We start from the raw sequence: 288,358 nt of genomic DNA, 5'->3' as shown, positions 1-288,358 counted from the left end.
CCTCTCACAGGCACTTGTGTCAAGCCCAGACACAAGCCCGTGCCTGTCAACCTTCTTCAACAACATAGATATTGTCTGCAACAAAGCACTTAGAATGTTTTGCAGAAAAGTGGTTGAAAAAGGAAAAAGAAAACTCCCTCTCTTCTGCAGATGCACATCTTTGGTTAGGCTTTGCTTTGTTGTACCCAAAACACTAAAACCTGTCTTAGCTGGAGGAGTAGCTCCAGCCTGCACACTTTCGTGATGGCCAGACCCAGAGGCTGTTCCTTGCATGGCTGCTCAGTGTTTCCAGCCTGTTGACACAGGCACCCAAAAAGGACGGGCACATCCTTCCACACCAGTGCCCAGCTCTCTCCACAGGGAGCAGCAGCAGCCCAGGCAGGCAGATGCTCACACCATATTTTTCATAGTAGCCTAAACTTTGGAGTGTGTAGCATGGGAAACTGCCCAAAAGGCCAGGCCAGCCAGCCATGGAGCTGGCAATTAACTTTGGCTGTCTGTAACCTGAGGAGAGGACACACCACGCCACATGACATGGCACAAAAATCCCTCCAGGTGATACCGACTGTGCTTTTTATAAACTAGCCAGTTTCTGCTGCAACATTTCTCCCAAGAAACTAAAGCAGAGTGCAAAATAATGCTTGGAACACACTGATTTTGTACATATTGAGAATCAGGACAGATACATCACAATATTTTGCTGAAGTGAAATATTAATTGCAGGTCTGTGCCATTATCTCCTTTCTTTGTGCAAAATATTAGTGATATAATCTGTATCCATGGTATGGAAAGTGTGATCTGTTGAATAAATTTGGAACTATAATTTACTTTGTGTTTTCTTCGCCCCTGTTTCTTCATTGTTTTTAAGAGAAAACCCTCCCACACAGTCAAATATTCAGCTGCAAGAAAATAGTCTGAAGTCGTTCAAATCCACAAAGCAACTCAAGCTCTGGTTGCCCCCACATTTACAAAATTGCCCTGTGGTATTCTGGAAGATGCACAATTTTTGCAGCAGGGCTTTGAGGTAAAAAGGAAGAAAAAATACCCATGATTCCCTAAATCTTTCCATCCTATATTTTGAAAGGAAGAAAGAAGCATTTAAATTGTTGCTGTATAAAAAGGAACTTCAATAATATTTTGTGTTAAAGAAGATTTTTTTTGCTTGCATGTACTCATATCTGGGGAGTACTTTATAAAGTCATCTTTATATAGAGGTTAAAAAAAAAAAAACTTCTTAGAAATAAAGATAGCCATGACAGATTATAACCAGCATTTTTCCATTAATTATCTCCACTGCATACAGTAATAAAGATTCTTAGACAACCCTTTAGGTGACCAGGAGGAATATTCCATATTTTGGATATTTTACTGCAAGGTGGGTGTCCCTCTGTGGAAAGGCTCAAAGAAAGGAATGTATGTGTGCTGAAAAAGAGAGGTCTGAACACAGTAAGTCTTCAAAGCTGTGTAAGGCTGCAAAGAGGACAGCAGTAAATTGTACTATACGTCCATTGAGAGTAAACCAAAAATTAATCAGCTTAATTCCCAATAAGGAATATCTAAACTACATATTAGAAAAAAAATGCAAGGATGGGGCAATGGAGCAAGCCAGTAGGAGATGATTTTGCCTTAGGTTTTTCAAAGAATAGGCATTTTAAAGAATCAGCGATGGCCTAAGCATATTTTTCTGCTCCAAGATGGGCATCTGGATTCCACAACTCCCAGTATCCCTCTGGACCTACATTTTGTTGACTTTCTGGTCCAGAAATCTCCTCAAAACAAAAACAGACACCCATCAGAAGACAGACACAAATCCCTACAAGGCTAAGAGCACTCCCACAGAATGCTGTGCTCTTTCTAAGAACACAGACATTTCTTTTCTATACTGGTCCCAAAGCACAGTCAGAAAAACAGATATTCGTGGACTTGAAGTCAATACCCATCTAACAGCAGCTAGGCATGGGTAAAGCAAACATCAGTGGAAGAAAAGTTTCATCTCTGATTTCAAGAGCAAAGCAGATATTTTCAATCCCCAAGCAAAACAGAGATCGTGTCAACCATTCCCAAAGTACCATCAGAAAGAAAATCCATGAGTGAAACAGGACAGCCAGCTTCACCAGTGACGAGTGCCATTACCTTGGTTACAGACTCACAGGAAATTCAAATAATTTGCAGTAGCAGTGCACTGGAGATGATGAGTCAGAGATGAGTCTGGTCACGGAGCTTCGAATCAAGACAGAAGATTCCCTGGCTTCCTACTGAGTTCTGCATGTACAAGAGCACCAGTTCCGTGTCCACAGGCAGCACAAACGTTTGAGATCCCTCTAAGTTTTCGGCAGTTTGTGCAGCAGCAGATCTCACCAGAAAGGTGAGTATTTTCAAAGGTATTCCCCTGAGGCAGAGATAAACATCTGGCACCCCCCTACAAAGTGTTCCCTGACACCCACACTTGGGCTGGACACCACATTGTGCTGTCAAAAACCTCAATCTGTTTTTAACAACTAAGGAAAAACATTTCCGGCAAAACGAAACTTAACCTAAATGTTCCTTTGCGAAGTGATGCCGGCTCCTTTCTGATTACATTTGGAGGTGGTGGGGTGGAAATTCACAAGTTAGAAAAACAAATTAGTAAATCACTGGCCACTGCCCTCCCCCTTCCAAAAAAAAAAAAAAAAATCAAACAAAAAAACCCCAACAACAAAGCAGGAAAAAAAAAAAAAAAGAAAACCCCTCTCAATTGAATCTAAGTTCTACCTTGGTTTCTACTATTCAGTTTTGGTTTCTAGTTGATCTAAAAGTTACAAGCCTCCCATGTGAAAATGCCAGAAAGGAAGCAGGACACCGTCAGCCTCCCCCTGGGATACACACAGGCACAAGGGGATTTTCAGCCAAACCCCAGGGAAATCAGCTGTGAGAGTGAGCAGCAGGAAACCACAGAGCAGAAGCCAACAACTCCCAGTTGCAGACAGATTTCAATTTTCAAGGCTGAGCTCAGTAAGCCAGTGTTTAAGGCAGAAACCTAACCTTTTCTTTCCTCTAATTAGCAAAGAGGAAAGAAAAAGCAAAGTGTCTGTGAGGAGGTGATGGTTCTGGTGTGCTGGCCAACTGATGAGGTTTGTCAGGGCTCAGCAGCATTTCCTCTCTGCAGTCTTTTATTGCCACCCCATCCTGTAATGTCTAAATGCTGCATCTAACACCATATACCCAAATGCACACCATTATGTATTCCCAGGGTATAGATGGGGTTATTTGCAGCTTGCTGCAGGTCCTTTGTACACCTTCCCCAGGCAGCATATTTCTAGAGTCTGAGGATGTGGAGCTGAACCATTCCCATCAAATCCCACCCCCAGCACCATCTCCGGCCTCAGTGCCTCTCCATTAAGCCTCTTCTTTCAGTTTTACAATTGGCACACATTCCCCACTAATATTGAAAAAAAATTATTATAAACAATATGCAATATATTGCTGATACTTGCCAAAACAAAGATGTAGGATTCCAGCATTCAAAATCATGCAAGCATCTTAATCCCAGTCCAGGGTTTCCAGGACCTACCCCGGTCATGGGAGATCAGACTGGTTTGGAGAGCTACTTGACATCCTGCCTTCTTGTCCTACTTTTTCCAGCTATCTGAAAAGAGTTTAATTAAGCCCTTTTAAAGGACATAAGAAACACATACTTATGTAAGAAGCTTACAAATGAACAATCAAATTACTGAGTTTTGGGCTTTATACTTAGATGACAATTGAAGATACTTGGACAAGCATGAAAGGGAAGTGCACAAGCCTGCTGTTCATACACATGCATGAGAACACCAGGCACACGGTACCCCTGAGTGTTAACCACCCCACCAAACAACAGGATGAAAGTATACTGTAACATCAACAACAGACAATATTGTCATTCCCTCTAAATTCACTATTTCATGCACCTCAGACAGGGATCTTTGCATATCTGACCCCATAAATACAACTTGATATTGCATAGCTTCATTGTATTAATTCCCTTTTATTGAAAGGATCTGATGTTATTAATTTTTACATCTATTCAATTTCATATGCTTTTTCCCTGACAAATACTTCTAAGACAAAAATAATTTAAAAATCACTGAAATTAAGCCCTTTGTATGGCTTCCATTTAAAAAAATAATAGTCAAAGCCATGAGAGAGGCATACATTAATTAATAAATGCATTTACAAAGCAAGCCCTAAACCTCTGACAAGACTTCGTCAGAAATACTCAATAGCCGTAAGTTTCTGTTCAAAGCCCCATTAAGTCAGGTGGTAAATCAATTCCACATTTTCCTCTGTAACTCAAAAAAGTCTCAGGTACTTTCAGAAATTACGGAATTTGAAGAGGGGGAAGGACAGGCCAAGGCCACAAAGCAGAGAACTCTCAGCAGACTTCCTTGGAGCTATTATGGTGTCTATCATAGTTTTGTTTAAAACCCTACACAATATAGGCCTGCTCAACAATAATCATAATCATCATCACCATCAGTCCTTGTGTAGGAAAGGTGCTTGTCAAAGCAAAAGTAAATGGACAATAGTTTGTTCATGGCTAGAAACAAGCCTTTTGAAGTCAAACAAGAGTGAACCCAAGATCACTCTGCAAGCTGAGGTTTTCCTGTCTGTTTCTTTGTCCATTCTGATCAGCTAGTGGTGGCTCCTCCAGACGAGTATTTTCTTTAGATAAATTGAACAGTACACTGCAGGACACAACATTTCAGCTCAAGGTCTCACTCAGGGGCTGTACGATGGAGAAGAGGCTGGAGCTGAGTCAGGCTGCCTACAGCAGCCCCTTCCCTGAGCATGCAGAAGCAAGGCAAGTTCTCCAATGACCCAAAGCCCCACAGTGATACCTCTCCAGTGCTGGCAAACACTGCAAGGCACAGACTTCAAAGAGGTAAGGGAGTATTTCATAGGTGATATTTTTAAGTTAGACAGAAAACAATTTTCTCTTTTATTTACGTTACACACAAATATTCAGCTCCCCTTACTTTCCCTTTCTGTAGATGCTGTCTCTGGTTAAAAAAACATTGCAATAATTGTACTGTTGCATGCTCAGCTTTTAAAGCCAACAGTTTTTTGCATCAAGGCAGAAAATACAGCCTTATAGCCAGAGTTAACTACATTACTTAAGAAATCATCCAGCTGAAATACATTTTCAATGATTACAATAAATTATAGACATGATTTGTTGGCATATTAGTTACAGATGCATGTGTACCAGTCTGCTGGCCAAAACGTTCTAAGATCAAAGGAGAAGCTGAAAGTGGACAAGATTATTTATTATCATGATGAATACCATGCTCAAGAAGTCGTCATCATAGCCATGGGCTGTACAAGTACAGAACAAACAGACACTGTCCTCAAAAACTGCATGCTGAAGCAGAGATCATGAAACAGATCCAGGGACAAGTCAAGGATGGATTAATGCATCAACACCTCACTTTTTAATTTAACTGTATTAAAAAAATATACTTGAATCACTTTCTCTGCCTCTGTCATCATATAACCATTATGTAAGGCAGTATAATTAAAAATAAACTTTTTACTCCCCAGCAGCAGTTATGAAATAACTTTTAATTAACTAAGATCCTTCATGATCAAGAGAACATTTAAGGAGTTTAAGTTATAACTCAATGCCCTTCTTCACAGCTTCACATTCAAATCTTCTAACATAAAGTATTTGCATTTTTTCTCTCATCTCTCCAGTACAAAAACAGTTTGTCAGGTTTTATTTGGTTTTATCTGCTTGCAAGATGCTGTCTCGGGGTCCTAAAAATGCAGGGACATATTTTGTGCAATCTGTCAGCAACTGTCTTCAGATGCAAGGCTACAGGAGTTGATGAGCTCTTTTCTTATCAGAATGAGTCAAAAAAATGGATTATCCACTCTTAATCGTCCCTACACTGGAAAATTTCTCTATTTGTTTTGTACAAAAAAATAAAATAAAAGTTAAAATTGGCCTGATGAAACCATATAAGAACAGTTTTCTCTTTGAATGCTCTGGTAGAAGAGAACATCACTCTGCCATTTTAGAGAGCCACAGAGTTTCCAGCACCCGTTCCATTCTTCTCCAAAAGCATCCCCCTGGTTCCAGGACCCATTCTGGCACTATGGATGGTTTCCCCCCTTACTCTGTGTTTTTTTGTCATATCCTGTTTCCCCCAAGATGTTGTATAGTTTTGGGGATTCTTTAAGGCTTTTTTGAAAAGTCATCTTCTCTCCACAAACTTTACAAACAAGAAATCATTTAACCTGTTTTCTTCACAAAACCATAAAAGCCTTTTTCACCATAAAAGTCTTACTAATCTGCATTTGCTTGAAATGCAAATATTTTTCACAAAATTGTTCTGCTAATTTTCATGAAAGCCAGCACCGTACAGGATCACAACCCCCTCACTGAAACTGTCTTTCAGTAAATCTCAAAAGAACAAAACCTGAGGTTGGGAAACCTTCCTTCCATTTTGAATGGGGATTTAGGAAGAGAAGTGAGTTTTGCTGCTGTTTGCTAATCCAAACAGAGAGAAAAAGGAATCCAAACTGCCTGAGAGCTCGTATCTGAAAATAATGTGATTTTCCTACAGGATTTTTAAAAATGCATCTCTTCATAGATTTAAGCTTAAAGAGGAAAAAAGTAGAAAAAAAAGAGGTCTTCATACTTCTAACATATGGTCCATGGCCAACTTTTAGTGCAAAGCTGCCCCATCAGACTGCAAGCTGATGGACAGAATGGAAAGTAGGGCTTCTTCTTTATGGTTATTTTCTTGCTTATTGGATTTGGTTTTTTAGCTTCATTCTGAAATACTGCCATGCTACACTGAGTACATAGTAGCTGGCATCACTTTAAAGGCCCCGGCAGATCTCAGTCAGCAAACCAGATTAGTTACACCACGCAGGAAAGAGGGCTTATGTGTTTTGGGAAGCGACAGGGAAGCAGGAAGACATCCTGTTGTGCTGGTGAAAGGGGCACTGGTGGAGGGAATGGGAGGGGAGGGAAGCAAGCCTGCTCTGAAATTTGACTTTCATCTCAGACAGCGTGCTCCACTTAACTGCACAAGGCCATTATGCATGGATACTGCTTGAACGTCCTGGGAGACCCTGGCAGCCTGCACTGCACGTGAACAGCCTCGCTACCAGAGCAGAAGTTGGTGTCCTGTCATGCCACATCAAATCCAGGTTTGTGAGTGCTGTCAAGGCCATGGAGCAGCACAATCAGGGTCTGCATCAGCGCAGGCAGTGTCCTATGGGTGACATGCGAAGGCAGCGGTGGGTGAGCACCTGAGCGGGCTCAGAGGGCAGCAGCACCGCTGGGTAACAACCCTGTGCTCCAGAAAACATCCTGCCCCTCAAGGTTTCATCTTCCACCCACATGAAGGAGGCTTCACCCACTGCCACATGCCTGTGCCATACCTAATTTGCCAGTTGCTTTGAAGGGGGCTCAGGGCCAAGATCTTCCTGTAAATTACTCCTTTCTCTGCAAAACCCGCATAAAGGAATTAAATGAAGGATCTGTTTGGCCCATGGAGTATGTGAAGTGCAGAATTAGATTTTATCTCAATCCATTACAGAAAGTTTCAAAATGAAGACTGATTTTCAGTCATAGGTTGATAAAAGTTATTATAAAATATACAATGTGAAAGTATGAAAGGATTTTTTCCTTCAACAAACCATTTTGAGATACATGGTTTATTCAAAGCATGTACATCGTTAATGAATTATAAATGATAGCTACAGAGGAACTGAATGAGAAGAAAACTTTATTTTAAAATTCTCTTTTCCAGTTTTTCACATAGACAAGAAAAAGCATTAAAGCATAATCATAAAGATTACTCTGCAAGGAGAAACGAAAAGGTCCCTCACATGCTACCTAAGACACCAAACAAAGTTCAACATATTTGACAATCTTCCATTCATTAAAATATATATTTGGCTAATCCCCTTGGGCTTAAGAATTTCCCAAATTTAGGTTAATGTGTCCTGGGCTGCATCCAGAGCCCCATGGGCAGCAGGGGAGGGAGGGGATTCTGCCCCTCTGCTCTGCTCTGCTGAGACCCACCTGGAGCACTGCATCCAGCCCTGGGCTCCCAGCACGGGAGGGACAGGGACCCAATGGAGTCAGCCCAGAGGAGGCCACCAAGATGATCAGAGGGAGGGAGCACCTTGGCTGTGAGGAAAGGCTGAGAGAACTGGAATTGCTCAGCCTGGAAAGGAGAACATTTCAGGGTGACCTAATTGTGGCTTTCCAGTACCTGAAGGGAGCCAGCAAGAAAGATGGAGGGGGACTATTTACAACAGCCTAGAATGACAGCACAAGTGGAAATGGGTTCAAACTGAAAGAGAAAATTTTGTTTAAATTAGGTACCAGGAAAAAACAGTACAGTGAGAGTGGTGAGGCACCTGGCACAGGCTGCCTACAGAAGTTGTGGGTGCGCCATCCCTGGAAGTGTCCAAGAGCAGGCTGGAAGGGGCCTTGAGCAAGTGGTCTTGGGAAAGGTGTCCCTACCTATGGCAGAGAGGTTGGAATGAGATGATTTTTAAGGTACATTCCAACTTAAGCCAATCTATGAACCTATGATCTCTAACCTAAAGTTAAGGTACCATCTTTTCCCCTCTATCCTGTTACTTTTTTTTAAACTATTTTAGCACTTTTCCTACTAACAAAAGAAGAGGAAGTTACTTTTATATTTTAGACCTACCCCTCGGAAACGCTGCTTCCTCAGCAGCCAGATTTTGCTTAGGGCACGACTCCCTTTTAAAGGATTGCACCCTGCATAGAAGATAAAGGAATAGCAAAACAATTGCATGAGGTATTATGTATATCTGGGAATTACACCACCTTATCAATTAAAAAAAAAAAAGCATGTAAAAGGATGAAAACATATTAGGTCATGTTCTGGTCACAAACCACTACTTCCCTTTCCACAGTGATCCTCCTATCTTTGCCTGCATCACCTCTGACAATGCTCCTGATGCCCTCACTGACCATCACCAAGGGCTGTGTGACAATACTTGTTGCATGTCTGTCACCTCTGGATTGCACCTTGCCTCCCCAGGAAGAGACATTTGCAGTGCATAAAGATGGTCTTTCAGAACTATAAAATTATTTTAACATGACATGCACACAGAGTGCCATCGTGGGGCAACCTGGTACGAAGTTTTCCAGACATTTTGTCACTGTAGGAACTACAGACTGGATTAATTTCAGCTCAGTTCTGCTGCCTGTATTATATATCTGAGTGCATGTCTGAGCTGCTCAAAAAGAAAGGTGGCTTTTAGAAGGAACAATTTATTGGATTTTTCTATTAATGAGTGTGAAGGTTACCTGAGCTGCCCAAAGCACTGCCAGTTTTAATCCCCCTGTGTCAGGCACAAAAGCTCTGACAGCATTTATTTTTGGTCAGACAACCACCCATATATACACACCTGTATACTGATTAAATTAATAAAACCCCAGAAAACACAGTCTGCAAGAAATCAAGCCTCTGCTTTTAAGCCAGCTATTGCACAGGGGGAAAAAATATGAACAGCTGACTCTAGGAGAAATTACTAAAAATTAAAGCATTAACACACTGGCAGAAAAGCTGAGCTGCTCCTGCTATTCTCTTCTGCTGTGGAGGCAGTGCAAAGGCTCAAGACTTGGCTCTGCTCAAGTCCATGTAGGATCAGTCCAAAATCAATGCCATGTCTTACCTGTGATGTTCTGCCTTGTCCTCACAAAACTCTCAAAACTGTGTCTGACAAACACACAAACCCCTCTGATAATCCCTCAGGTGGAGCAATGTGGTGATACAGAGGGGTTTCCTAGACCTGTGCCTAGACCACAGGAGAGCAATGATCCAAAAATGACCACACAACATCAGCATCACACAGAGTCTTTAGACAGCACAGAATAAATGCTCTGAGGAGATGAAGAACTGTATTGTAGTAACACTTCTATCCTTCTTTCAATAACTTTACAGCAACAGGAAAAAATACCAGCCTTTTCTATAAATATACTTAAAGTATTACTACCATGTGTGTGGAGAAGGGTTTTTGCTTTTTTGCACTTTCTTTCATTGCAGAGCTTAAATCTTGGCACAATCTTGAGTAAAAAATGAAGCCAGGGGTCTGCTGCAGAGTCTGTGTGTGTACCACAAACCACCAGGCGCCCTGGTACAGCCCATCCCTGCCAGCAGCTGAGGGCCAGGACCAAAATAACCCATGGGAAAACTTCCAGAGCCACTACCTACCCACTTTAACAAATACAACTCACACTAATTTTCAGAAGTTCCTTGTTTTACTCACATGATCTAACAAATATGCGTGAGAAAGCCAGCAATGGAATTTAGAAGAGGTCCTGTTTAAAATTAGCCTCCCTGAAGATGTACGAGGAGACAAAGGACAGGCAAAAAGAGAGATTAGAAAACAAGAATACATCATCTGTAGAACAAACACACTTTGTGCTTTACTACACAGGGATTGTATCTCCTGCACAGAACCTGTACACAGCTGTCCATACAGAGAGCCTGAAGAGCAAAGCAGTCATATGGGAAATGCCCTAGGTTGGAACAAGCTGGTTTCTACCAGCCAAACATGAGGCAGACCCAGAAGTCTATCTTCCTGTGCCATTTCCTACAAGGTTGAGTGCTTGGACCTAAAGAAGCATTTAGGAGAAGGAAGGATGGGCTATGAACAGTCTCTGCTATGTGGCCACAAATCAAGCAACAGTGTACAGAAGGCTGAGACAAGTGCTATCAGAAGGGCAGCTATAAGGAGTCCCCATCTGGGTGACCTACTGACCATGACTGAACCTATCAGCCATGAAAAAAGTAAGGCAAAGGAAACACAAGGTGGTGTCTCCTGCACTGAAGGGTCAGCAAGGGTCAGCAAAGGCTGCCACAGCACCAGACCAGATTTACATTGAAGACCCTCTAATACCGCAAAGCATGTCTACACAAGTGGATTCACCCAAGTTAAGTAAATCCAGATGCAAGCAGAAATTACTCTTCTTCGTTAATGGGACATGGGATGAAATAAAATCAATTTGTAATAAAAGTTCCAAAAAGTAAACTGTCAGGGAATTCATAACAAACAGCATCTCATGAAGACAGGTCCTTAGTTTCTTCCTACACCACCTGAGATCTTTCACCCAGGCAGGAAACCACCAAATATGAACAAAAACCATGAAAACAAATGTCCTCATGGTTTTCCTGTAGACATTTGCAGTAACAAGTGGAGCCAGTGCCAAACAGAGAGAATGGATACTGGCAGCCATGTGGTAAATCACTCCCGACCTAGACGCCAGCTTTTTGGAGAGAAGTTTCTGCAGACTGCAAAGAGAAAGTCAAGCCCCAGGCTTGCATCATCCCACCCCTGAGTCATCCCACCACACAGATCCTCTCTCCTACCATCACTCCTCAGCCTGGCTCACATAATTGCACAGCTGCAATCATCCCTGTGCTGTCGGAGCAAAGCCAGCATCCCCACCCACACACAAAGAAAAGAGCTACACTTGCCACAAATTCAACACCACAACACTAAATTGAGACCCCAGGATGAAAAGGGGAGGTAAGCAGAATCCGTCAGGTTCCTCAAGGGATTCAGGAAGGGGATGCTGCCTGAGATACAGGATGCCCTACATAAAGGAGACGGGAGAGGAGACAGAGTGGGGGATGGATAATCTTCCTGGCTCGTGTCTGTGACCAGGTTATGTCAGGTGCTATTAAGGCATGAGGTGTGAGCATGCGTGCCTGAAACCCCACTGCAGACTGCTCCAGCAGCCTTGAAATGAAACCTCCTTTAAAAAAATATATTTATGAAAAAAACCAAGAAAACACCAACAACCAAACAGAAAACAACATCATGCCATATGCAGTAGTTAAGAGAGAAAAACATGCACCCAAATGTGCCCAGGGGAGCAAACCAAGGAGACCTACAGCTCCAAAACCACCCTCCTCCCCTGGGCTGAGTGCTGCTGCTGCCATTTCGTCTGCTCATCTCCACCGCCCATCCACGTCCCCTGAAGGCAGAGCTGCAGCCGCCGGGGAGCTCTGCCGTGCCTTCAAAGAGTCTAAACTGGGTCAGCAGAACGGAGAGAAAAAACCTGATTAAAGCATGAAGAAAGCTAGCAGACCTGCTGGCTGAGAGACAGCAGAAGGCAGGGAAAGGCACTCACAGGCTCTGCATCTCCTTGGAGGCACAGAAAGACATGGGCTGCTGGTCCCCCATTCCACAACTGCAGGGAGGGAAATGTGTTTCTCAAATGTGTAATGGGATGCAGGCAACAGAAATACATTTGGGGATGGGAGAGTATAAGTAGATAAATGTGTCCCACTGTCCTCTGTAGCATTCTGCCCAGGGCCCTCACCCACATTTCCAGTCAATTTACTCTGACTTAAACCAAGTGAAACAATTTAAATCCATGCAAATCTAAAATCTTTCATGAGCCTTATGGCTACAATTTGCACAATCCTTTCTTGTGCCTGAATAAACCAAGAGATGTTGGAGGAAGGGCCCCAACAGCTGCCAAACTCAAGCAGCATCTTTTGGATGCAATTAAAAATGCTAAACAGGATAAACAAGAGGACATGAGGAGGACACTTTGTTTCTGTGACAAAGACTTCTGACCTTAAAATAAAACAAGCCAAAACCACCTCTGCATCTGCAGCAAAAGGGTTTTGGGGACTGCCAAGTTCCAGGAGCGAGGTGGATCCTTAAGGAGCACATGACCGCTGGAACTGTAATTTGGGTGACATTCAGAAAGAGAGTTTTGCAAACCACAGAACTTGGAGCAGCTGAGAGCTCTTGCAGTGACCAAGGCTTTAACGATGTCCAAATCAAGTGCTGGTGGATAATAGAGATGTTGTTATCCCATGGTACCACCACAACCTCCAGAACAATATACCCCATCTCCCTGAAACCTAGCATAAATCTAACCCCACTCTGGAAAATACCTTCTCCAAGCCACATTGCTGAAAAGACAAACAGGTTTTTCTCCACAGATCCTGGGAAACCAGCTCCAGATCCCTGTGGAGCTTCACACCCACCACCACTGTGGTCTGTGGGCCCACACAAAGCCATCACACCCTTGTCCTGACCGCTGGCTCCAGGGTGGGCTATGTATTTGCTTAAAGACATCCAATGAAAATATCAGCTTAAGAAATCACAGCAGCACAGCTTGGGTGGGGAGAACATTCCCTGCTCAAAAGCATCTGAGCTCTGCAGTTGCACATATATCTATATGTTGTTATAAAGACCTCTGTCTGCAGAAGGAATAGGAGATTTGATCTAGTACGCAAATAAAAATCAGAAATCTCTCCTGTCAGCCACAGAAAAGGCTATCAATAATTCATTTTAACAAAAAAGGAGATCAAAGAAAAATGCTGTGTTAGTTTGACATTTTGATATGTTGGTTCAGGATTCTTCTTTAATGTAATATGTAACAAACAGCACAGTTCATCTATAAATGCCAGACACGCTTGCAAATTGTTGAATATAGGAGGTCGTGTTAATATTCACTTAGATTTTTTAAATTAATTCATTTTTACTGCCTCTATATCACTTTTACTGCCTCTTTTACTGCAGTTGTAGGTCAAGTGGAGCTCTCAGAAATGATACACAGAGTTTCCAAATTAAAGTTTCAAATTTGTAACCACATGTCCATCTATTTCTTCATGTTACCCACCACATAGCTTAATGTCCAACCCAACTTATTTGACTATTACATACTTGCTGTGAATTACTTCTGAAAATTGTACAGTCAAGAGCCAGAATGAGGTGCTTTTGCCCTAAATCCACTGTCTGTGCAAGTTCACTCTCATATATTGTGGTTTAATTTCACTTACAATTTCCTTATGGGCACTTGGTGGAGTAGATGAAGTATATTATACTCCAGAAAGCACAGGCTTGCAATCCATAAGATTTCAGTGTTATGTTGCAAGAGGTATTTATTGCAGTGGAGAACTGCTGGTAAATTTAACATGTATTGCTCAAGCTCAGTCTGTATTCCCTTTGCGGTGCAGAAAACACAAGGGGACTCATATCTTCTAAATTTAAGTAGGGTACAGCAAATTTCTTGCAAGATAAAATCCCCTCTAAAATGCAGAAAATTGTTAACTCTGTGACTTATCTGTTCCAGGGTCAAGTAGAAAAGCAAATACTCCTGTTGTTACATCACTTTGATTAAGGATTCTCTTTAAAGTACATTTTTAGGCAATATTGAGGCAGTTCTTTTAAAAGCTATTTCCCTAAAGTCCTTGATGGTAAAAACCTTTGTTACAGCCTGACACAGTATTGTGCTGTCTTTGGAGGAAAAGCAGTAGTCACTCAAATTCTGAGCATGGCTGGGCAGTAGAGACCCTTGGATACAGACTTTGTAAATCCATGGCTTTTCTAGGTATGGCTTTTGTAGCTTTTAAATTACTATTTACATTGGCTGCTCTGTCTAGGGAAGAGCTGTAGTTTGGAGGGGGCAACAGTTACCAAACGTGATGACACTCTAAATGGTAAAGCTGTTACCTGATTCAGGCGATAAAGTTGTCTCATCTTTGTTACATCCAGTCCATTGAGAACAGGAAGAGCCAAAATTATGTATTTTTTCTTTTCCCCACCAAGTGTCTGCAGAGTGCTATGCTGAGAGTTGCTTCTACTGGAATCCTATGGCACTGCCATATCTCCAGAAACAGCGCTCACAAGACTGAGCTGCTTTTACCCATGAGGGAACTGCCAGAGGAATGCCTTTTCCTCACACACTTCAACCCAAGGACTCCCATCCTCACGACCTCTCATCCCAAAAAAATCCAATCCCTGAAACTCCCATCCCACAGACAGTGTCTCTTGGTTCAGTTCTGTTTGCAAGGAAGCAGCACCAATGACAAGATCTTAAACCCAGGCCAACCCACATCTCTGTGTCTGCCTGACTGTCTCCTGGGCATCTCTCACACCATGCAGGTGTTACACCATATTGAGGAAAGCAACTCTTGGCCATGCCTGCAGATGATATACCTGCAGGTGGGACCAGATGGTTCCAAAGGTGGCCTTGGGTCTTCCCTTAATTAGATGTGGAATATGCACAGGAAGTAGAAGAAAAATTTTCAAGCTAAATACAGCTCTCGAGTCTTCCTTAGTCTTGTTTTCACACATGCCAACAAATTTGTTAAATCACTTAGATGCTTTTGAAAATTTTATTCACTGTTGGAATAAACCCCAAAAAAATCCCAAAAGAATCTCAAAACAGGCTGTCACTCAATCAAAGGGCTGCAGTGAGAATTACAAACCTCTGAAACCTGTTTACAAAAGCCACTCCAGAGCAGGAGGTAAGGAACTGCCACAGCCAGCCAGCAACAGACTGACATGCAGTAGGGTCCCATCTGGCAGCATGAATTTTATTTCTGATTACAAAAAACACAGCCCAGAGGCGCAGCAGCTGGACAAGGATCTGGCAGCTCAGACTGTGACCCTCCCACTAACATGAGAGCTCTGAGCTCCTGGGGTAGAGGTCTGAAGCAGGTACCATGCCCTGGTCCCAGCAACACCACAAAACAGAGAACAGAACACTGAGCTGAATTTAAGGGGGTTTAAAGCACAAGACACAACTTTACATGAGCCTGACCACTCTCAGATCTTCACTGGTATCATGAAATCAGGAGGAGGGGGAAGGAATCCTTCCCTGACATGCAGTATGAGCACAAACAAGTTATTATTTGAAAGGCTGTACAAAGGTTAAGTCTTTAATCCCCTTAATCCAGACGACAAACAAACAAAACCCCAAGAATGGGATCCTGGAGCACAGCTAAGTGTTGCCAGGTCTCTTGTGGGCGCTCTCTATTCACATTGCTGCAACCAGTTATGAGCCTCCAGCTAAAAAGTTGCTGCAAATAAAATAGATGCAGGCATGGTTTTATTCCCAGTTCTTTAAAGCTTATCATGGGCAATTTGGCAGCCTGGGCTCATGTTTCAGTGAGCAGGGTTTGATCCTCAGGTCAGTGGTACCAGGGTTACTGGATTTCCAGGTCTGTCTGCCATTGCCCTCCTACTGACTCTTGAGTGCAGTGACTCCTGCTTGTTACTCGTGCACAGGGCAAATGCAGATTCTGCTGAATGAAATCAAGAGTGGTGAAGGTAGGGGAGGAACCAGATAGTGACACAGCATCAGAAGATGAACTGAAGAGTGACTGGGGCCAAGGAGAGCTCCTCTTTTGGTGCACCTTATGGAAAAATTTGGGTCAATGCAATGCATGCCAGCATTTGTACCACTCCCAAACCATGCCATTGTGGTAAGCAGACAGCAGTGCAGGCACTCAAAGGGTTAAATGGATTTAGGACCTGACCTGGGTTTATAGAATACTGGGAAATTCTTCTACTTATTTCAGGAGAAATTGGGTCAGCTGCAACCATGCATCCTAAATGAACCACAAGAAGAGTGTCGCTAATTTCAGTAGTAGTATTCATGCAATTCAAAGTAGACATGTGGTTATTTACCTTGCTGAATCAAGTCTACAGGAAAGGTCTAAGACAGTGAAATAAGCATCACATTTTATGTTCTTTCTGCCATACAGCCCATCACAAGCTGATGAGCTACCAAAGATGAGGTGCAGGAGACTGTAATTAAAAAACACATTTCCTCTCAAAGTTCTTCTCATCTTTTCTGTATCTGTCTTACCAAGTATGAGCCATTCAGTGCAAGTCTGTCAATCTAAAGAGAAGAATTGGTGAACATGATCTAAAAGGTCACAACTTCAGCAGTACTTAGCTAAGTCAGAAGAAGAGTTAACAGCATTGGTACAGTCCAACCCTTGACAAGAATTTCTAAGTGTTTTTTTGGAAATGAAAAGTCCCCTTTCTCCTCATTTTGGAGACTCTCCAGGTTGCTGCAACAGTTCCCTAGAGCTCTCCCCACATTGCTGCAAGTTGAATTGGAGCCAGTCTTTCACTCTCAACAGAGGTCAGACCAGTCACACTGGCAGAGCAGCAGAGCACGTGAAGGCTGGAGGGCTGAGAGATGTTCTCTGGTTATTGAGCAGTCACTCTGGTGAGCATCAAGCACACCAGACCCACATAATTCCTGCAATCCTGCTCACTGTGTCCCCGCTGCAGCCAGAGCTGCAGGTCACACACAGAAAATGCAAAAGGCAATTGCATGATACAGATAGAAATTATGCAGTTCAGCCTCCAAATGTCAGCACATAGGGCCAGAAAAAGAACACAAAGGCTCTTACCTGAGCTGATGAGACCAACACTAACCAAATCCAAAGGGATGTGCAATGGCACAGGCAGCTCCTGCTCCGCACAACACTCTGTCTCTGGTCTCAGCAAATTCTACTAAAGCGTGTTATCTATTTGAGATTATATGTGCAGTGAGAGATAAAACTAGATGGGAGGAGGTAAAGAAAAAGACACTCGGCGCAGATCCCAGTTTGTAACTGGACTCTGAATTACTGTTAGAACAAGGCTCTCTCTGCCATGACGATGGCAAGTGTCTGATCTCATTTTGTAGAACTGCAAAGATCACTGCGACACTACAGCTCAGTTCTGGTTTCATTTGGAAAGAAAAAAATTCCATGGTTCATTTAGATCATTTGGGAGCAGTCAGTCTTCTCCCAGCTCCCAGAACAGAAGTCCCATCTGCCCAGTCTTTCACCCCACTTTTGCAGAGCCTACCAGTTGTATTTCAAGATGCATTATAAAATCAAAAGGGAAGGGGCAATGATTGTAAAGCCCAGAAAGGGTGAAAAGGACTATGAAGGGCAATAAACCCCCTTATTTAGTAGAAGCCCGTTCGTGCCATACACTATCAGGCTGCCAGGCCCCCTGCCTGCCTGAGTGCTGACAGCCTTTCCATCCCTGACAGTTCACAAGGTCATGGTCCCTGATGGCATTTCATTCCACTTACCAGCCTGGTTTTCCTTAGCCCCACCAATTCCGGGTCTAATCTCACAGCCAGTAGCTCAAGAATATGACAATTAAAGATTAATGTTGTAAGTGCATGGAAAGTCAAAAAATCCAGATTTTTTAAATGTCATGCCAGACCTATTCGCTTTTAAACCTTACCCTTGTGCTTCAAAACACCAGTCCAGTAGTGTCACTTTTCCCCAGCAGGCTGCAAATGCATTCTTCCTTTCAGCTGCCAACTAGTGTTAAGGGCTAATATATTTTTCTTTATTTAATTATTCACTGCAACACATGAAACATTAAGCAGCTTCTTTCCATGAAGAAATGAGTGCTGTTTCCCAATGACAATATGTTAGTATCCTTAATAACAGAATAAGGAAATTAGTTTAGTAGAACAAAGGGGGAAAGGGCAGGGAAAATGAGAGAAACTCAGAGCAACTAGAATTTACTAAAACAAAAAATAAAAAACAGCAACACTTCATTTCTAAGAAAATTGTCATAATTAGATGATTGGGGAAATAAAAGCAAAAAGAAGCAGAATTTTAAAGCGTAAAAAATGTTTTCTGATATGACTTCTGGGCTACAATTCTTCTCTTTCTCAACACTGGTGGTGATGGGTCAATGAGAAAGAAGACACAGATGCGATGTTACAGTGTGTAACAGTTGTGTTTCCTTAGTGGTGCTAAACCCCTGATAGCTGTGAGAAATGTGTGTTCTTCCAAAGAACAGAAAGTTAAAGGCTGAAGTCATCAACAAAAGCCTATCCAAGCCACAATTTTTCCTGTGAAAGCAGTACTGCAAACACAACTTCCAGAGTATGCTCTACTCATTTAATGTCTTTTGCAGCAGCAGCAGCAGCAGCAAGGGATGGTCTCAGGTTACAGAGCATCGTGCCCTCCTGAGAGCACCCCACACCACTGCACTGCCAGCTCACCATTGATCCAGAATGGGACAAACCTGGTGACCTTGACACCTCTGCAGGCTCTGATGAAACTCTTCATTCTGCCCTTGAAAGCCTGGGTAGGATTGTGTGGGCGAAAGGATTTTTCCTGATTCTGGTTTTTTTGTTGGGTCACAGAGGTAAAATTATCTCTGTTTGATTACTTAAAGCTGTTGGCTGTGGAGATAATCTGTGCATTAGCAGCTGTACGGTGGGCGGTTTGCAGTTCTGAATCTGTAGCTGGAAGCAAGGAAGTCATTTTGCACAGCACTTCAAAACTGAAAATTGGGCATATAGGACAAGAAGCCCTCCACGGCAGAAGTTGCTTTCTGCAAGGAGAAATCCTCTTATTTTCTGGAGGAGAGTGAGCGTCCAGCCATGTTCTCCTGAACTCTCCCACCTCCCATGGCAGCACCCATGGAGAAAGAACACCTCGAGCAAATACCCAATGGAGCCTTAACTCCTGCATTGCAACATCTGTCTCTTTATGCTTTCACAAGAAGAGACTGATTACCAGCAGCACAGCTTAAAACAGTCCTTCTCAGCAACTTTGTTTAAGAGCTATAAATTTGCTATCACAAATCTAAATCCCATTACCCTTGGGAGGAAGGGGGACTCAAAACTCCTATCTGGGCACAACTTCTCTGGGAAAGGTGGAACAATGCTCTTGTGCACTGTGGATAAATATTTAGAGTGCAAACACTGCTGGATACAAATATCTAAACTCTCCATCTGCTAAGTCACCAAGCAGCTACTCCTTGCCCACTTAGGCTGTAGGAGAACCATAGCAAGCTGCCCCTTCCAAGGCAGTATAACTTTGGTTTGTACATTCTTCTCTGAGGATTTGCAATTTTTCACCTCTTACCTTCACTTTGTCTGCAGCTGCTGAGCTTTAGTCCTGCCAAAGACGAGTGGGGGCAGTTCTCGCTAGATTTCAGGCTGGAAGATTTATAAAGAACAGACATCAAAACCAAAGAGCAGAAAACTGATAGAAGATAGCAAGGGACATGAAACTTCCCAGGGACAGGAATGACAAGAAGCAGAGATGCATACTTGTTTTATTAAAAATCTGCATATGAAAGCAGAGGGGAGCATCTTCACACACAACAGATCTGCCCTGTGCTGTCTCTTCACTTTAGCATGGCCTGAGACAAAGCAGAGACACACAGCTCATGTTAAAGTATCACCCATAGGATGTTTTTGGTTGTTTGGGATTTTTATTTTTTTTTTGGGTGGGAGGGGGTAGCAGTTTTATCAGCACTCTCTATGCAAGTGCCTTACTGTGGTACAAAGACACGTGCAACCTTCACACAGCCACAACTGCACCAAAGATCTGTAGGCACAACTGATAATATCTGGAACACATTAAAAAATTAGAATATATAGTTCCCTGAGCAACTGTACTACTTTTCTCACAGTCTTTGCTAATTAACATACATTGAGGAGCTACCAACAATCACAGGCCCAAGGTCGTGTTTAGCTTCCTCTCTAAACAAGGCACAGGAAAATATCTTCAGCACTGGCAACACTGCAATGTCACATGTCACAGAAATAAAACTTCAAAATTTCTTTGCCCCCCCCCTTTTTTTTCCTCTCTCTCTTTTTTTTTTTTTTTAATTTTAAATCACATAAATCAATCAAATATGGCATATTCGTGGATTGTTCCAATACCTCACTTTTTCCAACCTCACCCATTAAAATCCTGCCTGACTTTGGGAGCAAAAATGGAGTAAATTCATCCCCGTGTATTTTATAATTCAAATTATCACACTGAAAAATTTACCTCAAGGAAGGCAGCCAACAGACAGCTCATTTTTGTGAAAGGGGTGGGAATGGAGGACAGGGAGGCAGCCAGGGCAAGAAACTGCTCAAGTTTTCAGATCCCAAAGGCAAGCATTAAAACCCATTCTGAAGCTCTCCCAACATTTCCACTGCCATCCTTCCTGCACTTGAAAAGCTATCTCCATTGTGCAACCAATTTTTATATCTTTTAGCAAATCATTTAAGCTAGTTTAATCTGCTCATTAACATAAAGAATTAAAAGTGCCATGGTCTATATTGTCTCAGTATGAGAAAAGGGACAGACAAGGCAAATGTTTTATTTACACTTTAAAATTGGATGTGGAAAGATTTATAAATTGATTAATTTTAATTAGTGTCCTCATTTTATTAAAAAAAAAAGTATGCCTTAAAATTAATGCATTGCTACCCTGAGTGTTAACAAATATGTCAAGTCTTTGCTTCTTTTAAAGATCTTTTGTTGCTTAGAGTTTTTTTATTATATATCAAAAGCAGCCTCTGATGAGCTTAATTTTCAAAAACCATGGTAAAATACAGCATGGCACAAACATTTTTCTTGGTTTTTAACAAGATAGGCCAAATAACCATCATTCTTTGGGGTGAATGTTTGCACTGTAGCCTTTGCAGCACGGTGGAGGCAGGTCCTCCCCCAAAACTCATCCCAAAGAACCTCTTTGCTGTTTGAGAAGTTAAAACTAGGTACCCATCCCAGAGCAGAAGCATAGAAGCATTTGAACAATGGCTTTAACATTTGTGTTTCCTTGAACTGTTTCTCTAGTAGCTGCAGAAACTGGATTCCTCGCAGATAAAGCGCAGGTGTGGTATCTGGGAAGATTTTCAGAAGACCACATGAGATGCCTTGGCATTTGTGCTGTATTTCATTAGGGCACCAAGGAAAATGGAGTCACAGCAAGGCCAAAAGTAAAGATTTCATCTTTCTGGGGTTCAGTAATCCAAACCCTGCCTACCTGAGTTTCTTCTGCAGATGCCAGCATCACAGACAGCAGAGATGCCAACCATTAGTCTTTGTCCCCACCTTCTCCACACTGACTTGTCACAAGCACAGAGAGGTGGTGTCTGCCTTAGGGAGTTTACTTGCTGTACAAACCACATTAAAAAGTCTCAAGCCATTTGCTATCTCCAGGATATCAAAGCTCAACCACCTTATACACAAGTTCACTTGCAATATTCGCTTGTAGTATTTTTGACATTTTAGGACCATCTTGGAAGCCATCCTAGAGTCCCATGAGTAAGCTCTCTTTATCTGAGCTGCTTCTTCCTGTGGAAGAGCCATCAGATTCAGCCTTCCCCCCCAACAACACCACCACTGAAGTTCTCTTCAACTCCCAATCAGGTACTGCAGCCTCTTCCCTCCACACAATTAATCTGACTTGCCTCCTCTATAGCCAGCACCACAACTGAATTAATTAATTTTAAAAATTAACACCACTCTATTCCTGCTTCTTTTTTCTTCTTCAGCACCTTGCTGCAAGTATCTCCCAGTACTGAACTTTGACTCTGCACACAGAGGTCCTGGCACCTCAGTCACAGCAGCCCTTTTCTTACTCAAGCCACTAAAATTATTTCCTGTGCTGGGAAGGGCTGGAGAGGAGCTGCTCCTACAGCTCCAATGCCTCCATGGCCATCATCTGCTGCCCATGCCCACACCAGATGGAGAGGTCCAGCACATGACACAATGCCCACACCTGAACAAAATGGACCATCCCTTCATTGTCCTCTTCCACGTTTCCCCTGAGCACCCTGCCCTCATTGCGCTGCCCAAACATGTGGGTGTGACTGCTCTCTAGCTCCTGACAGCCTGTCTCCAGACTCCTGCTCCTATTCTGGCACTCCAAGAAGGCATGAAATAAAACCCCTGGCCGTTCTGGAGGGCGGGTTGCTGCTGTAATAGCCCAAACACAACCCGCCTGAACATTTTAGCGTATCACAGCTGTGCATGATTGGCTTGTGAAGGATGAAGTCTGGCACCTTCCTGTGCTCCAGCCAAACAAAAGGGACGAGGAAGAGAGAGAAGTAACACTTTCCCCTCCACTCGATAAAAGCAAAATCTGATGGAGGTGTGCGGGGGGAGGGGCGGGGAGAAACAGTCTGGGGCGCTAAGCCCCTTATTAATTAATGCATGTTTTGAAAAAAAAGAAATGCAACAGTGCACTCATTTCAGCTGGTTTCTAGAAGCTTTTGTGACCTTAATAATTCATGTTTATTCAAGCTGCTTATAATATTAAGCAGTTGGGTTTTGTAGATTATGTCCATTGTATTTAACTGAGATGAATATATGTCTAGCTGTGAAATGAGGTTGGCCATAATATTCACAGGGAAACTTTAAAAAAATTAGAGTGTTTTTGGAAGGGCTAACAAAATTCAGAACTTTGTCTGAAATAATTTTCTACCTATTAATAATACACACAACACAAGAAACAGAAAATAATTTTTTACCCAGATTTGTCCTTTCCCTTTTCTTTTCATGTTTTGGCAGCATTTCCAACACCATTTACTTGCTTCTCAAGCACATGATTAGGGTCTCCTGTCTGTTTTGTCTCTCTTCATAGCAACAGGAGTGTAAAGGGGGGATTACAAATATTATTCATCCTGGAATAAGCCATATATATGTAGACTTATGTATATGTAGAAGTGCTATTACCTACAGGTTCAGGATGCAAGATGTGCTGCTCTGTCTCCTAAATGGTGAAGAAAAATGAGCGTGTGCCACTTTAGACTAATCCCAAAAAAAATGGTCAGGAAAACTATGAGGCAGGTGAAATTCATATTTTGGATATCATTTTGGGCTCCTGCAATGCAGAGCAATAAGTAGCAAGAGCACTGCTAGCACAGGGAGAGGGTTTACTATTCCAGGCTTGTCACCTGTGGACACAAAACTCCTCTGAGACACCACTTCAGACAGTGCCTGGACAGAGCAGCAGTTTCTACTTGACAAACCAGGTAGCCAGAAAAAAAGCATGCCAGCACCCAGAATAAGCAGCTGCTTATTGTCCTGAATATCTTTATAAGTCTTCCGAACACACCAGATATGACTATTCCTACACACTCTTCACTGAAACAAACAGGTTTCTGAAAAAATCCACATTCACTTTTTCTCAACACAAGATAGGCCACTTTTCTCACTATCCCTTCAAAATGTGGCAATATTTAAGGGAAACTGAGAGCCTGCTCTTTTCTGAGCACCTTCGACAAGGAGACAGGGATGCTGCTGTAAAGGGTCACCTCTCCGAAATGCTGGCAAGCTTGCACACCTCCCTGCCAGGCCATGTTTAAACTGGAAGCTCTTCCATAAAGACTCTTAGTTGGTTTTTAACCTTTTATTTAAACAAGTTCTTATTTAAGAGAAGCATTGTTCATCTAAACTGAAATCACAGTTTGCTCCTCAATGCAAACTGCCAAGGGCACCTCCCAGCAAACAGAAAGTTTCCAAGTGCAGCTGAGCAAGAGCGAACTGTCCCTGCAGTGCCAACAGCATAATGAAATAAATGGAAGTGGGAGCTGAAAGAAAAGGATGACTGTAAAAGACATGGGGTTTTGCTCTGGGTTTGGAAGAAATGGGCCCCAATGAATCTTCCCCCCACCTCCAAAATAAGGGCTGTTGACTTCTAACACAACCTACACACACAATGACACACACATTGACACTCAGAGCCCACACAATGGCCTTGAAATACCAACCATTTTTGGCAGTCAGTGCAGCCAGGTGAACTCCAGGCAATTACAGACCAAAATGAAACCAGGTGATTTTAAGGCAAGTATCAGGTTTTCCATAGAAAACCTCAAGTTCAGTTTTAACAGACTAACAGTTTGTTAAAAACATAAAAATAATAATGTCATCAGTTTTAGCAGCTTACAGTAGTTCTTGGAGCAGCCACCTCCCTCCCACCCACAACGAAAAACAGTGGATCCAGAGATCTCTGTAAGTATGAGCCCATGGCAGTATCATTGCCATTAGCTAATGTAATGTCCACTGTCTTAACTATCTAATAGTACATGAAGTTCAAAATATATTTCCTTGCATACTTCCATGACTTAGACTAATAGGTTTACTTATTATAGATTAGATACCTAAATCAGTTGGCACCTAATCCAAGCTCCATCAAATTTAAGGCATCCCTTACCCCAAGATAGGATTATCCCCTCTGAACACCGAAGAGAGACACTTTAGATGTCATATCTTACCTTCCAAACAGCAGGACCTCCTGCCTCCCATCAGAGAGATCACTCCAGAGCTATCATCCTATCTATAGGAGGTATTAAAAGGCCACAGATAAAATCATTAATCTCAAAGCAGGCTGTCTCCAGTCAAGGCTTCCTACTCACAGGCTCCATTTTTCCAGTGTCTTTATGTACAGAAAAGCTATTCCATTAGAGGACCACTCCAAACAACAAATAACAATTCTAAATGGTTTCCCAATGTTTCTCAAGCTGGGCTACCATTATCAATGCTTGCCCACAAAAGAGTCATGTAGGACACACTGCCCTTCAGATTGACAAACTTGAAAAAACAGTTCATTTAGGAAACGTGCAACTGTGACACCTACCTCCCAGCCCTAGATGCACATGAAAAGAGGACAGCCGCCCTCTCTTTGGCTGTGATTTCACAGTGATCACAGTGATTTCACATCTATCAGACTGGAGCACTCAAGCTGCCTCCATGCTGGGAGCACCACAGCCAGCCAGAAGACTCTGACAATGAATTTTCTTTTCTGCAGCTCTAACAACAGGCCATTACCTTTCATATAGAATACATTTAAATGTAAATAAATGTACAAAGAGCCAAATGATTTAGTGGAATGCTCTGCAGACAAACAATGCTATCTACCCCTAAGAATCAAAATTAATTGGAGGAGGAAGAATATTTTAATTGATACAGCTCTATATTGTAAAATGGCACTTGAGTGACAGGCAATTACACTTCAAGCAATTTCTATGATATAGTTCTAACATAACAGATACAGCAGGAAGCAAAAAAGTCAGCAAGCCTAAATACCACAAGAAATAAAATTTGTGTGCACTCTCTGTGTGATCAATGCAAACATAGCCACAAACATTTGCATTACAACAGTGCAGTAAATAACAACCTCACAGCTGAGACATTTACAGGCACATTAGTAGATACACTTCCACATCTCACAGAGAGGTCAGCAATTTATTTAACCACCCAAATAAAACAGGAGTCATGCTTTAATTAGGAAGGATCCTCCTAAAAGTAAAGCACAGGTGACCCAGCAGGTCCTTTCCACCCTACTCCTCCAGGAGCTGTGATTCACCACACTTCAGACGACTCACTGCACGGACGTGGCCTGAAAGACAAGGCTGCAGGCCAAGCCAAGCCCATCACACCCCACTCCCCAGAGCCCCACACCTCTCAGCAGCCACAGTGCACCAACCTGAATAACTGTGCATTTTGGAATGGTGCCACCTATTTGTTTGCTGCATTTATTTCTTTCCAACTGAGCTACGGGACAGATTTCCCATACAGAAATGCTTACAGCTTTATTCAGAAGATAAACAGGAGGATATTTTCTACTCCGTAAGAAGGGGAGATGGATTCCTGCTGGAATAGTATGTGTCACATGTCATTGTACAGCCCAAGCCCCATCATAGCAATTAAGACATTTCTCTGCTCAGCTCCTCATCCCAAGAAGTCGAGGATTGAAATACAACCATATGGAGGAAGGTTCCTCTGTGGTACAGAAGAATAAAGGGTGGGGAAGATGATTAAGAGAAGGGGAATATAATCTACACTGTTGAGAGCCTGGGAAGAAAACTGAAAGCTGGCCTGAATTCAGCATATTTGTATTCCCAGATAAACATGGTGAACACATTCCCAGCAGAAACACCTGTGAGGAGGGCTTGAAAACTGCAAAGTGGCACTGCAGATCTGGAATGACCATGAGATAGGCAGTCATCACTTGTGAAACTCCTTCAAGCCCAGACACACTGGGAAAACAGGTAAGAGTATAAGAACAGGATTAATATTTTAAAGATGAACAACTGGTTAAAGTTTAATACCTGTCCCACTTGTCATCTGAAATCCTCCATGAAGGCAACTGAGTTCAGATTAGACAAGGACTTTTGTCTTTAACATGGGGTCAGTTGCCATTGAAGCTCCTGCCAGCCTTGATTAAAGCTGATGGGCTGAAAGCCAGGCACTAGAGTGAGCAGAGGTGGCTACCAGGGGTCCCATCTACCCTCCTCCCCAGCACAGAGGACACAAAGGAGCTGCATCATGTGCACCAGAGCGTTAGGGTGGCATTAAGTAAGCAGAGCCTTTGGGGTTTGTTTTGCTGCAGACTTTGGACAGAAGCTTTCTCAAACCCCATGGGTTCTAAGTCTCCCTTTGATCTTTGTATTGAGAAATGCATACCCAACAGATCTCAGTTATCAGTTTTCACTGGCAACCTATCTTCCCACATCCCTCGAGGGACGGACAGCAGGATGGAGACTGTGGGAGACCAAAGTCCCTTCCACTCTATGTACAGATCAGGTCTTTGACCACCTAAATACATAATGTAAATAACATACTACCATGTAAATTCACATGACCCACTGAGGTGCATCCCAGAACCCTGAGAGAACTGGCTGATTGGTTTGCAAGACACTCCCCATGATATTTGAGAAGTTGTGGCAGGTGAAATCCCAGGTGACCAGAAAAGAGGAAAGATTGTACCCATCTTTTAAAAAGGGAAGAAAAGAGGACTCCAGGAAACACCTGTCACCCTCATCTCTGTGCCTGGGAAGACCATGGAACAGGTTCTCCTGGAGACTGTGATGAGGCCCTTGTAGGATATGGAGATGATTTGGGACAACCAGCACCGCTTCACCAACATTAAGTCCTGCCAGTGACCTTCTGTGTTGGAATGGCCACATCAGCAGCCAAGGGAAGGATACAGATGTGTTTTATCTGGACTTTCGTAAAGTCTTTGACATGATCCCCTAGAACATCCTTCTGTCTAAATGGAAGAGAGATGGATTTGATGAGTGGACTCTTAGATGAATAAGAAGCTGGTTAGAAGATTGCATGTGTGCTCAGTGGTCAGTGACCAGTGGAGTCCCTCAGTGGCCTGTACTGGGACCACTGTGATTTATTATCTTTATTTATGACACAGATGAACGGATCAAGTTCATCCTCATCAAGTTTGCAGGTGACACCAAGCTGAGGTGGTTGGACACTCCTGAAGGGCAGAATGCCATCCAGAAGGACCCAGACAAGCTCAAGGAGTGGCCCATGGGAGCATCATGAGGTTTAACAAGGCCAAGTGCTGGTGCTGCACCTGGGCTGGAACAACCCCTGGCACCAGCACAGGCTGGGCATGAACAGACCCAGAGCAGCCCTGCCCAGAAGGGCTTGGGGGTGCTGTGGGTGAGAGGCTGCACATGGCCCGGCCATGGCACTCACAGCCCAGAGAGCCAAACGTGTCCTGGGCTGCATCCAGAGCCCCGTGGGCAGCAGGGGAGGGAGGGGATTCTGCCCCTCTGCTCTGCTCTGCTGAGACCCACCTGGAGCACTGCATCCAGCCCTGGGCTCCCAGCACGGGAGGGACAGGGACCTGCTGGAGTCAGCCCAGAGGGGAGGATGCTAAGATGATCAGAGGGCTGGAGCACATCTGCTATGAGGAAAGACAGAAAGAGTTAGAATTGTTCAGCCTGGGAAAGAGAAGGCTTTGGGCTAGGACCTAGTTGTGGTCTTCCAGGACCTGAAAGGAGCCTGCAAGAAAGATGGAGAGAGACCCTGTAGTCCTGTACTGACAGGACAAGGGGGAATTGCATCAAACTGAAAGAGCGTGGATTTAGATTAGGTATTAGGAAAAAAATTCTTTGGTGTGAGGTTGGCAAGGCATTAGAAGTTTGCCCAGTGTTCAAGGCCAGGTTGGATGGAATTGGGAGCAACCTGTTCTAGTGAAAGATGTCCCTGTCCACAGCAGGCAGGTTGGAATTCCATGACCTTTAAGGTTCCTTTGAGTCCTGGCCATTCTATGATACTAAGACCAGCACATCCAGTAAAATACACAGCTCAGTATCAAAGCTAGACTTTCCCCACACCACCAGGCAACTGCTTTTGCCCTGTTAGCAGAGGGAAGCAGGAGCGCGTTCCTTCAGTCAGTACACAGTTTCTGATATATACAAGTGTTGTATTTGCATACAGCTGGAGAACTGGAAAAACCCTGCTCCAGCAGGAAACAAGCCGTCTTTTACCCATCTGGGAAGATGGGAGCATTGCTAAACCTACAGATAACATGCAACAGGACAGTGGCGCAGGCGAGAGGATACCTAGTGAAGTCCAAACTATTTACAGGAGACCAAGCAGCTTGGCTGCTCTCATGTAGATCAGTAATACCAGGAGGCAAAAGCAGGATGTTTTCCCTGGAAGGCAACAGTGAACACAGTGGGTTTGGCATCTGTTCCAGGAGGTCCTACCTCTATCGAAATTCTGGACAAAGCCTGTTTGTCTGAGAATGTGCAAAGAGTGGAGCAAGCATCAAAGCTCTCCTTCGTTTTGTAGGTCAGGAAGGCTTTGGGTTTGGCAGGGTGTCAGCTCATATGTATTCTGTAAAGTGCACTTTAATTTTTCATTGTAGCAGCACCTACAGACTTTGATTGAAATAAATAATGAACCAATTTGTATCATGAATCTAGGAATCACTCTCTTCTGGTCCCCATCATGTAGAGGATTTTCTTCTCAGTGACAAGTGTTAATGCATTTATGCCCTAGTTTCCCACAGTGGGTGTCACTATTGAAGTGTCAGGAAGGAAGGTTAGGGCTGCTTTTTCAGACAGTTCCTGTCAGCCTCAGCAGTCCGTTTTGGATGAAAACATCCCAGCAGAACACAGTCTGAAAGAAAGCTGGATTTTAAACAGCACAGCAAAAGTCTTTGTGTTGTATATGATTAAAATGTAACATTGAATAGATCTTTTTCCAGTCTGAGTCAGGGAGGATAGCTCCACTGTGTAAAAATTACAGGGTTTTTTTGCAGAATGATAGAAGTTTCAAAAGTCTTTAATGTAGTTAAGAGACAATTTTCCACGGTGTTCTCATTTTTCAATGCTGTATTTTCTGACAAGTCCCCAGCAAAAATGCTGGCAGGTACTGTTCCACTTGTGAGAGCTGACAGGGGACAGCCGGCCATTTACCATGGTGAGACCCCAAAGCAGTGCCTACCTTCACTTTTCACACAGCAAAAATGGCCAGAACCAAAACCTAGTAGGATCCAGACCCTCTGTTTGATTTGAACCATTCTGTGTGAGGTCATGACAATTTTAATAAACACAGTTAGTTGGGGGGAGGGGGGAGTCAATTATCAAAAGCAGCTTTACTGAAATTTCAAAGTTTTACCAAATTATGTTATTATAATAATTCCATTTAGAGAGAAATTTAGATTAAGTGCACACAGTAAGTGCTGTTACCCACCCAGCAACTAACTCCCTTTGCAAACTGTCTAACACTGCAAAGAAAGTTAATAAAATTCTGGCCAAATCGAACAATAATGAAATTAAAGCACAACAGCATGACTTACGACAATGTTCCAGCAGCATCCTTGGGAGGTTGCACTAAAGAGGTGAAGTAAGAGGAGAAGTATTGGATTGCAGTATTACAGCTGCTCCCACCTCCCTTGCAGAGCTTTACAATGTCACAGCAAGGCAGCAATATCAGTGCACTGATACTGATTAGGAGCCCTTTTTAGACAGAAAAGGATAATTGTTTTCTCCTGGAGAGGACCCATAAATTAATTTTATTCACCCAGACCACCTCTGTCACTGCTGCAAGCTGCTGCTGAAGGACCACAGACTCTGCCCTAGATGACACCACATCACATGCAAATCTCCAGCTCAGAGCAGTGGTAACTGCACAAGATATAATGTCTTGTGACACAGTGAAGGTCATTTTAGACTATTTGACCTTCAGGCTAAATTTATCAATTCAGTGGAATATATTAATAACACAGTTTTTAATTAAGACAACATCATAGAAAGAGCAACACTGCTTGGTCCATTGCAGATCTGTATTAAAGTACAATATTCATTTAATCACTTTTGTGCATGATCTAGTTAAAATTAGCCAGGGGAACTGTTACTACAGCATGTGGGTAATAGAAGCAGAAAGCTGAGGCTCACCAAAGCTAAGCCACTGAAATTCATTACAACCACAGCAGCCTCAGCAGGGCCAGACATGCCAGTGGGGAGAGGCACAAGAGGGAACGCTCAAGCATAATACATGCTACAACTCAGACCTTAAACAACAAAATGCAGCTCATTACCCTGCTATTGTTTTGACAGAAACAGACCCTAAATTACTCATTTGTTGCTGCTATTTTCACCCCATCAGCAGTCAAGTATGCCTGAGTCAGCACTGGACACACTGTCCAGCCTGGCATAAGGCAGTGCCAGGCTTTCCCAGGCTCTGTGCAAGACCCAGCTGTCACAGGGACAAGGGGGGCAAATCCATAAAAACACTCTTTTATACTCCTTCTCTGCATACGTTAAATCTACGTGCTTATTCCTGTTTACATTATGAGGTGTATGTCATAAAAGAGTTTACAGGATGTGTACTGCAGCCAAGTTAATATTGCTGTTGGAGCCTCAGCCTCTGTATTTCCTGACTTAACATTGCCCAGTTAAAACTACTTGTATGTTTTACTTTTTTTTTTTTTTTTTTTTTTTTTTTTTTTTTTTAAATTCTACATTTGTCTACTGGAATTTATGAGTAGTTTGAACTCATTTCAGGTAAGAATGCTACACCAAGCACCCACAAACACCTGCAGGAAACCCAGCAAAAGAACAAGTTCTATACTGGAGACAATAATCATATACAGAAATATTAGCTAGTATAGAAATGTGTACAAATATAATAAGCAACAACATTCAGAAGAGTTTAGAAATATGTCTGCATTATAAGACCTATTACTCTGGTGAAACCCAGACCTTTTCATTTAGGGCAATTCAGCTGTCCTTTCAGGACACAAAGTGTGCAATGTACAAGAACTATAATAAAAAAAAAAAGGAGTTTTTTTTCCACAGATGTCATGACTTGGACTTTAAAGGCAGGAAGCATTTCCCAATGCTTGTGCAGAGGAGCTAAGACAGATGGACCTTGTATTAAAGCCTTCCCTACCTCCCTACACAAGCACTCTTGCACCCAGCCAAAATCCTACCCAGAGATGTTCCCTATTTCACAAAGCTATTGAAAAGCTAGTAAAATTCCCATGGCAGTATCACGAAGATATGCAATAGCTATTAAATTTGACCCTTACAACATTAAGGTTTGATGTCACCAGCATTGCCAAATAACCCCTGCAGTAGATACCTGCCATGCAAGATAGCTGCAGCTCTCTGCATTCCTAGGAAATCCTTTGCAATACCACTTAGACTCTGACCTTCTCTCCCTACTTCAACTCATTTGAGACAATCTGTGCCTTGATTTCTACCCTGGGAAGCCTGGGCATCCCTGGCCAGACCCAGCTCTGCTGTGCTGCTGGCAGAGCTGCTGACAGCTGCATTTGCCAGCTCAGGAGCTGGTACACCAGACTAAACATCTACTCACATATCAAGATTTTTAGACTAGCATTCCCCTGTCAACATTTCGAAGGGAACATAGAAAAGACCTCATGTCATGAAAACTGAAATACTTTAAAAATAAAAAGGAAGAAAAAGAAATCCTTCTTGCTTCTGTAAAATGTTCATGAGTTTTATAAAAGTTATAAAAAATAGGTTTCCTCCAGGCTAGGCACTGAATAATTTTAAAGAAAAAACTACTTCAAAGACACATTTTCCATTCTATTTGCATTCAGGCATTTTGTTTTTCCAAAAACTATTAACTCAGTAGTATCGGTAATATCACAGGCTGTTCTTCCACTTGGCATGAGCTTTGGCTACCCAGATAATTCATCGAGTGCAAAGACCCATGGAAGAGAGGGAGAAAGCTCTCTACAAAAGTTTGTGAGTCATCCCAAGGGATTAGCACGGTATTTGCAAGGACATGCATCCTACACATGAACCTGAGAATTGCAGAGGGTGTACAGGCATTGCAGTGTGCCTTAAAATGAAGGCAGAAGAACCTACACCAAGGCTGCTGAGCACTCTGGTAACAGCACCCTGCTCACAACAACTCCAGTCGCCCCTCTGCCAGCAGTAAAACAAAGCCCAAACCCTGATGTCTCCACTAAAGGTGGTGAGGCAGGTGCAGGGACAGGGCTTGAACCCAACTGCACTGGCCAGAGTGCACCTGCATCTTATGTCAATCCCGCACAAACTCCCACAGCCCCCAGGGATGAGGGAGCGAAGGCAGTTCTGGGAGGATTCCTCTCCCAAGGCTTCACAGCGCTCTTTCCCAGCGAGAAGCGGCGAAGATTTGACAGCCCGTTGAGAGAAATTCACGAGCATTGCTGTTCATTAAAAGGATACTGAGGGAAAGCATTGAGGTCAACGGGATGGGCTATATTAAGCCCATTTACAGCTTTATGGCGCCTTCAAAGGGGCATCAGAGCTTTTTACCACCAGTGGAATGGTCAGATAGTTAAAAACTGAGACAGGTTTAAGAGAATACCCCAGGCCACCCGAAGGAGAGACAGCACAGCTAACTTAAGAGTTTGAGGTCAGCTCTTGATGTTTTCCTTTTACATATACCTCATCCACAACTGTTCCCCGGCTTACAATACTGCATATATCACAGCCTGCTTTGTGCGAACAGGAGAATTTAATGGCACAGAGAACTACCTTCTGATGATTAGGGGGGAAAAATCGGCCACATGCTTCATGCTGTCTGATTTTATTAAACTGCTCTGTACATGCAAGTGGGGGGCGGTTGCTGTTTTTTCTGCAACGGCAGCCCCTCTTCCTCACATCCCCGAGTGCTGTGCACTGCAAGACAGTAACAGGCACTGTCACAACATGACCTAATCCACGCCGGGAGATAGGACAAAGTGTCACAGCAGGTGATGGAGCTGCCCCTCGCCCCCCAGGCAGGCACGCCGGGATTAGCAAAGCGAGGGCTGGTCAGAGATCCTACAAGCACCCCCAGATCAGGGGATATGGGCCACTGACTCCCAGAGGAATGAAACCCCAACAACCCCGGCAGGACGGACCCTTATCAACACCTGCCCCACTGACCTACAGAGCGATGGATCCCACTGGACATGGACTCCTGCAACGCACCAGCCTCCTGAGGATGGAGCCCCCAACAAAATGGGGTTCGCATTCCCCTGAGCCCCTCTAGAGGAGATGCGACACTCTGCAACACTGGACATGGAGCCCCAGAGATCACGGGAGAAGTGTCACCCACTGACACATGGAGGAGGGGCTGCTAACCCGTACGAATGACTCTGGGTAAGACGAAGAGCCTCCGTCCCGGGGTGGGGAGATGTACCCTGCCCTCCCGCAGGAGAGGAGCCCCCAGGCAACTGGGGGAGGCACCCACGACCCCCGGCAGATGCAGCCCCGGTGGTAGCGGCGAGGGGGGCTGCACTCACCGTCCGCCGGGGCATGAAGCCCCCGGTGCCGATACCGGGATGACCACAGCGACCGCCGGGCGATGCAGCCCCGCGTCCCGCTGCGGCAGCGCGGGGGGAGCGCGGCGCCCAGCCCAGCCCAGCCCAGCCCAGCCCAGCCCAGCCCAGCCCAGCCCCGCGGGAGCGAAGCCGCCGGCGGGGCAGCCCCGGCCCCGCCGCCCCGCGCCCCGCTCCCCACTCACCTCGGCGGGACGGGGCTCCGCGCCCGACACCTGCCCGGCGTGCCCGGGGCAGGCGCAGCCGGCCCGGCGCCGCTGCCTCGCCGGCTGGCGCGCCCGGCCCGGCCCGGCCCGGCCCGCGGAGCGGCGGGGGCGGCCCCGGCGGGCGGGAGCGCGGGGATGCCGCGAGGGGCGGCCCGGCGGGGTGGGCGGCGCTCCGCCTGCCCTCCGCGGGACACCTGAGGCCGGGCGCGGGGATGCCGCGGGAGCTGCCGGGCCGGCCTTGTTCTCTGACAGGGTTTTAATGTCTCAGGGCACATCGGGATTGTTTCAAGTCCTTTAAACGTTTTCCTCGTGTCGCTTTTATCTTCGGTTCTCGCTCAGCAGGCAGTGCTAGTTCCAAGGATGATTTAAATGAACAGTGAAATACCCTTTTTTTTTTTTAATCTAAGCTGATCCTTTCTAATATTTTAATAAAGTTCCTTTTTTTCCTTCAATAAAAACCTCAAGATTATCAAAATGAAACTGCATTCTAAAGTGTTCAGTTGCTTTTTCAGTTGCTTTTTTCACTTTCCTGAAGTACTGCAAAACTGAATGGTCAGTGTCTCTGCTTTCTTTCAAGCCAGAATCCTGTTCTGACTCGTGGCCCTGTACAAGGCTCCAAGAGTGTGTTTCCACCACTGCTGTTCTAAAATTAAATTTGGAAAAAAAAAATCAGATCAACCGAAGTGTCTCTAAAGTATTGTCTTTATTAAAGACTGTCAGGTAATCACGTTACAATTTGGCCCAAATGCTCTGCCTATCACTTCTTTGAAGATGATTGCTCGTGATGGCAATGTCTGGGCTGATAACTAAATCAAGCTCAGCGTTTAGAGCAGTGGGTTGTCTACAGGCACTTGTTGCAGTGACAGGCTCGCCACAAGATACCAGGCAGTGCCTTAGGACTCTTCAGCACAGGGAGGACACTGTGAGCTGAGCTGAATTGTTCTTTGAATGCATAAAGCTTCCATGCAAACAGAACAGTACTGCAGAGCACAGCCCCGACCACTCTTCGTGCAGAGCAGCGAGGTTTGCCTGGTGTCGCCGAGGCCATAGCATGCAACGAGAGAAGATACCCAACCCCTTTCACACTGATGAAGTCCAGGATGAGGTGCAAAAAACCAGGTGTGTGATTCCAGTTGGTGACCTTGTTTCCGCAAGGGAATCCCAGGCACATGGAGCGAGCCGCAACTGCTGGGATTGGCAGGAGAGCAGCTCCCAGCGAGCAGAGGTTTTTCCACCAGCACTGCCAGCAAACAGGCTGACACCTCGCCAGGCCCCATTAACTCACAGCACACAGGAGGACCTCGTCCCACCCTGGTTTTCCCTTGCATCTTCGCTCTGAAGTGTGAGCCTGTTAGGTGGTTCCCTGCGCAGCCAGGGTTAATTCAGCCCACAATTCAATGAAATGTCAGTGGCAACAGACTTGGGGGTGCAACAAGTTCTGCCACTGCTCAAGACCCCATGTGGCTAATGCTACCCCGTGCCCTTGTCAGTGCAACGTCACAGCATATAAAGGCCTCTCTAAAAGCACTGCTACATTAAACTTTTCCACCATTTTCCATGACTTTTCCCCCGTGTTTCTAGGAACCTGTCTTTGAATGATGCTCAGTTCATTATTTATCCCCATGAGAACAGACATGCTTGCAAATCACTCCTCTGTGCTGCCAGGTAGCTCTCTGGAAATGGTGCTGGCTCACAACAGCAAAATGGATGATAAAGTAAAGCAGGATAACTCTGAGAATAATACCTTTTGACTCTCCAGTTCAAAACTGTGATTATATTCCAGTGGGACATGAAAAATTCCCAGAGGGCCCTTGGCAACCAGATTGCTGACCCCTTATTTCAGAGCACATCTTTCCCTTTGTGATCGGTTCTGCTGGGAAATAATATCCAATAGACATGCAAATGTTATTATTAACTTTAGCACCAGTGTATGGATCAGAATCGCCAATATAAACACGCACTGACTTCTGATGACTCATTATCTTAATTTTTTTAAGGTGCACAAGTCCAGCCTATTTGTACGGCTCACTAAGGCAAAAGAGCAGATTATGCCTGAATCATTCTTAATCATTTCAGAGGAATTCTGTTCATTTCAGGGGTTACACCAACAGAGAAGTGGCATGGAAAGGGACTGGTTTATCTTTCTTTCCTCCCATATAAAAGTATCATTTAAATATCTCTAAAGTCAGTCATGTCCATTTTCCCCATTTTCTGCATCAATTGCAAGACAACAATATAAAGCACACATGGCCAGGTGCTCCTGCTGTAGAGCATTTGGCCTCTGGCAGGATTACACACTAGAGTCAAAGCTGATGCTCATAAACAATGTCTTTTACTAAGCTTTCATGGGCAGCTGTTGGCCTTTGGCTTTGTGATGTAAATCAATCACATCTTCTGATTTTGGGCCAAAAGGCGGAAAAAGACACTGTGTTAGGTTTATTCTGCAGATCTCTATGGAAAGGTCAGCTTTATCTACCACCTGAATCAGTCATTCTGGAGGCTGACAGCAACATTTTACATTCTCCTGTTATACATCTGAGAAACACTTCTTTTCCTACTGCTCTTCCTGAAGATTATGCACCTCTTATGCAATATGACCATCAAAATCCTAATTAAATGGGGTTTCAGGAGTATAGATCTCCTGATGCTGATATATAGGAATTGCAGTACTTGTAATTTTCAGCCTGGTCAGATGTTGATAGGATCAGTATCATTCTGTGTTTTTCTCAGACAGCAGCTGAGTAGAGATTTAATATGTCCCTCAATGTCTTTAATACTAGACCTCCCAGGGAGTGCCCAAAGTCTTGTTTTGTATTGCTTTAGATAAAGGAAGAATGCTGAAACTAAAACAGTTATCTGGAAGCCACAGGAGCCTTAAAGAGGTTCTGGATCCCAAGGAAAAAGTGAAAACCCGGACAGCAGCGAGAAAGATCAGGTTAGGCCAATGGAATAATATTCAGCTTTTGAGATCCAAATGCTCCTGAGATTATATAACATTGTGTGACTATATCAGCAGGACTAAACTTCAGTAGCATATTTTCTGAAACATGGAGTACTTTCAGAGTTGCTACATAGCAGAATTTTGTCATCCTAACAACATTTTATCTCAATGCCATCTTCAGCAATCTGTAATTTTGTTACATTTTCCAAGAGCAAGCAGGATTTTCTGCCCTGACCCATGCCACCCTGGCAGTGTCCATCTTCTGCTGAGTTTGGGAATAGCTGGACAGCATCCAGCAATTCAGGCAGATCAGCTGAGCTGTGACCTGCCCTCAGCTCTCCCTGAATTCCCCAGATGTGGGGGGTTTACATTATTCTGAAGTTTTCCTGTAGCTGACTTGATAGGTCTTTTTTAGTGGCTTGGGGACAGACTGTCTAGCAGTAGCACAGAATAAGGCATAAAGGAAAAAGCACAGCATCATCATATCCAGGTAGGGTGCACATAATGCTGCCACCACTGACAGCAAGAAGTGGGGCAATATGTATCTGGGACTGATCAACCTGAGTTATGACTGTCTCCTAGCAGCTTTCAAATTTCAGACTGTGATTTAAAAACCGCAGCATGAGTCCTGACACATTGTGAGCTCTACTGACAAGACTTGTGCTTTGCTGTGTTTATGGAACAAAACTGGTACCTTTAATTTTTATTATGATATAATAATCTTCTCTCTCATCTTATATCTGCCCTTTACACAGACTCCCCCATGGACATAGCTGGTATGAAATAGATCAAGGACAAGCCACCACTGGCTGTGCTATTGTAAATTCCATTCACAAGGAGGCTAAAATGAACTATTCTACATGGAAAAATTAACCAGCATGATTACAGTAATAACGCAGAGTTATCATGATCCTCAGGTGGGCACACTGTTCCAGTTTTATTTGGAAATAATTACTTCAAAAGCAGAGCAATTTTTCCAGGATGCTGTCTTAATTTGAAGGAATGTATCCGTCCTGCTTCATCTGCAGCAGCAGTGACAATGATTTTCTTTGCATAAGCAAAGCCCAAGAGAGGGAACACATTACATATGTCTCCTCCATAATGCGGCACAGTAAATATGAGACTAAAAGGGTTGAAAAAGAGAAATCTTGGAAGTTGGATAGAGCCTTGCACAGAAAATGAAGAGTCACACCAGGCTTGGAGCCACAGTCACAATTTGGCTCTGAGCAGTCTTGTGTCATCTGTAGCAGTGACACTCCACTTTGTTCCAGCTTTGGTTTGGATCATCAACCACAAACGGGAGCAGCAATAATGAAAAATAATGATTCTGATCCAATATTTTTTCACTCCTTTCTGAAACTCTACATCTTTATGGCAAGGGGAAAAAACAAGCTAAGAGCTGTGAATCCATCAGGAGGGGTTTCTCTCCATTTAAAAGTCTCTCCTGGAATTTCATAGACAAACCACAAGCTTAACTAGGATGTTAAGTTCCTCACATGCAATGGGTTTCCCTCAGAGCACAAAAGTGGTCAACCCCTAAGAGGTATTTAATTTTAATTAGTGTGATACAAAAGCATAAGTGCCTCAAACATATAGGGTGGAGAGGTAAAGGCAGGAAGCAAAAGGGCCATTATCAACAAGATTAAATTTTAAAATTAAAAAATATACATTAGGTGCATTTGCTCTATATTGTCTGTGGATATCAAATATTAAATTTTCATTTTCTGCAAAAGTCTAAGGTATGTTCTTTATATAAATACTTTAAGAGACTAAAGTTAATATTACTAGTCAAAGAGTCTCAGATTCAAACATGCAGTTACAACTCTTCATAGAAATATTATTTTTCCAAGCCCCTGAGAGTAAAAGCTTTAGATTATTTTAGTTTACATTATTTACATTATTTGGTTTAGATTATTTTGGTGTACATAAGACACCCTTCCTTGGAATTCCAAGATCAACACTTGTTTCAGTTTCAGAGGACAAATTCACTCACTGGATGATCTTGACTGTAGACAAGAGACCAAAGAAATAGATAGATAAATCCTAAGGTTAAAATAAATCAGTCACTAGAGATCTTAGAGTTTCTCATCAAGGTAAGATTTTTTTGTTAATTTCTAATGTCTAATTTTGCTAATTTGATGATTTCAGCAAATTAGTTATTCTCTTCTTTATATTGTACAGTGTTTATCTGTATTTTCTGACACTGTGTTTGTTTTTCTTTGATTTCTGTTATTAGGTAATCAATTCCTCCCTTTGCCTACAGAAATGCCTCTGTGTGTCTTAAGAATTCATTAGATTTCATTGTTAAGTATTTGGTCACATATATAGAGTCATTTACCATTTGAAAAGCACCTTCTTCAATTTGAACTTCATCTTTGTACAAAAGTCTTTATCTGCTCATACCTATAGGAGAAATCAGAATATTTTATTTACAATTGTTGAGTGTGTGCTGTCTCGACAGGATGATAAGAAAAGCCCTGATTGAAGCCTTTCTGCAGAGCGCCAGCACCAAGGAGTTATCAAATAACTGCAATAGACACCAAGCCTTGTTTAAACATTTCCAGAGTAATCTGTCAGCAGGGAATGCCCACAGCCTTAATGCACAAATAGCAGGAGCAGTGCCTAGTCAGTATCACATTAATCAGGGGCTGTGCAAAGAGAAGTGTTTTAAAAGATTAGGGAGTTCTGGAGAAGCACTGCCCCAAGGCTACCCAGCTGCCAGCACTCCCCCGTTCCTGGGTACTGGCACTGCTCCTGCTTTCCCTCTGCTTTATCCAACACGGCCTACAGTCCACCAGAACCAAAGGGATCATCCTGATTTCATAACACAAATAACCAGTCTGGTGTCCTCCTTGCAGGAAGCATTTGCTGCAGACAAATCCCTTAAACAGTCTACTCGTTGTTCAATAAAATGCTTGTCACACATGTTCATCATTATAATCCTTTGCAGTCAGATAGTACCATTCTTCTGATGAGCTCAGCCTACAAATTTAGCTTGAATCTGGTCTGACATCTGCCTCCAAGTATGCTTTGATTTGAAAAATCACATTAAAACCCAGCCTAGAATTGTCTCTGCTTGTGCATGTGGGTCTCTGTGTGCCTGGACACATGGATAGAAATTCCTAATATTTCAGTGTTGCTTGAATGAGTGCTGAGCACTGCAGGCCATCTGCCAGTAACTGTATTTCTAAACTTGGAAAAAATTAAGAAAGGAAGAGATATTTTAAAGCTTTTGCTCATAACAGCAGTGATTTTTCTGGAAATTCAAGCAGCTCTGAAAGGGATGTACCATTTTCAAAGGCAGCTCTCACGCAACAGGTTTCTTTGAGCTCTCCATAACTATATGTCTTCATATTCTGCCATGTTAAATAAGGACAAAAAATTATGTTTTCATCCCCAGGGTCCATACAGTAGATGCCTGTCCAAGGCATTTGGAATCTCAGATGTAAAGTGCTGAAGAAAGGAAAAATCATCTTGTTAAATGAGGGCAAAGCAGAAATTAGGTGCATTGTCAGAATGTCTTAGTGGATCCGGAAGGTCTCTGTAATACTGCATATAGATGTTCAATATTCATGAGAGACTTTTTAATCTGTCATTTTTTAACAGTATAGGATATGCAGAATCCTTTTTTGTTTATATTTTTTGCTCCTAGAGATTTCTCCCCAAATTTCATTTGTTACAATTAGAAATCCTTCATCACAATACTTTTCTGGGGGAAAAAACCAAAATTAAAAACATCCAGAAGAACAAGAATATCACTAACTTCATGGGCTGCAGTTAGTATTTATCAGACTCCCATTGCACAGCCACAGCAACCTTTCTGAATATCTTTTCATTGAGGCATTTGCACTGTAACATTTGATTTTGTATTTATTCTACATCATTGTTGAAAACAAACAAACAAACAAACAAAATCCCCAAAAATAAACATAGGAGAGTTCCAAAACTAGCTCAATATTAACTAGTTAATGAAAAAATCTGCATGCTTGAATTCTGTAGTCCTCAGAGCATATGCTATAGAGACCTGTGAAGCAGCAAAAATCTCTCAGAGCTTCCAAATCTTCCCTCAGTGGTCATTTCTAGCAACCAATATTTGCTTTCCTTTTTTTTTTTTTTTTTTGGTGAAACATGTTGTTATTCAGCTTGAACTACCTGGGGTCTAGAATTCTGAAAAAAAGTTAATAAAAAATGTTTTCTGCACAGTTCTATTTTTGTATTGTACCCAAAGCTCTGCAAGCCAGAGCTGTTATTTCAAATAAATGCTTTTCAGTGCCATTGAGACGCAGGTGCATTTTAACAAGCAAAAGAAATCCAAAGGACCTGTGAATCAAAAAAATCTGCAGAAATCATGACAGAGAGGAAGAGACAAAAAGACAGACCTAGAAAATTAAACTGCTACACTGCTCCTGAAGGAGTGTAATTTACATTGATGAAAAATGTCCTTGCAAATAACATCATCACAAAACTTCCAAGAGATGAAATGTCAAATACTAATGCAATATTGCTAAATATCCCCCATACAAACCCCATTTCAGTGACATTGAAGAGTCAGAAGGTAGAGAATTACCATCTAGAGAAGGGTGGAGTGAAGATATGCCTGAAGAGAGACAGGTCCAGCTGTGGGCCAGAATCAGCAGCATGTTAGGTTCTCCAGCCTGGTGAATTCCCACGTGGAAATGAATTAGCACAAAAAATGTTTATATGCCTATTTTCTTTCTGAGAATGAGCCTGCTCCTTATCATGAATCTGTCAGGTTTAATGGAAAGCATGGACTGATTTTGAGTAAATTTGCTTGGAGTAAAGAAGCGTAAGTGCCATAAACACCATGAGTATCAAAGGGGTCTAAGTGACACTTGTGTGATCCAAGTGGCTGATATGCAGGCAACCAAAGGCCTTTGCATAAGCACTTTTTTTATTTTTTTCAAGACTTCCTTGGCAATGTCAGTCTGAACAAGTACCTGGTGCCAAAGGGATCTAGGGACACCCAGGTGCAAACCTATCACTCCTCACCTGCACAACACAGCTCAGCAAGCAGCTGCTCCTGCTCCACTCCTTTAGGGAGCTGCAGCACCACAGATCTGCCCACAGGGGAGGAAAAGGCAACACAGCAATGGGTTGATAACTCCCAAGTACCCAGTCTGCAAGCTGGGAATGGGGTAGAGGCACAGGAGCCTCTTCCCAGCTGGAGGCCGGCAGAGAAATAGCCCCCATCAGGTCTTTATTTCAAGGGGGCAGGCCTGCTTGGGAGCACCTAAAGGCTGTGAAAACCTTGGCCTCTGAGGTCTTGTGTGACAGTCTGGGCTCTGCCAAGTTTCTGTCTTACAAACCAAACACACTCCTGTCTGCATGGAGGCCACTGGACTGTGGGCCTGTGTGTACAGATACAACTCTGAGGTTGTAGTTCAGGGCTGGTGGAAGGTCACTGAGCAAATGCCATTTCTGAAGATGCCAGATTACATACTGGTAGACCTACTTTTGACAACTTCTATCAGTCACTTTTACATTCCTCCCTAGCCCAAGACATAAAGTCCTAGAGTCCTTCACATCCCCTCCTGGCCTGGCATCCTGCCTGCTATGGGACACCTGTGTGACTGGGGGTGCTGAGCACCTTTATCTGCCCAGTCTCATCCCATCACTCTCTAGTGCAGTCACTCCTAACTGTACTCATCTGGATGGTGGTAGAGAAAGCACACAGAGCCTCGGGACCATGGTTCACCAGCTTAGGTCAACACAGGCACAACAATGAGGACAGCTGGCATTCATTCACAGCACCACAGAATCATTTGTGTTGGAAAGACCCCGAGTGTCATCAGGGCCAGCCTTTGACAAACACTATCATGCCAACCAAACTCCAGCACCAAGTGCCACAACCCATCCTTAGATATTGTACCTGTGAGTGTAAACTTCCAAAGTTACTGAGCTGCAAACCACATCTGTCTAGGAGATCAAGAAGGTTTTTCCACTCTGCATTTCTGCATGGTGCCCAGGTCTGGAGAATGCTAGTCCAACGCGAGGAGCCTTCTGTGGGCCACCATCCTGGCTGAAATGCTGACCTGACTGTGATTCAGAGCCCTTGTTCAGCTGTGATGAAAAGGTGAGACTTTTGCAGAGAAAAATTTCATTGAGAGCAACACCAAAGCTATTGCTGTGGGCAGAACCCACCCGCTGTGGCAGATAGAAGGCTTCCCAGAGCAGCTGAAGTGGAGGAGCCCACGTCTGCTTCCCTTTTCTCTACAGCTGTAATGCAAAAAGAATATGCCAGGTTGCTTCTTGGACAGAGAACTTCAAGAGGATTCGCTGCTTGAAAGCCGAGCTCTGCCTATCCTCTGTTTCTGCTGGCATCTCTTTGAGCTGCTGCAGCTCTGTGTAGACTAAGTGGGGACTGTGGAGCCCTGACAAAGGAGAGGGAACCAGTGGGATATTTCTATTTCTGGAATTGCCCATTAGAGAAGCTATTCTGTGGTAAGCAGCATGCCAGCGCACTTTAAAAAAATAAATAGGAACAAGAATATTAGCAGAGGAGGCATATGTGGCTTCAAGACCATGACTCATCAGGTTAAATCAACCAGCTGAGGTCAGTGCTTCTATTTATCAGCTTTTAGTTGCAAGAATGGCAATGGGGACAGTGATTCTATTACTTAAATTTTACATGCTGTGAAAAATACGGCAGTGATTAATGTCTGTAACAGGCAGCTAAATGTGCTGCTTTTAGAATCGAGAAGCTATTTCAAGGTCAAGGGTTTTAGTTTTCTTCCTAAAGTGGGTTTTCAGCTGGAAGGGAACTTCACACAGATTTCAGGGTATTTATGGGCAACAAAAATATTTTTTGTTCTCATCATCATCCAAAACCAGCTCAAGTACAGCTTGATAAGAAAAGCCCCACTAATTGCACTTCTGGAGTCAGCCATCATTTGTGAACTGTGGAACCATGAAAGCATTGACAAACATGAAAGCAGTGACAAACATGAGGATATCTTAACAAATACAGAAAAGATTTCTGTGATGTACTGTTGGACTTCTCTCTGATGACCCAGAATTTGGCTACCAAGAATACTCACCTTAGGCAGTCTGTACCCTGGTCATTTATACCATCAGCATGGGGGACTCTGGACTAGATGCTGCAGGGACAGAGGCCCTTGCCCTTGGTTTGATCATGAGCTGCTACTGAGGGCACATTGAAACTCGGGCTTGGATAGGTAGGGGGAAACCACCTGTTTGAGGAAGGTCCACTGCTGCTGCCAGGACACCGCATACAGATCATTATGATAGGTGCAAACAGCCTTACATTCCTGCTGTCTTAAATGTGAGTTGTTTACATTTTTGCTGTGAAATTATCCCATTCTGGTCCTTAGTGTCAAATTTTAAATAAATAAATAAATAAACCAGACGTATTGCCGATGGGAGGACAGAAGTCTGTAGACAAGTCCATATACCATGTGGTTGTGCAGGAGAAGAGATGCCCTGCTCTCTTCCCTTTCACCGTGAAAGTAGGATGATGACAAGGCAAGCCCAGAGCTGGAGAGTAACTGCATTATCTGCAGTTATCTCCGATTCCCAGCAGAGAAGCAGAGGTAAGTTAAAACCGAGTGACTCATGCCTCTGATTCACCTCCCGCGGCCGCTGCCCCTCGCCGCGCCGCTGCCGCACGGGCAAAGGGAGCTGGGCGGATCTCCCCAGTGAAACCCATGCTGATCCGGCAGGGGAGCTCACCGCGGGACGGCGTGGCCGCCAGAGACTGGCTCGCTCTGGTGTCTGTCGGTAAAACCCAGAGCAGTAACCGGGGGACCCCAGCCCCGCAGCTGTGCGCCCCAGCCCCGCGGGGCAGCCGGAGGGCGAGGCCGGCGCTGGCCCCGCGCAGCGCGGCTGGAAGCACCGACGGAGCGCAGCCACCGCGGTGCCGCACCCGCCAGAGGCTCGGCAGAGCTCCCCGGCTGCCAGCCCAGCGAGGAGAAGGCTGAAGGGTCTGTCAGCTTACTAGCCAGCCCCTCCAGGCATCTGGGATGGTGCTCCCAAATGTGTCTCTCTTCCCGCACTCGTGCCCTGCTCCTGCAGCAGCCGTGCTCCAGAGACAAACCCCGTCTCTGCGGCGCTGCCCAGCCCCGACACCTGCGGCTGTGTCTGCCTGCACCTCCCAGCAGCCAGACAGCCACCGGAACGCGCAGAACTTCCACGGTAATTGCAGCAAACCCTGGTGCCGGTCGGGGCTGCGCTGTGATTGCCGGCAGCAAGGATAAAAACCTCCGTGCATGCTCTCAAAGCTGTTTAGATGATAACCCCGCTCAGACCAGGGCTCTCTGCAGCAGCACCGTCTTTCAGCAAAGTCAGCTTGTGTCCGTGCGGGGCTTTGTGCAGCGCTACCTGCTCACTCATTCTTCAAGTGTTTTGTTTGTTTGTTGAATTTTTCTTTTTGTTTTCTCTTGAGGTCAACTTCCAAATGAGATACTTTGGTAAGATTTTCTCCCTTAAAGCTCTCACTAGGCACCACTTCCAAGGTTTACACTCTTGAATTTCATTATTTCTGATGGAAACTGCATGCATCCCAGGTCCCTGGAGCATTGGGAGGAGGTGATTTAACTACTAATGTCAGTCTGATAATTTTGTACCTGGGTTTGGAGGCATACTCTGTGGCTGGTTCTCCACTAAGTGCTTGGTGTGTTGAATTTTTCATGGGTAAGACATCTATGACTAAGGCATCCAGAAAGATTATTCTTTTTAAGTACAGGTTAGGTACTCTTTTATTTGATTTGTGTGGGTGTTATTTCACTCAGCACTTGTGTCTTGTGACCCACTTACAGGTTGAAACAGGCTCTAGTGAACTTTCATGCCTTTATATTCCTGTTGCTCTTAACTTACCCCCCCCCCCCAAAAAAAAAAAATATACATATTAAAAAAAAACAACAAAACAAGAAACCAACTTAAACCAACCTCTGAGGCAACTATCTTTGAGGTATAAATCAGAAATGGCTCTTCTGTACAAGTGATTGTAAAAGTGTTCAACTCGTGTGTCTCATGGGCTATGATGGCAAAGTGGGGTCCCAGCAGGTCTTGGGGTGCTAGGCTTTTCTAGAAGGATAGCTAGTGGCAGGGACTGTCATGAGCTTTTTGTTAGCCATTATAAAAACTCATGTCCCACATCCAAGAGGATCACGGATGCAGGGCATCTCCAGATTTACTTGTGGCATTTGGGGTAAAGCTGCTGCAAAGGCTCAGGCGCTTCTCCAAATTCTCCCCCAGGCAGACAAGAGCACTGGGAGAGCTTCCAAGATCCCTTTGGAAGGAGTTTAAAAGAAAAGGAAAAGAAAACGTATTTCTACTCCCAAACAACAGTACCCCTGTGGGGAGATAGCTGTGTTGGTGCCTAGCACTTTATTTTACTGGTACCAGGAGGATGTGCATGCTCTTCTGTACAGACATGTTCATATGGAGTTTAAGTAGTTCAGTCTGTCTTTGAAGAAGTTCTGAATTGACTTAATTTCAATGTCAGTGCATCTTCAGATGGAAAATATCTCAATATAATGGCTGAAAGTTACAGTTAGGATACTTGCCTTGGAAATGTGGAGCCCTTGCACAGTATCAGCATCACAATAATCTCATCCAAATGAAGTTAATGAAGCATGAAAAAGAAGTGTAAGGCTCTCAGTCTCCTAACATCTCCTTACATCATAGCAGGATGTCTTACCAGAAAATCTGATGCAGCCAAAACCCATGATACCCATGATACACGAGTAACAGACAGAGGGTTTGGTCAGGAGATGGGACTTGATTTACCGACAGCCTCTCCTCACCTTCAAAGTAACATTCTTAGCAGCCATGGCACAAGTTCCTGCAGCTTCAAGGAGAAGTTTATCCATCTCAGAGCATGCCAAGTGATGATGTAGATATATAGTGACTCTTTACTACTTGGAGTACCTGACTGGTGTGGAATACTGTGCATTTTACTTTGGTTTGGGTTGGGTTTTTTGGGAATCATGCAATACAGCAGGTCATGAAGGAAAGTTAATAAGAAAGTAAAGTGACTCATTTAGAGAAAACACAGAGAAGAGACTAAGAATTGTCCCTTCAGTCCTAGAAGTAAGAGGCACCTTAGTAAGGTGCATCTCATGTAAAAACTTGAGAAGTTCAGCTCATGCATTGGAGAACACAGAAACTTAAATGTTGGATGCTTACTGAAACATGCACGTTGTCTGTCCTGTGAAAAAAGCTGGAGACCTCACAACCACATAAACAGAGACAACAAGGACAAGAATTGAACCAATATAACATTTTTTACATTCACTTATAAACAAAGGCAACAAGAAAAATAATTGTCATGATATAACATTTTTCCAGTCACACAGAAAAAACTGTCTTCCAAAGGCAACAAATGCTTTCAAAGCCACTGATTTCCCTCAACACTGGGGTCAAGTCTGTGCTTTCAGTGAGTTCAAAGCTCTACCCCTTCCTCTCTGTTCCATCCTGTCTCTGGCATATCCCACTGTGTATCCAGGGATCCAGTTTCTGGTGGTTGTTGTAAAACAGTCTTTTTGAAAACTTGGAGCACCTGTTTTAAAACTTCCCCTTTCTTTTCCCAAAGATTTGGAAAGGCTGGTTCACATGCCCTGTGGCCTAAAGCAAGACTGAAAGTGGTGGGTAGTTTCTAAAGAACTCTTGAACGCCTACATGCTTTTTAATTATATAGCTATGTGCACACTTAATTTAATTAAAAAACAATTACCACAATTTATGATATGAGTACAACTCTTTAGCAAACCAGAATTGCAGCTGAGTTTGCTTTTTTTTTTTTTTTTCCTCCTTCTTTTTATTGTTGCTTTTGATTGTAAAGTGATCCTGGCTGATGTTTCTCCTTATGGAATAAAAAGAGTTTCTTAGGATTGGTGCTCTGACTGCTAATTTCTGAAGTGGCAATAGCCTTTTCCTCTTCCTGAGGCAGGCTGGACAGAGGCAGCAATTTTTTTATTGGACTTAAATTATGCTGAATTGAAAAACAGGAGACTACAAGAAGCTATGCTGAACACTATGCTGTAAATTAGAGAGTCTCTTACTGTGCAGAGCAGTACAGCAGAAGAGATCCCTGCAGGGAATACAAGTTCATGCTACACCACTAAATTCCTTGAGATTCATTCATAGAAATTAATGTGCATTAATTAGGAAATGCAAGTATTTCACCAGTGCAGATATGCTATCCTGTCTTTGAGGAAAGTGACAGGTGTATGTATTGGCTGAAAATATCCCATAAATTCATGTTTTGAAAAATAGTTTCTCACCTCCTTTTGTTTAACAGAAGTATCCACAATAAAGGTTTTCTTCATGAAGAAAATAACTATAAATAACACCCATGGACTTGAAGGACATTGCAAAAGCTCAAAAAAAGTCTCAGCTCTGATATCCTAACAGTAATGGGCAGAGGTGCAGAGTTTCTGTCTCTCCCCACATACTTAATACCAAATTACAGGCAGTTGCCTTCCTTGGGGTTTGCTGGATGAGACCCCTTGGTGCATTATCTGCCTGATGTTGTCACCATCTTGCAAAAGAAGATTGTGTGAGTTTGGCTGGCAAAAACGGCAGTTTATCTGTCAAATTAGACATTCAAAATCTGCATCTAAATCCAGTCCCATGAAAGAACTGAGCAAAGCTTCTGGCATGTGTGAAAATTTGGGGCATTCAGGACAAAGCTGAATTATATATATTGTGAGGACGGAATTTCTGCTGGTTGAAGAAAAGTAGCAGACCACCCTCTGTTTCCCTATTTGACCAATTTTCTGAGCAGGAAGCTTGTTGGAGTATCCAACTTAGCAGCCACCATCCAAGCAATGAAACTGATCACAGGATTACAGAAACATTAGCTGAGAAGGACCTTTGGAGGTCATCCAGCTCAACCTCCCACTTGGAGAAGGGTTTTTCCCAACACTGGATCCAGTCAGCTGTGGCTTTGTCTAGACCAGTACACAAGACCTCCAAGGACAGAGCTACCACAGCACTTTTGGTTAGTCTTTTTCTGGGCTATAGTCTCCTCCCAGGGAAAAAATTTTCCTGAAGCTCAATTTGAAACTCTGACAGTGCAGTTTGGTGTACTACCTTCTGCTACTGAGATATATTAATCCCTGCTAGTCTTGTAATTCCCCTACCAGGTAGTTGTGGACCCCTAGGCCTTCTCTTCCCTAGATTAAAATATCCCAGCTCTTTCCATCTCTTCACGTAACCATGTCCCCCAGACCCAGGATTATCCTGACTGCCCCTTGCCGGACCTTATTTCTTCAACATTTTTTCTGAACCAGGGGACCCCAAGCCAAACCTCACATGGTATTGCTAATGTTGATAAGTTCTTCCACAACTTCTTTCCCAAAAATGATGAGGTGGTGTTGTGGTCTGACAGGGAAGTGAATTTTCTCAGGAAGTTGGGGTCAAACTAATTAGTGGTTAGGTTTGGATATTGGTATTTATAGTGACTACTGAAAGCATGGACACGCTTTTGAGAATACAGGGGGTTAAAAGCAAGAACTCTTAAGGGGAACTTTTGTTTTTAGTTCCAGTTAGTGTAGAGCGCAGATTCTCCCCTGCCTAGACACAGGCTGGGTGGAGGAGTAACCATAGACTGAACCAATTTCTCGTGCAATAAGGACTGCATTTTTAGAGGAATGCAATAGTAAGCCAAGAGACCGGCTTCAGTAACTACCAGCACAGGAATAAAGTGAACAGAGGGAAGTTGAGGAGGGTGTAGTAGTACTCTCTGTCTTCAAGAAGAAGATCTCTGTTCTTAAGACCCTGGCATTGGTTTGACACTGATATTGCGCCAGTGTCAAACCATGACAGCTGATGCTGAAAGCCTCTCTGAAACCAAGCATCCACTGTTACCTCCTCCTAGTCCACACAGGAGGCATTTCATCACAAAAGGCAATTTTGTCAGGCCAAGTTGGATTTAATGAATCTTGGACCATTCCTTAGTGCTTTCCTGCATTACATGTTTGGAGTGGCCTCAAGAGGCTGCACTTCCTGCACCTCTGGAGGATTTGAGACAAGGCTGATTGCACCCTGCTCTCCACCTCAAGACAGGCATAACACTGGCCCAGTTCCCAAGGGCTTCTCTGAGTCACTGTGGTTATTCCCAGCTGAATCTGTCCATCCCTGTCAGCTCCTTGGGGCAAATCCCATCCAGCTGTATGGATCTGTACATGCAACCTCCCTGAGCAGTCCCTGATGCTGGCTGCCAACCTTCATCCCAGGCTCTTGGGGCACACCCTGAACTCTGGGGCAGGCGGAGAACAGCACATACCAGCATGTCCTCATCTCTCATGTCACTTGGTTGTCTCCCTCACTTTCAGACTCACAGTGCTCACTGTGGGTTGCCTCATCTGGGAACACAAGTGGTGCTGTGTTGTGAACCTGATAGATCCCCAGGGCTGAGAGAGGGAAGCCCAGGGACATGAGGCTCCTAGCCTTGGAGATGGTAAGAGCCTGGAAGCAGAGCAGCTTCCACAGCAACCTTGACAGTTGGCTGCAGATCTGAAACAGGCAAGTGGCAAATCTGCAGAGCCCTGGGCAGCTCAGAGACATTGACATGGGAGAGCTGGGACTCATTTGACTGTATAAGCAAAGAGCTGAGGACCAAGCAGAACTAAACCTCATTCATTACTGCAACCCCACGGGGTTTCTGAACTCCTTTCTGTGCTGCTGATGAACAGAGCCTGCAAGACACACCAGGAGCAGCATAGTCACCAAACTGCTTGTACCTCTAGTTATCTCTGAAGCAATTACCTTCAGAGGACATTCTTCAATTAAGGCTGCTGCTTCTCTCTATTGCTGTGCAGAGAAATTGAAAATGTGCCAGACATATCTGCTGTTTGTGGCTCACAAATCCTTAACCCTTGTGCTGACTGTCAGCCATATGTGATTTTGGCAGAAGGTCCTGTCCAAGAAGAAAGAATTTAAAATTTAAAAAAAGGATACTCAGTACAATCAAAAGACAACTTTGTCTCCTCTTAAAAGATAATGTTAGGAGATGATTCAAATGTCTATATAGGCTGTGTGCAAATTTCTTTGCATATCAGTACTGCTTGGACATTCTGATGTTTTTTGATGAGCATCTCAGACTTTGCTGTATTGAAGTGTGTGCAAATCTTCAGCTGGATCTCAGAAGGAAGCTCTCAATAGCTAGAGACTAATATCAGGCAACATCCTTGCAGTGAGGCATCTACAAATGCAGCAAATTTAGCTCCATTTCCTGTTTGCAACATATCCAACAAACAGACCCCTGTTGTTATTATGTGTTTATAATTGCATTTTATTTCAGGCCTGCTTTATTTGTACATATTCCAGTTTGAGGAAGGTCACATGCGCTCCCTTGTTTCAAGCAGAGCCGCTCGCCTGCACGATGTGGCACTTTCTGGGCTGAGTGGGACCCCTGTGAGCAGCGGCTGCTCCCTCCCACGCAGGCACAGGCGCGGCCCCAGACACATCTGCAGCACGTTCACTGGTGGGCACGAGCCAGACTCACTCCACAGCTCCTGCCTCCTATACTGTGCTCCAGGGATAAATCCCCAGCCACAGAGGTCTCTGGGGCATGCGGGGTGGGACTGCAGGGAGAGCAGGCTCCAGGGAAGGACGCTCAGGTCTGCCATGGATATGAAGCTCATGGCCTGCATGGATGAAGATCGGCTCCCACTTACACCCGAGAGGCACCAAGTGCTTCCAGCCTCTGGCTCACAGCAAATGCCAATTGCACCGGGAGTGAAGAGAAATGAAGCATGTATCCATGCAAGATCTTAGGAACACTGAGAAAGGGTAATGACCTGAGGAATCCCAATCTTTCCAGGACAGGAAGCTCCCTTGGATCAGTTTTTGTTCAGGCAACAGTGTGACTTCTCTGCCAAGGACTTGGCTTACTGCCACTGCTGAGTGGGTTACCAAAAGATTCCTGCTTGGAAAAATTATCTGGCTTTGATAAATTTCTTCTGCAAGTTCTCTGAAAATACAGGGTCTGAGATTTTTAATAGTGTGTAGAAGTTGTTCTGTTTAGCACTGCAAAACCTATTCATTACTTAAATTGTATTTTTCAGAAGTGTCTGAAGTCCTGAGAAGTTTAAGGAGTTAAAGCAGGATTCTAAAAGCTGGTTGAGACATGATTTGGTTTCATTTAACAGTCAGGAAACAAAGAAGGACCTATAAAGACACCTTGGCAGTAGCAATGAAAGCTTATAAACTGCCTGTCATTGCACTTTACAAAGTCTTCTTTAACATTTACCTTCAAGATCAATCCCATGTCAAAGGGACAAAAAAAGTCAAGATTTGAATAAATGTAAAAAATAAAGGGGCAACAGAATATAAATCTTGAAGGGCTAGTGCATTAGATGATGGCAACCCCTTTTTGAGCAGACATCAGATACACTAGATGAGAATTAACTGAATGATGAATTCAGGTAATAAAGGAAACAAATCAAAGATCAAAACATTTTAGTACATTGTGCCACAAAAATTACTTACTCCATCACACTCTAAGTCTAATTATACCTTTTTCTTTCCCCACTCATCCCTTTTAATCTCATAATATACATGTAAAGAAACCTTGTAAATAATGTGCTTCTTTGAGCTACAACGCAAACTCAACTCCTTAAACAAGCAGAGAGCCCAAATGAGAAAATTACTGTTGTATAGAATACTCTCACTGTAGGAAAAGCTGGAGTGAGAGATAGCAAGTCCTTGAAGCACTGGCTTACACGATCTACTTACATTAGAGAACTAGTAAAATCATCACCTTCAGCTGCAAGTTCTTCCTGCTGCATTGAGCCTAAGTTGCTTTAGAAGCGGGCAAAGAGAAATTTCAAGGTAAATTAGCACCAGGTTGCATTCACCTTAACAAACTGGGTGTTATGAGTTAAAGCAGGCCACCAGACGCTTCAGTTTAGCCATCAAGGTAGCTATTTTTGACAAACCCTTTTGCTGACAAAGAGGAGGCTCCTTGAGGCTTTGATGGGGAATAAAATCAAGAGGGGAAAGTGCTTTAATCAAACACCACCTAAAACACAGACCTAAGTGCCACATCCAGTTGTTTCCTTAACACTTCCAGGAACAGTGACTCCACCACCTCCCTGGGCAGCCCATTCCAGTGCTTAACCATCCTGTCAATAAAAAATTCTTCCTGACGTCCAACCTGAACCTCCCATGGCACAACTTGAGGCCATTTCCCCTTGCCCTGTCACTTGTTCACTGGGAGAAGAGCTGATCCCCACCTGGCTACACCCTCCTTTCAGGGAGTTGTAGAGTGACAAGTTCCCCCTTGAGCTTCCTTTTCACCAGGATAAACATCCCCAGCTCCCTTAGCTGCTTCTCAGAAAATTTATGTTCCAGTTACTTCCCCAGTGTTCCCCTCCTCTGGACACACTCCAGCACCTCATATGTCCCACTGAATTCAGTGGCCCAGAACTGGACATAGAACTCCAGGTGTGGCCTCACCAATGCTGAGTACAGGGGGACAATCACTGCCCTGGTCCTTCTGTCCACACTATTGCTGAAATCACCAAGTAACAAGACAAGAAACAGAGAAGACCAGAGCCCAAAGTCAGGGGAGAAAAAAATTGAAACAGCAAATTATCTGGAAGTACAGAAAGGTGGACGTGACATTAGGGGGAAAGCCAAATACTACTTTGGCTTTCTTTCCCTATTTTCATCTGCTGTCTTGGGGTCCACATTTTCCTGTGTTTCTACAGCAGCTTTCTCTGGGGTCAGAGGGTATCATCAACTTTCCACAGGCTTCATGTTGCTGCTCTGTGGGCAGGAGAAAGCACAGCCCATTGTGAGGAAACTCCAGATCTTATTCAGAGATTAACAAGGACAGCAGCTTTGACAGGGCTTCTTCCCCAACCACTGCCCCAAGGCAGTCACCCCATACAGACACCCGAGATCCTACTCTATATTTAACAATTACAAAGCATCTAACAGCATCTCATTTCCTAAGTAATTAAATTGTAAAATGCATTAAGCATTTCCACAGGATAAACTTACTTTTTCAGTTTCTTTTCAAAAATAAATTACATTATCAAAAAATTCATATTTCTCTGAAGCTGGAAACTTCCCCTCCACAGAGAAAGATGGACAATAGGGCTAAGTGGGACATAACAGACTTTGGCTGCCTGAAGTGCCTGAGGCAGAGCTGCGGCTTTGATGAAAACCTTAAAAAAAAGTTGTTTCTCAAACTGGTGAATAATGCAGCCTGAGGAAAAACTGGAAATTACTGAGCAAATGAAAAAAAACATATCCTTTAGGTATTGCATGCATGTGATATGCAGTAACCACCTGCAGCTGGCAGCATGAAAAGAGTGCTTTATTTTGTTACAGTACACATTCAGTCCAGTTCACAGAGAACACATCAGTTAATACATATCTTCACCTTGTAGGAGAAATGGGCATGAACACACGAGCACGCAGTCAGCAGCCATTTACTGCCACTTATGCAAATTTTGCCTCAAAAGCATCATTTATGGTACACACATTTCACCACTAGTCCATGTAACAGCACTGTAATGCCAGCTCTAGAAACACGGAAGATGATGTCAATCTCAAGGACTGTGAAAATGCGTTTGTGTGTGTGTATAAACATATATATGTGTGTGTGTGCATGTATATATATATACTGCTTTGTGATTTAACTTCCAAAATCCTGGTTTTGACTTGAAAGTTTGTTTTAAAAGAATGTCCCTGAATAATACATGCTGTTCCTTGAGGCACGTGTTCTAGTTCAGGCTTTGGGTAAGACTCTTCACTTGAAGCACCTACTGAGAGACGAGGGTTTGGAGCCAACTGAACTGTCTGGAAGCCAGGTAGGTCTCCGTGAGCTGCAGTAGCAGCCCACAGGAAGAAGGGTACCTGAATATCACCAACAGTCTCCCATGTTTAACCATTTTTTAAAAACCTGAAATAGCAATAAAAAAAGGCAACGATGCCAGCCAAATCAGGTCCTGTTAACCTACCAAACTTACCTTCCTGGAGGTTTTGGGCTTTTTGAAGCACAGGACTTGGGACTCCAAAAGCTCATCTATTTCCACTGCACATCCAGGTTTACACCAGGTAGTCCAGCAAAAGACACTGTTGCTCTTTCCAAACCCTTCCTCACTTACATCCAATTTCTTTGACATGTTCAGCACAGACACCCTCCATCGTGGTCAGATGTTTTATCTAAGCAAAATAAAGCTGATAAATACTGTGTGCAGTTATCTTCTGTGTGGGAAAAAAAAAACAAACAAAAACCAACCCAAATAATCTTTCAAGGAGGGGATTAAAAAAGGATGACTTTTTCTAACCCATGTAGACTGTAAGGGTGATAAAACTCCAGTATTCCCCACAACCAAACATGTAAACAGCAGGAAAATGGAAAATCCTCACAGAATGAAGGAGAGGCCAGAAAAAGGACTGTGAAAAATACTTCCAGTCTGAAGCATGCTTCAAGTAGCTTAGATTTTCAAAGCCATTTAAAAGTTTTGTGCACATAACTTTGTCCTGCAAACGCCACCATTTTCTGACCTTTCCACCCAGTTACTTTTTTCTCCTTTTCAAAGAGCAACAGAAAATGAGATAACAGATCACATGAGAGAGACAATGAAAGCTGTGAGCTGCATCTACTACCAAATACAGAAAGTATTCCATAAGCTGTCAAATATAAGAGCAACACAGCAATGTGCATTTTCCTTCCACTTAAAAGCAATCACAGCTTGAAATGTTTAAAAGACAATGTTCCAAGTTTATGCCCAAGCCGCTCAAAGTTTTTCAACACAGCATCTTACAAGTGAGAGAACACTGTTTGTCTTTTTATTTGTAAACCAGAGTTTGAAATACTTTACAATATACTTTTAATTTCATTTGTCTAAAGAAATAGCATTAAGAACTGAAAGAACAGTGTGCCATTAAATGTTAAGGACCATATTTTTAAAAACCTTTCTTAAAAAAGGTTATAGAGGTATGATGAATTTAAGTTGTATTTTAAAGTCAACTACTTAAGCATCTCAGTGATTGAAAATGAAGTGCAAAATTGGAAGTCAGGTCACAGATGAGGCTGCAAAGCCGTGCTCAAGACTGAAGAGGTCTACCTAGGGCAGGCACAGTTGCAGACTCCCCAAATGAATTCAGCCTGTCCCAGCCATGAATCCTGAATATCCAAGCAACACCACTCATTAAGTCAGTTTGAACTACTTAATATAAATTCACCCTTACTAATAAGAAGGATATAAACTAAAGCTTTCAGTTAGGCAATAAAACCTTTCTAATTAGCAACAAAAAAGTATAAGTGACATGCTTACTCTGTTTCAGGCACTTTCAAGATCATAGTTTATTTACTGTAGGTAAAAAGCTAGTATACAGATTAAGGGACCTCTTAAATTTCAACTCTACAGTTATACACCATCTAGTATTCTTGTTCTGAATATTAACCAAAAGATTTCTAAACACCTGTAAGCCCCGCTATAAATCTGTATTGGTATGATGAAGAAAAGTATAGAAATCAATGCTTAATTTTTTCAATGCATAATATTTACACGGTGAAACCAATGGGAAATAACAAGCAGCAGCAAAGAGGAAATAAATTTTAAAAAGCCAGAGTTTTATATAGGTTTGGGGTTTTTTTACAGTAGTGTGCTAATTAGCATAATTGTATATATGAAAATTAAAATATAGCAGAGCATCCCATTACAGAAATCTGAAGTCTCTGAACTGCTGCCGTTACTTGCTAACCATTTACATGCAACACCTGCTAGGACTTTTTGAAGTGTAAAATAGTTCAAGGTTTAAAAGACAAACATTAGTTTGTGTACAAAACCAAAAACTGCACTCAAGAATTGTACTGGTCATGAGTCTTTTCCATACAGAAGTGAAGGGAAAGAAAAAAGTACCAATGATAGAAAGCAGTCTCTTTCCATTCACTAATTTTCAAAGGCAATGCATAGACTGAGAATACCTGGATGGCAAACTCCAGAGACTCTGGAAATAAACAGCTTTCACACACAGGACCTCTGCAGGAGGCCTTTCAGATGGCAATGGCTGATAGCAAATAAGGGGCACCAGGTGTACAAGTAGTATATCTTGCAAAATACTAAGATGGGGCAGCTGTTAATATACAATGTGAACTATATATACACAATATAATGGAATGTATCCCCTTTCAAAACTGGTTTATGAAACAATTGGACCTTTCTAAACTAGCCTTATGACTCAGCTATCATTTTAATGAAAATATAAGTACACAAGAGACCTGCGTGAAAATTAAAATTTATGGGGCATTTTACAGGAACTATTGACGAAGCTGCTTAATGGCATTTCTGCTTTTTAAGTAAATTTGTTATATGCAATTGCAAACATCTGTGTAAAAAATGTCCTGACAGACACTTCAACATGGAGCTTTGGTGACAAACCATTTCAATAACAATGAGGTGAAAAATTAAACGAAGTATTTAAGGTAACTCAAATGAAGAGGAAATGGAATGCCATTTCCAACTGCCAATATAGCAGTTCATCCTTCTTTTGTTGTTTTAAATAGGAAAGTCTCTTGTACCAGCAGAATCCTGTATACAGAGAGAGAAGTAGGGAATACACCATTTAATTTAATAATTCCCATTAAACAAAAGCCAATTCATCATGTGAGAAGGTACAAATTACAGAAAACATGAATAGTCAATAAAAGAGGAAAAGACCGGTTTACATGAAAGAAGAGAGAACACTTCAGTCTGAATGCAGTTACTTTGTGAAAGCCGCTACAACAGCCCACAGAACCTCATTCGTGTTGGTTTTCATACATTCAACCTCAGGGTCTAAATCCAGGAGTTGCCGCACTCTCTTTGTGGCTAAATCATACTGCTCATCCAGGAGTGGGGCAAAAGCGTTCTCCAGGACATCTGAGGCGTGGGCTAGGTACACGAGCGCCAGCAAGCGCTTGTCCATGCGATGGGGGTCGTTCACCCACTTGTCAAGAACTGCCTCCTGAACCTTCTTGATGAGGCGCTGTTTGATGTTGTTGTTGGTGAGAGGGTGTGTAGTCATGTCAAAAAGAAGGAAGTTCTGTTTCTCTGTTGTCAGTACACCTTTTTCTACTAGATTTTTAGCTAACCGCTCACGGACATTTCGTAGCTGGTAGTGCAACTTCAGAGGGTTCCATGTTTCACCTAAAACAGCAAGAAAACCACAGAATAGTCAGATAAAGTTACACTGCACTGCTGAAGTGATTTTTTTCTCCCCTCCTCTGTGGTGCAGAATAAGCTGTCAAAATCACATAGCAGACTACAAGACACTGTGCTCCTGTCAGCATTTCTCTGATATCTGGCATGGAGGCAGAGACCAGGAGAACCTCCTTGGAGGAGCTCTGGGGTACTCTGACAGTTTGGATGAAATGATCGCTAAGCCATGTCTTGATTACAAACATGAAAAATAAACAAAAACCTTGTACTGTAAGATGGAGGTTTTCCATAAATATAAGAATTTCTGTACCAAACTCCTGAAAAATGTATTGGTTAGCATAAAGTAATAACAAGAACAGTAGTAAGCCATAGGTGACTTTGAGGTTTCTCCCACTATGATGGAGGGTGACACACTGTATCCAAGTAACAGCCAAGATAAGCAAGTAAATGAGGCGACTCCAACTGCAGAGTGAAAGTCAGAAAACCCAGGCCTGAACTACACAAGTCCAACTACACATCACTGAATTTGATTCCCCAGTTTGATCTTAAATGGAACTATCACACATACACAAAAAAGTAGTTTCCTTACTTTCACAGGGTAAAGGCTATTTCCTAGATTTTTTTTTACAGCTGCCTGGTGGCTGAAAGTGCTGTGGTGACACCTTGTGTCCAAGCTCGTCAATTACACAGACACTTTGCAGACACGGAGAGAGATTTTGGTCCAAACTCCTTTATTCCCTACCTTTGTTTTCTTTAGATGCTACCTTATAAATATCAGCCTGGCAAACATCACCTTACACATCCACATATTTATTTACATGATGGCTTTGAACTCATATGTACTGTAACTCCAAGCAGCACTTTACATCACTAATAATCATGGATAGAGTTGATCTTTTTCCAGGATCAACCTGGTCCCCAAAGCAAAATTCTAACAGAGTTTATTAAATAAAGAAAAATAAAGCAAAAACAACCAACTAATAAAAATAAAAATCCCAGCCCAGACCCATTGAAATATTTTTCTTCAGAAGGACAGATCTCTAAACCATGGGAAATACAAAGAACACTAATGCCATCCAATAATTAGCAATTATTTAACATATGTTAGTAAAAATCATTGATTCAAGCCTTAGCCACAGCATTGATGATGATTATCTTCCCAGAGCCAAAGTTCAGCAGGGTCAGCAAAACCTTAGCTTATCTCAAAGAGAACCTGCAACACTAGTTCATTCGTTAGCTGACCTTTTTTGAGCCAGTCCTAACTTGATGTGCTGGAAGAGGAGGTGAAATATCACCACAAATTATGTATTTAGGACAAGAAAAATTAATTGTTTTTGCTGGCTGTAAGAGGGAAGGGGAGCTGAGTGAGAACTGAACTGCGCAGCTCCGCAGCAGCCATGACCCTCCTGACATGGGCTGCTTTGTAGTCCAGTCTCCCCCTTGCCTGACAGCCAAGGAGCAGGAGAGGGGGGATGGCAAGAACGTGAGAATTAACTGGTGTGCAAGGAAGGCTGTTTAAGGTGGTGCAGAATGAATGGGAAGAACACAGAAAAGCAGAGAAAGGCAAAGAGATTTTGCTCATTTCTGCAGATTATCTGCAGGTTTTATAATTCTGCAGGTTTTAAGCAGTAGCAGATTTTACACAGGCAACTTCCAAATCTCATTACCCCCCAACCTCACAGCCACATTGTTGACAATGAGGGTCAACAGTGCAGAGATTTTTCCTGCGCTATTTGCACAACTGAAGTACAGCTCTGATCTACTCCAAAGAAGCTGCATTTATGTGCTTTGTGAAAACAGACAAACAGTGGTGATCAATTCTGTCTGCAGTTCAGCCTGGAGAGGAGAAGGCTCTAAGGAAATCTTGCTGCAGACTTTCTGGGCTTAAAGGGGGACTGCAAGAAAGATGGGGTCAGACATTTTAGCAGAACCTGGGACACGAGTAATGGTTTCAAAGTGAAGGAGAGTTTGTTGAGATTAGATACAAGGAAGAAGTTTTTCACATTGAGATGCCAGAATGGACCAATCAGAGAGGTGGTGGATGCCTCATCCCTGGAAGCATCCCATGTCAGGTTGGATGGTCCTCTGGTCTAGTGGAAGGTGTCCCTGCTGACTGCAGAGGGCCTGGACTAGATGGCCTGTAAAAGCCCCTTCCAACCAAATGTATTCATAATTCTATGATCACTGACATTTCATTTTTTCTGAACTATTTACTAGCTTTACAGGGAAAGCTGTGTGCAAAGTACTCATCTTGAAGACTTTGTTTTGATCAACAAGAAATACCTAACATTTTAAAATATTACATTTCTTCAGTTAATGAAAAAATAAAACTCCTAACATTTTTTCTTTATGACTGATGGCCAAATCACCCTCAAGTTTTGTGTGCATGTGCTCTTCACCTCCTTTCTTTATTGAAAGACCTGAATACTCAGTGCACACACTCAGGCTCCAAACTTCCACCAACCATCACTTCCAAACACAGAGAAAGGCAGTTATATCTCCAGGGTGCAGTCCTAATTTACTTCAGAGTCAGCAGAATGCACCTCTTCCACCGAGCTGAGATGTCCTCTGACACTTCCATACAGATCCTTTCTGTACCAAGTTAAGTCAAAAGCAACAGTTACTTATATTTGATTAAGGGCTACAATCAGCAAGAGACTACCCTAGAGGACAAACTAATTATCTTTTTTGCATATTTTCTCTCAAAAAACCTTGCAATATAATCTCTAGTGATGCCAGATAATTAGCTTTATATGGGTAAAAAAAATCAAATATGTTATGTGCAAGGCTTACCACTAAGCAGTTCAATCCAATTTTGTACTGTTTCAGGAGGCTGGGTCTCTTTTATGTGTTTCAGAGCTTCATCAAGCAGAACATCCCCTGTAGGAGCATCTGACTTGCAAATCACCTAAAAATGAATAAAACACAGTCAGTATTTTGACATAATTAATAGATTACAAACACATCCTTCAATAAAAAACCTACCTGTGAGGAAAACCAAAATAATTTTTTAGAATAACAAACTCTCTCTTAAGAATATGCAACTTTGAAAAATGTGAACCTTTATTATCGAAAAAATAAAACTATCTGCACTGTGCTTCAAAATACATTGTCTGAGATTATTTTTAACTTTAATTAACCTTAATGGCCAAAAATTTTAGGATTAATAACAAACTTAAAAGCTGTATTTTGAAGGAAAACACTTCTCTAGCTAGGTCCTTTGCTACCCCCCAAAAATGAAGTACATTGCACTAAATTAGTTTCTGAATACAGTCTATTTAACGGCTTCAATTTATTCAAAATACTGAGTTAAACACTATGGTTGCATGAAAATAACAAAAAAGTATAAAACTAGTTTTCTTCAATATAAGAATGGATAAAAATAGGTTCATGACAACATCTGCAAGTTTTGCAGCTCTGAAGAACACACTGCCAGCTAACAGAGTTTCATTTAATAACAGCTAAACCACACATACTAAGGAAAATACACATGTACTTATAAACCCCTTAACATGCAACAATAAATACAGTACTAACAGTACTATATAAGTCTCTTATTAGATAACTTCTAGAATTTCACTCAGGGAAGCACAACAAAAAAATTGATTCAGAGTAACATAATAAATTCAAAAATGTGAGTAACTGCTTGTTTACCAGTATAAGTAGTTACAGAAACTATGCAAAGTACAATTCTTTTTCAGGAGTCAAAATCAAGAGAACCAAATGAAAACTTATAGATTAAATAAGCTCAAGTCAATCTGTTTAAATAAACTCTTTATTTATAGAAGAACTGCTACAGTTGTTAATAATAATAGTAGTTATTGTTTGTTTTATTATTATTGTTGTCAGTATTATATTTGGTAATTTAAACAGTTTACAAGCTAGCACTTTATAAACATCAGGTAAAAGGTAGCAGGCAACTGACATAAAACTGAATACATCAACACAAATCCATATATATATATATATATATATATATATATGAAAAGCAGGAAGCAAAAGCTCTTATTTTTCCTAACACTTCAGAGTAGTCAGAAAGGTGATTCCATAGCTCTGAGAACATCCTGGTTCTTCAGAGATGCTAGTTCTCAGACTGATTGTAAAAAAATATTCTTTATTCCAATTTTTCAGTGATTAATCAGGTACTAGATTTGCCTGGTACTTACCAACTAGGGAAATTTCCACTATACAGAGTATTTAATTGGCATTTTTCACAATGCAGCTGTGCAATTAAAGCTAAAGATTAAGCACAGATTTTAAAGTAAACTTCTTTTTCTAGTTTTAGTACAAAAATTCACTCTTGCATGAATTGCTCAGAATTGTTATCAATAAAATACTGAAGAAAATCTGCCAAGGATTTTTTTGGGATTCCTTTTGCTTTTTGTAATTCTTTTAATTTCGTTTGCTCTCTGAGCCTGTAAGGCAATGTACAGTACCATCTCCTATACTCAATAACCACTTGCAAAACTCAACATTCATTTATTTGTTTCTAATACTGATCCCAGTAGACAACTCCAAAATGGTGTGCCAATTATATACTCTTAAGCCAAATTTACAAGGCTTATATCCACTTCCAAAGTTTCAATAAGGTCCATCAAGTCCACTGTTCTCTCAGTTTCATTTGACCCTCTGTGGCATTTAATCATAGATTTAATGCATCTCAATCCATTCTGAAGTACAAAGGCTTCAAGTGGAAATCACTGTAGCTATCATTCTTTCAAGTTAATTCTATGATTAAAGCCACAGCTAGCTAGTTATAAACCTATACTACTGCCCAAAAAACTTGTTCAACCCTCTTCTCGTCCTCACCTTATCATTTGTGCCCACCTGATGACAAGATTGAGAGAGTGGTTCCAGTAAAAACTAAACTGATCAAAGTAAATTATTTTGCCCCTGAATTACAACCTTGGATGTATTATTAGACAGCTCTCTCTACTTATTAGGCACAGTATTTATTTCACAGCCAAAGCTAAGGGCATGGGGAGCAAAGCCTGCAAGAGCAGGAAAAGGAGAACATTTGACAGACTAGAGACTTAAGTCTGGCCAACACAGAAACATAATTGAAATTTAGTGTTAATTGAATACTTCAAATAAGGTGCAAAACAACACAAGTCATTCACAAGACTGACTTCTAAATTGATGAGGTGGTGCATTTAGGGATTTTATTTGCAGGAAAGTACTTAAGCAGAAAACAACCTTCACCTAAATCTTAAATTAATGCCTATTTTTATAGAACCGTCCTGCCTGAAAACTGAAAAGTATCTCAAATACTTTACAACAGCAGAATAAGAAAACCTCTAAACTGTGTAGATTTTAGGTCACTTTAAACAAATACATCTACCCAATGCCAAAACCACATGATAAAATTTAACAAAAAACATGCAACCACAATCAAACAAAAACCAATCACAACTCAGACCAACAATTTTGCTTGTATATACATACAGTGAATATACATACAGGTTATTTTTCCATTTTCCTAAAGAACCCAGCAACCTCACAGTTAGTTTTTCAAGTAGATAGAACTGACAAGGTTTTCACAGAATGAAAATAACTCCTGACTGAATGCCTAAGAAGATTACTGAATGCCTAAGAAGCCAAAAGCTCTGGAGGAAAAAAAAAATGTGCGAACTAATCAATGCTGAAGATTCTTAAATGAGGCTAAAAGAAGTAGGCACTGTTTGTTGGAACAGAGGTTCAATTTGTCTCAAGTGAAGAGAGCTGGGAATTCACAAGCTTGCCTTAAAATTTAGCAAAAGATAATATTGACAGGGAAATGTGCCATAAGAGAATTTATCTGTGGTGGACAACATTTCACCAGGTTTTCAATAGGCTTATTTTACAAGTATCCTCTAATGCTGATGAAGTAAAATTCTTCCAAGAGTATGATATTGTACATTTTATACAAAGGGAAAATTCAGTGGTAAAAGTAAAAAATAAAGGCCTCAAATCTTCACCCCAATTCTATAAAGGACCATAGAGATGTGGCCATCTTGAAAGTCAGAGAGCACAACCAATTTAACACATCAGCCTTGTGGTTGAACTAGATAGTTGTGTGTTCTCAGGGGTCCCAAGAACAATGATGGTTTCCTTCCCATGCAATGCAAGCACAAACTGCAGCACTGTGTACACCAGAAATAAACTGGTGGCTTGCAGGACACATCTGGCATGTGGCAGTTATCCATTCCTTTGAGCCTCAGCCCACATCCCACTGGCATTGCAAAAGCCAGTTCCTTCGGCAGATTGCGGCTGGCGCCACTGGCAGTAATTGCTGCCACCACAACGCTGCCAGAGCCACTGCCAATGGCTGGTTGGCAACAGTACCAGCAACACATCCGGAGAGCAAACACGGGAACACAACGGGCACCAGCGATGTTCCAAGGCACTTCATCTCATCACCGAAACACTTCCTAATTTTGCACATCTGCCTAGATCATTACTGAGAATCGCCATACTCACATAAAGAAAAAAACACAGGCTTTTTCTTAGAACCTGTTGTAATTTATAGGCCCTGTATTGTGTGGAGTGTGATAAGTAAATGTGACCATTTTCCTGCACTTACCTTTCTTGTTAGCAGACTTTTGCGCCTCATTCCACAGGCCTCCAGCTGGAGACGTCCCCGCAATGCCAATTCAATTAACATACAGCCTCGCAATCCTGAGGAGATGCAATCATTCCAGAAGGATGTGTAACCCTGTGAAGAAGGAAAGACAGTAAGATATCTCCATCTCCACCTGAAAGAACAGAAAAAGGGCTTTGCTATGTTCTCTAAGCAGTTCTCCTGCTTTCACACTTTTGAAGTAGCATCAGTAATCGCTCTCAATCCTGCCTTGAAAACATGAAAGAGAAACAGTCTCATCATCCTCTGTTAGTTGTGACACTCAGTCTCTGCCTTGTGAAGAAATGGGAATACTCAGGAAAATGATAAAGAATGAAAGAGGGTAATACCAAGAACTGTTAAGTATAAAGTGTAGTTTTATACACAGTCAAAATAAACTTACGATATTTTTGGCATTACTGACATCACATGGCCTTATGAGTGACCAAGAAACATTCATATGATTTTACATGCATAAACAATGTGGCACTGAGAAAGCAATAATAAACTATAAAAATGGATATTAAGTTAACGATGGAGTATACTGGAAAACACAAACATGGTAATCAACACAAATCACAGAACAGATTCTTTTGGCTTGAGCATAGTAATCTAAACAAAAAAAGCTTTCAAAGAAATATTTATAACAGTTACTATTTTGTCATTTAAATCCTTTGAAAATATGTGCTTTTACAGCTTGAAGCATAGTTCTTATACAAAGTGCAGAACTGCAAACCACATTTATTACACTAAGCACACTACACCTACTGTGATTTCTCTCTTCTTCTGCCTTGACAGCTGACTGCTTAAATGGCAGAACAGATGGCTTGACCCAATACATTTATTCATCAGTATCTAGAAACACAACTCTTGACTTTTGTACTCCATTGTTCAACAGTTATGACCAAAAAAAAAAAATCTTACAAAATTAATTATTTTATATGGAGTAGCCAACAATGTTCTTGCATTTTCTTTAATATTTGAGTATCTAAGATAAAAGTAAAATCATTAAGAAATGTTCTGAGAAATGTTTGATATGATTCATAAAGATCTTCCCAAAGTCCTCTAGTGAAGCACTTCTGAAAATACCAACTTTGGGATACTTTAGAGAAAGATTCTGTACACAAGACAAGGTGGGGGAAGAGCAGAAGAATGCTCTGCTTTTCATAAATTTATCTTAACCAATAACCAAGACTAGCTTAAAACAAAAGCAAGTCAATTTTATTATTTTTGCAGCCGAAAGCTGCCAACATATAAAGGTATAAGGGGCACATATTTTAAATCCACTACATTTATGAACTAGTCTCTAACTAATGCCATCAATTACAGATTTCCAGGAATGTGAGAATACTTGTTTCAATTTTGCATTTAGCTATTTTCAAGAGCTGTATTATACAGATGACCAATACTCACGAAAAGTCTACAAAAGCACTGAATCGCTAGGGTAATTACCGAAATAGGTCTCATATGTTTATTTAAAACACCATAAACATGAGTTTGGAAAGGCATTTGAGAAGTTATCTAATCAGCCTTCTACTTTAGAGCTGATACTTTGCAGGTATCAGCTACTTCTATTATGCAATTCTGTAATTAAGATTTTGGTTGGCACCAGACATTTTTTGCCAAATAGCACACACATAGAGTGCAGTATTTGCTTGAGCAGGAAGACATACGACTCCAACATTCTATTTCCAATCAGTCTCTTTATGTAATAATTTCTGAAGTCAGACAATACATATGCAAACTAAAAATCTACAGCACAAACAGGCACAATAAATTTACACTTCTTTGTATTCATGGAAAGTTTCATATTATTATGCAAACAATTAAAGTGCTGATGCTTGTTCCCTTTTTTTAGCCACGAAAGCTGAATTTGTTTTTAAAATTACTATTTTTCAATTAAGTGACTTTAACTACACCACCCGCAGCACCAATTACCAGATGTAAACTCCTCTGTTCCAGTAGTTTACATGGATGGCAATAGGCTGAGGGTTGCAGAGAAATAGAGGCTTGCTTGTAAGATAAGTCAGGTCAAAAGTGACCACATGAGTCTCTATCCAACCTCTCCCTGCAAGCAGGTTCAGATATGAAGTCAAGTTGCTCAGGTTTGTATTCAAGCATGTCTCAAAAGCTTCCGAAGATGGAGACTGCACAACCACCCAAAAGTTTTTAACCAACTAATTCTGAAAGCCAGTTCAAAAAGATTGCATCTTTCATAAATGGAGCTGCTTATTTTGGTGGGTTGGATGAAGTGAAGTCATGAGAATATATCCTTATCTTCTTCTTCTTCTTTTCTTCTTATTAATCTTCTTATTCTCCTTCTGCCTTCTAGGCTCAGAGTTCACAGGTGAGCCTCTAGAGAAGGAACACTGTATTTCCACACACAGAAATTGTACAATTATTAACAGAGTTAGGAAAAGGATTCTTTTCAATCCATTAAACGGATCTTTCCAGATTGTTGTGGTAGATGAATGGGCTGGTTTTGACACCTAATGCAAAGATATTAGACAATCAAAGGGACTTCCACAGAATATCAGTTTAGCACACAACAGTCTAACTAAATCATCCTTTAACTCAATCTTCCTGGAGTAACTAGAACTGACTGGTAGACACTTATCTTTGATATACCAAACACCCTCTTTACACCTACTTTAATTGGTACGTAGCACAACTTGAAAAGATGTACAAAAGAGAAGCAAAGGGGTGGAGATTAATAATTTATGGAGAGGTGGAATGGAAAAAGAGAATAATGCACTATTTGTAAAGGAAACAAGGGCTAAGAGATGATAAACCAAGGTAGCTCACAGGTTAGCAGTCAGCAGCCAATTTCTTTTCTATTTTTCCACTCATTTTTTCTAACAGAAAGGCAGAAGTTTTTTAAAAATCCTTTAAAAAACAAGATCAATAATGAAGTTTGACAGCAACGAATGTGTAAACTACACATGGACCAGGATGAAGTCAATGATCACCAGGGGAATTGTCATCCTGGTCCCACCCTCTTCCTGAATGTGACCTGTCCACTGTTCATTACAGCACATGGAACAAGACAGGGACATGGTTTTTAAAACTGTTCATTTATTCCAATTCCTAGCAGTCTCAAAACACTTGAAAATCAAACACCACTATGTAGAAATGCTACTCATTCTACTATTTAATTCTCTTAAACAGCACTAGAGTTTTCTCACTAATAGAATATCAAGTATTTTTACTTTATCCATCTTCCTGCAAGTCTTATAGCTTTATAAACTTTCTAACTCAAAGAAATACTTACTTCATTAAAGTTACTATGCAGCAGAGGGTAAAACTTACAAAGCAGGAGATTATTTTTATCTGACAGCAATCACACTAGAATAGCACTTTAAGCTATGAATAGCTTGCAAGAAAAAAATTTAAATCTACAATGACTCAAAGATCAAAAAACTGCTTACAACTGTCATGTCTATTTACACAAACACAGCACAAAAGCTTTTTTCATCAGACCTGACCTAAAAAGTTTCAAATAAAAACTAGTTTTGCTAGACAAGCAAAAAAGGAAATTAGAATAAAGTTTACACCAAATACTTCTTCCCATATTAACTTTGAAAGTTCAGACTTTCCACCCAGGTATGACAAAGCACAGAGGTGAGACTAAGATCCTCTTTCCACTTTAGAAATAAGTTATTTAAAATCCATGTTCATTACACCATTTCTTTCCCAACAGTTCCTATGGCATTTATTCGCTTTCTCCTATTCCTTTGCCTTCTACCCACTTCCAGCTCACACAGGTATTCCTGTTCAGTTATTCATTAATCACTTGAAACTGCTACCTATTAAACAGTCCATTGTATAACAAAGGCCAGTTACCAAAAGTACCCTACTTGCTACTTCCTGCTTCTACTTAGTCTCTTTAGAGCCATTAAGTTACTCTACATTTTAAAAGTCATAAAGTTGGTTGTATTTTTTTTTCTTTAACTAAGATTGCTAACATCTTATCTCTGATCCAACAGGACACTACTGCAACTATGACCACTATAATTTTGTAAGTATGTAAAAAAATCCATGTGAGAAGACAAATATTATCAGATGTGCCTGAAGATACTTAGTGCTATGTCAGTGATTTCTACTCTATTAAGGCTGCTTTAAGACTTGCAAAAAACTTCAAAATCATTTCACTTAAGCACAAAACAGCCAGCTTTCACAGATCAATGACTCTCACAGCTTCTAGACTACTGTCAGTAGCTGTATTTGAAACAAACAAAAACTAAAAAAACCGAACAGAACAACTCCACTGAATCAATATCCCTATTTTCTGCTTCCCAAGTACAATTTGAAGTTACCAGCAGTAACAGTGTAAAAAATTAAATTAAGCTGTAGATGTCACTTACGTTTATGCAGACAGAGAAGTACTCCCTAATGGATTACAAATTTTTAAAAAAAAGCTTTCTTAATAAAACGTAAGAATATGTTTTATTAAAACAATAGAACAAAAGACTCAGAAAAGACTGGGTAATCTTTTACTCAACAATACTTTGTTTTATATATAAGAGTTGCTAAAAATCTCTTCCCACTACAGAAATATACATCCTCTCTCTACTTCTTCAGTCAACTCAGAATAGGTGAACAGCAGTTCTACTATACCTGGCACAGACCAGAAAGAAGGGCAGAGTAAAAAAAAATCCATTAAAATACCTCAGATTCAAGAGAAAGGAAAGAAAAATGCTCTCACAGTTACAACTCTGAGGCTTCAAAATACACACATGGTAATATAAATATGATGCGTTTAACTCATGTGTTTAATGGCAGCTGTTTACGACCACATACTGCAGCTGCCAATGTATTCTAATTCAGAGAGTCTCAAGCTATTGCAGATTATTTTCCAGATCACAGAGCCATTGCAACTGAAAATCAGCATCTTTTAAAAAAGCATCAAAAGTCATGTACTGGTATGTGGAGGTAACTGGTGGGTTATTGATGCCTACTTGCCAAAAAAATTAAGTATTTCTTTATTTTAACATAACAGGCCCCTCAGGCCCATCCCCAGATCCACACAGCCTCGTATTTATTATCACAGGTCAGTGTTAGGTTGATGTTTTGGCCCTGACTCAGACTCAGTTTACATTTATGAGGCACCACAGAAGTTTCAACAGAAGTTTCTCTGGGATAATGCATATAATACTGCTCAGTCTATGATTCTCTTACTAAAAGCCTTTTAATTTTAAATTCAAACTTAATAATACTCCTTAGATCCTCACCTACCAAAACACAGAACTAAAACATCTATAATAAACAACGAAAATAAACCAAACAATCGAAGGAAACCTTCTAAAGGAAAAACAACACTACAGCTACCCAAACCCCTGAATTCTTGTTCTCAGAAAACTCCAAGTTTTTCTATTATAAAAGACACAAACAAAAGGACTGGAATTTGGTAAATAATACAATTTATGAAACTTCATGTACAGATAAAACAAATAAAATATTGGTTAAACTCTTTCCAGCCATGGCAACTCTATCAGAAGGGAAGATGGCCAACTAACAGAACGCAAAAGTGAACAATTACAACTCCTGAGGAGTTCAGGAATCCCAGCTCTGAGGTAATACACCTTACAGTCTTGTCAGAAGACATCAAATCCTTAACTTCTGGGTTTCTCAGCTAGGAGGTACACTCCAGGTTAAAGAAAGCTTTCACATTAGTAAACAGTAAATTCTGACTTTACAGGTACCCTGTTCTCTATTAGAATAGTATTTCAGCAAAAAAAAATTGCAAAAAACTCTACCTACATGATAAAAGATAAAAATTAGACTTCCTAAACTTGCTGGACTTTGCTGTTACTTTCCTTACTTCTGCAGAGATGGCACTCAAACACTCTGTTGGAAGTAGCAACATAAAAGCTCTGAGACCAAAAACTACTGGTTTGTTTATATACAAACAAGTGCTGAGCTTTCCCACACAGGTGTTTCTTCCTTGCTATCTATTCTTTCCAATGTGTGGCAGACTATTTTTATGTTCTCACAAATCACAGATGACAACATACTGGAAAATTTGCCATTCTTGCTGACATCAGGGGTAGTTACTGAAGACAATTATCTACAGGTCCAGTTAGGGGCCCTTGCCAAATACACATGCCAGAATAATAAATATACAGTTTGGGGACATATAAAACCACAATGCTCGGTTCTACCATTCAGATGAGCATAAGAGGAAACAGTTGTCAAGAAATCTAAGCCTGAGGTGGCCTAACTAAAGTGAATGTGGAACTTGGAAAAAAAAATTCAAAGTCAGTTCAGATCACCTGTAGGACTGGAAAAGGTAAATTGAGTCATCTGCTGGAATTAATTTTATATGAGCTGCTTTTAATTTTCAATAGCACAATTAGCAAAAGTCTATTTACATCTAGCATTTACATAGCAGTGTCATGGAAGAAAAATGTACCTGCATGCTCACTATGTGTTGATAATTCTGAGAAAGACTTATGTTCTATATGTGTATGTTCTATATGTGTATATATATATATACAATTTCTTTTCTTGGTGGTACTAAGGGTGGCAGGGAGAAACATCAGGGAAAAAGCAGCAAGAAAAGAAATAGGACAAAATGATAGCCCAGAGGTCAATTACTTTCTGACCATGAGCAACCCTTGTGAATCCCTACTTTTTACCTTGGAGAGATTAATTTCAGTTTTAGTCACCTTTCAAACCGGTATCACCACATCTCATTTTAGCCTTGCACAAAACCTGGCATGTAACTGGAGAAGGTACATCCTTCCCGACATCTTCATTTTTAGACATTTGACGACTATGCCAAGGAAGCAGTCCATAGCCTGAACTGCTGCTGATGATGAAGCATTTCTTCACTCCATGGAAGCACACTGCTGTTCTCCCACCTGAGCCCACACCAGCATTTCTGTAGTCATCCAGATGAGCAAGTGGTCTTTCTGAGAGCTAATTGACATTTTCCTCACCTGATTCGCCATGCAGGTGAACAAATTTTAGACACAGCATGGAAAAGGGAAGGAATGTGGTTGGGACAGAGATCAAAATGTAATAGTATCCCATTCCATGACAACTCACATTTCAATAGATAAACTGCATTCAAATCCTGAATAATTTTTATAACCTGAATAGTTTCAGCTAGAACTTGGCCTTTGAGACAAAGAAGAGAGGAAAAAAACCCTGTATATTATTGGGGCACCTATGCTGAAGCCACTCATGACCAAAATATGCTCAGAAAAGACAAAAATGATAAAGCTTAAGGTATCACGTACTATTCATCATAACCTTCAGCTCCCCATTTTGGACTTAACCAATGACAACCCTGATAATCATAAATTGGAAGTTATATTATTAAATCTGACAAAGCAGTAATAGCATCCCTTTCTGATTCTCTGAAGCAACAGCAAGTTCTTTCAGAAGTGCCTACTAGGCTATTATTAGCCAACACAAAGCACAGAGAGAACATAATTATATAAAATCATCATCTATCACCCATTTGAAACCTACTGCAAAAGACAAGCAGAGACAATTTATCTTGAAATAGAGGCTGTGGCAAGTTGTATTTCATAATGGACTAAATCACAATTGTGACAGAATTGTCAATTTTTAGTCAACAAGTTCCTCCCTGAAGTAATAGTATTGTGACATCAGAAAGACAACTGGGAAGAACAGAGAGAAAGGATTAACAGCATATACTGTACAGGTGTTCTGCAGCAGGTGAAGAGTTATTAGGAACTTTGGTCTGCAACAGTTTTCATGTCAGAGACGTCTGCTTCCTTCTCCCTCCATCCTGTCTCCAATATAACAATTGGTTGCAAGCAACTTTACAACTTTAATCTGCTTCACAGCTGTGACTGTTCACAAAACAAACAAAAAAAAGTATTTTGAATTTAATGAAGAGTACAAGTGGAGTGAAAGGCACTGGGTTATCATTCCCAAAAAAGACAACCACCATCTTAATACACTGTTTCCCTTACATAGTCTCTCTACAACTACTAATATTACTTTGAATTTTCGAAAGAACTTACATCTCCTGAAGAACTTCTCAACACATCTCCTTAAAGCTGTTCCCAAATCCAAATAGGCAAAGTACAAAATATAAGCAGAACACACAGAAAAAGGATAACAACAGTACTTGGTTTATTTATTTATAATGTTTTAGTGTAGAATTTCAATTCATTCTGGTGACCCAAAAGCCTGATTTTAAGCATTCCAAATGCATCTATCACCAGCATTCTTCTATAACAGAAATACTACGTTCTCTTGGATTAAATGGAGATACCAGCTGACAGCACTAGGAGAGGACTAAGAACTGTATGAAGCATTGTCTTCTAACACCTGTACATGATTCTGTTCCTATCCTTTCTAGCTGAAGGTGAAACTGATGACTGGAACTGCTGATTGCAGAAATATAAATGGTCTGACACTCTTGCAGGTAAACAAACTTCTTTGCAATAACACAAACACAAGCAGAAATCTCAGGCAAATCAAAGTCAGTAACTGAGTTACTGGTCAATAAAACAGCAATTAGTTTACAAATTCTTTAGATTGAAAATCTGTTAAAAGTTAGTAATTTATTTAGGAATGTCACTGCTCTACAACAAACAACTCATACAGTTTTTCATCTCTTGAATGGAGTCAGAATCAGCAAGACTGATGCTATAAATGCTTAATACTGAGCATGTTTTATAAAGTACTTGTCCAATAAATCTGATACCTGACTTTTTCAGTCAAAAACTTCAATTACAGCACTTTTTAGATTATCCCTTAGAAATAAGGAACTCTTTAAAAACAAACAAGCAAAAAGAAAATCTTTCCTTCCAGCATACTATTATAAGAAGCTTCACAGCATAATAGTAGGCAAACTGGTCTTGTAACACAAGAACACAAAATTCAAGAAAGTCCACAAACTTTTCTGAATTTTCAATGACAAACAGATATGCTGGTCAGTACTAGAACTCCTCTTCTGCAGCCAGCCACCATTTGTTCCACCTCAGCTAGGTCCTTATACAGACTTCTGTGAACCTCTAATTCAGCTTCAGGAGTCTTAGAGGGGACGCACCTCGAAATCTAGCATGAACCAATTAAAAGTCTTTCTGCCAGCCTAACTAAACGTATTTATAGGAATGTGGGGAAAATGCAAGTAACAGAAAACAACTACAGAAGATGAAGAAAAGGAAAAACTATTGCAACATTCATTGAACACAGGCTGTAATGTCCAAAATTATTTGAATTCTCAAGGTAAAAGCAAACTGTTCTCACCATAGGTATCTTATATGAACTGATTCATTTTCATCTTCAGGAAACCAAAAAGATCTGTTCTTTTCTTTCCAATGCAGCTTACTGTAATTTATATCAACCTGAATGTAATCACAGCACAAAAGCTGGAGCAGGTAATAAGTCTCAAACAATACAAGTTGACATAGTCAAATTACGTATATGCTTTAACGACCCAGCAATTCTTACTTTCTAATATACATTCAACATATAAATTTCAGTTTATTAGCTCTTAATAGCTATCAACTTATTACCTCCAAGAAAATCAGTACTGCAGAATGGCAGACAGCTTTAAAACCAAGTCCAGCTTCTCCGGCAGCATTATTTGGCAAGTCCCAAATCAACTTATTTTGGGAAGGAACTGTGTGGCCTTAGCCCAAAATAAAATAAAATGTTCAGGGTTAGGGTGTCTTGAGTGAACAATTCTTCATTAATAGTTTCAATCTTTTCCCCTGTCACTGGACTTACCAAACAAGACAGACAAAAAGCATCCTGGACAAAACAATTCTGTAATACAAGAATGACAGTTAAGCTGAGAACACATTCTTTTTTTTCCCAAGCTTAGATTCCAAGACACAGACACTAAGTAATCCTGAAACACAAAACTGAATTTTGGTTCAGATAACACCATGTTTCAATAAAATCTTAATTATTAGCAAATTCTAAAAGATTAACCCTCCATTTTCCTTACTAAATAGTTTTCACACTTACTGCTTGTCATATATTGATTTTCACTGCTTCTACAGACCAACCTGTTTTAAAACATTTGGTTACATACATAACACAGCTTCACTTGATATGGGTGCATTCAGAGAAGGCTATTTCTTATGTATTATACAGACAAACAACAGATTTAATTACCAAAAGTGGGAGTTTCATTTTTCAGATACCTCTAAAATGTGTAACAAAGGAATTTCAAATCCAGTAAAAGAAATAGCTGGAAAAAACATTTTGAAGACATTCTGAAAACAATGTAATTTTAGGAGACATTAATCCCTTTTAACAGTCATCCCTCAGAAGTCACAGCATCATAACCTATCATATCCTGTATCCATAACCTAGGCAGAAGGGAATCACAAGGATTATCAAGCCCAACCCCTGGCCAGGCACAGGACACCCCAAACAATCCTGCCATGTGCCTGAAGCATCTCCAGAATCTCACTCCTCCCCACATCCAGGGTTGCCTCATCCCACTACAGAATCTGGCACTTGCCCTCATTAAACTTCATGAGGCTGGTGATATCAAACCCTCTGATTTGTCAAGGTCGCAATTTAAATAAACTGGATCCTCTGCACATTACATTAGGTCTTTTTCAATCTATACAAGGTCACATTTCCTGCAAATCTGACCTTTCAAGTAAGCCACCACACCTTCCCAATCCAGAAACTTGCAGGGACATCTAATGGTACATCTTAACCTATGAAACTTTTGAAAATTAAGAAGAAGTCAAATCACAGTGCAGGAATGTTTATTGCTGGAATACTACAAGGCAAGGACTTTGATGCTTAACTCCAGGCCCTCTTCATTTCCTCTTTTAATGCAAATGAACATAACTTACTGAAGTCCCTCTTGATTTCCTCTTTTAATGCTGGAACATAAATTGTACTCTAGTTATAAATAGAAGATAAGTTAGTGGGGTAATCTCTGAAATGTTCTGACAGCCAAACACAGAAATACTTTAGGAAAGCATGCTTACATATTCTACAAAGCACAGTATTCTTGACAAGGAACTTGTCAGGTATTTGATTAGCCTGCCACTGCATTTAGGAATAAGTAACACACAGCAGCTGCTGCCAGGCACTGAAAGCACTAAAGCCAGATGTTACTGCCCATGTTTTCAAGCACATACATACACACATTACACAGGCACATCTCTTATTACAATGAAGATAATAAAAAACCATAAATTTTATAAAGAGGAGGCGACTAGCACACACACTGCTGAACCCTTATGAGACCTCTGATTAAATCAACATTTAAGAGTCTGACTGCTCATTTAGAAATGAAAAGACAAACTTAGAAGCCTAACTTTCTTTATGATTAACTGTATACAAAAGCAGATAGTGATTTCAAATGTTTGCATGACTCTTGCAAAGCCACCTTCCAACAGTGTCCAATCTCTATTCTCCATATTGGTGCAAAATTAAGATGTACTTAGTTTGTTCAATAACCTTTGATTTTAACAAACTGATTTCTACTCTATCTCCTCTTGTCACTGAACATAAAATCTAACATTTATATGAAAAAAGCATTTAGTTAGAATTTAGTGTCCCCTAGTGCTGAGCTGAGCCTGGGTGGCAGCTAAGTCCCATAAAACTATTCCCTCAGTCACTTTGGCATGGCAAGAGATAAAAGGAAAACCTTAAGGAGAAAAACAAAATTAAGTGTCACCAAATGCTTACCACCCACCACACGCAGACTGATGCCCAGGTGGTCCTCTGGCTATGACTACCTACCCTGCTCTCTCCACTCTGTTTTTATTGCTGACCATAGCATTGCACAGCCTCTGGTCAGCTGGGGTCTCCTGTCCTAGCTGTTCCCCCTCCCAGCCTATTGCACCCCCCACTGAAAAGGTGAGCAGAGTGAGAAACGGAGGCGGCCTTGATGCTGTGCAAACACTGCTCAGCAACAGAAAGCACAGGATGCATGTTATCACCACTGTTTTGTGTTATCAACATTATTTTGGTCAAAAATAAAAAACATGGCACCATATTGGCTGCTATGATGAAAATTAACTCTACTGCAGACAGGTCCAGTACACTTCTCTTAAAAACAATAGGAAAAACCTGAATCTAGTATGTCTTTCTGATACAGACAAAGCAGGCCCCTTATGGGCTGACTAAATAAGAGGTGGAGGTTTCACTAACTTTGACTAACTAGGCCGTATTGATTAAAATTATAATTCTGTCCTCCAGGTTTATAAATAGTGTATCTGCACCCAAATAAAACCTCTACACCTTTCCTCTCTTCTACCTTTTCTTTTACAGCAGCCGCAATTAAAAACACTGTGTAAAACACCACATTATTTCAAACTGGGGAGCTGCAAAATGCTTTATTTTGATTAATAGGCATCTGGTCATTACTGTGGATGGAATTATAGAGTAGTGTTTTGGGTCTTTAAAAAACCATGTATATAATGGAGAGAGATTCCTCTGTTCTTAGTCTAAATCTCATCCATCTTCCTTTCAGTTCATTTCAGAACAAGATTCTAGCTCCTTACTTGTTTCACTTGTACAGGTGCAAACAATTTGCAAGAAACAGAGTAACTCCTAATAATGCCATGTCAACATCTTTGTTATGAGGTTAAATAAAAAGTCCACCCACTGCACTGTTCTCACATTGAAAGGAACAAGTCCTTTCATTTAGTATTTAACATACACTAACTGTAAACTTAAGAGTCTCAAGCATACTTTGCAGAAGCTGATAAAGGAGGAGGTCCATTTAAATATCCAGGTCAAACAATGTAGTTGTAGTTAGCCCTCCCCGAGTGATCAGTACAGACAGAATAACCACCTGACATTTACCTCAAGCTACACAATGAGTGTCATATACTTGCCTGGTCACTGTGCACTGCAAAAGACAGAATTCTGAAATTAAAACATAATACATACAGAATGCTCCTCTCATGGTAGAGACTGTCCAGTGTGGAAGTGCCACAGTAAAATCAAGTGTCTATTGAAACAAAAAAAATGGAAGTGCAACGTGCTGTGCTGTACAAAAATAACAAGCTAAATACAAACGTCCCAGTATAAACCATGTACAAAAGACAATCTGGCAGCTAAGGACTCTAAATAACACAACTACATCATCCTATTTAGTAAGACCATAAAGGCAGATGATTAGAAAAGATACAGCAAAAAGCAGCTTACAAGTGCTTAAAAGAGTATCAGCAACAGAAAGATATAAAAAAAGCCTGACAACTAATTTCCCAGTGTGATGAACAAATCCTGTAACATCCACAAATAAAAAGAGAGCTTTGAATATAACACCTCTTCCATTATAAACACCTCACTTGTAGCATATATTATCTCAACAGTCCACCACAAACACATGAAGAAGAAAGGAAAAAAAAAAAAAGGTGAAATGCAGTAGTTCAGTACAGGTTTTACTGGGGGTGTTGGGAAAGACTTGGCATGCACAATGCTGGTTCACACTCAGACCAACAGCACAGTGATTCTGTGCTGCTACTTACCTGTGCTCCTACTCATCCAGGCTTACATACAGTGTACTTGGAGAAAGAGAGCAGCTGAGAATTATTTTATGTGCAATCTCATGATTTTTATGTCTGAAAAACATATGTGAAATCATTCTGCAGTAAAATTTTATCAATATTTCTGAGAGAAAGCAAGTTACTGAAATTTAACTAAGACCTGTTCGCAAGCCAGAAAAAAACCCCAGTTAAAAGTGGCACATGGCTAGTCAACTAATTCTTTTCCTCCTTTATTAAAACTTACAATAAAATGGACTGAGAACGTGGTGCAGTGGAAACCAAGCCCATTTACTCCAGACTAGCTTCCCCTCTTCCCAGTAAAGCAACACAAAGATGAGTACGTGCTGTAGCAATTATCTGATCTGTAAGAAAATAATTTTTAAATATACCGTCTGCAATACTTAGTCTGGTCAATTTACCCTTGCAAAGAAGTCCATTACATGGACCTTGACTAACTGAAATAAACACAATTTATATAGCACTAAATGTTATCTACATTAGGATTAAAGAATACCTGAAAAAATACCTGAAAATAAAAAATTATTTTCAGTTTCATGATTATTTCTCTTCTAGCAGTAAAGAGCAAAACTTTCTTATATATATACTTCATTCAAAATGTTTAATAAAAGCAGTTTGCTAAAGGGAAAGGAAGAATAGTTATGGCATGTTTTTAAGAGCACTTAAATTAAAGCTTTTTTAAGAGCACTTAAAAAAATTGGAAAGCACTACTAAAAATGCTCTGACAATGTTTTTGTCTTTGCCCTACACCAGATAGCTTGCCACACTCAAAGTTATCCATAGAAAAATAATATCAATTACACATTAACCATGCTATGAGAACAGGGATAACCACACCAACTGCATGCAAATGATCAAAAATCAGCATATCCTCAAAAGAACCCAAATGCAGGATTTACTCAGCAGCATAGTAAAAGAAGCACTTTACTCATATTGTAGCAAAGAGAATTGGGGTACTCCTCCTCCCACACCTCCTATCTTCTCCTACTCTGTCATTTACCTATAGATATGAAATTAAAAAATAAAAAATATCAAAAAGGTAGGCAACTATGAAAGAAAGAATTTTTAACCACAGACATTACACACTTTCTTGTTATTAGGCCCTGAACATTTGAGAAAAAGCATGCCTTTGTCCAAGTTTCAACACATTCATACGTCACTCTTCAACTGCAATGAGAATGAATTCCCAGTGGACACCTCTTCAAGTTACACTTGTTTGTCTCAGAAATTTTCCAGCAAAACTTGGGTGCTTCTACATTGACATTCAGCCTCTCGCTGAAACTATGTTTGCATGAGACAAAAAAATACTAAAAGGATACAAAGACGACTTTTCAAAACATGTTAATTTCTTACAAAAGCAAATCCTCTCAAGACTTTGTCATCACAGTATCCATTTCACTAAGTTAAGCCTTAAAATTAGGAAAAACACTACCCACATTTTGAATGTTTTCAAAATTCCTATGCCAACTTTCACGCAAGAACCTTTAGGATTAAAATACAAAATTCAGAAACCAATTGAGATACTCATATTTGTAAGAATAATAAAGAAACTACATTTTAATACTAATCTGGTCTATACAAAATAGCCCATCTGAAGCAGGCACACTACTTCCCCTGATGCTTATTTCAATACAGTGAAAAATATCATAACTAGAGACCTTCATGTGACCTATCTGGACACAAAGCTATGCTGCAAAACCAAATTTTCACCAATAAATGGATTTTTTGAAGGCCAAACATAAGCAACAAAGATCCAAGATAATCTGTACGTAGTGACGTGATTTAAAGTTATTTCACTCCCACAAATGACATTTTAATCTTCAGGTAAGAAAGGGTAAAATATCTAATAAATATTTAATGTTGCAGTAGACTGCAGCAGTCAGGTATTTTTCAGCATACTTAACATGAGTATTCTTTCAGCAAGTGGGGAATTAGTTACAGATCAAATAAATATTTTATCTTGGTAGGTGCCAGGTCTCGCTAGCTGCTTCACTTTGTTTAGTTGTGGCAATTCTTTAGAGGATAAAAGCAACTGAGTGCACTGTTATAGTTTAATAGATTTCCAACAACTACAAAAGAAAATTTCAAAAAGGAAGGAAAAAACCCAAACATCCCAAACCCACAACCAAAATAAACCCTTCAAGGATGAAGTTTGGTGGAACAAGTTACATAGCAGAACCACCTCACAACCTCTCCATTTTTATGGGACTGAATTACAAGACACTGGGAGGACCTTTAATGAAACGGCTACCCTGTACTCATCTCTTAGCTATCATTTTTAAATAATTTCCATTCTAACTGCCAATATTTATCACTCCCTTCTTTTGCTTCAGTAGTTCTACACTGTAACTCCCTTTTGCTGCGGCTTTGACCCATCCTATCACAATACTGGGTTTTTTACCTAATACAGCACTGGTTTACTTCAGTGCATGCTTTTCACTCCTGTAGCAACTGGCTATTGCTCTGCTTTACATGGATGAACCTAGTCTTGTTTCGAGACATGTTTCTGAAGGATTTCCAAATACATGCAGGTACTGTGATGGCCCCCTGAAAAATCTTAGTAATGTATTTTCTTCCAGTTCATTACCTGCTCCTCTAAGTAAACTGCACCTGTCATGTTATGCAAGCATGCACATATTTCAGGTCATATCTCTTATAAGCTATTTTGACTTTAGAATACAAAATAGTTATGTGTACACAGAAAATACAGGTTGAAGAACTGTTGGTGGAAAACAGCAATCAGAACACATACATTATGTACAACTTAATTAGGTCAGACTGGTGGGGGACACAACATTAACAAACAAAAAGGCCATGTCCAAGAAGCATGTATAAATGCAGTTAATTGGGTTCAGACATCAGGAATAGGATTGTGTTTGTTTTACAGCTGCCAGAAATTCCCATCACTGAATCCATACTGCATCAGCAACTAGGCAACAACTCAAAAGTCTTGCTGTGGTTGTTTACAACCATCACACCATCCTGGAAACAAGATTCACAGCAGTATCTAACAATCTTCTGGAAACACAGAACTCATCAACGCATCACTAAATATCTTCCTGAAAAACTGTTTCCTAATAGCAAAGACTCTTTCACGTACAGTTAGAAATTATAAAGGTAGCTCTGTACATGTGAGGTAATTTGTTTCCAATTCATATGAAGTTAAGCCACATCCACCAGTGTTTAAAATTACCTAAAAATCTGAAATCTATGTTATCAATGCATGTATCAGTGAGTGTTCTGAGAAAGCACCTATTTTCAGGGAAACGTATTCTTTGGCCAAAACAGAGTCCTTGTTTTTATATTTTTTATTTATATATTCTTTGGCCAATCCAGTCTACTTCTTGTAATTTTTTTTCTTATGTTAAAGTAAACATTAAATTGTTTTATCCTGTTGGAATAAACAGGAAGGATATTCTCAGCCTTAAATTTACAGATTTTCAATCAAGCTTGTAATCATAAACTTGCCTCTGCCTGTCCCTTAGACTTCATACAGGTTCACAATTACACTTTACAGCCTCTATATTGCTCTGCTTTGCTTGCTCTCTTGAGAAAGTCTCACTCAACTGCTACAGTAAATCAGTTCTACTGGAAGTGAAGACTTTGTCAAAAAACATTTCCAGATGTGTAAAGTAAGCTGGTTCTGCTTACTTATCATTAGAACAACAGAGAACAAAAAATATTCCTATTGGAAAATGAGCCTATAGTTTTATTTCCAGTTTTGGAAGGAAAACACATGACAATTTGTTTAAAATATGTACCCTGTACACACGGGCACAAGCAGGCCCAAAACCAAAGTCTAAATCCCAATGCTTCACATGTAACGAAGCTCACAAAGAGGGTATGCTACAGCTCCTGCACTTAAACCCCCTGCCCTAGAGATGACATTACCATTCTTTTTGTCTGATGTCTCCACAGCAAAATCTCAAGGGACTTAGGGATATCCATGCCACTGTAACCATTCATGCCACTTGTATATTGTTTACACAAAGGAATAATAGATCATCTTCAATGTTTGCCACTGCTGTGCTTAGCATAATGCACACCATTGAAAAGGTAGACTTTTAGACTCAATATTAACTACTGCCTCTTGACACTCCATGAAAACTTGTGCCACATATTTCTCCTGGCAGACACAATGCTCCCTGCCTTGAGATGTTTACAGCATAATGCTCACCAGCAGATTTAGCACATAATCCTGGTCAAAAAACAGGCTGAAAGATCACCGAGTTTATACCAGCGTCATCAAGGTAAGGTATCCTAAGCCAATCCTGCCAGCAATTGGTCCTGCCACTCCTAACTTACTTTCCCTCAACTATTCAGGCATGTAGAAAGATAAATGCTCATATGCATTCAATTCAACAAGCCTTCAATTTCACATGTAGGAGCAGAGATCACTATTTACTGAGGTTATCGGGACGCCATGGCAAGGTCTGCCTGAAATGATGGGACTACAAGATTATGCTCTGAAACACACAGTCTGAGAGAGAAATAACTATGCTATTGTAGCAGGTACAAACACAGATCATAGAGTCACAGAATAAGCTGGGTCGGATGGGATCCACAAGGATCACTGAGTCCAACTCCTGGCCCTGCACAACATCATCCCCAAGAGTTAACACCATGTGCTCAAGAGTACTGTCCAAACGCTGCTTGAACTCAGGCTTGGTGCCGTGATATGTGTAAAAAAGCAAACATTAATCAAGAAAACCACTCTTTATTCACTGTCAATCAGTAAATTTATTGTAGATGCAATGCCCTGTCAAAGTATAACTTATCAGCTTCCCCCCCATATTAGCTTGTCCTCCTGAAGAGGCAGAGTTTCAAGAGACTCCCATTCAAATCAATGAACTGGATCAAATTATTTACTTGTCACACAAATTAAATTAAAAAAAAAAAAAACAAGCTTACTTGACAAAAAAGAAAAAAAAAAGCTGATTGCTTAATCAAATCCATACTGTAACTCATATCTAAAATAAGGGTGTATCACCCTTTAATCATACAGTACCACATCAAATTAAACTGCTTTCCTGATAGAACACTCACTCCACAGTGTGTGTGCTTTCTATACTGACAGCATTTTTCAAACAAAAAAAAATCCAACACACTGGTGGAAGTACACCTTCCTCAATTACTTACTCACAGTATCATGGCAAACTATTAAGCAATGAAATCATTAAAAATACAGAATTATATAATAATGCCATTTCTTCATTTTGATATGCTTCTCATTACTCACAGCCCATTTCTGTCATGTAACCCTCCACCCTAATTTTAAGATATTTTCCACATACATTACAAAGTCTTAGTAGAAAAGGACTGCTCAACATCCTAGAGCACTCGAGGACCTCATAAGTACCAAAGTTCTGACAAAACCCACAGGAGTCGAGGGATCTCCCACATTAGAAGTATGGATAAATTGAAGGACGACAAATATGCCAGGTTCACCAAGGCCCTCAAGTCTAACGCTGGCCCGACGCCCTGGCCGCTATCTCCAGGTCCCTCCCGGCCCCCTATATTCCCTCTCATGTGTATTCGTACGCCAGCCCCTCTGCGAACTCCACAACCAAAGGGCAGCGCTACAAACTCTGCCGGGCTCCCCCTCCCAAAAACCCGTGCACCTTTTCCCCACCTCCTCCAAAACACCAAGCCTGTTCCAGCCACATCACGTTCCCCATTCCTGTGCCCCCAAGCCCACAGCCACACTCGCTCTTGCAGCGCCCTTGACCCCGTCCCACCGCCAGGCTCCTCTTCCCCACAGCACCTCCCAAAAGCCGGTGTCCCCTCGGCCACCCCAACCCAGCGCCCACGGCCGCACCTCACGGTCCTTGAGGCCCAGCAGCAGCACCTCCTCCATCAGGGTGAGCCGCGTTTCCTTGGAATCGCCCTTCTCGTCGTCGCCGGACTCGTCCCGGCGCCCTTCATCCTCGGGGCCGCCGCCGGCGCCCCGCTCCTTATCGGCGGCGGCGGCGCTGCGGGAGGCCTCGGTCCGGCGCTGCACCAGCCCGGAGCTGCGCTGGGTCAGGGAAGTCATGGCGGCGGGGAGGGAGCGGGGCTCGGCGGCGGCGCGGGCAGCGGACGGGCCGGGCTGGGGCCGCTCCGCCCTACGCGCCGCGGCCGCGGGCAGTCATGGAGAGCGGGCCGGGCCCGGGCTGGCGGCGGCAGCGGCGCAATATGGCGGCGCGGGCTGATGTCAGCGGAGGATGTGGCAGCGCCGGGCGGGGCGGCGCCGGAAAAGGACCCGCGGCTGAGGGAGCGCGGCCGTGACCCGGGGCGGGCGCTGCGCTGCCCTCGGGAGCGGGGTGCGCTGCCGCTAGTGCCCGGTTACACAGCCGCGAGTCCGCTTGCTTTCACACAATCATTAACGTCGGGAGAAACCTTCGAGACAATCCAGCACAAGCGTCCTGTGATCCCCGTGACCCCTAAACCACATCCCCGGCGCTGGATCCAGACGGCTCTTGACGCCCAGGGATCGTGCCTCCAGCGCGTCCAGCTGTTCAATGACTGACCATTCGAGTTCAGCCAGAGAGCGATGTCCCGCTGCTGCCGCGGCCCCCCAGCCCTTTCCCCGCACGGAAAGCGCGGCAGGCCGCGGGGATGTGGCGCCGGGCAGCCTGGGCTGGTGGAAGGTGTATGGCCCCAGGACCAGGCAGTGACCGTGCCCTGGGTGCGACACTCGGGAGGCCACACTTCGAGTGGCCAGTGAGTGGTCCTGGACCCCTCACAAGACACATGAGTTTAGAGGAGGGTCAGGGAGCGGGGGAAGGTATGGAGCACACGGCTGATGAGGAGCAGCTGAGGGAGCTGGGCTGTTTGGAGAAAAGGAGGCTCAAGGGGAGCCTTGTCATTCTTTGCAAACTCACTGAAAGGAGGGTGTAGGTGTGGTTTGGCCTCTTGTCTCGACGGGACAAGAGGATGCAGCCTCAAGCTGTGCCAAAGAAGGTTCAGGATGAATATTAGGAACCATTTCTTCACAGAAGAGGTGATTAGACATAGGACTGTACTGCCCAGTGAGGTGGTGGAGTCACCGTCCCTGGAGGTGTCTAAGGAAAGGCTGTACACCATAATAATTTAATTTAACACTGGCTGTACACCATAATAATTTAATTTAACACCAGCAGTGCCATGGTCTGGTTGGCACGATGGTGTTCTGTCACAGGCTGGAATCAAAGATCTCAGAGGTCTTTTGCAACCTGGTTGATTCTGTGATTCTATGTCACTGTCCATGGCAGAGGGTTGCAGCAAGATTATCTCTTCCAACCCAGATGTTCTGATTACATGATTCTGTCTATATATACATGTACTTGCCAGGTGAACTCAGGTGAGCTCTCAACAGTTTTCACTTCAGATTTTGGAGATGGAGTCCCTCAGTTCTGCTCAAACAGCACCTTTTCAAACCTTGAGTCCTTTGTATGTGGCACACCAAAAAAACTCAAAAAAAATCCTACCAAAGCTAAATCACATGCAAGTTTAGTTTTCAGTGAAATTTATTGCAGAATAAAGGTGTTCATCCTGTAGGCAAGGATGGCTTTCACTTTTTAGTTCACAGTTAGAATATTGCACTTAACCATATGAAGATATATAAATACAAAGATATGTAAAATAGTTATTTAATATATAAATAAAATATATCAATAAATAGAAGGTTGGTTTTAATGAGTTGTTTGATTGTTACTTTAATTTTTTGTTGTTCATTGATGTTTTTTCTTCCTAACTGGACCCTGTTTACCAAGAGCTCTGAGTTATTCTGGAAGTGACTTTAGCTTTCACTATTTTCCACACCGCCAATTCTTGCATCCCCTCCTATTGTGACTTGGTGACAATTTGGTGCAGCATAAGAATAGCAGATGGACAGTTCTGATCCCAAGAGGATCTGGATCAGTCACGCACAAACCACAAGTGTTTGCTGGTTGTTCCTCTTCTGGTTTTTGAGGCCTGCTGATTATTCACAGTCAACTTACTGTGCAACGTTCTGATTTTTAACTTTCTGGGTGTTTGTTAATTAAAATGTCCTACTGCACCAGCTCAAATGCCAAACAAAGCTGAAGGATATAGCATCACTGTTATTTTTATCAAATTTTAACATATGCTCAAAGAAGAGATACCACAATAGCACTGCAAGCTGTGTTTCCTGGAAATTTAATTTCTGAGTTGTAATTAAAACTCAAACATTTATTCATTTAGTCCTCTTTGAGCAACTTGGATATTTTCCTGAGGATTACAATCCAGATAACAGGCATGTAATTAACCTGGATCATTTCCTTTGCCTTAACATAGTCACTGTATTAACTTTTTTCCTGTTCTTTGGAGTTCACAAGGTTTATTCAGAGCCATATTTAGAGACCAAAAAGAGGTTCCAAAAAGTGATTTTGAAAGCCTCTATGCAAGCTGTCCTGGTTTACTTATACAAGTTACTTAGCTGCAGTGCTGCAGTTTAATTTTTTTTAATGTACAGTTATTGGAAAGAATTTAATCTTTGTCAAGTCTGATAATATTTACCTATTTTCTCAGAATGCAAAGCTATTTGTAGAATACATTTTCTGACAGGAATGTTAACAAATCTTACATTTCACTTTAGTAATATCATTGGTATAATTTGCCTTGTACCTACATTCAATTCACATTCAAGCACGACTTAAATTGTCTCTGATTTCTATCTTAAAGAAATTTTATCATCTCTATTTTTATCAATAGAATGCACTGTTTGGGCTGTTACACTTCTTTTCACTTTCCCACTAGATTACTGTGGCATTTACGTACATTTTCATTTTGTCCTGATTGCATTTTAAAGGTCAACTAATGGAATGTTCATTATCAGCTCATAATTTTTTTTTTGGTCATTTTTATCCTTTTGTGAAGGGCCTCAAAGGACTTATCATTACTTCAGTTTTGTAAAAATCAGTCTTTTAAAAGAGTTGCTTTAATAGTCTTTAAAAAGTTGTTAGTTATATTATTGATTTGCCCTCTTTTCTGTATTTTGCTACAAAAGTGAACACTTACGGGTTAATAATTTTTAGTTGATCAATTTAATTTTTATTATAATGAGGTGTCCAGTGAACTTTCTTATACTTAACGGTCACTTTTTTGACTTAGAAACTCAGGTGTCTGCACAAATTGAATGGTGTCATTTCAAACAAATGTATTTCTTCATTATTAATTTCAGTTCTGACTCATTGCCTGACGAACATAAATGAAGAAATTCAGCATGAATCAAATCAAGAACATATATACTTGAATTTTGAGCCAATTTTTTTTTTTTTTTTACACCATTGCAACACTTATACACAAAACCAAAATCTGAATTAAAAGGATAGCAGACAGGACATGTTTCAGCACATGATTTTGTTGTTGATTCCTTCTACTCAGCAGAGAGCTGGTGGGCCAGAGAGGAGCACTCTCTGGATACTCACCTAGGAAATCCTTTGTCATGACCTTCTTAACTCTGATTTATTTTACAGTGCCAAGCAGTATTTGAAAAATATTTCTGAGTCTTGCATGGCTTTATCAGGAGTTCAGAAGGCTGTAGGCCCCAGCATTGCAATGTATGGTTGACTTTGATTGTTTGGTTTGGGTTGGCACTGGGTATCTTGCAGGGTACAGACTCCTCTTCCTCCCCCATCCCAGTGCCAGTGGTATCCAGAGAGCTGAGGCCCAAAAAACTTCCAAACACTCTGTTAAGAAGTAATAATGCAAAAGCACAGGCTGTGGTCTATAAATAGTTTTGTTCATCTTGAGGTAAATTGACCTTGTAATGCATCCTAGTTTATCCTTTAGCCCATCTCTGGCAGAATGCAGTAGCTAGCATATTTTTAATTGCTGCTAGCCACCTGGGAGGTTAAAATAAAAAGGAAACGAGCAAAGGCATGAATCTGAGAGTACTCGTTGCTGTTGCCATGATTTGCTTCTCCATGGGAGCAGGGATTACTTCAGTGATGTCAGCAGGAAAAGTGAGTGGCAAACTGATTGCAAGTGTGTTGGGACAGCCGTTCCCAAAAGAGTAACTTTATTTACTATTTATTTACTTTAATATAGCTCCTATCTGAGGTAGGAGGTCACATTCTTGTAATTACAAACAAATGTTTCACAACTTGAATGTCAGGAGCATGACACAGAGGTGGTTGAAGTGAGAAATTGAAGACACCTCAGCTTAGCAGATGGGCCAGGCTCTGCAGCTTCAGACACAAAGGGTGAATCCTACTGCTCCTGTCACAGTATTATCACAATACACAGGTGGGCAGATTTTCTCCTGAAGAACAGTTAGATTAATAGGTTGTGCATGTTTGGAAGTTGACAGCAAGAAAACAGGAGTTGTTTTCCAGAAAAAGGCTGCTGGCTCTGTTATGGCTCCACCATCCAGCAGTTTCACCAGTCAAGCTTGTTTACATTCCTGCCTGTATCTTCCATTCCCTCCCAGTGAAAACTTGACACTCCCACTTAGGCCAGCAAAAGGATGTGTCAGGTGGATTCCATGGCTTGAGTCCATGTGAGGATCTGGCTTAAAAACAACAGCCAAGAAAAAGGCCATATTCCCCTGTATGGTTTCAGGGATCTATTCACAGGACAGTCTATAGATAGGCTGATCATTGCTGAAGGAGCACTGTGCTGGAGTACAAAGTGTGGAAACTCAAGGACCAGGACCAAATGGTGACAGGAATTCCTTAAGGCCAAAAAGTCTTCAATACCATGCTGATGACAGATATGCTGCTTGAGTGCTAGACTAGACATTGATGCCAGCAAACTGGAAACAAACTGTTGTGAGATTTGTTCTAACCAATATTATCCGTGTGATCTCCAAGAGCAGGGTTTTCACTGCCGAGAAGAATCAAGATGCTGAAAGGTACAGAGTGATGAAAGGAGAAGATCAGAGATATGAGGCAAGACAGGTGAGCAGGCTTGTCTGTGATACTGTGTGTGGGAAGAAACCACAGTCAATGATCAACTGACTGTAGAAGTTGTGTCTGGTACACAGAGATCATGTAATAGTGCCTCTTTCAGTTTCAGCTGCACCTGCTTTACTTATGCTGTTGTTTTGGTTACTAAATAAATCCTTCAGTAGCCAGGGTGGACCAGCTGGATTTTTCTACTTGGTTTTAGGAATGGGCTTTCCAGCACTAACAGCAAATTAGTCCAAGTAAAAAAACATTTACTGATGACTCTAGCTGCACAACAAACTCTAATTTGGCTTTAAATGCCCAACAGTTTGGATGTTGTTTAAATTGTCAATTTATAAAGTCAAAATTTGCCAATGTAGCTTTTCCAATACCCATTTTTTAAAGCTTCTCCCTTAGGATGATTCAAGGACAATATTCTATGCTTCTAAAAATTTTGTGTATTTAATTACTACTTTCAGTAGCATGAATTCCAGTATTGAACACTGAGCTCATATAAAATCAGATGCAGCCACTTAGTAATAAAATTTATTTTCAAAAGACTTTAAGTTAAAAACCAGCACATGTTGCATTTAAGTTTTGCATCTACAAATACAATAACTTGTGGATTTTTAGAAAAAGACTGACTGCCATTTTAGGAAGACAAAAGGCAGACATGAGAAAATGCTGGGCACATTTGCTTGTTTAAAAACCTTTTTTTTTTATTTTAAGTATTTCTAGATTCTCTCATTTTCTTATCTCCAGGAGAGTTCAAATGATTGCTAGTTCCTGAAATCTTTGTATTGTAATAGCACCTTCCTCCTTGTATCTGAGTGAAATTCTCAGCAGCAAGGATCTGTACTGGTTATTTTAATATTACAATTACAGTACTGAAATCGTAAGGACAAAGTTATTAGTCAGAGTGCTGTTTGTAATTGAGATGTCTTTTCATTTCTACACAGGGGTCCTGTTCAACCAGCATTCCTAGGAAAAATGTGCAGTTTTCTTGACAGATGTTCATTGTGCAAAATGAACCCTATGAAACCTTTACCAAAAGTGTCTTTGGTGCTTTAGCAAAATATAAAATATTTAATGCAGTGAATTTCTTACAAGTTCAGCTTTGAAAAATCTGTACTTCATGTCCTAATGTAACAAATGCTTTACTATCTGCTCCTTGTAATGCAGAAAAATACTCATCAACTGATTAAAAAATACATGAAGCCAGATGGCGCAAAGAAAGTGTTTCCACAGAGTTGTAATTTACAAGATAAATAGTAATTAGAGCAGCATTCATGTTGTCTAAATAGATAGTACTTGTATGCATTTGGAGTGTGTGTAGAATAAATGTCAAATACTCTTGGTAGGTTTTTACCCTCTTGTTACGATCAAAGACCCATGCAGAGAGCATCAAATAATGAATGGTAATTTTAGAACTGTAAATATGAGGCAAATAGAGCCATGGGGTCAGTGAGGGAGAAAAGTACAGATTCCAGGCACTAATAGTCACAGTAACTCATAAAATATGTGAGAGCAGCTGGGAAATAGAGGAAAAATCTAGAAGCATTTGGTAGCAGCCATCTCTGAGCCTCCATAAAAATTGTTGTGAGAGAGATAAAGCTGCATTTCCAAGTTACCTTGCTCCTGAGAAAGCAGCCAAGTGCATCACACTCTCTATGGTGCTCCTGGCAGAGGTGGCACACCCTGCTTGTGTGGGGTGGTTTGTACTCCTGATGGCAGACAGGAGGTTGTGATCACAGAGAATGCCAGAAGGTTTTTGACTCTGGCACAGATATCAGTACCTTCTGTAGTACCTTCTACCCAGGGAGCAAAAAACACTGATAAACATTTGTAGATTAAATACACTGACATCTCTGGAAGAATGTCTAATTAGTTTGCTGAAGTTATGTTGGAAAACATGGAAGAATAAAATCCAAGTCAAGTCCTGGGGAGCACTCTGTCTCTCTCTCTTGCTGTGAAGTGTCTCGCATGATTGACTATGACAATAGGAGAAAAATCCAGATGTTTTTTTGGAGGGGATGTACTTTCCTTTGGCTGGGGAAGTTCAGAAGTGAGACTCAGCATCAGAGCACTCCACAGCACTGTCACCTTTCTGTGTTGGCTTGAAATCCAGGTGCCTCTGCTGACTGCACGGTAGAGAGCTTCAGAGTATTGTCCTGTGAACTGATCCCCAAAGGACTAATACAATTCAAACATAGATTGGTATTTTGGAGGGGTTAATTCTGCACTGGATCATATCTGTGAAAAAACATCTATCTTCTGTATTGTAAAATGGTATTATTGCTGTATCGTTGTATGGGATGTCTTTTAAAACAATTTCACTGGCAAGCACTTTACCGTCTATGCAAATTTACAAATCTGCTGCAAAAGAGCTGCTATTCAAACAGAAATCTTTTCATAGGGGATCTGCAAGGAAATTTTTAAGTGAATCTACACTGCAGACCATATTTCTAATTAAAATTGGCATGATAATTTGAATGGTTGGGACAAAGGCTGTTTAGAACATTAACTACATAATAGAGATTGATGAGCATTTTAGCATTGTTTCTAAGGTTAGCCAGTTATTAAAAATGTATTGCTGTCCAGTTGAATAAGTACATTTTCATAAGTCCTGATTTCATTTAAGAGTTCATTAATGAGCTACAAATGTGTAAGAACTCCTGCTATGTACTAATATAGCACCAAACATAAGGCTACATGTACAGACCTAAGTAAAGATCATATTATCACAGAATATTCTGTGTTGGAAGGGACCCACAGGGACCATCAAGTGAATGGCCCATATGGAGATGAAACCCACAACCTTGGCATTATTAGCACCATGCTTTAACCAACTGAGCTCATCTCAGGATTGAGAAGTGCAATATTTAACTATGAGACACAGAGTGAGGTGATTCTAGATTGTCTTCTGTTTTTAAAAATTAGTATTTGTAGCTATCACAGTGAATTCAAAGAGAACAGAAACATGACTAGTAGTCAGGGACTGTCAGAAAACTCAGAAAAGAAAATATAGTTTTACCATCAGCCTTGTACCTCCATCGAATACTCATTTTTCTGCCTGTTAGTGTATTTTTTTCTCTCCCTGAAAGCTAGATTGGGGAAGAAGATAGGGAACTGGAAACTTCACTGTTGAAGGCAAAGAGACAAACACCAGACAAACAAACAAAACAAGATCAGTAATACACAGCCGAGTTGGTAAGGACCCTTTTTCTAGAGATGGTGGTATGGGGAAGGAGGACTCCCTGTCCAGAAGCCTCTCTGGCTGCAGTGAACTGGCAGCTTAGTGCTTTTCCCTGCATGCCCAAACATGCAGCAGCAGTGAGCCTGACCAAAACAGTGTTGAAAAACTTGGCAAGAGAATGGTTCCCCAAAACTCTTTTCTGTATCTGGGAGGAAAAGGAAAGGAAGTGTGAAAAAGTGCTTGCATCCCTTGTTCAGTATGGTGCACTGGTGTCTCGCTGAGGGCCACTTACTTCTGGATTGTATTTATTTTTTCGTAAAGGTACTAAGTTCTTACAGATGTTACATTGATCTGTCCAGGAGAAGATTTCCTTTCCTGTTGAACCCACACACATTAAAAACTCCAAGCCAGAGCAATGGTATCTGTCTGCCTCAGAGCCTCAGGCTCAGAGCAGCAGCAGCGTGTGGCAGGTGACTCTCAGATCACTTTCCTGTGCAGTTTCAGAGCTGGCTACACAACACAGCCTCCCAGAAATCCGCCTCTCACAGCTCCTGGGGGCAGTGGGATGCTCACAGCAATAAGCTATATCGGTGAAGCCAGGATTAGACCTTCAGGGCTCAAATGATTTCCCCAGGGAGGAGAGATGGAAAAGGATTGCAGCTAAATTATTGCTGGTTGCAAATTAAGATGGAAGTTGGAAACAAAATCTTAATGGAGAAACTCAGCCAATAACTGGCAATAAAAATACATCCAGCTGCCTAAAAAGGTGGCCTTGGTGTGGTGCAGGAACCTCCAAACAACAGGAATGCATCTGTGAGGGAGGCCCGTGGCTGCAGCAGAAGAATGAGAGGAGCTGTACGGTGTTTAAGTGTTTTCACCTGCAAAGACAGTAAATCAAGATCTCTGCCTGGTTTACAAGGCATCTTTGGAAGAAAAAAATGTGTATATATATATATATATATATATATATATATATATATATATATCTTTCTGCTCTTGCTGAGGTACAACAAATGATGTCTGAGCTTTCCATATTTAGCACAGAATATGTCACACTGATGAGTCAGCCATCTGCATCAAGGTGTCCTACTTTGGTATGTATGGCCTTTTCTCACTAAATATTTTCTGTAGTATTTGCTTAGGTACCAGCTTAATTCTCTTTGCTAAGGAATAAAAAAGTGGTTTTAATCAACACCTACTTACTACACAGTTAAGCCCTTCAGAAAGAAAATTTTAGAAAACCACAACCTAAGTAACAAATGCAAAAACAGAACAAATGTATGAGCAGAAGACACAAGCTTTTACTGGCCTTAATGGTCAAAACACACCTGAAACTCAGCAAGGTGATCTCCCACGGCTCAGAGCAGGAGAGCAGGACCAGACACTTTGCTTTGCACCAAAGCAAAGAAAGCACTCCCTATCCTGGAAGCATGGTCCCACTCTGAAACACAGCTCTGCAAAAAAAACCCAAAACCAAACAATCCCAAACCCAAAATTAGGACTTTCCCTCTTCTTCAAATCAAATGTGTTCTGTTTCCCGCTGTGCAAACTCAGCCTGGAACTGGAGAACCAACTTGGCCCGTCACCATCAGTCATAAACATCCTGCAGCCATAACCAAAGCATTATTTACATCTGCATGACCCCAAGGTTATAAGTTGGCCTCCAATATGAATGTCATGTTTGGATATGTTTTTGTTCATCATTATTAACACAAGACTAATACAAAGTGTTAAGTGTTTCTGACATCCTGTTTTATGACAGGAGCTATTTCTGATGCTTTGCAAGGCCATGTTGCTCTTAGCTATACTACTGCATTGTAAGTAAAATGTAAGTAAATAATTTTTATGAAGATGTCTGTAGCAGGGACTTCATTTTGCTATTAACAAGAGGAAATATAGTATAGAATATGAAGGACCAAGACTGTTTAAAGAAGATGACATTTTTACCACTTTCCTTTGGCATGTTTGTTTTGGAAAGATGATGTTGCACAGAAACTTGAAAATACATAGATAAAACTATTTCAAAGTAGACTTTTTACTATGGCTTTTTAGCACAGCTGACAAAATTTTTAAAAATCAAAATTCCTAATTCTTCTTCATCTGCCAATTTCCCTTCTGTGGGAAGACTGGGCAGTTGGCCAGCTCAGCGTCCAATAGGTTACTCCAGTTAGGAATAAAAGCTTCTTTGATGCAGTTTGATTTATTAAAAAAAAAAAAAGTAAGAAGCCTTGCTGCTTTGAGCACAGGATAAATCAAACAGCTTCTTTAACGCAGCTGTTTGAGCCAGGACCTGACCCAAGCAAAATTTTGCATGGCTTCTCCTCTGCCAGTTTGCCACAGAGCAGTCCTTCACTTCATACTCCTCACTCCCATCAAATACTTCTCAAAACTCTGATGGAATTGGCCCACAAAGTGGCCACCGAGTAGTGGCACAGCTCCTCCCTGCCCCATGTGAGACAGGCTGCTTAGACTGCCATAGCTCATCAGTGAGGATTTGGTGGTGGCCACACTGAGGTAACTCAGTTATTAATGCAACATGTACTTTCTCCTAGCAGGCCCAGGGGGACATTGAGGAGGCTTGGGAGATCTGAGTCAGTGGGTGGGTCTCACTAAACAGGATCATCCTGCAAGTGTGGCCGCCTGGGTGGCCCCTACTGGCAGACCAACAGCTAAATTAATTGAACAAAGGCTAATTGAGACACATGAAATACATTGTCAACACCATTTAAACTCAGCTGTTGGAATCCGAAATGCAGGGAATTCTCAGAACTTTAGGCCTGTAAGCTAAGGCTTAGAATTAAACACAGGGCTTGGTCTGAGACCTTGGAAAATACTTCCAAGCTTAGATACTAGAAGCAAGAATGTGGATTTATAGTTTGAAACAGAGACATGTTGAATTAAGAAGAGGAAGGTTTAGAGTTTTGGATATAGAAAAGTTAAAAGCAGTTACAAAGGTAAGCAAGAAGTTTAGAATGAGTACTGTAGGTTTGTGTATCATAGCATGATTGACTAAGAAAGCTTACATTGTAACATGAGTCCATAAGATGAAATATTTAAATATTGGGTTAAAAACATAAATATCCTTATTAACAGTGTTTTGTTGGTCAATAAATCCTTAAAAGGTTTTACAGCTAAGGGTCTTGTGACCTTCTGAACCATGCAGTAAGAATGTGAGCTAAGCTCACCCTTCCTGTCTATGTAGAAGATTTAAAAAAAAAAAAAAAAATCACATAATCTAAAAACTCAGAAATCTCTAACTCATTCAAAATTCCTTCAAAAATCTCCATACTCAGCCATACCTAAAGGGACTAAAAATCCTGCTATAAAGGTTTTCAAAAAGCTCACACAGTCAAAGAGATGCTGTTAAAGTGTGCACTTGAGTTAAGGGTTTGTGGTGGGTTGGCCTTGGCTGGACAGCAGGTGCCTGCCAAGGCCACTCTGTCACTGCCCTCCTCCACAGGGCATGGGCAGAACATGAAATGAAAGACTCATGGGTTGGGATAAGGACAGGGAGAGGTCACTCACCAGTTACCACCACAGACTTGACTCACAGATGTTAATTTAACTTACTGACAATTAAATCACAGTTGATTAATGACAAGTAAGAATGAATCTTTAAAAGGCTTCACCTGTGGCAGGGCATGCCCCCCTCTGGGAAAAGACCAGGCTCAGCTTCATTCATGTTTTCTCTACCTCCACTCCCCCAATGACACAAGGGGACAGGGAATTGAGGATGAAATGAGTTCATCACATACTGTCCCTGCTGCTCCTTCATCATGGGGAGAACTCCTCTCACTCTTGCACTGCTCCAGTGTGAGGTTCCTTCCAGTGAGACAGTCCTCCATGGACTTCTCCAAGGTGAGTCCTTCCCAGAGGCTGCAGTTCTTCATGGAATGTTCCAGCATGGGTCCCCTCCACAGGGTGCAGTCCCTCAGGCACAGGCTGCTCCACTGTGGACTGCTTGTGGGGTCACAGGTCCTGCCAAAGAACCTGCTCCAGCACGGGCTTCCCATGGGGTCACAGCCCTCTAAGGCACATCCACCTGCTCTGGTGTGGGCTCCTCCAGGGGCTGCAGGTGGATCTCTGCTCCCCTCTGTGCTCCAGGAGCACAGCCAGCCAGCGTGTCTTTTCCTTCACCTGTCCATAGGAAGAGTTATTTCTTCTTTACTTTCTTCAGATCAGGTGTATTAAAGAATTTCTTTTCAGTCCTGTGATTAAATTTGCCTTTTTTCAACTCTAGTTTGGCAGACACATGTGTTATTTTACTGACTAAATGTAACTTTTCAAAAGAAATTTCTTGGCAGGGAACAGCCATTTACAATGCCCCCCTAACAATGCAAAAATGTCAATCAACTTTTCCCTCCATGTATTTCAGCTGGTGAGACATTTGCCTTCTGAGGCTGGAGCTGGAAGGCAGCAAGCTGTATATTAATAACTGAGAGGGAAAACATTCAAGGAGGAGAAGGATGTCCATCAGCCTGGATGGAATATTAATGTCAGCAACCAGCACAAGGAGAGCTATTACTACTTTAATAAGACTCAAAGATTATAAAAAAAGTTTATGTTCAGTCATTTCCTGCTGCCTAAATAATTCTAGGTAATGGTATTTCAGCTGTTTCTAGCATTCGTTATTGCCTGCAGAAATTCGGACGTTTGCCATATTCATGCAGCCTCTACTTAATTCCAAGCCATTGAGTAAAGGTTTTCCTATTACTGTATTTCTTTTCACTAACTTGCCCTTTTTATCATAATTTCTGCCAGATAATTATTCAGCTGAAATCTGAATCATAAAAAGGACCATTGCTTTCAGAACAACATTAGGCAGATAAATTTTCATGGAAAATTAGAGAAAGTACAAGGTTCTACACCTGAGAGAGATAATGGGCAGATTATAGACAGATCACCTGCATTAAAACTAAATGCAAATGAGAAGTAAGTAAGTAAATTATGCTGAAGGTGCAAGGGGGAGTAACCAATCAGCTCACCTATGTGTGGCTGAAGCTTTGAAGAAAACAGCAGGAACGCACCAGGAATCCAAAACTGCTTTTCAAGCAATGGCTAGTTTTAGATCACAAGTCAGAACATGACACATGCTTTTCAGCAGCTGCCCTCAATCACTGCTTGCTCACAACCCAGGCAGCAAAATGGTATTTAAGACTCTGCCAGCCCAGCCAAAGCACAACCTAAGGAATTACAGGCCTGAAGAGCATTAGAACATGTTTGATGGCCATAAACGGAGTTCACTGGTTTGCTCACCTTACTTACCTTCCTGCTGTGGTAAATCCAGGTCCAATCTAATGCAGCTGTACTTTAAATCATCCTGTAAATCTTCTACAGGCAACCTCAAAACACAGCTGTTTTGGATTGTGTTTCTTTCTTCCCTGTCTTTTTGTTTTCTCCCAGACGTTTTAAATAGTTGGAGTTGGCCATGTGTACTATTTACAGCATTTCAGCTCGCTGCACATGAGAGGTGGTTCCCGGGATTTTTCTCTGCTTCAGCAGCCCAGCAGCTGGAGAGTGACTTTTCCTGCATGTATGGTTCCACCTTTCACCTCTGCTCCAACTGGGGGCTGCCAAGCGAGAGGGGCATCCTCAAACAATCTGCTCCTCTTGTTTCCCCCTGCATCCCCACGGGGTGATTTGGATCAACGAGCTGATCTGATGGAAAGCCAATCCACAAAAGGAAAATACTGATTTCCATAAAATCAGCTGGCAAGCAGCAGTGGTGTGAGGGCACTGCTGGGCAGTGATTAGCAGGACTCCCTCTGGCAGCTCCCTGCATTTGCTGCAGATTGGGTGTAACCCAATCCCAAACCTGCTGGGAGAACAGACCATCATTGTGTTGACACTTGTACTGGCACCATCTCAACAAAGTGCTGAATGTACAGATGTGCTGCACTAGAAAACAAATTTTGGGATTATCACCCTGCTTTTTCTTTGATTCAATTTTTGTTTGTTAAAAAGTGCTGTGCAGGAGGACTTTACTCACTCTAAATAAAGAGATATAACAACACCACCACCATAACTTCCTGAATAACCATGCTCTGTATTTTCAGGGAAGTAAGAGACCTTGTACTTTGAGACCTTGTGCTTAAGTCATCTATAGTTCCTTTCCTCTGGCTTTCAAATATTCCCACCACCTCTTGCAAAAGGAAAAACTAAGTGCAGCTGGCAGGTATAAAACTAGTATTTCCCAACGTTAAATGAATAACCCTCAGAAAAGGAAGAAATATTTTCTAATGGTGAATCCACAGTGGAAAGTCTGGGATGGTAAACTGGAAAATACAGGAAGTGGCTTGTAGGAAACTAACTGGGTTCATGTGTATAGTGAACTCAAGAAGGGTGGTGAGGAACATTCTGTTTTGATTTATGAACTGGGATCAGAGTGAGAGTGGAAATATATTCTTGCATCACCAAAACATAAAGCAATGAGCACTTACACCCTCTACATAAAATTAGTATAGCATGTCTGTCATCACATTCATGCATAAACATACTTCCAATTAATGTCTCTAAAACAAAAGGAAATTAGTCCCGCTGATTGCAAAGTGAGCCCACAGAGTCCTGACTTTTAAATGTCTTAAGAAGACTTGAAGGTTTACACTCTATTAGCAAAACCATACATTATTTATAGTAGTGTTAGGTGTTCTTAAGTGGAAATTTTCTTCAGATAGCAGTAACAATAACATTTGTAAGTTTCAGAACTTACAGAAGTATCAATTGGTTTCCAGGAAGTTCAATGGTTCCATAGGCTGAATATTGGCTTCTACAGTATAACAAAAATTTTATTTCAGGACCCAGAAGCAGACAAAATGCAAGATTTTAAAAAAAGTTGCTTTAGAAGAAAACTGGGATAGTTGACTGTAAATGAGCAGATTTTCCAATTTGAGAGAAGCATTGCTTTTAACCTAACTTCAGATTTGGATCAGCCTGAGCTGCAGGTACAGTTATCTGTTGCATTCTCCTATCCTGATTTCCTTACTAATGACACCAGGCATCTAATCAATATTCTGTCCATCCACCTGCTTTGAAAACCAGTAAATAATTTTGATGGTATTTCACAAAAAAATTATTTCAGAAGTTGCTAGATTCCAACAGGCAATCTGGAGGCTATGTGGCCAGGCCGTGTCAAGCCATGAGCATTACTTGGCTCCCCAGGAAGAGTCACAGCGTTTGAGTTGTCCAGCAAGTCAGCAGCAGTGACAAACCTATAATCTGCTGGAACAGCACATGACTTAGGAACAGGGAGGAGATGGATGGAGACCAAAGATGTTTTGCAAGGGCAGGAAATGTCAGAAGAAAGGACAAAATTGAGTGGTCTGGCCAGACAAGCCAAGGTCACAGGAAATTAGTCTTCCTAGATCTGCTGTTCACAAAGTAAATTTACAAATGCATTTCCTAGGCATGTCTTATTTACCTGCTTTAAACATCGAGGCATAACATTAAGGTAAGTGCCTATTTCATTTTATGGAGTTGCTACATGAAAAAGAGGGAAAACAAATGCTTGCTGAAAGCAGAATAACATGCTGCCATTGGACGCCAGCATTTACTGTTCTACAGGGCTCCACAGCAGCCAAACCACAGCAGCACTGAGCATCCACTGCCCATCCAAACACTTGTCAAGACAATAGCAGTCCTCTATTACATCTGCTTAGCCTCCACAGCACTTTTAAAGCTGTGACCCAAGTCAAACTTGCCACCCAAGCACAGGGAGTCCTCTGGGGCTCAGAAATGTGTGTAGATGTCCACGCATGTTCTTCTAACACAGGCTGAAGAACCCCATTGCTGCTGCCTTGGTACCCAACATGGTGGTGCCCTCCCCAATAACTGTCTTTCCAGCTCAAGTATCAGCTTTCCTTATTTTCTGTGTTCACTCCTCTCCAAGTTAACTCTGTTATCCCACCAAGTTCTGCCATCCTGCAAATGCTGGCAAAAAGCATTTGTCACATTGACTTTATTACAAACCAAGAAAAAGGAAGCAAGACCCTAAGAAGGGTTTTGCCCCTTCCACTCCTTGCACCTCCCTAATTCACCTTGGAAGAGTATGTATAGTTTTGTACAGAATGCTTTTTTCAGACTCAGCTAAGTTTACTACTCGTATCTTCTTCCTGTCCCAGAAACTGAAGTCCTTCACACAATTTTTAAAGATTTATGCAAAATCTAGCTCTTTGTGAATGAGCACCCAGCCATAAATACTGCATGAGGTCTCCAGGTAGTTTAGAATGAAGGTCACCTCTGCTGTGACAAAACTAATCCACTGTAAGAAATCATCAGCAGAAAGTATTCACCTGCCTCTGGAAGAAGTTATGTTTCTGTGTTTCAAGCACAGATGGAAAAAGCTTCAGATGGAGCAAAAGATCAGGAGGGCAAGCTGGCTGTAAACACCTTAATGAAGTAAATGTTTGCATTCCTTTATGCTGCACATCAATAGCTGAACCTTTTCAATAACGAATACAGTCTTAAATCAAAGCCAAGTGGTCAAAGTACAATTGCTGGTCTTTAGCAGGTGTGGGTGAGGCAGGGGCACACCTTGTGGTACATGACCCACAGCTATTGCTGTGTGGGGCTTAAAGAACAAAGCCGGCAAGGCCCTCTAATGTTCATGGGTTTTTAATGTGTGATTAGTACTAATGAGGCCTTTGACCAGGGACTAGCAATTTGTAGTGTCTTGAAAAAAGTGAAATTTTAATATTGGTACTCCACAGCTTATTGTGACCACCTCAGTCCATCTCCAACACTCATCTGGTTTAAGAGACACACCCCTGTGGCAATTTCAAGAAGTTGCTTAGTGTAACAATGCAAGAACAAATTTCATTCTGGACATGGGGGGAAGTATATTACTAAGACAGGAACAAACACTCTTTAATACCCCTCCAATACAGACACTCAGCAATTTCTCGATCACCTTTAACTTCCCACAGCATCCTACTTCGCTGCACTGACCTGTCCCTCCCTCATGCATTGGTGGCATCAGAAGTGCAGCCAGATCAAAACAGGACAATAACAGTCTGTAAATTCAGGATGTAACCTGAAAAGCCTTGACACTGCAGATTGTCAAGTCTGCTGTGATTTAGTGTATCACTTGCAAAGTGGACCTTAAATATACATTCTTATTTCAGGATTAATAGTTCAAAGTGTATTTTATTGACAATCTTCAAACAGCCTGTTGGAGAGTAGTAACAGTATTTAACAAAAAGAAGGAAAAAAGAAGATAGAAACCTGTAAAACTGCTAGCTTGCATTCAGTGTTAAAACTTGGAGGTATAAACAAAAGCCTGGAGTAAAAATATGAAGTATATTTCCAATCTTTCAGTGCAGAAAACCAGCAACAATGGTATTTACTCTACATTAGAAGTGTTCCCATGTTCAATTCCAGATATATACTTCTCTTCTATATATATTTCTGATAACTTATGTACAAATAAGATGTACAACATCTGTTCTTTAATACAAATATGTAATCTTCATGACTGAAACATTACAACAGTTTGATCAAAAGTATAGAAAAATCATTTTAATTTTTTTTTATGGCAGCATTTAAAAAACTCCACCCTTGAACCCAAATGACCTTAGAAGGACAAGTATTTCTTCACTGTAATAATACACTGCTCATTGAACATGCAAAGTATTATTGCATACATGAGTCACATGAATTACAACTAAGTCTGAAGGAAATGTGCTGTACAGCCCATTTTAGCAAGTGCTAGCTGTAAATATCACAGAAAAAAGCATAAGTACTACTGTATTTTTAAATAAAACAAACTCAAGTATTGTCTTTGCACTAAGACTGTAAGGCAATTAAGAGCTGGTAAGCTTCAGTTTGGCATAGCTGCATCAAGCTCTCCCCTTTCCCAGTAATGAGAATTTATTTTTAGAGGGCTGCTGATGAATTGTTGCTCTATATTAATACAACTCAGTATGAATTGATAAGTCAGTAACAAAAGTTTAATATCCCCAGTTTCACCGAGCTGATCAAATTTAAGCAACAGTTTATCCACCAGCTAAGTTTTCCAGCATGGACTTCTAAATTGTTATGAGAACAGAGAAAATATTCAATGCGTAACCTCTCAGTGTAACTCATTTTATGACTTGAATCCATTCTTGGGGTATTACAGAATTTAAGGGTTAAAAACAGATCTGACCACCAAATAATATTCTGCTTTACAAAGGATAATTATTTGCAGTAAAAATTTATATAAACATACACACAGTAGATCCAAGTCAACAGGCATTTCTTTATGGCTTCTTTCACTGAGGTACTGTTGTAACATCCAGCAACAGGACATGAGTGTTCTATAAACGCCACATTCATAAGCTGTACTACCAACTCATGAAACGTGGTAACAGACTGAAAATCCTGCTTTGCTGCAGGACTACAGGAAAAGAGTCTTCCCTGCTATGTGGAGAGTCTCAGTGCAAGCTACAGAAAGCCTTAAAGGCAACTGGCATCAATGGGGGAAAGTTCCGATGGAATTCTCCCTCTACTTAAAATGAGAAAAAATACTCATGGCAAATTGAAATCTCATTCATTAAAATTAAGAGCAAACATAAAATCCAAGGCAGCAAGGGCATGTAGCACAGCAGCCATACATTAAGACTTGAAATGTGTCATTAAGCTCTTGCATTTGACCCTTGAGCTAAGTGCGTGCACAGGCTCAGAGCAGCGAGCCTGTGACCATGACACCACACAGACCAACACTGACAAAGGGGAAGGGGCAAGCACATGACTTCTGTTGATCCAACAGCAGACAGAAAACCCCTGGTGACCATGAGAGTGTTCCTCAGCTGTCAAAAGCTGATTTGTGAGTGCACAGTTAGTTGCATCTTTCACTGTTTACATGTGGGGGGAATTTGCAAATCACAGTACTCCAGTCCCAATACTCTTAGTGTAAGGGGAAAGATGTTCTGTTAAGCATAACTGCATATTGTTGCCATATGCATTTATCATTCCACCTTCACAGCAGAAAGTATTCTTTTGCTGTTTTTCTTTTTTTTAAAAAGAGTGGCCATATTGTTACTACAGCCAAGATTCCCATTTTTATTACACTTATGCTAAAAATATGGTTCCGCAATAAATATTGCTAGAGTGAAATGGAAGTTCAAAACATGCTCAGTTCATTACAGCAAATAGCTCTTTCCAATCAAGGATTTTTAACCCCACAAATCCATTAAACAGTTTGCGGATGCTCAAGTTCCTTATATGAAGATACAGCACAACATTTAAAACTCAGTGCTTAGCCACATACAATTCAAACTGTAATCTATACGTACATTATAACATATCCCCACTTAGATCAACAAATTCATCATCCCTCTTGACCAAGTCATCTTCATCTTCCAAGTCTTTCCAGGTGCTAGTGGGTAAAGCTGGTTTGACCGACTGTCTCTGCAGTAAGGCAAATGGAAACAAGGATGACAAACGAGCAGAATTTCTTAGCATAGGAGCAGAATGTACGTCTCCAGAAACAGCCTGACTGTGCTCTTCATCCATTTTCACCTGCAGGCTTTGCACTTCCTCCATCAAATCCAAAATCTTGGCAGCTGTAGCTATTGTTCCACCACCATGAAGCTGGGCCTCAGGAATCCATCGCAGGTAACGCTGTGCCCAAACTTTGATTTCAGGGCCATCGATGCGTGGCAACAGAAGACCGTGGTAGTCGACAGGTTTGCTATGCCAGCTATCATAAAACTCCCTTAAGCTATTTGGGGGCTCGTCTGAAGAATTTATGAACTTGCCAATTCTCTTACCCAGAATGTTTTTAATTAAATGATCTGTTTCCTCCCTGAAAAATCCTCTCTTCGTGGAAGGCTTTGCTGGTGTCAGTGGCAAAGAAAGTTGCCGTTGATGCTTTAAGAGGAAAAAAAAGGGAAAACAAGCAGATAAATATTAATAGAATGGAACTTCAGATAGCAGTTTTAAGAAGAAAAAAAAACAAAGTTGTATTCAGAAACCTCTTGAAAGCAATAGTCACTTGACCTATACAGAAAAGCAGTGACTGTGTTTAAATTATTTTTCAATACATCAAGTACTTTACAGAGCATACTGAGTGTTGCCAGTTTCCTTCCCTGCTAACTAAAAGTAACACTGATAAAGCAATTTTATTTGAAAAAGCCAAACCCTTTGCTTACATTTAAGTATTGCCAGTGTCCATGTTTAGTTTAAGCTAGTTAGAAATCAGAGAGCAGTTTATTTATAGGTTTTCATCCAGTGGGCCCTCACTGCATCTCGCATAAATGCTGTAGATCATACTGGCAGTGGTCTCACATGAGAAAGCTTTATTCAGGACACAATTTAACTAATGTACTGCAATTGAAAGAGGCTACTCAAAAAAGTTTTCCCTGAGTTTGTGCTATGCACTAGATATGGGGTGTTCCATCCATAATCCTCCATACTCCTGACAATTTTTTTGCTGTTGTTGGTCCCCCTCCCACTCTACGTGCACACACATACACTCCAGTTAGACAAAATCAGGGAGGCAATTACAAACCTATGTATTTCAGACAGGTACTATATGGAACAACTAAATGAACTCCCTTCAAACACATCATTGCAACTCACCTGAATATTAAATCTCATGAGCTACCAACACACTTGCATAGAAATATGAAGAAAAAGAATCCCTAAATTCATTGCTATGAACTATAAAAGAGTTATTTACAATTGAGGTGCATGGAAACTGGGTTCATAAGATCCAGGTGGGTCTGAGGTATACATGTATTTTGTAAATTAAAAAAAGTCTGAATCAAATACTTTCACTGTGAGTACATTTGAAATAAGAGATGTGCAAAATATTTCTGGAATTTAAAAAACAGTTTAGCAGCACATATTTTACTTTGAACCGTGCAGTCTTCCGTTGACTTCTATCTGGTTTTGGTTTCTCTGCATAAAGAGGGTTGTTCAGAAAAGCCAGGGCCTTGGGGTCAAACTGCACAGACCAGTCCCACACAGTAAGGAATCTGAAAGGACCACTTTGTGTCTTGAGGCTTTCCCCACTCTGCCAAAACAAACAGGTCACATTTAATACTGCTAGAAGAGAATTCTGACCAAGTCAAGGTGAAATAAAGAAACTGGCTTTTCAGACAAAAGGCCACAGAGTTGCAAAAACACTCTTTGCTTTCTATGTGTTCAACAACAATGCATTAGACCTTCACAGATGAAAATAAAGTTAAATAGGCTCAGAAAAAAAAACATTTTGAAACTTGGACAAGAGACAGACACTTGGATTCTTCAAACACAGGGGGCATGTTAGGATTCCAAACACCAGAAGTTGTAACTGCAGTCATGCAGTACTACTGGTCTAGATTTTATGATCAACCATTTGTATGAAAGACAGTAATCTTCACTTTTTCCTTTGGTCTCAGCCTTGCAGAGGATACTCACATTGCTCCCAGCTTCTTAGGCTAGAGAAAAGCATGAACCAAACATAAATCAACATTCAGGAGATGTTAATTTTGGTATACAACAGAATATTCTATACAAGAATTTCACAGATAACTTATTCTGCTAGACAGCCGAATATTCCTTGTAGGTTAAGGAATTCCAATTTCACTGAAGGGCATTAAACATGAAACTGCAGCTACATATTACAGGTAATGTATTCCTTCTGTCATCATAAACTTCTAAGTCCTGAACTTGCTTCCATATAGGCAAAATTACACTTGTTCACCCTTCAAGGCAGTTCAATGAGTAAGGAAAAAGGTGCTGTTGGGAATTAGATGTTTTTGAGTGTTCCTTGTTTATTGGTCAAACTCAATTCTCCAACACACTGCATCCACAAAATACCAAACCCTTACCTTATTAGTGTCTCTTTGATGTTGAGAGTTGAAGAAGAAAGTGCTAAAAATAGGCACGTAGAGGCTGTCTGACAAGACAGTTAAGTAAGTCTCTGTGAACTCAAATGCTGGAGGATACTGTTGTACCAGCTGCCAAACACAATTTAGCAGGAGCAGAAAAACAGGAGCCTAAGTACACAAAATATTTCATAAGTTAAAAAAAAAGTTAAAATTGTTCCACCATGCAAACTATTTATTTTATAGTATTTAGTGTCTCCAAATACAAATCTTAAGGCAACAATCCTGATGAACTACAGAACTGCTGCATGTACATTTGGCTGAAAGTTGAAGTAGTATTATCTGAGCTATCCATGGCCAACTATTGACAGAAGAGATGAGCACTTTCTACTATGCATTTGAAAGTTGCCACTATGAAGCCTTTCAAAGTTGGCAAAGCAAATCTAGTTTATAGCAATTCTCGATCAGAATTAGTCAGTTTACGCCTATTACTTCCATTCAAATAGCAATCTGATCTAGTCCCAAAGCAAGACAGTAAAACATTAATCTCCAGCTGTGACAGGAACAGGCAACTAACTTGAGTTATTTCTTTGGATGCTACTACCATTATCACAGTTTTCAAGGACACAGGATACATGACTTTCAAAAGACTCCAAGACTGGGAAATTCTACATCTGTTCTCTTTAATAATAAAGCCATTGCTGACTTCTAAGCAGCAAAACAGTGATACTGTACAAACATCAACCCATAAAGCAAAACACAAAAGATCCTCAGAGTAACTGGAACTTCTGGACTAACAGGTAAATCCCTCCTCATGCTGAGTAAGCTTATAAATAGTAAGGAAAGAAATTTTAAAAATCATACCTCCTCTTTCTCACTTTTGTGTAAGTGGTTACAGCGATCCAAAAAGCCATGTCCCCCAATCACCCACTCCTTCTGAATAAGGCTCTGAAACCCTGACTTTGTTCTGCTGTATGAATCCATCATCACTTGCACCAGACTGGAGATTACACAGCACAGATCAGTAGCACTCTCTTCTACAACGGAGAACAGAAACCACATTCTACACTGAGCCATTTCCTCAAACATTATGTAAGAAAGCAAAGCATTGTCATGTTCACACACACAAAATCGTATTTGAGGATCAGAGCAGCACAGATTTTTGCAAGTCAGAGAGAAATTAATCCACGATTCCAAATTTAAGGTCACTTATACATTTATCGTAGGAAAGCACTTTGACAAGAAAACCTGCAAGCCCCAACCCTTATTACTTGTAACTTGCCTGTGCCCTTCTGTCTCCCACAAGCACACACTGCCCCACATAGCCATTTGTCCTTACTCTTCCTATCCTCCACACCTCTTTTCACAAGGTGTGTAATTGCCTCCTCATGCAACATACCAAAAGGTGCCTACAGAAAAAAACCTCTTGCCTGTGCTAGGTTTCTCAAATGGCAATATGTGTGAAAAACTCAACTAAATTACCAACCCAGTAGTCACTTAATGGTTAACTTTAGGCTTGGTTTTACATGTGATTACTCGGTCCACAAAAATAAACTGTTCAACACGTTTACAGTAAGCATATTATTCCATGTGTTTTTAATAGAGTCTGCAGAATATCCAACATGTACCTAAAAAATATAAAGGTTATTTTTCAAAGTTTTCATATAACTGGTGTAGATATGGTTCCCCTGCTGCTTAAAGTACAGCACAGGGCCTAGGAGACCTTAGATAAAATAAACTGGAAAACAGGAATGTTACCTCTTCTTTATGCAAGACTCTCCTGCCAATTTATCAGCTGCTTATTCATTCATATTGTGGAACTGTGCTTACCATATTTTCTTTAACTACAGGAAGCATTTCCAGAAGTGTGGGAGATTTAGGTGTCTTACTTGAATGCTGTAAGAATTTTAGCAAGTCTCTACCATAATTATAAATTTACAGCTTAAGCTACTTCAAAATGAATTTAACAAATTAATATATAGGACTATGTCATTAAATTCTTACCTATCAGGAGAACATTTGTATGCTGTATTTCCAGACACTCAGCAACTTCTATGGCTTTCTTCAAGACTCTCCTGTTTTGGTACAGGAAAAGTTGAGTGAAGTTTCTTATATTAGTTTCCCCTAGACAGGGTTAGAATGCCATACTGGAAATGTCACTAGTTCTTTAAAACACACAAAACCCATGCTCAGTTTGTGTAAATGAAGAACTGCTTAGCTTCAATGGCTACATTTTATTTGGCCATTAACCATGCATTTTCAGTTGCTATGATACAGTACTTTATTCCGGATCAACAGCTGCCATCACACACTGAAGTATTGCAATTGCAAAGAACCAGATCTTTATCCTGTAGAGTCAACATCACCACATTTATGTTCTAACATCTTACATTCTGCATTTCTTCCAAAATCTGCTTTTAAGAGGGAAAGGGAATAAAAACTCAGACAAAAGTAATGCAGAGAACATTATTATACGAGGATGACTGAGTGGAATTACAGATCACATAAAACCAGATGTAACACTGTTGGTTTCTAGACTAAATTTTCATAAAGATAGTTATTCTTAGCAAAAGCCTGCACACAAATTAGGATTCTTACATTATCTTAGGTCACTAATAGAAGCTGACAATTTAAAAGTGTGGAGTTGTCAGATTCTTCTTTGTTCTATCATCTAGAACATGTGACAAGGCGTTCCTACTAACTACGAGAGCCAAGAACAGGCTGGTCCAGGAACCAACTGGACCCAAGTATGGAAGTGACCAGTCTCAAAACAACTTAAGGATAGGGACCCAGCCTGGCTTTTACTTTAAACTACCTGTGATCTTGGTTATGTCAATGAATTTCTCAACAGAGAACCTTCAATAAACACACACATTTAAATTCTGGATTAATGAGTTAATTGGTAACTATCAATATTTATTGATGTTATTAAGACCAGAAGGGACTGGAGCTGACTTCAGAAGCACCACATGGTAATTAGTTGATCAGAGAATAAACTGACAGACAAAAGAGCTAGCACAAAGTAACACTGAAAACAAAACTCCTCAACATTCCACTACAACAAGCCTCAAGTTAGCCAACACCATTCCAACAGTTACTCACTGTGGACTGCTGAAAGAAGAAAAGAGAACTTAAGGAACAATCAGCATAGCAGGGGGACAAAAGAGAAGAAATGTCCTTTTATAGCTCTTTAGTGGACTAACATCTTTAACACTGCACTTCACCTCATCCTCAAGGACATTACAGAAGTAGAGAGTACAGAGAAAATGGCAAGGCCAGTCAGAGACACAAAATAGTTTCATGCAAGAAATAAACAGGATTCTTGAGTTTGGAAAGAAGGTGACAGTGCAGGATGGAAAATACTGGATCTGTATTTTTAACTGATTCTCTGGAAGAATTGGAATTGGAATGATTTGCTACTTCTCATATTCTTTAAAATGGAAGGCTTAACAGAAGTCTGCATTGTTAAAAACACTGTCTCAAGTTGCAGAAATAAGATATATAAATGGGACCATAAGCCTGTCTTAATTTTTTTTCCTCTTGGCAGTAAAGACTTCAGTTTCAAGAAACTAGGCAGAAAACCCACTACAAAAGCAGTTACCAACAATTTGAAACACAGAAAGTTGAAGATACAGCAAACCTGATTATTTCTAGCCAGTTCGTGCTCTCCAGTAATGAAAACCATTTCACATCAGTTGCCCAGAAGTCTGTACTGTTATCTGCAAAAAGAAGAGAAAAACAAAAAATTGGTTTCTGCACACATACACAGTGATAATTAACAGTCATCCATTGAATTACCCTTCAGTTATTAACAGTTACAAAGCAATCAATACTAAAGAGTCAGCAAATCTCAATCACTATTACAGTTGATACTTTCTAACTACATAAGGAAGTGAAGTAGTCCTACAAAAACAAGCACCATAGCCTTTTAGAAAAAGTAAGTTGAAGGTTCATGGCAATCAAACCAGGTGAATATATCGGTTGACAAAATAGAAAAGGAATAAAAAAGTTTACTTGGAGATGATGATCTACATAAAGCTTAATCTAAAGACACTGGATTTTGAAAATCATTACCATCAGAGCCAGAGACATCAATGGGTTTTAGAAGTAGGTTATAAAAACTTATGGAATGTAAGACTACCTGAAAAATGTTTTGAACAGTTTTTGCTGCAACTAAAAATGGCATTAAAATACATTAACAGGGAGGCCAAGTTCATACCACAAAGCCATTAAACTCCTATGAATTTCACTAGTACTTTTGTAGGTTTTTTCAAATGCCACTTAAGTGTCCATTGCTTTTATTTCTATCAAAGCCAATCAACAAATATTGGAAAGCTTTCACAAGCTGATACAGTCAATTGAAACAAGAATAGATTACATTTCCTGCATGAGACAAACCTTGAAGCACAAGGCCTACAATGATTCCATTAGTGAGAAACCAGATACACTTAATTCCCTCCTCTCCCATCCTTTCCATGACAGCTTCAGCTCCACATGTTTCTGTGTAACTGCCCACCTTCCAGTGCCTCTCCAAGCACTTCCAGTGTTCAATTTCAGCACATTCACACACTTCTGTGTCTGCTGCATCTTTCACCTATGCCTCAAGTGCACAGGCATATATGTGTTTTATTCCTGTAGCTGTGCTGCCTCCATGCCTCTGCACCTCACCCTGTTCATTACACAGTTTAAACTCCTCTCCCAGTTTCTTTCATCCTGGTCATAGAAACTAGTTCTCCACGGAAGTACTGGAATGCATCTTCAAAGTTCTGTTCCATTAGAAAGTTTTCACCAAATCCCACCACCCTCACAGTAAAGAATTTTTTCCTAATACCTGATCTAAAGCTGTCCATTTTCCTTTGTCCTGTCATTTCACTCTCTAAAGTTCCTCTCTAGTTCTCCTGTAGCACCTATAGGAACTGGAAGGTTCCATAAGGTCTCCCTGGAGCCTTCTCCAGGCTGAACAGTCCTAATTCTGTCAACCTTTCCTCATAGGAGAGATCCTCCATCACTCTGCTCATCTTGGTGGCCTCCTCTGGGCTGACTCCATTGGGTCCCTGTCCCTCCCGTGCTGGGAGCCCAGGGCTGGATGCAGTGCTCCAGGTGGGTCTCAGCAGAGCAGAGCAGAGGGGCAGAATCCCCTCCCTCCCCTGCTGCCCACGGGGCTCTGGATGCAGCCCAGGACACGTTTGGCTCCCTGGGCTGTGAATGCCATGGCCAGGACAAGTTGCCTGTACCTTATTAACTAGGCACATTCAGAACAAAAGTAATGGTTAATGTGTTCAGACTTTAAAACATGGTAATAAAGTCATAAATTTCTGTAAGATCTTAGTATTTCTGCAAAAGGTTATGTGAATGTTTTTCTCAGACTGAAAGTGCATAGTGCTGTACTCAGTGATGTACAGTCTACTAATAAACCTTATTTTAAAAACAGCAAGAACAAACACTTACTAGATGGCAGTTTCAACTCACTCCCTTTTGCATTAATATAAGACAATGATACAATTACATCATTGAAATACACAGTATTTCACATCACTCATTTAACGACTTAAATTCAAGCTTAGGCTTTTTTCCCTACAAAGGTGAGTTACTAGAAATCACATAAAAAGGTAATTATTTTTAGATCTTAAGATTCACTGTGGATTTGACAGTGTATTCTAGACAAAATTCTCACAGTGAAACTCAAATACTTCATATTAGAAGTGGAGTGGAGCTTTTTTCATCTCAAGAGGTGAGGTTGAAGTGTTTCATTGCAAAGTCTTAGAAAAAAGAAGTCTGAAAGCCAATATCATACTTTCACATGGATCCCATTTGATTGCTTTCTAAAGGATAGAATTTAAGCAGCTTCATATGTTTTGAGATGTGACTAGTATGTAACAAAACCTAGGGCAAAAGTTAATTAGCAGTCTCTACTCTTGACAGAGCCCAAAGGCTAAAAGTTTGGCCACAAAAGACTAAAAATCTTCCCCACAAACTTCATTCCAGTTAAGTGTTACCCAACTAACACTTAAGACTCCACTCCTTCAAAAGCAGTTTTCAGATACTGTGACAGCTTAGCAAGAAGTAGTTAAAACAAAGAACTACAAACCTCCATTCACATCCCAGATATAAACACAGTCTTCAGTTACATATTTTAAAACCTGCTTTTAGCCACCCTCAAAATCAAGACAGCAATCAAGAAAATTACTGCACTCAGGAGTCACAGCACATTATTGTTATGCTTTGCTTTAAAGTCTGACTTACCTATCAAAAACAGCTGTTTAAACCTTGTGTATGCAGTCTGGATATCTTGCAGAGATGGAAGGCTGCTTGACAAGTCATCCATCTTCAGGAGCTCATAGGGAGGTTTGCTAATTGTTTTATAGATTCTAAATCAAACCATCAAGAGATTAAAACCTTCTGCTTCACAAGTCAAAAAATCAACTATTATCACTGAAGACAAAGTTAATAGGCATGATTTGTCAAAGAGCTGTAATACCAGAAGACAGACACTCTGGAAATCTAGCAACCTCCATGCATTTCTAAGTAATGTCTGGAAGCTTGCCTACAGGCTTATAACAAGCTTTGATGCTTTTAACCATGACACCAATAAAATTATACGATGCCTATTTGTGCAGCTATGAATATTACAAACACTACTTGATTTTTACTACTGTTTCTTTAGTATTTTCTTCACTAGACACACCAAAATCACTTTACTAGGAGGCTGCTAGAGCTATATCCTGAAAGAAGAGATGGATAGAAAACACCCAAAACTCCCAGCAGAAGTTTACAAATTCTCTTGACTTTTGCCAAGCAGATTCTGATACCTAGCTGCTAGGTCTTCTAATGAAACACACAAATAAAGGAAATTATTTGGATTCAAACAAGAAAATGTATCTTGCACTTCCCTACATATATACAGATTTTTTTTCCCTTGAAGGAGAGGAAAAAATACCAGGCCAGATGATGCTTTAGCTTGGACCCAGAGCATTCCCTCTCATTCAGGTTCCAGAGCTCAGACGAATATCAATGTAGCAACTACATCTGCTGTCACACTGGCCTCTTTATTATCAAGACCTGGGAAAAGTTGCTCTAGCTCATACTCCAGAAGTGAAGTCTTGTGAGCAGTTTTCCAGGCAGGACAGAGTGCTTTGCTTCCTGCAGGCTGTAGCACAGAAACCTGCTTTAGGTGAGAACTACAGGAATCCACATCAGAAACACGTTACCAGACCTACTGGAAGATGTATCAGATCAGAAAAGTGAGGAAAAGCAATTGCTGGCCAAATACAATACTTCTTCCAAATGACACAGCAAATAACTTATGCTGCGAGATGAGGCTCTGAACAGCTTTTTTAAAAGGATAAACTGTTAATTGTAAAGATCTGCTCTGTGCCTGAGTTCAGACTATTGCTATAATGGCACTTGAACACACCCTGATGGCCAATTTGTAGATATATTTCAGACTCCAGTGATTAAACACCAGTACTGCACAGCAAAGAAAACCAGCAATACTGCCCCAAGTTCAAATGGCCACAGAGAAGGGATCAAGATATCAGAGGATACCTTGTTACAGATTACAGTTAATTTTACTTACTTCACGAAATAGCATTAAAGACAGTTCTAAGTCATATAATCTTTCCCATTTCAGGGTAGAAATATTAGAGAACCTGCAGGAAGGGCCACAACTCTTTCCTATGCAAGTATAATTAATTTTACAAACAAAAGCAGTTTTAAGAGCCCAATCAAGCTGTTTTCTGTTTTTTCTGTGTGATTAACAGGTCTCCATCTATGAGGAACAAGGAGCCAATGTTTAATGTACAGATTGTACATATGAATCTGATCTAACAGACTGTTGAGAGAGAAGTTCTGTCTAGGACAAAAAACAGTTAAAAAAAAAAAAGCCAAAATTAAAGGGCCAAAAGTCATTGCCATTACAGTCAGACAGCTGTGCTTCTTCCCTTAAGTTAAACTTGTCATTTTTCAAACTGCTGAACTAATTCTGTTTACTACCCCCTCTGAAAAAGTGTTGTCTGCCTTCATATCTGAAAGCTGCAGTAGTGAATTGCTTAGGCTGCCTCAGATATTTTAGGACACCTTATCTCAAGTTATTTAAGAACATGAACCTAGCTCCTCTCAGAAGGTGGCAGAGTCTTAAAAAACTCAGTTTGCAAATGCATGTTTAGTGATGGAGTCTACATTTCTCTTACTTGCAAAACAATTAAGTCATTAAACCCTACAGGCTTTGCTGCTGCTTCACCTAAAACACACCACAGTTAATACAGATTCCTCAGAAATATATGTGTATGCATATCCACAGAAAAACCCTTTGGTGAAGTTCCAACCCTGCCATTGGGTCAAGTGACCAATGCCATTGGGTCAAGGGCTTAAAACATTCCACCACAGCAAACTACTTTCAGATACAGAACTTGTCTCCTGATGTATGAAAGCTTAAAAGACATAGCATATATGGAAAAAGAGAAGCAAGGTCCATACCAAGCAAAGTGTTGTGGACAGAATAGCTATTACTGACCCATCCAAGAAGGCTTTTTGCATTTGTGAAGTGCTGTCATCCTGTTCTTTGGGAAATGCAGACATTTTGAGAAGAGCAGCACCGTTATGGCAAGACCAACACCAAATCTGCAGAAAGACATTAATCAGATGAGAAAAGTAAGTAAATTGTCCTATACAAGGTATTTGCTCAAATGATGGCATGATTTCAAAATTTCTCAGTGCTTTTGCTCCATTGAACTTTTAGTGTATTTAATAGAAGCAAACATCAACAGAAGCAAACTCCTATACCTGCACCAAAAATACATGCCTGAGTACACTATGTTACCACTTGCAAGTTTTAAGTTAGACTTTACACAGGCACCAGGAAATACAGAATAACAGATTATGCCAAAACATTACTTTCTAACTCCCCTCACAGATAAAAAAAAAATATCAAAAAGTCTACGGACAAATTATGTCAGAATATATGCCACAGCAAGATAAAACTTGTAAGTAACTTACATATATATCATCCATCAGTTTCTCCACTACTAGATTTTTCTAATAGTTCAGACTTGAGATAACTCACAATGGATACACTGGTATTTCTCCATGTGAACTATGCATAAAGAGTAATCTAGGCATATGAAATAAAGTATTAAACACTCCACAGCTAAATCAGATTGCATGGTCACAGGTATTTCTAGTGGCAAATTCAGTCCTGAAAGCTTCTTACTTCCCTTTACACATAGTTTCCTAATTCATACTTTTTATTCCTTGAAGCTCAAGATGATCTGCAAACTTGCATTTAACCAGGGAGTAAGAATCACTTTCATCAGGAATATTACATAAATTAAATCAGGAAGTAGAAGTTCTGCTACCAATTGACAGTAAGCAAGAGATGCACCTCAGAAGGATACAGAAACCTCACAATCATCAAGAGCGGAAAAAATTACTATCTGTCCTTCCATTGCCTGCTAAAACAAATTCAACATGGTCCAGCTATCTTGACACTAGCTTCACAGAAACAGTTTGGAAATAATTAGAAGAGTTCTACAAGGCCTTGGAACAGTGGGCAGCTAGAGATGTTGTCATCTATCTGGACTTCTGCAGGGCCTTTAACATGGTTACACACATCATCCTTCTCTCAAAATTGGGGAGATAGAAATATGATGCATGGACTGTTCAGGGATGAGGAATTGGTTGAATGGTCCCATCCAGAGAGTAGTGGTCAATTTCCCAATGTCCAGATGGAGATCAGTGATGAGTGGTGTCCCTTAGGGGTCTCTACTAGGGGCAGGACTATTTAATACCTTCACCAATGACACAGCCAGTGAGATTCAAGTGCACTCTCAGCATTTCCAGACAACACCAAGCTGAGGTGGTTGGACACATCTGAAGGTCCTTCCAGAAGGATCCAGACAAGCTCAAGGAGAGGTCCATGGGAACATCATGAGGTTTAACAAGGCCAAGTGCTGGTGCTGCACCAGGGTCAGGGCAGCCCCCAGTACCAGCCCAGGCTGGGCATGAGCAGACCCAGAGCAGCCCTGCCCAGGAGGACTTGGGGGTGCTGTGGGTGAGAGGCTGCACATGGCCCGGCCATGGCACTCACAGCCCAGAGAGCCAAACGTGTCCTGGGCTGCATCCAGAGCCCCGTGGGCAGCAGGGGAGGGAGGGGATTCTGCCCCTCTGCTCTGCTCTGCTGAGACCCACCTGGAGCCCTGCATCCAGCCCTGGGCTCCCAGCACGGGAGGGACAGGGACCTGCTGGAGTGAGTCCAGAGCAGAAACACAAAAATAGTCACAAGGCCAGAGAACCTCTCCTATGAGGATACACTGAAGAATTAGGGTTGCTCACTTGGGGTTTCTCAAGCTAGAAAAAGCTTTGGGGAGATTTTTTGCAGCATTTCATTACTTAAAAGGGGCTTATAAGAAAGATGAGGAAAAACTTTTTAAAAGATCTTGCTGTGATAGGACAAAGGCTAATGGTTTGAAACTAAAAGAAGGTAGATTTAGAACAACATATAGGGAAGAAAGTTTTTACAAGGAAGGTGCTGGACCACTGGATGCAAGGAAGGTGCTGGACCACTGGATGCAACAGGATGCCCACGAAGGTGGTAGATGCCGCAGAAACATTTGAGGCCAGGTTGGACAAGGTTCTGCACAACCTGATCTAGGAGAAGATGCTTTGGGTCATTCCAGAGGGGAATTAGACTAGATGCTGTTTAAATGTCCAAACTATTCTACAGTTCTGTGAACGCAGGATGGAATGAAAAATCCCAAATGCTTCTGTTTCTATATAAGAGCCAGTGTAAAAGGTCTCTGACCCTCTGAGAAAAAATCAACCACACTACTTTGACTTTTAGGCAGGACAGTACAGTACTATCTCCTCCACAGACCAATTAATTTAAAAGCACAAAATGAACATGGTTTTCCTCAGCAAATTTAATGGACACATAGCAACTAATGTAAGACCTCACAAGTGAGATTACTTTGCTCCTTGTTTCAATTTCTCTGTCTTACTGGTCCTTGAACTACAAGGCAGGAAGCCAAACTCAGCTTGCTACACGCTGCAAACCAGTATATTTAATTTCATCTTCTGTTGGACTTGCAGAACTAGTTTTTCAGTTGGGCTACCTGACTTTGTAAAAACACTGCATCATCACAGCCACAGCACTTACCAGAACCAAAGCCAGCTAACTGAAGGTGTTCAGCTATGCCTTACATGTACCATCTTCACCTCAATATCAAACAGTATTTCAAGGCCTATCTATTGCCCCAGCCAGATGCCACTCAGCACATTCTCATGAAAAACAGGCTGATGGACAGACAAGCTAGTAATGTAAGTAGGTTGTAAGACATTAGTAAATGGGTACTGTGAACAGTAAATAAATATTTTGCTGTTATGTTATGCATATGTTATATATATGCATATTTTTGCTATGTATTACACTAGTCAGTGAAGTACATAATGTATCTTCTCCTTTCAACATCAGTTTCCCTTCTGGAGATGACGAGGTATACATGTAAACTGTTAAAAAAACTTAAGTTCTGAAAACAACATGCAGTAACATCTGCAAAGTTAGTTGAAATTCTGCCATCTCAGTTAAGAGTCTTACCCTCAGCCATGCACATATACTTACAGGAATGCCTCTGCCTTCATATTTCAAGATACTCTCTTCAGAAATGCAGATGGGAACAACAAAATACAAAGGCAGCCTAAGACAACAAAGAAGAGTTTCTTGATCTCAAAAACTGAACAAAGAAAAATCTCCTAGTTCCTTTTAATGATGGTGAGTGTTCTAGCTCAAATTCTAATTATGTATTCATCTTGCTAGAATAATCTTTCCTACTAGATAATTCTATTGTCCTCAAAGCTGCCCCTTTATATTTCAGCTGGATAAGACTTTTTCCCCAACCTTGAGGTCTTAACTATTCTCATTGCAAAGGTGCAATTAATTGTAACCTCTAAGATTACCTTTGTTCTCTCATGCTCTGTTGTTTCAAAAGATACCCTTGCAGTACTAAATTACTAGTTCTGTTTCCATACCTGTTAAGATGTTCACATCCTAATTCAAGAATGTAATTTAATTTCTCAAGGATTTCCAATATCAACCAACACTATTTATGTTCAAAGTCCAAAGAAGCAATGAAAGTAAGTACTTAAAATCAATATGGGTCTCCCAAGACAGAGTTCTAGACTCTGTGTTGACTCTGAACTACTAGTTTCCAAGGCCTGTGTGATCTTTTAATATTTGACTATGGAACAGTAGAAGTATACAATGCCTTGTATATATCTTAAAGGGTTTACCATTAAATGCTACTCAGCTAAACTGGTGGCCAAGCTCAGGTAAACTTAGGTAACCTCTTAAAGGCAACACAACTTAACTTCCACCAGCACATTTTTCAGATTTACTTTAAACCAGTTACTTTTTCCCCAAAAAAAGTAACAGCCCCCTCCCAGTAGAAAAAAAAAACGGAAAATCTCCGGTGCATGTAACTTGAAATTTTACCAAAGTAAAGGACTGAGAAAGTATGACAGAAGTGTAGGTGCCAGACATATGTATTTTCTATTTTCCACTCTTAGATATACTCAAAGCTTGATTTAATCAAGGTCCTGAATAGTCTGTACCTAATGCTGGAGCTAACCCTGCTTGAATCAGGGGCTGTGCATGATCACCTCCAGTGATTACAAACAAAACTATTCCATAAATAAAAATGGAAACCAGATCCTAAAAAAAGTCCTAAAAACCGGTATAATCCCCAGCATCAAAGGTAGCACTGATTTTTACACATCCAAAGTTCACTATTTAACAGGGCAAACTTACTTTTCAGAGACTCTGTAGCCTTCATTGGTGGTCACTGCTTTGTATTTTACATTCCCTTTGGTCCGCTCCAGCTCATCACGCCAGTCCTCGAGGGTCTCAAACATCACAGTTTGGTTTCTCCCATCTGTCAGACATCAATAATATTAACTTTGCAGACTGTCAGGAACTCTAACACAAAAGCAATCCCTAGTAAACCTGTTGGCTGCCATTAAGGTAAGCAAGCAGAACCTCTTGTGTACTAAAAATCTTGAGTCAAAGACAAAATGCCTTTGTACACCACACTGCCTCTGATCTTTAACAACAGCAATATTCTGTCAGATATGGCTGTTACTAATAACTTCAGGAACAGTTTCTCCTGCAGAAACTGATCAGTTGTTACAGAACTACCATACAGCTAGTACTATTCTCACATCCAGCCTAAAATGCAGGGTACTATGCAGCAAATATAATTTCATACTACTGCAGCTGTCTGGTATGTAATCCTGTAGTTTAAATGCAGAATTAACAATCATACCAAAAATCTTTCTACAAAAATTTCAGATACTGCATTTCATTTAAGGTTCATTTTTTTTCTCATTAATAGTTTTACATTGAATAGAACATACCAGGCACTCAGAGCAGAAAATTAATTACAGCAATTCAGTCTCACATTTTCAACTTAGACTCTTCCCTGTAATTCTACTTAGCCACCTCAGAAACAGTTAAAAACAGCAGCTTGATTTAGCCTCAGATCTTGTATAATAACCATATGATTTATGGAGTAATATCAATTGTTTTAAGCACACACCCTAATTAATCACATTCTACAATATAAGCTAACACTGAAATAGCAAACAGCTGTAATTTCCATGGAAGACAAAATGGCAACTTGAAACTTTTCACTGTAAGAAGATAAGGTAGATAAAAAATTTACAGCTCAGAACAGAACTTTATTGATGAGCTCTTGGAGACAAGATTTTAAAGCTATCACTGTGAGACAAAAAAAAAATTTTGAAATCTATTTGGCTTATCCTGTAGTAATTTTATGAAGAATGACACCAAGCCACTTACTATGGAAAACAGCTATTAGAATAGGAAAGAACTGTGGGACAGTACTTCGATGTAAAGAGAAGGCTTCTCCCAGGCTTAGTTTCTACCTGGAAAAGCTTGAAGTCTTTCTATTGTTTGCAGCTGAAACAGAACACCAGTTTCAGGTGACGCCTGCAGGAACTACCTGAGCCAGCAGTGTGCCCTTCTGTGCAGCAAACAGGCAGTGTGCTCCTGGGCTGCATTTAGCAAAGCCCTGTGAACCAGCTGAATGAAGGCACCACTGCTCTCAGCTGGAGGGCTGTGCCCCCCTCTGAAGACTCCTGAACCCGGTCCAGTGAAGGCCCTCTGTGATCATTAAAGGGCTCAAAACACCTGATATGAGGAGAGACAGAGCTGGGATCACTCAGAAAAGAGGGCTCAGCCAGGGCCAATCTCCTTGTGTATATACACAGTGGAACAGGGAGGTGGAACAGGGAGGGGCGGAACAGGGAGGAGAGTACAGAAAATGGATCCAGACTCAGTGACTTGACAAGAGGCAGTTATGCACAAGCTGAACTACAGCAAATCCCGCACTCACACAACAGCAATGTTTTTCACTACGAGGAGGGTCAAACAATGACTCACCCTCCAGAAAGGCTGTGAAGTCTCAATACCTGGAGATATTCAAAACCCAACTGGACATGACTAGATGCAGTTAACCCTACTCTGAAGAGGGGCATACGGACAAGAACAAGACTAGACTATCTTCCAGAGGCTTCTTCTAACCACAATGATCCTGAAATCCCATGACGTATTTTGGTAAGTGTTTGAATAATACCTTATTATATACATCAAAACCTCCCTCTGTGAAAGGAACTGGTGTTGCTGGTGCACTAAGGATGAGGTTCCTAGCACTATTAAGTCTGAATTACAGAATGCAAGAAAGCACACCGACAATTTTTTGTCCAGAATTTTGCAGCCTAATGTATTATTCATCCAAGTTTGATCAAGTGGGAAGATTATGTCACAAGTCAGATATAAGAGGAAGTCAGATGTCTTGCAAACATATGCTTTTTTTGCAATTGTCTGGAAGAAGCATATTGCAAATAAGAGCAAAAGGGGAAATACTTTCTCACAGGATGCCACTGCAAATGCAGTAATTTCAGAATTAAGAGCAGGAAGTTTGGCTCACAGCACTAATACAGAAAAACCACACTGATAAAAACAAGCAAAGTATTTTCTAGATGAACCATGTGAAAACCATTTGCACATTTTAATCACAACAGGTTTTCAATCCAGGGATGCTACTCCTGCTTGGAAAATTTCTGTGCAACTTCCCAAAGGACACTAAAACTAACAATTTTGGAGACAGGAGACAATTTAGAGGTTTTTAGAACATGTACAACAACAAAAAAAAAATTGATCTTTTAAGGCTACTTGCCAGCAGGATACAGTCAGGAGCTGAGCACAAACTCAACTGTAGACCTCCCAGACTGCTTAACAAACTAATTATGCAACAAACAGATCAAAAAAGCATTTACCTGTGTTGTTCGGAGCAGCTGATGCATAAGAGAACAGAAACAAACGTTTAAGCAGCTTAGGAGTCTGGCTATGATGAACTATACCACTGACGATCTAAAAAAGGACCAAAAATTAACACCCAAAGACAGACCAAGTCTGTTTTTTTTTTTCTACCAACCCCTCCATCCAGGTTTTAAACAAAACTGATGGGTTCTATCCCCAACAGCTGAAACCTGACTTTTAGGAAGGTTTCTCTGTTTTCTGCAAGACAGTGTACCTACTTTGTCTAAGTAGTATTATATATGTCCAACCTCCAGAATTACTCTTATTTAAATAAAGATACTTGACTCTTAGTTTGGAGGTCAGATTAACTTCTCAAAAAAACTAAACTTATCAGGAAAGTAACACTATATTGAAGTCTAAAACAAAATGAAATTACATGTCACAAATAGAACAGCTTTACAGCTTGTCTGAGCTGGACCTAATTTCCTGTAGCACTCCCAAGTTCCAGTTTTCTTTAAAGAGCCACTGCACCTGTCTTTTAACTGCTATGCACAATGAAATGTTTAATAAAATCAATCTTTTATTTTCTGTCTTAGCTTGAAATGATCAGAAAACATTTCTAAGTTTCAGGGTGAACTTCATCCTTCCCTCACCCTCACAACATCAAACACCAAGCTAAAAATAGAAAAGCAAATTAAGTTACTATACATACTCTTTTCACTTCCTCTTCTTTTGTGTATCTCAGGCAGAAGTTAAATACTCTGAGGTCTTTACAGTAGATAATTAACTTCTCTGGGTATTTTCTTAGCTGTCCTGTTAGAAGTTTCTTTTTCTCATCATAAACTGTAAAATTGAAAAAGGACAGTAAATATCAAAAAGTGGTACTTGTAATGTTGATAAAGTTGTCCCTGACTGACTTCAGAAATCTCAAGAAACTAATTCAAGCCCAAGTTTTCTCAAGACAAAACAAGCATCCTACAACACAGGCTGGCAAGCCTTTTCTTTTAAAACCCATCAAACTACTTCATACAAGGTAAAAGGCAAATTTGCAGCAAACCAGCTGCTCAGTGGTTGTATCTATTCACATTCTGACTGCACACCAAATTTAAAGTTTCAAGATACATAAAGAACAATTAAATAGTTTTACCCAAGGGGAAGTCCCCAGACATCTGAGATCATTCAAAGTTCCTTAAAAATATTTTTTTAACCACTAGGAAGTCCCCATGGCAAACCTCTGCTCATTTCTCTTTGAGGATGCACCATTTCACAACATTAAGTGCTGCCAGCTGGGCCACTGTACATAAAACTAAAGTGTCAAAACCATCACTGGTCTGCCCCAGTTCACTCCTTCACAAATCCACACCACCAGAGTGTGTAAACACTCTGAATACTCATAATTAGTCCAAGAACAGGATTCTCAATAAAGCCTTCCCATCGTTAAAATTATCAGCTCCGTTCTCATTTATCTTTCTTAGCAATTCTGGCACATCTCTAAGTCCCCATGCAAAGATTTAGCTGGCAGTTAAAACCTCCTCTTCTATGTCCTTTAATACGGTGAAGATATCATGTATCTCATAAAACAAAGTTCTCTTAGACAAACAAAAAGAATTGTTTGAGAATTTGGTACCTGTACAGCTATTGCTCAAATGAAGTGAATGTATCAATATTTATAGAAATAGTTGACACATTGGAAGATCCTTGTCTAGCAAATTTAGGGACTTTTCACAGTACACTCTCTGCTTCGAATCACTGCATTTTGCAGGAATCATTCTGTCTGTTCCAGTGGACAATTAATCAAATAAATTAAAATTAATTTGACAAGCTTGAGGGATAAGACTGGGTTCTGATATATTTCTTATCTGTCATTTCATCATTATATATAACTGCATCTGCTTTTAAAAAATGTATTGGTTTTGTAAAAAGGATGTATTTGTACAAGGAGCACCAGCACTCTAAGACCCCTAGGGGTAAAAAGCTGACTCACCTCCATATATTTGATCTACGCATTGGAGAGTTATGTCATTTTCTCCTACAATCTTATTTTTAAATTGTGGCTCCTAGAAACATGAAAAAAAATCACAAAAATGTCACACTACAGTACCACTTTCTGCCAAGTAAAGGCTTTCCATGCCCTGTTTTACTATCAGCATTACTTCTTATTCTTATTAACTGTGTAATGCAGGACACTGAAGAACAGTTATTAAAGTACAGAAAGATGCAAGTTACACATACAATATAGCTTCACTTAAGTCTCAGCCATGCTTGAAATGTAGATATGGTTTTTACTTTTCAAATAGCTTCAAAGCATACATTTCTGTTGAGAGTCACTCTTCAAATTAGAATCACTGCAGTAAACAGGAAATACAGTAGCTTCATGTAATCCAAGCCCTTTTATGACAAGTTTCCTTGCTATGAGAACCTGGCAGGAAATACGAAGTCTCTTAAAAGAAAAAGTATCCCAAGAACATACTAACATTAAAATCAGATTTATGACCGGGTAAAGTGAAAACACACACACAACCCAATTAATTTATCTACAGTGCAACCAAACTTGAAGTGATTTGGAGTTCCCTTCACTTCTACCTCTCCATTAGTAAACTTAGAAATGGCATTTTAGTGATGCCACAGTTAAACACTATTTTCAATATTGTTACCAAACAGCTGATGTACACATATCAGCAAATTATATTTTACTGTGAACAGTTAACCTTATTTGAGTTACTCTGAGGTCTGCAGTACTCTGAAGCAGGCAGCTAGCCCTGAATTTGTGTTAAAAGAAATACAGTTGACTTGGCATGTTATAAACCCAAGGTTCAAAGCCAGCAATGAAACAGAAATTAGCATGACCAAGTTTCCACAGTTCACTTGAGATTTACATCAAAAGCTTCTGCAGCTTTGTCCTAATTCCAGAAGGTCCAATAATCTGTACTTGGCTGCAGAAGCCTTAGTTTAATGTTTAAACTTTGTGATATTTAACCCCAAGAAACTTCTGACTACAATCAACACATTTCAAATCATATTATTCTCAATGTCCTTAACTGTCAAGATGACCTTAAACATGGGAGCCATTAGATTCTCTTTTCACTTCTAGCAACTAAATGAACTAAACTATTTCAATGCTTAAACTCATCAAAAGCATAGTGGCATTACCATTCTCCCCTGACAGTTCAATTTGAGCACCTAAACCAAAGGAAAAAAGATCAAAATAATTTTTAAGATTGGGAGAATTTTTAGCTTTTTCAGTGTTTGCAAGCTCAACAGCACTAGGTTTTAAAATCTTTTCAGTAAACACTGGACTTAAAATGAAATAATTCAGAGTTTTATGGAGCCACATAATTTTTCAGAGCATTTCCACTGAGTATTAGCTTGCTCAGTCTTGTACAGCCTGAAATGGTTCTGTAGATGTAGCCCAAAGTCAAATCAGGCAGATGTCATCCACCAGCAGAGACATCTCACTTCCACAAATGCTACCAAGACAAAGAGTCAGAAATTAGTTTTAAACAAACTGTGGATTAGTTCTCAAAACAATGGGTTCTTTTAACTTAAGCTTTGACAACTCACAAAATATGAAGAGTTATAAACTATGTCTAATCTAAGTGTCCACATAAATGCTTGCACTGCCTTTGCTTAGTCATTAGAGCTTGAGGGAGGATCAAGCATATGCAGACTGATTCAAGTTATTCTGCACCCATTAGGAAATATTATACATTTATGTTTTCTACAGCTTTATATAAGGGGAAGATATGATTATTTATGCAGAGTCTGTTTAGTCATAATAGAAGACTTGTTTTCTTACATTATCATCTGAAGCAGAATCATCATCAAGGAAAGAAATCTTAAAGTTTGTGCACACGAGTTTCCCGTAAGTGCCACGATTTGACCCATCTTCTTGCACATATTTGTACACTGTGCTGGCTTCACAAAGCAGCAGTTCACCTGTAGAGAAGAAACACTGACTTGCAACATCAACTGACATTTACAACTGAATTATTTCAATTATTATCTCAATTGCAGCAATAACTTCCTGACAGTTTCTCAGAACTGTATGCCTGAAGATAGTTCATCACTGTTAAACAAAGCCACTATGAGGCAGCTCCTGGAATCAGCACATTGAGAGCCTTCCAAGTTACTAATGTTATTCCAGAATGCCTGAACTGCAGATGTTTGGGAGTTCTGTAACCACAGGTACCTGTGTCATGGCCTGCTCCAAATGGCAGAAGAATAGCAATCATTCAAGTGTGTAGTTGCAAAAAAAAAAAAAAAAAAACAAAAAAAAAAAAACCAAACAAAAAAAACACCACCAAAACGAAACAAAAAAAAACCAAAACAACAACAAGAGCTGCTTATACAGTCAATAAACAAGTTGAAAATTATTCCAATCTTCCTTACTGTTAAACTTTAAGAATGCTGAAATATTTAAATTTATTATTTCAGGTTCATTGTAGTTATTTTTTTTCATAGCTTTGACTATTTTACAGGTCCCAAGGCTATTTTGGAAGTCTCAAATACAAGTTTGCATAAATAATAGTCAATTAAGTGCTCTTGTTAGAATTCATAGGAACTGAACTTCAAATTTAAAGTAAAGCTTTAATAGAGGTGATCAAACAGACTCTTGGTCTAAAAAGTGTAGGAAATGCAACAGAAGAGTATTAGTTTATTGTGAACATTTATTTGGTCTTTCCTTATCTTATAAAATATTTTTTATACAAGTCATTTTAAATTACAAAAGAAAATATTAACAGTAAAAAAAAAAATATTGGAAGGCCCAAGTAATTCACAGTAGAGACATAGCCACTAGAAGGCAAATTTCCTCTAGTTCTTGTCTTCAGCTCCAAACAAACAAAACCCACTGAACTTTAAGAAATGGGGCAAACTCAAGTGTTGACAATTCTCCACATACAGCTTACACGAGGATACTGAACTCTCTGAAAAAGCTGTTTTTACAGTTTTCAACATCCCATGCAGATAGAGATGTTAAAAACATTTCAACCTGCATGGGCTGTTAAGCCAAACCCTGTATTTTACGACTTGTGACACTGATGTCACATGAGTGGTTGCTGCAGACACGGAAGTATTATTCATTAATCATTAATTTTTATTACTTAAATCTAGTAATATACAACAGTTACCTGGTAATAAGTGAGGATTTACTTCCTTTTCTATGGGCTCCTTTATGTGTATCTCCTAAAGAGAGAAAGAGTAATTATTACTTTGCAAAGATCATACCTTCAACACATGCTATAAAGAACTGCAACTTCCCATTTTAATTCCTCACATTCTGGCAAATAAAAATTAAGGAAAAAAGCCTTCTAAATGAAAGGAGTCTACATCTGCAATTTGATCTTTCCACTTCACGTCAGAAATCTATTTGCTAAGTAATTGTTTTGACATCCACAGTGTCAGTTATATGTGTCTGTGAATATACAAAAAAAGCACTGTTTGTGCAACAGACAGAAATAAAACATGACCAATATTTTTTAAGTTCTCTCAGCACACCTAAATGGATAAGCATAAACTTAGTATTACAGCACCATCTCCCAGCTCATTCATAAGCTTTTCCATATATGACTTGCTATTTTTCTAATGCACCCTTCAGTTTTTCAAGTTTCATCCATGACTCCCTGCTTCTGATTTTTTACACACATTTCAACCAACGTATTGAAGTTACTTAAATGGCACTAACATGACTACATAGAAAGGTATTTCAGGATCTTGGAGCTAAGAGGTAAAACCTGGTGACAGATCCTTCAGTTTAGACCCAAAATGCACAAAGAAAACATATTAAATTCTCTGTGTTGCTTATTCTAGTCTTTAGGCACTGACAGATGGGCTAAACTCTCCAGCCAAAAGACTATTAAACTAGAGGGGATGCTACACCCTTCCTGCTCAGCCTGTTCAGGACTTCCTCCTCCAAGTCCAAGTCACTTTGCATGCATTGGAGTATTTCTGGAAAATCATTAGTTAACTGGAAAACCTCCCCCCTCCCCAGAGGCACAGCAGTAAGCAAGCTAAATTTGGTTTGTCACCAGCATCCAGTCACCTACTGCAATTCAAGGCAAGGAATCAAAAGAAGATATAAGCAATAATAATTTTCCTGGATTAAATACAGAGAAACAAAAGCCCCTGAGAGTATAAAAATAAACAGCCTCTGCTATTCATATAAACACTTGCTCTCCATATGAAGACCTAGAACTAAGTTTGAAGGCTGCACAGCAAAGCTAAAACCACCAGGAAATCACATCATGAGAACAGCAGAGATGTTCAAGATAGGCTGAAAAGAGAAAAAGGTTATAAAATGGAAGTAGTAGTGGTGTGAACAAAGAAATCTATAACTACAGCTGATAGCTAATAGAGGAAACAAATCCCAGTTTGCTGTCTTTGTCTTCTAAGTGTGGATGCTGTAGAACTAATATTTAATCAAAGTTCAGGCTTATCAAATAAAAAGTTAGCTAAAGTGCTATAGGACTTAAGCTGAATATTTCTGCATTTAGAGGAGAAATATACACACCTTTTCTTCTCCCAGCATTGTCTCTTTGAAACAGATTTTTGGAATTCACTTAAGTTAACAAAATGAATTAAGCTATTCATATTCTAGCTTGTAGAGTTATGTGTTGAGTTTTAACTTTTTTCATAAGAAGCCTCTGCCAAGGTACAAAAGGGCATAAAAGAATGCAAATTACTGAAGCTTCTTGCATAAAGAACAGTAACAAAAAGGACCAAAAATACGAAGAAGCCAGATAAAGAAGCCCCTCTGTCTTCAAGCTTATCAAAACTGATAGATGTACTCAGATAAGCACCAAAGGACCGAAAGCACATGCACAAAGGAGAAAAGTTCAGAAGTTCAATCATGAGGAAGACCACAATCTTCAGCCTCAGAACCACCAAAAGACCCCCATGCGACCACCACAGCAAACCACGTGTGCCCACAAGGGCATGGACCTATTCAGCATGAGGGGCGAGGGCAGGCGGGGCCAGGGGTTGAATATGCAGGACAGTTGTGTAATGTCCTGCATATGGAACACCTTTGGGAATAAAGGTTTGGGTCAGACTGAGGCTCAGGGCACAAGTCTCGGAGAGCGATCCCACTTGTGTCGGTGCTGACAATACATACCCACTTCAGAACTACCCCAAGCTGTGGAGTCTATTTATTTATTCCATGTATCGCTTTATCTTCACCAATGGTAACTTTTAAGCTAAACTTTAGGTTTACAAGTGCCTTTAACAGCTTTGCCCTATACAATCACTCTGTGTCCAACAGTGTACATGCAACACTGCTCAAAAAACTACATGCCAACAATCACTTCTACGGAACAGTAAAACAGTTATACCAGCCATGTGCTTTTCCAGCACCCCTAACTGGGAGATGCCAGAAAGAATATAATAACTACTGTTCTGCACATACACTGTTTGTAATTATTGTCATGAGTACCAGTTTATGCTAGTGTTGACAGAACTGAACTGAAGAAAAAAAATCTGACCCCGAAGTTCTTTGAGCATACACTCATTTGTTAAAATGCAATGAAGCTTTTGTAATGGGTTTCAACTGCAAATCTTGAAGAAGTGGTTACAAGTTTTTTGTTACAAGTTAAAATTGGTTATCTTCTGACAAAATTAGAAGTTTAATCAAATTACATCACAGCAAATTAGAGATCACAAACATTGCAAAATCCAGTTTCACTTTCTTGAAAAACGCCTACAGACACTGAAGTGCTTATGATAGGCAGAATTCAAATAACATTCAACAGACTCCAAGAGTTAAGCCTCCAGAAGAGTTCTATTTGAAATTCAACATTTACGTTTCCACAGTAAATTCATAAACATTAATTAAAGGTGGTTTTGATACATATAGATAGAGCTAGACCTCAAGCCACAAGTGCTGCTGAAGAATCCAAGCTGCTGCATTCATTTTCCTACAGAGGGTATGAAAATACATTAGATTTTACTACTGTCACATTTTGCATTTGCTGTTTTCAGTGAGAAGGTAAAGATCTGCAAAAAAAATTAACTCACCATGAGTCAGTTCAAGTTGTGTAGGAACATATATGTAAATTCAGCTGGCATCTCCACTTTGTTTCAACTTTATTTTTATAACAAATATAAGTTTTTGGGCAACACAGATCTTAGCACAAACTGAAGAACCTGCTTCATTCCATTATGCTCAACTGCCCCTTTAATCAGTCACATGTTCACATTTACCCCCCCACTCCTTTATCCCTGGGTTTGTCTGACAACACGGTGAGGTAATTTGATTTGTAAAATCAGCTGGGAAGTACGTACTTGTCCTACATTTAGTTTTATTGTTAATGCCTATTGTTAGAAGAACTGGCTCATCAACAGGTCAGATGAGCACATAAACAAAAGAAAGGGAAGCAGTAGAAATCTGCTCCCTTTCTGCAAGCTACTGAATACATCTGGACCTCAGAAGTCTTCACCCTCTGACCATTTGTTGAAGCTAAGCATGCAAGTCCATATGTGACCACTGAAAGCCATGCAAACCTCTAGATAGAGCTTTTCATCTGTAGTTCTCCTGTTCTGAATGCCCCAAGCAGCATTCTGTCACTTCTTACTTAAGATAAAACATGGGAAGCCCTACTACCAGCCACAGTTAAAAGCAGTCACCCACAAGACACCATACAAATGAGGAAAATTAACTTTGTTACTGTAATTTCTGAGGCAAAAAACTCAATTCTGCTGAAGATTTTAGAAACTTCTAAGAGATGCTTCTCACCTGTGCACTTACCTTGTGCTATATTCCTTCTTCCAGGCTCATAATCAATTTTAACAGTAGAGAGCACCAAATCATGCCAAAACTTCAAGCTGACATGTCACACCAAATTAATTAATAACACATCCTCTTTCTTCTTGCTAACAGAAAACCAAAAACTGTTTTCCTTAAGAAGAGTTCTCTTCTTGTTTTTTTACCCGAATATAAGGAACAACTGCACAGTTTGCAATACCCAGGGACTACAGTCAGCGCTCTCCCAAAAAATATATTTAAAGGGGTTAAAGAATTTTCTTAAGCCGGTCTGGGGAGACAAATCTTCCCCAATTGCTGAAGGATTGAGTGAGGCAACAAAATTTAGGGCAACAAGGTCAAGTAGGAATTATGGTATATTAACAGGTTCTTAACAGTTGGAGCAGGTAAGGAATCCCAAATGACTTCTGCTTTTTGTCATACAGTGTCAGTCACCACAACTGAAAACAATTCCTTTCAATCCACAGGGGGGGTAAACAACTGTGTACTGGAAATAAGTAAAGAGGAAAAACATTCCCTACATGCCAGAATACAGACCTTGTTAAGAAAATCTGTTTAGGTTTTTTTAATATCATTACTGAAATACAGATATGTGCCTACTGATCTTGGATGCTCCCCACATCCCCAGCAAAGACACCATGCATAGTCTGCTGCTTCAAACTGTAAACTCTGAACCTACCATACCCCACATTAACGCTGACACTGATCCATAGCTGGACATTTGTGCTACAGGTAATTCCAACAAAGAAAAACAAGACTTACTAAACATGCTGAGAAAATATGTTTGAAAGATTTAAATAATGAAGGAACAAGTGATCACTTCCAGGCTATGAAGGGTACTGTCTAAAACAGCTGACAGCTTTCAAAGCTAACAGCAAACAGTGCTGCAAGAATACTGAAAATTCTGATCTTTTTATATAGTTTTCCACAAGTAAGTTCTGCACAGGGAAGATCTACATCCTGGTGAAGTTTGCTATGAGCATCTGTTTTTTTCATATTTACTTCACTAAAAAGAGGGGTGAAATAAAGATAAATATATACTTAAGAAAGCTATCAGCTGTAAAAGTCAAATTGTGTACCAAAAGACTTGCACATCAGTTGTGGTGCTCCAACAAGTGAATACAGGGGTCCTGAGTAAAATAAACTTTTGTGGAACAGTTCCACTGGAATTCCACGCAAAAGAGGAAACACCCGTGCAAATGCCGAGTATCGACTTTGCATCCAGAAACAAACCACATGACATACCTGGTATTTTCTGAAGGACTCTTTGTCGGTCAGACAAGCCTAATCCCATGTTGCACACCATACAACCCACAGCATACGCTTACTACACTTTAATAACATTGCTGAGAATAATCTCTGCTTGTTTTCCTTCCTTTCACAGCTCCCTTATCCAGAAGTCTGTTAGATCATAGCACGTGTTTTCCCCATCCGTTTACTCTCTTATCCTTTCCTCTTTCCTCACATTGTCCAGTCCATCTGCTCTGACATTGACGCCTGGTTTCCCCCGTATCACCCCAGCTGTCCACCAACTCCTATTCCTTATTCCCCCCTTCAACCCCACCACCCCAGTTTTGGAGGAGGGAAGTATGTTTTTAAGACCGATCACTACAGAACACAAAGTATCAAGCCAGGATTTCCAAGCAAGAAATATTCACAGTGTTTTTGAGTGCAGGATCTGAGAAACAGCACATGAGGCATCAAAGTTACCCTCAGCAGTTTGTGGTGTACCCCAGATTTCAGAGATAAGCAGCATAAAGCAGAACAACCTCTTCCATACTTTAAAAGCTAACACAAGAAAAACATCCCATAAGAATGAATATGAAGGCTTTAGCTTTGAAGAATGCATGCAAAAATACCATTTTACATCAAATTTTAAATCTAATTTTTTATGCAAATTAAGATTTTAAGGAAAATACGATCTAGCTTGTTTCACATGTAAATAACTTCAGTTTTCAAAGTCTGAAAGAGTCAGAAATCATGAAGTAATTCACTGGTCCTTGTTTCACTGTCTCCACAGACACATATTCTAAATCTGTGATCTGAAATGTCAAAATATTGACTTTATACCCTAGTATTCACCCCACTTCCTGCAGGGTAGCCAAGTCTGTCCTGAGGGGAAGTGTGTCATTAATATCAACATCCTACGGTCTCACTCTCAACAGACCACTGATTGATTTGCAGTTCCATACAGCAGAGCCTAGCTAGGTTATTATTTAGTCAGATGCTAAAAACGCTGCTTTTCCAGACATTCTGGGGTTTCACAGCAAAACCTAGTTCTGTTTCTTTAATAAGCAGCATTTTCTTTTCACTCCTTGCTTCCATGTGGTCATATATTAATACAGATAGAGTTCCTGTTTCATTTCATAGTCAAATTAGCACACACAGCAGCTTAAAGCCAACTTCATTTTATTTTTCAGAGTATTGCTGAATGTGTCCCTGAGGTATCAGAAAATGGACTAAACAAGGTGGGGCTAAACCCAAAACTAATATCAAAATACAATACCAAAAACTCAGCTCTGCCTGCAAATTTCCCTGCTGCAGGGTTTCCCTAACCTGGAAGCAGCAGTTTAAGGCCTTAAAACAGCTTCCCAAGTGAACCAGGACAAGACCACAGAGCTGGAGGCTGCAACTAAGGGAGGGCTACAGCTAACACGACTCTATTGCTCTGTACTGCATAGTGGGTGATTGGAAATCTTGCCTCAGCCTGGAAGTACATACAGATTCAAGGCAAGGCTCTGCAAATTAATGGAGAAATCCACCACTAACTCCAATCCTACACAGCTGAAATCTCAAGCTCATCAAGCCCCTGAACTGCTGTTTCCCACCTTCTGACATGGCCTGCCAGAGGAAGCATCATACCTGTTTCCAGTACTTCTTCCCTGAGCATCTGGAAATTAAAATACCTTGATGAAAGCTCCCAGTTGACCCAACTATATTCCAAGTAAAAGAAAACAGAATTTCCACTGTTTCAGCTGTTTAGTTCCTTTTAAAACTCGACTACATGGAAGTTAACTTGTACAGGAAACCTGAGTTCAGGAAGTTGTTTTTCCTGGGTCCACACAGCTCTGTGAGAGAGGTTCACTTCTGCTTCCTTTAGGATATTTAATCAACATGCTTTTTCTAGACAACAAAATAGCCTCACAGGTTTCATCATACACCTAAAATTTTATTTTAAATTCTCACAAAAGTGACTAAAGTCTTCAATTTCCTGTGTAACCATTAAGGCAGTCATATGTTGTCAACAGCAGAGTCAAACTTGCTTTACTTGCTAATCACATCAGACCTCAGCTTCACTGTGTCTTTGAAGGTACAAAAGGGACATCCATTCTATGGCAGAAGTCACATCTATAATACAAAGTTCCTGCTGCAAGAGTGCATGAAATTCTTAAATGTAAGTGAAACATGGAGAGGCTTAAAACCAGCAAGAACATGAAAGATTTAATGACAGCAATGTCTACTGAATCAGGATATTTCATAAAGAGCTCATCTTCCAGTGTTACATACCTTAGTTACTCTTCCTGCAGCCATCAGGATCATATTTGAAACATTACATCACTACACTTAAAATCAAATTGAAGTACTCTTTACTATTTGGGATCTTGCTGCACAGTGTATATATTTACTTGTGCTCTTTTCAATCAGCCATTTTTTCTAGCAAGCTTTAGCCATACACCACACTCATTTAAATGGTGAAATGTCTTCCAGTAAGTCAAACAGGTGAAGTTGCTCGTTTCACAAAATACAGTTCCTGGTATATTTGTATGAGGTACTTTCCAAAGGTGAAAAAGTGACCTTAGACATGGATATATTTGCTGACTGCAGAAATATTTGTACCTATCACTTCCATCTGTTTTTGCATGGAAATACGAGATAAAACTTACAAAGTAAACTGATGAAACTACAAGCCATCAGGACTGAACAACATATAAAAACCAGATTTGCTATCACAAACGAAGGACATAAGTTTTAAATACCACAGCTGATTTTGACCATAACAACTCTGATTGTTCCTTCAGATCCAGTGTAAAATAAAACCGTCAGATTCACCAAGGTCCTATCAGTGACACACTCTGCACTAACTAACAAGATCGACAAAAAATCTCTCCCTTAAGAAGCTCTCAAGAGAATTAACAATTAAGAAGAATCAGTTTGACACAGATTACAAAGAACTAGGAGAGGGAAATTCCCAACACTTACGGCTCATATTAATCAAATGTTTTTCCTAGAAAACAGCTGTTTACCAGGAATAAGAATGATGGAATACAGAAAAACAATACTGACCTAATACCAAGCGCTAACAAGATGACCTCAGTAAACTGAGTCTAAGATCACTTCGATCAAGCTGTCAACAATAAGTTCAAACAAGTAAGTGAAAGACAACAGGCAGAACAATACCAAAGATACACACAGAAATACACACACTGCCAAGAATTCAACACCGAGCTGTTAAGGAAGGATACCCAGGGCTTTCCACTGGCGGAACCGAGAGCAAGGAGCCCACCGAGAAGAACGTGAAGCGATGCTCTCCAGGGACAATAAGAACAGGTTCGGAAAGTCCCACCTTACGGGCCGAACAAGCGCAGCCCGACACCTGGCCACGGCTTAGAGAAACAAGTGGGCTGACCGGCCAGCTCTGTTTTTTAGCTCTCCCCCACGCCGCTGCCGCTCGGGGCAGGCGGAGCCCCGCAGCGCCCGCGGCAGCCCCGGCCCCGCTCCCCCGCCCCGCAGCGCGCCCCGCGCCCCGGCCGGGAGCCGCGGCTGCCCGGCCCCGCCCGCCCGGCCCCGCACCTCCGGGCTGATGTAGGACACGAAGGACGGCTTGGCCGCCCGGGCCCCGCCGCCCAACATGGCCCCGGCCCGTGGCGGCGGCGCTCCCCAGCGCTCGTCCCGAGCGGGGAGGCAGCGGAAGGAGCGATCCCGCGGAAGGAGCGGCGCCGAGCCGCATCACGGAGCCGGCGCCGCCCAGGCCCGCCCCCGGCCGCGCCATTTCTGCGGCAGCGCCGCCTCACGGGGCGCCCCGGGGCTCTGCCGGGCCGGCCGCGGGCCCCGCGCCGTGTCGGCGTAGCCGCCGGCCTTTGCTGCGCAGCTCGGGGACCTCCCGCTCCCGGCCTGCTCCTTGATCAAGCCGTCACGTCCACAGAGTCATAAAATCGCGGAATGGTTTGGGTTGTAAAAGACCTTAAAGCTCATCTGGACCCACCCCCCTGCCGGGGGTAGGGACACCTTCCACTGGGATGCTCCAAGCCCCATCCAGCCTTGAGCACTGCCAGGGATGCGGCATCTACAGCTTCCCTGGGCAACCTGTGCCACTGCTTCGCCCCCCTCACAATAAAGACTTTATTCCCAATATCGCATCTAAGCTCCGTTTAATTAATCTGTTGCACTACTTCTCACTCAGCTGCTAAACGCCTGTGTTGTATCTGTAAACACCCAGAAGACAGCTCAGCATTAAAGAAATTCTAAACAAGGCATCGAGATGCAAAGTGTTACTTTTGACAGGAGAAGGGCAAGAAAAATGTCATAAAACATGCTTTCTATCAAATAATCCTCAAAACCCTCTAAAATGTGACTGCTGATACACTTCGAGGAGTGCTCTGCCCAATGCTTATTTAATGTGTTACAGCCACAGCCTCCCTGGAATGTCGTCTTTGAACACTAATCAGAGCTGTAAATGCACACCAGGTTTAACTGGTATGTAGGTTACTTTTAAAAGCTTCATTTTTATATGGATACAGAACAATGCAAATATTGTAGATGGCCTGTGGCAATGCAGCAAGACTACCCAGCAATTCAAATGGCAAATGGTAACCCAGGTGATAATTTGTGCAGAGTAGATTTTATGGAAATATTTTCACAAAAAAACCCCATACTTTACAAACTTCAGTAGGCATAGAATGTAAATATTAACAGCTCCTTCAAATATTAGTGATAAGCACTTTTCATATCATTCCCTCCTCTTCTTCTTTTAATACTTGCCTTTGTTTACCTTGCTCCAAACCCAGACCTAGGAAAACTACAGGAGGAAGAAAAAAGATTACATGGAGTTATAAGACAGCATTTATAAAAGTTAAATGGAGTGACTGTTTCAATACAGAAAAAGAGCAATTTCCCTGTTTTCAGAGTCAAGGGATGAGAATTCTTTTGGATTTAATCACCTTCTCTTTGGGAAAAAAAACCCTCGAAAATAGTGTTCAAAGCTTTCATGAGTAGCTTTACAAAAAAGGCTATTCTGGTATGGGATCCCGTGCTGAAGAGCTCTCATGTTTCACTCCACAGCTGCTTCCACATCATTCCTAACGTTGCATCTGACCTCAGCTGCATAGGTCAAAAGTACACCCCATGGGATTAAACTGGTGCAAATCCAGTGTGAGGGGAAATGTGGGACACCACCTCTGTGCTCTCCAGTGTATTAAAGTACTTAAAGAAAGAAAATAGCATATTAAAAAAATCTCTTAAAATACCTGTATTTAGAGTGGGAATAATGTGAATACCTCAGCACGCCTTGAGTTTTGCAGCACACTAAGGCAAAAATCAGCTATTTACTGATATAGCATTTTGACACCAGGCCAGGGTCTTAACTCTGATGGGAAGTACAAAAGGAGCCTTAATTCCCACACAGCACATGGGAATTCATTCTTCATCTTGTCATAAAAAAAACCGTACATAAAATCTGAGTGCAACTGCTATTCTCCATAAGCAAAATATCCACATGATGATGAACAGGGAGTGCTTCGTCCTGTGGTTTCCTCTCCAGGATGCAAAATGTGTTGGACTGAACCCATTGCAGAAGGGATATGAAGCCTTTCTGCTAGAATTTGGGGACTGGATTTGGATACCCCCTTAGTTCATCTTTTCTGGAATGAAAGAAATAAAGCTATCACAAGCAAGTTAACTTAATTCAGAGAACATTAGCATCTGAAAGGGCCAACTGCAACCCTGACTGTGCCCAGCAGATTACCAAACACAAAGGCTTCTTCTCTTTCCCCAGGAAGAATGATGTATTCTCACTTTCTCTTCTAAAAACTGGGAGTACTTACAAAAGGCAACTTCAGCCCAGCCACCTCATCTCTGTAGATTCCTCCTGCAGGCAGTGGAGGTAAATAGATTCCTTCTAAAAGCAATGGGGGAAGCAAATAAATTCCTTGTTAAGAAACAGCCTCAAAAGACTGTCCAGAGCTCGGAGAACCTCAGGAATTCAGCTTGGCCAGGCTGAAGTTGGCCTTTCAGATGCCGTCCTTCCCCTCCTTGTTTTTACACTTCCCCCATAGTCACTAGTGCCTCTCATGTATTTACATAGTTCTTTGTCATTTTAATGTGGTCCCTCTCTTCAGCATTGTCACTCTGCAGTGTTGTTCCAAATTGCTCTATACCAGCAAGGAAATAAGACAGTTCAATGATATTCAATCATTTGGAATTGTTCTCTTCACTAATAAAGACTTCTAAAATAAAATTTCTATAACAAACTGGAGTTCCTGGAATGGTGTATTAATAGGATCTGTCTTCCCATGTTTCTTCTAAATGGGAAGTCTTGTTACATGCTGCAAATGACTTTCAAGCCATTAAAATGAAAAGGAGCTTATCAAATAATGTAATTTAATTTTGTTCAATTTTATATATAAATCAATGACAATCATGCAAATGTAGAAGAGTAAAACCTTTTAAAAACCAGATTGTCTACTGTTGGTGAAGAATATAAGGCATTTAGCTGCTGCATTTTCATTCTGATACTTTTCTAGAAGCATAATCACAGTATTTAATGCTGACTGCAGGAGGGAAGCTCACAGACCAGCTCTGCTTTTCCTATAAACAGAGATTACTTTGTTTAAAAATTCACATGCTATTAATCGGAATAATTTTTTGGGTTGAATTCTCAGCTGTGCCCAGGCTGGGTGGCACAACAGCTGATGGACGGGAGACACAAGGAGCTGTTTCAGCTTCTCTAGCAGTTTTCTTTCAGTGCTCCTCTTAACTGCAAGTGGTATCTCATATTTCCCTTTGTGGCAGTCCTCCTTGTCAGCATTTCCTTGGCTCTGAGAAGTAAGTATCCTGGATAAGGCATTATCCTAGACAGTATCTGGAGCACAGTTGGTGAAGATCACTGAACACAGCTCTTTGTATCACATTTCAGTTTTTCTGAGCCTGGGCCTTTGTAAATCTTGGTGCCTTGGGGAGTACAAAGGGTGCCTGGATACTCAGCAGGTGCAGGCCACTGTGTGTTGTGGGTGCTTTGGCACGGGCTGGATAGATGTAATGAATTTTTAAAGCCATTCATGAGTGTTGAGCAAACATGCCTGGCTATATCTAACTTCTACTCCCATTTCCTCTTTTTGAAGAAAATAGAGGGAGTCTTTGCAGTGCTGCAGAGTAACTCCCATTCCACAGTGGCAAATCAGAGGCCAGAATCTGCAGCTGTGCTCCCCTTTGAACTCTCATCATGACTGGATCCAGGTCGGGACACTACTTTTTGGTACATGCAACTCCAATGGTGACACAGGTAAAGAATGTGAAGTAGCATCTCAAAAGAGGGTCTCAAACAATTACCATTTGTCAAGATTCCATGATCCTTCTGTTCAGAAAATCTACCTGTGTGTACAGTTTGATTTTTCTTATTTTCACATTTATCTGGGCCTTACCAGAGGAGCTGCACTTAGGTGTGCAAACCTGGGTATTTCTAATGTACCCATACAGTTACTCTGACATTTCACAGAGCATTGCAGATGCCCATGTGCAGCTCAGAAGAGGTGTTGGATTTACCCTGAATATGCAAAGATCTGCCATGCATGCTGGGTCTGATACTCCTTATTTCTTCTGTTCAATTAAGTAACTCAGTTTAGGACTTTAGTATTTCAAACATTGTAAGAGAACACATTAAAGTGGCTGAAATCAGTATCCAAGAAATATAGAAGACTTAAGATGAAACTGGAAGTCAGATTACTGGGGACTACCAGGGAAAAAGTCAGAAATGAGGAATATACTGAGATGTCCTCTGGGAAAAGGTCACCAATCAGTCCACAGACAGCCAGCAGCTACCTCTGCTTTGTACAGGCTAAGAATGTTCTGTGAAAAGTCATGAATGTTAGCTTTCTGCAAATTAATAAAATTCTAAAAAGGAAAACAAAAACAAAAACCATAAAAGGGCTCTTCTAATACTATATCCGCAGTGACATTTTAATTTTCCAGTACTTTCAGTGTCCTTCAGGAATTAGTTTCTCAACTTGGTTCAGATTGCAGTCTGTTACCTTTGAGATGAGTCCATTTTTGAAGTATATGGTCAGAGATTTTGTAATGCTGTCCTATATAAATCTTTTATGTTTTATCTTTGTTGCAGTGGCCTTTCTCTACTGATTGTGTTGTGTGATTCAATTTCTTAAGCAATTTTCTGCTCCTCATTGTGAAAACCTAATCTCTCTGGGTAAAGGGAAAGCAGTTCTACTCTAGCTTTTCTCAGCTGAAATATCTGGCTCTGATTCCTCTTCCATCCCACGTCTCAGTCCTGAGACACTATGTGCCCAGTTCCTCCCTGAAGGTGGTTGAAGAGATGCAATGTTTTTCTTAAGTAAAGTCATCTGTGATGTCCCACATGGCCACACATCATGACTCAGATTGCAAACAGCACTTCCTTCAGGGGTAGTAATACAGACCAGTGCCATTTTGCATCCATCCCTTAATTACTGAATGTTTTTGTTCTACCAGGGCCTTTCAGAATTAACTTTTCTAACCATTCTAACCAGGAAGGTTCATCTGCCATTTGAGACATATAGTTCCAAAATATGTACACAGAAGAGTGCAAGACCAAATACACAGCTACACCATGAAGAGTGGGATAGAGGCATTAACTGCTGAGAAACGCCCTGGACCAGAGTGTTTACTTTAGTCACAGAGATGCAGCTGGGAATTACATGTCTTAAACTTGAGGATGGAAAACAAAATATTGCTGAGATAGTTGTGAAAACTCAGGGAACAAAGCACCACATATTGAATAGCAAAATCACCTCTCTTAATAGCTACAACTGGGTGAAGAGGAAGTGAGTAACTTTTTAATAACTCTACTCACCCAGGAAAGCATGGGTGTCACAAACAAGAATACAAGGGCTAGGGAAGTTCCCCACCTTTTTTTAGCTGTTTTTAAGCAAACACAATTACTTGTTTTTGGGCACACAGAGACTTCTTTGTCATGTGGTGAACTTTATTTTATTCTCCAAAATGCTGTGAGCAGAAATTTCTTCATCCTGAGTAGTTCTTATCCTTAACAGTATACAAAGGGTGAACCAAACCTCACCTGCATTGGGAAAAAGCCTACACCATGGCTGGATGTGAGGCAAAGTTACATCGGGGCTCTCCTCTCACCCTTGTTTCTTCTAAACCTGCAGTCCAAAGGGAAGCCCTAAGAATCATGAACTTGTAAATAACCAGACCGATAAATTTAAGTGTAGCCTTCCTGATATCAAAGGATGTGAATTGACTCTTCTGTCTTGGAGTGAATCCCACAAAAGGAAAAAAGCAGCATTCAGCTCCCAGTTTGATGGCAGTCCCTAAGCTGGGTGTTCTTGGGCAGCCCTAATTCTTTCTTTCCAAGTCACTTCTCTAAATGCAGTGTGGATAAAAAGTCCTTGGGAACAATGTCCAACTGTCTGTCACTAGCTAGGAATCTGGTCCATCTAGTCAAATAGTTGCTCCTGTGCAGGATTCTTCCTGCTGGGAATGAGGACAAGCAAAGTAAAGCTAGTGACAACCATCCAGTGTCTGAATTACAGGGTACAGGACAGGTTAGTTCCAACATATCCATGGGGAGAAATACTCGTTATGAGGCTTAAACAGTTAGCTCTTCTCTTTGGGAAGGACACATACAAACTTGAAATTTTTTGTTGGCTGTGTCCTGGCTCTTCTGTTCTTTCCTTTAGAAGTGAAAATTTTATCTAGTGCATGACTGCAGTGAGAAAATGTGCTTGTTTTACTTCATCCACCCAGGCCCTTCACTTATTCTTGGCTTTGATTTCCTAATGCAAAATGCATGTATGTGTCAGTAATCATGGATGTCAGGTAATGAAAGAAGCCATCCAACTCATGCTGTCATCCCCACCTCCCATACCACTGCTGCAACTAAAAAATCTAGCCCAGATAATCTGAGAAAAGGCGCAAACCTACCCCTTCAGGAAGGCTACATGCTCTTTAGCAGAAACTCATGGCAAAACACAAACATGAGTCTAGAGGCTTCCCTTTACTGTTCTTGACTTCAAAAAGGCCATTGTCTAAGCAAGCCATACTTCTATTTGGCTAAAACAAACGAGGCTTTGAAACAGCAAACTTTATAGAAGCAGCAAATCTTGTAAAAGGAATCTCATAAATCCATGTGTTCTTCACTGTTAGCAAATACTTCTGATTTACTAGAATATATTTTTCTCTGCAATTGCTGTGGTTTCTATCTTCAGGCTCTTGGAAAGTTCCTTGACCAAACTTTCTAGAATTAAAATGCATTCATGCTAGAATTAAAATATTCATGCTGATATCCACATGGCAATCTGGCATGCCTCAATGTCAGGTGGGTATTTGGAAACATTTTTCTTGAGAATTCCAGAAATCACCCGCACTTCCAAAACTCCAGGTTTTTCTACTAAAGTAAGTTATTTTAAATCTAATTTTTTCCAAATGTGTGCATGAAATTTGTAGAGGGACTTTTCCTCAGGGAGAATATATAAACCAGCAGAGGACTGGCGGAATTTTATTGTGTGGACTTTGTCCCACACTGCTTGGCTTCAGATCTGTGTTCTGTGAATGCATCACTGCTTCTTGGGAAACACTTCAGCCCTGGCTACTCCTGTAACAGGAGCTGAACTGGTCCCATAGCTTGTAAATGGGCTCATCTTGTGCCTTTGGATATGCTGGAGAACTTGTTACTTAAAGCATCCAGAATCCTGATTTATGATTTACCACTGTCATGTAAGGAATGCTTTTCCTGAATCTATTGCCCTGAAATCACCCCTGGCAGCAGCTGCAAGAAGTTTCTTAATAGATACAAGAAAGAAAAACCACTCTCTACCCCCTCATACAAGATTTTTATCTGAAATTCCCCTCTCCTTCTGCTCTCAATGATTTGCCAGATACAGTCTTTTGACACACATTTTATCAACTCTCCCTTTATAACCTCTTTCTCAGATTGCCTTCCTCAGTGGGAATCCTTACCTTGCAGAATTTCTTCTTTGCAAAGACTCAAAATCGAGTCTCTCTTCTTCCTTCTGCTATGCCTACTCAGATTTATGTAATTTCTTTACACCCCTGGAGTATCTACCTCTATTCAGGATATAGTTTCTGGCTGTGTTTCTAACCACTGCTGTCTTCTAAATCACTAGTAGATTTTATTTAGGGTTTTGCTGCCATGATGACTTTGGTGCATCGTTAAAGAATTATTTTAAAATTATTTTTAAATACATTCTTTGGCAATAGAGAGGCAATGTAATCGCTAAAACATCACAGTTTTCCCTTCGTGCCTCTCACAGAAAGGTGAGAACGAACTCTGGCTTTCCAGTGGGAGCTGCTACTGAGGCCACAGCGCTCTCTGCTGCTGGGAGCACACGGGGACACTTCAAACACAGCCCTGAGGATTCACGTGCAAGGGAGGAAGGCATGGACTCCAGATGTAGTTTTGTCTGTGAAGCAGGAGAGATGCATAGAAAGTCAGTAAAAACTCTTCAGCTTTTCCTTCACCTTTTCCCACAGCTCACTTACCGTACATGGAATGTAACATATCCAACACCTCAGTTCCACGGGCCTAAACCACTTGAGTCTTAAACTCCTCAATCACCTGGAGCTTCTTTTTTCTTCTGTTTTTCTGGTGTGCTGCAGTTGCTGCATGAGTGGCCAATCATGTTCTCTGCTGAAACAGAGCCCTTCTCTTTGATTTCCTACACTATTTTTGAAACTGATTGTTGTTGAGTATAGACGTGATTTTTTTTTTGTTTTCTTTTGATTTGTAGCTCTCTAATGGTCTTAGCCATCTTATTTCTTGAGTTGGACGCATTTAATTAGTTCTGTTTTTCTGTTGATATTTTTGTTTGGTTTTTTGATTTTGTTTTTCTCCCCCACTCCCACTTTTCCAATGGAATGAAATTTACCAACTTCAGATGCTGGATTCGGTACCTGGGATGGGGTAATGCCAAGTACAGTGGTGAAGTGGGAGAGGAGTGGCTGGACAGCTGCAGAGGGAGGTGGGGCTGGCTGGTGCTGTGCTCAGGGTGGGTCAGCAGTGCCCAGGCAGCCCCAAGGACAAACCCCATCCCAACAAACCCCATCCCAGAGCACTGAGCACGGCACAGCTGGCCCAGAGAGGGGATGGTCTCGCTGGGCCCTGCAGGTGGAGAAGGATGGCAAGGTCCTTGAAGGTGTCCCGAGGAGGAAAACAAAGCTGGTGGGAGGGCCGGAAGGAACTGGTGGCTGAGGAATTTGGGCTTGTCTGGTCTGGGGAAAGGGAGGCTGAAGGGTGACCCCACTGCTCTCTGCAGCTTCCTGAACAGGGGAGGTGCCAAGCTCTCTTCCCTGTAATCCAGGGACAGGACATGAGGGAGCAGTTCACAGCTGCACAGAACTTTCCTGGCCATTAGGAGGCATTTCTCTAAAGAAAGGGTGGTCAAGCACTGCAACAGCTTCTAGAGAAGTGGTCAATGCCCCAGTCTGTCAGTGTTCAAAGGCATTTGGACAGTGCCCTTAACAACGTGCTGGAACTTGGCCAGCCCTGAGGGGGCAGGCAAGTGACAATGACAAAGGGCCCTTCCTGTCAATACAGTGGTTAGAAGGAAAGTCTCTTCTATTGTATTTTATTACCTTTCCATTTACAAATAAAATAAATTACTGAAGTTATTGGTAGAAAGTGGGATGGCATTTAATTATCACAGACACTTTTCTTATCACAAGCATCTTCTGCTGCTGATACCACCATGATTATCCCACTTTCCTGAAGCTGTAGTTTCACATGACTATACTGGCAACATCCTGGATCACTCTGGCTCCAGTTCTTAGATGCACTATGCTTTTCTCTCACATGTGAAAAGAAGAAGTAGTTACCTAAGCAGTGACATTCTCAACATCCTAAGCCATGCTGAGGTATCCAAGTACGACTGACAGCTGTGGGCCTGCACCTCTGAGAAACACCTTTTGGAGCCGCACATAGCCCAGGAGTGTGTAAAACATGATAGTAAACTTCTGTATTCAGGCACCTTCATCTCTCCCATAGTGTTCATTAACTTGCATAACCAGAAAATTACTGGCAAACTTAAATGTGTGCCAGAAGTAAAGTCTGTGATAAGGCTGTCTTACACAGTCTGATCATACATGTATAATATTGATATAAACACAACACAACATGCAGAAAAGGAAACAAAAGAGGTTGTATAAGGAGCAAGATTTGTGATTCTTATGTTGAAACAAGAGGCCTTTTTTCTCACTTTTAATATTAAAGTAACCTTTCTACTGTAGAAAAAGCCATTTATTTTCTCTTGGTCAGCTGCTCTGTTCTGCATCTCAGATTTTTAATTACAGAAAACTTACAAAATCCACAAGGTTTCTTGATGCCATGCTATGTTTATTGTGATTCAGAGTATCAACCCCAAACAGGAGTGATGCAGAATATATATGAAAGTATTTAAGCTAGTGGCTGAGCCTTCTGCAAGCTGGTAGGCTTTAAACTACCCTGCAATAAATACTGGTGGCCATGGCTTTGCAAAAATTTAAGAAAACAGGAAGTGTTAAAAGATCTTTCTAAATGACGACCCTTACTAATACAAGTGTCACTGTAAGTCCCCATCTGGGTAATAAGGCTGATCAATTGCTCTCTTATTATCTTATACTATATCACACTGTATTTCACTAATAAGAACTATCACTAACTAGCTAACTTGAAAATCTCGTGACTCTCTACTCATAGTCCCAACATACACATGGATCTAATCTGCCAGTGAATCTAAAACATTATCACCAGTGTCCAATTAAGCAAGTTTACCTTGGGTAAACAATCTCTAAACACATTCCACATGGGCACAAATACAGGAACAGTAAATGAGATAAGAATTGTTTTGATTCTTTTTTCTCTACTTCTCTTACAACCTTCCCCAAGAAAACACCTAAGAAAGTTTGTGTCTGCTCTCTGTGGCCAGAGAGCTGCTACCATACACATGTAAGGACCATGACATGTGGGACAGTATGCACTATGCTGGGTCAATATCCCCAGCAACAGCTGCCAGTCCCTGAAAAACAGTGACTTTTGCCTCGGTAGCAACTGGACACTTGTTGAGTATTATTAGGGCAGTGTTTCTTAACATACAAATTGTAAACAAGCAGGAAGTTCAATAAACAACAGCAAGCTTCTCTCAGACTTTCATAATGCAAGCAAAAAAAGTGGAACAAAATTTAAGAATACAGATAAACAGATATTTATAGAATTATGTTTGATTTTTATTTGGGTATAAATCAAAACTGCTGTACTAAGTCTATAGAGAACACTCCTTGGATTTTTTTTTATTTCTCAAAAAGACCAGCTGTTTAATTTTGAAAGTCTGAGAAATACCACACTGAAGGATAAAAAGATATTCTGAGGAAGGAAGTAAGGAGGAATCTATAAAGGAATCTCTCAGGAGAAATTTAATTTGCTAGCCTTTTTGGCTAGAAGGCTCTTTGGCTTACAGCTGTCATTTAAAAAAAAATGAAGGAAAACAGATGTTTTTGTTGACTCTATCACTGTACTTTGTAAAACAAATAGAAATGGAAGAAACCATTGCTAACTTTGTCTATTGCCCACCATTATTAATGCTATACTATTTAAATCTGTTTGGTTAGTCCAAACAAGTCTTAATTGCTTAATAAACAAATGAATTTGGCATTGTGTGACTAGTTAACAGACTAATAATGATCAGCAGATATTCAACCAACAATAAGAATGTTAAATATGCATGCACATTTTTGCAGGAATATTTCAAGCTGATTCCAACTCATGGAAGTTTTCTAGGCAGAAAAATTTTAAATACTAAAAGGTCTAAAAATAGAAGCTACAAATGAACCCATCATATTCAATAGTTCTGCAAGTTTAAGTGATCATCTAGAACTTCATAAAAGGGCAAGAAGTTGATGGACTGTGTCTAACATACTTTAATTTCTAGCAGTGCCTTTACACACAGATCCATGTGAAACCACACTGCTCACAGACAGGACACACTTATGAACTAGGAAGACAAGTCTGAAACAGGACAGCTCATATGTTCACTAACTGTTCTGCTAAAGTGAACATGGGGGGCAATATCTTTTCTGTGTACATTTCCCTCTTGTGAATGAGGACTACAGTGTTTGCAATTGTGGTATTTAACAAACAGCATTGCTGAATAAAAAATGTAAACAGTGCATATTAGTAAACTGTTTGCCTTACCAAAACATAGGGTATTCAAACGCTCATGTAGTTAATTTTGCCTTTCCAAGTGCACAGTGTAGTATTTAAGTCAAAGCTAGCTCTGTACTTTTGAAAACCTTGTTTTTGCATTTTTAGATTTGTTAACAAGAGTCAGGAGTTATCCATTAAAATGGGTAGGAACACCAGAATCAAACTGCAAATTCACCTTTCACCACACAGCACAAAAATCATGGTCACAGCTTCATCTTTAATGTGGAATCACTTTAAGTATACAATATTTCAAAAGATCCAGAAACTGGTTAGGACCTAAAAGCCAGCAGAACAAAAATACAGAAAATCTAAAATACATCTTTGACCTTTTTAATCCTGTATTTTAGGGTCACATTCCTGAATAGAAAAGTTTACCTTATGAGGAAAGAAACTTTGGTATGGAGTTTAACTAGCCACATGAATAGCACCTGCAGCTTTCAAAATAAATAGTAATGGCTAACTAGACATGATGGCAGCAAGATATCCCCTAGAACAAGCATATGCTTGGAGCAATGGACAATGAAATGAGTGTAATTTTTTTAAAGTAACTTCAAAGCATTTCTGCTTTTCCTATTTCTAATTATTTAGTAAGCTTTCCAACACTGAGAAAGCTTTACTTTTATATGCTAACCCCTTATAATCACTCCCTTGAAAATTGCACTCTAATGCTTGCAGAACACTATTAAGTGTTTTTCTTTTTTAAATCTTTAGATTCCCTCTATTTTTCTAAAATATTGTATTTTTATTCCATAGGCCCACACTGGTTAGCAGTAGATGCTGGGAACAGAAACATGCCCCCTGCTCCAATAGTTGCTTATTAAAAAGGTCAAAGATAAATTCGACCTTGAAATGGAACAGAAGTTGGACTTTTCTTAGTAAACAGTATCAGAAATTATCTTTGTCACATGTGATACTCTCCTACAACCATCAATAAAGCAGCTACCGGAATGTTAGTCTATATTAATCTGTGTTTTATGAGTTTGCAACAAAGAATAATACACATCTAACAGAGTAAGTGGAACTTCTGTTTCCAGTGTGTAATAAATTTTAATAGTTTAATAAATTTTAACTTTTATTTGTGTATTCCACTGTAGTGCTGTGACAAGAATCACACCTGTGTACCAGAGCATACATCAACAGTATGATGTAACTTTACTTACACCACTGCTATATTTAGATTTTTGAAAGAGACATAAGCATACACTATGGCCACAGTAAATAATTTTCTGGGTTTTTTTCCTTTGATAACCTTCACTTTTTAAGTAATACTTCACTTTTAAAATTTGAATTAATGAAAAAAATCACAGAAGTTTTATACAGGAACAGATATAATGAATAACCTCACAGGCACTGATATGACAAACATTTATTTTAAGGGCTGAGAGGAATTAATACCATATTGACAAAGTTGACCAAAAAGAATGACTAACTTTGTCTAAATGGAAAATGCCCACCTTTGCTTGTTGAGAAAAGAAATTCAGAAAGTTATTTTTTGGCCTTGCTATGTCACAAAGTCAATCATACAAAGACCTATGCATTTAACCTAAGATAATAGTTTTTAAAGCCCTTCTATTAAAAAGAAAAACAACAAAAAACCCATCATGCAAATCTTTGATCAATTATGCAGTGGCTTTAAAACTGTTGCAAGACCATACTGTATATATTAGCTTTTATACTGCTAATGCACAACTAACAGCAAACTCGATTAGATTAACACAAATTTGTCTTAATTACACTGTTATATCACACTAAGAAGACAAATGCCACAAGATTGGCAAAAACATTGAATTCTGAGCACTCAAATGGCAGGACAATTATGTGTTGTAACCCCTTCACATTTAGAAACATGATCCTGCAGTCTCACTTTACAAAAAAAGAAAAAAAAACCTTCTCTAAAATATTAATTGGGAGGGGAACTGTTTTACTACCTAACACAAAGTAACTCATACAACTAGTGTCAAAGGCAAACAAAAATACTTCTAAATAAAAGGTCAAAATACACATAGCAACAGAAACACAAATGCTGAGTTAAATACAGTCAAGATAGGAAGACAATGCACTTGTTAATAAAAAAGACAAAAAAAAATAAAATATACTAAACTTAGCAACACATTTAAAGAAAATGAGGGAAAACTATGTTTTCCTATGACAAGTTACCATTTGCAGTCTTTCCATCCATAATTTGTCTGATACAGTACATCCAATTAAAATATTCAAAATCTCACAGAAGAGCTAGGTTGCTCTCTTCCAAATCTAATTAAGAAGCTGGTTTTGGATGTTTTAAACAGACACCATTATGAATGAAGTAAAAGCAAGGCAACAAATGGACTTTTCATTACCATCAATATTAGCAATGATGGCAAACATTTTTAAAAGTTATCATAATCTTTTTTGTCCTTCTTTCCCTCTGCTTCAAATCCATCAACCCCATCACTGTCCCTTCTCCTTTTACGATTATTATGGATGTTGAAGCGTTGATTCATCTGTGGTAACGGATCCATTCCTAGAACTTTGTGTATCTGACGGAATGCAAGGAGTCTCAGCGCAAACTAGAAAAATGGTAAAGAGAAGTTACTTGTGCTACAAACAAACATCCATTTTAAGCACTTGGTCAAACAATTAGGAAAGAACATCAGTGATGTGTGATATTACCCTTAAGTATTCAATCTTTTGTCTCCCAACAAAATCAACAAAATAAAATCTGTATGTCACTTTTGCTGCTTCTCTAAGTGCAGCACCTTAGCTTAATGTACATGTGTTTGGGCTTCTGGGCTTGCACTGAAACAGCCAAGGCTTGTCACATGTCATGTTAAGTGACACACGATTAGGAATCATTAGCAAAAGGATCAAATTAAGAGGCACTAACCTCTTAAACTGGAAGCATGAATGATCATTACTATTATATGAATGTTACACAGATGTATTTACAAAATTTCCAATCTAGTAACATACTTCTGTACAGTAAGTCTGTTTACAGATCTAGATATATAGACACAGACTGAGAATGCTATAAATTGTTCAGAAAAAATACATTTATTTCAGTGCAATAACATCTTCTCCTGTGATACATTCAAAGCCTACCTTAAGACTGGTAAGCTCCGACTTACCAGTCTGAGAAAATTAATTCACATCCAATATAAAGCTTCATTAAAAAAAAAACAGAACCAAAACAAAACCATACATCAAATTTAGTTACTTCACAACTACATTCCCATACCTGTGCACTTGAAGTAATATCCTCTCGTTGCTGATCTGTCATTACAGCAAGTGTATCAAAAGGATCTTTTTCACAAGGGTCCAGAAGGCCAGGACCACCTACAATAATCAGGCTAATTAGTAACACATCTTTACTTTATTATCAAGAAAGATTTCGGATTAGTTAAGTGCAAGTATACATAAAAGGCAACTTGCCTTTAAGGATGATTCCTGAAGATATACACTCAAAAACTCTTCGCAATGCATCTCCAGGACTCTGTGGCCCAGTCGCACTGCTAATTGCTTTTTCCACGAGCAGCTCCATAGCCTACACCAACAACAGGAGAATTCAGATAAATTAGGAGATGGACTAAGACAGAATAAAGCTCCTACTGTTCCTCAGTAGAGAATTTTGAATCGTGAATTTTTAAGAACATTACACAACACAGAACACTTTCAGTTAAAATGGAAAGAAACCCCAGTTATTTTATAAAGATGAAGAAAGGTGGTGCCAGATGAACAATGAGTTCTGATACTGGCAGCTGGTTGCTGGTGGTGTCCCCCAGGGCTCAGTGCTGGGCCCAGTCCTGTTTATTTGTGACCTGGATGTGGGAATCAAGGGCACCCTCAGCCAGTTTGCAGATGGCACCAAGCTGGGTGTGAGTGCTGATCTGCTGGAGGGCAGGAAGGCTCTGCACTGTCTGGACCCACAGACCAGGGCCAATTGTGTGAGGTTCAACCAGGCCAAGTGCTGGGTCCTGCCCTTGGGTCACAGCAACCCCCTGCAGCTCCAGGCTGGGACAGCATGGCTGGAAAGCTGCTGAATGGGAAAGGACCTGGGGGTGCTGGTCAGCAGTGGCTGAACATGAACTGGAATGTGCCCAGGTGGCCAAGAAGGCCAAGGACATCCTGAATGTATCAGCAGTGGTGTGGCCAGCAGGACCAGGGCAGTGACTGCCCCTCTGTGCTGGGAGCTGGTGAGGCCACACCTCAAATCCTGGGGTCAATTTTGGGCCACTTATTACAAGAAAGAGACTGAGTTACTGGAATGTGTCCAGAGAAGGGGCACAGAGTTGGGGAAGGATCTGGAGCACAAAGTTCTGTTAGGAACTGCTAAGGGAGCTGGTGGTGTTTATCCTGGAGAAAAGGCAGCTCAGAGATGACCTTACTGTTCTGTATAACCACCTAAAAGGAGGGTGTATCAGGTGGGGGTTGGTCTCTTCTCCCACAAATGAGGAAATGGCCTCCAGTTCCACCAGGAAAGGTTTAGATTGGATATTAGGGAAAAAAAATTTGACTGTAAGGGTTGAACAGGGTGTCAAGGGAAATGACAGAGTTACTATCCCTGGAAATGTGTGCAAAACACGTAGATATGGCAATTAAGGACATGGTTTAGTGGTGCTGGGTTAACAATTGGACTTGATGATCTTCAGAGTCTTTTCCAGCTGGAAGAATTCAGTGATTCCATGATGGGCTTCTTCCCATCACATGTTGTTCAGTAATTTTGTAGAAATTTATACAGTAGTAGCCTACATATACAGGTAGACAACTTGTCTAACCATTTTTGAGAGTTTGAAACACTCTAGGACACTTGATTCTTTCAGCCACATGAATATAATACACTGTATACCTAGTGAAACAGAATGCTTTAGAAAAATAGAAATAGTTTTTTCTCTAAGAGTACAGAAACTTATAACATCAAAAATTTAATTGTCCTTAAAATGCTTAATATCCTCACTAGTCCTTCAGTTTAGCACAACTGAAGCGCTCAGTAATTTTTCTCCTGGTTAGCAAGCAACACTAACTCAGATGTTAAACAAATATAAAAAAACCTCTCCAATAAATTTATTTTATTGTGTATACATTTCATTTTCAGAATGTATACGTTCTGAAATTTATACATTAGATATTTGTTAAAATGGTTTAAATCATTAGCTGTACTTTAAGTACTGATGTTTTTTCCCTAATATTTCCACTGTTCACTTTTATTAAGACACTAATTTTTTATAGAAGAACCTATAAAAGTATTTGTAAAAGAAAGATGTAACTTCTCCTATATCTCCTTCCCAGTATTAGATAGATGTTTAACTGCTACCTCTTTGGCAAGTTTAACTCTCAAATAGTTTTTGCCAGGTTTTTTCGGAGGCATTTGTCGTTTGGACGTTGTCTTCCTCACCATATCTACAGTTTTCAAATGCTACCTTTTGTTCTTCCCTTAAAGGTGTAAATATTTATTTTGATGTATGCAAGTAACTACAGGCAGTGCTAATCACTAAGGCTGCCCATTCCTTTCTATTTTAGCTCCATTTAACTGACAGATTTCAATTTTTGAGCATATTATTTCCATACTCTTGCTGTATCAGTAAGGATTTGGCAACAGTAATTAAGACATTTTCAAGGAGTAAACAAAGAGCATCAGTAAAGAAAAGAAAGCAGAACTTGGATTTGCATATATTAAAATCTAGTTCTTTTGAATCCTCATGCAATACACTGAGGTCTATAACTCAGTCCTAGGAAAACATGAATTATGTCGTCTTGGTATTTATATGCAAAAAAGGCTGGATTTCAAATTTGAATAATGTGTAGAAACCTGACAAAGTTCTTCTAATTTAGTTTCTACTTTTAGGTATATGAAATGCTACTACTGTGAGCATTCAGGCTTCCTATTAGCTGCTATTTTTACAATTACTTATAATTTTTTTACAAAAAGCTCTGTCATCTCTTTCATTTGTAAAAGGTTTTTAGTACAGAGGGTAGAAGAATATCTGTATTCAGAAAACTGTATTACTCCAATCTAATAAATTCCATGCATACTGGCTGATATCATCACTTTCATTTTGTCATTGTTTTTATCAGAAGACTTTTCCTACAGGCTAAAAGAACAGCTGACTACAGTTCAGTGCTGATCCATGTCACTGAGAATGCATCAGGCACCAGGAACAAATCAGGAATCATTTTTGGAGAGAACTGAGACACAGCAAGGTCTGACACGCTGCTTCATATCTCTCTTCTCTCTGGATGTGCCTTGGAATACATAATGTGAGAATTAAAAAGCAACATTCCTTGTTCTTCACCCATATCCCTGCTCTGTGTTGCAATAGTTGTAAGGATACTTTTCTGAAAGTATGCCAAGGTTCATTCTCTGGGCAGCTCAGTATCATAGTGATATTAAGAGAGCACTTAGGATCTCTTAAGCTGTATTTGTTTAGTGTACTTTTCATGAAATGTGGTACTGAAACTGGCACTAGTTTTTTTCCATTTAAATATTTAGAAAAACAGACATTACTGTTCCACTTCCTTTCCAGAAGAAATATGTATTATTAGAAGTAACTTAATAAAACTGTCTCCAAACTTAGTGGAGTTGTAAAGTATTTCTCATCTAAATAAAATCAAAAGATCACAACAATGTTAGCGCCCTTCCTGTCAAAACTGAAAAGGAGTTGCTCATTGCAACTGGATTTGGTCTGCAAAACACAACAGCTAGAGCTAGGTTTACTTCCACATGATGCATGTGTTTCAGACTAACCTTGTCCAATCCACAGATTATACATCTGTTAGTATTTGGAGTATTTGTAAGGTAATCAATGCAAAAGGAATGCTCCAAGAGCACTCAACTGAATTAAGAAAGGTGACCCGATACAAACGAGGGATTTAAGTGAAACTGACTAAAATATGAAGATGACACAACCACAGGCTGTCCTGAAGTACTGTGGTATTTCCCCTTACGAAAGGGACATAATAAACATAGTAATTAATGTGATTTTTTCTTTCAAGTTCTTTCTGTTGTCACAGAACTATCTGGGCACAGCTGACATTTTAAATAAGCTTCAGCAAACTCCAAGCAATTCAGAGTAGGTGGTTAGACTAAAATAGACTCTTTTATATAGAGTAAAGGAAGAAAATGCTAAAACCTAGAATAGGAATCTACCCACAAGGAACAGAAAAGAACAAGAAAATTTCTTTTGGAAAAAAAACAATAACTTCCAGCTTCAAATGAAAAACCACAGAAAACTGTATTTTAAGACAGAATCTGATGTATTTGTTAGCAAAAAAAAAAAACCAAAATCCCAAACAAAACCCTACATTATGTGTTGAAAAAGTCTGAATTTAAAAATTATATTAACACTTCCCTATAATTTCCTTGTAGTAACATATTTATTAAGAAGGCTCATTAAAAAAACATTACTTACCCAGCTTGGAAAATCAGACCAAGTAGGAACTCTCTGACAGAGATCACGAAGAATACGTATGATAATCACACAGGACTGCAGACCATTAGCTCTAGCCTTGAGAGCAATACAAAATCAAATTAATTAACCCCTGCACCCAGAGCAAACCGGACTCGTTGAAAGACTAAAACACCACTGTTCAATGGAAGCTCAGATACAAGATTGAAACAAATCATTCTACAACTTTATTCCGTGAGCTGCCATTTACAGCAGTATTTTATACAGGGTTATTAATTTATGGTGGTAGAAGTCAAAGTGCACAGGTTATACAAGAATAACATTTCTTGATCCCCTATACACTTTGACCCATGTTCATTTGAAACAATAAATACAGTATCTTTCTATATTAGAAATAAAAAGGGTAAAGTAAAGATCTAAGAAATAGGTATAGAGACTGAAAGGTCAAGGGAATCTGTTTGGTTTCTTTATTGTGCCTTTGCCAGAATGCAAAGTCACTAAACCAAACAGTTGCTTCTCACCTTTCATTCCCTACACTTAATGCACTTAAAGAAATATAAAAAAAAAAGTCTTAAATCTAAACACAAAGCTTTAAACGCATATTCCATTATTTAAAGCGAAGTTACTCTGCAGCCTTATGGAATATATAACAAATATACAACATATGATCACCCCAAGCGAGTCAAGCTTTCAACATCGCCTTCTCAATGACTGGAAAAAAAAAATTATGTCAAATGAGCAATAACTGCATAAAGCAGCTCCTCCACACTCAACCTTCTAAAGTTAAATTTAGGGAACAGAGAAGTATCAAGTATTATTAGCATGAACAACGCTGAGTGTTTTCACACAATTAAACATTCATATTGCAACTGAACTAATCTCTCATAAGGCTACAAGAAGAAAGTAAAATGATGTTCCGAACCTGGAACCACTTAGCGTGGCGTAGAGCAGCCAGAGCGTCAAGGCATTTTTGCCTGTCCAAGACGTCCGGTGGGTCTTTCACCATACCCGAGGTTACATCTAAAATGGATTGAATTGGCAAAATGCAGTGAGGAATGGGTGTTTGACCAGGTGAGCAAGACACTTCCTTAAATAGCTTCAATGTCACACATGCCATTTAAAGTTTAAACCCTTGAATGAGAAATGTAAATGTTCAGCAGTAGTCGCTCAATTAGGACTAGAGCATCGACCGTAGGATGATCAAGAGCATAATACACTTCAGCTCTGAAGTTATTTTCAACTGCATTGCTGATTATGCAATGCATAGTTCTTTATTTCAGCTAACAGAGGAAAAACACATATCCCCTAAAATTAAATACCGAAGGAAGGATGGTTGGACACAGTGCACCAGCACAGAGAACACGAGACAGAAGGAACACAAAAATCCACTTCAACCAAGTAGAAACATTCAAACTTAGTTTCTTTTAAATTTTAATATTCAGGTGTTATTTGGGACCTATTCTTGAAAGAAATACTTAGTATAACAAATCTTAAAAGCATTGAATGTTTAGCCATGGTGTTATTTTTATCATGCCTTGAACTTAAAATTATTTGACACTAAAAAACCTGACTAAAGGAATGTGACTTGTTCATCAATATTACAGAGTTCCTTGTTTTCTAGCACTTTCCTCTTACCCATATAAATAAAATTCCTCAGCCCATAATAGATATGTTCCAGCAACACTTAGGATGCAATGAAGGATCTGAAAAGGGACTGCTTTACTAAAGACTCACCAAGATAAAGAAAAGCAAGGAATAGTCTAAAAAACAAAGCAAAATGTCTAAAAGATGGAGAAGACATGCCAGACATTGCCTATTTAAATGTTCCAAAAATAATTTAATTACCAAGTGGACTGCTTTGCTACCAAAGAAATTAAGAGACCACAAAAGTGGTTTAATCAGTGAAACTGGAACCACCAAACAATGTGAAATGGTTTCCTTGAGTTACTTGAAAACTATATGGATATAATCAGATCAGTGATCACCATCAGAAGTTACTTTTTACTCATTCTGAAAATGGCTATGGTGATTACCACAACATATGTTAATAGCATAATTGGTGATATACCAAATGCAATTAAACAAAAAGCCCTCACTCAAAGGCACACATTTCAAGGAGTTATTGTTTGGAACAATAGAGTTTATGCCTTCAAGATCTTAATTTAGGTTAAGTTATGGAATAAAATAAAAAATAATGAGACTCATGAAACATGCCTGCAACAAGAAGCTTTTAGGAATGTTGCAGAAATTGTGCTCTAAAATCACCAATGTAAAACAGTAAGATTTTTTAGCATATAGAGCTAAAAGACCATGAATTAACATGGTAGTATAGCTTTGCAGTACAGTAACTAATTTAATGTGAAGTCCTATATTCAGATTTTAGCATTTTGATAGGATAGTCCCATTGCTTTGCACAGGGATAAAAACATCAAGACTTCATAAGAGCAAAGCTGAGAAGAACATAGGTAACTTCTCACACAGATATTCCAACTTACAGACTATGTATTAAAGTGGAAAAATTAAAATCTTCACTAACAGTGAAGTGCAATTACAGAGCAAATTAAGATGTTTAACAGGATGCTTCTTTCAAAACAAAACCAATTTTGAAAACCCAAAATTCCCAAACAAAAACCTCAACAACAAAAAATCCCCTCCAAAGCCCCACAACAGGGGTGCCACCTAAAGTTAAGTGATGAAAAGAGTACAACTCAGATATATGAGACAAGGAGTACATCCTGAGAAAACCCACCACAGGAAAAAGTGGCAAAACAAGGATGAGAAACTAAAAATGCAAATATGTACTGTGAGGCCAATAGCTTAATCAGTCAATTATTTACACTCTTCTAAAACTAATATGCAAATAGGTGACACTGTGCAAACTTTTAGCACAATAATTCATTAATAATTTAAAGTTTCTATCTCTGAAAACCTTCAACTTGTAAAATAGTTTTACTGAGAAGAACTGCAATTTAAATGTACAATAAAGAATCTTACTCAGTGCTGGAAATGTTAATCTAAAATGGGTTACTAATAGCTATCATAAGAATACCACTGGAACTTAAAAAGACTCTGAAAGTCAGAAGTTGCTGAGGCATGTACTACACTGAGAAAACACTGACTGAAAAAATGTATCAAGGAAACTCCTGTAATATTTATTCTGTGGATTTTTGCATATGTTTCACATTTCTGGATTAACCCCTTAAAGACTGTGCAACTAAAATCAGATGCCTAACCTACCACCCTACTAAACTAGGACAAAAACTGAATTAACTTACAAAACACGGGCATGAATTCTTACCCTGTATAATTTATTACTAGCCTAAATATAAGGGGTTAATCTTCAATTAGACGTGCTGTGTCCACACTACCTCTTCATTAAAAGTTAACAGGTATGTCAATTTAGGTAAGTTTTATTACATAAAATATATTTTATCCAGTCAACTATTATAAGACTAGTGTGAACACTGCTTCATTTTAGGAGAGAGACAAAGACGAAAAGAAAAAAAAAAACAAAAACCAAACACAAAGTAACAGCAGATGCTAGGACTATGCATCCAAACCCCTCCTTTGTAAAGCATGGCAGGTGTGACACTGAGCTTTAGAAAACCTTGGTCAAAAATCCTTCCGATGTCTTGGCAGCAACTCCTGACAGGAATCAAGTCCCTCTGCTAGAAGGCTTTGGACCGGGGCTGTTAGCTAAGGATGAAAAAGACACACGCGCACACACAGAGGTGTTTGTAAGTAGGTACACCTTGTTTGCCGAAGGAAGACTCCACAGCTGGGTTACAGCTCTTCAAATGTATCAGATTTGGTCAACTGTCAAACGCACAATACTGTAAGGAACAGTAGCTATGCGGTTAACAATTTCATTTCACTGTTTGGATTTTTTTTAGCCTTTTACTTAACACATCAAACATGATTCTACTCCACGTGCAAGACTCAAGTTGCATCTTTACTCCAACTGGTCCTTCCGGTAAAGCCTTCCTTAACATCTGAACTAGCTCCCCAAGCGGGCTAAGGAAAATGAAAACTTCAAATCAGTGTAAGACACAGAGCATGAGAAGCTGCAGTAAGAAAAACACAAACACACACTGTTACTCTGCAGCAACTAAGCAGCAGTCTTCAGAATAAGGAACTTCTTTGCTGCAATAATTAGCAATTCAGTCTTCTATTTTCTCCAGTTTCAAAAGCGAACTTTTCTGCACATCCATTTTATACTGCTCAGTGTCTTGAAGAGAAATCTAATCTTGATTTTGTTTGCCTAGAGGCAGTACTGCATTCAGCAGTGAATAAACTCACAAAGATCATTTAACTCAAGTGTGGGTCAGACAAAAATACAGATTTGTTTCCTTTTGATGGTATAACTTAGGGGACTGATGGTAGTAATTTGAAATTTGTTTTACTTTTAGTCCACATCAATTTTGGGCCAGAAACCACTTAGTTGAAATTGAGTATAGCAGCAGGAATCAATACTGCACTTTTGCACAGTACATCAAGAAATAAACATGGTGTTTAAGGTTAATTTCATTAAATTGTTAGTCTAATTTAATAACAAAATGCATTTTTTAATAAACTTAAATAATACGGAAAGTTGGATTCAGCCCAGAGTTGTTACACTCAGATTGTCCAAAACCAAGTAAAATTGGTGTGACAGTATACATACAAAGCCTTTATAGCTAGGAATAAAATGCACAGTTTAAAACAAAAGCACTCTAAGACTCTTTAGAAGTCATCCAAACCACAGAATGCATGTTCAAATTTTTCTTTCTGATCATGTAGGATGACTTTGTTAACATAGCTTGCTTATAAATGCACTAGTCACAGCTACAGGACACTTAGTAATGCAATATTAAAACCTCAAGTGTTTTAGAGGACATGTAGTGATGAGATGAAATATAAAAAAAAACTTCAGTGGCTTATATAAATACGTATATACACAAACACATGTATACATACACACATAAAATTTCTTTCAACCTGTATATGAGAAGTATTAAAACAACCTCAGATTTTCTATTTGTAGGTTCACTGTCAAACACCAGAACCCTGTTTGCTCTGATCTCTTTCAACTATGAAAACACAGGATTAAAAGGAAACAAAAGTTAATTTTATCTGACCCATAAATAAAAAGAACCAATGTACCGCAGACATTAATCATGCTTGTTGGCTTAAAAGCTTTTGGAGCTTTGAAAGTGTTACAGAACAGACCCTAAAGCAACACTGCTGGCACCAGAGAAACTGTGGACTTCAGAAACATAAATTGATTCCCAAGCTCCACCTTCTGCTTCAGCTCAATGACAGAGCCGTTTCTTATTGTACTAGTTAGGTTTGCCAGTTGGATAGAAGAGTGATTGCAATACCAGGAGCATAAATATACTCAAAAAGCACTCCAGACCAAAAACAACCTCAGAGAGCTGGAAAAAACTGCATTATCTTTTCAAGTTAGAAGCACTGTTACCATCAAAAGTACTGTAAAAGTGCATTTTAAGTGGCACTATTCAGAGTGTCTAAGTGATATTAATACTGACCCAGTTCAAAATAAAAACCTGTGATTTGATTTTCTAAATACATACAATCTTTATCTTAAGGCAAGACTGCTCTAGAAAGCCAGTTTTTATAGCCACTTGCTATAAAATACTTAGTCTTCCACATAATTTTAAAAGATGGGGAAAAAAATCAAGCTTTTACCTTTTTCCAGAAAGCTGAGGTTGGACATAAAGTTACAAATTTTAAAAATTAAATAAAAGCATCATATACACATTTATTTGAACCAACTGTTTTCTACTGAGATTGGCTGTTGAAAAACAAAGTTTTGATCAAATATGAGTGCCAGCATGTTGCCTTCCAGGACCTTAGTGCCATCTTAAGCAGAATAGATAAACATAAAAAAACAGGTGAGAAATAAGTAACATCTTTAACAGCTTCCCAACCTCCATCCCTCATGTTCTCTTCCCGAATGACTGGAGATGTCAGTGTGATTGTAACTTGCATTTTGGGTTCCACACATGAATTTAAAATTATTGCTGCTTCTGGGACTGCACACTTGATATCGTATTTCTCTGGACTTATTACCTAAATATTGAGAAACAGAAATTTCTATTAGCATGTGGCCATTAAAAGTATCAGGAAGAAAAATGATTCCAACATATTCTTTTTTCAACAGAGAGATAAAAACACAATATAATTATATGAAACAGGTACCTATGTAGTCACAGAACCACACTACACAGTATAAAGATATGTGGACTTGCATATTGTTTCCAAATTATTAATGAAAATACACAGCCAAGTGGTTAGAACTAAAAAAACTGCCCAGAAACAAAACAAAACAAAAATCTTGATGGTGTTTGAGATAAAGAAAAGCTTCAGAGCCAATTAAAATATCAGCAGGGTGTTTCTCACTGGAACATAGAAGTCTTTGAAAAGCAAAGATGCATATTTTTCAAGCTCATAGTTACAGATGGGTATTGCTAGGTACATCCTGTGCTTTAGTGTCACAACATGCTAAGAAGAAAGGGTAAATAAGGGCCAGGGAAAAAATAGAAGATTAACTAATAAAGTGTTTATTCTGAATTGCTTTTTGCAACTTTACTTAATAATTCTAAATAGCCCCAAAAGAAAGCTGTAGGCACCTCTGTGACCTTCTTCTACATACACAGTGAACATTTCCATGAAGACAGACCAAGATGTCCATTTGTTAAATTTACTTCTGTTACTTCAAACAACAGCAAACTTGAGACTATTTTTCATTAATCTGATCATTCCAGTGATTCTGTCAAGCATTTTACTAGATTGCATTGAAATACTAATACTGTGACAAGCACTCTACAGTGACAGGCTTTGTTCAGCAGAGAGCAGAGACTTTACACTTTCTTGTGGAAATACTGCAAAGGGTTTATATTTCACTGAATGGTCTAAGACTGCACGTTTACCTTTTTAAAGGTCCAAATTCTAAAAAAACACAGACTAGATTTAGCTGGCTAATTTTGAACTATAAAACACTGATACATACAATAAGGAAACAAGATACAAATACAAAAGACTGGCATTACTAGAGAACTTTGACCTCGAGGCAGCAGGTGTGCTGTAACATGTAACAGGCTGTAATAACCTCCATTGCTACTGGTAACTGATTAATGGTCTTTCTTGTATTCATTTCTATTTCCCAAATAAAAGAAATCTGTTAAATGGTGATTGATACTACACTGCTAGAGCACATGCTTGTATGGACACAATATAGAGGAAGCGGAACATGCAGCAGTCTCTGAATTCAGATGAAAACACTCAGAAAATGGAAAGAAACTGAACCTGAAGTATGTCATGCAGCAGCACAGTAGTCCTGCAGACATTTAACTTGAGGACATATTTTCACAGTACTTTTAAGCAAATTCAAATCCAAAAATCTAAATTCTACTTACTGCAAGTTGCTTAGGGAGGCTTTCAGCAATACGACTGAGTAATGTCTTGGAGGGCTTCTCAGCACACAACAAAACAAGATTGACATTTCGGTCTCCACGGAGTAGCAAACCTTTTGCCAAAACGCCTACCCGTAAAACGCCTTTCAAAGCTCTGTGAATTGTAGTTAAAAGTTGCATTTAAAATAACAATGTAAAAATCATTAAAATAATCCTGAAGATAGAAAAGTAAAATAAAATAGTACTCCACATAATTCTAAGACTTCAAAATACAGCATAAAAGCCCAAAGAGATGAACTCTTGAAAGCACTGATAACAGGGCAAGGAAAAACAATAAAATTCTTAAAAAGTAATTTTAAAAATACCTGTCTTTACTGCCATCCTTTTTGTCATCTCCCTCTTTGTTCTTGCTTTTTTCATGATCAGTCATGCTGTCAGAAACCAGCTTCAAAGCACGCTCAGTAATAGAAACAATTTTTTGGACTGCCTGAAGCTCCTCCTCAGTAGGATATATAGCAGCATGCTTGGTCATCACATAGCGGTCGTCAGAGGAGTCAGGGCGGCGCAGAGGCTGAACAGACAAAAAAAGTGTTCTGAAACCTGGATGTACTTCCAAGTTCACAAATGAGACAAAATGACCAAAACCCAAACATGTGGCTAAGGAACAGAATATTCAAACCTCACATCTCTGAAATGTAACAAAATATGACATTTCCTTAGCTGTCACAATCAATCATGTCTGAAAAGACATGAAGTGTATAAAAATTAAACAAAGGTCAAATTCCAAGACCAGAGGTACTCTGGTCAACATTAGTATCTCTTGCCTTTCTATCAACTGGAAAATACTTGGGATATTTCTGCAAAATAAAGTATCTATGATTATTTTTGTACAGTCACAGGATTGTACAGGATGTACAGGATTGTACAGGATGACCCCAGGTCATCTAGTCCAATCTCCTGTTCAAAATACAGTCAGCTGTAAGACCACATCATATTGCTGAGGGCTTTAGATTTGGAAAATTTTCAAAGATGGTGGCTGCACAACATCTGTACAAAAAAAGATGATTTCCTGCATTCAGTCTAAATCTCCTTTGTGTTGGCTTAAGTTGGATATATCTCACCCTCTCATGACTATAAAAAGCCTGGTTCCATATCCTTTATAAAGCACAGCTATTAGAAGGCTGTTCTGTCCCACTGAAGCTCTCTCTTCTCCATTCTGAACAATCCCAGATGCTTCAGTGCCTCCTCTAAGGGCAAGTGTTCCAGACCCCTGAACATCTTGGTAGCTCCACAATAAGCCTGTTTATGATATGATACATAGTTTATGTATCTTCTACTGGAAAGCCCAAAATTAAATGTAGTATTGTCATTAGGGTCTAATGAAAGCTGATCGCTGTCCTTGATCTACTGACTGTGGTCCTGTTAAAGCCGAGGTTGCTGCTGGCCCTGCTGCCAGAGCACGCTGCGGACTCATGCCCAGACTGTTGTCTGCCAGGACCCCCAGTGTGGGTCTCAGATTCAGTCAAAGAAAGAAACAGAGTTTCTAGCCAGGCAAAAAGCCTGGGAAAGAATGTAAATAATCCTTTATCTCCCTTGTTTTTCACATTGTTTATAGTTAAATTCTATCATTGTGCCTCAAGCACTTTGCATCAATGCTTTAGGTTGTTTTCACTTCAGAACCAATGGATTTGATCCTTGCAAAGCTCTATATAAAAGAGTGGTGTATTTTGAATAAATCGGAGTTTTACTCTCAGCAGCCTTCTGAGTCAAGAGTCTCTTCATTCCCGTCCTGCCGCAACAGCAACACCCCCAGATCCCTTTCAGCAGAGCTGCTACCCAGCTTCTATCAAGGCAAAGGGTTCTTCCTTTCTGAGTGCAGAATTAGGCATTCGTACTTGCAGAAATCCACAATTCCCCTACAGCCCACCTAGGTGCCTCTGGATGGTTGCCATCAAAGGTATTGGCTATTCTCCCTATCCCAACATGATTCATGTTCATGCCAGCTGCAAACCTCATCAGTGTGCACTCACTTCACCACCTTTCAGATCCTCATCACCTTTCAGATCCCTGATAAGGCATTTATCAATCTAATGCCAGAATCAACCCAAGTGGTACTGCACTTCACATTGCTTAGAGTATGATGGACCACTAAGCATTATTCTCCAAGACTTTTATCCATATATTTGTCCACAATTAGGTAAATAATGTTGTATAATGCAATCAAATAAAACAAAAAAATAGCAAAAACCTGTATGACTTGTGTTTCATAAGAAGCAGTATTTAAAGCATCCTCTTGTCATTTCATTGGACTTATTTTGTAGGACTAGTACACCTACACCATTTCATTAGCATATAATTTCTTTTTTTCCAAATCCTTTATTATAAAGAAACACTGGAGACAACTAAAGTAGCACTGAACAATTTTATATTTCTTAACTGTGTCTCCTGGTAAAAATGGTGTAATTTTTTTCTCCAGTGAAGAAACTCACAGCGGGTCCTTGTGGTTGAGGAGGCATTCCAGGTCTAACTCCCAGCAGACCTAGTGGTCCTGGAGGGCCATGAGGATAACCTCCATCTGGTATTCTGCGACGGTCATCCCAGTGATGCTGCTCTTCCTCCATTCTCCTCCAGTACATGTCCTCTTCATATCGCCTGAAGTGCATCAAAGTGCTCTCTTTATACAGCAGCTAATACTTGACACTGCTCTAGACAGCTCTCAACAACTTCTAGCAGTCATAAGCAAATACCAATGAAGAGATGGTAACAACATGAATTATTGCTGTAAAAGTAGGTCTGCATTTATTACAAAGTATTCTACTAACTCTGCATTACTCAGAAGGATTGAACAGTAGCAAAAATCCCAGTGAGAAATTGCAATTTCAACAAGACAGTACAGAGTACCCTGAAGTATTTAAAATAAGTAACTATGAATTTTAGTTTCAGACAATCTGACAGCAGGTTGTCACATTCATTCATGCAACATAATGCATTACCTCATTTCCATCCTCCAGCGTTCCTCCTCTTCTCGCCTTCTCCAGTATTCTTCCTTCTGCATCTGTTTCCTCATCTTCTCTTCTTGAATTTTTCTTGCTCGAATACTGGGCTTTACTTCTACTTGTAAGTCTGGGTTTACTTTTTTCTAGATCAGAAAAATAAAGAATTAAATGTTGCTTTCCTGTCCTCATCTCAAGCTTATGGAATAGTTCTGACATATTTAACATATACTACTCATCTACAATAAAATCAGAAGAAGTAAAATGCAGTTTTAGAACTGCACAAATGCACTTATCATTAACAAATCTGCAACATGAAGAGTGTGTGCTGTTAATCCTACCAAAACCACTGAGCAATACTATTTTATATTCTTTAAATTTCATGGTAAGCAACATAAAGAACTTCCTGTTGCTTGCATCCCTTGGACTACAAGAAGCATTTAAAATATTTTAAAAAACCTCACCAAAATATAATTTCACAGTTTGCATTATTCTTTAAAAACTATACTGCCTATGAAATATATTTCTCTTTTTTTACATGTGGTTCACTCAGAATACCTACTTTTGTCTAGTCTTTAAACCTAAGAACAGGTGACTAGACCAGTTAGCTGATATCTGGTCAATTTTCAGGGAGAAGCATTAGCAGTTTTACCTTGTACTGAAGTCTGTGCCGCCGCCCTTTCAAATGCATCTCCTTGGCATTAGGATCATTAAAACTGCATTCACAGAGTTTACAGTGAAAACGGATCACCTTTCCTTCATCATTTCTTACCTGGAATATAAAGTTATAACACATTTGATAATTTCTTTTTTATAAGGCTGATATAAAATTTAATTATCCATCAATCTAATTATCCAGTGCCACTGAATAATGTCTACCTGTCACAAAACACGTTAAGAAGTTCACATAATAACTGAAAGAAGGCAAAATAGAAAACTAGAACCTTCATTACTGACAGACACACCATTATGCTTGGTAATGCACAGGGAACAAGGTCCTTCCATTCCAAAGAGTGCACAGCTGTAAATTCAAACCTGAACATGGTGAGCTAATAAATCACAAACCTGTGTATCAGGCAAAATTCATCTCAAAGTTGATCCACCTATCTCATTCCAACCACATGAAGCACAAAAGAAATATGCACAACACAAAAATGTAAACATATGCACAAGCATTTGCAGGTTCAATGAATTATCACTCTTATCTTCAAGGAAAACCCAGGGAATTATAGTCAACCTCATCTTGATCTCTGGGAAGGCAATAGAGCAGCCAATCCTGGAAACCATTTCCAGGTACAATGAGGGCAAGAAAACCATCAGGAGCAGTCAGCACAACTTCACCAAGGTGAAGGCCTGGCAGATGAAGGCAGAGCAGTCAATACTGGCCCTGTGGACTTCAGTAAAACTTTGGACCAAGTCTCACCACAATACCCTCCTACACAAGCTGCTAATGCATAGGTTGGATAAGCATACAGTGAGGTGGACTGAAAGCTGTCTGAACAGCCTGGCCAAGGGTGGTGATCAGCAGAATGAAGCCCAGTTGAAGGTCAGAAGCACCCCCAGGATCAATACAGTCCTGTAACATCTTCAGTAATGCTCTGGATGATGGGGGAGATTGTATCCTCAGCTAGTTTGCTGACAGCGCAAAACTAAGAGGAGTGGCTGAAGGGTCGCACTGACATCCAGAGAGACCTCAAGTGTCTCTCCTAGGGAAGAGGAGGCTGAGGGGGATCATATCAGTGAATATAAATACCTGGAGGAAGGGTGCAGAAAGGACAGAGCCAGACTTTTTTCAATGGTGCCCAGTGCCAGGACCAGAGACAAGTAGCACCAAGTGAAAAATAGCTGAACATCAGAATACACTGTTTTACTGTGAATGATGGCACTCTTGCACAACTGCTCAGGGAAGTTATGGAGTCTCCATCCTTTGACATTGTCAAAAACCATCTGGACATGGTTTTGGGTGACTGGCTTTAGGTGGTCCTCCTTAAGCAGGCTGACTGAACAAGCTGACCCAAAGCCTGCCAACCTCAATCACTCTGTGATTATGTTTCACTATAACAGTTAAAAAATAATACATATTTTCATATTAATACCTCCTCCACATAGTCATGGCCCACTGGTTGGACATCACTTTGCAAAGCAGCAAGAGTTGTGGGAGTCACTGGTTCAGCTGCTGTGTCAGGTTTTACTTCCTGTGTTTGCACTGTAGCAGCAGGAGGTGTTTTAACACTTTCAGCTGATTTCATTTCTTCCATTTTACTTCCTGTTGTCTGAAGCTTATTACCACCTAGAAATCAAAAAAATGTTAAAATTATTACTCTTCATAAGATGAGAATGTGATTAAACATAATGTGCAAACAAGATTTTATTTGCAAATATCTATGATCTGGGCAAAGAATTATAGATCTTTTGAAATCTATTGGATTTGACTTGCAATCAACCAAAATTGAAATATCTTTTCAATACAATTAAATATTTTAACAGTAAATTTAATTACATTCAGGTTACTTAAACACTGAAGTAGTTTATTCTAACAAGAAAAACTTCCGTTTTATAAAATCACCATTTTTGTTATTTGTTTTCTTGCTTTTTCAAGGGACAGGACTGAATGGGGAACAACTCAGAAAAAGTATTTTAATAATCTCTTTTCTTGTTACTTTGTAAATTTATAAAAAAAAAGTACTTCAAAACTTTATAATGTTTGTACTAGTAAAGGCAGTATACCGCTAGTGTTGCAACTGTATAGTTCTCTCCTTGAAGAGCAGGATAGCTTATTGTGGAACAGCTGCTTCTTGTCCCTGTTATGTTCAGCTCAAAGTTTACATGGTTAGTTTTTCACTGAAAAAGGATGTTTTAGTTGCCCATCATAAATTACCAATTTATTGCAGGCGCATTAACAGCCCAGGCTGTGAACTGAAATTAGGACTATAAATACAATACTCTGGCAGCTACTACATAAGAAACCAAAGGTGGGAAAAGTATTCAAGAGGGGCCAGGTGGACACAACTGAGCAGAAAACAATTTTGAAGCAAAACTTTTACAGACATTCTCACTCAGCAGTAATTCCCTTAAACACAGCAGAGTAACTCATGCATCGAGTTACCTAAATACATTTGTGTCTGCTGCACTAGGTCTTAAGAAAAATTTACAGAATAGGTTAGGTTTCAAAATAAAGACTGACTTCTGTACTTGCCAACAAAGTTTATTTTCGGTGTAGATATTTTCTTTACAGCTATATTTGCAGCAGTTGAAGATGTTTTGTTGTTGGACACAGCATTAAGTGGTGTGTTTGCCGTGGGAGTAAGAATTTTCACTGCAGAGGATGCAACAGAGGAGTTCACTGTACTGCTGGTAGTTGCTATATTTGAAGCAGAGGCGGTTGGTTTGGAAGCAGATGTAGATGTTGAGGAAGTAGCTTGGGTAACTACATTTGGTTCAGTTGAAGGAATGGGCTTGCCAAGTTTTGTATGCAACTTTACTACCTGTAAGTACGAAGAGACATTCATAACATGACCTCCCTGAGATTGCTGTAAGAATAATGCATCACAAGCAAAAATATCAGTACAAAAATAATCAATACAAATAAAAACTTAGATTGTTTTTTTTACAAAAAGTGGTCCTGGGAAAGAAGAAATACGGACACGTAAAAGCTCTTGTCATCTATAACAAGGAAATAGGTACTTGTTATCTCACATTGCTTACTTCCATTAGAAATTTACAAATGCAGGAATTTACTCCCACAGCTGTTTAGATAAGAACAGAAACACAACATAAATTGTTGTGTTTCTGGATAAATTTAAGAATACATTTTGCTCCTAGTGCTTCAATGTGTCTGTTTTGTTGCCTCATCACTTTTTAGTCTCCCTCGAAAGGGCAAAACAATTGAACTGTTTTAGTTCCAAACAATATTTGTAACTAAGAGTAATTTCATTCACATTCAGCAACACTGTGTCTTTTGATTGCTACATTTGACGAGCCTTCATATTGAATGACTTTACACATTATTTAGCCAAGCTAAAGAGACTCCTTAGGTAAATGTCTTCCTTTTTTTTTCCCCTAATATTTAGAAATAGTTAAGGAAGATTTAAGAGGTATTTCAGAGCTCTTTAGAATCTCGTAGAAAGTAAAGAGGTACATGCTTATTCTTGGAATTGATAAGCACAGGTCTTTCTGTAACATGTCTCTTATGGAATAATACTTCCTTTTGGTGTCTGCTGACCACCATCTGAAAAAGATGCAAGTAATCCATATGAAAAAACCACACAAGGGAGAAACTAAAGACTAAGTGTTGAAAACAGCAGTAAAGAAATGCAAATCTGTGAGACATACCTTACATATGAACATATACACAATCATAATATGCACACAACTGTCCAAATTAATCTTTTAGGCTTTTGTTCTTAGTTTTTATGTTCCCTATCAGAATACCGACACAGTAATGTCACACAATCATATCAATTTAAACTCAAGCAAGTGTTCAAAATTACTTTTTTCCAGTAGAATGCACACAAGTTCTTTAGTTATCACAGCAATGGAGTCCTTTGAGATACCATTTTCACACTGGTAAGAACCTAATCCCAGCAATGGCTTGCAACTATCACAAAGAGAAAACTATATCCAAATATAAAAGGATAATATATACCACAGTTCATATATCTATGGAGTTATTGAGCACAACCCTTTCTTGGGTTGTTCTTTAATGGAAGAACACTGGACAAGTGTCTCTAAATTTTGATTTTTGCTTTTGGAGGAAGATTATTTTAAACATGCTATAAGATTTATTTATTTTAGTAGGAACAATGCTACTTGATGCCTGTGTCCTGAGATGTAAAGAGCTATAGAAGCAGAGTATTAATACTGTATTTGTTAGTGACATTAATCTTTCCAGAGTTATGAGGAAAATCTGTAACTTCTAAACATATATTCTACTTATCATTGCACTTACTATTGTATGGCCAAGTTTAAAACAGGTCACAGCATTTCACAGTGCAGCCCAGTTTTTTCTCCAGCATGCCCACAAAAGAGCAGCCAAACAATACGCAAAACATGTTTACCAGAAGTCTTCTAAACATATTCATTATAAAGTCTATTATGGAACATTGTTCTTTGCTTGCAGAGGACAGTTTTCTTTGCAGGACCTATCAAAGAATGATGCCCGTTCTTTGCACTATCTTAGCTTACAGTGTTTCAAAGTGCACTGAAAGATTTACTGTACCAGCAAGACAAGTAAGATGAATCTCAAGAAAGGTCTTGAGAAAAGTTAGGGGGCACAAGCACAGGGGGCACATGTTCTCAATGGTTCCTTTCCCTCATCTCATTCTACACCTTCTTCCTATGATTTGGATGATATATGATATCCCAATATATCCTATTTTCATTGATGCCATTGCAGTATTTTTCCCCCTTTCTTTCAACAATACCCTTCTAATAGTGAGCCTAAAGACAAGTCTGAAATGAAAAGAAGACTGCAGATTTTTAAATAAAATAATTTAAATTATACTGTTTCTGCGTATTTTCTCCTTTCTTAAAATGAGAAAAAATGATGGGGACAAATGTTTGACTTGCACGGTAAGAACAGAAACCTCTTACTTTCTGATGCTTGGCTCCACGGATATGGGCAGCATAAGCATCTGCCCCGGTGCAAGACACATCACAGAGCTCACAGCGCAACTGATTCTGAGTTCCACGAGCAGAAGTATTGTTGTTGGTGGTGTTCTGGGAAGCTTTTAATGCTGCTTCTTTCTTTTTGTGTTTCTGGCCTTCTAAGTGTTCTTTGTAAGTCTGTATAAATAAGCAAAACACACGGTAAGCTGTCTTTGTACTCCGGTTCATCATTCCCCTGAACACGTGTAACACTGAACATGGCAGAAAACACACATTTTACCTAAGAAATACCTCCTACACTGAACACTTCTGCAGTATGGCATGCATTAACAGGACATTTCCAAGACCAGAAAATTTTCTTCTCCAGCACCAGGATCCCACACTTAGGTAAAACAATACAGGTTTTTCTCCTCTAACTTCTTAACTTCCCAACCAAGTAGTGGTCAACAGATACCACCACTGAAAACTTGACAGGATCAGAAATTGCAGTTTCCTCCACTGCATTCATTTATTCTTGATTTTCAGATTCCCACAAACTTTAAGTGTATCCAGATAAACAGAAAAATAAATTTAAAAGAAGGTAGTGCACAAATAAAGCAAAAATGCAGAAGTTGGTTTCTATATTAACACTGGTGATCTAGAGCAGACATGGTAGGAAATAATGACAAGTTCACTTAAAGTAAAAGAATTGTTTAGCCAGACTCAGACAAACATTCTGCATGACTTTGTATCTACTTTCTAGGCACTTTTACCCACTGTGACACTAAACTGGGAAACTGAAATATAACGAAGAATAAATGTTCAGGTTTCCCATTCACAAAATTTCTGTAATTCTACAGCTTTCAAAACACTATTTTGTAAGAAGTTTCCTATGCTAAAGAAACAAATCACTTTCAAAGTTTCAAATCATTCTGAAGTCAGGTGAAACACCTCTGTACAAGCTCAGGGAGTGTGTCTTTATGTCTTCCAACAGGAACGCTTTCTATAATAGTACAAATTTTTATTTCATTATTCCTTTAGTACACGTATGGAATCAGGTCTAAAAATTAACGAATTCTCTTGATTAGAGGGATGGAGCACCTCTCCTACGAGGAAAAGCTAAGACAATTTGGTTTGTTCAGCCTGGAAAAGCCTTTGGCACCCCAAAGTGAGTGGGACCTTCTAGTACGTAAAGGAAGTTTGTAAGAAAGATGGAAAGAAACTTTTTACAAAAGCATGAATTGACAGGACAAGAGGCAATGGCTTCAAACTGAGAGAAAGTAGGTTTAGGTATTAAGAAAAAATTCTTTACAGTGAGTGTGATGATGCACTGGCACAGCTGACCAGAAAAGCTGTGGGTGCCTCAACCCTGGAAGTGCCCAAGGCCAGGCTGGATGGGGCTCTGAGCAACCTGCTCCAGTGAAGGTGTCCCTGCCTACAGCACAGAGCTTGGAACCAGATCATCTTCAAGGTCCTTTTCAGGCCATTCTGCAATTATATGACTCTTAAGAGGGTAAGGTTTTTTAGCTGAAGAAATTATGAATAAAGTATAGTAGAGTAAAGCACAGTAGAATAATACACAATACAGATACCTGTGGTCCAGCACAGCTGATCTTGCAAACGTCACAGTAGTGGATCTGGGGTGGTTTGGGAGGCTGTTTTGGTTTCAGTTGCTTATTTTGGAATGGTGTCTTTTTAGTAAAGGTGGTCCCCGTCCAAGCAGCTGTTGCAGCAGCAGCAGCAGCTGCTGCCGCTGCCTGTTTCTGTTGCTGCTGCTGCTGCTGTTGGTAATAGGATGATGCAGCTGAATAAACTGCAGCTTCATAGCCAGAATAGGAGGTACCTGAAAAATTAAAATAAAAACAAATGTTACATCACCATATATAATGTATCAATTACATAATACAGTGCATCAATTCAAATCATGTTGCATAACAGTTGTTGGGCAAGGCAAGATGTAAGTAATTCACTGAGATTTTGTCAGGCAGTCTTGAATTTGGCTTTATGTTTCACAGTAGACAAATATACAGACAACAATTGTGTTGGAATATATTCAATTCTAGACACATCTTTGCAGACACACAGTTAGATATATCAAAGCATCCCTAGAGAACATATAAAATTTCCTGGCATATCTGGGAAGACTGGCCATGATGGAACAAAATTTTTAGTGAAAGATTTAGTGACGGCCACATGAAGCAAGCAATCATCTAGAACCACATTTGCTGTTCATGTTTCCAAATGCCAAGGACTGATAATATGGAGAAGAAGGGGAAGAAATGAAGATAAAAGACAGAACATCTAGTACTATTACAACTTATTTCAGTGATTTAAGTTGTTTTGGTACAGAGATGATGCTTCACTCACTAAAACCTTGCTACACAGTCCTTGATTTCTAGTTGAATAAATCAAGCAAACTAGGCTATCTCAAGGAAGTATAAAAATGCCTTTTTAAGCAGGAAACAAAAGAAAACAAAAAGTTCAGGGTAGCTATAACATGCCAGTTAATTACCATCTATGGCAATGAAGTTAGCATATTTTCATCTTTAACTATGTTTTGGATTCCTAATGGTTGAATAAAAGTCCTCCCACCACACATTTCTCATTCCATTTTGGGTCAGGACAATCAAAACTTAAAAGATTTATACTGAACTGTTCCTCCCTATCCCTGTAACTGCATGCACCCTTCCTATTTCCTGGGAGTAACATCTATGTGGATGCATTTCCTTATATTCCTTGTTTTTTCCTTTTCACCTTACAATAAGTCACTGCCCAGGCACCAGTGCTACTACTTTGTATATTCTCACATCTGAAAAACTGGTACATAAGACATCAAAACTCCTTTAAAGATACAACAGAACATTCTGCCAATGTAATGATTGAACTGGTTACTACCTCTCAGCAAACTATGATGTAATTGAGCATGAACTGCTCAACTTCTGAATGCTGAAAGCCTCTTCTGCAGCAACTTCGAAGATCCCAGCAAGAAAACATGCATAATTCTTACCAGAGTAAGTTACTGCTGTTGTGCTGTATGTCGCACTCTGAGTATAGGATGGAACAACAGTGGCTGCAGCTGCCACTGGCTGCACAGTCGAGGACACTGGATATATGGAAAATGTTGTTGTTGCTGGACTTGGGGTTGCAGGTTTTATAGCTGTCACTTGACGTGTTTGCTGGGCTTGGGTGTACTGAGTTGCCCCTTGGCTATATCCTGCTTTTGGAGCTAATGAGGATAGAAAATACAAATGCAGAATCATTGGCATGTTTTAGTTGAATGAAATGCAAACTATACTAAGGGAAAATTAATAACATGCTTATGAACAGATGTTTAAGAAGTGGGGGGTTGTTTTGGGAGTTTTGTTTCATTTGTTTTGATTTTTAGTGCTGTGCACTGGGTTGGTTTACTGTCATTGCTATGCATTGCATACCACATATCTCAATCAAGTCACAGCTCACAGTAGTAAGCCTTAAATTTATTTGTTTTTAACTGTGCTATCATGTTTTCAACATGGTTTTAAACAGGTTTTAAACAACCTTCTTATCCAACAGTTTTACTAGAATATTCAAACCAAAACACACCTAAACTTTCCTCTTATTTCTACATTAAAAAAAACCACTAAGCAGGATTCATGCTTTGTAGCAATCATGATATGAATAATTAGAGAATTATACACATGAAGTACCTAGAGAATCAAAAGAATATTTCTAACTGAGTTATCATCTGAACACAACACTGATTATCTCAACTACTTCAGCAAGGTTTCTAGACATATCAGTAAGAACTTCGTCTAGAAGTATGTTTTGAGTGTACTTAGTGGCAGAGGCACAACCTCAGAGGCGGCTACTTATGGCAACGTTACAAGTGTTGAAGTTTTAGGGACAGAAAAACTTTCCACACAGTGACAGATTACACAACAAAACTTAAAAGAAGAAGATACCATGAGGCAGTTAAGCAACTATTTTTAAGGCTTAAAGTAGTCGACAAGACTGTGAGTAACGAGAGCAGCTTGAATCATGCCACCCACCTGTCTGGTAGTAGGACTCAGCCACTGAAGGCTGTGGCTGGGCAGCAGCAGCCACGGCCGCTGCGGTCGCGGTTGGCTGCTGATAATATTGTTTGCTGTCGTATGCCACAGCTGGGGCGGTAGATCGAACGTAAGAGTAGGAATCCTAAGGATTCAAAACAGAGAAATCACCTGTAGGTACATCACTAGAGCAATAGAAATGATTAGCAGAGTAAAAATAACAATGTACTGTCTTCTGTCATACTCAAGTAGAATAAAAACTCCCTATCTACACATACAGTATATGCATTAGAGAAATTAAATTTACTTTCATAGATACTTCAGGCCTGAAACAGCCCTAACTGACTTTTACAGATTCAATACTGGAATTATCCTCATGTTATTAAACCCTTTCTCTACCAAATTATTTTTGAAAAGCATATACTCTCAATAGTTTTTAATGACTGTATCAGATTCTCTTTCTGTAAAATATTAAGAAAAAGTCCACAGAAATCTCTACAAAACATGAATTTCTACAAGTCCAAATAAATTCTCATGGGTAGAAACATGAGCCTGTAGTGGCTTTAAAAATCTCATTATTAACATTTTTCTTGGTTATATTTTTCAGAGTATGAAAGTGGTACTTTTAAAGCTTTCTTTTTGGTGTGTCATCTAGTTCATTCAGGAACCATAATTAGTCTTCAAAGGCAATGCAAGTAGCTCTTTTGATACCTTTTCAACTCAGCAGATCTCTAATAAGCTTAGAAAAGGATGACCTGGAAGCCACTACATGCATGTACATACATTCTCTCATCCTCACCATGTTTATGGTAAAACACAAAGAGTTGATCAACTGAGGGGGAACTAGGCATGAACTGCTAGAGCTGAAATACACTCATGTATTAAAATTCTGTTTAATTCCATGAAATACCAGAAAAAAATCTTTTTTTTTGTCCAACCTGTGTAAACAGGAATTATTTTATTTCGTTTAGAGGACTCTCTTTTTTCCAAATGTATCAGATAAATGACCTCATATTATATAACGAATTACAGAAGCTATACAAAATAATTGAGAACATGAAGCAATAATATAGTCCTTTTAAACAAACCAAAATGCTAATTAGAATCTAGATAATGCGCTGGTAAGTTCAGAATTAAAACGCTGAAAAACTATTGCAAGAAACACAGTATTTCAAGATGACAGAGAGCAAAAGCCCTTTTGCAAGAGCCTGTATCCACAAACAGTTAGGCAGGGATCTCAGAAGAGGATATCCAAAAACTACCTACAGGGTAGTTTATCTCCTAGGGCAGTCTTCTGTCCTCAGAGGCTTGGTACAAGACTCCAGTGGCACCCAGGAATCTGACAATGGAACTATTTCTACCTCTACTGAAAATTTTTACTGGAACAGTCTTTTGAGTTACATGGCCCAGTTTACTGCACATCAAGCCAAGGCCTAAGCTAATGGAAGACACTGCATTTCTTTGCAGCAGCAGTTGCACAAAAGCACATTTTCTTTTCTAAACAGGCTTCCTCCTCTCAAAGCACCTTTTCAAAATCACACAGCAGGATCCTACCTGGTAATTCTGCGTGGTGACAGGAGGTGGTGGTGGTGGAGCTTCTTGTTGCCGCTGTGTGTAGCCATAGTCTGTAGCTGTGTGTGCTGTGGGATACCCGCTGTAGGCGGCAGCTGTGGCAGCAGCTGCCACAGCCACCGGGGCAGGCCTGGCCACTGCCACTGTGGCTGCAGCCGGGGCATAGGCTGCAGTGACCGTGTGCGCCGCCACCGGGGCCTGGTGGACTGTGTAGCTGGCAACTGTGGTTGGATGGGAGTAGGCTACACCCGAAGCTGGCTGCTGGCTGTATTGGCAGAAGACAGTAAATAATTAATCCAATGTACAAAGATAATGCCTACACATTTCAAAATCCCAGATTTGATTGATACTTTGCCTGTTCTACAGACAGATCTGTAGCAGCCTTCTATCTGTGCATACTCTTATTTAATGGCTTTTATTAACCATCTTCCATCCCCATGAAAAAGGCTGTATCATTCTTAAATTTCTGTGGACAGACACATAGAACACAATCACAGAATGCTAATGCACAGGAAGGGACATTAAAGAGCATCCAGTCCAGACCTCCATGCCAACACCTACTCGACCAGATTGCTCAAGGCCAATGCTGCCAGGGTTGGGACACCCACAGCCTCCCTGGGCAACTTGTTCCAGCTGTCTTGACATTTTCGGAGTAAGGAATGTCTTCCCAACACTTAACCTAAATGTCCCTTCTTTCAATTTGTATGCATTACTCCGTGTTCTATCTCTACAGTTCCTGATATTTCATGCAGATGATTATATACTTGATAATGGGGAGTGTTTGTGCTGAGTTTCCTCTATGTAGTGGAACACAAATCTTTAATTCAAAATAATGCAGCATCCCAAACTATTAGCTTTCCCAGACTGGCAAGTTTTAAGTGCTTTAGTAGTTCTTCAGTAAAGTGACACACCTGTCAAATTAAGAAAAATGCTACTTTTGTGTGAGAGCTTATTACTGACCTGTACTAGCATGAAGTTTTCATTACACCATATTCAAGCAATTAAATTTTTAAGATGGCCATGAAAATCAGCTTGGAACTGTTGTAATTATTTAGACACACATATCTGATAGAGGACTTCTCCAACAGATGGTCAGAATTTTAGAAGCTGACCGCACTTGCTCAAGCAGAAGTCCACTGACACAACACAAAGCATCAAAAGTGCAGACAATTACAACAAGCAAGAAAACCACTACCAGAGTTCTGGCAATCTTCCAGGCACATGCTGAGACTAATCTGCCTCGCTGAAATTTGCAGGTAGGATGCTAATATGTGGCAATTTACTAAAAATCCACAAATACTAACAGCAGAAATAAAAATTGATTGCTTCAAAGGTTTAATTACTTGAACAGAAACTAGAATTATTGTCCTGTAACTGCATTATATTGTCCTATGATGATGTATAACTGTGGATTATGATTAGAAGCTTGGAATAGTTATTTTGATTTTTAAGCAAACAAAGTGAAGCAGGTAAAATATCACTATCTGGAACAATGACATCAAGTGGGGATTCAGTGATAATTCTGATTATTTTTGTACATTTCCTACACTGCTGTTCAATAGTAGCTATAACTATATACTTTTAATTTCACATAAGACACTTCCACAACTCCTTTGTGTTAAGTAATTTGTTCTTACTTGTTTTTAGACAACCTGATTTTGTAACTTCAATTACAGTAGAACCTACTTACTTCAATAAATTAAAAAACCACACACATGCAGCTCCCTCCCCCGACCTTAGACCATTCTCACAGCAGAAACAGAGAAAATTTTACTACTGATAGACTTATGTGCCTGGACTCCACCTTCTTCCCATCACATGTCCCTCACTGCTTAAAAGACTACTTGCATTCTATCAAATTTTACTTCAGTGTGGGTTGTACATACAATAATGTTTTATGTTATTTTCAATTATTAGCCTAAGAACAAAATGAAAATACCTAAACCACTTTGATGAACCTCACATTGCTGCTTGCAATTCCTCCTTCCTGATGTTCACAGGAAAATTCTGTTTACTTAACATGACAAACTGAACTCCATCACAAAATTCAGGAAGACTCTTTTATGTTTGTCTATGTCTTTTATATAAGTCTATAAAATTAGGTGTCATTATCTACATAACTAACAGTACAGAAGTGTAAAATAGTCACAAAATCTGAGGTAATTATCATGGCCATATATATCTACTAAAATCACATTAAACTGAGTAAACAGACAGCAGACTGCTTAACTGATGATAGTTGAACACATCAACAGCCTAATATTGCCAACAAGGTAAAACTTGCTTCACACTTCTCCCACTCTTAGTCTTCCCTTCTCCCAAACACCAATCCTGGCTAAGCCAGGTCTTATTCCATCCCTGATGCTAATTCTGCTACTTGTCAAGGCATTCAGTGCACTGATGTAACTCATTAATCTAGCAGAAAACAATGTGAGGGTTTCCTGTTGGGGTGATATTCTAGTGTGGCAGAAATGTTAAAAAAACAACAGCTTACAAAATAGGTCTGCTGAGAGTCAGAACCCATATTGATTTTATATATATATACATGGAAACGGAGCAAAAAAGGGAAAAAAGACTTGTGCAGAAGCACTAGCATGGCTTTCCCCCCATTTCATGAAACTGTTATAAAATAAAATACAGTGCTCACAACACACTACAAAGTAACAGTACCAGTCAGTTAAGCAAAGAAAATGCTTTTGTTCTCAGAATATGTATGATTAAAGATATCTGATAGTCTTCAGTATTTAAAATTGTGAAAAGATTACCAGCAGAACTATTAACAAGATTATGGTACAGACAACTTCATTTCTTTTGCAACTAAGTAGCAAAATTTCTTATCATGGCATAAAATTAACAGCCCAAGTAATTAAGATTTCTAAGGCTAATACAGGTCCTATGACCATGTTTCTTCCTTCATCTGTGCACCTATCTTAATATTATCGGTTTTCTTTTGACCACACATGGCAAGAACCTCATGCATCATTTCATACTAAGTTTCAGCTGCACCACCCACTCTACTCCAGACAACTGCTTTCCCAGCAGTCTAGCTTCCTCAGAGCAGATTATTGTGAAGTTACCCGTGTACTGACTCTGTTTTCCTCACATCAAATAGCACAATATGCCACACTAGTAAAAATACTAAAGTCACAACCTATCCCTAGTGAACTCCACTGCAATTACTGCTATTTGACAATAGTTATTATAATTAAACTAGTAACTTCTACCAGCTCCATCTCTACAATTCTTTTACTAATCCCTACCTTAAGTCATTTTTCATACTGCACCACATCAAGTATTTCTTCTTAGTCTTGATAAATAAGTCTCCAAAAGATCTACGCACATTATCAAAACCACATGCATACTCTTCACCACATCCCTCAACACCATGGGGTGACCTTATACAATCTACTCTGTATGTTCTATGAATTAAGAATACATCAATAGGTATCACCCACTGCAGAGAAAGAAGCTAACTCACTGATGCAGCCACTTCTCTTTGTACATCAATTCTTTTCTTCTCCAAAATAAATTATTATTTATAATAATTAGCTAATAATAATAATGCTAATAATTAGCATTTTTGAGTCCAAGCTCTCTTCCAAATACACTTGATTAAGTTTGCTTTATTAACCTGCAGGAGTTTAAAACTCACAGAATAATTTAGGTTTAAACAAGGATTTGGAAGTCACCTGTCCTTACCCAATGCTCAAAACACAGCTTATTTCAAAGCTGGAAGTTTCTCAGGGCCTTATCTGGTCAGGGGCTGATCACCTCCAAGAATGGAGGCTCTAAGGTTGCTCTAGACAACCTGTTCCAGTGTGTCATGGTTTAACCCCAGCTGGCAACTCAGCCCCACACAGCCACTTGCTCATTCCCCTACAGTGGAAGCAGGGAGAGAACTGGAAGAGTAAAAGTGAGAAAGCATGTGGGTTGAAACAGACAGTTTAATATGAAAGACAAAGGCCACACACACAAGCAAAACAAAACAAGGGTTCAGATAGCATGGATTAATGGGCCGAAACTAATCACATGAGGCACAACAAGGCCATGTGCCAGGTCCTGTCCTTAGGTCACAACAACCCCAGGCTACATTACAGACTTGGGGAAGAATGGCTGGAAAGCTGCCAATTGGGAAAGGACCTGGGGGTGCTGGTCAACAGTGGCTGAACATGAGCATGGAAACATTAGTTTGCCAGTGTGTGCCCAGGTAGCCAAGAAGACCAATGGAATCCTGGCCTGTATCTGCAATGTTGTGGCCAGCAGGACCAGGGCAGTGATTTTTCTCCTGTACTCAGGCACTGGTAAGGCCATGACTAGAATCCTGTGTCCAGCTCTGGGCCCCACACAAAACACTGGGGTGTGGCACTATGCCCAGAAAAGAGGAAGGTGTTCAGCCATCTCAGGAAAGCCAGGTTCCATCACAGAAAAACAGTTACTTGGGAGAACAAATACCATCACTGTGAACATCATCTCCTTCGTCCCTCTCCCTCCAGTTTCATCACTGAGACTGATGCTAGATACGTCCCTTTGGTCAGCTGGGGTCAGCTGTCCTGGCTGTGTCCCTTTCCAAGTTCTTGTGCACCACCATGGCCCTCACTGGTGGATGGGGTGAGGAGCAGAAAAGGCCTTGACTCTCTGTGGACACTGCTCAGCAATAATGAACATATCCCTGTATTATCAACACTGCTTTCAGCACAAATCCAAAACACAGCCTAATATCAACTACTATGAAAAAAATTAACGCCACCCCAGCCAAAACCAGCACATGATGTTTGAGCATCCCGTCAAGAATGTTTTCCTTAGTTTATGAAAGCTCCAGTTTCAAAACCAAATGAGCTCTAGACCAACACCTACAAAGGCAGATCTTCTAACCACTCAATTCAATTCAACTTTATATAACAATTCTTGAAGTGTTAAAATTTACTTTCAGAATAAATCATTATTTAATTTAGGAAGCTGTGAGTAGCTTCCAATTGTATTCTGCTGTACTACTATTATACCTCATCTTCCACAAGAAATTTTCATTCAAAAACAATGTATTTTACTAATACCAGACCTATTTCTTTAGGTGTTTTTGATTGTAATAGAACCAATGCTTCCCTACAAAGCTGACTTAATTTCTGTTTTCTTGGAACAATACACTGTTCCATGCTCATCTTCCTGTTCAGGTGTCTTTGTCACTGCATTTCACTATCCCATCCAGAGTTAGTTTGCAAGGCACATGCAATTGTTCTGCTCCAGATTCTGCAGGCATGTATTTCAATCAACTACAGAATGTCATTTGCAGGACTTTACCTAAAGTGTTTTGTACCTCCTTACCTGTTTTTAAACTTCCACATCTATAATATTTCCTCATCCTCTTTATTTCCTCTTCCCAAACAAGGTCACCTCTATTCAGTAGTTTTACACCACAGTGTAACTTGTCCTTAACTTGTCCTCATTTTTCACATTCTAACTGAATAACTCCAAGAAAATGAGAGGTTAAGTCTTTATTAGGAATACTGTACTACTGTGTTCAAGTATTTTTTAAACATCTTTGACTCACATATTTGAGTAACATCTATTATAATTTCTACTGACACTAAATGTGTCAGTACCAATCTTTCTATTGCATTAGTGTCAGCACAACTTTTAAAATACCACTATGATATTAAACCTGCTAGATAAGACTGATTGCAGTGAGCTGTGATGATGTATGTTTCTCCACAGTATATATCTCTAATTCCATGATAATCTGATTTTCTAGGGGTGGTGGTGAGGGGCCATTCTGTCTCTCAGTCTTGCTTAATTCACCCCAGAGCAAAGGCCAAAGCAAAAACTGGCCTTATCCACATTGCTGTCTTGTGCACAAGCTCCTTTCATCAAATGCAAGTATCTTTCCTCAAAGCAGGTGCACATTTTGCCCTGATACTTTTTAAGTAAGATATAAGAGTAATATACTGGCTGTTTGCATGGTATCGATATTGGACCCTGCTGTGTAAACCCAGAACTGTCATTCTGAAATAAGAAAAATACTTTAAAATACTGTTTTGTTTGCAAACTCTACATTGTGATCAGTGAGGCACCAAAAAATTGTGAAGATCTCCCTGCAGAATTCTACAGCACAAAAGTCAAATAAGCTACAGCATGGATTTACAAAACCCGGTGTAATGCTAGGTAGATACTTAGCCTGGAAACCTCTACCCTTTGGCCAACATCAGCAACAAGAAGTCTGTACCCTGAGAATAAGCTCTCAAAACAGAAGGTGTTGGTGTACACTACTCTGTATTTCCTACTAAAATAACTAGATTATTTTCATATTTCTGTTGATAACTTCTATTTCTCTTGTCAAAAAGCAGAATATTCAAGTAGCAACTGAACTGCCTAAAGACCCACAGCAAGAACACTGTAGCAGTGTTATTGATACAAAACAATAAATGCTGACTTTCAAAATAAAAGAGAGGGGGGAAAAAACGAAAGGGAAAAAAAAGGGGAAAGGGAAAAAAAAGGGGAAAGGGAAAAAAAAGGGGAAAGGGAAAAAAAAGGGGAAAGGGAAAAAAAAGGGGAAAGGGAAAAAAAAGGGGAAAGGGAAAAAAAAGGGGAAAGGGAAAAAAAAGGGGAAAGGGAAAAAAAAGGGGAAAGGGAAAAAAAAGGGGAAAGGGAAAAAAAAGGGGAAAGGGAAAAAAAAGGGGAAAGGGAAAAAAAAGGGGAAAGGGAAAAAAAAGGGGAAAGGGAAAAAAAAGGGGAAAGGGAAAAAAAAGGGGAAAGGGAAAAAAAAGGGGAAAGGGAAAAAAAAGGGGAAAGGGAAAAAAAAGGGGAAAGGGAAAAAAAAGGGGAAAGGGAAAAAAAAGGGGAAAGGGAAAAAAAAGGGGAAAGGGAAAAAAAAGGGGAAAGGGAAAAAAAAGGGGAAAGGGAAAAAAAAGGGGAAAGGGAAAAAAAAGGGGAAAGGGAAAAAAAAGGGGAAAGGGAAAAAAAAGGGGAAAGGGAAAAAAAAGGGGAAAGGGAAAAAAAAGGGGAAAGGGAAAAAAAAGGGGAAAGGGAAAAAAAAGGGGAAAGGGAAAAAAAAGGGGAAAGGGAAAAAAAAGGGGAAAGGGAAAAAAAAGGGGAAAGGGAAAAAAAAGGGGAAAGGGAAAAAAAAGGGGAAAGGGAAAAAAAAGGGGAAAGGGAAAAAAAAGGGGAAAGGGAAAAAAAAGGGGAAAGGGAAAAAAAAGGGGAAAGGGAAAAAAAAGGGGAAAGGGAAAAAAAAGGGGAAAGGGAAAAAAAAGGGGAAAGGGAAAAAAAAGGGGAAAGGGAAAAAAAAGGGGAAAGGGAAAAGGAAAAAAGGTGGCAGCACACTTAAACAGTCAGACGTTGTAAAGACCAGAAATTGCTGGTCAACAGCAATTGATGAAGTACAGGTGTCCACTTAGCAAAACAATATTCTTGAGCTCCACAACCACATGTTTGTCTCAATTAAACAGCCATATAAGGTAGGTTTACAAATAAGCAGCATTATTCCCCACAAAAGCTTAGATAAGAACTTGCTAGATGGAATACAGGAGAGCTTTTGTTAGTTACTTCCTAACAGCTACACTGAAAGAAGATCTGGATTTCCAAAGAATGGCACAGTATTAAGAGCAATTCTGAAATAAATACTGAATTCTTTTCTGCAATACACTTATGCCTTGTCTTTTTAATTTCCAGCTACTGCCCTTTTCTAGAAAAAACTGTGGAGATATTTTATTTAAAATGAAATGAGAAGTAGAAAATTTTATGTGTTTTTTTATGTTAGCAATATACATAAAATACAACATTTTGATATAATACTATCTATTTAGCCAAATGAATGACGATTGTAAGATACTTTATTTTCACCATTAAGGCATTTGCTGAGTAAGTCATGCATTAAGAAATGTGATAATCCATCTATGGCTGTTATATTGCGCTTAGGACATGCCTTTTCCCCATTGCCCGGGACCCCTGTGGCTCTGATCAGACAACCCTGGACCCCTCATTCCTGCCCTGACAGAGTTGGCAGAAAGCCAAGAAGCTCTCCCTGTCCAAAGCCTAAATAAACCCCTGACATGCCCTGTTCATTCTCTTTGCCCTGCTCTTTCCCTTGGACATCACAAAATAAAGAGAGCTGGACAACATACATCAGGGTAAGAGCCTCTTTTGGAAATCTTTACCTATCTCCTGATGTCTTCTCTCAAAGCCTCAGACCTCTGGGCTAGCCTGATAATTTAGGGGTTGAGAGAGGGGGAAACATCATGTGGCAATTACTGTTAGAGGAATAATGCATTTTCAAGACAAGGCAGCCTATTTCCAAGTAAGATACATAACACATAAAGGGTATGTATAGAGGAAGCACAGAAAATGTTCCCTATAAGCCCTGCTTTTCATCACACTTGAATCATTTATTTGAATAAAAAGAAAATTAATTGTTACTCATGTGCACATAACATGCTTATCTTCAGCATGCTGCTGTATTAACAAGCAAAGCATGCACACAAATGCTGCTCCTATTTCAGCTCTGTTTATCTTGCTGAACACTGAAAATTCTCCTCCAAGAGGTAGAGAACATCTCTGATTTTTCAGTTTCAGTTTTCAGACAAGTGCTGTTTTAATAGACAGTTAGGATCTGGCCTAAAACCAAATATGTCTCTACCCAAAAGACAGTATTCCCCAGAAATTACAATTTTAAAAATATATTTCTTCCAGGGGTTAGGCTTTTTAAATTTAAATAAGTGATTTCCATGCACAGTATTTAAGATAAGTTCTAAAATAGTTTTTTAAAATATGAGTAGCTTGAATAAAACCTTCCACTAATTAGGATGTATTTTTTGATTTGTACCTTTTAAGAACATTGGAACATTTTAGCATTAAGGAACCATATTTGGTGAAATCTAAGTGCCAGGTTTCTTGAAGTTTTACAGATTAGTATATTAATAGCAGAATAGCAAAAACACAGTTCTGCAGTTCTTTCAGGAACATGATGATTGAAACAAGTATGTTCTTGTTCTGTAAAAACTGTTAGAGCAATCTGCTCCTGCTTCAGACCCTAACCTAGGAAGAGGCACTCCTGAATAACTGGTCAGAGGAAATTTCAGCTGTGCTAATGGAACATGGACAGAGCAAAACAAAACCAAAATTAGAATTAACCAGAAAAAAAAAAAAAAAGTGAGCTTTGATCTCCTAAACAAACTTGAAAATAAACAGCATTAAATGGTGAAATGAAATATCACACTACAGTATGTTGTACTTTAGGAGTGACTTTGCTCCAGTATTTCTGGAGCCTGTCACTACAGGCATAAAATGTTCAATATTTTAATAACTTCTTAGAACTTTAAGGAAAATTACTTTTTTCCTAGTCTAATGCAATTTTACTAGGAATCCAGAGAGACCTGAAGGCATGCAAATGTGCTATACCCTCATGAATTCTGCTAAATTTCAGTAGTAATACATTACATAATTTAACTACATAAAGCCTCAAAAAGACAGTTTTGTAGCCATTTTGAGTTTTCCCTTCCCCTTCCTTGTTCTAAAAACTCATTTGCACCATGCCATTACAAATTATTGATTGCCACTAGATAGCTAAACCATATACTTATCAATAAGTCACCTCAAAAATTAACAGCTTCATGTTTTCAAAACATTCTTTCTTCTTTGATAATCTCTACATTTAGTTTTACAATCTGATTTAAATCTAATAAAATTCTGCCATGTTCCTTGTATATACTGCAGGTGCCTGTAACAGTGCTGTAATATATCTTCTGTATAAAACTCTCTTTTCTTGGCTACAAACAAGACAGTCCACTGTCCATACTGCTTTCTTTAAAAAGTTCATTTTTTTCAGGTCTATTCAACAGCCTTGAATGATAATATGCAAAACAAAAAGGACTGAGCTTCAGAGGTTACATCTGCTTAAAAAGGAGCAACTATTAACATCATCCCTGTCAAAATCACAGAATGGCAGAGATTGGAAAGAACCTCTGGAGGTTATCAGGGATCCAATCCCACTTAGGCAGCGTCACCTATAGTGAAACACCCAGAACTATACCCAGACAGCTTCTGAGCCTCTCTTAGGCTGGAGACACCACAACTTACCTAGGCCACATGCACAAGGACTCAGTGATTCTTGTGTTCAAAAGGTGCTTTTTCACATTCAGAGGGATCCTCCTGTGCTCCAGTTTATGCCCATTACTCTGGTCCTGGCACTGGGCACCGCTGAGAAGAAGCCTGACTCTATCCTCTCTGCAGCCTTCCTTCAGGTATTTATACTTATTAAGAGTCCCCCTTACCCTCCTCCAGGCTGAATAGTCCCAGCTCTCCCAGCCTTTTCTCATTAGAGAAATGCTGCAGACTCCTCAGCAGCTTTGCAGGGCCTCTTAGGCTCTCTCCAGTACATCCACATCTCTCTTGTACTGAAGCCCAAAAACAGACACAGGGCTCCAGGTGTGGCCTCATTAATACTGTATAAGAGGGGAATGATCACCTCTCTCACCCACCTGGTAATACTTTATTCTAATGCATCCTAGATGCCATTCTCTTTCTTTGCTGCAAGGACCCACTGCTGGTTCACATTAAAGTCTGGTGTCCACCAGGACCTCCAGGTCCTCTTCCTTTCCAGCTGGGTGGCCCATGGTATGTACGAGTTCATGGGGTTGTTCTTTCATACTGAGCTTTGCACTTCCCCTTGTTGAACTTCCCAAGATTCTTGGCAACCCTTTTATCCAGATTTTTGAAGTCCCTCTGGATGTCACTGTAACCCTCTGGCATGTAAGTCACTCCTCATCATTTTCTGTCATGAGCAAGCTTGCTGAGAGTACACTCTGCCCTAACATCTGGACCATTAATGAAGATGCTAAACAGAAAAAACACTAAAATTGGCAAGTTCTCCATAAAAGGAAGGAAACTTCACCAGTATGGAAAATTGTACTAAATTGTTTAAACATTCTGTATTTCCTGCCTTAAGTTACTACTTTGCTTTTCTAGCACCAATAATGTAACTATGCTCTAAGCTACCACTGTGGTATTTCAGTAGCATACAAAATTTCATGCATAATTTAACACCCCACAGTTAAGCCTATAACCATCAACCCATTCTGAGGCTACAAAGGATACAGCTATACCATTAACAGAAAATCTTCCCAAAGTGCTCAGTTCCTATAGACAAGCACCTGCTGTAAATTTCAACTAGCTGGCAGACTTTCCCTCCTTAAAATGACAAAAAATGACAAAAGCTTCATTGACTCAAGGCACCTTTCCCCCTCATTCACCACCTTCTCTGGATCCCTATTACAGTCTATTGCAATACTGGTATACAACCCAGGTTAACAAACCCAGAGTCCCTTATTGCCTTTCTAAGGTTGGTGTATCTCCTTTGAGAGTGGGACCTCATTGATTTGAAAAGAAGTCCATCAAAGTCCTCTCACAAACAACAGTAATGGAGGCTTCTTGTGCACACAGAGCTAGAACAAACAGCATGTTTACTACAGCACTAAACACTAGCACTCCTTGACCACAAGAGAATCGGCTCCACACAAGTGAAGTCTCTTCTGCTACGAATGTAGGTGTCAAGATGTGATGGAACTCAAGAGAGCATGGGCATAAAGTACACAGAGCAAGCATTCAGAGTTTTTAGCTTCATCCTGTGGTAAAACTGATTATCTCACTGCTCAAGTCTAGCAAAGTCCCACCCACTGTTCTCTTCACCATCCTATTTTCACCAACACAAGACTGAATTATGTTTAGTGGTACCTTAAGCTTGGTCTGGCATGCCTGTGTGAATGACAGCCCTAACATCTCTGAAAGACTCTGTACTTTTCAAACTAGTATCTACATCAAGAAGAGTTAACTGGGGCAGATACTGAACACAAAAGAAATTAGAAATACTAGCAACTGTGAAAAGAACACTCCACCCCAAATCAATTCTCAATAGCCAACTCATCCATGCATAGCAATTAACTTTCTTTTGTTGTTTTATGCTACTTGAATATGCTGTAACATGGTGTACTACATTTGAATTCCAAACTGGCTGTAATTGCAAGAGTTCACTTCCATACTGCCTAGAAGATTGCATCTTAACCTGGACTCACAGGCATTGTGGTCTGTTCTGAACTCGCACTTCTAAAATTGCCTTTATCTGTGACAGCTCACCAAACTCAGTAATATTCAAGCTGCTTGAAGGCAATTCAAAGTTAATAAATCATTCCTAGCTACCCAAGCATCTCCCATTAGTGTTCTGTCTTGTTAGAGCAAGATACAGTATGAATACCACCAAGATGAAACTCACACCACTTGAAAGATTCTTCACGTTTTTAACAGAAACCAAAACCAAAATACACGCTCAATTAAATGAAACTATCACATTTGAACACTTCTCTGTCCAAACATTACTCAATGCCCCTATCACTCCATCAGCATTTTAACCACCCAATTTGAGATTAAAATAATAACTATACCTCTATCCAGCACTGAACCAAGAAGGTCAATATTATTTTACATTGGAAAGACAAGCCAATATTAGGGTGTTAATTTCAAACTGAGTAGTCACACAGTGGCTCAAGTGAGGTACATGATATGCACACACACAACAAGATGACTAGTACTACCAAATTCCACATTTATTTCAGGCTCCTAAACAGATGGCTCAGTACAGTCACTTCAGTAAGTAACAAATGAGGTTTGCATTGCATGCAAGTTTATAACCCTAGGCCCCAATGCCACCACTAGCAGAAAGCACAAACTGTAAAGGTCCTGTTCAGGGAAATTTCCTGCATTGCTATTTGCATAATCTAATGCTTTCCTCAGTAAATCATTACATTATTACTGGGTAATGCACACAAAGCATTTTAAATTAGTAGGGCAACAGGAAATTTTACGCAGCAATAACACTGAAAGGAACAAGAATGCTTCTAATACATTATTTACAGGTTTAAAGGGCACTTAGCTCCTTTGCTGTCTTTGATTAAATATGAAACAAGATTTCAAGTATGTTTTATGAAAATTACTATTTATGAACTAATAAATACAGTAATCTATTCCTCTTATCTAGTCAATTGAAGGAACTTTACTGATTATACTGTCACAACAATAAATATTATGAAGTTCTGCATGCTCATTGTGATTTTGGCTGGGGTAGAATTAATTTTCTTCTTAGTAGCTGGTTCAGTTCTGTGTTTTGGATTTAGGATGAGAATTATGCTGGTAACACAGCTATGGTTTAGCTGCTCCACAGCAGGGCTCACTCCCAGTCAAGAACTTTTCAATTCCTTTGTTCTGCCAGTGAGCAGGTGCACAAGAAGCTGGATGGAAACATGGCCAGGAGAGCTGACCCGAACTGGACAAAGGGTCCATGCCATAGAACATCATGCATTCATGTATAAACTAGGGCGAGTTGGCCAGGAGCTGTGTATTGTTTCTGGAGAACAGGCTGAACACTAGTCAGCAGGGGATAAGCAATTGTGTTGTGCATTGCTTTCTCCTCTTAAGATTTATTCCCCCTAATCCCTTCACTACTACTATTACTTTTATTAGTATTAGAACTATAATTCATGTTATTGTACTTTCTTTTATTTCAACTATGAACTGTTCCTATCTCAATCCAGGGTGAGCAGGAAGTGAGCAAGAGGTTGTATAGTACCCCCCCACCCCAGAACTACGGGCTGGGGCTGAACAGCAACAACCCAGTACTCCTGAATTTTCCAACTCCAGTATCTACCACCTAAGCATCTATCAACCTGAACTTTTTAACCACTTCAAATATCAGTATTTAATGTTAAGACTTGGACAGATTTTAATTTCTTTTTCATGTGAAGGGTGACAAAGTATTTAAATGATTCACCATAGCCATGGAGCTGGGATTCCAGGAGACACAGTGACTTCTGTGCTCCACTGTCTTCTTAGTTTAAATTCTGCACCTGGGACAGGGCAACCCTGGATGTGTATATAAGACTGGGAAGGGAAGGAAAGGAAAGGATGGAAAGCTGTGTCACAGAAAGGGCCCTGGGGCTCCTGGTCAATGGTGAGTTGAACACGAGCCAGCAGTGTCCTGGCAGCCAGGAGGGCCAACCCTGTCCTGGGGGCATCAGGCACAGCATCAGCAGCCAGGAAGAGAGGGGATTGTCCTGCTCTGCTCTGCACTGGGGCAGCCTCACCTCGAGTGCTAGAGGCAGTTTTGGGTGTCACAATATTGTAAAGGTATTAACCTGTAAGACAGTGTCCACAGGCGGGCTATAAGGACGTTGAAGAGCCTGGAGGGGAAGCCATGTGAGGAGTGGCTGAGCTCATTTGGTCTGTTCAGCCAGGAGGAGACTGAGGGAGACCTCACTGTGGCCTTCAACATCCTCACAAGTGGAAGCAAAGGGGCAGACACTGATCTCTTCTCTGTGGTCACCAGCAAGAGGACTCAAGGGAAGAGACTCAAGTTGCGTTAGGAGAGGTTTGGTTTGAGTATCAGCAAAAGGTTTTTCCACCCAGAGGGTGGCTGGGCACTGGATCAGGCTCCCCAGGGAAGTGGTTACACTACCAAGCCTGACAGGGTTCCAGAAATATTTAAGACAATATTCTCAGGCACATTGTGTGATTCTTGGGGATGTCCTCTGTAAGGCCAGGAGTTAAGACTTTGATATTCCCTGTGGGTCCTTTTTAATTCAGGATATTCTATGATCCTATGATTCACTACTAATAACACAAAATAGAATACTGTCATTTTAAGGAACTGCAATTCAGAGTTTATACCAGTCTACAAGAAGTCTAGAATTAAATACAGAAACTTTCCTTAAAAGCACCTTTCAGCAATCACTATATAGAGCAATTTTTTCCTTTGAGTCTTCTGAGTGAGAGATCCACAACTGTGAATACTCTAATTCTGAGGGACCAGCTTATAAGCTGAATGCTCCCACATCTCTGTGGGCCCTGATGGGATTCACCCCAGAGTACTGAATGGGACAGCAGCTGTTACAGCAAGACCTCTCAATCATCTACTGAAGGCCTTAGGAGTCTGGGCAGGTCACTGCTGACTGGAAGCTTGCCAGTGTAATCCCCATTTACAAAGACATGAGGGAAGAAACAGAACTGGAGAATTATTAGTGTAATCTCAGCTCCTAGAAAAACTATGGAGATACTAAGTGCTACTGGAAGGTGAAAGCATTGTTAAAAAACATCTCCCACAATCAACACAGTTTCACAAAGGAAAGTCCTGTTTAACCAACCAGTCCTTCTATCATAAGGTCACTTGCATTCTGGATGAATGGAAGGCAGTGGATGCAGTTCCAGTTTGACTAAAGCAGCTAAAACTATCCCTCACAGCATCCTTTTCCAACAAGTTCTTCAGCTATGGGATGAGCAGATTCACAGTGCTCTCGCTGGACAGCAGCAAAGGGCTGTATTGAACAAGGCAACATCTGGCAACCAAGAGCTGGGTGCACCATTAGCAGCTTGGCTAATGATGCAAACTGAGCAATCCTGTGGATCCTCTTTAGGGAAAGAAGCCTTGGTGAGGGATCTAGAGATATTGGAGCATTGGGCAGACATTAATGGAGTGAAATTTACCAACTTCAGATGCTGGATTCGGTACCTGGGATGGGGTAATGCCAAGCACAGTGATGAAGTGGGAGAGGAGTGGCTGGACAGCTGCAGAGGGAGGTGGGGCTGGCTGGTGCTGTGCTCAGGGTGGGTCAGCAGTGCCCAGGCAGCCCCAAGGACAAACCCCATCCCAACAAACCCCATCCCAGAGCACTGAGCACGGCACAGCTGGCCCAGAGAGGGGATAGTCTCGCTGGGCCCTGCAGGTTGAGAAGGATGGCAAGGTCCTTGAAGGTGTCCCGAGGAGGAAAACAAAGCTGGTGGGAGGGCCGGAAACTGGTGGCTGAGGAATTTGGGCTTGTCTGGTCTGGGGAAAGGGAGGCTGAAGGGTGACCCCACTGCTCTCTGCAGCTTCCTGAACAGGGGAGGTGCCAAGCTCTCTTCCCTGTAATCCAGGGACAGGACATGAGGGAGCAGTTCACAGCTGCACAGAACTTTCCTGGCCATTAGGAGGCATTTCTCTAAAGAAAGGGTGGTCAAGCACTGCAACAGCTTCTAAAGAAGTGGTCAATGCCCCAGTCTGTCAGTGTTCAAAGGCATTTGGACAGTGCCCTTAACAACGTGCTGGAACTTGGCCAGCCCTGAGTGGGCAAGCAAGTGACTGGACAATGACTGGAGGTCCCTTCCAACTGAAAGAGTCTGTTCTATTCCTTGAAATTAAAGAGTCTACTTAGACTCTCTTCTTTCTGATGCAAAGTTTAGGCTTTTTATTTTCTCTGCATGTTTCCAGATGAAGACTTGATATATTTTGAGATATTCATACTCTAAGATATTACAAGAAAGGTGTGTATGCTAAAAAGAATTGCACAAATTTTTTAACTAAGTGCTGAATTCAATAAAATTCTGATTATTATCATTAGTGAGCACTGAGTCATCTAAAATTGCAGACTAATATTCTTCCAACATATCAGAATTTTTCACAGCCATTTTGGCAAGAGAGAACCTTTAAAAATGTGACTGATATTGTGTTTATTATGAAAATTTCTGTTTGTTCCTATAAAAAATGCAGTGTCAGAACTTCCAAATGGTGTATGTATAAAGAACTAAAGACTTAAACTGCAAGTGTAATTTTTTTCTCATAAAACAACTTGTTACTTTATGCAACTTTTTAAGAATCCATAGGTTAGCTCAGCATCCAGAAACACCTTTGATTTTTCAAGCTTTATGAGGCTCACCTATGCATTAAGAAGGCTGAAAAACATTTGTTTGTTTATTTATTGTCCTGGTTTCCAAGAACACAATTTTTTTATTCCTTGAACTGTCACTTCAAATACTTGAAAAAAATTTAAAGACTTGTTGTAAAATCAAATCTTACCATCTTCCCCTGCCACCACCATCTCCTTCTCAAATATACCGGAGTGGAAAACATTATTTGCAGCACTCTGTAAACACACCAGTAAGGACCTAACAAGGTCGTGTCTTCACTTCCAGATGTGGTAAACACACAAATCATTTATAGGATGTAGAGTCTTTAACAGACAGCAAGTTAAACAGTATCGTAAACTTATGATAGCAAATGAAAAAGGTTCTTTTGATTGGTTTTCCATTTTCTCAAAAACACACATAGGATCACCTATTAAACTTGATAGGTTTTCCAATTAGACAACTTCAAAGGAATTGTTCAGGATCTTTAGTCTAAAGATCACCTCAGCCCTTCAATAAAAGATGATTTTCAAAATTCATCTGCACTTCGAAACTGCAGACATACAGATCTTAGCTTATTATTCACTTAACCATTATACTTAAAAGGAAGTTCTATATATATGTCCCCTATATTCACTATAACCATCATGTAAAATGTAAACACATACACGCACTGTGAGCACCCAAAGGAACTAGAAGATTAGCTAAATTTAATCCTCTATTAAACACCAGAGTAAATTAAATTCAATGTACTTCACATTCATTTCCATGAAAAAAATCAATGGAAAAAACTGAGTTATTCCCAGACCTCCACAAAAGTGCACATTCCTAATATTATATAAGGCATGCAATTTTTATTAGGTATAGCACACCTCTGCATTAATTTGTTAATAATCTCTGATGCATTTCCTTTATTCTTTTGGGTTTTATTTTATTCACCACAACTTAGGCATTGAGGAAGGTCTTTATTGCAGATTTATGGAATGAGCAACATAAGATTCAAATGTAGACTTTAAGGTGTCACTCCAATACAAGCCAAAATTGCAAAGATGCTCCTGGCTGTAGTTAGCAAGTTAAGTAATATGATGTCAGAAATTACACCTGTCCACTTTCTTAGACACATTAATAATAACATTACTTCAATTGGATTAAGTCCCCTGCTATTTTCCATTGCTCCATCTTTCACTGATCCATCCAGTCTCCCTTAGGCTGGTTTTCAACCCATGTCAGAAGGGATTCTGGGCTCCCACAGTGACAACAAAGCTTTGGGGAGCAAGGCCAGTGCTCCCCGAAGCTGAGGCAGGAGATGGGCCTGGAGGCGGCACACGGTGACTCGCCGGCGCTGCTGACTGACTGACTGCAAGTGGCCATTTTAATCTAAGGGCCTGGGGACCCGATGCTGCTGCTGATCATCCTCCTCCTCCTCCTCGGCGGTGGCCGGCCCCACCTCCCACCCCCAGGCACACAGGGAGATGAGAACACACAGCCGCGGGTCCGAGCACAACCCACGGCACGGGGCAAGGGGCGGGAGTGGCCCAGGGTCCCGGCCGGGCAGCGGGGCCCTGGGGGGGTCCCGGGGAGTCGCGGCGGTGCTCACCTGTACTGGGCAGCAGCCCCGCTGTGGGTGAATCCAAAGTAGTTGCCGGTGGCCATTTTGGCATCTTCCCCCAGCCGGCTGGGCACTGCGGCGGCGGCGACCGAGGGGCGGCGGCGGCGGGGGCCATGACAGGAGGCCCGGCGAGAGGAGGCGGTGGGGAAAGAACGAGACACACAGAGGGACAAGGGAGAGAGACAGCGCGGGAGCGCCGGGTCAGAATCGGCGCCTCAGGAACGACCCCCGCCCGTCGCCCTCTCCCCAAGCACGGACACGCCGAGCACCGCTTACCATAGGTGAACGAAACTACCGGGCATATGGGAATCATGAGTCCGGCCTGGCAGCGACGACGGCGGCGGGTGAACTCTCAACTCTCCCCCCCCTCCCGCCTCCTCCTCCCGCTCGCTCCCTTCCCCCACCCACCCACCGACGGCGACAACGGCGACAACGGCGGAGTGCGGCCGGGCCGGCTCCGGTTGCGCAGGCGCGGGATGTGCGCGGGGGCCGTTGGGAGACGTAGTCCGATCGCAGCCGGGTTCCCGTTCAAGGAACAGGGAGCAGCCTGCGCCCCTGGGACCATGTGCGCAGGCGCGGGATGTGCGCAGGAGCCGCTGGGAGCTGTAGTCCTGCTGGCCGGCCATGGGGAGCCGCGCTCGGGGCGCCCATAGGGCACATTCACGCATAGACATAAATATGTGTATACGGTGTGCAGAACCCGCCGTAGCTCCTGTGTGCTTACTGCACATGCAGCGCTGCGACAGCCTCACCCACACCAGGCCCATTCTTGTGACTTTTCCAGAAGCCAGCAGTCCGTGAGATCACTCCTGAAACGCTCTAGGCAGCACATTGTGGCCAGTGCAGTGACCTCCCGATCAAAGGCACCGAAAGAGCGTCCGTTCCCCATGGCTCTGCCGCTCCTTCCGGCAAATCCTGCCCTCTGAGCATCAGATGTCCCCCAAAACTCTGAACAAAGCAAAACTATTATGCTTAAATACTTTCATCCCATTTATGTATTTTGCTTGTGCTACAATGTGCATAATTCATAAACTAATCAAGGCTTATAAAACTATTAATAAACACAAGATACAGTAAAAAGTAAATTTCATATATAATTTTATTTTCTGTAATTTAAGCCTTGTTTTTTGTAATCAAAATATACCTGTTTGGGATGTCCTCTTGCAGTCCTAACAAAAGCAGGGATTCCCACACCCCACAATAGCTGTGGTCATCAGCAGTAGGACTGCAAGGATATTATTCTTCATAAAAGATGAAAGTACTTTCTCATCTCATAGCTTACATTATTGCAGCTGCAGATGAATTACAGCTATTTCCAATGCCAACCATCCTTCCCAATTAACTGAACATAATTTTTTGGTAATTTTTATTAATTTTGCATAGCACCTGAATATTACTGTACCTCCTGTTCGTTCTTGTCCTAATCAAGCACAACAGTAAAAGAAATCTTCGTGGTTCTATCCAAAGTGCTTTTCTGGGAAGAAAGTGGCTACTGGGTGAATATTTAGTTGCTGTAAATTAGGAAAGAAAAGCCTTAATCCATAGTTCCATGGGACAGTACTCAAGGAGAAGACTCTACAGAAACCTTCTGTAGAATAACTTAGAGGATATGACCTCTGTCATGAAAATCTCAATTGACTCAGGATATACAAATTATAAATAGATTTATGATTTACATAAATGCCTATATCTATCCTTACTTCTGTTAAATATTGTTCATAATTAGACCACTGGATCATGCAACTTGGACAAGAAGACAAACTTTTTTTGTTCCTCTGTCTTTCAAGTTTTTTCAGTTATACCTTCAAGTATCCTGATAAATAGACACTATTCAATACATGTTTCATTAAAAATATAAGCATCTATACACACACAGACATTCACATACCTATTATCACTGCATCACTAAAGCTATTTTTTGCAAAGTAGGTAGGCCTGCTATTTTTATGAGATGAACTTTATGAACGTCACAGAATGACAGAATCAGATTGGCTGGGGTTGGAAGGGACTTTAAGGATCCTCTGATTCCAACTCCCCTTCCATTGACAGGAACACTTTTCACTAGTCCTGGTTGCTCAGAGCCCCATCTAACCTGTCCTGGACTTTGTCACGGATGAGGCACCCACAACTTTCCTGGGCAACCTTTGCAGTGCAATATCGCTCTCACAGTAAAGAAGTTCTTTCTCATATCTAAGCTAAACCCACTCAGTTTGAAACCATTCCCCTTTGTTCTGTCTCTCCAGGCTCTTCTAAACAGCCTCTCTCCATTGTTCCTGTAGCCTCCCTTCTGGAAGGCCCCAATTAGGTCACCTCAAAGCCTTCCCTTCCCCATGCTGAACAAACCAAATTCAGTCACCCATTCCTCATAGGGGTGGTGCTCCAATTCCTCTGATCAACTCAGTGATGCTCCTGTGGACTCTCTCCACAGATGTATATCAACAGTATTAATATATACTACTATTGATATGTATTGTATGATAATGTTCCAAATAAACTTGGAATATTTACCCTCTTTTCAACTTTGTCTCCATGAAAAACAAACAAACAGAAAAAAACCCCAACAAAAATGCAAGGCTTTCTTACTCACAACTGAGATTTTTGACTTAGGTTTCATAACTTTTCTTCATCCAAGTAGTTTCTAGTAGTTAAAATTAAAATACTACACCCTTTATGTTATGATTTCAGCCCTGCATATTTCTGAGCATAAGCTCCCATCTGGCAGCCCAATGCACCTGCAATTTCAGGAGAAGTTTCAGGTTACTTTCCTGTGTGAATTTTGCATTTTGAGTGCACATATAACTTTGAAAAGACTATAGCATAGTTTATGAGAAGTCATTTTTAAATGGGACAAAAAAAAAAAAAAAAAATCCAAGGTTTCCTTTCTCCTTGGGAAAAATACCTGAAAACACTAGTATTATACAGGTCTTTCCCCCAGCAGTTTCCTAATAAGAGCCTGATGCTTCCTGGTGACTTTGTGAACCATTATATAACATCTATTTCTGCTACTACTAGCTTGCAGGATCAGATTCATGGTCTATACTTAAAAAACCTCAGTGTGTTATAAAACAAGATTCTATATCCTTAAGACATCAGATTGCTTCAAAGTTAAACCAATACCAAATTCAGATTAGATTCTTAAGGGCATTTTGACATTTACTGATTTCTATATCTTTAAATGGAAGGAAAATATATGGAATGATAAAATGCAAGCTGTGGCACATGGAGAAAGACAAAAAAAAAGCTTTAGTCAAACATGGAAAAGGTTTTTTTTTTTTAATAGGAAAAAGAAACTTCTCTATCCCTAATCCTAATAAGATTACAGAAGAACAGCCAGGAAGTTCCAGAATGAAAACGTATGCTGGAACACAAATCTTTAATTTGGAATGATATACAACAGATACTCTATCTGTGTAAAGTTCAAAGTGTCTAAAAATATCACAGACAAAAATGGCAAGCAAGCTAGCATTCAGGAAAACACATTTTTGACCTTCATTTCAACTGTATGAGAAGAGATCTCCAAAATATGCTGAGAAGAAGAAAGTAATACAATAACAAGCAAGTGTCATCAATTCTACTATTTTACTTTAATATCCGAAGATACATGTGATAATGCCTCTGCTGCTGCCACAGGACTGTAAAACTGCAACTGAAACACAATAGGGAAAACTTTTTTTTTTTTTAAATCTCAAGATTTGCTAAGTAAGATTAGTTAAGATTTCTTGGAGGCAGCCTTCCACTTTACATAAAAACAGGCTCTCAGCCAGCCTTTGAGTGCCCACCAGAGGGCAGGGCCACGCAGCAGAAGGTGAAAGCTTTTCAACACAGCACAGACCATGTTAACAAAAGCTGCTCTTATTTCCCGAAAAGGTAATTTAAGACTTAGTGCTCTCTTTGTAAATGCTCTAGATTGAAAGAGATTTACAATCAGCATATGGAGACCAGTGCTATCTTCTCACCTGGAAATTATTTCAGATAGCTAGAAAGACAAGAAATTCACCAGCTTATCAACTTTCTTATTGTAGAGTGAAATTACATTTTTTTTAAGCAGTAAAGACTCCACATTTTTGAATTATTAAAGCAAAAAAAGTGTTACTTTTAATGACGGGGTTTAGACGTTGTACAGTGACCATAACAACAGACCTATTAAACCACTGATGGAAGTTATTACTATTTAGGTTACTAAATTGCAACATTAAAAAATCCCCGCTTCTCAAGCATAATAGAAAGTTATGCTAGTATTGATGTGAACTCAAATTACATGATACACATGTGAGACAAACCAGTTCCAGTTCCACAAACAAAACCACTGTGTGGTAGCATCCCTTACTCTTTCTTTCCTGACACTTTAATAAAACTACTGCCAATATTATAAGCTAACCTCCCCTTTCATGGCAGGTTTATTCTTCGACCTTTTAAACTAGTAAGAACATGCACCAAATCTTTAAAAGCTGTCCCACTTAAGGTTTGCCCCAAAATGCTTTTCTTGCTAGCGCTACTGCTTCTAACTAGAGGAGTCATCTTTGCAGTTAGTAATTGCTATGTGATCAGAAGCCCTAGCATGTATTTTTCAGCATTCCCATTCAAATCTGCATGCTAAAATCTCTTACTGAAGAAAAAACTAATGCTTCAACATTCTTCTCTGCCGAGGACATGTGGGATATGAAATGAGGCAAACAGGCAGTAACTAGAAGAATTTAAGCCCTTTTAAGGCAGCTACAGAAGGAAAGCATCTGATGAAGGAACAAACTCGTTACAAAAGTCTATTTTAAGCTTAGAAAGTGAACTATACCCCTTGGGGGGATAGATGACTCACTCAGAAGGTAACAGCAGAGATTTACCTTGGAAACATTATGGCTCCTTTCCCACTGTTCTACAGCCAGCATTTTTTCTTAGTAGCTTTTTTCTTCTCTTCTAAATAGAGTAAAATATAGTGAAGGTAATTCACCAAAAGCTCAAACCACCGTTACGCTCAATGACCAGAATATTTCTCAAAGAAATGTATCATTCCTTACAAGCAGAATATGAAATCCTAGTTGCTGCAAAACTTCCCTTCCCCTCATTGACCTGCTATTTAGGAATTCAGCTATAAAAGCAAACTTGGTGCTTGCTTTGGAGGAAATACTGCAGGTGAGAGAAATTAACTCATTAAGAGCCAGCAGAAAATGTTTCTTTTAGTATGTTCCATTTATGTAAATTGAAAGAATCGATTAAAAATGCATAAAGAATTGTTGATTTTAATAAACAATTCCTTGATGATTTGATTAAAACCTGAACATTCTTTGTGTACCAAGTCTTGACCTGTAAGAAAGCAAAGCAAAGCAAAGCATATAAAGTTCAGGGATTACAAACACCTGAACTCTTATTATGCTTCTAACATGAAAAGTTAGTGTCAATTAGTTGAAAAAAGTAAATTATTTTTTTTACAACTTAATAGTCCTTATTTTGAGGTGATCTTGTTGCTGGAGTTAAACATTAAGTGTTATGCTCTATCTGTTCGTCTTCTACAACTACATGGCTTGACAAGCCAGGTGCTGGTGCAGTGGTGATGATTACTATATCCCCTGCATATCATTTACTGTCCTTTGACCTGTTTGTATAAACAACTGTATTTTTATCTTTCAAAGGTCAGAGATGTAGTAAGAATTGTATCTTTTTCTAATTTTCTTCTCATTTTGTGATCTACATGACATTGTGAAACTGCAAGCTATCAAGGATTATTTAGATTTGTAGACTTCCTATTTCCTGCTATTAATGTGAAGAAGTGAAAGCTACTTCTCACAGCAAAAGCCAGTTTACTTTATTATGAGGGCTCTAAGGACCTCATGAATCCCCTCTGAAAACCTCATTGACCACCTCCTTTGATTACTTTTTCAGAAACACTGCTTAGAACTTGCAGCTGCTTATGTTGATTTTGGAGGATTATTCCCTCTAGAAACATTACATTTATCTTTCTGGTCCATATTAATAAACAGAGATCTTTGCAATTAAAAAAAAGCCATAGACCTTTGCTTTTCAACACTTTATTAATAATTATGAAGGCTGGTCAACCACTACCTCACTCAGCCTGTATCAATTTTATCTGGAATCTAGGCCTGGGATTACAGTCCACTTCCTATTTTTTATGGTTTGCTTGCACTTTTTACAAAAAGCTTGTACTCACATGGTAGCAAAAGCATAAGTCTAGAGTTAGTAAGAATGAGAAAAGGACTGAACTTGTACTGGGTGTCTGAAGAATTGTCATTGCTCACAACACATGATCCATTGCTGCAAACAGTGATCAACAAATAGGAGCAAGCTGTGTTAGTTTTGTGTGAATCATGACTGGGTTTTAATATTAATAATAGCATTAAATTAATTATATTCATTATATATTAATAACATTACATTAATCATAAACTGAAAGGCTCAAGAGGTAAGTTGACAGGTAAGAGGTAACACAGAAGAGATTTCATGAAGGCACTTGGTGCTTTGACAGCATGCCTGGCCTATTGCAATCTGCAAAGGCTGCTAAAAATCGCCTCTTACAAAGCTGAAGGCCCCTTTCTCGCCTCCCTTCTATTTTGGTGTGTCTCAGAAATAGAACTCATTTAGGTAAACTAAGCCCTGTCAAACCCTCCTCAGCAGGGTGCTCTGGATCCATCACCGTGTGAACACGCTACAGAGAAAAATCAGCATTGCCAGTATGTTTTGAAGGCTCTTTATTTGCACAACTTTTAAAATGTAGGTGTTTAAAAGAGGCGCTGAGACAGCTTTAACCTTCCATCCCCGGTGCTCCATCCCCGTGGCGCCTGCCCGGACAGGTGCCCTGCTGCTGCCTGGTCTCCAGCTACAGATCTCCGCGGTGAGAGAAGGAAACCCGGGGCACCGGTGGCAGGAGGGTGATCCGGTGGCAGAAGGGGAAGCATCAGAAGGGGAAGCATCGGGAGGGGAAGCATCGGGAGGGGAAGCATCGGGAGGGGCGCCCCAGCTGCGGTTTCGCTATGCAAAGCCAGCGCAGCCACAGCCCGCCTCACGCCACTGCCCGCGCGGCTCCGAGCGGCCTCGAGGAACTGCTGCAGAGCGTGAAAAAACCCTGCTATTTATAAATTATTGTAGGGTTTTATTTTCAGTCTTGAGAAGACTGAGGGGATACTACAGAGAACGACAGAATCAATTAGGAAAAGACGTTTGAGACCACCAAGTCCAACTTACAACTCAATACCACCAGGTCAATCAGACCATGGCACCAAGTGCCATGTCCAGTTTTTCTAGCCCATACTATTGTGTTTCTGTGAGGAAATTCTTCCTAATGTCCATCGCAGTCTACAGCTCCCTCACGAGGGGAAGCGAAGGGGCAGGTTTAGATCTTTTCACGCTCGTGGCCAGCGACAGGATTCGATGGCGAGTAAGGGGAGGTTTAGGCCGGATACCAGGAAAAGGTTTTTCACTCAGAAGGTGGTAGGGCGCTAAAACAGTCTCCCCAGAGGGGTGATCACAGCACCAATAAGTGTTCGGACAACACTCTCAGGCACAGGGTATGACTCTTGGGGTGCCCTGCGCAGGGCCAGGAGCTCGAGTCGATGTCCTCTGCGGGTGCCTGCCAGCTCGGGATTTTCTGAGATCCCGCAAAGTCGCGTTTCCGGCACTACGATCCCGTCCGCGCCCCTCAGGGGAGGCGGGAACGGGCGACGCCGGGGGCCGCGTCCCCTTTAAAGCCGCCCCCGCCGCCCCACGTGAGCGGCCCGGGGCGGGCGTTCCGAGCCGCGTCAGTTCCGCCTGTGTCGCGCTGCGGAGGAGCCACGCGCGGAGCAGGACGTGAGTGCTGGCTCCCCTCGCGCGCCCCCGCCGCGCCGCCATTTTCTCCCGCGCGCCCCTTCCCACAGCCCCCGCCCTCACCGCCGCGGCACATCCCGGCCCGAACGGGGCAGCCGCGGACGGGTGGCGCCGAGGCGAGCCTTCCCCTTGTTCCTCGAGTGCCCGCGGTGCCCAGCGGGAGGGATACCCCGCTGTGGAGCGGGAGGAGCGAGCGGCCGCGGCCCGGGGGAGCTGCCATGTTGGGGGGCACAGAGTCGGGTAGAGGGATAAGATGGCGCCCGGCCGCGCTACCCCCGCGTCGGGGGCCGGGGGTAGACCTGGCCCGCTGGCGACCCCTGGCCCGCTGTTTTCTGTGCTGTCCTTTTCCTCCGCCCGGCCACGGGTAGCCCGCAGTCCCTTCGCTGCTGCCCTGCCCCGGGAAGACTTGAACGTTCTCGCCCCCTGCTCCCTCGCCCCCATCCTTGTTCGGGTCTCGACTTATCCTCGGGGGAAGACACGAGCCGTGGAAAAGAGGAATAGGGGAGGAAAATGGCGGCTGGGATCCGCCTACCTGGAGTTCCCGACTCGTCTTCCTTACCTTTCGACGCCCTCCCTTGGCCTGGCTCTTCGCATCCCCCTGGCCGGCGCTGCGGTGTCTCCTAACGCTCGGCCTCTCCCGGGGGGCACCCACCCCCCCCACATCCCTTTTTACTCCGGTTTTCGCCCACACCTTCCTCCATGTTGTTCTTTTTTACGTTCCATGTGGTCCCCGGGGTCATCCCCCCGAACGTCGTTTGGCTCGCCGACTCAGTGTCGTCCCTTTGCTTATTTTCACATTGTCCCAGTCCAGCTCTCCTTTGCCTCCATCCTAGACCGTGGCTTGTGTTTCCTCACACCCTGTATACTGTGCAGTGCTGCAGCTTCCGTCCTTGTGCTACAAGCTATTTCCACAGGTCTTGCCCTGCTTTAGGACTGCGTTGATCCATTAGCATTATTTGGACGCTGGTTTGGTTATTTTGTCTTATAGTTTTTGGTGGGTTTTTTTTGGTGTTTTTTTTTTTGCTGGTTTGTTTGTTGTTTTTTCACTTTCCGTTTAAATACACTGTTACTACTTCCCCCCCCCCCCCCCCCCCCCCGAGGTACATTGTAACACTATCTTCGCCTGTCCTAGCTGAGGTTTGTATTGTACAGTTTCAGGGATGCTTAATTTTAGTCTAAAAGACCAAATGAGGTGTACACTTGTTACAAAGAGTTTCTAGCAGCAGGGAAGATGCGTAACTGCTATATCTAACCACATGTTTGCATACTAGGGTGACATGCAAGTACACCTGGCAGCATGCATTCAAGGAATGCTTAATATCTGCTTGTCTGGTGAATTAGTAGTCTCCAGTGATTGTTGTGTTGAAGTTGCAGTGAAAATATTAATTGCAGTGCTGCAGCTCTTTTTATCTGAGGTGTATTTCAGACTGTTAGATTATAGGTGGAAGCTCGCACGTCCATGTGTGTGACAATTGTGCAGTGTGTTGCTTCTAAATCCAGCTGGGTGAAATGCCCATGCCAGAGTATAGATACTGCTTGAGTGTTAATAATTCATGTTTGTGGATGTAATAGAATGGATTCAGTTGGAGGCCAGTATTGGATTCTGTATTTTACATTGTGGATTTTGCCATGTCCAGGGGTATATGAAAATTGTGAAAAATCATTCTGCTGTAGACAGTTCAGAAGCCAAACCACTGCATTTAATGTGCTCTAAATGTATTTTCATGCAGTTGCAGCAAAAAGAGGAAGAGATATAAGAGGGAAGAGTGCTTGATATTGCATCTGTAGTGCATATCAAAGCTTAAATGAAAAGGCAGGAAAATCTTTAGGAGGGCTTGAAGAAGATGAGCCAGTACAAACAGGTTTGAAGAATGCTTTCCAGCCAAAATAGAATGTCATTCCTTATATAGTGTTTTCATGTTATTTTTCTTTTCCCAGAATGCCTAAATCAAAGGAACTTGTATCTTCAAGCTCATCTGCCAGTGATTCAGATAGTGAAGTTGACGAAAAGGTGAACAATACATACAATTCGTTACTGTATTAACTCTTTTCTTTCAGGCTGGGGTTAAGAAATTAGGTGAGCATTATCCCACAACATGCATGTCATTCTGTATGATTTATCAGACTTATAAGAAACTTTCTCTTCCACCCACCTCAACAACTACAACAAAAACCAAACAACCCACCTTCCAAGTGTGGGTGGATTGCATAATTTTTTCCCTGAAGAAAAGTTTTTTTCTTTAGTTGCAGTGTGTTCTATTCATGCCATTCCATATGATAATTGCAAATGCTCTGTGATTCTTTGCTGCTTTGTGGCAAGCTTCTGAACGCTTCAACTGCTCTGGTGGCAAGAATTTGAACTTGAGAACATGCCTACAGCCACCCTCTGCCATTTTAATATATGGATTACTTCTCCCTAAGAAAAATCTGCACTTGCCCTGTGCTTCTTGTGTCAATTGCTTACTTTGTTTGCATGGTTTTTTTTCCCCTGCTTCATTTTTTTATTTGCTCTTAACACCATCTGCTAGTTTCTCATGTAAAAGCTGAGCCAACCTGAGTGTCTTTGAGTTGCTAAATTTTAAGATGACTGTTGTAAATGTATAAATCAAATGTTTGCATTTAATTTAAATAGTTATTTAAGTTAGACGTTTGTATAGGTGTACCAATCATTTTGAACAAAAGCAAAATTATTCTAGAAATCAAAGTGATTTAGAAAAAACTAGTTAATTTATCTTTTTTAAGAAATGCTAGGTGGTAACACAGACACCAGATCTTTTAACATAGTACATTGAGAGATCTGGTTTCCTATTTCTACATTAGTAGAAATAGTAACTTTGTAGCTTCTCTGTAATCTGATTTACAGGTGATATTGTCTGAATGCTTTAAAAAGTTGCATAATTTATCATGCTGTGGGCAGTGATTAGATGCTTATTAAAAAAAAAAAATGGTCTGGGAGAGGTGGTTTCCATATTTTTTTGTTACCTTGCTAATTATCTTAATGAGTAATTTTTCCAGATTAATTACTATCTTATATATGCGGGTTTTTTTTTTTTTGAGCGTTGCAAGCTGTTCTCTGCTTTCTTTTCCCATTTGGTAGAATGAAAAATGCCATTTCAATCAGATTTAATTTTTTTATTAAAACTACTGAACCAACAGTGTTACTGTGCAGAAAGAGAACGATTTTAGAAAAGTATTTTGATCTTATTAAATTCTCATGAAAGCCAAAGTATTACTTCACTGAGAACAGAACCAGGCTAATTTTGAACTTTTTAAATTCTGGTCTAAATTTATAGTATTGAATTCCTGTCTTCACAGCAAGAAGGTGATAAAAGTGCATTGCTTGGTAGTAGGCTGTGACATACGGTGTAAATTTATCTGTGTATACAGAGCATATCTGTGTATACAGAGTACAGAGTGATTGTGGCTCACACTTTTCTTTTTTTGTTTTGCTCCAAGGCGAAGCGGAAAAAGCAAGTGACTTCAGAAAAAACTGTAAAGAAACAAAAGACTGGTGAAAGTTCAAAAGGTGCAGCTTCTTCTAAGCAAAGCAGTAACAGAGATGAGAATATGTTTCAGGTAAAATTGATGACTCATAGAGCCTGGTTAAGGTAACATGTTACATCATATGCTCCATAAATTTTATGAGGTGATCTGAACTTTCTGACAGTGTTGTGCTTGGCCTTCTGAATCCTTGGCTGAAGGGGATTATGATGCTAGCATTCAGATGAGATGCTCAGAAAAGCCTGGTCAGGTTTCAACAGAGTAAAAGAATCTGAGTTGTATCAATTAATCTAATTCTCATGACTTTGCTCCTGGTATCTGTGAGTATTCATCTTGTCAGTAAATACAACACTTAGCATCAGTATACTTGAAATATTAGATTGGGTTTGTCTCTACATGGAAATGTTTTTTTAATTAGGGCTCTTGAAAAATAAGTTCTTAGAAATGTAGACGCTTCGTTCCTATTTAACTAGGTCAAGGGCAGTTTGGCCTCCTATGCTATTACAGCATCTTGGACTAAGTATTGTTTGTTCCTTTATGTTTTGATGTAGGGTCTTATCACTGAAAATCCATAAAGATAGTAACTTGTGGTATTGCTTTGTTTTTAAGATCGGATGAATGTCTGTTTCTCAGTAGAAAAATGCATTTGTGAATTCAGGGTATTGCAGTTCCCAGGCTTAGCCAAAGCAGTGGCAGTGTGTGCTCAGGGTTGATACACAGCTCAGAATTAGGTGTCTTGGGGGTGTGGATCAAGATCTATGAAAAGTCTCTGACTAACTGGCTGGAAAGGAACCTAAATTCTTGAGGCTTTGATTCTCAAGTTTGTGAAAGGGTATGGGAAAGGTGCCTAGTGAAATGATCCAAGTGCAGAGTAATGTAAATGAAATGGTTCTGGGCTGTAGCCATGTGAAGTAGTACAGGGGAAGAAAAGTCTGTTGTAGAGAGAAGACCTGCTTAACAGATACTGTCATACAGGGCAGCTATTTTTAATGTCTGAGTTACTACTTTTCCAATTATGTTTAGAAGGGAGAACTTCACTTGAAGGCTGTGTCTGGACTTCTGTATTGAAAGAAGTGTATAATATTTTTAGTTCTGATTGGGCATGCTTTGAACCCTGTAGGAAAAATGAAATGGTGAATTCTATAACTTAGGAGGTGAACTACAGGTAAAACTCTAAAGAGCTGTGTATAACCTTAATGGTAAGTTCAGAAATTCCAGTTGCTATGGTTGTGGTAAGTTCAGAAATTCCCGCCTTGGAGAAAACTTCAAAATTTCCAGTGACCCGATGCAAAAACAAACCCAGATCCTTCCAAATAAAAGTGAAAGTATGCATGCTCTGGTTTCTTGAGACCTCTTCAACCTAAGATAATAAAAAGTTACTAAAAACAGACACTAGAGGACTCATATTACTCTGGTAAGAACAGAGTTCTTCTGGTTTTGAGTAGAATACAGATCTTTGACTATCACCTTGACCTAAAATATCAGTGTTAACCAGTCTGTGCCTGCCTTGAAGTAATCAACAATAAAATACTTTTTAGATTACTCATTGTGTTATGCTGAAGCATTGTCAGTTTTTGTAGTCTACATCAACTTCTATGCAGTCACTAACATGCAAATGTTAAACTATAGAAATAAAACTACAGAGGGTTTGAGGATACTCCCCCTTTTCCCTCCCCTACCCAGGATGGCATGCTCATGAATTTTTTAGATGTAGTTTTGTTTGTTCTAGGCCTCTTAGTGATACTAGAAACCTTTCTGAAGAGCTCCTTTCTCGTGGCAGTAAAATTATCTCTGATGGGGAAGTGACTTTGCAGTATAGCTTTACAGGAGTGGCTTCAGCTGATGGAAATCAGGCTGTAAAGCATTCATAGGATAGTCACAAGTTCTATGGTGTCCATATTGTGTGTGGGAGTGGCTGCAAATGATGTGAAACCAAAAGTCTTCTTGTTCTACACCCTCAGGCTGTTTTCTTGAAGAATAGAGATTGCCTTAATATAGAGTTCATTGTGACACCTGTAGTCAGAAAACTCATAATTTTCATAAATATATGCCTTTTATATTTTTGTTTGAAATTGTTGGTGTAATGTTTTTTTTCACAAAGAATAGTGTTAATGTAAGTAGAAGACAATTCATTCAATATAGGAGACAAGGTGCGTTCAATATATTTGCATGTCTTGCCCTTAGTAGGTTTTGCAGGGAACTTGGTGTACTCTCCAACTTGATGAAGGATTTGTGTGCTGTTAGGTTGCAGAAATTTATGTTACTCCCATGGGCGATGTATTACTCGAGGCCCTAAGGACAGGCATTATTTGTGTTAATGTGGAAGGGTTTAGCCTTGGTGCATTAAATTCCTGTCTGTGGCTTCAAGCCAACCTGAGCTCTGCATCATGTGCGTTGGTTAGTTTGACTAATCCTATCATCCACCTATGCCTGATTTGGATAAGGTTTGTCAGGATTCATTAATGGCTACCCAGAGCAGAGCCACATTGCATGATCATGCATTTGACTGAAATTGTTATTTCAGAAGTTGTCTCTGTGTTGTTCTGTCCACCTTCCTACCCCTTTCTTTTGGTTGTGTTTTTTTTTTTTTTTTTTTTTTTTTTTGAGTTTTCACCTTTTTTTTTGGACTTTTCCCAGTATAATTTCCTAGTGTTCGTATCATAGACTCTTGAAAGAAGGTAAACATAGAAATTTATGATGCTCTGAAACTATGATTGGTTTAGCATGCTAATTATGAAACTTTGGTGGTCACTGGTGCATTTCACAGTTTGCTTTGTTGCAGATATCACTGTTTACAGGAGTCTTCTGCTCCTTGCGTATGGTTAATGGCTAGGGAAGAATTTGTTGTTGATTATGCTTGCTTTGTGGGTGTATAGTTTAATCAAGAGAAACTGAAGATAGGAAAAAAGAAGGTGCTTGCTGAAACCCACAGAGGAAATCCAGTTGCATATCTTGGAAAGGAACAGAGATACATTTCAGTGTTTTTTATTCTAAGAAATAGAAATCGGGAAATTATGGTTTTAATGTTTACTGAATGGAATAATATAATCTAAGGATCTATACTATTTAATAAAAAGTATATGAACTTCTGTGTGAAGGTTGAACTGCACTAAGTACTCAGCTATAAATCATGATAACTGCCATGATTTAACTCCAGCCAGCAGCCAGGCCCCAGGCAGCCACTCTCACACATGCACCAGAGAGAACTGGAATGATAAAAGCTGGAAAACTCAAGGGTTGAGATGAAGACAGTTTAGTAGGGAAAGCAAAAGCCACACCTGCACGCAAAACAAAATAAGGAGTTAATTCATCACTTCCCATGGGCAGGCAGGAGTTCAGCCATCTCCAGGACAGCAGTGCTCATCACATCTAAATGTCACTTGGGAAGACAAATGCCATCATGGGAAACATGCCCCCTTCCCTTTTCTTCCCTCCACTTTATACCCTGAACGTGATGTCACAGGGTCTGGAATATGCCTTTGGTCAGTTGGGGTCACCTTTCCTGGCTGTGCCTCCTCCCACTGTCCCAAGCACCCCAGCTTCCCCGCCAGCGTGGCAGTCTGAGAAACAGAAAAGGCTTTGGCTCTGTGTAAGCTCTGCTCAGCAGTAACTAAAACATCTCTGTGTTACCATCACTGTGTTCAGCACAAAGCTAAAACACAGCCACATATCAGCCAATGTGAAGAAAACAAATTCTTCCCAGTACAGTGACCTTTAGAATGCTGCTGTGTTTATAAGATATGAAAATACCTTCAATCACTGAAATTGCTCTTAAAGTTATCAGCAGTTGCATGAAAAAAGAACTGTTCAGAAATTAACCTGTACCAGAGTTACAGGTAGCTGAGTGTCAGGAAGCATCAATTTACCTACTTAACAAGTGAAGTCTAGATTTTGTTAGTAAGTGAAGATGTTTGTTGGAACTGTATTTTAGAAGCCTGCTTAATAATTTTAGTAGTGGCAACTTTTGCATAGATTTCAACTAAATACCTGAAATTTAATGGGAATATTAATCTGAAATCTAGATGTGATGTGAAATCTAACTTAATTGCAGCATTTATATAGAGAAATTATTTTATCTAAGGTAGACTTAAATGACTGAGTGAATGTAAACTTTGCATAAACTTTGCCCCTCACCTTACTGTAGTTGAATTAAGAGACAGAGTCTTTCTTATCCTTGAAAATCATATTCTAGACCCTTTTACTGTATTTGCTGCTGTAATCTGCTATATTGAATTAGATTTTATTTCTTATGACACATCTGGAGTTTCATGACAAGGCACTAGGATTCTTCAATAGCCATGGAAAAAAAAAGTGCAGCAGAGTGCTACAGGTTGAAGCTGTTCCTGGAGGTGACCTTAGAAGTTACTGTAGCGTTAAAAGGGTAAAACTAAGAAATATTGTCCATGTAGGCTATTTACAATATTCTTTGCCAGGAGTGCAGATGGACTTTGGCATGGTACCAGGTTTGGTCTGAAAGAGCTAAGCTGTCATAACATTATACTTTTATTTTTGAGTTTTTGAATCTGTATTGTAACTTTATAAACTAAAACTACTGCCTTATGAACATTACTATCTTATTAATTTTAAAGGATCCTTTGAGGTAGGAAAAGTGCTTCAGACTTACATTATCCTAATTGTTATAAAATCAATTTTAGACATCATAAAGCATCTGCAGAAAAAGAAAAATCCATTTAAGCAAATATAAAGTATTCATGTGTGTATCTATTTTGTGAAATAAGAGCATATGACTTAAACATCTGTGAATAATTGTAGTTGATTGGAACGTTGGAGAGTTCTTCTGTCTTTCTTTAGTGCTAGTGTTTTTGGGTCAGAAGTGTAGGGCTCATCCTTAAACTGTATCAAAATGCAGCATGTAGAGATAAAGGAAGTTGAAATTGAAAAGTAGTGTTTTACCATGAAGGAATATTTTATTTTAAAATGGTGTATTTTAGAATCTGTTATTTTGTTACATAAAATATATCCAGAAGTTACATACAGAATTCAAAGGATTTCTTAGAATTGCAAGAAGTTTTATTTTATTATGTTTTAATTATATAGTTTCTGGTTCTCAGATTCACCTTGTACTTTGAATTTACCTGAATAGATAGAATTTTATCATATTTGGAAAGATACTGAATGCACCCAAATACTGAGTGTATTGTATAGTTGGTGGTATGATTCTTCCCAGCTTCTCCCCACTCGACCCCCCGCAAGAAAAGAGGTGCCCATGAAATTCAGTTATGACACTGGTTTGAAAATTATAGAATTCCAAAAGTCCAATTTCCAAAATTCTATACTGTGCTACATACTGGTAAACTTAAAAGATTTGACTGTTCTTTTGAAGACCTGGTGATACAGTGAAGTATCCATGAGGACTTGGGAGTGGGCATGGGACAGTTGGTGGCTTTAATTTCTATCTATATTTGCTGTGTTAAAAAAAAAAGGGGGAGGGTATCACATGTGAACATCTTAATTTGCTTTCTGTACTTCTGGAATGGACTAAAATTAAGATTTAGGAGTAGTGTTCCCTTTTTCCTTCTTTTAGAAGGAACTGTTTAGTACTGTTGCGAAGAAAGGAAATAATTTTTTTCTGAAAACCATAAATTCATGACTTGCTAGAAGCAAGCATGTAAAGAATACAAGTATTTTTATTCTAGGAGAGCTACTTTTGCATTGAGCGTTGCCTGCTCAACCAGTTTTAAGTCGTTACTTATTAGCCTACTGACTACTCTGAATTAAGCTTTTAATCTAGTTGTTTCTGTGGTGTCTAAAATAAGCTGCAATGTGCAGTGTCACATGTCAGAGTCTAATGCTGCTGGGGAAAGTGAATGCTCTAATATGTAAAATACCTAATAGACCTTTATATGTGTTTTGACAGATTGGCAAAATGAGGTACGTCAGTGTTCGGGACTTTAAAGGGAAAGTCTTAATTGATATTAGAGAATATTGGATGGATCAAGAAGGTGAAATGAAGCCTGGCAGAAAAGGTATTGTTCTGCTTCTTGTTACTTTGTATTGAAACATAGTCTGCACTTTACAGTAGAACTTCTTATGTAATATTTTTCTCCTTTGTTGCTGCATGATACTTTTTTGTATTATTTTTACTTTCTTATGATTTGTGTTTTTACAAAGAATTAGTTTTATCTGAAGGTTAAGGATAAAATCTTAAATGAGTCTTTTTTCCTAAAGAGATCCTCCATGATTTATGGAAATCAAGATGTCAAATACAAGCAAATTTGGTAGGGGAGTTATAAACATCTTTATACCATTGCCATATTTCTTCCCCCTGCCATCCCCTTGATTAACCTAATGAACTGAATTTCTTTTTATGGTTGGGTTTCTTACTTCAGAATTAGCTGAAAATATTTAATCATTGTTATAAGATTTTAATTTTGTCCTTCAGTTTCTACTAAATTTCAGATTAAAACAACCTAAACATTTAATGTGACTAATTATGAAAAAAATTGTTAAAAAGTGTTTTAGCAGAAGGGGAAATATCTCAAGTATCCCAAGTTTGTAATCTGTAGCACAGCATAAGCCATTGTACTTCTAGTTGCTACTTGCACAGTTGCTTTTTATGGCAAGGCTTTACTGTGTACCATTTTCAAAACTTCAACATCTCAAGATGGGGATTGCAGGACAGTTGCAGTGGTGGTGCTGTGCTTAATGTTATAATGCTTCTCTTTGAAAAGCATACTTTTTATCAATTTTTATATAGCATTACTGAAAGGTAAGTATGAAATGTTCTGCCCTAGAGATAGAACCACAGGATGGTTTGAGTTGGAAGGGACTTTGAAGATCACCTTGTTCAGCCCCACTCCCTGCTATGGGCGGGAATACCTACCACTAGACTAAGTTGCTCAGAGCCTCATCCAGCCTGGCCTTGAGCACTTCCAGGGATGGGTCATCCGCAGCTTCTCTAGGCAGCCTGTGCCAGTGCATCATCACACTCACAGTACAGAATTTCTTCCTAATACCCACTCTAAATGTATCCCACTTCCAGTGTGAAGTTATTGCTTCCTGTCACTACATGCTGTTGCAAAAAGTCCTTCCCCAGCTTCATGTACTGGCAGGCTGCTAAGTTTGAAGAAGTCTAATGTACAATCACTGTAAAGTTGTTACATTCTTCCAGTGTGTTTAGGAGAAACTCAGTAAACAGTCAGAAGGTTTGAGAAGCATTTTCAACATTTCTTAAATAACCACTGTGAATAGTTTGCATACTGGTGCTCTACAGGAAAATTGCTGGTTTTGTATTTGCTGCTAGTTAATGAAAAAGTTACTCTAACTTCTAAGGACTTTATGTTCTGTGTTTCAAGGTAGAATTCAATAGCATATGCTCTTGGAATGGCAAATAACAACAGGATTTGATGGGTGGGCCAAGTGACAAAAATGATATGATGTAGATAGAAGTGTTTATCAACACAGCAAAAGAGTATGAACTTTGTTACGATAAAAAATAATCTGATACAAATATATGAGTTTCATATTTCCTCAATGCATTCATAAGCTGCTTATCTATCTATATATCTATCTATCCTGAAACCAGTATAAGCAGTATAAATTTTGTAATAAAACAAAAATAAACCCAGCAGTTTAAGTTACTGTCAGTGTCTTAAACAGCAGGTCTAAATTTTGTTTGGTTCATCTGGTCTGTGGTTGAGGGACATCTTCATGACATTTAATCCCATAATAATGGTTAGCATGCCTGACCTGTTTTCAGATGGAACCTGCCCTCCAAAGACTGGTGGAAGAGTGCTTAGAGAAGCCCCATGTGCACTACTTGCTGTTTTAAATTGTGGTGGTGCTCTCATTCAAGACAGTGATGGAAAAGAAAACAAAAGGCTATGGGCTCCAAAGATGAAATTCAAAAGTTTCAGCTGTTTTCAGGTCCCACTCTACCTTCAGGGAGAAAGCAACGAGGGAAAACTATCACTGGAAGGGGAGAGTAGGAATAATTAGTTGGATAAGCTTGACAGGAGAAAATATGAGATGTCTGGGAGCCTGCATTTTCTGAGTGGGTGTAGAAATTTGTGGGTAAGAATGAGTAGACCAAAGCACAAATGAAACACGTACCTGTACTCAAGCTTGAGGGGAAAATGAGATCAAATTTAGAATTGAAGTGATGGTTTGTGGGGTACTGAATGATTATTGGTTGAACATCACTAGAAGTTGTAGACAACTTGAAGTAAAAAGTAACTTTGGTGTTTGTGAGTGTTAGGGAGTGATAGTCTCTCCAAATGATTACTTAGAGCACCTGTTATTTGTAGTGCTTTAAGAAACAAAAGAGGGAAAAGCCTCCCCAGAATTATGGTACTGGAAAAATGCACAGAAGATGTGTCAGCATACGTTCAGCTTTTAGGAGCCAACAGGAATATAAATGATTCCCTACTTACCACCCAGGACATTTGTACCGCTTTCTGTCAAGGCCAGAGTTGCATTTCACTTCTTAGGTTTAGCCTAGTACTTGTACAATTGTGTTACACATACTTTCTTTGTAAACTTGTCTAGAAATAACCTGAAGTTCAGTTGAAGCATTGGAAGTGGGTAGTTTCACTTTGTAACTAAGATGGTGGTTGAAGTAACTCAAGTATTAATATTATAACATAGGCTTAGTGTATGAAAGCAGCCTTTATAATAATTGCACAAAATCCTGCACCACAATTTTATTTTTGTCTTTAAGTGTTTATTTTTAATGCTTTTCAGGAATTTCTTTAAATCCAGAACAGTGGAACCAGCTGAAGGAACAGATTTCTGATATTGATGATGCAGTAAGAAAACTCTAAAGACAGAGCCATACAAAAACTTGTATCATTTAGTTGTATTAAGCGGTCTTTTTACATTGGCTTTAGTTTTCTAAAATATTGTTTTCCAAGCTATTGTATATTTGGATTGCAAATCAATTTGTAAGATGAATACTTTTTTTATGTGCATTAAAAGTGTATTCTGAGTGAGGCTATTTGTGTATACTTTACTAAAAATTGTGTTGCTTTCACCCCATGGTGTAAAATAAACAAATCAAGTAATATGTAAAACATACTTGTTTATGGCCTTTTGATTGAAGGTGTTTGCTGATAAGGCCACCTAATAGCTTTAGTTGTTTCAATTTTAGTTCAGTTTACAGTAAGTATTCATGTGTTTTATGAGGGGATTAATTGAAATGTCTCAATTTCACTTTTTCTTTTATTTCATTTTGTTTGGTATTGCCCTGCAGCTTTCTGCTTTAAGACTTGATACAAACAATGAATGCTTGGAAAAACACATTTTTGTAGATAATTTTCAATACTGTATTTGCTAATTTACCCTATTTATTCAGATGTTAACAGCCTTGAACATACGTCTTTTTTCTTTGCATTACTTGTATGAAGCATTATGCTAGACAATAACACTTGAAAACAAAACACACGCTCTCTCTTGCCATTTTTCTATAGCTTACTTGACCTAGAAAATACAAGTAGCCTTTTTTTTGGACTTTAGATGTGAACCATTAACTTCTAGATATATACCTCAGAGTAAGACAAATGTGATTATTAGTTAGAACACTCTTCAGGATTTCCATTAAATTCATTCTGGAGCATGTAGTAACCAGTTCTATGGAAAATGAGTGGTTTACCTGTCTGTAGGGTTTTTGTTCATTTCAAAGTGTTGCATAAGCAATGATACTTAGACTGTAACACAGGTTAAACAATCAAACAGAGTTAAAACTGCTGCAGCTAAAATGTCTGTCTGTGGTCTTTTTGCCCCATGCACGCTGAAGCTCAGGGTGCTTCCCGTGGCTCATGTGCACAGCTGGTTTATCTTTCCACAGAAGGCACTTAGCATGCACAGGGAGCTTACCTGGTACGTGGCGGACCATGACCCAGCAAACTTGGCTGGTCAGCCCTGGTACCCTGGACAGGAAAGTCTCTGCTCCATGGAAGCTGTGTTACACAAGATGCTGTCCTAGAGGAAGGTCTTCTGGGTAACACTGAGTCACAGACAATGGAAGGGAAAAGGGAGAATGTGATGGAGAACTTGGAGATTTAAGGGGCACACCAGGGTGGAAGTTAATGGTGCAAGATCAAAGTTTGCTGGCACAATAAAACTACACTGAAGAAATGGAAGCAGAATTGGAGGAGTTAATTTTCTGACATAATTAAAGCAAGAAGATAAAACAACTTCATGAAAAAGGACATTTCAAAACTGGTGAATGTCCAACTTAGTTTGTGTAATTTTTCCGTTTGATGATAACATAGTCTCTAAATTTTGTATAGATAAACAAGATTTACTGTTTGTTTAGTTACAGAACATTTTGGTAAAGTTGTTTTTATTGCAGACATGATTTTAAGTGCCATACACTATTTATGTGCTGCAGAGTTCATAATTCAATGCAAATTGGTATTAAAGGCTGAGGAAGAGAGACTTCATCAAATTAAGTGCATGTTGCTTAGTTTAAATATGTCACATAGCTTCACCTGCTTTTTAACTTAGCTATTGTTGACATATTACAGATAAAATTGAGATCTGTTTTTGTATAGCTGAAGAAATCTTAAGTTTTTAAGAACTCAGTGAGGGTGAATAAAAGGGTGAAGAGATGTTTGTGGTAGCAGATGTGGTTTTGGGCACAGCATTCTTTTTTGAGTGACTCTTAATTACATATAGGGCTATTTGGACCAAATAGAATAAATACGAAATAGCTGCTAAAGTTTCACAGACAAGTGAAATAAATTACTTCAGATCCCTATATGCAGGTTTTTAATGCAATATATATATATAATGTAATTTTGTTCCTTTAAGTCTGAAAATTTGCAACCAGTTTTCATGCATTTTACCTCAGAACTTTGAAGGGGCTACTTCACAGTGCATGGTTACATTAGAGGGAAGATTGTCCTCACTTAGATTACTGTGCTTAGGTCAGTTGTGTTCAGGAAGGTGGGAAATTAAAATCATTCATTTGGCGAGATTGAGTGAAAAGGTTTAATATAGCAATTAGTTTTCATGTAGAAATTGATGGTAGAGGTATTCAAAGAAATTAGAATTTGTTAACCAGTAATTTGAGTTATTAGTAGGTATCAAAAGAGACAAGTCAGTTTCACAAATGAATTCAAAATAGGATGACTTGATCAGGTGACTGATGTGCTTGTAAGATGGTAATAAGCAAGTAACCTCAATAAAAGTGTCACATTCAGTATTATTTTGAAATGCTAGTGGTCTGTCATGTAGTCATCTCTAGTTTATTTTAATTTGAGGCAAAATCTTTTTTGACTAAAGATTATTTTTTGCATACAGTGTTAGCTAAGATATGTGTTGAAGTGTCCATAGAAGAAAATTGCATGTATGACAAAGCTGTCTAATGCAAGATAGAAGTACTGCTCCCTCTCCCATTTAGGTGATGAAAGATACTTTTTGATTCTTGGTGTTTATGCGGGGCATATTAGCAATATGTTTTCTAAATTAAGCCTTCTGTGGAGCTTAGGGGAAAAAACACATCACAGAGCTGTCTAAGTACTGTATGTGTGATTATCAAACTGTCATGTACCATGTTGCTTGTATGTAGAGATGTTCATATTGAAAATAAACAAATGCAGTACTAATTTTGGTATTCTAAAGAAAATGGCCCTGGTTATGTATGTATGTGACCTGTTAGCAAAAAAAAAAAAAAAGGTGATGATGATTGTAATTCTGATAACTCAAATGTCTTTTGTTAGCTGTGTGGAATGTTTCACGTTTTGTTCTAGTGGTGTCCAATGCAAAGAGGCCACTGGAAATAGAGCCCTTCAACTGTAATTACCTTAATGTTAAAATAAAAAATGGTTAAATGGCATATGTGTGATAACAGTTTGAACACTTGGAAATAAAAAAAGACTTCTGTTGACATAGTGTTATTTTTAATAGAATTTTAGCTGCACTATAATGTTGTTCTTTCTTGCAGCTGTTGTAATTTGGAAATTTGAAAACTTCATTATCTTGTATTTGGTCTGTGTTTGCAGATTGTGTAGCCTAGAGGGATAGAAATTTTTCACTAGGATAAGAAAAACAACTTATTATGTAAATACTGAAGCAGCAGATAACAAACACATTTTCAAATACCAGCTAGGAGGAAAGTGCCTGATAAGTTGTTACTGTTATGAGATTGGCTGATTACCTTTTTTCAGTGGCGTTTCTCTTTGACTGTAAACGTCACAGATATGGTAAAAAAATCTCATGCATTTATTGTTATTGGTCAGTTATGTCTGCATAGGCTTCTTCAGAAGAGTTATTTATTTTTCATACACTTAAAATGGCTGACCTGTAGGGAGTAGATTATTTAGTAGACTGTAGCCTTGAACCTAACAGTTTTCTTCAAGTAATTTTGCATAGTTTCACCACAGAAACAGAAGTTAATCTGGCTCAAAGGGAAGAAATGGTGTGAGGGGTCGATGCAGGGTCATAATGTCTTCCCTAATCTTAATCAGTGCCCTCCCTTTACTGATGTGGTTCATCTTTGTATCTCCATTGGCTGTGCATGGAAGAGCATTCCAATAGGTGCTGTTTGTCTTGTGGAATCAAGGCTGCATGTCCCCTGCTTGCAGTTACATAGAAGTGTGAAAACATCTGCTGAGAAATTGAAGTAAATGGTCCTTGGCTTAATGATGGTTTATCAGGGAAGCTAAATTCTGCTATCATGTGAGCAGATGGACATGCTACCAGTCATGGAGGTACTCTAGGAGACAGGCATCTGTTCCTTTGTCATTTATGGCATGTGATTTAACAAAAATTTAATAATTTTTTTTAAGCTCTACCTGATTTGGTTTTTTTTTTTCTTTTGTACTTCCATTCTGGTTTCAGTGATTTCATATGCCCGTCATTGATCAAATGTCAAATGAGGTAGGGATTGAGGTTGTATTGAGGACTCATGTTTTTAAAAGTTACCTGTTAGTAGGGTCTCAATCCTTAAAGGAGCTTGCTGTAGAATGGAAAGCTGGTGCACTTAACAAACGGTTCTAGGAAATCTCTAGCTGTATTTGATAAGCAAAAAAAAGAACATGTCTGCTTGGTGAGCATGCCTAATAGACTGCTGTTAGCTATCAGCCCTCACTTGGGCAGGAATTAATGAGATGAAAACTGTTGAAGTAAAGAAATCATAAGATTTCACATAGCCCTGTTTACTCATGTTATCTAAAAGAGCTGTTTAACACCGTAAGAAATCAAATGCTTTATGCTTTCACTAATAGCCTAATTTGTCAGGATGATTTTTACACTGTTGAAAACAAAGCTCATTTCATCTTAGTTCATCTTAAACCTCAGTTTATCTATTCACTAAAATACCCTCACACTCCAGATCTTAGGGAGAGGTGAATGATGGTATATTAAGAGCAAATTTGAGATTGTCATTACCGTAACAACTGTCTGCTTGAAATTAAAGCTAGGCAGTGTATATTGCAGTAATACTTTTCAGTGTGTTTGTGGCATTGATTTTATGTAACCTTTAAAGGTTTTTGCTAGTTGTATCAATGTGAAACAGCTTTGCTGTTTCCCCTGCTTTACATTTGACATCCCTTACTGAGATCTGCAGCTCCTTTTGTATTTCCTATTCTGACTGGAATCATCCATCTGCCTCTTTGAACACAGGTATCTCTGGCTAAACTCATGCTATCACAAGACAAGGAACATCTCAAAGATTGTATCCTAGTGGTAACTGGCAGATAAAGCTGCTATTGCTAATAAAGGTCAATTAATGTGTGTATGTATAAATCTTAGCACTGTGATAAAGTGTTCTTAATGTAATTACTCATGCCAACATGGATACTTCTCAAAGGAAGTAATTTTCTTCATACTTGGATTATTGTCTGCAGTGAAAGTACTGGACAAATGCTTTCCCCCCTGAAGTGATCATGAACAGCTTGAAGAATACCAGTGAGATAGTTCCTGAGGAAAAAGTGATGAAAGCTGTCACATGGATGTATATACTTGCCATGGGTGAGGGTGATTGCAATAGCAATGGTTTGGTCAATGGAAAGAAAACTTGTGTATGTGGGTTGCCTGAAAAGTTCCTAAAGTGACCTGTAGTACATGAGTATCTCTTAGGATGATGTAAAGACTGCCCTCCTGTCCAAAGAAACCTTTGAACAATATTAATTTGCCATAGGTCTGTTTCTATATAACCCAATCTTTTGTCTTTTTTTTTTTTTTTCTCTTCAGAGATTTGTCAGCCTATGTGGTATAGTCCCCTTTCAGTGGTAGGAGAACTAGTAACACAGCAATTACTATGTTAATATTTAATAGTCATATGCCTTTCATCTATCCAAATAATTCATTGTAACATGAAGAATGAATGGAGTATTTATGGTTTATCTGTTAAAATGCTTAGGAACAAGCATTTTGGGATTTGGGGAAAATTTTGTAAACAAGTTATCTAGGTATTTCCATCACTCCTATAAATGTGTTTATGCCTTGGTGTTTTGATTTTGTGGAACTTTATCTCAGGAGATTGAACTTTTTTCCTTGTGATCCTTAAGGAGCTATGAAAATCCTTATTTTTAACGTACTGCAGTTTTGGATTTTGAAATTTTGCTTGCAGAGGTCATGCTTGGATTCATTTTCCATTAGATTACTAGATTGTTGCCGGGCTGATACTGCTTTGTAATCTGAGTAACTGTTGAAAAGAGTCTGTTAAACTCCAAGCTTGTGGTAATGCCATGTGAGAAGGTAAGGAGAGGAAAGTGCACAGATAAAGAAGTTAGTTATTCTTTGGAACCTTTTCAGAACATGATCTGGAAACAGTATGTTTGCATTTTGAAGGTAAAAACTAATCACTAAAAAGCATTCCACTTAAATTTGAAACTGCTTCTGTTGAAACACAAGTTCATCAAATGTATCCTTTTTATGAAATGTTATTGAAAAACCTAATAGCAATGTTTGAAGAAATCTTGATAGGTAAACACTACATTTACCAATACAAAATTCTTAAAGCTGAGTGAATTTATACCAAAATATAATTTTTAACTGACTTTGTGGTTTTGACACTTTGAAACAATTATCTTAACTAAATAGGTAAATTTCTAGGAAGCTTGGTTAGGACTTTGAAACTTTCCACAAGTGGAGGTCACATCCTCACATCCTTGGTTGAAGGAAGAGACCTGTTAGCTTATTGTGTGGAAGTTTTGGATCAAAGTGGCTGCTGAATGCTCTGGGCAAGGGGTTTGATCTGCTTTAGGTCAATATCACCTAAAAGCCTTGGTACTATTGGTCTGGTGTATCAAATAAAGGGTACAACAGACTTGTTTTAATAATTTTTGTGCATTCCACCAAAGTAAAATTTGCATGGATATTTATTAATTAAACATTCTTTTTTTGTCTTCAAGAGGATTTGAGATTAGCACCTAATCAAGAAATTTCTAATTCTGCAATAGTATAGTTTAGATAAGGTTCAGATGTATTTTGCATTTGGTTTCTGCTTGAGTCATTGTACTTTCATAGGCATCGTTGATCAGTACAGCATTTAGGATGGGAGTCCTCATCCAAGGTTGGGGAATACTTTTCTGTTTCCAAATAGGTCTCTTTTTTCATTACAGATCTTTTGAATGCAGGATGCATGGAAAGTGTAGAGAAATGTAATGAAATAACTAATTTCACTGCTTTTCACTTAAATGTATTCAAGATCTGCATTGAAAATCTTCATATGAAAGAGCATGACAGCCTGTTGGCAAGTCTTCAGCAGTGTATGTAACAGTTCAGAGAAGTGAGATTTTCTTTTTTTCTGGATAAACCTCAAAAATGACTTTTGAGTAACTTGTATTTTCTCTGACAAATATTCAGACAAACATCTGTATAAGGGGATACTACATGCAAGTTTTGTGCTGGCAGCAATAAGTAATAAGTTAATGCAGCAAATAGTGTACTGGTGAGGTTGGTGATGGGCCTGAGTGGTGCCTTGGCTCAGGCATCGCCCACAAGCCGGCCAGGCTGATCCCGCCGAGAGCCATGCGAGGCCGCATCTCCTCAGGGACCGAGGCTCCTGGGCCATGCCTTGTCAGGACATAACAGCAGCAGCCCGAGCTGGGACCAGGCCAAGCTAAAGCTGCCACAGCCACGCAGGTGCACAAGCCCCAGGGCAGTGTTTGGCTGCAGGTCCCTCACTGCCCTCCCCGTACCTGTGGCCGCCTCCAGCCGCTGAGCTCTGCTGCTCTCACGCCGCTGGGCCCTGACGTCCCTGGCAGCAGGGACAGCTCTCCAGGTCACTCCTCAGGGCAGAGAGATTCTTTACCAGTGTCTGATCTCTACAGTAAGGTAAGGAGCATTTTACTTTCAGCCTAAAGGTATACTGTGTGCTAGTGACCTTTATATATAGCCATCTATTTATTTGTTTCATCCACTTATTTATTACAAGTGTGTTAAACAGTACTGTGTTTGACAGCTGTCTGAATTGCTAAGTCATCATCTAGGTCTTTGTCAGTTCACCCATTAATTACCCTCAAGTGATCACTTAATCACCATTTGATTACTATTTAATTTCTAGTCAATCATCAATTACATATCATTTGATCATAATTAAATCATTAATCAAATTCTTTTAGTTAACAACTCAACAATGACTTGATAAATCACCAGAGCTACCTAGATGTCACTCCATGCACTTGGATTTCTTGGCTATGGAGTTGTAGAGTCGAAAATGTCATTGCAAGTATTTATTGTAGAACTGGACAGCTATTTGTGTATGGCCTGTAGTAACACTGCATTACTGTGTAGGAAAGTGTCTCTAAACATTCCAAATACTTTCTTATCTTTTAGAGTCAGCCTCCTTTGTGTTCAGTGGAGAACTATGTTGGGAAAACATTATAGTCGCCTCAGAGGGAGTATTAGGTAACGATGGCAAATAGTTACGAATAAAGCTAGTTGAGTTCTCTGTACTGTTGGCTGCCAGTAGTGCTGAAGCATTTGCAGCACACAGAAATGAAATATCTGTGGGAGGCCTTTTTTCCACTTCTTGACATATGAATCTTCAGTAAATTCCTTGAATTTGGTTGGACAGGGATTTGAGTAATTGTTTTCAAAGTAATGAGAGTTGAAATGAAAAACATTGTCTTAAATAACACCTTCTTACTGTGTTAATGATGAGACTGGGGATTTAGAGACCAGTCCTCGCTAGTGCTCAGGAAAGAAGTTCCTGTGTCAATTAGTTGACTTAACAGCCCAGTGTTCTGCAGATATATTTTTGTCTCGTTATGCAGTATCTTAAGACAATGTTTATTTTTCAAGATATTTAGAATAATGTGTCTACTGTTGCTAAGAATCCTGTTTCAGCCTGTAGGAAAACTGCCAGAGTAATGAAATGAGAACCAGCACAGATCACTTGGATCATATAGTGCCTCTTTTGCCTCAGGACTTTGCTATTTCATGCAGCACTAAGCATTTACTGTTCTTAGATAGATGAAATTTACAATTTTGATGAAGATAGATTGCTACATCTGGATTGCTACATTGCTTCTTGGTTTGTCATCCAGTGAGATGGGCTCAACTCATATTTGTTTTTCTGGTACTGAAATACTGAATACTGAAATACAGTGGGTTTTTTTGTGCCATGAAGTGTGAATTCATGTCTCTTCTATGTGCTGGTTTTCCTGAATGACCAGTGACCTTGGTATGGTATGGTATGACCTTGGTATGGACTTCTTGTGATTTTCCCTGAACTTTCATCCCTATCAGCTTCTCAGGGCCAGTCTGCATACTTCCAGGGATAGCAGGAGCAAGGGCACCTGTGAGATCCTGCTTTCTTCTTTGCTACCTGATCGCTCCAGCACTTCCTTGCACCTGGAAGAAGTAGACACTAGCCTTCCTCCAGCAAGGTGTGATCTGAAAGAAAACCGGGTACTATTGCAAAGTACAGCAACAGTCCAAAGAGACTGATGGGAAAAAAGTAACACATGAAGTATGTGAAGTGTATTTCATAGAATCACACAATTACTTGTGTTGGAAGGAACCTTTAAGGTCACCTAATTCCAACTCCCCTGCCATAGACACCTTCCACTAGACCAGGTTGCTCAGAACCCTGTGCCTTTAACACTTTCAGGTATGGGGAATTCACAGTTTCTCTGGACAAACCTGTTCTAGTATCTTAACCACTCACAGAGTGAGTGGTAAGTAATAAGTGAGCTTATTCGTAATACCTAATCTAAACCTACCATCTCACAGTTTAAAGCCATTTACCCTTGTTCTGTCACTACATGCCCTTGTAAAAAGTCCCTCTCCAGCTCTCTTGTAGCCATTCTAGGTACTGTAAAGTGCTATAGTGTCTCCCATGTATCTTTGCTTCAGGCTGAACCACTCCAGGTCTCTTCAAAGGAGAGATGCTCTGTATTTCTTGATCTTCACATCCCTCCTTTGGACTCTAACAGATCCAAGACCTTATGTTGTGCACCTCAGACCTGGTCACAGTAGTCCAGATGGGTGTCCATTTCTTACTCCAGTAATTTGTTTGCAGATGAACATGCACTACTTTTCATGAGAAAATGGCACAATTGCAACTGGGGCATGGGAAAGGCTGGCTTGCTCATCGCTGGGTTGTCTGTCTTCCTCCTGCACCAGGAGAGAGGCAGGATCATCCTGTGCTCTTCTTTACAAACAATATTTTGTGAAATTCTCAGACATACTTTGCATAACTTTGAATAGAGGGAACTGCCTCACAGTTTAGTTGGCATGTGAATATACAGATATTTCCAGTCTTTTCTTCAAGGACCCGATGTTTCAGTTATTGTGGAAAATCTAAATGTGCTGCAAAAGCAAGAGGTCTGTCCTTGCTTTCTGATACATCAGAAGGCAAATGCAGTGAGGGAGAAGTGTATGAGCAGTGATCATCATCTGTATGAGTCATATCTATAAGACTTCTACACTTTTCTAGCAGTTAAAGTGAGCAGAGCAACTTGGGGCCAAAATGAGATCTGTACAGTTTTTCTTTGCAAGACTTCATAACAAAGCGGTTCAACCTTATGTAATTTTATTTCATTTGCAGCCTATAGGTATCTCACTGTACAGATAAGACAGGACAAGACACTGTTAATCTTTGCTCTGGCCATGTTTCAGGTTTCTCTTGGCTGTCTTTGGGGTTTCTCAAAGTCTGTCTGCTTCTGCATGTGTTCTCTTTGTGTATGGGTTCCTTCTGACACTTTGATCCAGGAAGCCTCCTCCCTGGCCAGCTGAGGAGCTGCAGCAGTGCTCTTAGCTGACAGTGAGGCGGAACTGGGGTAGGGTTAGTATTTTGACATGTCTCGCTCCAGATCATAAAATCTTAGTATTTTCAGACATCTGATATTTCTGGGAAAGTCTGGTCGCGTCTTCATTTTTCTTCAGCTTTAGCTGGCAGCAGTTTTGACCCCATCATCTTTTAATCATCTGGCTTCTAATTTCTTTTTTTACATGGTAATTTCCAACTACAAAAGAGGGGGATTTTTTTTTCCTGCCTGTATTTTTTAAAATTTAGCTTATGTTCTCTGAAGAACTATGCATTTTCTTTGTTTGAATAGTTCACAATTTGAATAGTTAGGATAGATGTGACATTTCCAGCTGGAGCCTCTTGCCTCCAAAGGGTGGCTAATGACACATGAAGCTTTCAGACCTGCTCAGACCTCTGTGAGTGGAGCTAGCCACTAGATGTCAGCATTATTTTAAAAATAAATAGCTGTGCTACCTATTGGCCATTCCTGCTTAAAATGTGCTGATGTGAAGTTGATGAGACTTGGTAACTAGTGCCTAGAGGCTACAGCTTTCCATATTTATGAAATGCTCAGTGACACCTGTGTGGCTAGCAGCATACAGGGGTGAATCTTACTAATAATTTCCCACATTTTTAGAAATTGTGAAAAAGACACCAGTACCTGCTCAAATGGCTGAGAACAAAGTAGGATTTCATAATAAGACTTCTGAAGTTCTATTGTGCTTGCATTCAAGTGTGGATCTATCAATGGAGTGAGTGAGGCAGCTTCCTGTCAGAAAAAAATGGTTTTACGTCATGGATCCCCTGAGGAAGGCTGAAGAACTTTTGTGTGCACATTACGGCTGCATTTAGGGGGGAAGCTGGCTAAACTGATTTAGTGACTCACTGGTGTAGGCAAGATACAGTCTTATATTTTCTCCATTGCTCTTCAAGTGGCTAACTTGATAGAAAATGAGCCAACAGGAACAAGCAAGTGGTGTTTTGGGAAGATGATCTCTCTCTCATCACATGGGTGCCTGTGTCAGCCCAAGGGTGAGACTGTGCAGCTGAGGGTAAGATTAAAGAAAGGCAGAGGGACAACTCTGTGACAAATGTGAGTCATTAGGTTTTTCCTATTTTCTGTTTGCATTCTTTGCCTGGGAGGCACAATATCTACCTGTCCTTTATACTCAATTTCCATCCTCTTTCTCCTTTTGCTTTGACAGCTATTCCTTCCTATTTCCTGGGTAGAGCTTGAGTGTTCTCTGCAGTTCTCTGTGCCAATTTTCCTGTCCTCAAGAGAGGACTAATCCATTGTTCTACTAATCCATCTCTTCCCATTCACATCACTCTTAAACATTTCCTTTTTCTCTATTTCCCACAGTAAGTAATTTGTAAAAGTGCAGTTAACTCTTTCTCCATTTCAAGCCTTGTATAATTGCTTCAATGTAATTTTTTGTGCAAGCACTGGGTTTGTCATGGCAGATCTCTTTATACATCTTGACATTAGGAGTTTGAGAGGAGTTAAGTGTTGGCTGGAACAAATGGCAGAGGGCCTACAACTGTAAACCCAATAGGACAAGGGCTCAATAAAATATCAGTGCTTAACAACTAATAAAGAATAACATGATAATAGCTTATTTCAGGCTCTGCTTCATGTAAGCATTGAAATTACATCTGCTGATTCACAAAGGACATAAAAACTCACATTCTCATCCTTTTTGGTGTGTTCCTATGGTTCCCATGCATGGTTACAACACAGTGCATAATTTTAGGTGCTTTATAACATTTTTTATTTTCTGTAAGCTTTTGAACACTTATTCTAGGTATATCTCTTGCTGAACTACTATTTTGTCTCTTACTATTATTCACCTGGGCTAAATCCCACTTGATTTTCTGGAGGAGAAAAAGAAGGTAGCTCCCATGGCTTATGAATCTCTTTGTCGCAAGTGTGTCTGATATGAAGAGGTTTTGAATTGTGATTAAATCCTATACTCCCTGAAGCACTTGCATGTTTGCAGAATTGTTATGTTTGCTAGAGTCCAGTAAATACCAGAGGTATACTTTATTCTGAGTTGGGAAATTCATACCCTTCTGGAACAAAATACTTTATTTCCTACAGGTTTAGACTGCATGATATTGCCACCACACATGCCACTCCACTGAAAATTGTGTCAGCATTCTCATTATTTGTTTGTCAGAGATTATAATTTGGATATGAAAATTTGCTTGCTTCCACTTAGAAACCTGGTCTTAGCCCAGAAGTAATGAAGAAAACACTGACATTTTCTTTCAATATAATTAGTGTTATTTTGGGAAGAAAAAGGAGAATAAAAGAATTAACACTGAAAAATGGCAAGGTGTGTGTTACAATTTGTTCAACTTTGACCAACTAAATGACAGAAAAAATCAGAATTTGTCAATCTTGTTAAGCTGTAATACACTTCAGTATCTTTTTTGTTTTATCAGTTTGTTAGGTGGAAAGCTGGAGAGAAATAGGTCTGAATATACATGAAGGGATGAATCTACCCTGCATGTAGGGTGTGCAGGTACTATCCCTTCAGCATTTATCAAAAGCTGAGAGTTCCCATCCTACTCTGAACTTTAAATCCCATCAATCTGAAAGTGCCACTGCTCCTGACTTTGTTTAATCTCATATGTGCATCAGAAGTTATGATGCATATAACACATTTCTTTGGGGTGCAGGATTACACAGAACCGAGGAATAGTAAAAGTGAGCTACTTCTTTTGTTGTGGTAGGTGCATGTGGACCAATTTCCTGGGCACAGCAAATTGACAGAAGGGAGTTGGGATGCCCCAGGTGGGGCGTCTCTTTGGGTGAATTGTGGTCCTGTTTGTTAGTAGGGTTGCAAAGTACCTCTGTTTGGTAAGTGATAAATGGTTGTCATGGTTTGACTCCAGCCAGCAGCCAGGCCCCAGGCAGCCACTCTCACACATGCACCAGAGAGAATTGGAATGATAAAAGCTGGAAAACTCAAGGGTTGAGATGAAGACAGTTTAGTAGGGAAAGCAAAAGCCACACCTGCACACAAAACAAAATAAGGAGTTAATTCATCACTTCCCATGGGCAGGCAGGAGTTCAGCCATCTCCAGGACAGCAGTGCTCATCACATCGAAATGTCACTTGGGAAGACAAATGCCATCATGGGAAACATGCCCCCTTCCCTTTTCTTCCCTCCACTTTATACCCTGAACGTGATGTCACAGGGTCTGGAATATTCCTTTGGTCAGTTGGGGTCACCTTTCCTGGCTGTGCCTCCTCCCACTGTCCCAAGCACCCCAGCTTCCCCGCCAGCATGGCAGTCTGAGAAACAGAAAAGGCTTTGGCTCTGTGTAAGCTCTGCTCAGCAGTAACTAAAACATCTCTGTGTTACCATCACTGTGTTCAGCACAAAGCTAAAACACAGCCACATATCAGCCAATGTGAAGAAAACTGACTCTGCCCCAGCCAAAACCAGCACAATGGGTTTACTGGAGTTACAATGATTCTTGGGTATTGTAGGATCGAAGACAGGAAAAGTGAGCAAAAAGGGTTGCTTTGGTGTTTGGTTTTGTTGAAAAGTTCTTGTAGGAGTCCACCTTAATCAATATACCTCTTACCATGTACACTTAGAGAAAATTTTAGGGAAGGGCCTGTTAAAGAATAAATGGGGAGGCCAGGTGATAGGATTCTTATAGTACAAGTGGGAAGGCATGTTTCATTAATAAATTGGCTGCTGAAGTTATTTTTTACTATGAAGGGGTCTGTAGTAGCCAACTTTAACTGCCTATGATCTGTGGGACTATATCAAAGATGCATTTCAGCAAGCAAGTATTCTGTGTAGTCTGGACTTTGAGATGTGGTAATTGCTGAGAATAACTGCTAATACTTCTACTGACCAACAGAGATTTTAGCTCAAAAAAGACATGTGTTTTTTTACAGTGAAATGTGAAGAAATACAACAGGCTCTCCTCACATTTAAAACCCAATGACTGTGAAATATCTTAGGCTTTCTGCCCTGTACAGATTTTTGTGATACAAAGGGAGACCTTGCATGCAGTGAAAGGTTTCAGAAAATACTGGTCTTTACAAAATATAAACAAACATAAATTTCTGCATAATAAATAGTTTCCAGCAACAGGTATTTTGAATCAGAACAAACCAGCCTGAATCTTACCATCACAATCAACAACAAATGAAGTGAAAACTAGACTCAGAAACCATGGAGACTCAGTACAATCCTCCATATTGACAGTAGTTTTTCAAGTTTGCTCTTGGAATAAAATACTCAAAATGAAGTCTAATATACCAGGCTTCAAATGACAGAAAACCAAATAGCTTTTCTTTAGAAATGCATTTTATAGGATTTAGTGCAAACAAGTATTTTTTAGGTTCAAAAACAACTTCAAAAGAAGTTTTCTCTGGAATAGAATTTGACCATTAATATATGTCTCCAAAGAGTCAAGTTCTGGCCTGGAGAATCTGTTGTCATGAGTCTCCTCTAGTTCAAGAAAATATCAGCTATGATTCTGACCTGTCTTTGTGAGTGAAGGTTATCATGAGCTGAGGCTGATTCTAGGCTGGTCTGTTTTAATGGGGAGTAAAGGGGTAGCTGGTAATCAGGAAAATAAAAAATTATGAGCGAAGTATATTGCCCGTAGTGTAAAAAGATGAAGTGCGAGAATGTTTGGACTTCAGTGCAGAGAAACTTGGGATATGAGGCTTGACTTACTGAGTTGGAGGGGAGGGATGTCTTAGGAAGAGAGATAACTAAAGCCCAGCTGCAGGGAGGAGAGAGATATGAAAATGCACTTAAGTGCAGTCTCAGGTTTCGATTTTGCAAACTGATCTGTTCAGGCAACCCCTTACACCCATGCAAAGCCCTGTTGTAGATAATAGGATTTTGTGCAGGCTCAGAAGAATCAACTTGCAGGAATGAGGCCCTGAGTCCTCAGGAAGAATTTATACTGTGTACAAGTAATACAAGGAATAGCTGGAAATGACACATCTCAGCAGCACCCGATCTTGAACCAGGGGCACGTGAGGTGACAGAATTACATTTATGTTGTTGTGCTCTCAGTGCTTCTGTTATAAACCCCAGTGGAATTTACACTTGGTATCTTCTCCCCCATCCCCCAATATCTTTCAGGCTGAAGTCTGGTGGATGAGAGCTCAGCCTGGAAGGCCAGTGACTTCTGAAATGTGAGTGTAATTTGTTTAGATGCTTGGCTTTGCAGGACAGGTGGAAGGGGGAAAATATCAGCTGGTTTTCCCTTTGTTTTATAAAATAGTATTTCACGTGAGATAAACTAGGTGATGTGGGGAATGTTGTTTAGGCTTGTCAAAAAGATAAACTAGATTTTTGCCTACCACAGAGCCTGACAGAACTTTGTGATTTGTTTTAGAATTACTGTGGATTTCATTACTTGGCAGTCCCTATAATGTGCGTATGAATCTCACTGGCAATTTCTAAATTCTAATTGCAGTTAGAGGACCATTATGTATTTAATTTTACTGTGATCACTTTAACTAGCAGAGCCTGACTGTTCTGAGTGCTTTGTTAGACCCAGCTGTAAAGGGCTACTGTGACAAGGTGACGACAGAGGTCTTTAGTATAGTTTGATTGTTCCCAGAGCAAGGCTATTATTTGGGCTTCATCTTCTTTGATAGCATAATTCAGCTCCAGGTAGGCATTCTAATCTACCACTGCCAGCTGTTTTGTGGTCACAGGTTTCACAGAGTTTCTATGGGAGGGCCTTTAACCTCCTATTTCCACTAAATCCCTCTTGTCTGTGCCTAAGAACAATACAGGTACCTTTATTATAAATCCCTAAATATGAGTGATGAATTATATGCTAGTAGAAAAAGTACTTCAAAAACTAAATGGAATCTTGAATATTTGCCTTTCAAACCTTACTCTCTATCTGGGTTTCAACCTGAATATATATTTACTGAATTAGGCAATTCTTACTTACATATTTTTGCCATAAATGAAGAAGTTCACTCACTTAATTCAGAGGCAGACACTCTTGGACAACTAGATAGATCCATACCTGTGTGAGGCTCCAGCAAGAACTGTGACTGTCCAGACCCTGGGGAGGTGGCTGATGAGATTTACAACTAAGTTTAGAAAACAGAGAAGGTGGTGGTTAAATTAAATGGAGAATTGCTGTTCTCCCATGGCATGAGAAGTAGGTGGCACTGGAGGAAGCTAATTTGGAGACAGTTTTGGGAAAAGACTTTGGGAGCTTATTGTAACAAGGATGATGGGAGTAGGTTCAAAAGGATGTTACAAAGGCATAAAGGGAATCTGGAAGAAACAAAGGAGAAATGGACTCACTAACGTCCCTGGTTCTGGATACTGGGAAAAGATAGGGGAATGGACAGCAGGAAGTATCATTCTCCTGAAGTCATGTATCTCATTTGCTACTGCCAGATATGTAATAGTGGACTAAATGGACCATTGGTCTGACTCAAGGGCAGTTTTATAACAGAGTCAGGGCTCTTACAGATCTTGTCTCACATTTTAACTCATTAGTGAAGCAGAGACAAATATCCTCATGTGTAAGAACCACAGAACTGTTAAGGCTGGAAAAAACCTCTAAGACCAACTCCAACCATTAATTCAGCACTGCCAAACCCACCACTAAATCCTGTCCCTAAGTACCATATCTGCATTTCTTTTAAGTATCTCCAGGGATAATGACTCAACCACTTCTGTAGGCAGTCTGTTCCAGTGCTTGGCAACTCTTTCTGTGGAGAAACTTTTCCTAATGTCCAGTCTAAACCTTCCCTGGTGCCACTCAAGGCCATTTCCCTTTGTTCTGTCACTTGTTTCCTGGGGGAAGAGGTTAACCCCCAACTGGCTATGCCTTCCTGTCAGGGAGTTGCAGATAGTGATCAGGTCCCCCTTGAGACTCTTTTTCTCCAGTATAAACACCCCCAGCTGCCTCAGCTGCTCCTCACAGGACATGTTCTCCAGACCGTGCTCCAGCTCTGTTGCTCTTCTGATAACTGGCAGTTCAGACCTATGCAGTGACAGAACTGAAAAGCAAAGTTTCCTTCTGAGTGGCTGTGACAGCAAGTGAACTTTCAGGATAGTGAATCGTACCAGAAATGTGGCTTGTTGGATTAGTTCCGAGTTTTGCAAGATATGGATACGTGGCTGGCAAGGCTAAAGCAGAAGTTTCCAAATGCAATTCTGTTGTTGTCAGTGTGATGGCAACAGAGATTAATTTGGCCCTGGGTATCTTTTCTTAGCTTATTGAAATATAATTAAAAATATTTTATTTCAGCTTTTAATAATATTTTTCTTATTTTTGGAAGATCTGCAAATTAAGCAACATATGACTGATAAAAAGTGGCTGTAGCTAGAGAGCAATTTCTTAGCTCATTCTTAAAGAATATCAAAACAGTATCAAAATCTATCTTAAACATGTAGATAGAATAATGTTTAGATGTACATGTGCCTTTCTGTGGCACAGGACTTTCCTTAAAGTTCGTTTCAGGTTAAATTTCTTTTTCATTTGTCCAGATTTACCTGACTCCTTTTAGTCTGCTTCCTATGCAAAGCAGACCCACAGAACCTGTAGAATTTGATCATTCCTGATTTGTGATTTTTCTTAGATGTTTTCTCAATAAGTTATTACTTGTTCTGTTCACCTGATCCATGTGGGTCTTTTGTATCCATTTTTAGAGCAATTACTACATCTCTTCAGGTATGCAAAATACCTCATTAAATAACCTGGGTCCTTGAGTGTCAGAGTGAAAAGCAAGCATTTAGGTGTAAGTTTCTAATCCATTATGATTTTCTATGTTCTTGCTTGGAATCCTACAGACTACACTTATATTGCACTTATTAATGCACTTTCTTGATGTAGCCAGAGGGGCAAAAAAGCTGGAAAAGGAAAGAAATAATATATTCTGATTTGGGAATAAGTGATTGCATTAATAAAATGCAAGGTAAGGAGGCCTTGTGACCTCTTAAAAAATGAATAATGTTTTTTTCAAGAAACACAGATTTAGTGTGACAAGGGCATTGTCAAATGTCTTCCAGATTTAAGGGTTATTGAACATACAGTATGTGCCCCTTCATCACAGAATCACACACATGGTACAAACTAGTCTGTTTATGGGGGGAATAAACTCACAAAATACTTTTCTTCCAAGGCCTAGCAGAGACCTTTTTTTTAGATTTTTTTTTTCAGCCCTTCTACAACTGCTCTGCTACCTCTGTTTTCCATGGAAGGTATGATCTGGCAACATCTTTCACTCTTGAGTGTGTTGAGTAAGAGAACTTTTTCTTAGGTATGATGTTACTTGTCCCAAATGGTGAACTTGAAGTAAGGAAAAAGGCAAAAGAATTTAGTGTGAGTGGCAGTATCTTTATTATCTCTTAATAATACAAATTATATTATCTTTCCTAAAATCAATCAGCCTGGAGGTAGAACCTCTCCTTTCAGCATCACTTTATTTATACTCCTATATTTCTGAAAAAGGTTTTGTTGGCAGTCTTCAAAAGCAAAAGTAAACAATGAGGAGTATTCAATGGCAAAAATCCTGTTGACTTAAATCTTATTGGCTCAGTCAGGCCATACTTTTAATTAGCATCTTTTCTTCTGGACAAAACTAAAAATGTGAGCATTAAGCCTTGTTTACTAAGTTTCAGTGTATTCTTTTGAGGGAGCACAGAGAATATAATTCTCTACCTAGAAATAAGTTTAACAGGTGTAGACTGCATTGCTCAATATTTAGCACTTTATCAACTAGTAAATTGTATTTGCTGCAAATGGCTTTTTCTGGCTCTTCCTCACTTCTTCGGTTGTGAGGAGCTATGCTGACTTCTTTTCTCAATTTCTGCTTCTTGTGCATCCAGTAAATTGCATTTCTATGCCGGCAGTGCATAGCTCCCTGTCACTGTCCTTAGGGTAAATTATTTCCCTTTATTTTGTATTCCTGTCCTCATGTGTTTTTGCTGTCTCCTGCACAGCTCTCAGTTTACATCTTGATATCTCATTCTTTCTTTTTCTTAACTCTCTGAGTCTGATAAATATTCTCATTGATCTTCACCTCCTGTGTGTTCTATGCCCTGGTCTTTGAGAGTGCTGATCCCACAGCACATGTGCCTGCTGTCACAGGATCAACAGAGGGCTGCCAGGCTGCAGGGGTGAGCCAGAGACAAATAAAGAACAATGCCTTAAGATCAGCTTCAGGTGATTAGTTTTTTAGATTTTGGGCATGGGATGGGTCAGTGTTCAGGTATTTCAATGCATATCTTCTGTCTGTATGGCCACGGAGGCTGGGAGGAAAGAACAGGAGCTTGGAGCAGGGCATTGGGTAGAGTGAGCTCACTCTTTTTGGTAATGGTGTAGGCATAGTTCAGCTCTGTCTGAGTTTTAAAACTTCACCCTGACATTCATCCTCAGTTTAAAGAATATGAATGAGGGGTAAACTCTGTTTTATCCTAGCATATTTTGAATAGTTAAGGGACTGAAGTCCTTTGGAAGGAATGAGGTATCCTGGAAAGTAAAGTCTCGGGTCTGTTTATATCTGACTAAAGCTCTGTTGCACCCCACAAAAATGTACATCTCACAATCTTTTATCATTTACTTATGCCTGTGAAATATAAAAAAAAAGTACATAGAAATAATAGAGTGCTTTCTTTTGCTGCCTCTTCTGCACAGTAGGTAAGTGACCCCCAGCACACCTTGTGTGTGTTGGAACCTCTCTTGGGCTCAAGTGGGGATGAGAAAGAAAACAACTTTTTCAGGATGATTACTTCGGTGTCTTATGCGCCACATACAATTTACCTCATTTTAATAGGGTGATCCTTAGGTTAGTGAGATAATACACAGAGGTTAAAATGCTAATCTTAATCTCCCTTATCACATGATCCTTTTCACCCAAATCCTTCTGGTTCTTACTGGGAAACCAGCATCCAGTTCACAGTCTGGTTTGAAAGTCACAACCCTCATTTGCTATTACATTTGGTGAAGTAACTGACTCATGTATGATTAGTTTTGCCTTTTTTTGAGCCCTCAATATGGGCTACTTAAATCTGGTTCATCATTGCAAACAGGAATAGTTTAGGCAGCTTTTTATGTCCAGAGTGTGTATCCCAGTGGAATTATTTATCCTACTTATTTCTCTGCAAAGAAAGGCAATTAATATTCTTAATTTGCTCCAAAGTAAAAGTTGATGGGATCAGAGATTTTCCCATTGCTAAAACTGAATCTTCAATTACTTGATTTCCTGCTGTTGCTGCTCATAATATTATCCTTCTATATAAATCAGCAAAGTCAGCACACAGGAGTGCTGCATTGGACATATCCAACTCCTCACTACCTACACTGCATTGCTGCAGCAGCTCCTCAGCAATCAGAGATGTTCATCTTCTGGCAACATGTGTTATGTTACTCTCTTTGAACACAGGTCCAATTTCAGCCTATTGCTTTACCTAAACAAAAAACAAAACAAAAAAAAAATCTGCTGCAGTTCCTTGGGGAAATGCCAAAGCCAGTGTCTGATCAGCTATTCCAGTCAAACACTTTTGAAACATGACCTTGTTTTCTCAGTTGCAGCAATTTTTAGTGTAATCTCTATGGGCTACATGAATCTTTCTGGAGTCAGCAACTGATGGTGTCTCATATGGGTTATTACTTTATTTTCTCTGGACTTCAGTGCTGCTTTGGGCACAGTAAACCAGGCTCTTTGGAAAATGTCTGCAAGGGTACAAGGTTGTCTGCAATGCTGTTCTAGTGGTTTTCAGCTTTTCTTAGGAAAGGTTACACTGAACTTTAACTGTGTCCAAAGTGTGTTATTTTTTTTTTTCTCCTAGCTGAAAAGACTCAAGATGGATTTTTATTTTGGAATCTGAGACCTAATCAGAAGTTAAGCTTATTTCTTTGGCTCACATCTACATAATAAAATGTTATGCCTTCTGAATTAGTGGCTGTGTTGTGCCTGTCTGATGTGGAGATAACTAGCTATGCGGCACATGTCTAATTATTTAGAAAATACTAATGTTAGAATGTATGAGAGAATAGTGCCTCAGTGACTGTCTTCAAAACACACTTTTATTCTTCCTATATAACATAAATGACAGAGAGACTGTAGCTCTTTGGTGCTTGATACTGTGTTTGGTCTAACTTTTAGGCCCAGCATGTGAAATACTTCACATATATGAACATGCAACAAAAATATACTTTGTTCCCATAAACACACTAACACAGTTGAGAAAGTCATCACTGGAGTGCAGGGACATTAATTGATATGCTGAGTAATCTGAGTTGTCAGGAGAATGTAAATACTAAACTTCAGACTCACATCGCTGTTGCTGAGAGCATTTTCTTGGCTCTCCTTAGTGTGTACTTTTGCCTTGTAGATGGGATTAGAGCTAATGCACTGGAATTTCATTGCATTCCCATGCAAGAAACCCAGACAGGTCTAGTTTCCTTTTATTTCTGAGTTCAGCCTTCAGTATCTTTCCTGATTCTTCTTGGGGGACCAGGCTTTCAAGTTGTGTTTGGCTTCAGAGTATGCAGAAGCACTTTTGAACTCTGAAAAGTAGGTGTGCACATTTTTCACATCTCAAATCTGCACAGAGCAAGGCCCAAATTTTGTGGCCAAAATCTGAATGCTCCAGCCAGACCAATGAACCAAGAAACCAGAAAATCAAAGCATGTTTCAATGCACCCTCCACCACTTTCTCATGCACAGACTGCCACATTTGCCTGGAGAGGGGCAGATGAGCCTTAGATGAAATTAGCAATGCATGCACAGCAATCCTGGCTAATGGTAGCCCACCAGACTGCCAGCTGCAGAGACTCTGGAAACATTGCCAACAGCTCTCATGGGTTTGCAGACACCCTTGCAGGTACACTGACATGTGCAGTTGATGCACCAGTGACACTTGCTCTGAGCAGGGGGGACTGCCCTGTCGTGTGCCTGTGATCCCAAAGCATGCAGAGATGCAGAGACTGATGGCCTTCAAATCCCCCAAATTTTTGAAACAGTGCAAATAAATTTAAAATTATGTGTGTAGTGTTCAGCTTATTTTCCTTTCCCATCCTTTCATTTTCCTGCTGTATGATGGTGAGTGGGGAAGGGTCTTTGTTCATGTTTTCAAATTTATGAAAAGAGGAAAGCAGAGCAGTTGATGAAACATCATTTTGGTGGGATACTTTCCTGTAGGAGAGGTCAGCCTGCAGCTCTTCCACCAACTCCTTCTGCTGTTCCCACTTAGTGCCTCCTGCCAATAAAGAGGTAGACAGAGAGAGTGCAGAAGAAGCAGAGACAAGGAATGGTATTTGAAAGGAGAATTTAGAAACACAGGAGGTTTCCTGGAAAATTGCATCTTCACACTACTTTTCCCTGTCATCTCTTTCAGTGTGCCAGGCAGCTCCCACCATGTACCCTGTCTGTAGGCAACTGAAGCCTGGCTTGATTCACATTAGGGAAGATCAGTTTTGGGGATGGGGTGAGCATCTGCTTCTCCCCCCAGATTTATGACTTTGGTGGAAGTTCCTGTCATGCCTCACTCTGCACCTATGTTTCCAGCCACTTCTCCATTGTTGTTATTTCCAAGTGATGATGGATTGAATCTCTGCTAATGCAGCAAGTGAGCTGGGGCTGCTCCAGGTGCATGCTCCAACTCTCCAAAGTGTCCACTGGCCACAGAGGACCCACTGCCTGCAGACCTAGACACGTCTGGTTGAGAAGGATCTGCCAAAAAGTATGTTGTTCTGTGTTGCTGAAGTGTTTATGTTTCATTTTTTCCTAAGAGCTCCTGCCAAATAGCAAGATAGCACAGATACAGAGCCTACTGCACAGGTCATGGAGGAGGAAGCAGTTTCTTAGCTACAGTAGGAGATGAGAGCCTTATAGATGGCTCCCTTGTTCTGGCATCTCCCTTGGTCCAAATTCAGGTGCTGTGAATTTTACTGGGTATGTGATGTTGCACTAGCACAACTCTTGTGTATCTGGCTGTAACTACACTGCCTGCAGTTTTGGATCAATGCAGAGCTCACCCATACTTCAAGGCTGTGCCTCTGTCCTACACCTTGCCAGCCCAAGCAGTGAAACTCACAGTGAAACCCATCCTCTAGCAATCCCTTTCCTCATTTCTGCTAGAGTGTAATTGTTTGCTCCAGTAGGATTAATCACCATCTGAACAAGGAGCCCTCTGCCCTTTCTAGTTGTCCAAGCCCCAGAACTCTGCCCTGTGCCTATGGTGACTGGAGGGCTTCCAGCTCACACCTCTCAGTGGCCAACTGGAACTTGTGTGAGGGGTGTCAGAGCCAGATCAGCTTTGAGGAGATATCCTGAGAGAGCCACCAAGTCCTCCAAAAGACAATTCAGTAGCAATCCTATGGCACCCCACTTGATACACATTTTTGTGGTTAATGTAAGGGCTACATCTCCCTAGGTATTTTGATAAGTCTGGTACCATCTGAGTTTACAGTTACTTTTTACTTTGTAACACTATTTCTATTTCAATTAGTCTGCCACTTTACCTTAAGGGTCATTCCCACCCTCCAAGTAAGTTTGGCTAAGGCTGAGCCCTAGCACTCCAGAACAGCCCAGGTGAGGAGCAGGCTAATGTAAAGATTGCAGCTGAATCCCTTAACTCCATGTGCCTCTGTCATGCAGTAAACAACAAATAAAATCGGGAAATTAGGGAATTCTGCAGAATTAAATGAACTGTTAAGAACCTATTAACAAAATATGTCAGAAATGCATCATGTGAAGCAAAACTCTTTTCCTTGCAGCCTATGCCAAATATATAGATATAAGAAGCCAAAAACTGAGGTTTAGGAGATAATAACCCATTTATCTGAATTTTGTGTAGCTGTTAAAATCTTTTATGTACATGTTCACTATAATGTGCTGTAAAACCCTAGGGAATGGTTCTGCTCTTGTTTTGTGGGAGAGCAGATAAATTAACTAACCCATCTGAACCCATCTAAGGTTGCTCAATGAGTAGGTCCTGAATCTATCAAAAGATGAATCACACCAGCCCCAGGATTAGGCTTTTAAATGCTCTTAAACACAAGGGCTAAAATGTCTGATTATTTGGCCTGGTTTTGGGCTCAGCCTCCCTGGAAGTCAGAGTCATACTGGTAAGAATTCCTAATTTATGTGTGTATTTATACACTGTGTCATGCAGAGACCAGCAGTTGAACCAGAGCTGTGTAACCAGCTCTGTTGTAATATCCAAACTTGCAGGTTTCCCTCTGGCTGGGGTGGGAGATGAGGGCTCCTCTGTCCTCCTTGAGACAACCTGTAGGCTACCTTCCCATGATAGCACCAGTTTTCCTCCTAGGTGAATGGTCTCTGAACCAAGCAGCACCCTGTGAGCTGCGCATGACCACTGGAAAATGGGACTTTGTGCTGCCAGGCAGACAAAGGCTCTTTTTATCCAGTGAGAGGGCATTTCAGAGGAAATTACTACACACTGCACAGGACAAACATTTTCTCATTGTACTGAAATGTATCTAGAGCGGGGAAACTACACTTAGGATATGGAAAAAAGGGGAAATAACAACAACAGGTTGTCTGCAGTGCACAAAGGGAAGAAAAACACCAGGAGAGGCATCCTGAAGAATGCTTCCTGCATATATTGAATGCTTTAAAACATGATGCTTTTCCTTTCAAAAACAGTGAACACACTGGCATTACAATCCCTTATTTTTTTGAGTTAAGTGATACATTACAGTCTTTGTAGGACACTTTTTTTCAGCTGAGATGGCATTTGGCTGTGGTTGCTATGACAAACAGAGAAGAACTGGTATGTGGCATGCTTCAATAAATACACAACCAGGTTCACTAGAGAAAAATATCTATAAAAATTAAAATGGATCAGATACATAATTGTCATCTATTGCATGTTCAGAGGTCCATGGTACTGAAAATAAACAATATTTATAAGCATTTCATAGGCCACTATAAAAACACACTGCATTTTACTTTGTAATTTTATAGGATGTTTTTCAGCTTGTGTAGCTTTACAAAAGAGCTTTCTTTATTAATTATTTATTTTCTTTTAGTGTGGAAAATAGTTTCAGGCTCACCAAAGATGAGAACACAATACAATATTTGATTAATATTCTTTATTATTGTATCTTGTTTCTCCAAGATGAAAAATGTGTTGTTATTCCCAGAACTTGGTTAGAATAGCAAACCAATCTCTGCAGGGTAACCCTGAATCAAGCATCTTCTTTCATATGCCCAGTCATTGGTCAAAAGGAGGGGACAAAAGCAGGACACACAGTGAGGTACATGGAGTTAATGAGATTTCTGAGGACAATTCATTATTCTATTATTCTAAGTAATAATATTTTTATTTCTTTATATTTAGAGGCCTCAGGCTGGAGAACTGAGGACACAGTAGGTACATTCCTTACATGAAAAAAGAAACAGTCACTGTCTGAAGAATTTTGGACTGTGTAAAGGACAAAATATGCAGGAAAAATAGTTAAGATAGTTAAGAATCCAGAAGAAGACTAAGAGGTCTGAAACAAATTGACCCCAAGTGACTGAAAACAAACTTAGCTTTTTTTCTATGTCTTGTGTGAAGTTGCCTCACAAGAGTCTTGGATGAAGTAGCGATCTTCATTTCTGCAGAGACTGTCGATTGCCACTTGATTTTAAACATTTTGCAGCTCTTTCTAGGAGCAATTAGGGATGAAATGCTGCAGCACAGTATTTCATGTTCTTCATGAACAGTGTAGGTTGGGAGGTGTTACAGCTCTAACTCCTCATAGCTACATGGCTGGATAACATGCCATAAAACCAGCATTTCACAAACAGTTACTCACCTGGAAATTTAGTGCATAATGAGTAACCCAATGAGTAATCAGCAGAAAATACTGCAGAAATGTTATAGGTCATTTTTAGAGAGAGAAAAGCTGAAAGAAAATTATAGACCACTCATTCAGTCTGATACTTTTGGCACATCATTAGTCACATTGAGAATTGTCTAATAAGGCTGGTGGATTGTCTGTCCCAACAGTTTATAGCATGAGATAATGATTTTCATGATGATTTAATACCACAGGCAGTATCTACCTTCTCACTGCTGATCTCAGCAATGCATTAACTTACTAATTTATCCTAAATAGGATTTGACGTAGGGTATGAGACCCTGTGCATGGCATATGTGGGTGGTTTCAGCATCCATTTGTGTGTGACAGAACCAGACACCTCACTGTCCAGATCACTCACACCCAATCCACATGGCAAGCTGTCAACCAGCTGGTACCCACAACAGGAGCTTCCTCAAGGGAAGAAAAGTAGGACAAAGCAATTGAATCTGCAGCCATGTCAGTGTCCATACCTTTGAGATGGAAAAGGTCAGTGGATGGAGCAAAGATGGTAAATTCAATGGTATTTGCTTGTGTCCAACTACAAGTGTAGGCAAGCAATACGTTACTGCTGCAAACAATAGGTAGCAACTGTGAGTGATGTTTCAAATAATTAGAAGACTGAGCAAATTAACATGTAAGAGTTTAGAACATGTAAGAACATGAAAGAGAAAAGGAGAAGAAAGTGTCTTGGAAAAATACACAAAATAATATAGCAGATGAGAGAGGAAAAACAACTGCTGAAACAAGCAAGAACACCACCAGCTTCAAGGAGAAGTCTCGGAAAAGAATCTGTGAACATTTTGTATGCATGAACCTGAGAGTTGAAATTGCAGCAATCCTTCCAGTTCCCAAGATCTGCGTAGTCCTGAGGCTGGATCTCCCTGCCCAGTTTTTGCATAGCTGTGTGTGTATCCTGGTTTGTTAGATGACCTGTTTCAATCTTGGCTGCTGATTGTTGCCTTGCACTCACCACTTCAGCAATCACAGGCCCACATTTTGAATGTTCCTGGTTGAGGTATTTGCAGTGTTGCCAAGGTGCTATCTGAAATCACTGCTCAGAAACAGATCAATAATTGTGTTCAATAGCTAAAGTATTTTTTTCTGTTATAAAACCTAGATATGATCCCTGCCTGCAAACTGAACATTATTATTTATTTGTGTCAGCATCTGGCATGTGATGGGCATTTTATAGACAAGAAATGATAATATTTTGGTTAGACAAAGAAACAGATAGATGCAAAGGTGGGACAATAACAACAGATTTTTTCAGTGTAGAGATAGCACCAACCTCTTAAAGCAAAAAGATTGGAGTTTATTTTCTAAAACTACTTGGAAAGAGTTGCACAGATAGCAGGTGAAGAGACATAAAGAAGAGACAGACTTGAAAGATGGGTAGACATTGACAAGACAGTGTTTGGGATTGCTTCAAGTGCTGTATGCAAGAAGGAGGTGGCTAGTAGTAAAAAAGCTTTCAGAAAGTAGATAATCAGCTTTTTTTGGTTTTGTTTCTGCAAACCTGGGATGGAAACATCTTTTTTAAATGCAGACAGATTTTGGTGCTGCCAGCTGCACTAACAGAGTTTTACACTCCTCTGCAAATATTCACCCACTTGGGAGTCAAATCTAGTGGGACATTTGATCAGATCTGAACCTAGCTTAAGATAAATTAATCATTGTAAATACAGACAAATATGGTTTGAAACTCCAACTCATCCACAGTCCTTTTCTAATGGAAACAGTGGTCCTACGTAACTCACTTACTTATCCCCACCCTTAGAAAAAATATATTTTGGATCTCTCTCTTAACCTGACTTTAATCTTAATGAAAACATGTCTGATAGCTTTGGAGACAATATTGGTATGTTCTGTACAGAAATTTTACTAGCTGCTTTTTTACTTTTTTTCCTTTGGCATCAACTTGAAAGAATTGTTGGAAGATGATGCCTGCTGGAAACATTTATCCATTTCATTTTAAGAATGTGAGTAATTGTGCAGTGTATGTCATGCATATTAAATGTTTCACTATGAAAACAAATTTTACTCATTATTGCTTCTTATGACATTCCAATATGTTCTCTTAGAATACACTCTTCTCTCTGCCATCTGCCCATTTCTGGAATTACGATGCAGCAGACTGATCCAATACTTTGTACAAATCTCAATGGTTTTAAGATTAGGCTTTGCAAGAATGCATTCCACTGGCTCTCCAGCCTGGAACCAGCAACAAAATAACTATGTGATGGCAGGAAAGGACACAGCCTGTTTTGCATCGTGTGATCAAGTGATGGAGGAGTGTTGTTAAATCTGTTCCCTGGCAGACAGGTTGTCAGTGTGTCTGAGTTTTAGTAGAACATCCTTTTTCATTGAAATCCTACACTATTTTAGTTCCTGTGAAGGTCTTGTTCTGAGCATTAACAAGTAGGCCTAATAAAACAAAGACTCTGCAAAAAGTTGTAATTCAAAGAATATATGATGAAATAGTTCAGATGTCCCAAACACAGAGTGACAGAAAGCACCCTTGCAGGTGCTGTGCCATGTGGGAGACTCCTATGTAACCCAAAGATCCAGTCCAGCCTGCTGCTGAGGTCAGAACTATTGCCAGCACTGATATTAATTCTATGCATCTGCCTGAATCTCTGGGGATGGAGGACCCACTGGAGGGCAACTAAAAAAGTAGCAGTGAGAGAATCTGCTGGGCATTAGGAAAAGCACATAACCAACCCAACCTGGGGTTAAACTAGTGTAAAAAAGTGGGTGAAACTTACAGACAAAAGATGTGAAAGGAGTAATTTACTTGAATGATGCAGAGTGGAGTTGCTAACCAAAGACAAAGTGAAAAACAAGGGTATAAAAGAAGCAAAGTCAGGACCACAGGTGACTGAAGCAGGATGGGTTGTTTACTTGGGAGTGGGAGAAAATAACTTAGGTAAAGCAAATTAGCAGATGAGGGCTGTGCAGGGACATCCCTGTCATTTGGATCTGTGAATGGACACTGCAGTCTGGAGCAGGACAGTCAGCCAAGTTGTCCTCACCTCCACAGTGCATCTGACCTTCTGGAGCAATCCACAGACCTGAGGTGAAGACCAAGGGGTGTGATTTGGGATAAGACCCATGGTGTTGTTCAGAGAGGAGGAATGTGAAACACAGAGCCACAGTGTGGAGAAGAGGCTTTCAGCAGTGTTACCATGAGGGGAAACAGCAGCATGCAAGGGGATTTTTTCTGGGTTGTAACAAATGCAATTCCTGCCATAAAAAATATGGTATGTTTTGATGTGGCTGCAGTTTTGGGAAAGGAGGAAAGTACCTCACTCCGCCCTCTTTCTCACCCCAGTCCCTCACAGTCTGTGACCAAAATGCATTGAAATGTGTGAGCCCTTGAGAAAAACACCAAAGAAATATGAAGCTCAGTTATGAGCTTTTAATGAAGCTTCAGTTCCTTATAATCCTGTGAAAGCAATGGAAAGTACAGTGGGTCACAAGGTGCTGGAGGATGCATTGTGGTTCCCTGTGTGCAGCACGCGAGGCTTTGGAAGGGCTGGGATGCTTCATGCCAGGCTTTTGGGGTGGACAGATATTTCTTTATGTTCCCTGAAACAACTTCTGGCAAGGCTGGTGAGATGTCAGCAAGCAAGGCACAAAAGCTGCCATGGTACAGCCCAGAACCCCACAGTCTGGAAAACTGCTAGAATAGGAGAGACTTTTGGGAACACATGCCAGCTGGATAGCCACAAGACTGGCCTTGCTGTCATGTATCCAGCAATGAAGCGGTACCTGATTTCCAAGCCCCATGCCCAGTTTATGCAGCTTGATGTAAGAAAATAACTGAAGAAACCAGTCCATCACATGTCGTTTCTGGGAAGGTCAAGGTCCGGAATGAATTTCAAGCATGAGACTGTCTCTGTTAATAATTAGTGTAATTATACTAGAATAGTATAATAGTGTGATTATACTAGAATAAAATTAGGTGTCTAAAAGCTGGATGTGGAATGGGGAAGCAAAACAGATTTGTCAGCTATCACAACTAGATCTCAAAAGCATGTGTGAAAAACATACATTAATGATATAATAAATCAACCAGAATCAGAGTCATCAGGTTTCAAGTACCATTCCCAAATCTCACCAGACATCAGCTGTGTGCAAAAAACCCCAACTTCAGCTAATGGCAGATCTTGCTTTAGCTTCAATAGAAGCTGAATGTAGTGGTATGAATGCGCAGTCCTGGCTCTGTGCCTGCTCATTTCAACAAGACTTTGATTGAAGTTAAAGGTCTGATGTTCCTCTCTCCATCCAAGTTCAGATTAATTAATAAAGCTGTCACTGCAGATAGTTGCTGCTTCGGATTATTGCTTAGAATCATAGAGTCACAGAATCATTTAGGTTGGAAAAGAACTTTATATCATGAAATGCAACCATTAGCCCAGCACTGCCAACTCCACCACTTAGCCATGTCCCTAAGTGTCACTTCTACACAACCTTTAAATTCCTCCATGGACAGTGATCCCACCACTTCCCAGGGCAGCCTGTTCTAGTGCTTGAGATAGCATATCAGAGAATAACTTTTTCCTAATATCTGATCTAAACAACCCCTAACAGAAATTGAGGCAATTTCCTTTTGTTATGTTTTCTTGTTTACCTGGGAGAAGAGACTGACCCCCACCTGTCTACATCCTTCTTTCAGGTAACTGTAGAGAGTAACAAGGTTCCTCCTAATCCTTCTTTTCTCCAGGATAAACACCCCCAGCTTCCTCAGCCACTCCTCACAGGACTTGTGCTCCAGACCTTCCCCAGCTCCACTGCCCTTCTCTGGACTCACTCCAGCATCTCAAAGTCCTTCCTGTAATAAGTGGCCCAAAACTGACCCCAGGATTTGAGGTGTGGCCTCACCAGCTCCCAGCACAGAGGGGCAGTCACTGCCCTGGTCCTGCTGGCCACACCACTGCTGGTACATTCAGGATGTCCTTGGCCTTCTTGGCCACCTGGGCACATTCCAGTTCATGTTCAGCCACTGCTGACCAGCACCCCCAGGTCCTTTCCCATCCAGCAGCTTTCCAGCCACGCTGTCCCAGCCTGGAGCTGCAGGGGGTTGCTGTGACCCAAGGGCAGGACCCAGCACTTGGCCTTGTTGAACCTCACACAATTGGCCCTGGTCTGTGGGTCCAGACAGTGCAGATCCTTCTGCAGAGCCTTCCTGCCCTCCAGCAGATCAGCACTCACACACAACTCTGGGTTACCTGCAAACTGGCTAAAGGTGCTCTCAATCCTCTCATCTGATCATAAGTAAAGATACCACACAAGTCTGACCCCAATACTTACCACTGGGGGACACCACCAGTGACTGGCTGCCAACTGCATTTAATTTAATCCACCACCACTTTCTGGGCCACTGCCCACGTTTTTACCCAGTGAAAAAACACCTGCACCATGAAAAGCCAGTGTTTTCCAGGAGATGCTGTGGGAGGTGGTGTCAAAGGCTTTGCTGAAGTCCAGGTAGACACATTCCCAGCCTTTCCCTCATCCATTACATGGGTCACCTTGTCACAGGAGGTCAGGTGTGTCAAGCAGGACCTGCCTTTCACAAACCCATGCTGGCTGGGCCTGATCCTCTGGTTTCTGTGTGTGTCCATGGTGGCACTCAGGATGATCTGCTCCATGAGCTTCCACAGCACTGAGGTCAGGCTGCCAGGCCTGTAGTTCCCTGGATCTTTCTTTTGGCCCTGCTGGTAGATGGTAATTGTTTTTGCCAGCCTCCACTCAGCTGGAACTTCCCTGGTGAGCCAGGGCTGCTGGTAAGTGATGGGAATAGGTCTGGTGAACACTTCCACCAGCTCCCTCTGTGCCCTTGGGTGGATCCCTTCTGGCCCACAGACTTGTGGGCATCCAAGTGCTGCAGCAGGTCACTGACCATTTCCTTTTGGATTACGGGGGTTTCACTCTGCTCTCCATCCCCATCTTGCAGCTCACAGGGCTGTGTACCCCGAGAACAACTGGGGTTACTGTTACAGACTGAGGCAAAGAAGGCATAAAGCACCTCAGCCTTTTTATCCTTTGTCACTGTGTTTCCACCATGTCCAGTAATGGATATGAATTCTCCTTAGCCCTCCTTTTGCTGCCGTTGTATTGCCTTTTACAGCAGTAACCAGATTAAATTGTAGTTGCGTTCTGGCCCTTCTAATGTTCTCCCTCATAATTTCACAATATCTTTTTAGTCCTGAGTAACCTGCCCCTTCTTCTAGATATGAACTCTCCTTTTCCCCCTGATTGTCAGCCAAAGGTCTCTGTTCAGCTGGGACCATTTCCTCTGCTGGCTCGTTTTTCAGCACATGGAGACTTTCCTGGAGACTTTAGGATTTCCTCCTTGCAAGACATCCACCACTCCTGAGCTTCCAGCTTTCCCTGTTTTTGCACATGCTGCATGCACTGGTGTAAATGCCTTCAATTGGGATATTGATTCCACAGCCTTTTTGTGGGAAGAAGCTCTAATTCCTTTGGGACTGTTCGTAGGTTTTTCTGTGGTTTCTAATGCATCAATAGTCCTTGGGTCTTTGCTGCTGTGTCTTTCCCTACTCTCACTGAGAGGGCAGATCACTGGACCTCACTTGTATCCCTCAAAGTCACCTTTTTCTGGAGAATAATTGTCACAAGGTATATGTGTTTTACTCTGTTCCTGTGGAATGTTTGAATGATTGTTAGGCTTCTTCCTTTGTTACTTCTTTGCCAAGATCTCACTTAGTGTCCAACACTAACAAGTGGCTTTAAAGGCTTATGAAAAGGATCATAAACATGATTTCTACCCGTAGAATCATATCTTGTTAGAAAGAAAACAAAAAGCCTTCATAAAAAATCTCCCCATGTCCCATGCCCAACTGGCCCTGGAAGAGTAACTCTGCACTCTTCCACTTGTTGTCTGTGTGTTGGTAAATTCTTTTGTAAATCTTTATTTTCTTAATGAAGTAACTCATGGGTTTCACACCCCGTCTTCATCCAAAACCAGCATGAACCTTACCTTATCTTAATATTTCCTTCTTTTCTAGACTTGATAATGGTAGATCTGGGCTTGTATTTAGTAAGGAGAGGAGACAAAGACTTTTAATTTGTGCTGGTCAAAATATAAAATAATTAAGTCAACCATATTTAAGTCCTTACCCATGCCTCTCTAATTTTTTTCTGTATTGATGGGGTGCTGTGTATGCACAGACTCTGCTGTGTTTAATACATTTTAACATTTTTCTTCTTCATGGAACTGCTGTTTTGTTTTCATCCAAGAAAAGCAGAGAAGGAGTCCCTGATCTTTGCAAATGCAGTGTTAAATTTTTAATTATCCTGATGATGTAAAGTGCCCTTACTAAAGTTTTATTTTTCTTTTCTCAAATACTGCAGTTCTGCTTAGGTGATTTCTTCAAATGCTCAGATTGCTTTATCAGCTTCCTGCCTGGTACTGTAGGTCTCCACATCACTGATTGTCTTCAACCTTCTTGGCACCAAATGGCTTGCTGAACCTTTCTGGAGTGGTTTCATTGCCTAGCTGCCAGCCCTCTCAGCCTTGCTTTCATGGCCTCAGGGGTGTCTCATACTCCTCTGCTGCATGTTTAACCTCATCCTTGATCATCCACTTCAATTTACTGCTAGCCTTCTTGAGTTCCTGTTGCAGGCACTGCATTTGAGGAGTGATTTAAATTTAAAAGCACCTTCAAAGGCCACTGAATCCAACCTCCATTTTAAGCCAGTCTAATTAGATCAGGTTGTTAGGGACATGAGTAGTCAAGTCTTGGAGGGTGGAAAGGACAAGGTTATACCTCCTCAGCTGAAAGATGAAGTGCTCAAACCAAGCAACCAAGAACAAGAACCTTGGGCGGAAGCTGCTGAGAAACTGCAGCCAGGCATAGATGGCAGAACCAGCAAAGCCTCAAGGGCCAAGGGGACAAACATCATTCAGATGCAGGGACCCCAGGTACTGTCCCACAGGGTAACATGCTGGAAGTCAGGTATTTCTTACCTAGACATTTACTGAATGCTGAGCCTGGTTTTACATGGATGCATCTGAGGGAGAATAGGATGCACAAGAAAGTGTCAAGGGTCAGAATGGCATGGTGAAAGACAATGAATTCCACTTTGGCAGCAGGAAGAAAACTCTCTGCATTTCTTCTAATGCAGGAGGCAAATTTGGCTTTGAGAGAAGTGGGAAAACAGGAAGTAGGCCAGGAAAAAGAAGCTTGTCTGTAACTGAGTCACATCTTGGAAATGGCCTCGGTGGCACACATTGTGGCAATTCCAAGGCTCTGAAACTACAAGTGACTCTACAGGAGTGGTGGCTCTGCCATCAGGTAGACAGATGTGATGTTTCCAGGGATGCAGAAGGCAGGGAAGCAAGTCTTCCTATGTCCCCAGCAGCAGTTCACTCCTTGAGCCAGATACACAGCAGTGCAAAACTCAGACCTTACCCTCAGGAGCCTTCATAGGGTCAGTCAGAGGCCTTTCAGCTCCATGATCATTGTGCCATGTATGTTCAGGGTCAGGAAGGCTGGACCCTCCTTGGCATTTGGGAATAGAGCCAATGGAAGGGGTGGTATTTGAGGATGGGGCCCCACTATGTGTTTTTATGTCAGGAATCCAATCATCTGTACATGTAACTGCACATTTAAAAGTTTGGTCCTGAGACACAGATGCTCCTAGGAGGTTCTGATGGTGCTGGAAACCTACCTAAAGCCTTGTCTGTACATCTTCCTCCTTTTTAATTCTGTTCTTCTAAGTTTGGTTACTTTTATTTTTTTTTTTTTCATTTACATTATTGTGAGTGCCAGCACAGGTTCTTCTTAGGGAGCAGGTAAATGATGTCCTTTCTGGCTCCAGAGAGTTAAAATCTGCTGTGGTTGTTCCTGCTATACCTCCTGCAAGCTTTGGAACTGAGATCGCAAAGTATTACTGTGTGTGTCAGTGTCCCAGTATCACTCCTTAGGTTATTGCAAGTGAAAAGCATAGATTAGAGATGAACAGAACTGGACAGTCTGTGTGCTGAAGAAGATGGTGAGGTGATACTCTGAAGAGACTCATTGCATGAGACTTTTTCTGCAGTGCTCAACCACCCTCCTTTGTAGGCTCCAACTGCACAGAGCAGCTCTGCCCTGAGGTCCTGCATTAGAGGGAGTAGCTCTGAGCCTCCAGAAAAAACAAAAACCCAGCTTGAAATTCTGTGGTTGGTAACATTTTCCCCCTGCTGCAACAAGACTTAAGTCCCTTCACATTTCAAATGCCTCTTATCTGTATCTCAAGTCTGCAAGGTCACAACCAGTATTTCTTTCTTACACCGACCTCTGTAAAAACATTTGGATGAATGTTATTAATCTCCTTGGTGTCCTGCATGCCTAGGAGATATCAACAAAACAGCACACAGGCAGTGTTTGGAATGAACATATTGAGGTAGGTTTGAGCCAAATAACAACGGAAAGGAAACCTGTCACACCTAAATAAACAGGGGAGCATGCCTATGAACACAGCAGTTTGCTGGGTGATGGGGTAGGAGCAGGCCAATTGCTAATGGGATAGTCAGGCTGAAGGCTCTTCCACACAAAAATGACACAGGTTGTTCTTCTGGGCTCCGCCACCAGGCTCTGGTTTTACTCAGAGCAGCGAGGAAGAGCTGTGGGGTTGGTCCTCTTCATCCTCTCTATGCACTGCATAGAACAGTGGCTCTGCCCTTTCTTCTATGAGATACTGTGTCATTTCCTGTTCTGCAGGTATGGCAAGGAAGCACAGCTAGGCTGACTGCTCTGTGAACAGAACAAAAATCCCCAGAAGAATCCCAATAGCTCTAAAGTGGACACAGGAAAAGTATCCAGGACGAGCAGTGGGAAGTCAGCAGCTGTGCCACAGCAGGCCACAGCAGGCGATAGAATCTTAGGCATGTGTTTCTTGTAACTCCCCCTGTGCTGAGGTGGAGACATCCCAGACAGCAACCTGAGGGGACCAGATCAGTAGAGGTATCTGAAATTCCACTGAGGAACTGACTCCTGGTTTTGTCAGGACTTACCTGAGGGGCTTTGGAGATAAGCTACCAACTTGAATTGAATTGGAATAGAAGAAATGGGTAAAGATAAGGGCAGGGTTTGGGTGTCCTGTTGCACACAACTAATAGAGGGGAACAACAGGGGACATCATATCTGCTAGTCCCCAGTACATCTGGCTCCTTGACAAAGCAAGGCAAAGTCTGGGACAATTTGGTGGCAGAGTAAAACCACCAGCACTCTGCCTTGCTGCTGGGCCATGTGCAGAACACAGATGTGTGATTAGAAGATCCATGTGCATTTGCCTGTGTACAGGCAGCTGCTATAAAAGAGATGAAGGTCTGCTATAAACTGTCCAAGTAAAAGCTTTGTATCATCCTTTCTATCTCATAATGTAAAATCATACCTGCCTGTGTCTAAATGGCTCTGTAAGCTGTTTTGTCAAAGCCACAGGGGATCCAAAGGAAGCCAGGCGATGATGGCAATGAACCTTGTGAAGGTGATACCCAGCAATTCCATTTTGGCTGTATGTATGAAAGAGCCAACAATTGTGAGAAAGCACTGGAAAAGCAGTAAGATGGGATTCTAAACCGCTAAAGGGTATCTTAAATTAAAAAACTGTCCCTTTAAATTTGAAAGTCCTGTGTATTTGCTATCACCTCAAAAGCAGCTCTTGTCTGCAGCTGTACATTGAGTTAAGGACTTCATCTGTAATAACTCAATCTTATGTCCCTGGTCAATCAGATACAGCACCTGCACTTTAAATATGTATTTCCTGTTGTGAATTTTTGCTTCCAGCGTCATTGTCCCTCAGTTATCTCTTCTGGACTATGTTTGATAGCTGCTTGTTCCAAAATATTGTACAGGCTTTCACATATTTTGTATCTGAGCAGATTTGCCAAGTCCAAACAGCAAACCTGGAAACCTTGCTTTTACATCTATCCTGTTTAGTTACACAAATCAAGAAGCCAGGACATCCTAGTGGTTCTGTACTGCCCATTGGTACTCCTACTTCATCTCCACATCCTCTCTGTTAATCGACATAATTTAAGGAACATTGATTTCTGCCTTCACTGTTGAAAGGCTTCAGGCAGACTTACTTGTGTGACAGCTGCACGTCTCCAGGCAGGCATTTAAACCAGATTCCCTGAAATGTCTTTAGAAATTTTCAGCTTTGAACAGCTAAGGCAACACAGCTAGAAGGGATATACTTTTAAAAACACCCCATCTGCAAGGCATAAGCCCTTAGCACAGTTTATAAGCCTTCTGTCACAAGTTAAATCAAATTAATCCTTTAATTTCCCACTACATTAATGCTACTGGGAAAATGTGTTTGTTTACCTAGTTCTCAACAACTTTTACAGGGAGCATGAAATCAGTAATTTATGCAATTTTTGTGCTTCTTCAACACCTTCCTTTCCAGGATCACAATGTGTCCCCTGGCTGGTCTCAGGAAACTTCCTGTATTACTTGCATTAAATTAAATTACTTGCTCACCATGTGCAAATAGGAAGGCAGACCCTGTCACTGTATTCCTGTACTCTTCTGACACTGGATTGAACAACTTCCAAGAGTTTCCAAGTTCTCCAGAGCAAATTAATTTGGAAACTGGTTGTATACACCTTTAATTAGTTAATAAGCATTTAATTTTAAGTTGTCCTTGATTGTTTTTGCAATTTAGAAAGAGCCCTGTTTTCCCTGCTGTGTATAACTGTATAAAATCCATGTTCCAGAACTCAAACTCTCAGTGCCTTGACATCTTGTTTCACATTTCTCACTGTCCTCTGAAGTCATGGCTGACTCCCTCTCAGTGTGAAAGCAGCAAAGGATGCAGCCTGATGCCCTTTTCCATTCACTGTCATTTTTTAGGGCCCTTTCTGCCCACATGAGGCTCCTGCATATCTCATTCCCAGCTGTGTGCTGATCTGCCGGAGTTAATGATCCCGTTGAGCTTTAGACCGCGGGAGTCAGGATTTCCTGGTGCTGGCTGCGGACACAGATTCCTGACGCTGCAGCACTCTAGTGTGAGAATAGGGGAAATCGATGACTTCTGAGGGATAAGTTATTGCTTTTTGTTTACTTTGGCCTTTCTTTGTAAGCCACGCAATGCACTCTGTTTCTTTCACTCTCCCATTACAAGCTTTCCAGGCAACGTGGAAGGTGCTCACGTCTCCTCAAGTGTCTGTTTTTCATTCCTGATGTGATGTCGCTTCAGTCCTGCAGGTGAAGGATTCTGCCAGGAGCCCCTCAGGCCTGAATTTGGACATGCACATGGGACCAAATCTTTCCAGTCTGGTGCTAAGTGCATCTCCATGGTACCTCAAAGCAGAACAAAGCCTGTCCAAGGGGCTGTGTGGTCTGCGGCCCTCTTTGCAGTCCCTGAGCCCCAGAGCAACAGAAATCCCACAGGAATCACTCTCTTCACCCCCCACCCCTCCTCTCTGCAAATCTCTTATCTCCATAAACACTTCCTGGTCTGCCTGAGTTCTCATACTACCCCAGAGCTCGAACACAATTCGACTGAACAGATTACTGAACTGGGAGATTTATGCTGTTTGCGAGTGGGGCTGCAGGTTGTTTTTGTTCCAATTAAACAATGGGAATAAGGAAAAACAAATGCTGCTGTTAAAATAATCACAGAATCCATGTGATGTGGGCAACAAAAATGAAGTTCACTGCTACTTTACATATATGTGCGCATTCCTGTATATAGATGAATTACCAATGAAACAAAACTAAATGTATTTCTTAATTATCCAATACCTGGGGTTACACTACTTGCTTAGAGATCTTAATCTAAGTTCTAAATCCCTGTTTTTGAAACAGAACCCAAACACAGTGAATATTTTTGAGTTCATGTTTTGTTGTAGTGCTCAAAAACCGACGGAGCCATCCTAGGGGAAAATAAAATTCAAGGCCATCTTGTGCTGTCCTGCAATAAGTAAAATTAAATGGAAGTTGGGCTAAGCTTTGAACATTCACTTAATACTTATATTTCCCCTAACTTTTGTCACTTGCCTGAGTGTGGCTGTGGGAGCCAGCTTGTGCTATTGCTTTTTTCCAGCTGTTTTGCAGACACCTTCTGATGTCTTTTGGCCAACTGGGTGCAGAAAACTCCAACTGGGGCATGCTGTACTGGGCCACTTGTAGTCAGATTTTGAATTTTTTCAAGTTTTGTTCAGCTTGTCCCTGAAGTTTGTTTATTTGGGCACAGATACCTGCCTTTTCAGGCAGAGCAATAAAAGACAGCAAAAGGGACTTGGAGATTATTCACAGGGCAATGCCTGTTTAGAGCTTCCCTGTTATATACAGGAGATAATGTAACAGCATAGAAAAATGTATCTGCAAAAAAATTCTCATGACCTGATGACTTATGCAACAAACCAGAACATTCATCAGTATAAAGGATAAGTTCTTTACATATCTAAGGATTGTTTTTATTAAGAATACCATTACATGTATCCTCAGAGAAATTTTTACAATACTGTATCATTTACAGCAGGAGTCAAATTACTTGTCCAGTTTTGCAATTATTTGAGAAAATAAGATATTTCAACTTTCATCTGTAATTCTTGAAGGGAAAAGGACTTCACAAATTATTTTTTATTGTCTTCTTTTTGCAGTAGGATTGGAAACAACATTAAGACCAAGGCTGTTCCTACTTAGCCACAGGATTCTGAGGAATGGTCTTTGGGTAACTGTTGCAGTGTGATTTAATGGTTTACCCCCAAACACTGGTTCCACCCCTGTGAAGTTGTCCTCCCAGGTGTGTCAATCATTCCTCCTTTCCCCACCCTGACCCCTGTCAGCACTGCCTGTCACTCCTGGCATTCCCTGGCATTCCAGATGTGCTTGGGCAGGTTGAGTGATTGGGCAGGTTGAGTGATTGGGCAGGTTCAAAAGATGCCCTCCACCCCCGGGGGGGGGGGGGGCATTGGGCCATCCAGGTGTCCTTTGTTCCCTGAGACCTCCTCTCCCATACCTGGTTGGTGGCTCCCTATCCTTTCCCCCAGCCTCTCCCCCAGGTAAAAGAGAGGGGAACCACGCGGTCCAGGAGTTCTAGTGGAGCAGTGACTGGATTCACAGGCCTGCGGGCCAAAATAAAAACTCTGGATTGAACCCTCCATCAGAACTGATTCCTTTCCTTCACCATAGCCTTAAAAGCTTCTCTAGCAGAGGGAAACCTGAGGGAGTGGACCTTCTGTGAGGGAAGCTCCATTCCACCGCCACCTGACCTCTGGCTTGCCTGGACTTGTGTCCATGTACCCAGTTGCAACATTCAGCTAGCCAAAAGTGTGTCTGGGGTGAAACACCACAATTGCTGCCATTTGGTCCAGCAGCAGGGGCCAGACAATCCAGGGCACATCCCGTTCTCTATATTGGTAACTCCAATAGGTGATGAATGAAGGAAGATGAGTTTTGGCCAAGCCTTTCACCGAGGTTCTTCTATGCAGGGAGTCTGAATCACTCCTAGTCTAAAAGGGATGAAGTTGATCCTTTAGTGTCACTTGTGTGCTCATCAAAGCAGCTGTCCTGGGTCAGACCAAGATCTCCTCCAGCTAAGTATCCTGTCTTCAGCAGTGGCTGTGATAAACAGTAGAAGCAAAGCCAGGAAAAGCAAACGGGATGCTTCCCTAGATCATCCTCCCAAACCTCTACCTTCAGCTTGGGAATTTCTTCAGCTGCTTGGGTTTTCTGTGCATCCTCAATGGATTTCTCTCCTAAGTACTAGCTGACCTCCCCTTAAGCTGAGCTATATTTCACAATTGTCAAAGCATCTGCTGGTGGGGACACCAAGTACCACCTCCATGTGAGTATTTCAACCCCTATTAACAGGAGGGGGTCTTTAATGAGCCAAAGAGATGTATGTGAACACAGTCAACACCTCTCAGTTCCTTCCATCCCAGGAAGAAGCTGGCAAGGTGTCAAGTCACACTTGCTGCCCATGCCCTGTGCACACCCAGGGGTTTGTGCTGCCCAGGCTCCTTGGCTAGCACTCACTTCATACAAACAGGCATTTTCCTGGGATACTGAGAAAAGAGTAATTGTGAAAGAGCAGTGGGAATCCTGGCTGAGGTCTCCTCTGCTTTGCCTGTCAACTCCAGTAAAGCACAGGCTGTGTTGTGGAAATGCCAGTGCCCACCCTTGCACCTTGCTCACCGTCACCCTAAACCACTGACTTGCCTTCGCAGCTTGGCCTGTGCTCTCCTTCATCACTGTGGATCTGTCTGAGAATCATAAAGTCATAGAATGATTTGGGTTGGAAGGGGATCTAAAAGGTCATCTTGCTCCAACTCCTATGCCATGGGCAGTGACACCTTCCACTAGACCAGGTTACTCAGAGATCCATCCAATCTGGCCTTGAACACTTCCAGGGATGGGGCATCCACAGCTTCTTTGGGAAACCTGTTCCAGTGCCTCAGAACGCTCAGAGTAAATAACTTCTCCCAAAGTTCTAATCTAAGCCTACTCTATTTCAATTTAAAGCCATTCCCTCTTGTCTTATCTCTACAAGCCCTAGTGAAAAAGGGCTGTGGCTCACTCTGTCTGAGCATCCATACACTTGAGAAATGGTGCTTTTGTGTCACTCCCTCATGGCCTTGCTGTCATCCTTGGCTCTGGCTTGTCCCCTGCAGAGCATCCAGCTCTTGCTGTTTCCTGACATGCCTTGTGGTCTCCCCAGTCTTTACCAAGTTGTCATTTCATTCTGGATTGACAAAAATATCTAGTTATATTGCGGCAGTGTCCTCTCTTCTCCTCCCCAGCTCTCCTGAAGCTACAACACCTGCACATCAGCGACTGGTCAAGCTGGCAGTTTCAGTCCTTGTCCAGACTATCCTTCATCCATTGCACCCTCTGTGTGAATGGCACAGCCTGACTCATATAACCTGGCTATGAACAAGGCTGATCACTTCTAGGCATAAAATAAAGAAGTTTTAAAAGACATATATACTTTTAGTTTCAGCATGTCAGAGATGATAAGAGAAAGACATGTGAGAAATGTCAGAGAATTATGGATATGTTAATGTTTAAAGTGACATTGTTACATTATTTTATCAGTTCTCACTTGTGGAAATTAAGAGCATGATAATGTGGTGGTCTTACAGTCTGCATGGAAATACCTGCAAAGCAATCAGTTTTTCAAAAAATGTATTTTGAAATGGTGTTGGAAGCTGTATTTTCTTGCAGTTCTGATGGATTGGTAAGCACTTGAGTTTCTGGAGTTATTTTGCAGTTATTGGCTTAAGAGAGACATGCTTTTTTATCTTATTACAAGTTCTTGCCTAAAGTGCAATGAAGGGATGAGATTTATTTGCTAGTTTGAGTTGCTCTGTTCTGCTCACTCTCTTTGCTCCCTGTTACAAATCCTCTGGCCAGGTTGCTAGGCAGAAGGGAAATAGTGTCATTTGTTAAACAAAGCACACAATGTCTTTCTTTGTAGGCTTCAAACATTCTTTCAGGGGTGTGAAATCTGTGTTAATAATCAGCTCACATTGGAAAAGTCCCAGTTAAACATTACCACAAGAGCTGTGATGTTTGTGTACTATCCGAGGACACAAGAGATGCCATTTCCTGAAAATTTACCTGGATCCTTCAACTGGTCAAGGAGCTTGTTGCCAAGGTTTTCTGACAAGGAGAAGCAGAAATATGAACCATGTTGTGTGCAGGAGAGGAGGACGCAGGACAGACAACTGGCAGCAAGGGTGACAGAGGTTCAGATTTTTTGTTCCCTTGCCCTCTGCATTTTTCTGGTAGTTTTTTCTGGTAATTTTAGATTTATTTTAATTCCACTATAGTCAGGAATAAGGAGAAATACAGTTATTTTTAAGGAGAAATCTCCTTATGAGCAGCCCTACAATAGTTCCCCGGTGCCCTCTAAACTCCACTTACTGCTGGGGTGCCCTGTCCAGTCTTAGGTCATAGATGGGTTTTGTGTTTTGCTGAAAGACATCTTCTGGGATTGAGGGAAAGGAAGATACTAGGAAATGCTTTCTTATAAAGACCTGTAATTTGAGTGGCCTTTTCTTGCTTAAGCTTTGCCTTTTCCCTGCCTGGACTGCACTGGAGGAGGCAGTTCTTAGTGTTTTAAGGAGATGACTGCAAGATACAGCTGTTCAAAGAACTCATATCTCACCTTTCAGAAGGGAAAGAATGCAGATCTCTCCTGTGCTCAGCCATATCTGACCCAAGGCTCTGTTGTGGTCAGCAAGTATTTGCTGAGTGGTGACACCACCATGTACAGGGAATATTGTACCTCTCCAACAGCTTGGGCCATATCCAGGGTGTGGCTGAAGAAAGGAATTTGAATAAACCCTTCCTTTCCACCTACATGACTTTGTAACACCTAAGCCACAGCTTCAAAGATGCTACTTCAGCTTTAAACACTAGGAGCTAACTAGGCCACTAAAACCCAAGAACAGCTGCTGCATATTTGTTGCAAATTTCCAAGACCAGAATGTCTTTTAGACATGATTTACTTTGATCTACTTAGATTTCCCTGTGTTAACCACTGTTTTGAGTATGTGTTATTCAGTTAGGGATATTTTTAAAGACAATTTTGATTTGCTTTATTATCCACCTCACAAATACACTGCTTTGGTAAATAGCTATATTTGCCATTAAATTTTTATTCAATTTCCAGTTAAGTAACTTAACTTCTGTCTTAAGTCTGATGCCATTACTCTAGTTTATAAATCCATCAAGTCAGCCTCATTGATCTCAGATTTTCACTGTGAGAAATGATTGGTCTATTGGCTAAAGGGAGCTTCCCTTTTAGTTTTAAGTAGTTTCTTGTCAGAAAAGCTTATATATTGATAAAAATACAGATATTTGCCTATATATGTATCTAGCTAGCTAACTCTGATGTCCTGAAAGAAAGACTTATTTATCTTTGAGTAAAATTAAATCCATGGTAACTTGTTCATCTGAAATCACCAGGCCAAACAACATCTCATCCAAAATACATTCCCAAGGGCTTGGTCTTGTTTCATCTTTGGGTTTCAACAAATCACTGTTAGGAAGCCAGGCTGTACAAATTAAATCACTGGAAGAAGCACTGTAGATCACCTAGAGTGCTGCTGTACAGCTACTCTCTACTCTTCCCGTTTCAGTGACCAGTGAATTCACTCTCTCATCTGTTTGCAGCTATGGGACTTTCCCTTTCAAATTCTTAAATTTTTCCAAGTTCTGACATCCAATAAATTTTTTAAAATAAAAGCTGTAGTTCAGAGCAGGATATTAAAGGGGCTTTTACACATTTATTATGTAGGATCAGTGACTGCTTCTTCTCATCATGGCAGGGCTGTGGCTTCTCTAGCTGAGATGTGTGGATGCAATCCAAACTTGGCCAGATATCTCTATTCTCTGAGATAGCCACAGCCATTGTGCTATATTCTTTGAAGTTGGCTTTGGCTTTCCTTGGAGTGTGAAAAAGGCTCCAACACTGCCACTACTGCCTCCCAGGAGAGGCACACAGACCCAATTTTTTCTCAACTGGCACTGCAGGAGAAGAGCAGCCCCATTCTGGTCACCTTTGTTATACCCCTGGATCAGGGAATGGGACAGTCTGTGCACAAAACAAATAATCAGGGCCTGACAGTCTTCTGAGGCATTAAAGGTCCAACTCAATCATCAAAGTCAGCTAGTCACCAGAGAAACAAATAATAAAAGCAAACTGAAAACAGAAAGGTAGAGCAGGTGTGAGCAGACACAGATTTCCTGGCCCTATCCGGTGGGCCACAGCAAGCTTGAGCTCCACTACACTTAGCATCTGTATTTGTGTGTTTGTAGCCACCAGAGTGTCTGCAGTCCTTCTTACAGGCAACAACAGGAAAACAGACTATTCTGGGGAAAGTTTGTAAGAGCTGCAAGTACCCTTTTGTGTTGAAACATTTCCCAGGAGCCTGGGTGGTGTGTGCCAAATGCAGGTGTAATGGGTGCTGCTGTGCCTCCCCGTCAGCAGAACCATGACAGCCACGTCTCCCAGCACAGATTCACCTGGGCTTTGCTGGGAGGTGGCATTTCAGTTTTTGCTCCAGATAAACCCAGCTCAGTGTGGACAGAGCAAAAAAAAAGGCCACCCTAAAGAGCACAAATGCTAAAGATCTGACAGATGTGCTCAATGAGCAGAGAGATCATCAACACCCCAGCAAAACCCCTCCAGATATCCAGCCTCCAAACTAAAGGGTAGCCTTTGAAACCTGGGATGCCAGACTGGAAGGAGGATCAGGAACACCACCAGCACTTTCATCTCCTTTTTGATGGAGGAGCTTTGAACTGATGTGGAAGTCATTTGATCTGTCTGACCTTTAAGAGAATTAATTGCTGGCTTAGAATTTAAAGTTAATAATTTGTTTCTAGACAAGGTGCTCCAACAGCAAGGCAATGTTGGAGCAAGGGGTGGGCTGGGTTTGAAATGGGAACCACATCTGCCAAGAGTGGAGTTATTTTGGATGCCTTTGGAGAAGAGCAAACTGGATTAAGGAAGGCGAAATAAAAGAAGTTATTCTCCTCCACTCTCAATTGATTTCTACAAGCCAATTCACTATGAATCTTTTTAGGATCTGGAAACATTATGGTCCACTTTGAATCAAAATAAATTATTCTGGTTTCCAAGCTGATCTCACGGTATTTTCTGTTAGCAGAGGAAATTCTGAAAATCTTGTAAGACATCCTGTTCTCATAAAATGCCCAGCCCAATTTTGTAAATTCAGGAGGTTTTGGCTAGGTCAGATAAGCTTTGGAGAAACATTTGAATATTCACTCAAGCTTAACCCACACTCCAGACAGTGGTGTGAATAGTTTCCTGCATTTCTAAACTTCTGATGCTTTGAAAAAATTTTACTGATTCTAGAAGCATGTGGACAGTGAGAAAAAAATCCAAACAAACAACCTGTTGCCCCTCTATACTTAAAATATTGAATAAAAAGAAGAACATTTTGCTGCCCAAAGGCTGAGGGATGGAATAAATTCAGCATGGTAAATGTCCTCTCCCCAGTGGCATGCAAATAAACGACTGTGAAACCTTTCCAGGTCCAGAGATCTCTTGGGAAATAATAGTTACAGAGGCTGCTTTGATGGTGATGGTTTAGGGTAAAAATTGCCCAACAATTACTGCCACTACTGCATACATAAGACATATCTCCCACAAGAAAAAATGTATCCCATTCAGCCCCAGTGTTTATGCACTTCCCATCACAGCAGCAAAAAGCTGAGAATATTATTGTTTCATGGGAACCTGCTGGATATAGCAGGACTTGTTGGAGGTCATTCTCCCAGACAGGAGTTTCATGTCCAGTCATTTAGTAGGACACACAAAGCTCCCTGCAGTCACACAGTGAGGAAGTCCCCTTCACATGACTTCAACAACAGTGAAAGTCCAGGTTTTCCCTTTGTTATAAAACCAATCCTTTAGTACCAAACATTTACTGTGTTGTCAGCACTCCAGTGTTAAAAAGGTCTTGCCATTAGCCTCGTCCCCACAAGTTTGGGTTAGCATCCCCAGTGCCTGTTTTAGCAAATAGAGTGGGTGCCTGTGGCACAGCTGCAAGCATTTATTCAATGCACTACAAAGAACTTCAGGCAAGCATGCTGAGGACTGTAATGCTTCCTTTTGTCAGCACAAGCCTGTTGATGCCTCAAAAGTTCTTTTCCAAAATTTTTAGTCAGAGTTTTAAAAGTTTTTTAGTTTGCAGGAGTCTGGACATGTTCTTGTAGAAATGAAAATTCCTATGAAGTGAATTTAAATCTAATGATATGATGTGGACATGCATCATTCATGTGTACATTTCTCAGTATCCTTGAGAAAAATGTTAGAAGAAAATGCAATATAGAGAAGGAGATTTTCCCAGGATCACTTCCTCTTCTGAAATAATAATCTCTTTTGTTCAGTCCAAATCAGCCTTCCAGAAGATTTGTCTGGTCTTGCCTGTCTTTCTGGACAACTTGTGCCACAGATTTTTAATCTCTGAATAACCCATTCCAACACCAAATCCCAGTTTCCTATGCTCATTGTTATTTCACCTTTTGAAGTAGAAGCTGGCAGTCACTACCTGTGCACAATGACAGCCCTGACAACAAAATAAGTCAGTAAAGGAAAGGCAGCATTACAAGCATATCACGTGACTTTGATATCTCAATAGCTAAAGAAACACTGGAATTCAAGTTAACTGTGGAATTTCAACTCTGTCCTCTGCTGTGAAACATCTTTTCATTATGTCTTGCTATTCATGCTTTTCCCTAAATAGTTATTGATTTCTAAGGTACTCTTCTTCCCATGATATTTTGCCTTTATAGTGAAGTTCTCAGAAATAATTAAGTTCTACAGCATCATTCAAATGTGAAGGAAATGAGTCCTTTTCACTCACCAGCTGTAAAGATCAATGGAAAGAATACATATTAATTTTGATGTCTGCACTGAGGCTATGCATTTCACATATTAGATGTGGCAGGCAAAAATTCTGACTCCAGGCTCTGAGTTCCAGGCAACCAAGGTCCCAGGTGAGAAAAGACTTGTCTGGGCCCCTCCTCACCCCTCTGACTTTATTTCCCTTGTTCTCCACAGCTACCACATCCTTCTGACTCCTGTTCTGGTCCTGCCTTGACCCCACACTGCCCGTCACATCCATGGGCCATCCCCAGCCTTGTCCTTCTGCCTGTCTTGTTGGGAGGATTCCTGAGTCTTCACTCCCCCATCACTACCCACACATCTGGCTCTTGTCCTTTCTGCATTTGAATCCAGGAATTTTCTCTTTCACATTGTCTCACTCCAATGAACATCATCTAAAGTGCAAGAGACAGACTTCTGGCTCACCATCTTCAGGTGCTTGGCCTTGCCATGGGCTGTGAAACTCTGCAGCTGAAACTGCAAAGGAAGTCCTGCTTGAACTGTGGTTGGAACCTGCTCAGTGAGGATGAAAACTTCAATAATTCAATTGCTAAAATGAAAGGAATCTCAGAGTTATCCCCTGAGCATGTTCAAATTCAGCTTCCTAAAGGCATACAACATAGCCAGATTTGGGCAGGTTTTCAGGAGGGCCAAGGGGATATCTCCGATGAAGGAAACTCTCTCCAAGGAAGAGAGATGCCAGAGCTTTTCAAAGCAAAGGTCAAAATTGCTTTTTAACTTGGACAAAACATTGAATTTTTCCTTACCCTCACTATTGGAAACTGCTAAGTTTGTGGATATTTTCCAAAAACTTCAGCCTGAGGCAGATACCTGGCATGGAAAATTTCATTCCAAATAGTTATAGTTTGGCAACATTGTAAGTGCCTGAAAATAGGCTCTTACAGCCCAAAGGATCAAGCTTTCACTACAATGTGAAAAGCTGAGCCACCAGCCCTACCTGCAGTCACAGCCCAACATTTTGCCTCATCACCTGCACAGAAAACAGAGCAGGGGTGCAGGTGAGGGGGTGGATTTCCATCCTGTCAAGAAGGAAATTGCTGTGATTGGTACTAAAGAAATTGGTTAGGATGATTTGGAAATACTCAGGAATTTCTAGCATAGGGGAGCTTTGGACAGCAGGGATTATAGACCCCCATTCTGATTTCTACTTGTCTTCATTCATTCATATGTGCCACATACATGAGGTTTTCAGTTTTCTGACAAATGTACTAGAAACAGCTTAGTCACATTGTCCTGATTTCCAGCTTGCTCAACTTGGTCTGTCCTTAGTGGTAGAGAAATATAAAAATCTGAATAGACAAGGTCTTTTTTATTGTCAGCTTATTGGGACATCAGAGATGAGCTGATGATAGTTTGCAGGTGGAGGAGAGGGGGAATGTTTATTTCTTTGTAGAAAGAGGTTTAGAGGCAATCACAGCAGCATCTGACTAAAACCAGAACTGATTGAAATCAGAAGAAAGGCGAGAACCAGGATGAATAAAACAGGAACAGGCTGAAAGTGCAGTAAAACACAACTTTCGCAGAAACATCGGCCTTTTATCTTATGCCTCGAGTGAAAACAAAGGTGTTTTCCAGCGGAAGGGATATCAGCCGATGCTGTTTCGGGAAGGCTGGAGCAGGCTGGTGGGACCAGGAGCATCCCCGGCAGCTAGAGGGCACCGCCGGCCGCGGTATGGGAGCAGAGAACACCGCAGGGGACTGGAAAACCAGCGAGGTAAATTTTGCTCGTACCTGAGGTACCTGAGAGCTCACCGACAGATCTGTGTTTCCGAGCCTTGCTGAGTAATCTAGCTCAGTGGTCTCTGAACCACACATGCTTTTCTGGAAGAGTTAAAACGTTTAAAAAGAGACAGCACCACTGGGGAAAATGTTTCAGTTTTACTTTTATTTCCCCTGTGCTGCTATATATAAGGCCAAAAAATTGTTTTTGTCAGTTGTCTGGAGGAGGTTCAGTGTTGCTACATAAGCAGAGTAACAGCACCAGGTGACCCTTCTGGCCATTAAATTCCTGCCTTGGCCCACTGAGGTGGGTACAGTCACATTCCTCAGAACTGCATGCAGCTTGTTGTTGATGAACATTTTAATACTGATTTCCACCCAGGCACCCTTTTAATCCCTATGAGCTACACACCTGGGAGCTGGGACCTTTCCCAGGTCATGTCCTGACCCTGTCTGTGACATGACAGCTTATCAAACTACTTCCATAACAGTAAATTCTGCTGGAATGAGCAGAAAAGATGGGATTTCTGTTACATGTTGCATTTGCAATAATCGGAAAAACAGTTTGCTGTGCTTTTACATTCCCTACAAATCTCTTCATCAATTTCTTCTGGTTACTTTCCCTCTGGTTCTCCCTCATCCCCTGCATGCATTTTTGGTAGTGAGCTAAGCAGGATGATATGAGAGGAATGGCTCCATCCTTGTCTTCATCCATCCCCTGACTTGTTTCAGGGTGCTGTGTGTGCTGGGGAGGCCCCATGGGATGTTGGTCAGGGTCAGTAAGGTTTACTGGTGCCCTCAGAGCCTTGACAGCAGTTTAAAGTGTCAGCTGCTGCCCACAGATCTTAGCTGCAGCAAAATACCCACAATTGACAAATGGGAGCAAAAAATACCACAAAAAAACAAACCCCACTAAAACCCCCCAGACAAACCATAAACTACCAAACCATCCCACAAACCCCCAGAACAACTTCGCTTTTGGGACTTAATCTGTTCAACTCTTAACTTTACAAATTCCAGCCACAGCACGAGTTGCAGAGCCAACTGATGTGTCACCCACCCTTGACTTTTAGAGAAAGGGGCAAAAAGTTAATAATGGGCTGAATGAAGCCAAAATGAGACCCCAATGATCTCTGAGTCACTGTATATTAAGTGTTGTGAGAAATGGTAACATTCTCCCTCTCCCACAACTCCACGCCCTTGAAAAAACCCCTGTGGTACAAGTTACCTCTGTGGGAGGGGTCCTGCTCTGCCAGTTGTCAGCCAATGATCCAAAATGCAAACCCACCCCTCCAAGACAGGTCCAAGTGGAATAAAATACAACTGAGCTTCAACAGAGGAAGAATCTAGATGAAATCTACTCCAATACCACACAAATAATGATTTCTTACTGTATTGGGCTTGCAGGGCCAGATTTTGCTAACAGAGGGGCTAGAGGGGTGGCTTCTGCGAGAGGCTGCCAGAAGCTTCCCCTGAGCCAATGCCAGATGGATCCAAGATGGACCCGCTCTGGCCAAGGCTGAGCCAGCCAGTGACATTGACAACACCTCTGGGATATTAGATTTAAGAAGGGGGAGGAAACCTGAACACAGAGAGGAACAGCCCTGCAGACACAGGGTCAGTGAAGGAGGAGGGGCAGCAGCTGCTCCAGGAGCCAGAGCAGAGATTCCCCTGCAGCCCCTGGTGCAGCCCATGCTGAGGCAGCTGTGCCCCTGCAGCACAGGGAGGTGCAGGGGGAGCAGAGATCCACCTGCAGCCCTGGAGGAACCACACCAGAGCAGGTGGGTGCCTGAGGGGGCTGTGATCCCACGGGAAGCCCTCCTGGCAGGACCTGTAGCCTGTGGAGAGGAGCCTGTGCTGGAGCAGGTTTGCTGATAGAGGACTTGTGACCCTGCAGGGCCACACTGAAGCACCCCGTTCATGAAGGACTGTACCCTGGAGAGGGGACCCAGACCGGAGCAGTTCGTGGAGGGCTGCAGTGTGTGGGAGGGAGTCACATTGTAACTCAGATTTGTGGAGGACTGTCTTCTTTGGGAGATACTTGTATGTGCCCCCAACCCCCCCTGAACAAGCCGAAATTCATCAGTTGCAGGCTGCAGAAGCACAACGGAGGGAATGCATCTGGAGGAGCACAGCTCTGCTCAGGAGACCCAGAGAAGAAGCTTTGAAACTGTGACATTCTTTGCCAAGACTCTCTTGCTTTTCCCTGAGGCTCCCAGGCAAAATTAATGATGAGTTGCGAGCCAGAAAACAATGTAATTTTAAAAGAAAAAAACATACCAAGCAGTTCATCTCAAATGGAGATGGTAAAATATCTCTGCAGCGGGATTTTTTACTCCTTATGTTTTACTTGCTGTGGCTACCTCACATTTGGAGGGAGCTGTGTAAGCCTTGGTGTGAAATCCAAAGAGCAGGCAATGTTTTTACATGTTTGTTGCTCCTACTCTCGCTGCACATGTGACCAGTTCCCCTCACCAACTTGCTCTTTCACCCTGACTCTTCCCTATCAACTCATTTCCCTTCTGTCTCAGAAACATTTCCCTCAGTGTCTCTAGTTTATCACAGCCCATTTTCCTCCTGTCCTCCAACTCAACCATTCTTCATGGAAGGACAAGAAACTCTCCTGCACAGGTTAAAAAACATCCTCTAATCTAAGCTAAAATCCTTTCTTGATCCTGGCTGTATACAAATGAAACCCTTGGCCCAGCAGGCCATCCTGCAGGGCTCCTGTATCCCTGGCCGTGTCTGCAGCCCAAGCAGTGCTCACATGTCCCCAGCCAGGACTGACCCCACAGCCTCTTGTCCTGCCAGCTCCAGGTGGTGACACCTGCCATGCAGTGACGTCCTTAGCCCAGAATGACATCCTGGGGCTTGAGCTGGAAGCCGGAAGATAGCTTCTTACCAGAAACCCTGTGTGTCATGCTTGTGTTACATACTTAAATCGTAGGAAACTTTTATCACTGTTGGTTGATGGACAAAAAAACTGTTAATTTAAAAATACCCAGGAGATGTGGTACAGGCAGTTTCGCATGAGAATGTTAATAAGCAATTTTTGGAATGATACAAGTAGCAGCTCTTTCCTCATCCTGCACCTTGACTCGTTACTTAAAATTGCTTGTTAGAAACTTCTGTTTCTGCAATCAAGCTCTTGTAGTGATAATCTCTTTACAGAAATACTTAAACCCTGGACTCCTTGGTCACTCAGTTAACTAGGCCAGAGAGACACTGAACAAATTTCCCCCAAGAAGAGGAACTCCCTGCTGCTGGCAGTGGCTCAAGCATTTACTACAAGGGGAAAAGGGTGCACATCTGTGGTGTGCTGGGGGCAGCAAGGACTGTAGCCAAACCCAAATCTACGTACTCAGCCCTCCAACGTCTAAGCTGTGCCTCACTGTGATGACACAACACTCTCCAAGCACAGCAGTGGGGTGGTGAAACTTGCCACAGCAGCCCTTAAGAACTCTGGTCTCCAAGGCTCACTGTTTTGTCCAACAATTGTTGAATTAGCTCCAAATTTAATATAAGAAGTGATGTTGCATCAGTTTAGATGAATTGCTTTTAGTGTAAATGTTCATTTGTGCATTTAGCATTTACGCTGGTTTTGTTTTTGGTTTTTTTTAAGTGTGGGCCCAGGGTGAAAAATTGCTTTCTTTGGTTACTGAATGGAAAATCTCTTAATATCAAGGGGCTTCCAATACACATTGGTCAGGTTAACATTGTGTAATTCTAAACTAGGCTACTTAATGACTATTATATGCAAAGAATTTGTGTTTCCAAATCAATCCAAGCAAAAGTTTCTCCTTAGCAGCATCATAAAATCACTATGACATCCCTTAGAGAAGACGAGTGATAAATGTGCACATATACTTTATTAGTCATAAATCATTACCTCTCATTATGATTTTCTTACTTTTTTCATACTGACTGGGAAGAAAGGCAAGGTCTCTCATTGTCCAATCACCCTGTATAGAAATGACACTATGCTGAGACCATGGCCACAAAACTCTGAATTTGTTTTCAGTTTTGACTAAACCATGTCTATTGCCTTCAACAGTGACCAGCCCAAGAAAGAACCCTCAGATATTTAACTTCCAATTCTGCTTTACTGTGCCATTCTGACAACTCAATTAATTTTTTTTGTTATTGTTTTGTTTAGGTTTGGGGGGGTTTGTTTGCTTGTTGGTTTGTTTTGCATGTTTGGTTTGGGTTTTTTTGTTTGTTTGTTTGTCAGGGGTTTTTGTAGATAAGCCATTTTTTGTTTGCTCAAATGACATTTTGCCTCTCAGTCCTCTCCCAGATACCACCAGTGCTGATCATGTTTAAAGAATTCAACAAAGAAAAAGTCCTTTCACCTGAGTAGTAATCCATCACTTTCACAAGATCCTTACCTTTCCTTCACCTCCTTAATCCTCACTAAAAAGCCAAAAGGAAGATCATGGAGGTGAAATGGTTATGAATCTCCTCTGCTTGTCTCAGGCCCTGTGAGGTGTAGGAGCTGTGGTTTTATGGTGGTGAGATGACCACCACCACAGAGGATAGAGCTGTAATGAGGAAACATTCAAGCATGGCTGGGCATGGGCACTAAAATTCCAGAATTGACTTAGGAGGTCTCAGGCTCCCTGGACAGACCCACAAGATGCAGAATGACTGGCCTGCATTTTTTTGTGGAAAAGTCATCAGTGAAACCTTGCCTCCTGTGGGTTGCTTTTTATTTTTTTTTTTTCTTTTCTTTTGTATGCATATATTGCACAAATGTGTATTTCACAGTTTTCTCTACAAAAGCAAGAAAACCTGTGCAATGGAGAAAAACGGAGAGACTGAAACGAAAAAGAATTTTGTAAGCCTGCTGAAGAGATGTTGGTCTAATTCAAAAGTAGTAGATAAGGACCTGTGGAGAAGGAAAGTGGAAAGACCACTGTTTTTTTTTTTTTTTTTTTTTTTTTGTTTGGTTTTTTGTTTGTTTGTTTTTTAAAAATATCTAACATAAATGCAGGTTGAACAAAAGCACTTAGTAACATTTCTAAGCAATTGTTTCCAAGATGAATCTGTGGTGGAATGTGCTTTTCTGTTGTACTTTTCCTCCTTTTGAACCTTTGAAAATTTGTTTGGAGGCAATCACTGCTGTTTCCTTGGGAGTGAAGAGGAATAGGTAAACACATTTCTCAGGCTAACACAAGGTTAGGAAAAGAATGGGAATATGGTAGGATATTGGCTATAGCTCCATGGGTAAATGTCCATGGGGTGCAGAGACTGCTCTTGACTTCAATCATCTGCTCCAGAGCCATTCATACAACCGGATTTGAAGCCGGAGGAACAGGATGAGTTACATGCAACTTTACACCTCCCACTTTAAAATAATTAAATTTGCCCTCCATTTTCATAGTGGAACTCTTTTCATGCCATCTGAAGAAGGTCAGTCTGTTGGGGTATCTCAGTGCTGCTCTGGGCAGGCTGCACAGCACTTGTGGCTGCAAGAGGAGGAAAACAGAAAGGAGGCATGAGTGCAGAAGAGGGATTTAAATGTTTTCAAGCTGGATGGTTAAGGCAGATGTGTTGCACCTGGATATGAGAAAGTCCTCGAGGAGAAGCATATTGCAGGCAGCTTGCTGGGAGATTTCTAGGAATTGCGCAGAAATGTCAAAGACCATGCATAAGGAAATGGTATCAGGACTGTCTGTGGAGGAAAGAAGGGGTTTTCCATTCGAGTCACTGAGGTATTTCAGAATCAGTGGGAGATTAGTCACACAGTCTGTACATTTCAGGACAAAAAAGAGCAAATTCCCTGGGACAGAAACTCTTCCTCTGCTCCTCACCTCTGCTAAAGCATAAAGTGACCTTTATTTTTCCCTTCAGTAGAGAGAATTTCAGAGTTCCTAATTGAAGCAAAGCTTACTGCAGTATTTGGATTATATCACTGTATGTAATGAAAACTTTCTGTTTAAAATAATAACACCCAAGACTTTCATTAAAATAGACACCATATTGTTGGCAAAAGTTTATTTTATGCTCTCAAATTTTATTTTGAATGCTTAGGTTTGTGGTTTTGTTTACTTTCAGTGAAATGCATTTTGGTGTTTTGCTGGCTTACAGTAGCCAGTCAGACTGCTGCCCAGAGGCCAGAGGTCAGACATTTTGTAGTCAGGCTACAGAATGTTTGTGAAACAAATTATTTTCCTTTAAAGTCCATACCTTTGTTTACACTCTCCCTAGAAAGTAATTCTCTGTTAAAGGATGATGTGTCTTCAGCACTGTGGATATAAGAAAGGTATAATTGTGTAATGCTGCAGTTTGTGACCCTTCCCCTCTAAACCTGCTGTAGCACCGTGGGGTCTAGTTCTCATTCCACTGTGCCCATGGTCACCAAGAGTTTGCAATACCAATACCTAATGCAATGACTAAAGTGAAAGACAGAAACGTGAAAGCAGTGTAAATAATTGCCAGTAAGTTATTTTTTATGTGGAGAACTCAAAAGAGATATATCATCTGCTGCTTGCTGGAAGATGCTGGCTTCAAAAGCAAAGGGAAGTGCTGCTTTCCTTCACACAGAAAATTCTTTCCCCTAGGTGGAAGGGATAAACCACTATGTAGTAAATAAACTGCCTGCCTAATTCTGATCCCCACCTCTCCCAGATGCACAATGAAAAACTGATAGGAATTTTCTTTTCTGCTTATCTAGTCCCTGGCCTTTGATCTTCCAGTGTGATGAGAGAAGAATAATCCATGAGGAATAGAAAAAGATTAATGAGGTGCCATGGGGTCAAGTCAGTCTCCCCCTGCTAATTACTGGTACTTGTGTGGATTAGGAAAGAAATTAGAAGATGAGAAAGCCTTCCAGGAATGGCTGTTCCAGCAGGACAGTGGGTGAACTTGTTGGGAGAGGCTGACTCTGACCTTTAGGCATGATGTGTGGACCAGCAGAGTGCTTTTGAAGACAATGTCCTGTTCCTGCTTCCCAGGGTTTGTTTTGCATGGTGGAGCAATGTCAGGGTGTATGAACTGGGCTCTCTTTTTGGTGCTACAAGGATGGAAGTACATCAGGAGAGCTGGAGGCACAAGTAGGCATTTGGCCCCTGGGACCAGACCAGAGCTAGGCCTGTAAAGACAAGACATCCAGAAGGGTGCACAGGGCACCCAGTACAGATATGGCCAGTGTAAACTTCTCTCTTTAGCTATTATTCTTCCCTGCACTCAAAACCACGGCTGTCATAGGGACCTGGAGGCTGGAGGATGACTCAGAGCTGAGCCTGCCAGGAGAGCACTCTTGGAGGCTGCTGTCCCTCTGGGAGAGATGTGGCTGGGGCTAGAAAGAGCCTGGCATGTGGTTATGGTTTGACATCTTACCGAAACATTTTGCTGGTTGTTGCTGAATAAGCTCATGGCCTTGGTGATCCCATTTTCAGAGGACAATGGGTAATTAAAGATCTTTTCCTTGCCCTTGACTATTTTTTTCACTGTCTACCTATGGTCTAGGAACATAGAAATGAGATGTAGAAGGTCTTTAAATAGCCACTGATTTGACAGACAGGCTTCAATCTCTCCATGAACATGTTTGTGCTTTCTTTGCTAGAAAGGTGGGTCCTCCCACATTGGTGAAAACTGAATTAATGAACTTCTAACCTTCTGAACAACCACCAGCTGAGAGGGATGAGCTTAATCATTTAATATCTTTTCAAAGACTGAGTTCAGCAGAAGATAACAAACTTGAGAGAGAGGAGCTGTAAGAGATGCAGAAATTCCTAAATGTTCCACCAAGAGTGGAAGAACTTCACTAAGTATCCATGTAAGTATTTCTACATTGCAAAAGCTTCTGCATTTCTACTTCACAACACAGAAGTCAGATTTTCACAAAGGAACTAATTACCCATATTAAGTTGCTTTAAAAATTACACACAGTACCCAAAAGGGCCCCATTTATATGTGAAGAAAGATTCCTTTTTTTTTGTCTAAACATTTCTACACAACTCATGCTAGCATGGAAGGCACTAATGTTCATGGTACCTAGAAAATACTTTCAAGAGTTTGGATTATGTCCAATACACTTATGAGAGAATTATAACATCTCAAAAAAGAGCCATAAAACTTCTTGTGACAGCTTCACAGATGGTTAGAGAACCACAAAAACACTCAACTTTTCTGCTTGGATATGCTTTCACTGAAAATTCCCCCTGGAAGTTTTGTTGCTTAATTTTGGCAAGGAGGATTAATTTTACATCTTTCAGTTTGTCCTTGGAGAAAAGAAATGACGAAGAAGAAATATTTTCATTAAAGTTATTATTAATTATTAGTTCTCACACTTTATTGCACATTTCTGATCTCTTTCATAACACTTTATTGACTAATGGAAAATTTGTTTTGTAGAAAATAATTACTAGGATAAATAAAACCAAATCTGAAATCAAACATTTAAACTCATGTTCATGCCTAATTTTGATTTGAGAAGAAAGAGTAGTATAAATCAGCAAGTTTTATGACATATTTCACACAGCGATTAACAACAACAGATGGGAATCAGTTAAACATATCAAACCTTTCAATATTTTGGGTTATATATAAAGGAGAGAATTCTATGCTTATGGAGGAACCTGATATCCCATGTAGCAGCCAAGCCATGCATAATTCTGTAGCATCACAGGCATAAATGTTCTCAGCACATTTTTCTTTAGCTTTAAATTAAAAACTCAACCTACAAATAATTTCTACCAGGATCGCATCCTGTTTTTTCGTCATAGCTGTGCAGACATGGACAGAGAATACACAGGGAATTAATGTTACAGTAAATCCTTTGCTGGGCTTCTGTGGCTGCTTCCTCTCCACAGGAATTTGTTCCCTATTTTGTGTTCAGGGATATCCTTCCTTGATTTAGGCATAAAATAATTTGAACTACCAAATAAACAACACTTCCATTTGTTTCTGCTTTTTTCATAATAGTACGTTTTGTAAGTTGTATCTTTTGTTGTGCCATCCAGAAAATCATGTCAGTAAATAGTAGTCAGCAGGGAAAATACTGATGTTATGTTTGCTTGACACCAAAGAGAAAGCATAGTGAAGTCCAAGAGCTGCTTGAAAACTTCCTGGCAAGATATTATGATTTGGACTTTTGATACTGCTACGAACGTTGCATCATTTAGCAAATGGTAGAACTGCACACTGACAAAAATATTTATTATTCTCTCAGGAAAGCTGAGATCAAGAATTTATTGCTATTGCTGAAATAATGAGGCTTAGCATTTGAGAATCCTTCCTTAGTTAGAAATGAGCAAGTTTAGTGCCATGTTTATAGTTTTAAAAGTTTCCTATGAACTTGAAAGGTACATACAACTTGAGTATATACAAGAGTTCCTAAATAAATAACTCAAAATTAACCAGCCAAGTACACACTAAGAAATTCTTATTCAGAAACAGAAATTTTCTGCAAGTGAACAATTACTCTAAAACAGTGCAAATTAGTTATTTCTTCCCAGAAAGCCTGAAATTCCAAAAGAAGGTACAGCTAATTTTTTTTATTTTTTGCACCTATTGTCTCTATGGGATATTTTTTCTGCTTGGGAGCTCCTATTCAGGCAGTAATAAAAACAAAACAAAACAAAACAAAACAAAACACCCGTTATTTTCTGTCTTGAGAGAAGTAACTACAGGAGGTGCTGCTAGTCAGAGACTATACTGTTTAGAACCTATATTTCAACTTCTCTAGGCTGTTAGACCCTTCAAATGAAATTTTCTATTTAGGGCATAATATTTATGGTTATAATACTTTAAAATGAACATGAGGCTTGTTTAACAAAAGAGGAATACAGTCTTCCTGTGTTTAAAGAAGATGTCTGCTCCTTGGCAGCAGCTGCAACACTAGGTTTTCTCTCATGATCCCAACTTATGTCCTTCAGATTCAAAATCAAAAAAACTGGAATCAGAGAAATGGCAAAAGCCTGAGCTTGGCTTGAAGAGTTCGACATTCATGCACAGGAAATATTCTTCTCAAGCAGGATGTGAAGAAGGAGATGAACTCCCCAGAGAAAAATTATGATTCTCCTAAGAGTCCTTTAAGCTGTCAGAAATTCTGGGAAAGTATTAGCTTTTCCAAACATCAGAGTGATCAGGAACCTCCCCTTCTCCAAGAACTTCCCTACACTTCTTCTGACCAGCTCCCCACAGACACTCAGGGAGCTGGTGTGGTAATGGAGTCCACCCAGTTGGCTCAGCATCAGAGAAATCAGATAAATCAGTGCTTCTTGCTTCAGATTCCACAAGAGATCCACCAAGTTTCATAAGATATACATATATATTCTTAATGAGAAAAATGTATCTTTTTAGAATAACGAAAAGATGAAATTCCAACCTTTGCCCAACAAACTCAGAACCTGTTTGTGCACCAAATCCAATGTAAGCAATACTCTCCTATTTTGTAACATTATTGTACTGATGTCATTGGATGAAATTATATTAATTCAACTTTTACAATGAGAAAATGTTCAGCTACACTGGCAAACAGAAGTACTCCATAGCCTTGAGCAGAAACTGTTATATGACATTATCTTTGTATTCCTAGCATTAGCCTTGGGACAGGATTTCCTTAGAGGGGCCGTAAAAACCATTTTTAATTATTTAATAATATCAATGTTGAGAATTTAAACAATTGCCATCGTATTTTTTTAGCATTTGAGTTTTTTCTTTATTCTAAGAGATCTGAAAATGAAATTTCATCTGATTTTTCTCTACTTGAGTTTAATTTTACTTGAAATTCCTTGTAGTCCTTTGGCAAAACTTCACAATCACTTTTACCAGTTGAATATGTTAGTAGTCACGATACTTTAGTTTATGATTAGTCTACTTCAGTTCATTCATAAATATGTGAATTTAATTTTGGGCTCTAGCAACTGACTACTATTTACTGTCCTCGTTGAAGACTCTGATATTGCTGGATGGTAGTAATTGCCAAAATAAAAATAAGAGAGTTGCACATAATCAAATATTTTTCAACACATTATTAAATTGTTTCCCTTTGTTCATGTGCATAACTCTGCATATATTTTCCTGGCTTTGTTGGAATCAGTAAGCCATCTAGTTAAAAGTAAAGAAATCCTTTGGCAGTCCTCAAATATATGAAAGGGCAAACTGGGAATGTGAATTTTGTTTTGTGGTAACTATTGATAACTCTGTTGTTTACTTAAGTTTCCATCATAAATGAGGGGCAATTATTTGAATCAATATAATTTCCACTTATTATGAACATTGAAATTTTGGTTCAGCAGTTTGAAGCACATTAAGTGATGCTCAACAGCTTTGTGAAATATTATGTTGCTCCTAGATATGCTGTCCCAGTAGAAATTCTGCTTTAAAGATCTCATAGTGATAGAAGTGTGTGCCTGGGCGGGAAGATTAGGAGCTCTGCCTGGTTTGTTTCAGCACTTCCTGATCCACAGGGGCTGAAGGGCATTCCCGTGGATTCAGAGTGATGCCATCCTTTCCTTGTAGATGGTACTTTGTTGTAGCTGCCCTGATCCTGTGATGTGATCTTTTTTTAAAGGCTGTGATAATCTGATAATCTGTTTGTACTGGTAGGTTAAAACCTTTGACAAAACGTTTTAAAAATGTGTCAGGAGAGCCTCTGCTTCCCTCTCATGCATTGTTGCTGCCTAGCACAGGAGTTTGCAGCAAGCTAGGCATCTGCACATAAAGTGCCTATGTATATGAAGTAAAAGAGGCAAAAAAGCCCTGAAGAGAGCCCTCAAACGCTGTCTTTTGAAAGGCACTGAAATGCTCTGTCGTCTCATCATCCACCTTCTCCCTGCTGCAGCCTGCTGGAGGGCATGCCCTCACCATAATAATGAAACATATTCACAAAAAAAATTGACCTGCCCTGGTTTCCTGCCTGCTCCTCTGCCAGGAGCTTTCTGCTTGTGGGTGTGGAGGTCACTCACCCATGATCCTCAGGATGGGGTAGAACAAAGAGGATCATTCTCCCACTCCATGGGCTCTTTCTCAAAGACCAGGATGCAAAGCGATTTACATTCCTAAGCAGCAAGTCATGTTTCTTGAAACTAGGATGTGGGCTTCTAGATTGGGAGCAATATTAAGAAAAGGGCAAATCTGTGCAGCTTCTGAGAAAGGAAGCAGTTCACTGGGAACAGTGTGAGCGCAGACATTGTTCATTCCCAAGTGTCTTGCACAGTGGCTGGAAGCAGACATTGACAGGAGTGAGCACAACCTGGCTGTAAAAACCATCCTCTTTGACTACGGGTGCTCTGCCAGGAAAATTACTGTATTTTGGGGGTTAAATCTGCCCAGATAATATAATCAAGCAGCTGTGTTTTCTTCTAGACATTGTGATCCTTTGTTCAGTCTTTATTTTCAGTTGCCAGGTTCTCTGAAGATGGTCTATTTGGCTTGCAACCTATGTGCCTGTTGCCTACATGTGCCAAATTTGGGGCAGAAGACACATCTTATCAAACATGTATTTACAGACATATTACTTCTCCCCCAAAAGATTAAACACTTTGATATTTAAATATGAATGTGCTGAAGAGGTGCCATTTCTCATACATGTAGTTTCAGTTTCTGTTGTGAACAGAACCATCACCCTGCCAAAAGTTTCAGCTTCAGTATTATCTAATGAGTCAATCTCTTCCATTTCTCCTTCAAATGTTCTTCTAAGATGTTAAACCAGGTCAACATTTTAACTGATCACATTTTCAGGATTTCAGTAATTTCAAATGTAGCTGCATCCTAGAATATTCTGCCTCCCTGTTGTTGATCAGAATCCAATTCTTCACAGAGCAGCCTATGAAAGCTTAATCTGATCTCTCAGTGCTCCCACATCTCAAAAGGGTAGATGCCCTAATGGCTATGTAAGTTTCTGTGATTGTGGAAGCTTTACACAAGCTTTACAGGTTGGGGATTTTTAGCAGCAGTAATGAAACTACAATTCTGTTTTGTTTTTACATATGCTGATCTCACTGCCTAATTATTCTTGCTGCAAATACTGCAGATGTTGGTCAAGCCATTTTCTAAACACTGTTTGAGCTGCAAGTCGTTACCAAAGCTTAAATTGCTCAAGCACAGATTCTTCAACAAGTTTAAAACATAAAAAATGAGCAAGGTTAGTCTTGTTTAAGTGCAGGCATTGTTCTGCATTTCTTACAGTTGGTTTCTCTTCTCCAAATAGTGAGTTAAAAGAAATGGCAAACTGGGCCCTGACCTGACAGGAATATTTCCTGTTTGCCCACAAGCAGTGGATTTTACCCAACAATAAGTAGCCTGCTGGGAGAAAGAAATGTGATTTACTTCCAGGAGCATGCTATGATAGTTACATATTTACTGAAATGTACATATTTTGCTGCTGTGTTGCTTATGTCCTTATAAAAAGTTTAATTCTATTCTTTCCACAAAAAGGAACTCTTCCAATATGATGCAAAATGCTATAGAAGTATAATTTATTTATATAATTTCTTAGTCTGGAGCTCACTTACTGCCCAAGAAGCTGTGCTGGAAACCTGATGAATACCATGGCTTACCTCACGCAGCCCAGCTAATGTGCAACATGAGAGGCTCTAAAAAACGCAAACCTGGTTGTAAGTCTTTGGGTTAATTCAAGCTTTACTGATTCAACAGCTGCTTGATCTCAGTGTGCAATGACTTCTGTTTCAGTATCCCTACAAACAGCTTGCATACTGTGTTTTATGCCCCTTAGGAGATGAAGAAAAAAAGCCACCAGACATATCTTAAAACCTAGGACTAATAGATGAAACATGTATTACAAGGTTCACAGAGGTCTGCCTTTTCCAGATTTGAGCCTGGGAGCTGATTTGTGTAGATGTTGGGTTAATAACATGTTCTCCATGTGTTTTTTTCAGGAAGGAATGATAGGAGGCTACTAGAGGAAAAGCAGGATTATAAAAAAGTAAGGTAAGAAAATTAATTCTTACACTGAAAAATCAAGAAAATGTATATTTTAAAAATCTAATGTAATTTCATGACAGCATAGCTGTTTCTTTGAGTAACACAATCCGATCCTTTCTAAAGTTGGTATGTATGGTCATCAGGAAAGTTTTGTCTCTTGTAAAGAAGGAGCCATGCAAGGGGCCAATGAGAAAGAAACCAATATCTGTGCTGCAGCCAACAAGGAAAAGAGGAAATCTGTTCTAACTCATCTCTGCAGCTCCTGTACCAGCTGCACTGTGCCAGTGCTGACAGTGAAACCTGCAAGGTATACCTCTCACAACCTGCAAGGTATACCTCTCACTGTGCCTGTGTATTTGCTGTGTGTCTGATTCCTCTATGTTTGTTCTAGTATTTTGTATGTACATTTCAGATATCAAAGGCACTGTGTATCCTGGTAAGGTATTAGGTGTGCAGGCTCTCTATATTATCATCTGATTTCATCTCTCCCAACAAAATATGCATTATTAGTTACTTCTTGTGACACAGTAATGATTTCTGTGTCTTGGACACTGCTTAGTCTGTCAATAAACTCAAGGTCAGCAACAGTGGGATGTTAGCTCACAGTTATGTAGGACACATGCTTGGTATATCAGTGTTTTGAATTTATAAAAGTCATACTTAAACCCAGCTAGTTGAACAAATTAAATCCAGAAACTTAGTCCAAATATATGCTAATGATAACTGACTTCTCTCCACAGTGTAATGTCTGTTGCAGATTTCAGTTTATACCATTGTTGTTATCAAAACCACCTAAAAATATTAGATTTAAAGTCTGGAACTAATTAAGATATAGGTCAAGAGCTGATATTTCATATCTTCATTACTCTTGCTCTTTGAACTTACATCATAACTGAAGCTTTTTGTATAAAGCCCTTTACTACTTCATGCATCTGTTAAAAGATTTAGAATGGAAAAATCCAAGGTGTGTCTTGTGTGGAAAAGCCCAATAATAAATTCCTGCTGCTTCAGCACATTGTTTTAACAAATATATTGAGTGGAAAGACTGGCTGAAGATTTAACATAGTGCTTAAATTCTTACCACCATTATTTTCTGAACTTTCAAATAAAAGCTGTGCAATATGTATGTATGGATATTGAAATATCTGTTGTTGGTTCAGGTGTTCAAATTAAGCTTTCCCTTCAGTCAAAGCTTGGCACTTAATCCCAATTTACAAACGTGAACTAAAAGAGATTTTTCTCTCCTTTTAATAGAAGTGTGTGTATATACATGCATAGTCACATCACAAAACACTTTACATAATGCAAATATAACTTATTTTACTTTGCTCTAGGGCAATTTCCATTTTGTAGCAAGAGTTATTTTATACAGTTTTGGTGAAAACTGTTACATAGCCCAAATCCTGAAATTATGTGTGTATTCCCAGCACAAAACTTGTGACTTTCACAGCAATTATTATTTTTCTTTAAGAACTTCCCTTACATATAAAAGAATTTCAAATAAAGATGTATAAGGTAGGTCCCAACAAGGTGACCACAGGGCCTAGAAAGGAGAAGAGAGTGTTAGACTGCAAGAAAAGGGTGTTTTTGAAGAATTTCTTGTATGCTGTGAGCACTGATCCAGTTCAAGGTCTGGTTCTTGATGTGATAGTGCCATTGCCACTTCTGGGGTGTGGCTTTGCAGTTTGTTGCTTCCATAGGTAAGTAATTCCCATTAAAAAAAATAGAGTCTGTTTTTTCGCAAATATGAAATTTAAACTTTGAGGTCAGAATGGCTTGTCTTAACAGTCTCTAACTTGAAGCTTGGAAGGAAACTGTTTTTCTGTCCCCTTTTATTTTTCGATGTTTCAACTTATTACTTTTCTACAGTGGGATGAAAACAAGACCATTTGGAGCCTTTTTGAGAGAAAGAAGAAAACACCCTGTTTCATACCTGTTCCATGCGGCAGCTTATGAGGCCTCTTGCTTGTAGGATGCTTCTTCTCCTTTGGACATCGCCAAATCTGGAGAAGATCAACTACATTTTAAAGAGAGGAAATGGATGTTTGCTCCACAATTTTCCCCAGGAAAAACGCAATTTCTTACCCTTTGTGTCTGCTGGACAGAAGGTTCCAAACTCCAATAATGGTTCTTTGGGTATTTTTTATCTTGTCCCATAACCACATGTGAGCATGTCCCATTTAGAAATAACTGGCCTCTGCTTTCAGCAGGTCTTTAGAGATGCTGTCTGTATGGGGAAAATATGTAATGTTTATAATATGAATTTAATATTTCGTATTCAACTGACACCAGCTCTCAATCTACTGACATCAGCCTGCTCAATATATCGGGACCTTCTCACAAGACTGACATACTGAAAATGGTCTCTTTTTTTCCTGAAAATTGTTATTTGAATAATTTGGCCCATTTCATTATTTGAATAATTTGTCCTATTTCAGTTTTGTCCCTTAAAAAATGAACAAAAATGATAATTCTTCTTAGCCACAGAGAGGTTATGATGGAGGTAGTTCTGGTTTCCAAAGTGAACAGGAGAGGCAAATCCTAAATGTTGAAGTCAAGCAGATTAGACAAAACGCAGCTTGGCTGAACAGTGTCCTTCTCTTTGAATTAAGGTGAAAAAGGAATGTTTATGGACAGGGAAACATCACAGAGAAGAACACAGAAGATGCTTGCTGCTGTAGGGAGAAAATTCGTGCAGCCAAAGCTTAACTTGAAGTGAAGTTGACCAGAACAGTAGGAGAAAATAAAAGATTTCTTCAAATATATGGATAGCAAAAGGCTGTGATGAAAATATATCAGCCCATTACAGGATGAGGATGGTCACCTCATCAAGAGAGACACCTTAGCTATCTCAGATGGCAAAAAGTAGCGGGATGGCTTCTGTGACAGTGTAGGAAACAAAAGTTTTAATAAAAGGCAAAATAACAAAGCTCTTTACAGAGAAAAACCGAGCTAAGGCAAGAGGTTCTTGCTCTTGCTAAAACACTTCACAAAAGTGATTTACTTCTTTTGTTCTCTTCTTTTTCTAGTGAATTGCTCAGGTGGGACATTTTATCTTCTGTCCAGTTGGCTATCCTTAAGTTTGAGGTGAAGTCCCACTCAGTATCTTATGAGGTGTCTTTTAACCAAATTGAAGAGAGAAACTTCTGGGTTTTTTTTCCTTTTTAAGGAGACAAAGGTCACTCCATCAACAAGGGGCACATTCCTACAGGACACACATAAGGCAGGTGTGTTTACTGCCATCTTTGCCTCCATCTTCCCCATGGATGACGGACCAAGAGAGTCTTGGCAGCCTGTGAGAATGATCAACTCTCCTTTGACTCTGAACACATGTGGGATCTGCTGCTCCATCTGGATCCCTACAAATTTGTTGAGGGATTCATCAGAGAATGCACAGCAAGCTGTCTGGTGTCATTGCAAAGCCTCTCTGGATATTTTTTGAGTGGTCTTGGGAATTCAGAGAGGTCCTGATTTTCAAGAATGGTGATAAGGAGGAGTCTGGAAACTACAGGCCTGTCAGCCTCACTGCCTGATAAAATCATAAAAAAAGATTATTCTGGGAAGTACTGAAAAACACCCGGAGGACAATGCAGTCATTGATCACAGCCAGTGAGACTTCATAAGTAGAAAGCTGTGCTTATCAAACCTGATTTCCTTCTATGATAGGGTAACCCACTGAATTGGTCTAGGAAATCCATTTAATGTCATCTTTTTGTACTTCAGCAAACCTTTTGATTTAGAGGATCCTTCTGGACAAAATGTCCAGCTCACAGCTGGATAAACACATCCTGTGATGGCTGAGCACCTGGCTCATAGGTGGGACACAAAGGGTTATATTGACTGGAGTGAAATCAGGCTGCTGACCTGTCACTAGTAGGGTTCCACGACGTACTTGTGAATTATTTCTAACTCAGCATATTCTATGATTCTATATATAAAATTAAATTATCCCAGTTCTCAGGAAGAGTTTGTTAGGTTTGGCCTGGGAAAACAGTTATTCTCTTCAGACATAAAGGTAAGTTTTGCAAAATTAGGTAAAGTAGAATGGAGTGAACTTTTCTATATAATAAGATGAAAAGAAAATGTTGGCAAAATGTGTATTGTAAGGTGACTGTCACTGCTCTGAAATAAGTCAAGCCATTATGGCTGAGCACACAAAGGTTGTGTACTCCCACTGCCTCTTGTTACCCTCACAAGGAGCTGTGAAGATGAGATGAGACTTTCTTTAAAGGTTTCTGGGATTTCATTGCAAAGAAGCGAGAGATGAATGTTCAAAGAATTCCTGTGCAGAGAGACTCTTCATGGGCTGGGCAGGACAGAAGGGCTGTTTGAAGGCTGGCTACAGCCCTACCATATCCTGTGGGAGGGATCTCAGTGCTAGCAGTGGGAGTAATATCTCCTCTGCTTCCTCCTAAATCCAGGCAGGAAGGACATTTTGAGGTATAGGATTAACTATACCACTTCATCTGACAGGAGCTGAGCGTGAGCACCATGAAGACTGCATGTCAGTGAAATGTAAATTTTAAGGAATTTAGAGATTTTAGAGGAGATAAGATTTTAGTTTGAAATAAGCCTTACTAGAGTTAATTAAAATAATAATAATAAATGAGTAGGCCTAGATGAATTAAGGAGTTAGTAGTTAACTAATAATTGATTGCTTGTCAGCACAATGTTTAGTTAGCTGGGTTTATAATGAAGAATATAGAAACTGACAAATAGCTTTTAGGGACATAAGACAATTGTGGGCCTCCTTTGTTCTGAAACCAATTGAAGACAAGGAATGGGAGTTCTGCCAAGAGTTCATTTGTCATATTTGCATTGAAAAGGTAGAAAGGTCAGAACGAGGAAGACTTCATTTACTTCCTTATTTTGGGACCCCTCCCCATGAAAGGGACCACTGACCCATTTCAAGGAACAATCTACACCAGCTTAATAGCTTTTGGAGTAATTAGCATATGAAGCGGGGAATAGGATGTACCAAAATTATGAATATGTATTTGTATTTTGGATATTCAATACTTGTATGGATAAAAAGACTCTGTAATCACCTAGAAGGTGCGGTGTGTATTTGGGAGCTATCCCACACGCTGCCCGGTGTCGAATAAACATACACTTTCTAACTTTAAACTGTTAGAGAGTTTTTGTCCATCACAGTTGGATATCGGTACTAGATCAATATCCATATTTTTTCAATAAATCATCAGCACCCTGGGGACCTATGAAAAGGAGGGGCAGAGAAGGCAAAGTGAAGCAGAGAGGCACTGTTGGTAAAGTAACAACTTTTATTAGCATCAAAATTTGTCTACATCAAATCCTAAATGTGTCTGTAACTCTCATTATCTAACCTGGGCCCTTTTCCAGGTCTCTCTGTTCTTCTGCCTGCTCCTTTGGTCTTGTTCCACTGAGCTTGCTGTTCCATAGTCTGGAATCTTTGGACCATAAGCATAGCCTTGTGCAGTATCTCTTGGGCTGTGTCCTGCAGGTCTGTGGCATTGGCTGTTGGTTCTTGCTTCTGCCTCTCTCCTTTGCCGCAGTTTGAGGGCACGGCTCAGCCATCTCTCATAAGCTGGGGTGTTGATGACAGTAGAGGCAAGAAGGCTGTAGGCACATCCTGCAGGTCGTGCAATTGCTTCTTCTGGGCTTTTTTTCCAGTCCTGCTGCTCCTTCACTTCTTGGAAAGGTCTCTGGACCAAATGATGGGCCTTCTTTACAGTCTCAGCTCTGATGTGCTTGGCCATGTCCAGCAGAGGTGGGTTATTGACTAGGGGACAGTGTGGGGCATGTGCTGGGCTCTCTGGCCCATCTGCTCTGGCTCTTGCTGTTGTCACCTTGTCCCCACTTTCTTCCTCCTCCCGCTTTTCTTTTAGCTGCTGGATCATAAGCCAGGCCCTCTTAACAATATCAGTCCTGATGTAGTCAGCCATGTCCAGCAGAGGTGGGGTATCGACTGTAGGGCTGTGTATGGCATGTGGTGGACTTTCTGGCCCCTCTGCTCTGGCTGTTGCTGCTGTTGCCTCATCCATGCTTCTTTCTTGCTTCCACTCATCTTCTAGCTCCTGTACAGGTTCCTGGATCATAAGCCAGGCCCTCTTAATGATCTCAGTTCTGATGTAATCAGCCGAGTCCAGCAGTAGTGCAGCATCAGTTGTGGGGCTCTGCAGGCCAGCTTCCAGATTCTCTGTTCCTTCTGCTTTGACTTTGTCTTCTGTCACCTTGTTCTTGCTTTGTTCCTGGCCCCACATTTCTCTTTGTGGCTCATCAAGTCCTTGGACTATACGCACAGCCTTGTCCAGGCCCTCAGCCTCCATGGACTGGGCTATGTCCACCTGAGCTGGGCCATTGGCTATGGGACCATGTGGAGCAGGTGCCTGGTTCTCTGCCCCTGCTGCTCTTGCAGCCTCTACAGGGGAAGAAGAAGCTGGTGGCTCTGCCTCCTCATGTTTGAGAGGTGTATGGTGCTCCTCTTCCTCAGGAGCTACAAGCAGGGCAGAATTAGCCAGCTGGGAATCTGCTGGGCCAGGAATTGCTCTCAGCAGTTTGTCAACTGTGTCTCCTGAAGCCTCTCTGCCCACATTGCTGGGGAAGTTGGGACTCTCCCTGGGATTAGAGTTGTCCTCCAGACCCAAGGAACTGACCCGGTGGTGGACAGAAGGTGACCCAACAGCACCTGTTCCTTGAGACATCTCTGTGCTTATTGTATCTTGCCATTCCTCCTCCTCTGACACCTCAGCATCAATGGCATCTTCCCATTCTTCTTCCTCTGAGACCTCTGTGTCTATGGCGTCTTCCCATTCCTCTTCCTTGGACAGCTCTGTGTTGGTGGCATTTTCATGCTCCCGTTCCCTGATCAAGGCCACTGGTTTGATGATTGGAGCTTGGGCTTCTAGCTGCTCCTTCATTACCTACATATTCAAGATACCCTCCATGAACTTCCCTGTCACCTGTGGTGATGGGCAGTCAGACAACCAGGAGAGGCTTGTGCCCCTGTCCCATCCTGTCTCAGACCATCCCATTCTATTCTTGGCACTCACCTGCACAGATGTGTCATTGAGTCCCTCAGAGCACCTCAGAGAGAAACCCTGCCCTTGGTTTTCTGGCTGTTGTACCTCCCTGTCCTCCAGGCCATCCTGCTGCTGTGGCTGGGTGGCTTTCCAGAGGGGGGGCTGTCTACATGCACTTCTGGCTGGGCAACTCCCATCCAGGTCCTCGGGAGGGCTCCTCTTAAAGGACACGATGACCTCCCTCACAAAAGGCCCCTGCTTCTTGTGCCCCCACAGCCATGTAGCGCTTTGGTAGCACTCAATGCACACGGATAGCCCTGGTGGCTCCTGCTGTGTTGCTTGTTGCTGGTGGCCTGTCCCTGCACTTGCATCATTGCTCAGGGAAGCTGATACAGCAAAGCCACATGGCTGTGCCGGCCATGCTCCCAGCTGCTCCTCCTTCTCCATGATTGTCTTTAGCATCCTCTGCTGCAGATGTGTCAGCATTGCCCTGGCAGCTGCTGCTCCCTGAGGGAGGTGCTCTTCTAGAGCACTGCCTCACAAACAGCCACTGTCACACCAGACCACTGTCACAAAGGGCAACAAAGGGCACCACCCTTGAGGGAAGGGCACATTCCTGTGATGCTGGCTGGGTCCTGTGAACTGCCACTGTCTGGGTCATGGCACAAGGGAAGGCAAAGAGGGAAGCCAGTTGGTTGCTTTCCCTTCCTGAGAGCCCAAATTGGGTTGTATCCCCTAGAGAGTCGGAAAAGGTCAAACCTTTGCCATTGGGCACTCTTGGCAGGTATGGGCAGGTCAGATGATCTGAGATGGAAAAGTTAGTTCAGAGACCATAGCTTTTAGTATTTAAAACCTTGCATGATGATTAGAGAAAGAGATAAAGTTGGGAACTGAGCCTTTGAGGAGTCCTAGCATGCCTTGGTTGGACTGGATATTGCATTGGGCTGAACCAGGCACTGTGTGATGCTGACCAGAGAAGTGCAGTATCCCATAAAGCAGTTTTTTTGTAGGCCTCTGTGGCTCTGGCTGGCTACAAGTTTCCCATTCCTTTTGAAATCAGTTCAATTTACTGATATTTACATGCATTCAAAGAGATTTTGTCTCCTGATGTCATAAACATTGCCAGTCTTACATTTCCCATAGCCACAAACTTCTGTGCCATCACTGAACAGGAAAAATAGCTGTAAGTTTCTCCTTGTTAGCAAATCTCTGGCTAGAGGGAGTGCAGGTGATTACATGAGATCACACGAAGTAACATCTCAATGGCAACCAGAGTACCAAGTGCAGTGACTGCCTTGTACAGGATGACTTGACTGGATGCTCCTAAAATGACACAGACAGCTGGTGAGATTTGCAAGCTAATAGTGTCTGCCATGGAAAAAATACAGAGATGTGCACAACAGTATGGGTTCCTGAGGAATGTGTTTTGCCCAGCTCCTACTTTTTCCTTGTCTTGGCTTGAGGGACACAAAGAGTCTCAGATGATGCCTTTTCATCCTGAGGAATGCTGGTTACATACCATAGTCATCTGATTCAGCCTTCTGGAGTTGTGCCTTGCATGCCAAAATGTTGGATGGCTTCATTTCACTTCAGGTTCATAGAACCAAAATGTGTCATCAGGCCATCCTTGCCAGTTCTGTTATAATTTGCATTTTTCATGGAGGCTTCTTCTGACATTTGGATACTCCAGGAGACAAAAGTGGCAGCTGTGATACCATTCCTCTTACATTCTCTTCAGTTGTTCCATATTGGCAGTAAGCCTTACAACCTTAAGTCAGGAAGGTTCAGAAAACACTCAGCACATCATAAAAATGCAAGGATTTATGAAGTTATGTTTTTAAAGCCTTTCTTTACCTTTCTTTACCTTTCTTTACCTTTCTTTACCTTTCTTACTCCAAGATCTCTATTTACAAAACTCTGGCCCAATTTTCATTGCACACTCCCGTGTGTGTGTTAATGTAATCACACAAATGTCGAAGAAGTCAGAAGCTGCCATTTCAAGTTTTCTGTTCCTAATCTCAGCCTGAAGCAGAAGTGGCAATGCAATTTTAATCCACCGAACTCTCATTTTTAAAGGCTTCTGCTTTTTATAATAGGAAGATGATGGTCACGTCACCAAGAGGAACACAGACAAGGCAGGTGTGTTTACTGCAGTCTTTCCATCTTACCCATGGATGACAGACCAAGAGGGTCTCAGTGGCCTGAGCTGCAGGACCATGACTGCAAGAATGATCAACACCTCTTTGACTCTGAACACATGTGGGATCTGCTGCTCCATCTGGATCCCTACAAATCTTGAGGGATTGATCAGAAAATGCCCAGAAAGCTGTCAGTCGTAGTGCACTGCCTGGTAAAAGTACAGAAGAGTTTTCTGGAAGGTATTGAAAAACACCTGGAGGACAATGCAGTCATTGTCAGCACCAACAGGGCTCTGTGTGAGTAACATCCTGCTTGTCTAACCGTGTTTCCTTCTTCAATAGGGTAACCCATCTTGTTGTCCCAGTAAAACCACAAAATGTCATCTTCTTGGACTTCAGCAAAGCTGACTGCTGGCAAAATGTGTATTGTAAGGTGACTGTCAGTCACTGCTCTGAAATAAGTCAAGCCATTACGGCTGAGCACACAAAGGTTGTGTACTCCCACTGCCTCTTGTTACCCTCACAAGGAGCTGTGAAGATGAGATGAGACTTTCTTTAAAGGTTTCTGGGTTTTCATTGCCAAGAAGCAAGAGTCAAATATTCAAAGAATTCCTGTGCAGAGAGACTCTTCATGGCTGGGCAGGGCAGAAGGGCTGTTTGAAGGTTGGCTACAGCCCTACCATATCCTGTGGGAGGGATCTCAGTGCTAGCAGTGGGAGTAATGTCTTCTTGTCTCTTCTGCTTCCTCCTAAATCCAGGCAAGAAGGACATTTTGAGCTAAAGGATTGAATAATTACCTCATGTGACACGAGTTGGACATGAGCACCATGAAGACCTTGTTTCAGCCCTCTGGGGACCTGTGAAGACAAGGAGGGGCAGAGAAGGCAAAATGAAACAGAGAGGAATGGTTGAAAAATTATCAACTTTTATGAACATTAAAATGTGTCTGCAAAAAGTTTCAGACCAATCAAATCCTGGACAGGCCTGTTGCTGTTGTAATTTAATTGGAGCATTGTTCCAGGTCCGTCTGTTTTTCTGCCTGTTCTTCAGGTCCCTGGATCAGTATTACCTCACACCAGATGTGTTCTGCTGCATCCAGCACAGACAGGTCATCTGGCTGTGTGTGGGGCATATTTCTGATCTCTCTGCTGCTCTGATGTTGCTGCCATCACCTCATCCATGCTGCCTTTCATCCTGAGGAAGCTGGTTGCATATCACAGCCATCTGATGCAGTTTTTAAAGACATGCCTTTTGTGCCAAAATGTTGGATGGCTTCATTTCAACTCATTTGGTTCACAGAACCAAAATGTGTAATTGGGCCATTCTTGCCAGTTCTGTTGTCGCTTGCATTTTCATAGAGACTGCTCCTGACATTTGGATAGTTCAGGAGACAGAAGTGGCAGCTGTGGCACAGTTCTTCTTACATTCTCTTCAGTCATTGTCTTGTAAATTCAAGCCACTGGCCTGTACTTTCTATCAAGCAGTTGTCCTGGTTGCAGCCAGGGGATCATTAATTTTTGCAGTAGCCAAGAAGAACTTGGCTTGGTCCCAAAGGTTAGTCTATACCACCCGAGTCATTGTATGGCAGAAGGGGAAAGTTGTCTTTTCCAAGGGTGAGGGGTGCCTTCCCATCGTGTAAGCATGGTCAGGGATTGGTGGGCTGGCCCTGGTTGTGAACTGGAGGGAGCGGTTGGGGTAATGCCTGTTCTGAGCTGGAGGGGCAGCTGGGTAT

General features: G+C 40.5%; 4 protein-coding genes across 7 annotated transcripts; 1 reads left to right on the top strand and 3 right to left on the bottom strand.

Moving 5' to 3' along the window:
- Window positions 1–54,577: 54,577 nt before the first annotated feature.
- Window positions 54,578–84,595, bottom strand: GOLPH3 (golgi phosphoprotein 3). The gene is made up of 4 exons (XM_021554565.2): window positions 84,328–84,595; window positions 64,996–65,127; window positions 61,227–61,341; window positions 54,578–58,421 (listed from the first exon to the last, which is right to left on the bottom strand). The coding sequence occupies exons 1-4, from the start codon at window positions 84,541–84,543 to the stop codon at window positions 57,997–57,999; spliced, it is 888 nt and encodes a 295-aa protein (XP_021410240.1). The 5' UTR covers window positions 84,544–84,595; the 3' UTR covers window positions 54,578–57,996.
- Window positions 84,596–101,697: 17,102 nt separating this feature from the next.
- MTMR12 (myotubularin related protein 12) lies at window positions 101,698–135,366 on the bottom strand. Its single transcript, XM_021554569.3, has 16 exons — window positions 135,244–135,366; window positions 126,827–126,881; window positions 125,494–125,633; window positions 123,682–123,754; window positions 122,410–122,540; window positions 121,715–121,808; window positions 119,166–119,289; window positions 117,981–118,056; window positions 114,879–114,985; window positions 112,610–112,734; window positions 110,007–110,085; window positions 108,371–108,441; window positions 107,231–107,403; window positions 106,370–106,537; window positions 105,409–105,570; window positions 101,698–104,423 (listed from the first exon to the last, which is right to left on the bottom strand). Exons 1-16 carry the CDS (start codon window positions 135,301–135,303, stop codon window positions 103,848–103,850), a joined length of 2,214 nt encoding a protein of 737 aa, XP_021410244.3. The 5' UTR covers window positions 135,304–135,366; the 3' UTR covers window positions 101,698–103,847.
- An 11,703-nt stretch (window positions 135,367–147,069) lies between these two features.
- On the bottom strand, window positions 147,070–194,541 carry ZFR (zinc finger RNA binding protein). 2 transcript variants are annotated; one of them, XM_021554692.2, is made up of 20 exons: window positions 194,423–194,541; window positions 194,135–194,219; window positions 175,831–176,113; window positions 174,277–174,421; window positions 173,256–173,474; window positions 171,841–172,091; window positions 170,255–170,446; window positions 167,847–168,147; window positions 166,759–166,952; window positions 165,315–165,434; window positions 164,663–164,808; window positions 164,159–164,321; window positions 162,035–162,240; window positions 161,673–161,823; window positions 160,185–160,326; window positions 155,177–155,274; window positions 154,258–154,353; window positions 150,284–150,395; window positions 150,090–150,187; window positions 147,070–149,421 (listed from the first exon to the last, which is right to left on the bottom strand). In XM_021554692.2, exons 1-20 carry the CDS (start codon window positions 194,457–194,459, stop codon window positions 149,242–149,244), a joined length of 3,219 nt encoding a protein of 1,072 aa, XP_021410367.1. In that variant the 5' UTR covers window positions 194,460–194,541; the 3' UTR covers window positions 147,070–149,241. The 2 variants fall into 2 exon arrangements, with proteins under 2 accessions (XP_021410367.1, XP_021410368.1); XM_021554693.2 differs by having other exon boundaries at window positions 167,859–168,147.
- A 7,310-nt stretch (window positions 194,542–201,851) lies between these two features.
- Window positions 201,852–282,614, top strand: SUB1 (SUB1 regulator of transcription). Of its 3 annotated transcripts, XR_013341562.1 has the most exons (7): window positions 201,852–201,940; window positions 203,897–203,969; window positions 205,415–205,534; window positions 211,338–211,446; window positions 229,754–229,806; window positions 277,442–277,493; window positions 279,357–282,614. XR_013341562.1 is itself a non-coding variant. In XM_031507448.1 (6 exons), exons 2-5 carry the CDS (start codon window positions 203,898–203,900, stop codon window positions 229,756–229,758), a joined length of 306 nt encoding a protein of 101 aa, XP_031363308.1. In that variant the 5' UTR covers window positions 201,852–201,940; window position 203,897; the 3' UTR covers window positions 229,759–229,806; window positions 235,442–235,551. The 3 variants fall into 3 exon arrangements, 2 of the variants coding, with proteins under 2 accessions (XP_031363308.1, XP_021410246.1); XM_031507448.1 differs by lacking the exons at window positions 277,442–277,493; window positions 279,357–282,614 and adding an exon at window positions 235,442–235,551; XM_021554571.1 differs by lacking the exons at window positions 229,754–229,806; window positions 277,442–277,493; window positions 279,357–282,614 and adding an exon at window positions 214,163–217,310.
- Window positions 282,615–288,358: the final 5,744 nt, after the last annotated feature.

The sequence above is a fragment of the Lonchura striata genome, chromosome Z (genome assembly GCF_046129695.1).
Source record: "Lonchura striata isolate bLonStr1 chromosome Z, bLonStr1.mat, whole genome shotgun sequence".
Classification (NCBI taxonomy): Eukaryota; Metazoa; Chordata; class Aves; order Passeriformes; family Estrildidae; genus Lonchura; species Lonchura striata.
This window is presented reverse-complemented; position numbering and strand designations above follow the sequence as displayed.

Coding starts and splice junctions, on each gene's coding strand:
- MTMR12 (XM_021554569.3), bottom strand. CDS start 135,303: ATGTTGGGCGGCGGGGCCCGGGCGGCCAAGCCGTCCTTCGTGTCCTAC. Junction 118,057..119,165: donor GGCTACAGAGTCTCTGAAAA/GTAAGTTTGCCC, acceptor TTGTTGTCTTAG/GCTGCCTTTGTATTTTGTTG. Junction 108,442..110,006: donor AACTGGCTAGAAATAATCAG/GTTTGCTGTATC, acceptor GTACCAAAACAG/GAGAGTCTTGAAGAAAGCCA.
- ZFR (XM_021554692.2), bottom strand. CDS start 194,459: ATGATTCCCATATGCCCGGTAGTTTCGTTCACCTATG. Junction 173,475..174,276: donor TGAGTCCTACTACCAGACAG/GTGGGTGGCATG, acceptor TATCCTCATTAG/CTCCAAAAGCAGGATATAGC. Junction 168,148..170,254: donor GTGGAGCCAAGCATCAGAAA/GTAAGAGGTTTC, acceptor TCGTACTTACAG/GTAGTAAAGTTGCATACAAA.
- SUB1 (XM_021554571.1), top strand. CDS start 203,898: ATGCCTAAATCAAAGGAACTTGTATCTTCAAGCTCATCTGCCAGTGAT. Junction 205,535..211,337: donor GAGATGAGAATATGTTTCAG/GTAAAATTGATG, acceptor GTGTTTTGACAG/ATTGGCAAAATGAGGTACGT. Junction 211,447..214,162: donor AATGAAGCCTGGCAGAAAAG/GTATTGTTCTGC, acceptor AATGCTTTTCAG/GAATTTCTTTAAATCCAGAA.
- GOLPH3 (XM_021554565.2), bottom strand. CDS start 84,543: ATGACTTCCCTGACCCAGCGCAGCTCCGGGCTGGTGCAGCGCCGGACC. Junction 65,128..84,327: donor TGGGCCTCAAGGACCGTGAG/GTGCGGCCGTGG, acceptor CCTTCTTCACAG/GGTTACACATCCTTCTGGAA. Junction 61,342..64,995: donor AAAGTCTGCTAACAAGAAAG/GTAAGTGCAGGA, acceptor ATTCATTTTTAG/GTGATTTGCAAGTCAGATGC.